This window comes from Oreochromis aureus, linkage group 12 (genome assembly GCF_013358895.1).
Source record: "Oreochromis aureus strain Israel breed Guangdong linkage group 12, ZZ_aureus, whole genome shotgun sequence".
Lineage (NCBI taxonomy): Eukaryota > Metazoa > Chordata > Actinopteri > Cichliformes > Cichlidae > Oreochromis > Oreochromis aureus.
Genome location: NC_052953.1, coordinates 538,497 through 785,621, shown reverse-complemented (window position 1 = coordinate 785,621; position 247,125 = coordinate 538,497). Strand labels below are relative to the sequence as shown.

Below are 247,125 nucleotides of genomic sequence, written 5' to 3'. Positions count from 1 at the left end.
GAAGGCAGCACCGTCTCAGCTCTTCTCAGCAACAATTTTAAAAGTTTATATTTTTCAGAAAATTGAACCTAACCAAGACTGAAACAGCTTGCATTTGAAACCCAAACATATTTAACGAATGCCAAGGAAGAAAAAGGTGACTACAATGACAGATAATGAAGATGACGTGGCCACCTCTCCCACAGTGGATAGCACGGTGTTGACTAGCATAGCCAACATGCTAGAAGAGCATAGAGCCAGCATCTCAGCCGACTTTAAAACTTCATTCGCGACCCTAGAAGCAAGGCTTGATAAGATACAGACAACAAGTACAGAGCATGGTCAGCGAATGAATTTGCTGGAATCCCATGCTGAACTACAAGAGCAACGACGCCCTGGAGGAGAGGTGTGTAGCACTGGCAGAAAGTAATACTAAGTTAAAAGCCAAGACTATTGATCTAGAAAGCTGTAGCCGCAGAAACAATATCAGGATAATTGGTATCCCAGAGTCAATAGAAGGACCTAGACCTACAAGCTTCTTTGCTGACCTTCTGGTTGAAGTACTCAGTGAACAAATTCTTCAGTCCCCCCCTGAACTGGATCGAGCCCATAGGAGACTCATCGCTAAACCACAACCTGGTGCTCGACCTAGACCGGTAATAATTCGTCTTCATCGGTATCAGACCAAGGAGCTGATTATTCGAGAGGTTCGTAAGCGACGAGGCGAGCTCCACTATCGCGGGTCACCAGTGCAGATCTTTGAGGACTATACGCCTGAAGTCGCTGAGGAACGAGCTAAGTACTGATCGGTACTACAACTTAGCCCTACGGCCAACGCTTCTCTTCCCGGCTCGCTTACAGATTACTCTGGAAAGCGGCGAGAAGAGGAGATTTTCATCACCTGAGGAAGCCACTTCTTTCGTGGGAAAACACCAACAAACCCCGGGACCTGTTTAACAAACTTTAAAACCTTAATGCTGTTTCTCTTAAGGCTAATGTGAGTAATGCCAATTACGTTTTCTAATAAGAGGAACTGATTCTGTTTCAGTAAGTCTTTAAACGGAGACGGGAGCCTGAAAAGTCTCACCATCTATTGTTATCCTAAGGACAACTGCGATGTTTGTTAGTTGGTTCAGTTTAAAGGACTATTCCGATGTACCAGAATTTTCGACTGATGTAAACCCATCAGCCTAAAGGTGGTGTTATTTTCACTTATTTTAGTTAAGGGCTGTCTCAGTTGATTCAGAAGTAACTTGTATGTAAAGTTAACTTAGGACTGTATAAAATGTTGTAATTTATTTTATATTATACTTCATATTCAAGGTTAAAGCTTGGAAAGGTATTATAGAATTAAAATAAAAAGTTATAAAGTAACAGAGGCTAACCTTTCAGATCAATGTGAGTTCAGTTTTGGGTGATTAATTCCCTGTGGGGTATTTTTACTTTAAACCTACTTTTTAGCTTTACATCATTATTATATGAAAATTCGGATAATATATTTTTAAATTACTTGGACCATTTAATTAACTGAATATATGTTTTGACTGTTTACTTAAAGTGTATATTTGTTAATGTGGGGGGTTTAATCGTTCTGTTAAAAAGCTGCAGAGCTGAGACGAGTAAAGAAGAGGAGAGGAGATGCAGAAAGGGAAGTACGATACTTGGGGATTAGGTTTGAAGTTTAAGGAAATATTTGTATTTTTTATATTATTTTGTTTATTTTAAGTTCGATGCCGTGTGTACAAAAATTACACGATAAAAAATAAGTATATACTTATTTTTTATCGTGTAATTTTTGTTCAGAAGACTTTAATTACTTGCGGTTGCTTGCTCGTCGAGACCGATACGATAACATTACTGCCGAACTATGGCCACTGTAACCAGGGGGGGAACCACTGGTGGACAGGCTGTGAGGATAATTTCGTTAAACACTGGACGGCTAAATGCCACAATAAAATGCACGAAAGTTATGACGCATATTAAAGATTTAAACGCTGACATAATGTTTCTTCAAGAAACACGTTTATGTAATTCTGATCATAAGAAATTAAATAGATCATGGATTGATCAAATTTTTCATTCTAATTTTAATATAAAAACAAGGGGCACAACTATACTAATTTGGAAAAACACTAATTTCACCACGGATAAAGTAGGGGAGACCGGGGATAGTTGTAACATTTTTGACATTTCTGTCTGTAAATTGGAGCTCTTTTAAGGTAGTGGATTGAAAATTTAATGCAAAGTATTTACATGTCTCGGCTATTAAATAGTGCAGCTATTTTCTCTGCAGCACAGTTACCCATTGCATGGTATGGTCTCAAACACAAAGAGTGAAATGTTACAATTAACCCCATAGTCTGGGTTAGTTGTAACATATCCTGGGGTGAAATGTAACACAATGAAATAAGGGTACTGACAAAACATTAACATGTAATCTTTGGTTATTCAACACATGAATGCACTTAGAGCCATTAATGTAGCTATGTGTGTGTGTGACAGAATGCAGAAATCTAGCTTTTGAACATATTCCAACCCCCCAAAAAAGACAAATGATGGAATTTTCTGCAACTGAATATTTGATTAATTTTGGTTGGTCTTCCTTGAGTTTGGCCTCATTGGCTCAGTGGGCATTATAACCTACAACTTGCACCAACTTTTGAACATAACAATGAAGCTGAAAAAATGTAGTTGTGCACCAGCATCGCAGTTCCATGACTTTTTATCATGGCTTACCTTGGTGTGGTTTGCAAAGTGCTTCAGAAAGATGAGGAAATCTGTTTCTTGCACCCATCCTGATTTATTTCCACTACCAATACTTCCTACTGGTCCATCTCTGACACAGTGGTCTGCATAATGTATGTGTGGGAACACAAACAGTGGAGGAATTGTGTTGCCAATGGCATTAACCGCATATACAAAGGCGACCAGTCTCTGCTGATGTCGTTGCCCCAACTTGTTTAATATAAGTTAAAGTAATAGTGTGGTAAGTTGTAACATCTGCATTATTGTTACAACTGACCCAGACTCCTATAGCCATGAACTAGCAAACATTACAGCCAACGGCTAAAACATTAGAACTAAAGACCTACACAGAATATATCCCCATAGACATACAAATAACATAATTTAAGATTGATGAGTTTAACTGCAAAGCAGATAATGCTATTAGAAATTGAAATAAAGTAGAAAAACGTACTTTTTGGCATACAAATTACTTTTTTTCGTGTTAAATTGTCTGTGTTTGACAAAATGTGCTGATTTTTCACATGTGATAGCAGAACTGAATTGGGCATGCACAGGATGAATCACATCATTTGAAACTTAGCCCTGATTGGAGAAATTGGAAGTGTTACAACTGACCCACGTTACAACTATCCCCGGTCTCCCCTAATTAGAGACTCAAACGGTCGATATGTCATTATCACAGGCAAGCTACAAGGAAGACAGGTTATCCTAATTTCAGTTTACGCTCCTAATTGGGACGACCATGAATTTGTGTCTTCACTGTTTGCTACTATTCCAAATTTAGATTCTCACCTTTTAATAATGGGAGGAGATATGAACTGCGTTATTGATCCAACATTAGATAAATCCAGTCCACGTTCATCTGCACCTACGAAAATGTCCCAGGCTTTTGTCACATTTATGAACCATTATGGCTTCATCGACCCTTGGCGTTTTGCTCATCCTATTACGACACAATATTCTTTTTTTTCTCATGTGCATCGTTCATTTTCGCGAATAGATTATTTCCTGATAGAAGTTTATTCCTGAGATAGTTTCTACTCAGTATATACCGATAACGTTATCAGACCATGCCACAGTAGTATTAGATCTTCAGTTTACAATGAAGCCAAAGAGATTTAGATATTAGAAGCTAAATTCTCTCTTGCTGGCGGAGACCAACATTTGTAAATATATTTCTGAGTTGATTATGTTTTTTTGTGAAACTAATAAAAATAATGAAACCTCTCCATCTATCCTATGGGACACTCTAAAAGCCTATATTAGAGGTAAAATGATCTCTTTTACGTCTTATTCTAATAAACTGAAAAACAAATGAAAAACTTTGGTCCTTCAAATGAACAGGTACAAAAAAGAAACCAAACACATCAGACATCGTAATAAAGCTATTGCCAAATAAAGGTAACGGTTCATGGAATGGCGGAGGCCGGTTGTGGAAAAGACACTGGATTGAACTGCTAGCTTTCTACAGCTTTCTACAGTCGCTGCTTATCAACGGGCAATGACTTTTGTAACTTTTGTAACTTCTAAAACGGCAAACAGGACTTTGGTTAAGAAGAGGACAACCAACATCCTACTAGTTCTATCGATCGAAGTGTTTCGGGCTGCGCTCCCTAACCGGGAGATAGCTAGCAAGTTGTACGAATTAACTACCAGCAACTGCTAGCTCGCCAGTTAAATAAAAAAGGACCCCTGGACTGGAAAGGCTGGTTACCCAGTATGCCACCCAAGAAAGGCCCAACACCAGAGGAGGTCGAGGACATAAAAACCTCCCTCGGAGCGCTGTGCGGAGACGTGGCCGCAGTCAGGGCGCAGCAGGAGCTGCTTCTGGGGCTTCTGGAGGAGGTAAAACAGCTACGCCTCCAAAATGCCCAGAAGGACAGACGAATCATGGATCTCGAGCGGCGGGTGGATGAGCTGGAGCAGTACACCCGTACGAACGACGTGGTCATCAGCGGTATTAAAATCAAGCCGCGCTCGTATGCGCGCGCGGTGGCCGGGAACGTCGGGGAGCCAAGCGATGAGGAGAACCGCTCGGTGGAGCAACAGGTGGCGTCCTTCCTCCAAAGCAAAGGGATAGAGATGGACTTGGAGCATGTAGAAGCATGTCACCCACTGCCCAGGAGGAGCGACAGACCGCCGGCCGTCATTATGAGATTCGTCAATCGGAAAAACAAGGTCGCACTGCTGAAACAAGGACGCAAACTGAAAGGCACGGACGTTTTCATTAATGAGCATCTGACACGAAAAAACGCAGACATCGCGAGGAAGGCAAGGCAACTGAAGAAGAACGGTAAAATACAACATACATGGGTAACAAACTGCAAGATTTTCATCAAGCTAAACGGGACACCAGAAGAGGCAAAAGTACTGATAGTGAGGAACATGGAGGACCTGGACAAGTACAACTGACACTAATGTATCGAGGTAATATACAACTCTAATGACAATCAAATGATAAATACACCAACATCTCTAATTACACCAGGAAATGACATGGACACGTTGAAATCAATTCTCCAACAGAAAGTAATTGATCTAGATTGTGAATATAAGGAGCATAATATAATAGACCCAGAAATAGACTCTGAAAGTAACTTTCTCTCTTTTTTTGTTAAAAATTGTAATTATTTCACACAGGAACAATATGAAAAAAAAATCAACCTAGACGGGAAGCTCTCATTAATTCACTTTAACAGCAGAAGTATGTACTCTAATTTTGATTTCATTAAGGATTACTTGCAACAATTTTCTCGCCCCTTTAGTGTTATAGCCATCACTGAAACTTGGTTTAATGTCGATAAAGGAATAGATTTCGGTTTGAATGGATATGATTTAAAATACATGAATAGATTAAATAAGGCGGGCGGCGGGGTTGCTATATATGTTCATAACTCTATAAAATATAATGTTGTAACAACTATGTCTATGGCTATTGATGGAATTTTGGAATGTTTGACTATTGAGATCATGAATGAAAAAAAGAGAAATGTTATAATAAGTTGTATATATCGGACACCCAGTTCAAGTATTGACATTTTTAATGAATGGATAGAAAAAGTGTTTTCTTCGGTGAACCAAAAATTACTATTCATCTGTGGTGATTTTAATATTGATTTGCTAAACCCAACAAGGTTAAAAGCCATTGATGACTTTTCTGACACGATGTACAGCTTATCACTATATCCAACAATAACAAAGCCAAGCAGAATAACGTCACATAGCGCCACTATTATTGACAACATTTTTACTAATGTCATGGATTTCCAAATTAATAGTGGCCTGCTTGTCTGTGACATAACTGACCACTTACCAGTTTTTACTTTGTATGACTGTGATTTAAAAAAAATAATAGATACCAAGATTACGATAGCAAAGCGAACAATAAATGAAGAAGCAATTCATGCCTTCAATTTCGATTTAGCACAACAAGATTGGAGTTCGGTGTATGAAGAGTCAGAGGTGGACAAGGCTTATGAAAATTTCCTAGATATTTACACTATGTTGTACAATAAACATTGTCCTGTAAAAGAATACAGGACAAAGAAAAAAAAGATAAAAAGTCCTTGGCTCACAAAAGGAATTATCAATGCTTGCAAAAAGAAAAACAATCTGTATAAACAGTTCATCAAAGTAAAAACAAAAGAAGTGGAACGAGTAAACAACTTTATTATAGAAGATTATATGAAAATAAAAACAATATAAAAGGAACTTGGGATGTGTTAAATAACTTAATTAAACAAGGATCTTCTGGAACATCATATCCTGAATATTTCATTGATGCAAATGGTGAAAATCACAACATGAGTAACATTGTTGATGGGTTCAATAAATTTTTTATAAATGTTGGCCCTGAACTAGCAGCGGACATCCCGTGTCAAAAAAATGAAAATATCAGTAATATAAAACCAAATCCCTTTTCACTGTTCCTTTCAGCTACAAATGAGCAAGAAGTAATAAATATCACATTAAAATGTAAAAGTAAGTCTTCAATGGATTATCATGACATAAATATGTCTGTAGTTAAACAGGTTATTCTGAATATTGCTAGTCCCTTAACATATGTCTGTAATTTATCATTTCAGTCCGGTTGTTTTCCAAAAAAAAATGAAAATTGCGAAAGTAATACCACTATACAAAAGTAATGACAAACACAGCTTTACCAATTATAGGCCTATTTCTCTACTGCCTCAATTCTCAAAAATTTTAGAAAAACTTTTTAATTCAAGATTAGAAAAATTCCTTGAAAAACATAAAATAATAAATGTTGGTCAGTATGGTTTCAGAACGCAAAGAACCACTTCTATGGCGATAATTGAGGCAGTAGAAGAAATTACCAATGCACTGGATAAAAATAAATATGCAGTTGGTATTTTTGTTGATCTCAAAAAGGCCTTCTACACAATCAATCACTCAATTTTATTGGATAAATTGGAAAGATATGGTGTTCGAGGGAAAGCTGGTAACTGGTTAAAAGTTACCTAACGGGCGGGAACAATATGTTAGCATAGGGCATTACCATTCAGAGAAACTTGGTATTACATGTGGTGTTCCCCAAGGGTCAGTGTTGGGACCAAAACTTTTCAATGTTTACATAAATGATATTTTTGATGTTTCTCAAGTACTTAAACTCATACTGTTCGCAGATGATACCAACATATTTTTCAGTAGCGATGATTATACTGATCTTGTAATGACCGTAAACAGGGAGCTAAAATTAATAAAAAAATGGATGGATATAAATAAATTATCATTAAATATAAATAAAACTAAGGCAATGTTTTTTGGTAATTTAAAATATAATATAGAATTACCAATTATTATAGAAGGTGTACCAATTGATAATGTGAGTGAAAACAAATTTTTGGGAGTCATAATTGATAACAAAATTTCATGGAAACCCCACGTCAGACACATAAAAACCAAAATTTCCAGAAGCCTCGCAGTTTTGAACAAAGTGAAACCATACCTTGATAAAGATGCACTTCGTACTCTGTACTGTACCCTGGTCCTTCCATATTTTACATATTGTGTGGAAGTGTGGGGAAACACATATAAAAATACAACTAATCCATTAGTCACAGTACAGAAACGAGCACTGCGTATTATTCACAAGGCTGGTTATCTAGATCATACTCACAAACTCTTTCTTCAGGCAAAGTTACTTAAATTCCAGGATCTGGTTAATTACAATACATCCATAATCTTATACAAAGCCTTTAATAAACTTCTACCTGCAAATTTACAATCTATATTTGAAATTCGAGAAAGGGTTTATAATGTGAGAGGCTTCGGAGAATTCAAATTACCCAGAACTCGAACAACCCGTAAAGGTTTTTGTGTGTCTGTATGTGGTGTGAAAATCTGGAACAGTCTGAGTTTACAACTGAAACAATGCAAAAATATTCATAGATTTAAATTTCTCTACAAACAGTTGGTCTGGTCACAGTAGAGTTGGATGTCTCGAGACCGGTCTTGGTCTCGAGACCACTTTTACGTGGTCTTGGTCTCGTCTTGGTCTCGATGGACTTTTGTCTTGGTCTTGTCTTGGTCTCGACGGACTTTTGTCTTGTCTCGGTCTTGGTCTCGCTGTTTCGGTCTTCCGTTCTCAAATCGACATAGTGTTCGGGAGATTTGGAGTCAACCATCAGCGGAGCGGGGGGGTGGCTTACTGGGCTTAAGCCCGGGTCATTTTTTCAGAAGCATGGGGCACCGTCGTAAATTCCCCCTAATTTTGGTATGATCCGAGCTCAGGCACTAGGTGACTGAGCACAGCACGCATGTGAGCGAGGGGGGAGAAGCTGCTGCCTGCGAGTTTGCTGCAGACAGAGGACAGCTTAAGTTTGACCAGGTACCAAAGCAAATCATTCGTACTGAACTAATAATGTAAATATGACGGTGTATCACAAAAGATTGATATCAAACTGATCAGTTGGTTGCGTTACTTGCTCTTCGAGTGAATCAACAAATGGATAAATAAAAAGCCGAACAACAATGCTGATTTTTTAGAGAGTCTTAGCTTACATTTCATATTTTCAGTTGTTACCCTCCACGGCTAAACAAACTCTAAATCGGTTTCAATTGTGTACTGATGAACACAACAATGGACATAAGAAGCTTCTTTCAAAGAAAAAACTCAGGTAGATGTTATTTTATATATTATGCTTTGTATGTTGTTCAGTATATCTATGCAAAACAAGAGGAATTTCAATACACAGCAGTATATTCACAGATGAAACAAGATATTTACATACACTTTAGGTAGAAAACATAAAAACTATTTTTACTGTTAAATATTAATTTAGAGTAAACTTTTGTTTTAGATAAATAAACTAATCTTTTGAATTAGTTTAATGACAGAATAAAGAGAGACAGAGCTGTCTATTTTTATCCCTTTCATCAAATTTAGGAGAACATATACACTAAGTTTATTGTTAATTAATAAGAAAAACTCCAGACGATTCCATTCTGAGCTGAAGAAGCTTCTGATAGGTTAGTAGAGTCCATGTGAGTAAATTGGTGGCACAGCTGTGGAAGCATATAAGGCAAAACACAGAGCCTGTTTCTGTGACATGTGAAAATCAAGAGATGTCAACCAAAACACCAGGAACAGAATTGTGGAGCTCCATAAGTGTGGCTCAATTTTGAATACAATTTGGTGCCATTTGCAATTAAGAAATACAGATAGTTTTTCTCTTTACTGTTAAAGTTAACAAATATGTTTTTTATATTTATCAATCTAAAAAAATAAACATTTAGTCTGATTTGATGTTACAATTAAAAAAGTGTTTGTGTTTTTATCTGAAGAGTGTGTAAATATCTGGTTTCAACTGTATATTTGATGATGTTGGTGTTTGGCTTGATTGTCAGCACAGAGAGGGAGAGAGAGGGAGAGAGAGGAACAGAGAGGGAGAGAGAGGAGCAGAGAGGGAGAGAGAGGAACAGAGAGGGAGATGGAGAATGAGGACAGAACAGAGGTGGAACAAGAGCAGGTGAGACACACATGTTAGTCAAATGGTTGTTTGCCAAAACTCATCAGAACATGTATCTAGTACCTGTTTCTTTTTAGATACCATTTGTTACTTTTCAAATTCTATATTTATTAAGTTATGCTGGCTTGTTTGAACAACAAGGCTAAATAATTATATAAACTTTTCAGAATCTAAATAGCGTACTTTGGTAGAATTAAAAAAATAAGTGTAGTGCAGGTCTATGATGATTTTCAGTGCTACTATCATCTAGTTCTGATTCTGGTTCCGTCTTGGTTAAGTCCTAAGTAGTCCTGATTTTGAACTGTTGTAGTCCTGTTTTAATTCCGGATCAGTTCTGGGTCTGGATGAATTGGGATTTAGTCCCTGTGTCTTGATACAGGCCCGACTTTGTTCTGCCTTGCTGCTTAATTAAAAAACTAGTTTAAGGTGTCCTGCATATGTGATATTTATTTTTTTCCTATATGAAGTCATTCTTTTTGAACAAAACTCAAAACAGAGCCTAATAATCTTTCAGTCATTTCTACCCTCACTTAATTTCCTTTCGCTGCTCAGCTCTCACACAGTGGTTCAGCTATGCTCCAATCCCTCCATATTGTGGCCAATCACAATATGGAGGGATAATATCATTATGTGAAAAACAGAGAGGGTGAGAGACGCGACAGTCAAGTGGAGCGTGCGTCTGTCCTCTCAGTAAGTGAGTGAGACAGTAGACAGCGGTGAGGAGGGCTGTGCGAAAGCAAAAACACATAAATATGCCTGACACCCGTAAACGAAGCAGCGTCTGGCTGCAGTTTAAAGACTTTTTTTGTCTCGGTCTTGGTCTTGGTCTCGTCTCGACTCGGTCTCGGTCTTGGTCTTGGTCTCGATACCCTATTGTCTTGGTCTTGTCTTGGTCTCGGATTAGGCGGTCTTGACTACAAGTCTAGGTCACAGTATAATCAATGATGGTGTTAGTGTGCTCTGTAATGTCTGTTCTCTTACCATTGCTGGCATGGATTTCATGGGAAAAAAAAAAAAAATAAATAAAGTTTGTGTGTATGTATGTATATATATGTACATGTGTGTGTAGATATATATGTATGTATGTATATGTATGTGTGTTTGTTACTTGTAATTATTATTGCCTGTTACCGGTGGTAACGCAATTTATAATTAATATATTCTGTATTCAGTTATGAAGGTTCTATTTGTTTTGCTTGGGCGTAGCTGCGGGAAGTTTATTGTTTTTGTTGATAAGTGAATATAGGGGTGGGATTTAATAAGTTTTCTTCATCCCACTCCTTTTCAGGTACATTTTGTTGTTTGTTTTTGTTTTTGTGCACTTTATGTTCAACTTTATTGTTGTGCCTGAAATGAACAAATTAAAAAAAAAACACACACACAAAAAAAAACTAGATCCCAGCAGAAAGATTTGGATAAAAGAGATAGACAATTCTATCTCTCTTACAAATACACCTGATCTTTATAAAGAAAGAAGAAAACTTCAAACGGAACTAGATATTCTTCTTACTTCACAAGCTGAACAACTTCTAGAACATGGTGATAAAGCTGGCCGTCTCCTGGCACAGCAACCGAAGACTAAAACAGCGTCAAATCAAATTATACAGAAAACCGATGATTCAGCCTTAATAACCTCACATCCAGATAAAATTATTGATACTTTCAGATCTTTCTTTACTCAACTTTATACCTCTGAATCTTTCATAGATAATAATGTGTACTTTATCGATCCCGTGGGGAAATTACTTGTTTTTCTCTGCATTTGACCCATTCACTCAGTGGGCAGCCACTAAGCAGGTGCCCAGGGAGCACAGTGTAGGGACGGTACCTTACTCAGTGGACCTTCCAATCATGGGGCCACTCTACTTACTGAGCTATCCTGCCCTGTAAGGTGTTACCTCCCTGTCGGGGAATCGAACCCCAGTCTCCCGCGTGACAGGCAGGGATACGCACCCCTATACTAACGAGGAAGGTGAAAGCCAATTAAATAGTTTTTTGGAAAAATTGGATCTACCTAAAGTTTCATCTGAAAATAACTTCAAATTAGACGCCCCATTACAATTTTAGAAATTAAAGAATCAATACAGTCAATGAATAGCGGTAAATCACCAGGTCCAGATGGCTACCCGGTCGAGTTTTATAAAGTTTTTCAGACCAGCTAGCTCCACATACTGGAAATGTTTAATTATTCGTTCGAGCAAGGAACTCTGCCACCTACACTCATGCAAGCCACTGTTTCTCTAATTTTTAAAAAAGGCAGAGACCCACTGAGCTGCACATCCTATCGGCCAATATCACTCCTCCCGGTAGACGTTAAAATTCTTGCAAAAATCCTAGCCCGGCGACTAGAATCGATTATGCCCTCAATTATCTCAGAGGACCAGACGGGATTTATAAAAGGAAGACGTTCATACTCTAACATAAGAAGACTTCTTGGTGTCATCCTCTCTCCATCATCCTCTAATGTTCCAGAAGCCATAATATCTCTTGATGCCGAGAAAGCCTGAGATAGAGTGAAATGGGCCTATCTTTTCTTTTCTTTAAGACAATTAGGTTTTAATAATAATTTTGTTTCATGGGTCAAATTACTCTACTCTTCTCCTTGCGCCTCTGTCTGTACAAATAATCAATGCTCCACTCCATTTCCACTTTTTCGGGGGACAAGACAGGGGTGCCCACTCTCCCCGTTATTATTTGCATTAGTGATTGAACCACTCTCAGTAGCTTTAAATATGGTGAAAGGATTAGGAGGGATTGATAGATGGGGTATAAAACATAAAGTGTCGCTCTATGCAGATGATTTGCTTCTTTATGTGAATGGTCCTCTAAATTCTTTCAGCTATTTATCGGGAAATAAGCTGAACATCTCCAAAAGCGAATACTTTCCAGTTAATCAAATGGCTGCGGACATACCTACATCAACTATACCCTTTAAAATGGCTAATTCGGGGTTTAAATATCTCGGAATTGCAATTTCACGATCTCTGAGATTAATGCAGGAACAGAATATTACTTTACTTACAATGAAAGTTAAGTCTGATCTTCAAAGATGGAACTACCTACCGCTGTCTTTAGCTGGTAGGATCCAAATTATTAAAATGAATGTATTACCTAGATATCTATATGTATTTCAGACTTTATCCATTTATCTGCTTAAATCATTTTTCAGAACTATAAATGACGCTATTTCATCATTTATTTGGGCCAGTAAACGTCCAAGGGCTAGTCGCTCGCTTCTTTATAGGGATAGATCAGCTGGAGGATTAGGACTGCCTAATTTAATTGGGTATTATTGGGCATCTAATATGTATAATATATTATTGTGGTGTACGTCTCGCTATACTAACTGGTGCCAGAGTGAAGCGGCCTCCTGTTCCTCGTCATTACGTGCTTTAGCATGTGATACCTCACAATCATGCCTACTAAGCCGGTCTTCCAACCCAGTTGTTGCTGAAACATTAAAAATTTGGTCGCAAATAAGACGCCACTTTGGTTGGCTTACCCTCCCTCTCGCAACCCCGATCTGCAACAATCACTTATTTGTTCCAGCAAAGATGGACTTAAGATTCTCTATTTTATTACATAAAGGACTTGGTACTCTAGGTGATCTATACGTAAATGAGGTTTTTGCAAGTTTTAACGAACTAGTTATTCACTTTAATTTCAATAAATCCGATTTTTTTTCGGTACTTCTAGTTGCGAAATTTTGCAAAGAAATGTTCAACTTTATTTCCACAAATCCCAACTTCCAGTGGAATAGATTTGGTTCTCAGAGCCAAAACTTTGGTAAAGGCTCATATTTCTTACCTTTAAAAACTAGCTTCTCCACCTAGTGAATCTCTTTTATACAGGACCAAGATGAAATGGGAGTCAGAACTCCATATGAGTTTTTCTGAGTTGTTCTGGGAGGGAGCGGTAGGGGCCATTAATTCGTCTTGTAGTTGTGCCAGAGTTTCATTAATACAATTTAGAGTTTTCCACAGATTACACTACAGTAAAGAAAAACTGTCAAAATTATACCCAGATAAATTTGATGATAAATGTAACAGATGCTCACAGATACAGGCTGCCGGACACTGGCCTGGTGGCACCAGTGTCCGGCAGCCTCGCCTCTGTCAGTGCGCCCCAGGGCAGCTGTGGCTACGATGTAGCTGCCATCACCAGTGTGTGAATGTGTGTGTGAAAACCATTACTTAAACACTTAGAAAAGTTACGAGCACGAGAAATCTCTCTGTAGTCCACCATATGACAGTGTACAAATTTTTCTGCTATTCCCGGCAGTGACTGTTCTACCTTATAAGAATACTCTATTTAAAGATATTCCAGCATTATTAGTTTGTTTCGACTAAGGAGCAAGTAATCACTAATATTAATATTAATATTGTTACTATTGTTAATATTGGTTAAGATTTATATCAATATTGATTAATGTTAATATTAAACTATAAGGATACGCACAACTTTCTTATTGTTGATTTTTTGTTCTTGTTTGTTTGTTTGTTTTCTTTGTATGGGTTTTGTATTTTTTGTGTGGGTTAATTCATTTTCTCTGTAACATATTCATTTTTACATTATTGGGAGGGAGTGGGGGGTTATTCAGGTACTCATCCCATTTATGTTTTTTTTGTATGCTATAAAAAAGAAAAAGGGAAATGTAAGAGGTGGTATCTTGTCTTCAGACTTCAACAAACAATTACTCAAGCAGTTTTGTAGAGGATGCTGGGACAGCGATATCGTTAACAAACTACAGTTGGAGAACTTGAGGAGTGATCCCCCATGTTTTGCAGAGCTCCTCCTACTGCTTCGAACTGAGGAGGGTAGACAGCTGGCCAAGGAGAATCTCATGAAGAAGCACCTGACTGCATCCAAGCCTCGTGCCGCTGTTCACTCTCAGAGCACATGTGCTTGTAGCCATTCAGACACCAAGGCTATTAGTGAGCTGAAGCAACAGATGCAGAAACTGCAGAGTCAAATGGCTGCTCTTCTCTCACAGAAATCTCAATTCTCCAAGCCAGCACCACCTCAACTCAGATCAGCACAACCAAGACCCAGCAGCAGTGCAACCAGTTCCCGGCCTAGAGCAGGCTACTGCTTTAAATGTGGAGAGGATGGGCACATGTCAGCAGGATGCGCCAACCCTCCAAACCCGACACTGGTTCTGAAAAAGAAGAAACAACTTGAGAAAAGACAGCAGGCTTGGGACAGCAACAACAAATCATCAAACTAGAGGCAGTCTCTGTGGAGGGACAGACGGAGGCTGCAGTTAACCCATGTCCCAGTCACAAGCAAAATGGACATTCCATCACACTGCCTAAAGGACTCATTGGAACCCGAAGTACAGCACAGGTCACGATTGGAGGGACTGTATTCAACTGCCTGTTAGACACGGGGTCCCAGGTAACCACCATCTCTCACTCCTTCCACCATGATTATCTCTCTGACCAGGAGATACAACCTCTGAAGAATCTCTTGGAGATAGAAGGAGCGAATGGCCAAGTGGTTCCATACCTTGGCTATGTGGAGATGAACGTCACCTTCCTTCCGACTTCTTGGGTTCCACCACAGCTGTTGATACACTTGCTCTGGTAGTTCCTGATGTCCGATCAGCTCAACAGCCATCAATACTGATTGGCACAAACACTCTGGACTTGGCATATGAGAAAGCATTCTCAGACCAACAACCCTCCTTTCCAGCCCCTCATGGATACAGAACGGTGCTGAAAATTCTTGAGCAACGATACAGACTGGCCAACAGTAATCATCATGGAATCGTCAAGCTGCACACTGACGGACCACAGACCATCCCAGCTGGAAAAACTGTTGCCCTGGAGGGGTTAATTTTGGGACGCTGCCTCCAGGCCGAGAAGGCTGTGTTGGTGGAACACCCAACTTCGTCGCCTCTGCCAGGTGGCTTAATGGTCCCGTCTTGTGTCATGGATTTCCCTTCTCACCAGCCGTACCACTTACCTGTGGTAATCTGCAACCAGTCTGATCATGATGTAACCCTCCCAGCCAAAGCCATCATTGCGGAGATCAGTGCCATTCAGTCCATTCAGTGTCAAGAAAGGAGTCATGACAGTATGCCTCCTAACCCTGTGACTTCTGGATTCGACTTCAACTTTGGTAACTCCCCTTAACACCGGAATGGAAGAGTCGATTACTGAGAAGTTAAACGCCCTCCATGATGTCTTTGCCAAACACGACCTTGACTTTGGGAAAACCGACAAAGTGAAACATCAGATCAAGCTCTCTGACCCTACTCCCTTCAAACAGCGCCCAAGACCAATCCATCCTCAAGATCTGGATGCTGTGCGCCAACACCTGAAGGAGCTGGTTGACTCTGGGGTCATCAGAGAGTCAGATTCACCCTTTGCGCCACCCATTGTCGTGGTGCGAAAGAAGAATGGGAGTGTGCGGCTCTGCATTGATTACCGGAAACTAAATCTGCAGACCATCAAAGATGCATATGCATTGCCAAAGTTGGAGGATACTTTTACAGCTCTCTCTGGATCAGAATGGTTTTCAGTCCTTGACCTTAAATCTGGTTATTATCAGATTGAAATGGAAGAGGCAGACAAGAGCAAAACAGCATTTGTATGTCCACTTGGATTCTATGAGTTCAACAGAATGCCCCAGGGAGTCACAAACGCACCCAGTACCTTCCAACGACTAATGGAAAAGTGCATGGGAGAAATGAACTTGAAAGAAGTCTTGGTCTTCATTGACGACTTGATTATTTTTGCACCAACACTTGAAGAGCATGAGAGGAGACTACTGAAAGTCCTTCACCGTCTGAAGGAATTCAGACTCAAGCTCTCAGTTGAAAAGTGCATGTTCTTCCAGAAAACCGTAAAATACCTGGGGCATGTTGTGTCAAAGGATGGTGTGCAGACAGATCCAGATAAAATCGAGACCCTTAAGTCCTGGCCGGTTCCGAAGACTCTTAAAGAACTCCGCTCTTTCCTGGGTTTCGCAGGATATTACCGCAGGTTCATCCAAGGCTACTCTAACATCGTCAAACCTTTGCATGACCTTACTGCTGGATATCCTCCATCACAGCGGAAACTCAGAGCCACCATCAAGCGAGACCAATATTTGGATCCTAAGGAACCACTTGCCAGTCGCTGGACTCCTACATGTCAACAAGCCTTTGACACCATTATCAAAAAACTCACCACAGCACCAGTACTTGCTTTCGCCGATCCCCAGAAGCCTTACCTTCTCCATACAGATGCCAGTTCTGCTGGGCTAGGAGCTATTCTGTACCAGGAGCAACAAGGACAAAACCAGGTGATTGCCTACGCAAGTCGCGGTCTGTCAAGGTGTGAGTCAAAATATCCAGCTCACAAACTGGAATTTCTGGCTCTCAAGTGGGCTGTTACGGAGAAGTTTCACGACTATCTCTATGGCACCAACTTTACTGTCGTTACTGACAGCAACCCACTCACCTACCTACTTACCTCTGCTAAATTAGATGCCACCAGTTACCGTTGGCTCTCTGCTCTTTCCACATTTTCATTTAAAATCATGTACAGATCTGGTAAGCAGAATCTAGATGCTGATGCTCTCTCTCGCAGGCCACATGGAGACCTCGCCAATGACCAAATGTCCCAAAAGGAGAGGGAGAGAATTCTTCGATTTGCCCAACACCATCTGGATCAGTCTTCCTCAATTTCCATCGATCAGCACACGGTCAAAGCCATTTGTGACCGTCAGCTTGTTTATAGCATGGCTGAAGAGACGTCCACCACCGCACTCATCCAGTCACTAACTGCCCATACCGACAGTTTGCCTGACAGCTTCGTCAACGACACCCAGTTTGCATCTCCTGTTGTTTCTCAGCTGACAACCGCTGAAATCGCTGAGAGACAGAGGGAAGACCAGATCCTGAGGCATGTCATATTGCTGCTAGAGACTGGGGAAAGTCCACCTCCCATCTTGCGGGATGAACTCCCAGAACTGCCCCTTCTACTCCGAGACCAACATCGCATGGAGCTCCAAAATGGCATTCTCATGAGAAGGAGGCAAGTTGGGGACCAGCTCTATTACCAGCTAGTGTTGCCTCAGAAATTTCGGGCTGAAGTACTGTCAGAACTGCATGACAAGATGGGTCATTTGGGCATCGAACGTACTCTTGACCTCGTACGTCGAAGATTCTACTGGGGGAAAATGGCCAATGATGTGTGGAATAAAGTGAAGACACGTGAGAGATGCACCAAACGGAAAGCCTTACCTGAAAGAGCAGCACCCCTGGTGAACATTCGAACTTGTCGACCTCTGGAACTGGTTTGCATGGACTTTTTATCACTGGAACCTGACAGGAGCAGAACCAAAGACATCCTTGTAATAACAGATCACTTTACCAAGTACGCTGTCGCTGTCCCCACTCCAAACCAAAAAGCAAAGACCGTCGCCAAATGTCTCTGGGACAATTTCCTGGTTCATTATGGTATCCCAGAAAAGCTCCATAGTGATCAAGGACCAGATTTTGAGTCACGCACAATAAAAGAACTGTGCAAAATGGCTGGGATTCACAAAATCAGAACTACACCATACCATCCACGAGGTAATCCAGTCGAGCGCTTTAACAGAACACTCCTGAATATGCTCGGAACACTCACCGCTGAAGAGAAAACTCACTGGAAAGATTTTGTTAAGCCCCTGGTCCACGCATACAACTGCACCCGGAGTGATGTTACTGGTTACTCACCCTATGAGCTCATGTTTGGTCGACAACCTCGCCTCCCGATTGACTTGGTCTTTGGACTGCCTGTGGACAACAATCAGCCCACTCATTCACAGTATGTCCAGAACCTAAAGTCAAATCTAGAAAAGAGCTACAAAATTGCCATTGGTAATACGGAGAAGCTCATGGGAAGGAACAAGAGCCGTTTCGACCAACATATCACCCCCTCTGAACTGGACGTTGGTGACAGGGTGCTGGTACGTAATGTGAAACTCCGAGGCAAACACAAAATCGCAGACAAATGGGAACCAGACATCTATGTGGTGGTAAAAAGAGCAGACAATATTCCAGTGTACACTCTCCGACCAGAGAACAAACCCAAACCGATTCGTACTCTGCACAGAGATCTCCTCCTGCCATGTGGATTCTTGCCGGATTCCACTGAAACCAACCGAACAACTGTAAAACCAACCAGGAAGCGGTCACTCAACCTTTCTGATGAGGACTGTGCACAACCTCAGTCAGAAGATGAGGATGACATAATACCGCATCAATGGTATGATCCTGTCTCAGAGCCTTTGCAATTCACCACTATCCACAATCTGCCAGAACCTTCATCCACCGTTCCAGCCACTGAAACTTTACCACCTGATATGCCATTCTGTGAACCTGCTACGCTCCCGTTGCCTCCTCTTGAGCCAGCAGAGAGCGAAACCCCTGACTCAGAAACCCCTGTCGAGGAGGAAGCTCCTGATCCTGTGGAATCAGAGGACAGTCTGTCCTCTGCTGAACCTACCAATGATGAATTGCCGACTGAGCCCAGTATCTCCTCTGCTGCTGATCTACCGTCTAGCTCTGACACCTCCAGCTCTGAACTAGAACCTGTGAGGACATCAACTCGGACCAGGAAACCACCAGACCGGTTACAGTACTCTAAGCTTGGTCAGCCCATCTTGAAGAGCATTCAGGCACTTGTCCATGGCTTAACCACCGCCTTCACTCATGCACTGGAGGATGAAGAGGACCATCTACTTACTGTCACTGAGCAACCTGTCATCCGGAACCAGCCACCATGTACGGGGACGTACATGAGATCGAGGGGGGAACCTGTAACCCATGTCAACTACTCCCTGTCAAATGACTCAAGCCAGCTGATTTGAGGCCCCTCTCCTGATTGGCTCCTTCCACGTCGCGGCAACTATGAATACGGCCGTGGAGGGATACTTCCGGGTTCGACTCCTGCTGTGGCTGTAAGCTTATGTCGTGTGGAACCGCGTTGGAAAACAAAGCGTTTTTCTCCCCTAAACCCGTCTATAAAATTGTATCACCTCAGCGGTAAGTGTTCTTAACATCTACCAATAACAACCTTTTGTCAGTAACCAGTCGATCATTTTCGCGATTAAAAAAGAAATGCCTTTGTTCGGTGGCGTTCTCACATGAGCAGAACTCCGGTTCAAAACCGCTGTTTTTGAACACCTTTATTTCCTTAAGCACTTTAATGGGCTTACTTTGAAACAAAGTGCAATTAAATGATTATTGTTATGTGTTGCCTTGAATTGCTATGCTGTCTGTTAGACAGTTGTTTTCTTTATTGTTGTTTTTGTATTTGTTTGTAGCGAACGCTACTGGAATATATAGATTAAGCTACGTAGCCAAGATGATTACTAATTTAACTGTTGTACATTTGTGATTGATGATGATGATGATGATGATGATGATGATAATTTGCATTGTTATATAGACTTGCAGAAAAATGTATTTGTTTACCGGTAAACTGAATTGATTTTGATTTACTAATGGATATTTTTCTGGCCTACAGGTCAGGGTTTTTTTCCCTTTAAATTGATCTTCTTCATATTGAAGTGGCGAGCTGGTAGGACCATTCTTTGTTTTTTTTCCCCCGCTTTGCCGTCTATGGATTACGGACATATTTGTTCCCCATTGTATGAAACTGGACCCTAAGGAGGAATACCTTAAAAAGTGAACTTTAAAAAGAAAAGGACTCTTAACAAAAGGACTGTTGCACAGGAAATCACAGCAATTGATTTATTTGTTACACAATTATTTGATTGTGGGCATTTATTTATGTTGTGTGTCGTATTGATTATTTTGGTCCATTTCCCCTTTTCCCCATTTATTCAATATATTTTTGGTACAAGATACTGCAGTCTTTGGTCTCATCATTCACACCATCTAGGCTCCATAAAGAACCATTTCTTCTGCGCGTCAGTCAATAAACTCGTCCATTGCAATAACACTAGCCCTTAAATAACTTTGCGTTACAGAAAGATTATTATTTCTATATGTACCTATGTGTTTTATGACAGTTTGGTATTGAAAAACAAACAAACAAACAAAAAACTACAAACATGAATATTTGACCCTGCAGACCAGCAGCGGTGAAGAAGCGGAGGGCGGCACTTGGTTTGGCCACATGTCGGCAAAGTTATGTGACATTAGTGATGTTTGTACTTTCAGCGGTAACTTGGTTTTAAAGCCTTTAAAATATAATAATACAATAGTTGACCTTAATCTTACAGAGAATGTGATGATTTTATGGATAATTAAAGTCAGTCATATATCCACAAACACAACAAGCTGAAAGTCAGTGATGCTGCTCGGTTTGCAGTCCTGAATATGACGGCACAAGCAGGATTCACTGCACTGTTAATGTTAGCTATGTTATATTGCTGCCTCTGTTCGGTGGTGTCGAGCCAAACGGACTTTAACGTGTGTTTGAACGAGCTGACGGTTCACTCGTTAAGCTGAAAGAAAGATGCTTTAATCACAGGAGTCACACATGTGTCCACTGGACCATCTGGGAACTCTTCTTGTTTAGCACTCGTAATAACACAAACACTAAATCCTCCTTCTCTTGTGCTGTTTTGTAGCAGTGTGTACACCTGAGACTGTCACCTGTCTGTCTGTCCTGCACTCTCTCTCTGTTTCTTTCTCTCTGATTGTGGAATAAAAGTATGAACATGTATTTATAAGTTACACTTGTGTTTGAATCCTGCAGCTTATCACACATTTGATTTCCATGTGTGACAACTGCAAGTGTCCAGAGTGAGGACAGACTGAGGGACCCACTGCTGCACATCATCTGTGAGGCTTTGCACCCTGATGATCCACCAGGACAAAATCAGCAGTGTGTGAGGAAGAGGAGGAGGAAGAGCCAGCAGCAGCTGACAGATGGAGAGAATAGACAGACTGTTCCCTGTTTGTGAAGGACTGCTAGGAAAGTTTAACATAACTAATTGTCTGTCCTGAATCAGTCTTATTAGGTAATGTTCAAATAATGTTATCATCCCAGTGTTTTCAGTGTGGGAGAAAGTACTCAGGGCCTTCAAGTTACACACTATGAAAGGCAGCAACAAGTTTAATATTCAGAAACCTAAAGTATGTATCAGCAGCAGAATGGAGCTAAAAATACATGTTTGTTTCAGTTCTATGAAGCTTTGAGTATTTTGGATTAGTAGTACTGCTGTGTTTGTTGCATCATATTGCTGTAATTGTTTATATGCTTTATATATTCTGAGGTAAGTTGATCTATAGTGTTACATCATATTCTATAAGGATGTTATGTGTTTGTAGACTTTCTGCCCAGTTTGACCCATTTAGCAGAAGTCAGCCTGTTTAAGGCTCTGATATCTATTCTGTATGACTTAAAGCAGTTATGACATGGTCTGATTTTCTCACCCAATAAAGGAATATTTCATATATCAGTCTGATCTTCATTCTATCAGAAACAGTTATCACAGCTCGTACATTTTCTTTTTACACATGTATGTAAGCATTGAGCCAAATTTAGTAATGCCAACATATTGAAAGAACAATGTTTGTCTCTTATATATAATACATCTGTATATACACTGTCAGAGATACTTGTCTTTGAGTGAAGATTTAAGGTGATAGGAAATATAATTAACTGCTACTTGCATCTTTGACCCAGAGTTCAAGCTCATATATATATATATATATATATATAACACCCAGCACGCCCCTGCGGGCGGTTTATCCTTCAAGCTCGGGTCCTCTACCAGAGGCCTGGGAGCTTGAGGGTCCTGCGCAGTATCTTAGCTGTTCCCAGGACTGCGCTCTTCTGGACAGAGATCTCCGATGTTGTTCCCGGGATCTGCTGGAGCCACTCGCCTAGCTTGGGAGTCACCGCACCTAGTGCTCCGATTACCACGGGGACCACCGTTACCTTCACCCTCCACATCCTCTCGAGCTCTTCTCTGAGCCCTTGGTATTTCTCCAGCTTCTCGTGTTCCTTCTTCCTGATGTTGCTGTCATTCGGAACCGCTACATCGATCACTACAGCCGTCTTCTTCTGTTTGTCTACCACCGCTATGTCCGGTTGGTTAGCCACCACCATTTTGTCCGTCTGTATCTGGAAGTCCCACAGGATCTTAGCTCGGTCATTCTCCACCACCCTTGGGGGCATCTCCCATTTTGACCTCGGGACTTCCAGGTTATACTCGGCACAGATGTTCCTGTACACTATGCCGGCCACTTGGTTATGGCGTTCCATATATGTCCTGCCTGCTAGCATCTTGCACCCTGCTGTTATGTGCTGGATTGTCTCAGGGGCATCTTTACACAGCCTGCACCTGGGGTCTTGCCTGGTGTGATAGACCCCAGCCTCTATGGATCTTGTACTCAGAGCTTGTTCTTGTGCTGCCATGATTAGTGCCTCTGTGCTGTCTTTCAGTCCAGCTTTGTCCAGCCACTGGTAGGATTTCTGGATATCAGCCACCTCCTCTATCTGCCGGTGGTACATACCGTGCAGGGGCCTGTCCTTCCATGATGGTTCCTCGCCTTCCTCCTCTTTCTTGGGTTTCTGCTGCCTGAGGTATTCACTGAGCACGCTGTCAGTTGGGGCCATCTTCGTGATGTATTCGTGGATGTTTCTTGTCTCATCCTGGACTGTGGTGCTGACACTCACCAGTCCCGGCCCCTTCCCTTCCGCTTAGCGTACAACCTCAGGGTGCTGGACTTGGGGTGAAACCCTCCATGCATGGTAAGGAGCTTTCTTGTCTTTATGTCAGTGGCTTCTATCTCCTCCTTTGGCCAGCCTATTACCCCAGCAGGGTACCTGATCACGGGCAGGGCGTGGGGTGTTGATGGCCCGGATCTTGTTCTTACCGTTCAGCTGACTCCTCAGGACTTGCCTGACCCTCTGCAGGTACTTGGTGGTTGCAGCTTTCCTAGCGGCCTCTTCATGGTTCCCATTCGCCTGTGGGATCCCCAGGTACTTGTAACTGTCCTCTATGTCTGCAATGTTGCCTTCTGGTAGTTCAATCCCCTCAGTTCTGACTACCTTCCCTCTCTTTGTTACCATCCGACTACACTTCTCCAGCCCGAATGACATTCCAATGTCATTGCTGTATAGCCTGGTAGTGTGTATCAGTGAATCGATGTCTCGCTCACTCTTGGCATACAGCTTGATGTCATCCATGTACAGGAGGTGGCTGACAACCGCTCCGTTCCGTAGTCGGTATATATATATATATATATATATATATATATATATATATATATATATATAATCTGACAATACATATAATATTGTCCATATTATATTAACATTACCACAGTGAGATGACTTTAGTCTCATGAACAACATTAGCTAATTATCATTTACTAACTAATCTTGAAATGACTGTTCAGTACAGAAATGAAGCCCAACTATCATGTTTTACAGTCCTGTGGTCTCAACTAATCAAAGTGATGTCATGACAAAAATGAATGACCAACAAAACATTTTTTCTCCTTCATTTCTGTCACACAAAGCTGTATGAAACATTTCTCGCGGTTAGTATCATGGTTGCTAGGCAACCTGAACAGCGCGACGAAGGCTAGACCGTCCCATTTCACAAGCCTCTCACTTCCGCACTTCCCGTACTTGTAGTACGCACCGTACGTAGTACGCGTAGTGTGCGTACTTCAAGCGTGCAGACCCTGAATTGGGACACAGCCAATTTGCCTGCCAATCCAACCAAGTCAACGGCCGTTTATCAATGTCCAAGTACGCCAGTACGTACTCGCGTTCTCGGTGAGTACGTACTCGCCGAGAACGCGAGCACGGACTCGTGGGCCGTTTCTCAATTCTCAAGTATGCGAGCACGGACTCGTGATTTGTACAGTCGGAACACCAGCGTACGTGATGATGTCACAGGTCCGGAGGTTTTACTGCCGTCCCCTCCTAATTTAACTGTGAGTAACATGTTATGAAGCTTAACTTTAATCACAGCCAAACCGGTTTACTCAGGAACAAATAAAACACTGAAATAAACCAAACATTAACATTTAGAAGTGATCTACGTGACTTATATATCATTTTTAACCTCAGTAGTGAAACCTCTATTAATAAAAATAGTGTACATGTACATACGTGTACATACCTTAATAAAAACAAGCAGGTGAGATGTTAGAACGCTTTTATTTCTATTGTAGTGGACACTCAATACTATAGACAGCTGCTGGGGTTTCTTTAACCTGAGTAGTGAGAGGACAGCGAGGGGGGGGGGGGACGATGTGCCGGGAGTCCGCTGTTGAGTTTTGGACGAAATGCATTCTGGGATATATAGCTGTCCCAAGTCTACACCGATGCATGCTCGATAAAATGGGCGGATCGAGAACACATCCGGGACTTTTTCGCGTTCTCGGCTTGATGCGTACTTCGAATTGGAACAGTACTTGGTCTCCGACTGATGACGTATCACGAGTACACGAGAACGCAAGTACGCACAAGTACGCATATTGATAAACGCCCAACCTTCAGGACCTCCGGTTGTTCTGCTGCTCGGCCTGCAGGGGGCGGCAGAGCCATGCTGCTTTCACAGGCTGTAGGGAATTGGAAACTCCAACAGAAACCAGACTAAAGCAGGATTGAAACAGCGAGCTGAAGAGGAACAAGAAGAATGGATGCCTTTGTTTTTTCCCGCGTTATAAATCAAGCGCTCCTTTCTTTTAGTCTGATATGTGTCATCAACCTGTGGGAGCCTCATGAATGTCTCCGCTGCTGCCCCGCAGGACCAACTCAAGTTTTATTAATATGTGAAATATTTATTTTTGGTCAACAACAACTACAACAGATGATCATTTTACATAAAAGTACTCAATCAAACAGTAACCGAAAAAGGAACAGGCTGAAGCCTTGTGAATTATAATTATCCTATCCTTTACCCCCATAGGAATAATCAAATCCTTAACCAAGAAAATAAATAGCATTGATAAATAAGTTATATAACAGTTTGAAAAGAAATCAATGATAAATCAAGAAATTAAATCAACACAAAGTTATTCATCAAACCAAATTTCTATAACCTTGTATGATACAAATTTTTAAATTCTTGAAAAATGACAAAGAAAAACACATCTTCAGTTCATCATTAAGTCCATTCCATAATTTCACTCCCCAAACTGACACACATCTATACTTAACATTGGTTCTCACTTTAGGTATTTCAAACACATAAGTGTCACGGTCCTGAGCCTGCCGACTCAGTGTTTTGTGTTTCCTTATACTTTTGTTCATTCCGAGTATGTATTCTGTTGTGATTTGCCATGTGTTAGGTTTCTGTTCTTTGCCTGCCTCCTCCCACTTCTGTCCATGGTGTCACTCTGTCTGCTTGTGAATCTGTCCGTTTAGTTCAGTGTCTTGTCTGGTTCTTTGTCTGTGAGTTTCCTGTTTTATTGTGATGGTCTCCGTCTGATGTGAGTGTGTTCAGTTTACGTTTCCCCTGTCCCGTCAGCTCTGATTTCTCCCAGCTGTGTTGCCCTCCTGTCTCTCATCCCCTGATTACTGGTGTGTGTATTTAAGCCCTGTGTGTTCTCCTGCCTGTTGCTGGTTCGTCTGCGTCTCTCTGCCTCTCATCGCCTTTTGGTATCTTCTCAGGTTAGTTATTTAGTTTTCCCAGTTTAGGTTTCTTTAGTTTATTGTCCTCCATCATTGCCTGTTTTGCCACCATTCCACTTTGTAGATAAACATCACTAGCATTATCCTCCACTGCTTGCATCTTGGGTCCTTTCTCCCTCCAACACCACACGGCTCGCCTCGGCAGCCGTGACAATAAGACCCCCTCAAATCATATTTTCCACCTCTTAGTTTAAACATACTTAAAATACAAATTGGAACATTCTTTTTCATCACTCGATATATCATTTCTAAAGTTTTAGAATATATAATGTCCATGAATTTTAACATAGATGATCCTACAAAAAACTGGTTGGTGGACTCCCTATATCAAACTTTATTTATTATTCTAATAGCTCTTTTTTGCAATTTAAAAATTGAATCCAAATATGTTTTGTATGTGTTCCCCCAAATTTCCGCACAATAAGTCATATAAGGCAAACAAAGGGAAGTATACAATAAATAAAGGCGGTTCTTATTCAAAGAATCTCTTGTTAAATAGACTTGGATAATTTCCGTTTCACATGTTCTATGTGGGGCTTCCAACAAAGTTTATCATCAATAATTACTCTTAAAAATTTTGTCTCATATACTCTTTCAATTTCAACATTATTTAAATTCAATTTTACTTTAATATTACTTTTACTACCTCCAAATAACACAAATTTTGTTTTACTTTCATTCAATGATAGTTTATTAAATATAAACCATCTATTTAACTTCATGAGTTCTGTTTCCACTGTTTTCAGTAATTTATTTATGTCCTAAAGTAAAAATAACTTAGGTCCTGAAGTGAGATCGATCAACTGCAGACCAGACAACAAACGACGGAGGCTCCAGACAAATGCAATCAAACGATGAGTTTATTAACACAGGAGAACAACCATCAGCATATGGCCTGTTTTGCTCTGACAAAAATACACTGGGTTCTGGTTTTATAGCATAGAGGATCACGCCCCCACGTACACGTCAAATACAGGTCAAAAATCCCAACAGTCCCAAAACAGATCCTTGCGGAACTTCACAAGTTACTTTTCTAAGTTTAGATTTCATGTTATTAATACTCACATATTGGAACCTATTATTCAAGTAACTATTTAACCAAAATTGTGCAACACCTCTTAAACCATACCTTTCACACTTTTGTAAAAGTAAAGAATGATCTATCGTATCGAAGGCTTTACGTAAATCAATGAACACACCTATTCAATACAATAGGGCTGTCAGATGTGTACCAACCTGACCTCTGACAACACAGCTGATGGTCCCAACCCCATTAAGAAGGCAAGAAATTTCACCAATGAACCCTGAAAGGCACACCTGTGAGGTGAAACCATGTCAGGTGAAAACATCATGAAACTCATCATGAAAAGAAGAACGAGGGTTTGCAGTGCTGTCAACAAAGCAAAGGGTGGGATCTAAAGCATAAAACATATTTAGAGTTATCTATCATTGTTTTCTTTGCTGCATAACTCCATATATCTTCATATATTTGATGTCTTCAGTTTGTATCTACATGTAGAAAGTAGTAAAAGTAAAGAAAAGCCATGAAATGAGAAGGTGTGTCCAAACTTTGACTGGTAGTGTAAAGGGGAATTTTACTAAAGTGCTTAAATTGAAATTATTATTTTTTTCTTAAAGAAATGGTTTAGTTCATGTAATTTTTCTATCACGTGTCATTTTCATTGCAAATATTAATCACAGTTAAATTAAATGCAGTTCCAGCTGTAGAGGAGGTCCGCAATCCCGTGTGAACGAAGTACCAACTGGAACGGACAAGCACGCGAGTACGAACATACGTACCGGTACTTGAGTATTGACGCACGGCTCTCATCAATGAGGTCTGACTTTTCCGAGTACACGTGAACGCAGCAGGGGGTAACACGTCAGACCGCGCGCAGCTCACGCTCGTCGAAGATCGTCTATTAAAGCAACACGAGCCACTACGTCACAGCGTCACGGACACTGTCCAACTCAAACTGAGACCCACACAGAGACAGATTGCGCGTGCGCCGGTGTCCCGGTATAGGCTCGGAGTGAGGCCTCTGTCGGCTGCTCTCCGGGCTTCGTACGTTCAGCGGGGCTTTGCTCTCATGTCTCCCCGGCTGTTGAGGCTGGTTTCCGGCTCGGACTCGGTTCTCTGACGGCCTGTTCTCGGTGTATTGGTTCTCGGATGACGGCGATGCTTTGGCTGGGAGCGGCGGCGGCGGCGGTCCTCTGCCTGGTGCCCGGCTCCCTGGGAGGCGCAGGCCGGCTCTACACGGAGGAGGACCCGCTGGTGATCCTGAGCAGCGGCAGCCTGAAGTCCGCCGTCACTAACTCGTCCTCGGCCTGGCTCATCCAGTTCTTCTCGTCCTGGTGTGGACACTGCATCCAGTACTCCAGCACATGGAAGGCTCTGGCCCAGGACGTGAAAGGTACCGCTGCGAAGATACTCTGTTCCCCGTGTGTTCGGGTCGAACCAGACTTTATTCAAAAATCTGCTGTTTACGTCGTGTCCGTTAATCGATGAAAATAGGACCAAATTTAAAGCATAGTCTGAGTGCTTTCCGATGAAGTCAGATCTCTGTACCGGTTCGGCGTTAAAACAATTAAAAATAAACTGATCATTTGTTCATTTTAGCTAATTTTCCTGCTGCTAGCTCGCTCTTGTAAATGTTTTCCGTTGTTCAGAGAAACTTAAATGTAGCGTTTTTTCAATGGGGTTCTGAATGGCGGGGAGACTGCGTGTGTGGACGTGCTGGGACAGGTAAATCATTTAAACTACGGACCGAAGGAAGCGACATCCCGGGATGAAGGTGTGCTAACGATGAGGGCAGCCGGGGACACAGCGTCAGGTGCTAACGGCAGGTAGCCAACAGTGCCAGGGACTCAGGTGTGTTCCTGCTGGGTGGAACAGACTCGGTAACAAAGTTTTAAGGGCTTTAAAGGCTGTCAGGTCAAAGGTCATAGCTAAAAGTTGAAATGACTGCAGAGATACTGATCAGTATTTGAGACTCTTGATTTGTGTCTTTGGTTATTGATCAGCGATTGGCTGCACTGATTGGAAGCCAATGAGGGCCACACCAGAGCAGAAGGTGGATAAAGGTAAACACTGATGTTTGTTACTGGAGTCACCAATGCAGACGTGTCCCTCCTGGGCCTCCGGAGCCTGAGGACCCGATGGTGTTTGTACTGAAGCACCTGCAGCTCCTAATCTTTTCCCACCAGATCTCTCTCTCTCACACACACACAGTTACCATTCACATGTTTGTATACCTGTCCACGTGAGGACCCTCCCTCTGACCTTCACCTGCATCGTCTTTCCCTCCAGACTGTTTTTCCTAAACCTCTCACCTGTACGTTTAAAGCTCTCCTGTGCTCTGTGATCTGGATGTAAAGTCAGCTTTGTGGATGTTTTAGTCACCCAACACCAGTAAATCCATAAAAGGCTCTCTGTTCTGGGAGAGGCCTGGGGTTGCTCCGCCCTCTTGGACACTCTCGGAGGTCTTCAGACTTCTTCTCTGGTGTTCTGGACCTTTGTCAGAGGAGTACGTGGGCTCTGCAGCAGCTTCTGTCTAACAATCATGAGGTTTCCTCACTTCCTCTTCACTGTTGCGTCCCCTGTGTCACAGCCCCGCCCTGCTACAGAGGCAGCGAGGAGATTTGAGAAAAACTCAGTTTTAAATTAAACATTTGAGTTTAGCTGAGAGTTTCACCATTTTCTGATGAAACAACCCCGACCTGTTTGTGCACGTCGCTCTGAGGAAGACTACATGAAAGTTTCAGTTCCATTAGCAATAATAAGTATTGGAAGCGGTCGTTTTAACACAGGTTTTGGATTTGAAGCCAGTTAAAGTCAGTTCAGCATCACTGAGTGCGACAGGCGTCACATTTTAATCCAAGTGTCACCCTTCATCTACAGCACTGTGCAAAAGTCCTGAGCCACCCCTCATTTCTTTATATTTTGCAGGATACACACTGTTGTAGTCTTTTAAGTCTTGAGTAATCACTGTCCAGGATTTTTGGACTGCTAATAACCAGAATCGTTTCCCAGCAGGCTGTGCAGTGTGTTCTAAAAGATGCAGTGAAACTGGACTGTCTACAGCAGATGAACAGCGTGAAGAGTCATGTCCAGTCACAGACATTTGTGTTTGCACATGGCTGCACATATTTCAAATTTTCCTCTGAAATATAAAGACATGAGGGGCGGCTCAGGACTTTTGCACAGTGCTGTGGATAAACTGGTGAAGGGAGCTGCTTTAAATATGAGTGTGTGCTTTGTTTGCTTACGGAGTGTCTGACACCTGTGCAGGACGAGGCAGCGCTCACACAGTCCCAAACCGTGTGCAACCGACAAAACAACCAGTCTTGAAACGCGCCCTGACTAACACACACACACACACACACACACACACACACACACACACACACACACACACACACACTTCCTTTTAAACCTGCAGAAGTAAACGGTGACTGCTGCCGCCCTCTGCAGGCTGCAGGGGGTAACTGCACGCTCTCTCTGCGTTACCATCAAAGAGACAAAATAGAAGAATGAAAATCAGAGGAAAATCGATGTTTCTGTGCACCTGTTTGAACTTTGGCCTGAGTGACACACTTGCGGCTGAAACACACCTGGAGCTCGGTCTGCATTCATCCTGTGCTTCTCCCGCCCTCGGTTTCTCTAACCGTCGTGCAGGCGTCCGCGAGTCTTAGGCGCACACTCGTTACTGCTATTAGAAAGTGAGTGAGTGCAGTTCTGATGAATTGCATCATCGTAACTCATGACGACTCCACACATAACGAGCTCATCCACCTCCAAACTGGCTGGCACCTGTCAGCAGGTTAAAGAAGCTCTGACTGTGTGTGTGTGTGTGTGTGTGTGTGTGTGTGTGTCAGACTGGCAGGATGCCGTCAGCGTGGGTGTGTTGGACTGCGCTCAGGAGGAAAACTTTGACGTCTGTAAGGACTACAGCATCAAGTTCTACCCCACCTTCAAGGTACGTCAGCATGTACCTGCTGCAGGTGTTTACACTGATGCTGGTTAGTGTCGCCCCCTGCAGGGGCTGATAGGTAATAACCGCCTCATTTCTCTATCCTCAGTTCTTCCGGGCCCACAGTCCACCATCGGAGCGAGGGACGACCTACAGAGGTGAGACTCACCTGAACGTCCCGCTCACTTCCTTCCTTCCTTCAGATGTTAGGACTCGATTAAAAACAAACACAAGAGTCGACCTTTGAAATAAATACATTTGTTTTTGTTTATGTTGTTAAAAACTATGACTCTGTGTGTGTGTGTGTGTGTGTGTGTGTGTGGGCGCGTGCAGGTGCAGACCGGTCGATCCCGTCTGTCCGTCAGCTGATGGTGAACGTCCTGCAGAACCACACTAATCTGGACCGGCCCAAGCACTGCCCTCCTTTAGAGCCCTACAGGTACCTGGACCTGAACCTGGACTGGGTCGGAGTCTGAGTCACTGCTAACCTCGCTCTTTGTGTTCGTCTGCAGCGCTGCTCAACTGCTGCCTCTGCTGGGTCAAAGGTCAGATCACTACACGGCCATCCTGGTGGAGGAGCCGGACTCGTACGTGGGGCGAGAGGTAACCAGAACAGGAAAAAGGAGACTCAGTCAAAGTCACAGATCAGAACGGGAACAGGAAGCGCTGTCCGATAAACCTGCAACACACAGAGACGAGCGCGTCGATTTAGAAAACTCAGTGTGGCTTCCTTTTATATACGTTTATAATACAGTCTGTGTGCTCTTATTTTGAAAGTTCAGTCACCAACCTGCTGAGGACTTCCTATCCTGCTTTCCTACAGCACACTTTGCCCGTCTGTACATCAGTGGGCGTTTCTCAATATGCGTACTTGTGCGTACTTGCGTTCTCGTGTACTCGTGATACGTCATCAGTCGGAGACCAAGTACTGTTCCAATTCGAAGTACGCATCACGCCGAGAACGCAAAAAAGTCCCGGATGTGTTCTCGATCCGCCCGTTTTATCGAGCATGCATCGGTGTGGACTTGGGACAGCTAAATATCCCAGAATGCATTTTGTCCGAAACTTTTTATTAATAGAGGTTTCACTACTGAGGTTAAAAATGATATATAAGTTACTTAGATCACTTCTAAATGTTAATGTTTGGTTTATTTCAGTGTTTTATTTGTTCCTGAGTAAACCGGTTTGGCTGTGATTAAAGTTAAGCTTCATAACATGTTACTCACAGTTAAATTAGGAGGAGACGGCAGTAAAAACTCCGGACCTGTGACATCATCACGTACGCAGGTGTTCCAATTGTACATATCGCGAGTCCGTGCTCGCGTTCTCGGCGGGTACGTACTCGCGTACTTGGGCATTGATAAACGGCCAGTGTGTCTGTCTGAGGGAGCCCTTCAGCCTGCAGTCTCTCTGATGTCCACCAGGGGGCAACAGTCTGTGAAAATGAGCTCACCTGGAAACTTCCTGCTGATGAGTTTGTTCTCATCAGCAGTTTCAGCTGTGACAGAATAAAACATGACGTTTATGTTGGAGATGATGGTCCCGTTCGAGTCAGAGGAACAGGGAGCATTTAGGGCGGGACTAGTTACATCCAGGTTATAAAGATGGAGGTGGTACAAACGCCCACCCCAAGAGTGACATCATGGTAGTTATGGCCATCTTTAATATACAGTCTGTGTTCCGTACTGGTGCTGCAGGTGTTGGTTGGTGTCCTCACCTGTACAAACCTGTGTTTCCAGTTGATCCTGGACCTGCTGCAGTACTCAGGTGTGCAGGTGAAGAGAGCTCTGAGCTCTGATCGCCCCCTGGTGGACGCTCTGAAGCTCACTGCCTTCCCTTCCATCTACCTGCTTCATCCCAATGGGACACATGCACACCTGCACAGGTAAAGTTGAACCCTTGGACTAAAGTAACATGAGGAGTAGCCGATGTTCGATCTTCTGACTGAGTTCTCCTTTTGCAGCGAGAAGCCGCTGCGTTTCTTCTTCTCCTCCTTGCTGAGAACGTTACCTGGAGTCCAGCGCCGTTTGAAGTCGAGCAGCACCAGCAGTTCTGGTGCGAGCCAGGTGGGGGCGCTGCCGGGCAAACAGAACACAGAACCATGGAGGGACTTTGACAGGTAAGAGACTCGCTCTGATCGGCTCAGGTAGAACGACTCGGACCTCAGATCAGCTGACCTGTACGTCTCTGCAGGTCTAAGGTGTACATGGCCGACCTGGAGTCAGCCCTCCACTACCTGCTGAGGGTCGAGCTGGCTACCCATAATACACTGGAGGGGGAGGAGCTAAAGATCTTCAAGGACTTGGTGACTTTAGTGGCAAAGGTAACCACGGCAAGCAGAGCAGCTTTGCATAACTCACAGTTCATAACACTCAGCGTAGCCTGTGCCTGAAACAAGCTGTTTTAGCTCCTCCTCCAAAATGGCTGCCCCTCATAACCAGTGAGTGGGTGGGGCTTCTCTACCCTCTCTATGACATCATATAGATCCAGGAGTGGAAAAAAATGAGTGTTTCAAGCATGGCTGGACTGGGACAAGAAATCGGAGCGTGCGTGCGTGTCCGGTCAGTGTTGTTGATGATGATGATCCGCAGCACGGGAAAGGCTAAACTTTAGCTATAGGGGTCGCTCATGGTCAAAGCAGCCATTTAACTTGTATCCTGGTTTTATGTCCTGGATGAATGGACCCGCTCTCACGCGTGATCAATGAAAGTGTTGCCATGGCAACCTGCCATCGTGTTCAACCTGTATAATGGGGTGTCAGAGTCCCTCTAAGCAGACAAGATCACAGGCCCCACACGCAGCAAAAGCGTGTAGTCGTCTGCAAACGCAAGTTCACAAACCTGCCACAGCTGCTGTCACCATCTCGTTCATCTAAGCACAAACTGACGCCTCTCTCTGTTTGCACCTGTGCAGCTGTATCCAGGTGGCGGCTCTGTGGTGAAGTTAATGGAGACGCTTTCTGATTGGCTGCTCAGCATGCCACTGCAGCGAATCCCATACCAGGCCGTCCTGGACCTGGTGGATAACAAGATGAGGGTGAGACACTGAACGCCAGTGCTGCGGTCGATACTCAGGAAACGAGTAATAGATTACACATCAGTCATACAGAGCCTTATGTAGTTACTCGAGAAAGTAATTTGTCACACTGCTGTTACAGAATGTAATCTGATTACACTAACACTTTACTTTGGTACAGTATTACAGCCGACACACACACAGATACTGACTTCCTCCTTCCTGTGTAGATCTCAGGTGTGTTCCTAGGGGCGGAGCTTCGTTGGGTGGGTTGCCAGGGGAGTAGGGCGGGGCTTCGAGGCTACCCGTGTTCCCTCTGGACCCTGTTCCATGTTCTGACTGTTCAACATGACGCCAACCCCACCGCACTGGACAACACAGGTACACGCACACATGTGCACACTCAGGTAGCCACAGTGCGTGTGTGTGTGCGTTGATGTTTGGTGCCAATCCAGCAGTGTGATCACCCCACAGCTGAGCTCAGAGTTTTGTCTTCCACTTTATAAAAACTCCGCCCACAGTATTCAGTTGTTGTTGTAACTCAAAGGAAATTCCAGAACGTTTTCCCTGCCGGTGTTTAGGGATCAGAGCTCTGCTCGTCTGCAGCGCTCGCTGAAAACAGCCGCTGTACACGAGCAGAGCAATAAAATCCACCAGTGACTCTAAACGGACCCGCCTCTGTGACACAGGTCTGGAGGCCGAGGTGGCGCCGGTGCTGCAGGTGATGCGCCGCTACATCCGAACTTTCTTTGGCTGCCGGGAGTGCGGCCGGCACTTCGAGCAGGCGGCATCGGTCGGCATGGACAACGTACAGAACCGAGAGCAGCAGATCCTCTGGCTGTGGCAGCAACACAACAGGGTCAACATGAGGCTCGCAGGTAACACACGCACAGACACGCGCGCACGCAGTCTTTATGCAAACAGGAAGCTTGCTGAGGATCAGATTTATTGATGATCGCTGTCATCCTTGTTGACCCTCCTCTTCTCCCCCCGCCCCTCCAGGCTCTCTGAGCGATGACCCCCTCTTCCCTAAAGCTCCATGGCCGAGCCCCTCCCTCTGCGCTTCCTGCCACGAGGAGAAAAACGGCATCCACGTCTGGAACCAGGACAACGTCCTCCGCTTCCTACGACATCACTACGCCGCCTCCAACCTGTCACCCGAGTACTCCGTGACCCCTCCTCGACTTCCTGCTCCTCCAGTTCCCAAGGAGCACGAAGGAGGCGTGAGGAGTGACTCTGAGAAGAAGTCTTCCACCCAGACTCCTCGTCCAGGACGCCAGGCTGTGAAGGGGGAGGAGAGGAGGGAGGTGGTGGGTGTGGCTGGAGGAGGGGGCGGAGTCTGGCTTCTGGGCCTGGGCTTTAACAGCGTGGACATGAGTCTGTGCGTGGTGCTGTATGTGTGCTCCTGCCTCTTCCTCATGCTCCTCTTCTTCTTCTTTAAAGTGCGATCCAGGAGGTGGAAGCTTCGCTCCTCCCGCCTCCATGTCTGACCCGGCCCGACCCGGGTGGAGCCAGGACCAGAGCTGGTTCTGGTTCAGGGCTGATTCCGTTTTTAGCTGTGTCTCATAGACTGATCATGGATCGGTGCCTGATGAGATGATGGCATTAGTTTAGACCAAATGTGAGCGGCACAAACAAAGTGATGTTTGTCTGTGGAGGCGAAGCTGAACGCTTCCTCTCGCTGGGAACACGAGCGATGAAGAACGAGCTCTGTGGCCGAGGATGAAGACCCACAACCGTGTAACTGACCCTGAGAATGATCTTTAACAAACATGTGACAGACTCTGGTCTTTCTGGGGTCGAGTGAAGCCGTGACTGGGCCAGAGCCATGAGGAGTCCGTCCTGACGGAGCCGAGATAAAAACCTCTAAACTCTGAACCGGAGTCGGCCCTGAACCAAACCACAACCAGCCCTAATTTTGGATTTACTCACTCATATGTGGACACCCGTCTGGACTCTCAGGTCTGAATTTATTTATTTTTACCTGTCACACTCCTCTGGACCCTCTGACCAGGTGTGTGAGACCTGGACAAGCTGCTGTGGGCTGGGTTCATTTCCCAGAATCCCACAGGAGGAACAAGGACCTAAGGGTAGACACTTAACAGCCTGGAGGTGACCGTATCGAAGTGAGTTCACTTTGTGCCAAACCTTTAACCTGCTGACAGAAGACACACCTGTCCTCTCAGGCCCCGCCCACTCCGTGTGTGTGTGTGTTGTTGTATGTCTTTGTTTGTTTGTGAGGACTTTGTAAATTGTAGGCTTTGAGGACATCATAGGAGGGAAACCCGTCCCGATAAACTGATGACTGATTGTAGTTTTTAAGTTTCTTTTTGTGAAGTGATTCAAATATGAAAGGCGTTTATCACTTTGTTTAATTTATTTCCTGTAAATAATTAGAACCCCAAAAGCCCAGAGTGAGTTTGTTTTCTACTAAACATCTAAAATGACGAAGCACATGTGAAAGGCGTGTTTACAGGTTGTATAAATGTTTGTCTTTATGTTTTAGATTATTTTCTTCAAATAAAATCAAACTGCTGAAACCTGAGCAGAGGGTCGTTTTTACCCAGAAATGTATTAAACAGTTGTTTCCATCTGTCAGGGAGACGTGACTTTATGAAGTCCTTCAATAAACAATTCATTTTTGATGTGTTCAAATTTTACAGGGAAAAAAAGAACTATAATGTTTAAATTGGAAAACAAGCTGGCAAATTAATTCAAACTCCTGACCTGATAAACATAAACTAATCTGAATGTTTTTGATTGTTCTCTATTCCACACAGTGTTAAATATACACACAGACTAAAATTTACACCCATCTTTAACAAGTTAAATTTTAATAAGTAATTCTGAAGGTTCAGAAATGTCTTTGAACATGACACGCTGTCTCTCGTAATGTCTGACTGCAGCATAAAATGGATATGTTGAAATGCACTTACTGGATTGATCAACATGAAAGTCCAAATTCGACAATGACGGTTTCTAAATACCTGCTGATTCAAGATCAGCTTAAACAATTGTACACAAGTACAAGTTTTTCAGACGTGTTACCCCTTCCCGAGGTCTGGGAAAAACATCCAAACTGTCCCCCTCAGATCAGAGAAAAGTGGTTAGGATATTCAGGAATAACCCGGGAACCACGAAGGCTCAAGCCTGCCATGAGGTGGAAACCAATGCTGCAACACCAGCGTCCACAGTGAAGCTAGGTTTATAACTCCACGGACTGAGAGGATGCTGACCAAGAAAGAAGCCCCTGCTCTAAAATCGACACCTTAAAGCGGGCCTGAAGTTTGCAGCTGTGCATATGGGCGATCCAAACACCTTCCAGGGAAAAGTCTGATGGTCAGGGGAGACAAAGATGGAGATGTTTGCCACAATGACAAGAGTTACATTTGGGGGAGTAAAGGTGAGGCTTTCAAACCCAAGAACACTGTACCAGCAGTCAGGTATAGTGGAGGTAGCATCGTGCTCTGGGCTGTTTGGTATACTACACAAAGTTGTTAGAATAATGGAGAAGGGGGCGGGACTACTTCCAAATTCTTCAACTTCACCTTAAATCAGCAGCTAGACGGTTAAAACGTGGACATAGTTGGTGTTCCAGCAGGATAATGATCCCAGCACACATGAGAACTAATTTTGGATGATATCTTTACTTACATCAGGGATGTAAGTAAAGATGCTCTACTGGACTGAGATCTGTGACTGGAGGCCGTCTGATGGTAGTGAACTCATCGTCAGAGCTGGACTGGGATTAACCATTGAACTACACCAGCCAGCAGTCATCAGTGAAATGCTGGGCTACAAGATGAACAGCCACAAGGAGCAGTACCCACCATGGAGAAGGAGACCAGAGGCCAAGATCAAGGTAGCACAGAGGGAGGTTAGCCGACAGCAGATCTGCAGAAAGGTGCGATGAAGAAGGTACCCAAGAAGTACAGCAAGATGTCCATACCTGAGGCCTTGGAAACTGCCAAGCATTGACTCACAGTCTTGGCCAGCCGCTTGAAGAGGTACACCAGAGAGATCGAAGGCAGGAGAATAAACCAGCTGTTCTACACAGAACCAGCCAAGGTGTACTCTCAGTTGTAGGGGAACAATATGAGAACAGCACCACCAAGGCTGAGCAGTACTGGAAGAGCATATGGGAGAAGGAGGCAGCAATAACAATGCTCAGTGGCTAGTGGATCTGAGGGCAGACCACAGCAACCTCCCTGAACAGGGTCCAGTAACCATCACAGTGGCAGATATCCAAGAAAGAGTCTCCAATATGTAGAGTTGGACAGCACCAGGGCCCGACATGGTTCAAGCCTACTGGCTGAAGAAGCTGACTGCACTCCATGAGCAACTGGCAGCACAAATGAACCAGCTGCTAGTTGACAAGAGACACCCAGAATGGCTAACCGAAGGCTGGATGGTCCTGATCCTCAAGGACCCCCAGAAGGGACCGGTCCCCTCCAACTACCGACCAATAACCTGCCTCAGTGCTACATGGAAGCTCCTGTCAGGTGTCATAGCGGCTAAGATGAACAGGCACATGGGTCAATACATGAGTGGGGCACAGAAAAGGATGGGCAAGAATACCAGAGGCACAAAACACCAGCTACTGGTAGACTGAACAATCAGCCGAGACTGCAAGACCAGACTGACCAACCTGTGCACAGCCTGGATTGATTACAAGAAGGCCTATGACTCAATGCCCCACAGCTGGATACTGGAATGCCTAGAATTGTACAAGATCAACAGGACCCTAAGAGCCTTCATCAGGAACTCAATGGGGATGTGGCATACAACACTAGAGGCCAACTCCAAGCCCATAGCACAAGTCACCATCAAGTGCGGGATCTACCAAGGAGATGCTCTGTCCCCACTGCTGTTCTGCATAGGCCTGAACCCCCTCAGTGAGATCATTAACAAGACTGGCTACGGATACCGACTACAGAATGGAACAGGTGTCAGCCACCTCCTGTACATGGATGACATCAAGCTGACTTATTGATCCACACCACCAGGATATACAGCAATGACACTGGGATGTCATTCGGACTAGAGAAGTGTAGTCGGATGATAACAAAGAGAGGGAAGGTAGTCAGAACTGAGGGGATTGAACTACCAGAAGGCAACATTGCAGACATAGAGGACAGCTACAAGTACCTGGGAATCACACAGGTAAATGGGAACCATGAAGAGGCTGCTGGGAAAGCTGCAACCACCAAGTACCTGCAGAGAGTCGGGCAAGTCCTGAGGAGTCAGCTGAACAGTAAGAACAAGATCTGGGCCATCAACACCTACGCCCTGCCCGTGATCAGGTACCCTGCTGGGATACTCAGCTGGCCAAAGGAGGAGATAGAAGCCACTGACAGTGAGACCATTTGTGATGAGAACAGTAGATGACCAGCTGACGGTCCAAACCGGCTGCTAGTAATAAAGGACATGTTCTCTGGAGTGACGAATCACGCTTCTTCTTCTGGAGTTTGGGTTTGGCTGTTGCCAGGACAACAGTACTTGTCTGACTGCACTATCCCAAGTGTAAAGTTTGGTGGAGGGGGGTTTATGGTGTGAGGGCTCCAGTGAGGGGAACTCTTCATGCTTCAGCATACCAAGACATTTTGGACAGTTTCATATTCCCAACTTTGTGTGACCAGTTTGGTGATGGAGCTTCCTGTTCTAACTCGGCTGCACACCAGTGCACAAAGCAGGTCCATAAAGACATGAATGAGCCAGTTTGGTGTGGAAAAACTTGACTGGCCTCCACAGAGTCCTGACCTCAACCCCACAGAACACCTTTGGGGTAAATCAGAGACTGTGAGGCAGGACTGTTCGTTCAACATCAGTGTCTCCTCACTAGAGATGGACCGATCCGATATTACGTATCGGTATCGGTCCGATACTGACCTAAATTACTGGATCGGATATCGGCGAAAAATGAAAAATGTAATCCGATCCATTAAATATCAAAAAAAGCATCTCACAAAACTTGCAACACAGCGTAACTCGGCTCATAACCGTAGCACGTTGCAGCAGTATGCCTCATGTGATAGAGCGGCTGTGTGTATTTGTAGCCTCGCTACCAAACCAGCATTTCATCTCCGAGGAAGTTATCCCAGAGAGAAGTAAAGCAAGTGTGTAAGTTCATCTCTGAATGTTTGTAAAGCGTTCCCATGTTAAGCTTAACAACCGATATATGGAGCGACTGCCTCTCTCTCTCTCTCTCCTGCTCCTACTTCAATCATGAAACTGATCAATGATCAGCTGATCGGCTTTTCTGTCGCGAGTCCGTCTCTCTTCTTTGTTTTTGGCCCACTTCGCGCCAGAAAGAGGAAACCAGCGGCTGAACAACAGCAGCACGTTTAAGCTTGATAAGCTGTTGTTAGAATGTATTTAATATTACTTTCTACACCAGGATCCTTTTCTACGTAGCTGACGCTGGTAACTGTGCAGGGGCGGATCTAGCAAAGTTTAGCCAGGGGGGCCGATAGGGCATGAACAGGGAAAAGGGGGCACAAAGACATACTTTTCTTTCTTATTCTCATTTAAAATATGTAGCTTTTAATAAATAATTATCTGAATCTTACACCCAAAGTTTTAATCTGATGTAAAATGTATAGAAGTCCATTACTATATATTCTAACTCTTAAGTCTAATATATCCTAGTAAGCTATAGTACTTTTTCCTTTGGGAAGGTACCATCTGTGCAGTCTGCAATTCTGTAGAAGAAAGAAGTTGAATCTATTTAATTATTCTTGAAAAATAATTTATTTCTGTGCATTTTTTTTCACCCTGCATCAAATTAAAGTTGATTACATCGATTAAGCATCACGAGGTGGAGGGTGGGGGGTGGTTCCCTATTTTTTTTTTTTTTTTTGCTGGGAGTTTGCAACCCTATTAGTTAGGTTGCTTAATATTTCTGCTAAGTACTCTTTAAAATACCAGAATAGGGAGGATGGTGTAGGTTTAAGTTAGGTTTTAAGTTAGGTAAGGTTTATTAGATTGATCAGTGTTGCTGAACTATGAAATATTTTGGGTGCAGTGTATTTTTTACACACAGGTATAACAGAATAGCTTTAGTGTTGTTGTTTATTTAAACTTGAGTATGAACTTATACAAAATGCAGCAAGATATTAAAAAAAACAGTTTTATTGATTAAAAAACACAATATCGGATTCATATCGGTATCGGCAGATATCCAAATTTATGATATCGGTATCGGTATCGGACATAAAAAAGTGGTATCGTGCCATCTCTACTCCTCACAAATGTGTTCCTGATCAGAACTTCCCATAAACACTCCTAAACCTGTGGAAAGACTTCCCAAAACAGCCGAAGCTGTTACAGCTGAAAAGGGTGGGCCGACATCACATTAAACCCTGTGGATTAAGAACGGGAGGCCACTCATATTCATGTGCAGACGAGTGAATACTTTCGGCAGTGTAATGCATGTTTAAGCTGTTCTGCAACTTTTCAAATAATGAATCTGTAATAGGATACAGTACTGCAATCATGCTTTATGCAATATTCTGATTTCCTGAAAACTGAACAGCAGGTTTGCTGAAGTCAGGCTAGCTGACAGATAACGATGTGCTGCCTGGTGGCTACAGATCTGTGATCAGACTAAAACATTCACAGCACGTTGGAGGATGAGGGTTACACTGTTCTCAGTAAAGTTCTTCTTAAAGGTCTTGGAAGGTGGACACAACACCATCACATGACAGGAAGACGATGCTGAACAAAGAGCAAACTTCAGCTGAGATGGTCCACCCACAGCTTGAGGTCAGTCATTAACCTGCTGTGAAAAAGTCCCAATCCTCAGCTCCACATACACAGTGGTAGTGGCACGTTGGTGTCAGGACACAGTGCGGTTTTAAAGACACGCTGCGTGTAATCAGAGCTGTTACAGAGCTGGAGACACTGAGAACGAGCAGTGAAGAGTTTTTCTAAGAACTGCAGCACAAAGACGAGACCCTCGACCGATGCTGGAGACCACAGAGTCTGTACGTCAGCAGGTAGCAAGCTGACTGGCAGTGCAGGCCTGCTCACCTGACCTCACCTGACCCTGAAGGTGACCCTTTGTAGGGCTGAGGACCAAACAATGTCGTCACAGTGCAGGAAAGTCCTCAGCAGGACAGATTTCAACCACAATATGTCTACATAAACACAGAAAGACATGAACAAACACACACACACACACACAGAGCTACTGTACGAATCCTTATTTAGCCTTAGCACCCCCTCCTCTTCCTCCTCCCCCCTCCCTCACACATTCAGCATCCACCCACCCATTAAACACAGACACCAGCCCTGTCTGTCTCTCTACAGTAGCTGTCTCTCTCTCGTGTTAGAAACTGTAAGTGTTGATGGAAGCTGAGGCTGCAAAACTGCTGCTTTGTGTTTGTGTGTGCTGGTGTGACTATCGCTGTGAGGACCAAGCACGGCTGTTTCACCATCAGAGCGAGGACACTTTGGCCTCTGTGTGTCACGCTCCTTTAAAGGACTGTGTGATTGTTCAAACTTTGTTTGGGGGTCAGGATCAGGGGCTGTGGGTGGCTGTACATACAGCAGATGTCCTCACAGAGACAGCGATATAAACTTGTGTGTGTGTGTGTGTGTGTCAGCCTGGCACACAGTCGCAGTATGCACGCTATGTACTCGGCATGCCAACTCAGCCTCAGCACTGCAATGCAGCGCTGTGCATTTAGCCAAGTCATACCACACGCACACACACACACACACTGACACACACGTGGAGTGGTGTGTGTGTGACAGTGTGTGTGACAGCCTACATGTGTGTTTTTAGCGAGTTTTCATGAGTAATGTTCAACCTTGCAGCGTGTTCTATGTAATGCATGCTCGCCCGCCCCCCTCTCTCTCTCTCGTCCTCTGCAGGGCAGTTAGCCGCATTAGCTCCCTTGCTGTCCTCAGATGACTCCTCCTCCTCCTCCTCCTCGGCTGTCTGCTGTGTCTCTGCCTCCCCCTCCTCCCTCCCTTCCCCCCTCCTGTGACACACCAGACGATGCGTTGACTGAGCGCAGGAGAAGAAGAAAACCTCTCCCTGCCAGCCGTCCTGCCTGCTGCATGGAGGAAAAGCAGAGGAGGAAGAGGAGCAGAGAGGAGGTAAGGAGGTGTCTCTCTTTCTGACATCCGTCCTCCTCTGGCTGTCTCTCTGCTGTCTGTCTGTCTGTCCCGGCACTCTTAAACTGTCTGTTTAACCTGTCTGTCTGTCGCTCTGTCAAACTCTGTTCCTCACTCTGAGCTGTCTGTCTGTCTGTCTGCTGCTCCGTAAACAACAAAAACACTGAGCTCAACTCTGAGATCCACTCACCTGGAATCGGCTGTAGCAGACTGTCCCGAACTCTGCCGGACTACAGTGGACTGTGCAGAACTCGACTGGGTGGTATCAGACTGTCCTGAGCTCCAGTCCACTGGGGACGATTCTGTTGGACTGTAGGTGACGGTCCTGAACTGTAGAGGACTATAGAGGATCCTGCAGGGTTGTAGTGAGCCGCAGAGTGCTTGGCTGGACTTCAGCACAATATTCTGAACTGTAGTGGTCTGCAGAGGACTTGGTTGACTTTAGCAGAGTATAGAGGAGTCTGCTGGATTGTAGATGACTGTAGTGGACATCAGTGGACTGTACTGGACCCTGCTTGGTTGTAGTGGGGTGTGGTGGACTTGGTTGAACTGTAGGGGACTCTGTTGGACTTTGGTAGACTGTCCTAAAATGTAGTGGACTATCATGAGATGATGAGATAGCCTTTATTTGTCAGTTGCAGGTCTTTTGCCCACAACCGAGATGACAGACCTTGACGACCGTACATACAATACAAACATCACATTGGGGAGACAGGTCAGGCCAGGTAGCGAGGAAAAAAACATCGAAATATGTAACACAAAAGGATAATACAGGAATGCACAGATATCAACACACCATAGCACAATAAACACAGACAAGCAACATGGGAAAGAGTTCCAGTGTGTACATCTGATCTGGGACCGTTAACACAGTCGTTATCAGGGAGTTTTTGTTCAGCTCCAGCCTTGAGCCCACAGCTGGCGCCGAAGGGGTAGCCGCATTATGATGGTGATTTTTCTTTTTGCAAACAGCTCATGAGAATTTCAAGCTGTTTTTAACACTCCGACACTGGTCTCTCAATCTCCTGTTGGATAGCTGCGAGTTTCTCCATGATGTTATTAGCCGTCGATTCCGTGATCTTGTCACTCTTTTGCTCACAGAGCAGATTCTGAGACCTCACGACCACAGCCAACTGATCCGTGATGTATTCCAGCTTCCGCCCATAGGTGTTGTTCTGAGCGGATTCTTCCCTGATGTGTCCCAATATCCGCTCAGAGATGTTATTCTGAGTATTCACTGCAGCCGCAAGCGCCTCCAAGCTCTTAACCATGCTGCCTTCCGTGAGCCCTTTCTGAGAAGCCGCACCTCGTCCCATTGATTCAATCCCAGCGGGCAGCCTTGTGGGGGTTTGAACAGCCGGTTCCGCTTTCTTAATTCTCCGATAAGCCAGGGCCAGGCCAGCTCCGATCAGCAAGAACCCTGTTATCATGGTTCCGAATAGGTAGATATCTTCAGCGTCCTCGATCGACAGTCCCGCCAGGCACACGATCCTCCATTTCTGCCACCCGTCCATCGTGTATCCGGCAGGGAAGGTCCCTCCAGGGCACTCGGGCTCTCCCGAGCCCAGACTTCTCGTTGAGAAAAGGGTGTCAATAGCATTCAGAGACCAGTTGATCAAATCCATAATTCTCTTTTAGGTTTTAGACACAGACTGTGAGAGAGTGTTCCAGGGAAAGTAATACAAAAAAAACACGAGACTAGACAAGGACATAAGAACTAAGCAGGGAAGATAAGGGAGAGGAGAAAAAGTGTGTCCGCCTCCTCCGAGAGCCAAAGCAGTGTGTGGACTGTGTGGGATTCTGGTAGACTACAGGAGAACTTCCTTGACATTGGATTGCAGAGGACTCTTCTGGACTTTAGCAGACTATACTAAACTGAAGTGGTCTGTAAAGGACTTGGTTGGACTGTAGTTGACTCTCATGCACAATAGGGACTGGTTCTGGACTACAGTGGACTGTGCTGGATTCTACATGACTATAGTGGACCATAGTGGGGTGTACAAGGACCTGGTAGACTATAGGAGACTGTGTTGGACTCAGCTGGACTGTAGCACTGCAGAGGGCTCTGTTGGACTTGAGCAGACTATGCTGGGCTGTTTGAACTGTAGTGGAGTTTGCTGGACTTTAGCTGAGTCTGTTGGACTATACTGGACCACAGGTCTGGGTCTGGGTCCATGTCTCTGGCCATTATTTATTTATAGTGAGCTCATGGATGATTATGTCAAAACTGCATACAGAGTTCTGCTCCCTGAGTTTAGTCTTTCAGGCAAAATCATGCAGGAGAAGCTTTGAAAGCCCCTCATTGGACACAGACTTTAGCTGTTGTTGTCTTTAAGAACTCAAACATCATCGTGTTATCACATGAAAATAAAACCCTCCAAAACACAAGGTGTCACTGTAAGGCTGTCCCAGCACTGACACACATTCAGTTTTAAATCTCTGCAGCAGTGTGGAACTTTCTGTGGAGATGATATTAGACTCCAACACATATGCTTTTACATTTCATCATGTTTGTCCTGGAGGACAGCAGACACTTTGAACTGGAACAGAAAGAACATCAGCTTTTCTCTCACTAAAGGACAAACACTGCTTCAGGATCTTCAATTCAGTTTATATAGAGCCAGTTCATAACAACAGTCGGCTCAAGGTGACATCTCAAAGCTAAAATTCAGGGTAAGAAGTTACATTTTGTCGGGTTTCTCTGTATTCCCAACATTTTTGAAAAGCTGAGAAACAAAAACAATTTAGAACAAACTTTAAATTAATAAGTTCATTAAATGATCTCTGACTTGACCAAAGTCTGGTTAGTGGCAGAAGCGAATGAGTGTTTTTACCATTTAGCCTAAAACGTTACACCAAAGGAAACACGTGAGGAAACTCTGACAGATGCTGAACACATCTGATTTTGCACATTTCATTCATGTACTGAACAAATGTTCCCATCTTTTTGTTAAAATCAGCACAATTTTAGGTTTCATACAGGGCGGTGTCATCTGCGTATACACACACCGTCCATTCTTTATGTAACAACAGTGGATCTGGTACTGATCCCTGTGGAACACCGGAACAAAGCAAAGCAAACACCTTAAACTGAAAGTCAGCTGCAGTTTGAATGAAACACTTTCCATGTAAATATAGTTTCTTTTTTTTTTTTTCTTTTTTCTTTTTAAACCTGTCCCGTTTGGTTCTTTTGCCATCAGAATTATTGTCTAAAGGTGAAGAAAGATGCCCAACGGATTTACTTTACCAAATGGACCATCCCAGCCTTGCCGTAATGGTCCATTTGATTCACCTTTAATTGTTTATTTTATTTTCACTTGTTGTATGCGGGACAGACTTTACTGAGGGAAAGAAAATCAGCTGAGAAGAGGGACGGGGAAAAAGGGCAAAAACCAAAAACCAACAGAATAAGCAGACAAAAAATACATATATCGATCACCTGGATCACCTGTTGAGAAAGAAAAAAGAAAGCAAGAAGAAGAAAACGAGAGTAATAAACATCATCACGATGATCTATGGGAATATGACAGTAAATACTAAATATTAAACATTATTGTGCAGCACGTAAGATCGACAGCGCACAGTGTGCTTTGAGGTAGGAGCCAAAAAGGATGTAGTTTGTGTGTGATCACCTGTGTGTGCACCTGTGAGCATGGACGCGCTTGTTTTTTTTTTTTTTTAAAGGTTCCTTCATGTAATGATCTGCTAGAGGGTGTGGGGGGGCACTGCCCCGTCCTCCAGGGCATGAAGCAGGTATGGAGGAGATCAAAACTCCAGACATCCAGAGGCCCCCAGAACACAAGAGACCAAGGAAGACCAACAGAGGGCAGCAGCATGCTATCCCAGAAAGAGCTGAGGAGAGTCCCAGATGAGGGGTCACTCAGCAGCCGCGAGCAGAAGCCAGGGGGTTGCAGTGACGTGCCCGTGAGCTCCGCCCGGCAGCCAGCTGTGCCTGAGTGACCGAGCTCCGGGCCGAGAGGCCGAGGGCACCCCATCCCCGAAGTGGCCCGAGCGAGCCCCAGGCTCCAGGCCCCGATAAGCAGCCGCCAAGGAGTGAGCCAGTGTGTACCTGGGCGCCCACCCCCGGACACACAGAACCACCAACGCACCGATGTCTGAGGGCGTCTGCCACCGGCAGGGGAAGTGGTGGGGGGAGATAGGCCTCCAAACCTTGGAGGGCCTGAGATGTCCCCAGAGAGGTGGCGTCTGATACCCAACCTGACATATAGACACAGACATACAGGCACACACAGATACAAACATCCATTCCCACCCTCATGCTCTCATAAGCAATTATTCCACACTCAACCAACGTGGAGACAGACATAAAGAGACGCTGTACACATAATCACTCTCCCCAAGCGTACTCTAAGAACCGGGTCTAGGTACCCTTGCCCCTGGAGGGGGAAACTGCACCCAGACCCAGGTGGTGTTACCCTTTTCCCTGCGGTGGGGAGAAGCAGACCGCCCCGACTCCGTAGCAGCAGGGAGGCCCCACATAAATATAGTTTCTTAAATGTAGTATCCTACTGACTGCTTGAGTTACAGCGGTCCCTCGTTTATTGCAGGAGTTACGTTCTAAAAATAACCCGCGATAGGTGAAATCCATGAAGTAGCCACCTTTATTTTTTACAATCATTATAGATGTTTTAAGGCTGTAAAACCCCTCACTACACACTTTATACACTTTTCTCAGACAGGCATGAACATTTTCACACATTTCTCTCTTGTTTAAACTCTCTCAAAGTTCAAACCTTCATAGAAAAATAAGCCCAGTATTATAGACTGAAACCAAAGATCAAACCCTGTTTTCAGGTCCAGAACATGGGAATAGAGCAGCTGGCAGAGAATTCAACATTAATGAATCAATGGTATGGAAGTAGAGGAAGCAAGGAGAATGAGTTGAGTAAAGTTTGACTGTTTTGTTTCGCTTAATGCGCCTTATAGTCCGAAAAATACAGTAACTTCTAACTTCCTTTAGCATTAAGCAGAAGTCCAACTTTTTGTGCGATGGTTACCATCTTCCTCCGCCTTTGGGTGCTACTGCAGGTGCCTTTGATGGTGCAAAAAGTTTCATCGACATTGTTGTGTTTGTTGGGGAGAAAACGTATAAACATACAGTACAGCACTTCAGAGTCACACTGCTAGCGATCGAAGATTTATGTAAATTTGACAAGCTGACCGCATTCTGTACTGTACAGGAGACACGGCACGGAGGAGATTGACAGTGGTCTACAGCCAATCAGGATGCAGAACACAGTGCGCTGTAAGAAAAAAAAAAAAAACAAAAAAAAAGCAAAGTTGCACAAAAAAAATCTGGTAAACAGCGAAGCAGCAAAAATGGAACCGTGTTGTAGCGAGGGACTAGTGTACTTCACGGTTGAAGGTTTGACAGTAAATACATTTGGAAGGATTAACAACCTCTGGCAGCTCATACATGGCCATCACACCAGCAGAGAAGCAAGGATTTCCTTTTCACCAACTTGTTCTCATCGTCTAGTGGCTTTGTTGTTGAATTTAGTTTCCAAATTAAGTTTTTTCCGACTAATGAAGAGATAGTTCAGGCAACAAACAAGAAAAAAGAAGAAAACAGGTAGTAACAAATGCTTGAACTGCAAAGCTGTTTCATTAGTTCAGATTCATTCAGAATAGCAGAAGTTTGATTATGGAAGTAGTCCCAAAGGACGTCCCGTCTGTAGATGTAAAGTCATATAAAGTTTGAACAAAGATGCAGCTTTTCAAACGCCGTGTCCCTTCTCTCAGCCCACCTGCCGTAGCTTTGCCCACACGTTGGCATCACTTTGCTGTAACTGCAGCATTTCTGATTCATCCTCAAAGCTGACTGAAGGTAAACCCTTAAATTGGTACATTTTTCACTACAGTGACTCGGGATGATTTTAAAACAATCAGAATTTCCAAACTAAAGGCAAAACAGGAAAAATAAAACCCTCCGTGGCTTCACAGCTGCCACTTACATGACCTGATCAGATTTGTCTGTAATGATACGTCATCCTCTCTAAATCAATCATTTGGTTCAAAAACAACAGCGCTCTGATGGAGACGCGCTCAGCACACCATCCGCACTGTGGCTCCTCCTCCCGGCGTGCCGAGGTTCCTCACCTCGAATATTTCTGACCAAACCCTCTTGTGAGATGCTCAGTGTCTTTCCACAGACGCCAGCCGAAGCGGTCGAGATGCCCCTCGTCCGTCAGGCCAACCCGGCTGCTCAATGACTCACCCATGAATACATTTCCTTACAAAGCCTCCGTGTTTGTGAGCCTCAGACTTCAGCTCCTTGTTTTAGACACTGATGAGTCAGACTGAACGCTGCCTCCTGATCACCTGACTCTCAGCAAACACCTCTGTCTGCACTTCACCTGTTTATTTATCCACACCTCCACCTCACAGACAAACAGCTTTGAGCGTGACCTAGAGATCCAACCACTCAACAGAAAGTGTGCAGAAACGTTCACTTTCTTCTGATTGATCAACTTCCAGAAGCTTGCCGAGGGGCAGCTCCAAGATCTTCAACTGTATAAAAGTAACCGCGTCACTCGGCAGCCGTCATAAGTGCATCTTATTTTGAAAGGATATCTAAATGCAGCTTCATTGAAAAGGTCGCGAGACAAAGACACAGAATCATCAGTCATAACTAAAAACACCGAATTCCCCAGAAACCAACCATAGTGTGGCTTTCTGAGATGAATTCACTTTGGCGTTATTAGTTGTGTCACTCTCTGATCACCTGATGAATCCACAGTGACATCATAATACAAAAACAGTATTTTCAAGCTTCAGCGTCAGCATTTGAGGCACCGCCATGTTGGTTTTTCATTCCAGAGGTGACCACATCTGGATGAGAGAGCAGAGTGGTCAGTGATGACATCAGCAACATCCAATCAAAATCCTCAAATTTCTCTAAACTGAAGCTCCGCCTTCTTAGTAAACACGATCCAGATGTCCAGTTCAGGTGAAACCTAGCAGACCATTCGCAGCTACAGCCACCCGTGTAGCCTCCACCTGTCAGTCAAAGAGGCCACGCCCCCAAAAAGGCAAACTGTATCCCTTAATGTGAAGTATAAAAACTTCCTCCGTCAGGTGTTATGAAGGGTTGTTCTTTACACTGAAGTCAAAGACTCTTCAAACAGACACCTCGGCCACTCTCTGCAAACATTATTTAAATGTCTGACCACTCGTTTTGGGTCTAAATCTTACCTGAGCGATAATAAAGTTTCATGAATTTGGACTAAAACCTGTGGTCAGTTTGACTTTTTCTCTCTGCACTCAGACTTACAATGAAAACAAAACTGAATAGAATATTTATTTCCAACATGTTAAAATCATCAGTGTTTTTATTTTTAAACAAACAGACTCGATGAAACGGCTTTTCGATCCGTTTAATGGGTTTAAATAAGGTTATCACAGGTTTGAATGGGTGGACCTGATGTTTCTGATGCCCTGTGTTTGAGCACGCTCAGTGTGTTTGTTTGTTGGACTCTAGAGGCGCTCCGCGGGAGACGCTCGGCTGTCTGCAGCAGGTTTGAGGTTTTCCTGTTTCCGTGTCGGTGAGCAGGTGTGGGTTAAACATGTCCTCGGTTTGTTCTGCGGGCACGTGAGACGCCGTGAGGGTTTGACCTCTCCTCCTTTTGTCTCCCTCTCTACATTTCAGCTGTTTCTCTGGACCGAGCTGATCTGCATCTTAATGATTGACCGCCTCCTTCTCAACCTGAACCCCCCGCCTCCTTGCTGACCTTTGACCTCACTGTTTGTTCTGCACCAGCATTATGGACCTCAGACTTTTTGGAGGAACTTTCTGCAGCATCCCTGACACCTAAACGCCCCGCTGTCTGCATCCGTCAGCCCAGCTCTGGCTCACCAGGACTGTCATCGAACCGCCGTCCACTTCCCGTTGCGACCTCAGCGAGCCGACGGCCTCCACCATGTCGGAGGGGCTACTGCAGGTGGAGATCCCCGACTTCGGCAGCAGCGTGCTGGGCAGCCTGAACGAGCAGCGGCTGCTGGGTCACTACTGCGACGTCTCCATCCTGGTGCAGGGTCAGGCCTTCAAGGCGCACCGGGCTGTCCTTGCCGCCTCCTCACTCTACTTCAGAGACCTGTTCAGCTCTGCGGCCGACTCCGCCTCCTCTTCCTCCGACTCCTCCTCCCAGGCGGTGTTCGAGCTCCCGTCCTCAGTGACGCCGACGTGTTTCCAGCAGATTCTGTCCTTCTGCTACACGGGACGCCTCAGCATGGCGGCCAGCGAGCAGCTGGTGCTCATGTACACCGCCGGGTACCTGCAGATCCAGAACATCGTGGAGCGCGGCATGGAGCTGATGATGATGAAGGCTTCCTCTGCCTCCTCACCGCTCTGCTGTGACTCACAGGTGGGTCTAAACAGAGGTTAGTGGGAGACAGCAGCATCTAGTGGACATCAGGAGAACTGCAGCTACCACAGGAGACTGTTTATGTGTTTTTCTTCTCTTTGTAACTGTATTTAAACGTTTATGTTTACAGACAACCTCAGCAGACGAGCTCGGGGGCTTTGACACCCAGACAGCCCAGCAGCAGCAGCAGCATGGCGCCCCCCAGCTGCAGGAAGTAAGTCCAGACCAGCCGGCATTGAGCCCCGAGGAGCTGCTGCTTGCCGTCAGCAGGATCAAACAGGAGCGAGCCGACACGCCTCCTGCAGAGGAGGCCGGAGGAGCAGCAGGAACAGGAGGAGGAGGAGAGGAGACCAGGTGAGGAAATGTTTTCTCAGTGTTGGAAAGATTATTCCAAACCGAGTCAGAGATGTCTGCCCAGTCCAGACGCAGAGGGTGGAGGACCGCCCACCTGTTCAGTAACCAGACGGAAAAGAAAGAACAAATGATGCTTTATGTGTGTGTCATACATGATGTTTTTATCTCATATCACACACTTATTTAAAGTCTGCGTGGATGACTGCAGGAAATCTTCAGGGAGAATTCCCACACATGCTTTCCAGGCCTCTCTCACCTCGGATGGGACGACTTCCTGTGCTGCTGAACTGAGCTGTGGATCCAACACTTCGCTGTAATGGAAGCAATGGAGGAGACAGTGTGGCAGTGACCCTAGCAGTCTAACATGTGGCTTGTGCTAACTGCTTACCAAAGCTCAGTGAACTTGCCTTGAGAGTGATTTGCTGATGCTGCTTTAACGTCAACACCAGGAGTGGCCACATCGAGGACGCTGTCATTGAATCAAAGCTGACGTTCATTTAGGAGATGACGGGGGGGAGGGTCTACTTTGTGAATGATGAGTCGATGACCAATGAGGGTGCAGGGTCACAAAGTGGATAGATCCATCTTTTACACTGTCAGGTTTTTGCCTGACTCTAACTCTACGTATGAAGTTTGGTATTGTGTATGAGGCGACCTGGATTAAATATACCTTTGTACCTGTAACTGATCCCTGGTATTAGAATCCCAGATAAATGGATCCCACCCTCAGCTGTGTACCCGGGACGAGTGTTTGGACCTTGATGAAGGTTTGTGATGCCATTCTTCTCCTGCTGGTTCTCTCCTCAGAGTGGACATTGCAGCAGAGCTCCAGTCCTCCAGGAGCACGGCTTTGTGTTACCTGGGTGCAGGTGGAGGGCTGGTTCCGGGTCTGCAGTCCTATCTGCTGGCAGGCGGGGGTCGCTCCAGTCCAGGAGGATCCAGTCTCCCCACAGACTCTCCCCCATCCCACCCACCCACCGAGGAAGAGCTGGAGGAAGATTACTACGGCAACGCTGTACACCCCGGACTCTATCAGCACATCTATGGACACCCCGGAAACCCCTACAGTGAGTATTTATCCACCACCCAAATCAATATCAATTATACATCACAAAATAACAACAGCAGTTCCTCGAGGTGCTTTATATTGTAAGGTAAGCAGCCTATAATAATGCAGAGAAACCCCAACAATCACATGACCCCCTATGAGCAAGCAGGTGGTGACAGTGGGTTAGCCCTGCGACAGACTGGGATAGGCTCCAGCCCCCCGCCACCCTGAGAGGGATAAGAGGAAGAGAATGGATGGATGCAGTAAAACGTTGGTGTTCAGTTTAATACCTCGTCTAAAACAAAAAGGCAGTAATTGATAACAGAAGTCACATGGGCACTTCCTTTGAAAAATATGCAAAATATTTCCTTTTTTATTCAAATAACATCCTGTAAACAGGGGCTCCGGTTACCCAGTTCTCCTGTTTCCAAGGATATGTTTTCTGCCCCGAACTGATTCAAGCAGGTCTGTAGTTCATTTTTGGTCACTTCTGACCATTTCAAAGCGATTAAAGAGAACCCCCCCCTACAAAAGCATTTGAGCCAGCCACGCTGAGGACAAATGACACATGCTAAATAAGTTGTTGTCTTGAGTTAGCGGGGCCTACGCTACCTTCTGCACCGGCTACAGGGGCCTGGCTGGCTAGGGGTGTTTGGAGGGTGCCGGAGTCTCCAATTCAGTGATCCTGGCCTCCAGAGCTGCAGACAGGCTACATTTATTACAAGTATCATTACTGCTAAAGGAGGCCGAGGAGTAACTGAACAAAGTGCAGGAGGGACGGGTGAGCATGCTAGCGAGTCAGCTATAAGCTAAGCTAAGCTAGCAAATTCTTAAAGACACAGTGAGTGAGGGACCGAGCAGCGAAGACACACAGGACACAGGAGAAATGTCTCCAAAGTGGGATTTTTTATTTTACCCCCTAAAAAGTTTAAAAAGACAAAGTTCAAAATATAATTAATGGGCCCGTAAAACAGGTCAGCTAAATATAACTCTACTCAAAAAGTGACCTACAGAAACTTAACTACCCAAACAAAGTAGACACAACTTAACTCACAAACTGACCTAAACACAAACACACAGGAGGGTAACCTTTACGTGGTTTGGCCGAACCGTTTACAGACAACAGGGGAAACAGAACAAACACCAATACTAACTAGAAACAAAACAACACTAAACCTAAAACAGTCGTGTTGCTGACAAGCACATGGCTGGTTCCGCTGGTCACACCTTTCACCCAGACAGGAAGCACCTCCCCAAACCAGGTAACTCAAAGAAACAGAAACATAATTAACATAAAACAATATATTTACACACCCCACACAGTGCTAATCTGTGCACTTTATAATATCACTGTTAGGTTTAAGTTTAGAAATGAATGAATGATATGACTGAAATACATGTTTACCTGCAAACCAGACTAATGAGGTGAGTGTGTGGACTGATTTCAGCCATCACACAGTCACTGACACTGTAAGGATGATGAGTGTGTGTGTGGATATGTGAAGATTACACTATGAAATAAGATGTTAGAGCAGGTAAAGGTTTTGGGTCCTTTTGTCCACTAACTTTCCTAATAGGACGATTCTCGAGGTGTTACCATGGTGACTATGTAAACGTCATCCTGTGGGTTCTCTGCCTTTTTGGTGATTTTCTATGTTTTTAATGTCACTTCATTAGCTGTATCCCAAAACGTCGGCTGCATCCTCCGGAGGCCCCATTTGAAGGCCGATTACGTCACAGCCCAGCGACGAAGGCTGTCCCAATTCGTAGACTCCGACAAATGCAGCCGACAAATGTGTCCTTCATTTCCCCGAATTTGAAGGATGGGTCGGGTGTGTCCTTCGTGGCCCACCATATCCCAGAATTCATAGCACAGCCCAGCCAATTCCAGTTTCCAACAATGGCGGCAGCTACTAAGTTTTAATATTACTCTTATTAATCTTTCTGGGTCACAAAATAAACTTTTAACATATTTTCAGGCGAGAATGTAGCTGTGTAAATTTCAAATATCTGCTCGGTTTATCAAGACATCGCATATTTGCAAAAGTGCTCCGACGTTTTCGGAGACGTCTGTTACCCACCAGCTCGATAGCTAGCCGGGGGGTTCAATGGTCACTTTCGAGCGGCGAGCAGCGGACTCCGGCTTCATCGTTTCAGACCCCGCTGTCTTTTCGCTACTCAGGTTAAACATGATATATAAGTCACTCGGATAACTTAAGAATGTAATTGTTTGGCTTTTTTCTGTGTTTTATTTGTTCCGGAGTAAATCGGTTTGGCTGAGATCAAAATTATTAGATTAGATTAGATTAAATAAAACTTTATTAATCCATCGGGTGGGTTCCTCCTTGGTTTTCACACAGCTGAATAAATGTCAAAAAGAAAACTGATTAAACAGAAGTGTGAGACGGTCGAGAATGTACACCAGTGTCCTGTTATATTTTAGATAGCAAGGAGCAGACGGCCGAGTTTATTAAACTCCACCGAGACAGCGGTGACGCAAATCTGAAGGCTAGACCGTCCCATTTCACAGCCTCGCACTTCCGGCCTTCTCGGTCTTCAAAGGACCCGGCCCACGTAGACCGCGAAGGCCGGGTCCTCCGAAGGATGCAGCCGACGTTTTGGGACACAGCTATAGAGACTGAAAATGTGACGTCATTCCGGGGTAAAACCGCAAAGGATTCTGGGAATGAGTGGCAAGCGGTACTACCGCACGCAGGCTTTCACATGAAAACGGTCACACAGCCATAAAAAGAAACACAAAAATGGCAAGAAGCTGTTGTATTATTAACTGCAATAGCCGGTCGCATGACAGCTACGGGAAGCCGACGGGTAAAGAGATCAGGTTTTATCGGATTACGTCGTGGAAGAGAAATTGTTTATGTTTCCGAAGTAACAAAGAGCCGACGGATGGCCTGGATTGCAGCCATTGGAAGACCAAATATAACGTCCCAGAACACTCCAGCTCACATGTTAGTCTGCTCCAAGCATTTCCACAAAGGTAAGTCTTCTGTTGTAGTTATTACGTAATTTATCACAACATAATTGTTGATGTAGGTTACAATAATAATATTGATTTGAATTGAATTCGCTGCGCTATGCTGCTTTGTTCACTGTGGCTTTGCGGGCTAATGTTTGTTGTGTTTTGTAGGAAAACCAGCCTACAAAATGCTGGAATGCGATCCAGACTGGGCACCTCTATCAGCCTGGGTCAGACCGAGTTTAAAGCTGCTACCACAGCCAGATTTGATCGGTTAAGAGAGAGAGCGACATCAAAACAGCCACGAAACGTCCCGCATATATGTGCCCAAGGGTTGTATTGAAGCAATCAAGTGATGAATAACTGTTTTCCAGTATGTTGTTTTGCAATGTTGGTATTTTTTTTTGCATTGTTGATTTGTTTTTCACCAAAGCAGCTAATAAAGCATGATGGATTTTTACAATTTTGCGTCTTTCCTGTAAGATTCTATAATAGAATGAAACAATAGTGCCAGTTATAAATAAAGACAATAAATTGAATGAATTACGAAACACTCATTTTATTTCTATTAGATCTGAAAATGTTGTGTAATACTACAACCTGAAACCACAAATAGATGTGTTGGCCTGTACAGGAGAATAGTCCAAATCACCAAAGTAAACTGGACCTGGGCTTGTTGGAGGGATCAGAAGTTAATAAACATCTTGTGAGTGTCTGCACTCACACTTAGGACCATATAATAATAAATATGTGCGTGATGAAAGTTGGGCAGCACGCTAACGTCCTTACTCCACTCTGTATGCTCGTATGGGTCTGACCCCTTCACTCGTTTGATTTTTTCCTCCTACTTTTTTTTTTGCCTTTTCGTCAAGTCTGTCTTTGTACGGACCTGCCGTGTTCTCTGTCGTTTTGTACATAACTGTTTTGGGGGGAAGTAGGGATTAAAACCGCAAAATTAATGATTACCGGTGCTGGAAATGCTAGTGCTTGATGCAGTGTTTTGATTTTGTTGCCATTTGTACCCACAATGCAATGCGCGAAAGTCACGTGGTCTGTCAATCTCTATAGACTCCCCAACAAGACTTGTTAACACTCAGCTCGTACAGGCCCCACTGATGTCACGTATTAACTCAAACAGGTGAGTTTTGGTCATTTTACTTCCTGGGATTCCTGACACTCGCTCCCCTCCCTGTTTCTCATTGGTTCAGTCCAAGAGAAGATGGAGATGCTCCCCCTCCCATTGGCTAATGAGCGTCGGCCCTGCGTGCTGGTTGGTCGGGACAACATGGCACTTCCCGCCAGTTTGATCAGTCAGATCGGGTATCGGTGCCACCCGTCACTCTACACCGAGGGAGACCCAGGAGAGAAGGTGGAACTGGTGGCAGGTAGGACAACAGAACACCTGTCCAACTGTATCTCAGACACCTGTAACCCAGCGTCATGTGACACACGCTCACCTCTCTGTTTGTGTGTTCAGGTTCAGGTGTGTTCATGACCCGAGGTCAGCTGATGAACTGTCACCTGTGTGCTGGAGTCAAACATAAGGTGCTGCTCAGGAGGCTGTTAGCAACCTTCTTTGACAGGTGAGTTCTTACCTGGGTGAGTCACACGGATGCAGCAGCTTAGTTTAAAGAAAACATAAAGGTTGTGGTGCCTTGTGGCCTTTAACCCTGCAACCAATCAGGCTGGTTTAACTAAACCAGAATTAGGAACTAAAGGTAAGTTTGTTGAATCCAGGTATTTGATTTTCCTGTTAAAGTTTAAAGGATCAAACATTTATTTTTTCTGTTTTTAGGTACCTTACATATCTGATGAAAGTTTTAAAAGTATTGCTACAACCATGAGATTACTTTGAGTTTCACGAGTTGCTGGTGTTTCCTCAGCACACATGGACAGAAGTGTTTATGAAATCACTGATGAGCTGATGCTACACGGGGATTTCCTAATGTTTTACTTTATGCATCAAGCCAAAATCAAATTTTATGCAACAGTCTCTGACTGGAAGAAATGTGTTTAACATTTAAACCTATGTTCTGCATATTCCAGCATATAAAATAAAATCATGCTCAGTGCCAGGTTGTTTTCGTGCGAGTGGAGGAGAGATGAGGGCGTAGCCTCACAGTCTGGGGCTGGTTTGTGAGAAAGTCCTTTATCCAGGCACATGTGAGAGGAGGGAGGCCAAGAGTGACCAGTTTGGTGATGAGGATGTCCGGGATGATTGGAGGCTGAGCTGTAGTCCACGAAGAGCATTCGGACGTAGCTCTGCCGCTGCTCTAGGTGACTCAGCACAGCGTGGAGGGCTGTGGCGATGGCGTCTTCTGTGGATCTGTTTGCATGGTATGCAAACTGGTGGGGGTCGAATTCTGGGGGGAGGTAATCCTTGATGTGCTGAAGGACTAGTCTCTCAAAGCATTTCATGATTACCGGTGTGAGGGCCACAGGGCGGTAATCATTCAGGCTGGAGATGGGAGACTTCTTCGGCACTGGGATGATTGTGGCTGATTTTAGACAGGATGGGATGGCTGCCTGGTCCAGTGAGAGGTTGAAGAGTCTGGTGAAGATGAGGGTGAGCTGGTGTGCGCATGCTCTTAGTACCTTGCCAGATACTCCGTCTGGATCGGCCGCCTTCCTGGGGTTCACTGCTAGGAGCACACGTCTGACATCGTGCTCCGTTACAGTGAGTGGAGCGGTGCAGGAACCAGGTGAGGATGAGGATGGGAGTAGGGCTGAAGCAGATGAGTGCTGCTGTTGTGGTGTTTCAAAGCGGGCGAAGAAGCTGTTTATTTCCTCTGCCAGCTGCACACTCGGGTTTTCTGTTTTCGCAGTGCTGCCTCTGTGGTTTATGATGTCTATTATTCCCTGCCACACCTCCCATGTGTTGTTGCTGGACAGGTGGGACTCGATGCTTCTTTTATGGTCTGTCTTGGCTTTTTTAATCCCCCTTTTCAGGTCAGCTCGAGCAGCCCCGTACAGAGCTCTGTCACCTGACCTGAAGGCGACGTCGCGGGCTTTGAGGAGTGAGTGGACCTCGCTGGTCATCCAGGGTTTTTGGTTTGTCCACAGTCACATTTGCAGTACAGAACTTGATGTAGTCCAGCACTGATCCTGTGAAAGTTTCTAGGTCCTGGTGTTCAAAAATATCCCAGTCTGTCTCTGTGAAGCAGTCCTGTAGTTTGGAGAGAGCATTTTCAGGCCAGGTTGTAACAGTCTTTGTGGTGGGCCTGGCACTGCGTCTGAGGGGGGTGTAGGCTGGGGAGAGCAGGAGGGAGAGGTGGTCGGACTGGTCGAGGTGGGGGAGGGGCATGGTTCTATATGCATGCTTGATGTTGGAGTAAATATGATCTGGAGTGTTTTCTCCCTGGTGGGACATTTGACGTCCTGATAGAAGTTTGGGAGTCACCTGTAATTATGTTTGATGTTTAAGAACTTTCCTCCCATGAGCGGAGGGGGCTCTGAAGCGTCAGCAGCCCCGAGGCCCACAGTAACGTTAGCGCGCACCTGCTGATGTTTCCGTGACATACAAATGCCTTTGAAAGGCGTTTTTACGCCGATGTCATTAATGAACATGTGAACTGATGGATGACCCGTGTGTCACGCGTGGATGAACGCCTGGATTCGTCCTGATGAGTGTCGATGTGAAACCTGATGGTCAGAAACTCACGTTTATCAATCAGTCATATTTATGTGCCTCTATAACGCTTATCGACCCAGACGCTGTGACATCATCAGACACCATGTGACCCGGGGCTGTATGAGATCTTCCAGAAGCTTCTGACAGTCGGCAGCAGCTGGTTTACATAACAGCTCAGTCACACGTCTCGGAGGGGGAGGGGAACCTACAGCTGGTATAGGTGCTGATTGGGTTGTTATGGTTTCCATAGAAACACGCTGGCCAATAGCTGTGGGACAGGGATCCGCTCCTCCACCAATGATCCGAGCCGGAAGCCCCTGGACAACCGAGTGTTAAACACTGTCAAACGTAAGGCACACACACACACTTTGACACACGCACACAAGCCGGTTCAGCTATCTTAGTGAGGACCTTCACTGACATAATGCTTTCCCTAGCCACTTACCCTAACCATTAAAAATGAATGCCTAACCCTAACCCTTCCCCTAAACCTAACCATAACCTAATTGTAACCCTGACAGTAAAACCACATTTTGAGCCTCAAAAAGGCCTTTAAATTAGTGAGGACCGGTTTGTGTGGACTCATACACACAAACTCATACACACACACACACACGGACAGTCATACACACACACACACTCATACACACACACACACACACACACACTGTGAGTCATCATTTCTGCCTTTTATTGTATTTTAAAAAGTATTGAGATTCTCCCCCCCCCCTCCTCCTCCTCAGTGTACTGTCAGAACTTTGCTCCTAACTTTAAGGAGAGCGAGATGAACGTCATTGCAGCCGACATGTGCACCAACGCCCGCAGAGTCCGCAAACGTTGGCTCCCAAAGATCCAGTCTCTCCTCCCCGAGGGCCTCCCAGCCTCTGCAACCTCCCACCCCCGTAAGGGTAAGAAAGGAGGAGCAGTTGGAGGAGGTGGGAGTCAGGGGGCAGAGTCGGCGGCACAGTCCAGTGGAAGCCACTTTGAGCTGGACCTGCGGCAGCTCAGCGCATCCTACCTCGGCCTGGAGGCCCCGCTGTATGCTGAGCGGCGCGAGAGGGAGGCAGCAGGGGAGAGGGAGAAGGAGGCCCCGGCCACCCTCCTGCCTCACCTGCAGTTCGCTGGGTCCCGTGGAGGAGGAGGGGCCAGCGGGGGGCAAGTGGAGGAGGGGATGATGGGAGGTGAGGCGGAGGGGGACGGGAGGCTACAGACTGAACAACCACCAGACCTCCCCCTCTCCCTATCCTCCTCCTCCTCCTCTTCCTCCTCATCCTCCTCACACCCCTCCCCCCAGCCTGCGGAGCCCGCCCCTCCTCACAGGGCATTGGCTGACACAGATGAGCGAGGGGTGGAGCCTCTGGAAGACAGCCAATAAGCTTTCTAATGCATCTGCCTACCTGTATGTAAATAACACAATAGCTACCTGTCCCCCCACCCGTCTGTCTGTCTGTCCTCTCGTCTGTCTACCTGTGTGTTCCCCTACCTCACTACCTGTCCACCTGTCTACCTCTCTGCCCCGTCTGTCTGACTACCTGTCTGTCTGCTCGGCTCTGCTGCATGCTAACAGCCTCCTGCAGTCCAGCACACAGGCCCATGGCAACAGGACTGATGATGATGATGATGACGATGATGATTATACTCACTCTGATAACAACAATAAAGCTTCTTGATAATCAGATCTGCTGTTTCCGTTTGATTTGTGCCCCAAACAAAGTTTCCAAAAGTTCAGAGGGAACCGATACGCTAACACTACAAAGAGCTGCTAAAACAACCAAAACAATACGCTAAAAGAGTATCAAGACACGTTTATACACAACACATGCTGAAAGAGTACACATGTATTTGAAAACTACAGAAAATAGTTAAAGACTACAAAAATCAATCAAGTACCACAAAGTAATGTTTAAAAAGAACCAAAGCACAAGAAATATTAATACTACTGTAAAACACTACAAATGTACAGAAAATACTTAAATAATTAAAATACTATAAGGAAGTGTAAAAAAAGATAAAAGATGACCAAAATACTACATGACTAGGAGATTCTAAAATGCTATATATGTAAAAAAAAAAATTGTGTATGTTTCTGTCCTGTGTCCTGTTTGTTTGTATATGTGTTTTTCTTGCTGCTGTTACAACCAAATTTCCCCTTGTGGGACAATTAAACGATTATTCTATTCTCTTCTATTTAAAATAGTAATAAACTACAAGACATGCTAAAACTATAAGGGAATGCTAAAACACTGAAAACAAAACCAAGAAGAAAACATGCTAATAAACAACAAAAAGCTAAAAGACTAAAATATATGATAAAATACTGTAAAGAAATACGATTAAACTATACGGAAATACTTAATAATAATAATAAAATAATAAAATATTAAAAAAGACTATAAATGATACAATAAAAAAACAAAAAAACTGTAAAGAAGACCCAGAGGAACTAAATGTCTACAAAAAAGGTCAAAGAGCTACAAAAACGGCTTAAAATAATACAAACAATTACTACAAGACAACAAAAGTGCTAGTAAACTACAAATAAATGCTAAAAGACAACAAGGGAAAACTAAAAATGTCCAAAGAATATAACGAGGGGCTGACATCAGAAAAAGCCAAATGTCCACAAAGAAAGCTACAAGTGAAGAAATGCAAAATATGCACAAAATGCTATAAGACTACAAAACACTGCAAATATTATAAAGAAATACGAGAATGCTGCAAAGAAATGTTAAAAAACAAACACAGAGAAAGACAAGAGTAACACATTTTATATAGTACTACCAGGAAATATAACAGATTATAGAAACACTAAAGTCTTCCAAACAATAATGCACAATAAAAAATTGCCACGCCTGGGATTGACTCTGCATGAGTACATGTGATCCTGACAGGGTCACTGAGTGTGTGATCAGGCAAACACAAAGACATTCACAGTCTTTGTGTCGGTTCTGCAAACTCTACGACTTCTTTTATCGCACTCTTTTGCTCTAACTCAGCAGCCAAGGTGCTTTCTATTATAAGCCTCATTCATACAGGCTCTCTCTCTCTCGCACACATCATTACAACACACACAAACACACACACACATACTCAAAAAAGGTAACATATTACTCATTATTTTGCTTAGAAGTAATAGAGCGCATTACTTAATTACTCCCACGAGAAACTAATTTGTTATAATCAGTGTTGGGCAAGTTACTTTGAAAAAGTAATTAATTATAGTTACTAGTTACTTCTTCAAAAAAGTAACTGAGTTAGTAACTGAGTTACAAGATTCTAAAAGTAATTAATTACTTGAAAAGTAACTATTGCATTACTTAAAAAAAAATGTTTAACCCTCTGGGGTCCAGGGTATAATTTTTAGCTACTCTTGATTTTCCCTCCACATTTCGCCTTTAAAAACTGTTTCCTTTACCATGTTTGGTATCATCCTTTTCAGCACAACCTCACGTGTCTGAATTTACAGTTATGTTTGCATTTTGACATACTGTATTAACACAACTGATCTAAAATCAGACAAAAAACATAAAATCCGAGTAGAAAAAGTTATATTTTTTACTGTAACAACCACAAACATGTTTATTGAATCATATTTCATAACTTCAAATGCAAATATAAATCGTCAATTTTAAAATCCTATGCACAAGTTTTGCAAACAAAGTTATTTGCATCCATTTACCTTTTACCCTTTTTTAAATAACCACTTCAAACTATTTACAGAACAATCAGCTGTTCTTCAATAAGATGCCACACAAATTATTTGTGCCACTCCAAAAAAATCATTTCTGTCCACTATAAAGGAGAACATCACAGCCTGATACCTGCAGGTCTGACAGCAGCAGCTGTATCACTGCTGTTTCTACCTGGAGACAGCAGTCGCCTCATTGTTCTAACACACAACACAAAACTATCCACAACACTACACACTAACTACACAAGACAACAGTCTTAGGAGTTTGCAAAGAAAAGCGTCTGGACTTCTTTAAGTTGCTTGAAGACGTTTCACCTCTCATCCGAGAAGCTTCTTCAGTTCTAAGGTCAAATGGCCGAGAGTCCCAGATTTAAACCCAGTGGGAGCATCCCCCCAAAGAGGGACAAAGGACCCCCTGGTGATCCTCTAATCACATGAGCCAAGGTGTGAAAGCGGGTGTGGGACCTAATCAGCTAGGGTTTCGGGTGAGCTCATTGTGAAACCTGGCCCCACCTTGTCATGTGAATTCCTGAGGTCAGATGGCCCAGGATGTGAGTGGGCGTTAAGGCGTCTGGGGAGGGAACTCAAAACTGGATTATAGATGGCAGACAGTTGGTGTCGTAAACCACCGCCTCTGTTCAAAGATGGTCGCTCACAGTGGACATAGATGGCCTCTTTCACTCCTCTTTCAAACCATCTGTCCTCTCTGTCCAACATGTGAACATTGGCATCCTTGAAAGAGTGACCTTTGACCTTAAGATGCAGATGGACTGCTGAGTCTTGTCCCGTGGAGGTGGCTCTTCTATGTTGTGCCATGCGCTTGTGAAGTGGCTGTTTGGTCTCGCCAATGTAGAGGTCTGGGCATTCCTCGCTGCACTGTACAGCATACACCACGTTGTTAAGTCTGTGTTTTGGAGTTTTGTCTTTCGGGTGAACCAGTTTCTGTCTGAGTGTGTTGCTGGGTCTGAAGTACACTGGGATGTCGTGCTTGGAGAAAACTCTCCTGAGTTTCTCTGATACACCGGCTACATAGGGGATGACAATGTTGTTGCGTCTGTCTTTCTTATCCTCCCTCGCTGGTGTCTGATCTTCTTTTCTGTGCATCTTTGCTGACTTTATGAACGCCCAGTTAGGATAACTGGGCGTTCAAGATCAGACACCAGCGAGGGAGGATAAGAAAGACAGACGCAACAACATTATCATCCCCTATGTAGCCGGTGTATCAGAGAAACTCAGGAGAGTTTTCTCCAAGCACGACATCCCAGTGTACTTCAGACCCAGCAACACACTCAGACAGAAACTGGATGAAACTGGATGACTGAGAACCTTCACAGACATACACAAGACAACACATTAACTACACACTCCAAACATGCTAAACGTCACAAATCTTTCACATCTCAAAACTCGCTCTCTCTCTTTTTCTGCTGTCTTTCTCGCTCTCTCTCGCCGTCACTCCTAAAACTTCCCCCTCTTCCTAAACAACCAAATGTCATGTTGCCATATCATTTTTTGATTGGTTGACATGCTGCATTTTTCCACCAACACGAACGGGCTGTGTTTTTTTGTTTTTTGTTTGTTTGTTTTTTGCTCATAAACAGAGAGTGCTTGCTAGCGCTGTCCTTAGACGAAATTATTGAGGAAAAAACAAAGCGTTTATATTGTTTATCATGACTCTGGTTTTTAGTGGCCTATCAGCACAATTTAAAAACTGGTATATATCACATTGTTGCTTTGTCATCTTGACGTGGTCATGTGATTGGCTTACCACGACTACTTTATTCTTCCTAAGCCAAACAGCAGCACTCATACCATTGTTTTGCCCCCTGAGCTCCAGGTGTTGTGCCAAAAAGTGATCGTATGCTAGGAAGTGTTTGCTGTCTGCGGGAGCACGCGCAGCTGCTTAAAGCTGTAGCACCCAGATTACTTACGTGCGGTAAGCTGAACACAGCTTCAACCGTCTGTTTGCTGAAAAAAAGTAACGCGACCGCACCGCAAATGACCCAAAACTCATTCATTCATAATTATAGTTCTAAACAATATAAACCTGAGGGTACAGTCCCACAACTGATCTCTATCCTAATGAGGACACACACACACAATCTTTAAGTTAGTTGTTACATACAAACAAAGCAAAGATGAGAAGACTTTAAAGCGGTTGTCATGGTAATCCTACTGTAGAAACATGTAGAAACAGGCTGCAGCCTGACTGCCTTTGTTGCCTTTTGAGGTTCAGGCTCTGGCTGCTGGACTCGGGTCTGCATACTTTATCATCACTCTGACTTTTTGACTAGCGTGCCATCATGCTTGTTCTTTTCTGCAATAAAACGGTAAATGGCGCTTTACACAACCAGTCATCCACCGATTCACACACTGGTGATGGCAAGCTACATCATAGCCACAGCCACCCTGGGGCGCACTGACAGAGACGAGGCTGCCGGACACTGGCGCCACCGGGCCCTCTGACCACCACCAGTAGGTAACGGGTGAAGTGTCTTGCCCAAAGACACAACGACCGAGACTGTCCGAGCCGGGGCTCGAACCGGCAACCTTCCGATTACAAGGCGAACTCCCAACTCTTGAGCCACGATCAGTTTTTTTTTTTAATTGAAAATAAAAGTCAGGTCTCTAGCTTCACTTCTTGAAAGTTACCACGCCACCATTTTCCTCCTCCCACACAAACTGAAATCAGCTGACTTCAGCAGGACTTTAATGTAATTACTGAATTTATGTTACTAAACAATGTGATGTGATTACAGTAACAAGTTATTTTGTAATTGGTTCTGACACTCACACACAAGGATGCGAGTAAATCGTGACGACTCACCCTGTTGAAATCTCTAAATCAAAAAGCATGCCCAGATGTTTATACTGATGGCCAAAAATAAAGACTGTAGAGCTTATTTCACATCATGGGCCAAAAACAGCCCACTTTCAGTCTTTACAGAAAAGATTCTGCAATCACCAAATTTGATGTCCTCTACGTTTTCCAAAGCCACCAGCAGGCTGGATCTGAGTCCTTGCCGGGTTATTCTGGGCCCCGGGCTTTCTGTTTCACACCCCTGCTGTGTCAATGACCTCGGTGCTGTCTTAGATAATACTGTCAGCTCCAGAGAGAACATCAAGAGACCGAGTAATAATAAATAGTCCTAATTAGGGATGGGTACCGGTGTCCGGTGCCATGATGGCACCGGTTCTGACATAAACGGTAGTAACCAGACCGAAAAGCAGCGCACATTTCGGTGCTTTATTTCGGTGCTTTTTTTTCCTGACCCAATTCTAGCCAATCATTTTACGTTTCCAAGGATAGTAGGCGGGGCCAGGTACGTACGTTCTTTTAGAGGGTTAACTCAGAGCAGAGCTACAGATTAAAAATGCCCAAGGCGAAGCGGTCAAAGTCTGGCTGTACTTCACAGCAAAAGATGCAAACTCAGCAGCCTGCAACAAGTGCTTTAAGCTGATACTGTGATACTGTCAAAGGAGGTAACACCTCAAATCCGATGAAACACCTGGCGACACATAGCGGGTTTTTTTTAAAGCTGAGAAATGCGCCGTGTTTGATAGCTTGCTGCGAGACCTCACACCGTGCACATCTACTGCGGGTGTGGTGCCTGTTATCGGACCCGGAGTTAGCAACATCCCCCAAGAACCCGAAGAGTAGAGTCCTGGCCCCTAGCCCTGTCAGTGTAGCAGAAATGATGACGGATGATGATGGCAGCAGCAGCCGTTCTTCTCTGCGTCAGTAGCTTCATGTTGTTCTTGTGTAATTTACGTTGAGTAGGCTAACCACGTTATTAAATTAATGCATGTAAGGTGAACTAGCAAACACCGTCGTAGTTACATGCGGCTGTCTTCTTGTTTGATGGCAGATACTCCCTTCACCCTGGCCAAAAAGGCTAAAATGACCAAAGAAAAAGTGGAAAACAGCTAAACATGAGAGGTTTTTGGACAAAGTATGTGTTTTTTCCATGGTTTAAGCACTGCTTCCAGCCAAGAGTGAGACCATATATGCCCTATAGCTGCAGAAAAGGCTAACATTGTTATCTTTTTACAAAAAAACAGCTGAACATGAGAGGTTTTTGGACAAAGTTTGTGTTCTCCATTCTTTAAGCACCGGTTTGAGCACCGTTTAAGCACCGTTTAAGCACCGGCACCGTTTCAAAAGTATCGGTTTGGCATCGGTATCGGATAAAACCTAAACGATACCCATCCCTAGTCCTAATAAAAAAGATGTTTGTAGACATGCTGACGAAACGTGGCCTGTATGTCCCACTGAGTGCAATGATCAGTCGTGTCTCTGTTGCTGGTCTCAGGCACGTGAGACACCTTTGATCGTGCTGCTGCTTCACCTTCAAAGAGGTTTGTTTAACTTTGCTGTGGACACATGAGCGCTGAGTTTCTAAAGGAAGCTCTGCCTTCATTCCGGACATGAAAGGATGACTCGGCTCCCGGTGTGCTCTACAACATTGCCTCTGGACTTTGGTGGAGGTCACAGCTTTGTCCCAGCTTGTGTTCAGTGTCTGAAGGTCTGGCATGAACATTATTCTGCAGGTATTCCAGGTTAGTTTGGTGCTGATGTGAGGAACAGCTCGGTGACCGCTCAGGTGGATTTTGGTGACTATCCAGAGTTGGGACCAGGAAGCAGAGTTGCAGTCTTACACGCCTCTCTGCAGCTTCTCTCCTCCTGCTACCCCCCCAAAACCCCATCTCCATTGAGACTGTGTCAGCTCCCAAACAGACAAAAACAAACCAAAACCAGCAATAAACAACTTAAACATAAAAATCCCAAAGAAAGAACAATACAGTATCCACATCTGAACCAAAGAGTAAAACAGTGAAATGTGGATTATTAAATATTAGGTCTCTCTCCTCCAAGTCTCTGTTAGTACATGACTTAATAATTGATCAACAAATCGATTTACTCTGCCTTACAGAAACCTGGTTGCAGCAGGATGAGTATGTTAGTTTAAATGAATCAACACCCCGAGTCATTCTAACTACCAGAAACCTCGAAGCACAGGCCGAGGGGCGGTGTGGCAGCAATTTTTCACACCAGCCTATTAATCAACCAAAGACCCAGACAGACTTTTAATTCATTTGAAAGCCTGATGCTTAGCCTCGTCCACCCCAGCTGTAAAACTCAGAAACCAGTCTTACTTGTTATCATCTATCGTCCACCTGGGCCTTACACAGAGTTTCTCTCTGATTTCTCAGACTTTTTATCTGATTTAGTGCTCAGCTCAGATAAAATAATTATTGTGGGTGATTTTAACATCCATGTAGATGCTAAAAATGACAGCCTCAACATGGCATTTAATCTGTTATTAGACTCAATTGGCTTCTCTCAAAATGTAAAAGAACCCACCCACCACTTTAATCACACTCTAGATCTCATTTTAACATATGGCATAGAAACTGAACATTTAACAGTGTTTCCTGAAAACCCTCTGCTGTCTGATCATTTCCTGATAACATTCACATTTACAATAATTGATTACACAGCAGTGGAGAGTAGACTTTATCACAGTAGATGTCTTTCTGAAATGGTAAATGGTAAATGGCCTGTATTTATATAGCGCTTTCTAGTCCCTAAGGACCCCAAAGCGCTTTACATATCCAGTCATTCACCCATTCACACACTGTGAAAGTGCTGTAACTAAGTTTAAGAATATAATCCACTGTTATCATCTTCAATGCCCTGTACCAACATAGAGCAGAACAGCTATCTGAACGCTACTCCAACAGAGGTCGATTATCTTGTTAATAATTTTACCTCCTCACTACGTACGACTCTGGATACTGTAGCTCCTGTGAAAACTAAGGCCTCAAATCAGAAGTCCCTGACTCCGTGGTATAATTCTCAAACACGTAGCCTAAAGCAGATAACTCGTAAGCTGGAGAGGAAATGGCGTGTCACAAATTTAGAGGATCATCATTTAGCCTGGAGAAATAGTTTGCTGCTTTATAAGAAAGCCCTCCGCAAAGCCAGAACATCTTACTATTCGTCACTGATTGAAGAAAATAAGAACAACCCCAGGTTTCTCTTCAGCACTGTAGCCAGGCTGACAAACAGTCAGAGCTCTACTGAGCCAACCATCCCTTTAACGTTAACTAGTAATGACTTCATGAACTTCTTCACAAATAACATCTTAACAATTACAGAGAAAATTAACCATAATGATCTCACAGATGTAATATTATCTACAGCTACTTTTAGTACCATCGATGTTAAGTTAGACTCTTTTTCTCCAATTGATCTTTCTGAGTTAACTTCAATAATTACTTCCTCCAAACCATCAACGTGTCTTTTAGACCCCATTCCTACAAAACTGCTCAAAGAAGTCCTGCCATTAATTAATGCTTCAATCTTAAATATGATCAACCTATCTCTAATAATCGGCTATGTACCACAGGCCTTCAAGCTGGCTGTAGTTAAACCTTTACTTAAAAAGCATCTCTAGACCCAGCTGTCTTAGCTAATTATAGGCCAATCTCCAACCTTCCTTTCATATCAAAAATCCTTGAAAGAGTAGTTGTCAAACAGCTAACAGATCATCTGCAGAGGAATGGCTTATTTGAAGAGTTTCAGTCAGGTTTCAGAGCTCATCACAGCACAGAAACAGCTTTAGTGAAGGTTACAAATGATCTTCTTATGGCCTCTGACAGTGGACTCATCTCTGTGCTTGTCCTGCTAGACCTCAGTGCTGCGTTCGATACTGTCGACCATAATATCCTATTAGAGCGATTAGAACATGCTGTAGGTATTACAGGTACTGCACTGCAGTGGTTTGTATCATATCTATCTAATAGACTCCAATTTGTACATGTAAATGGAGAGTCCTCTTCACACACTAAGTCCAACTATGGAGTTCCACAGGGTTCAGTGCTAGGACCTATTCTGTTTACATTATACATGCTTCCCTTAGCACTAGGTTTACTATCCTGCGCAAATTTGCGTAACTTCCCTAAACCCAATACCCCCTAGAATTACTGGCTTTTTTATTTTCTGGTGCAAGTCCCGAGGTGTTAAGCACCCCTGCTGAGATTTTCACAGGTCGTCAGCTTGTTTCTCCTACAGCTTTTGTTGTGCAAACCACCCATTGTCCTTGAGGCCTGGCACATTTGCATTTGCTCACTCAGAGTTGCTCAGATCCAAGGCAGGCCAAACCTCTGTGTTACAACTTTCAGAAATGCCTGATAGAAATGCTTCAACTTACTCATGAGATTTTGACCACATTTTTTGCGAAGTCACAACTATATTGAATGCACGACCGTTGTTGCCAGCTGCAAGAAATGCTGTTCCCTACCAAGGTTCGTTTCAAAGTTTGAAAGACTTTGAAATAAAACAGACTTAATGTACCCATATATTGTGAATGTCTGTCTTTTGTATGTAGGTTGTAACACAGAGGTTTGGCCTGCCTTGGATCTAAGTAAACAAATGCCAATGTTGCACACACACACACACACACACACACACACACACACACACACACACACACACACACACACACACACACACACACAAATCTGCATTTATTTGTCCCACAAGTGGAAAATCTGCATTGTCATTGCAAAAAGTGGACAGAGCACAGTATAGAAAGTGCACTATACAAACAATCTGGAAACATAAATATGGACACGTGTATTCAAAAATATTGGTGTATGTATACACACACACACACACACACACACACATCTATCTATCTACGTGTGTGTGTGTGTGTGTGTGTGTATATATATATATATATATATACACACACACATACACATATATGTATATATATATATATATATATATATATATACATATATATATGTGTCTGTGTGTATAACTAGACTTTATGCTTTAAGTTCATGAACTTATGGCATTCATTTCAATCCTGTTTGTAAGAGCAATCATGTGTCCTGTTGGTGCCATTGTGGATTGCTGGTCAGAAAGTTTTCTGGTGCCACTAATCAAAGAGACAATGCCCGAGATAGATTCATTTCAATTATGCAACACCTTCGATTTGATGACAGGGACACGCGGGCAGAACGGGTGAAAACAGACAAATTTGCAGCGATCTCCGACATCTGGACACGCTTCAACGAGAACTGTGCTAAGAGTTTCACTCCAGGGGAACACATGACCATAGATGAACAGCTGTTCCCTACCAAGGTTCGTTGTCCATTCACCCAGTATATTGCAACCAAGCCAGACAAATTTGGGATCAAGTTCTGGATGGCCACGGATTTGGACACCAAATATGTCTGCAGTGCATCTCCTTACTTGGGAAAGGACCCCAGTCGTCAGAAGGGAGAGAGGCTGGCAGAGAACGTGGTCATGAAACTGATGGAGCCGTTTTTGGATGATGGAAGAAATATCACAACGGACAATTTCTTTACTTCACTGTCACTGTCGCACAGACTGCTGCAGCGCAAAACAACATTACTGGGCATGGTGAATAAAGTCCGGCGTGAACTTCCTCAACTTGCAAAAGATACTGCAAAGCGAGAGGTATTCTCCACTTCAGTGCTTAGAAGTGGCAGTGTCTCCTTGACAATTTATGCACCTAAAAAAAAAACAGACTGTGTGTGTTCTAAGTTCCATGCACCAAGACGTGACGATCGGTGACGGCAGAAAGAGGAAACCCAACACGATCACAGACTACAACCACATGAAGGTATGTGAATGTGTGTACAATTTTACATCAGTGCTACAATGTTTTCTGATGTGTGCTATACAGGCCTATAGAAAAAAACATATACTCATGACTCTCTCGCTCTGCTTTTACAGTGTGGTGTAGACGTGTTGGACCAAATGGCACGGATGTATTCTGTAAGATCAGCAACACGCAGGTGGCCAGTAGCGGTTTTCTACAATATGCTGGACCTGGCGGCAGTGAATGCCTACATTTTGTACAAGGCATGTACAGGGTGGACAGGCAAAAGAAGATTGTTTCTGCGTCTTCTAGCTTAGCAACTTCGTTGCCGATTCATGCAGCACAAGGAAATCTTAGCACAGAGGGAGGCTGCTGCAGCTGCTGTGCCAGGGACTGTAAAGACAATGCAGTGCCAGGTGCAAGAGAGCTGCAACAGGAATCGCAGCAGATTTACCTGTGCAACATGTAAGAAATTCACCTGTGCCAAATGCAGGGATGATGGACACTGGGTCTGCAAACCCTGTAAAGTTTGAAAGACTTTGAAATAAAACAGACTTGTGTACCCATATATTGTGAATGTCTGTCTTTTGTATGTAGGTTGTAACACAGAGGTTTGGCCTGCCTTGGATCTGAGTAAACAAATGCCAATGTTGCGCACACACACACACACACACACACACACACACACACACACACACACACACACACACACACAGCAAATCTGCATTTATTTGTCCCACAAGTGGAAAATCTGCATTGTCATTGCAAAAAAAGTGGACAGAGCAAGGTATAGAAAGTGCACTATACAAACATTTTATATATTATATATATATATACATATATATATATATATATATTACATATATATATATATATATATATATATATATATATATATATATATATATATATATATATATATATATATATATATATATATATATATATATATATATATATATATATATATATATATATATATATATATATATATATATATATATATATATATATATATATATATATATATATATATGTGTGTGTGTATATATGATATAGATGTGTCTGTGTGTATAACTAGACTTTATGCATATTATATAAGGTGTGGCTATATAAATATATGTACAACTCTGTGTATATATGTTTATGGACAGGCATGCAGGCAGGTAAGGAAGGAAAGCAGCCTTGCAGGGAAGGAAAAACTTGAATCTCTCATGGTTAGGGGTTGGGGAGGTGTGTTTGCACAACAAAAGCAGGAGAACAATGGAGCTGACGACCTGTGAAAATCTCAGCGGGGTGCCAAGAGGTGTTAAGGTCGGGGGGAATTTACGCAAATCTGCGCAGGCCAGTAAATCTAGTAGTAGGGACTTGCACCAGGGAAAAAAGGCTCAGTAATTCTAGTGTTAGGCAGCATCATTAGAAGACATAGCATAAATTTTCACTGCTATGCAGATGACACGCAGCTCTATCTATCCATGAAGCCAGGTAACACACACCAATTAGTTAAACTGCAGGAATGTCTTAAAGACATAAAGACCTGGATGGCCGCTAACTTTCTGCTTCTTAATTCAGATCAAACTGAGGTTATTGTACTCGGCCCTGAAAATCTTAGAAATATGGTATCTAACCAGATTCTTACTCTGGATGGCATTACCTTGGCCTCCAGTAACACTGTGAGGAACCTTGGAGTCATTTTTGACCAGGACATGTCCTTCAATGCACATATTAAACAAATATGTAAGACTGCTTTCTTCCATTTGTGCAACATCTCTAAAATTAGAAATATCCTGTCTCAGAGTGATGCTGAAAAACTAGTTCATGCATTTATTACTTCCAGGCTGGACTACTGTAATTCTTTATTATCAGGATGTCCTAAAAACTCGCTGAAAAGTCTTCAGTTAATCCAAAATGCTGCAGCAAGAGTCCTGACAGGGACTAGAAAGAGAGAGCAGATTTCTCCTGTTTTGGCTTCCCTTCATTGGCTTCCTGTTAAATCCAGAATTGAATTCAAAATCCTGCTCCTCACATACAAGGTCTTAAATAATCAGGCCCCATCTTCTCTTAATGACCTTGTAGTACCATATCACCCTATTAGAGCACTTCGCTCTCACACTGCAGGCCTACTTGCTGTTCCTAGAGTATTTAAAAGTAGAATGGGAGGCAGAGCCTTCAGTTTTCAGGCCCCTCTTCTGTGGAACCAGCTTCCAGTTTGGATTCAGGAGACAGACACTATCTCTACTTTTAAGATTAGGCTTCAAACTTTCCTTTTTGCTAAAGCATATAGTTAGGGCTGGACCAGGTGACCCTGAATCCTCCCTTAGTTATGCTGCAATAGACGTAGGCTGCCGGGGATTCCCATGATGCATTGAGTTTTTCCTTTCCAGTCACCGTTCTCACTCACTATGTGTTAATAGACCTCTCTGCATCGAATCATATCTGTTATTAATCTCTGTCTCTCTTCCACAGCATGTCTTTATCCTGTTTTCCTTCTCTCACCCCAACCAATCACAGCAGATGGCCCCGCCCCTCCCTGAGTCTGGTTCTGCCGGAGGTTTCTTCCTGTTAAAAGGGAGTTTTTCCTTCCCACTGTGGCCAAAGTGCTTGCCCTTAGGGGGTCATATGATTGTTGGGTTCTTTTCTGTATTTATTATTGTGCGATCTACTGTACAATATAAAGCGCCTTGAGGCGACTTTTGTTGTGATTTGGCGCTATATAAATAAAATTGAATTGAATTGAATTGGTCCGCAGACTGAAGTATTTAAGCTGCTGAATAGTGCCGAGTGTGTTTTAAGGCTTGTGCTCTTTCACCGTGACGTTTCATCGTTTTATTTAAAAGGCTGTTCGCCACCAATTTACAGACACAGCGTTTCAAAGTCTCGTTTAGATATATATAACTGATCAGCGTCAGCACAGCGCCGCGCTGCCGCGGTGCATGCTGGGAGACGTAGTTCTACCCGCGGCGCCATTCTGAATACCGTCAGCTTTACCGGCTAATCACGAGAGCCCGGTCATCGGCCCAGCCAATCACTGCGTGTTAACTGCCTCCTGCACCAATCACAGTTCTTCACACCACCTAGCAACAAATCAAAGCCCTGCAAGCACGTCGTAGCCAATCACATCGCGTCAAAATCCATGATGCTGCTCGGCACTGCGCTTGCGTACGGACAAGACAGCTGATAACTCATCTATTATGCTACTTTGCTAAATAAAAACCTTCCAGAAAGCAGTCGCAGCCGCCGCGGGACCGCTGGAGGACCGAGACGCGGAGTAAAGAGCGTGTGAGAGCGGGAGAAGTGGGGTGAGCGGGTACCGGGAGCGGAGGGAAAGAGCGGGCAGAGCGGAGAGTCTTGGTCTGTGTCGGAGCCTGGCTGGCCGCTCGGCGCCTTTAGACAAAGCTCAGCTAACAGGCTAATGCTGCGTTAGCTAGCCAAACATCGAGCGGTAACGTCCGCAAATATCGGAAAATGCAACCGCGCTAATGTGCCAGGAGTGCGGAAAATTAGATTCCGGCGGCCGATATATCACCCCGACACGCATTTCGTCAGCCCCTCGGCCTCCGTGGGTGCTATTACCGACGTGTTACGGCCTCGACGCGGAGCTGTGCTCCGTTAGCCACCTAGCTGTTGCTGTGCCCGCCATCTTTTAAAGCAGGTAAATGGATGTTTGTGCGGAGCTCGAAGTGGAGCGGCCAGAGCCGAGCTCCAGCCAACTTCACCGGGGCTGGAGCTCCACCGACACTCCGAGCCGTCGGGGTGTCGGTGCAGCCGCCACGTAAGGTCATGTGTGCGGTTTGCCTTGTGCAACGGCGGCTCGTAGCGGTTAGCTTGGCTATTAGCAGCACACAGGCGGCCCCGGGCTACTGCAGGACGGGCCCGGGTCTGCACGGATTTGCCGCTCCGGGTCCCGGTCCCGGATTTAGACGGCCTGATGGGGTCTGTTGGGTGCGGGAGATCATAGAACGGGTATTATCTGTTCAGGCCCAGGTCTGTCCAGGACATGCCCACTTAGGTACACCAGTTCGCATAACATCAATACCGTCCTGTTTTTGTTTTGTTTTTTTAAATAAATTGTCATCGGTTTGACATTCAGAGCCTTTTCTCTCATTTTGACTCGTGGTGTTGCTTTAAATCAGCAGGGACTCCAGGTAGAGACTGAAGGCTGGACTACCCACAGATCTGTTGTCTTAATTCCATCAGTTGTGATTAAAATATAAAAATGTTCACAGCATACTTTGTTTTCACTTTATTGCCTTTTGGATTTGTGACAGTCTCAGAAATTTTCATTAACATAAAATAATAATCTGTAATGTGCCACCTGTGGCTGTAAGAGTATTTTAAATGTGGACATAATTAAAAACTAAAAAGTGATCAGGTAATGGATTACAGGAAACATTGAGTGACTTTTGATTAATAGTTATTTATTTGAATGTTTAGCTGAACGGGATCAGACGGCTGCTCTGATTGGATAAACACGAGTTTCCCTCAGATTTCTGCTGTGATCATTGTAGACTTTAATTCAGGGTCAATGTGGTCAAAGAAATCATGCTAATGACAGATTAATAACTAATGTTTGTAAGCAAACCGACACATTAACAAGAACAGTTACATAACTGTTATCACTTGATGCATTATAGACCTATCAATAATTGAGCTTCAAATATACTGACAGCCCTGATTTGCATCTCATCCGCTGCTATGAACAGTTAACAGCCTCTCGGGCCTTCATCAGACGGTCTTACTGCACAAATCAAGCCATCGTAAAGCTAAACTTTGTTGGTACATTCTTGTGACAGGAACTCAAACAGGAAATAAAGAAAGTGTAAAGTAAAACACATGGACACATCCAGATCAGAGAGAAAAACTCATGCAGTAATCCTGGACCTGCAGCAGGTCAACAACAGCTGATGAGTCACTGCACTTTTATCAATGGACTCCAGTGAGAGAGGGTTGGACGTGTACCGCGAGGATTAGTTGAATAAAGTTTGACTTGGGACCTGCCCACATGGCGTTAGGCCTGTTGATGCAACAAATGACTGAATTTTTCAGCGTTGGATGTTCTCTGATTACTAGACAGATTATTGGTTGGTGGTTGGATAATCTGTCAGTTTATTAATAACAGTCGCTGCAGCCTTGATTATCTGCTGTTGATAAATCTGATTGTGGCCTGAGAGTCAGATTCTAATCAGCGCGAGGCTCAAGGATCAGCTGTGTGTCTGATGCTCTGGATTATTAGCTCCTCGGTGTTGTAATCAAACTGGGTTCATGTAGAAAGTAACAGTTTGTAGGAGTTGGAAAACTTTGGTGAGCTTCGGGCCTCCTCCATGCAGTTTGTAGCTTCATGAAGCTCCAGATGTTTCAGCAGGCGGTGGTCCAGACTGCACGTTGCTCCTAAACCTGCCTTCACAGGTCACAGTCTCCCCCTGCATGTGCAGAGATGCTGCTTTGACCTGAGCGATGACAACAACCTGGATGTTCCCTCTGCTCTAGAGCCCAGCGTCCATGATCTCGAGTCAGAATCTCAACTTCTGATTGGTCAAACCACAGCACAGCTTCCACTCAGTGTACCTTGAATGAGTTCAGACAGGAGGTGCAGGTGTTTCTGGATCCTGGTTGGAGGAGTCTGAGCTTTCCGAGTCCAAGCAGTGATTTCGACGTCAGAGTCAGGTCTTAGGGTCTGACCTCCACCAACCTCCACCCACAGCCTGCAGCTCTGCAGCTGCGCCTGTCGTTCAGGTTTTTCTGATCTGTAGGTGATGATTCCTTCTGAGTGACCCTCACCGCCTCTCACAGAGCTGAAGCGCTCAGCCTTCTGGGCTGGGCTTTTACACCCAGTCATGACACTCACTAACCTCGTTAGCTGCCAGATGTTGAAGCAGCTGTTTTTAAACCTTTATGTACAGATGTGTGCAGCAGCTGAGCCAGGCTTGTCCTGGAAGCTCTCTGATGTGTTTGCACTCAGAGATCAAACAGCCGGCTGCCATTTAACCTGTTACACTTCATTCATCGCCCAGAGTTTAAAACCTCGCTGAGCCCCGCCTCCAAAGATCTCCAGAACGCTTCAGAGAAGACTCGCTCTTACCGAAGACGTGAAGCTGAGTGTCAGGACTAAATGACCGACCTGAGCTGAAGTTTCAGTTTTTAGCGTCTTCCTCCAAACGTATGGTGGCAAACATCCCTCATCCTCCAGCTTCTCAGAGCTCGTTCGTTTGTGTTAGTGTAACCGCGGCGCCGTAGCTAGCTGGACGTCACCGTCCATCCAAACGTTGCCGCTGTACGATTAAGTTCTTAGAGAGACATCAGCTTTAGATGGAAACCAGCGAGCTGACTTTAAACTCCGATCGCGGACTGAATGTTTGGACAGGAAAAGGTTAATGACCTCAAACTGATGTGATGGGCGGGGTTAAAAGCGTTTCCTCCCCAGAATCAATAAACCCTCATCACCGCCCCTCTCTGTGTTTTTCAGGTCGTGCGATGGGAGTTTGTCTCTTCGGGGAACACTTGAGCTGAAGCGGCTGAACTGAACACGTGCACGGACACACACCTGTGCACACACACCTGGCCTCGGCCCACAGAAGGAGTGCTTTTTCACCTTCCGGTCAGACGCTGCCGTCCCACTGTGCATCGCTGCATCACCGTCGTCCACCATGTCGGACGCCCCCGAGGCTGCGCCCCCCAGCCCCCCTCCACTCACCAACCCGCCCCCCCCTGAGGTCACCAACCCCACCAAACCGGGCAGGTAGGACACACCTGAGAAAGACTCCTGATAGGCTGTTAGAGGCAGGTGAACGGTGTGTGCTGACTGTGTGTGTGTGTGTGTGTGTGTGTGTGCGTGTGTGTGTCAGGAAAACCAACCAGCTGCAGTACATGCAGAACGTGGTGGTGAAGACGCTGTGGAAGCATCAGTTTGCCTGGCCCTTTTACCAGCCCGTGGACGCCATCAAGCTGTGTCTGCACGTGAGTCACCATTGCTCTCTCGTCTCACACACACACACACACACACAGCTGAGTGTTTTCCTGACCACGCTGGTGTGTGCAGGATTACCACAAAGTGATCAAAAACCCGATGGACATGGGAACCATTAAGAAGCGCCTGGAGAACAATTATTACTGGAGCGCCAGCGAGGCTATGCAGGACTTCAACACCATGTTCACCAACTGTTACATCTACAACAAGGTAAAGAGGGCGGAGCCAGGGCGCTGAGTGCACCTGTGTGGAGCTGTGATGGCCTTAACCTCTGTGTGTGTGTGTGTGTGTGTGTGTGTGTGTAGCCCACAGACGACATCGTCCTCATGGCTCAGGCTTTAGAGAAGATCTTCCTGCAGAAAGTCGCTCAGATGCCTCAAGAAGAAGTCGCTCTGCTGCCTCCAGCTCCCAAAGGCAAGAACAAGAGCAAACAGCCGGCCGCCACCACAGGTGAGACGGATACAGGTAACGCTGCGGTGCCAGAGATTGTTTCGACCCAGGTCTTACACTGCACTCACCTTTATTGAGAGAAACAACAGTTCAGGTAGCAGGTAAAGCCCAAAATGCTGGGATGCAATTTTGAAATTGAAATAAATAAAATCCACGAATAGAATCAAGAAGAGAACGTTCACCATGAAGCGTTTTCAGGCCAGAGCCTCCGAGAGAGCTCTGTCATTAAAAATGTTGAACTAAACAAATGTAAAACTCTGTCGTACATCCGACAGCAGAGCCCAGTGATGTCACTGAGGTACCGAGCGGCTGAGGGGCGTGGCTACAAAGGAATCTCAGCAAAGCCTGCATTTCTCTGTGCCAGCTAACTTAACTAAACTTCAACCCAGGTCAGAGATAACAGCTACAAGTAGCATTTCGCGGGTCATGTGACTCTTCTGTCACACACAACGATCCCTGTCTGACTTTGTGTCTGAGCGCGCTCAGAGGTGCTGACGTAAGGTGACAGCTGTGAGACTTCAGACTGTATCCATGGAAACGTTACAGCTTCCTGTCCCACCGGCCAATGAAGGAGACATGAAATAAGCGTGAATGAATGTGATTGGTTGATCAGGTATTCAGGTGTGGGTTCTGTGTTTGCAGAAGTAGATCAGAATCCTGAACGTGTGCAGGAAATACTGCAGTACTGGAAGTACTAACAGTACTTCCTGTCTCTCTTTCAGTGAGTCAACAGGCAGAGTCTTCAGCCTCCCCTCCCCCCTCTTATCCCTCCCCCTCTCCCTCTCAGACGCCAGTCATCTCGACCACGCCCACACCAGTCCAGGCCACGCCCCCTGTGTCTGCACCTCAGCCTCCTGCGACCTTGATGCCATCTGCCCAGCCTGTGGTTAAGGTAAGAGGCGTGTGTGGCGACATGGCGTCATGTGACCTGAAACGGTACCTGAGCCCGCCCTCTCCACCTGTCTGTCTCTCTAACAGAAGAAAGGCGTGAAGAGGAAAGCCGACACCACCACTCCAACCACGTCGGCCATCTCTGCCGGCCGCGCCGACTCTCCCTCCGCTCAGGACGCCAAACCGGCTAAACTGGCCTCGTCTCGCCGCGAAGCCGCCGCCCGCCCCACCAAGACCCGGCGGGACACCGGGGACGACCTGGCGGCTGGGGACATGGGTGCCGGAGGCGTCGGCCCTGGGGGGAGGAAAGGCGGTAAGCTGGGCGAGCAGATGAAACACTGCGACGCCATCCTGAAAGAGATGCTCTCGAAGAAGCACGCCGCCTATGCCTGGCCCTTCTACAAGCCCGTGGACGCTGAGGCGCTGGAGCTGCACGACTACCACGACATCATCAAACACCCCATGGACCTCAGCACCATCCGGGTAATGACATCATCACGCAGGCACGAGGTTAGAGTGAGCTCAGAGGATAACGGTGGTTCAAACTCTGCAGGCGTTGTAGAAACTCTTCTGATTACAACGTGATCAGTCGATTGGTGGCGATCAATATCACAGATTTGATGTTTTAAAGAAAATTAAGAAAGTCTGTGAGAGCGGGAACTGACCCAGAGTGAGGGAGGGCCTTTCTGCTCGTTGTTACCGAACACACGTCGACGCTGTCATGACATCGCGACGTTCGCCAGCATGGAGGAAACCTCAAACAGATCGAGGCGTTAGAGTGACAAGGTTTCCTCGTGTGCGGCAGGATCAGGTGTGTGGGCGTTACCTGAGCTTCCCTCATCGTTCTGTGTGGTGTTAGTTGTAGATCCACAGGTGAGCGTCCGCAGGCTTTACCTGTTCCTCCTGTTTGTGGTGCAGCACACAGTCAGACCCCACGTCTTGGGTAAAGCCCGCTCATTCGAAACGCGCTCAGCGCTGATTGGTTGATTGATTTGTTTTTTCCATATTTTGTGAGTTGTTGTGGTGACTGAAGCTCTGTTTCCATTAGTACTGACTCGGATCGACTGGTTTTCCATTACAGTTGAGTACCACCTGATGTGCGCGATCACTGTCATAGCAACGGGGCGGAGCGTCCGATGACATAATAAGAACGTGACATGAACGCTAAAACAAACGTGGAGGCGTCCGTGTACTTGCTGCTCCATCTGTGTCGCACTCAGGGACTGCGGCATTGTGCGATGTAACCGCTGCCCTCGGGTTTCGATGAGTTACGACTCATCTAGCGACACTGATGACTAGCCTGTCGATGGCACGCAGTCTGTTACATTTTCAGATCGCTTGAAACCTCCGCTGAGCAGGTACTAAAAAGACCCGTGGTACCAGGTGTTATTGGCAAACCTGAGCTGAGCCAACTGGAGCAGGTACTCGTGGGAACAGCAGGTTTCAGTGGTGGCGGCGGTGCCTGATGAGATAACTCTGACTGGCTGGGTTCAAACAAAGTTTGACTCCAAGCACGTAATCTGAAGTTGAACGAGTACAGCAGAGTGCAGATAATATACGTTATTGTATGCAGTAGTACTGCAATAACCCCGACGACGTTATTGCAGTACTACTGAGTAAAACATAAAAATCATAACAACGCTATGTCGAGATGTGGGCCGCGGCAATTCCCGCTCCTGCGGCCAGTTCAAAGCTCGCTCTGGTGGAAAACCGTAACCTTTTAGCGCCATTGGATGTCTGTACTCCGGACCTTCAGATGTCCAAACCGGAGGTTTGGTGCCATCTCTGACGTTCATTTGTTTCCTGACAGAAAAAAATGGATAAAGGCGAGTACAGCGACCCTCAGAGCTTCGCCACTGACGTCAGGTTAATGTTCTCCAACTGCTACAAGTACAACCCCCCAGACCACGAGGTGGTGGCCATGGCCCGCAAGCTGCAGGTACGTAAAGCCTCCGCTTCCTGCTCGATCGATCGCTGCAATCAGGTATCGATAACCCGTCTGCCCTCAGGACGTGTTCGAAATGCGTTTCGCTAAAATCCCTGACGAGGGCCTGGAGGCGTCGGTCCCCACCACGACACCGGTGGTCAGCAAAAGCACCGCCTCCTCCGACAGCAGCAACAACTCCTCCTCTGACGAATCATCCGACTCTGAGGAGGAGCGGGCCACGCGATTGGCTGAGCTACAGGAGCAGGTTGGTGCTGCCGACCAATCACAGGTCAAGAACATCTTGGTTTTCTTCTTTTTATCATTTTAGATTTCACGATTTGTTTACCTGACATTCATGTTTGAAATATCCATGGCTCCTGTGACTCACCCCGTGAAGGCGTGGCCGTGTATTGATCACAGGTGACGGGTATTGATAATCAGTTTATTCCATCAGTTGAAGGCGGTGCACGAGCAGCTGGCGGTCCTGTCCCAGGCGCCGGTCAGCAAGCCAAAGAAGAAGAAAGAGAAGAAAGACAAGGAGAAGAAGAAAGACAAGGAGAAAGACAAGGGAAATAAAGGCAAGATGGAGGAAGAGAAGAAGCCAAAGGCCACCGCCCAGCAGCCCAAACCGGCCAATCAGAAGAAGGCGCCAGCCAGAAAAGCCAACAGCACGGTGACGGCAACCAGGTACGACTCGGTGTTCAGCAAATCCACCTGAGAAAAGGGACAATGTAGTGACCGCAGTGACTGTGTTTCCAGGCAACCCAAGAAAGGCAGCAAGACGTCGGGCAGCGGCTCAGCCAACGGGGACGACGGCGAGGAGTCATCGCTGCCGATGTCGTACGACGAGAAGCGGCAGCTGAGTCTGGACATCAACCGGCTGCCGGGAGAGAAGCTGGGCCGCGTCGTGCACATCATCCAGACCAGAGAGCCGTCGCTGAGGGACTCCAACCCCGATGAGATCGAGATCGACTTCGAGACGCTCAAACCCTCTACGCTCCGAGAGCTCGAGCGCTACGTCAAGTCCTGCCTGCAGAAGAAGCAGAGGAAGCTACTGCGTAAGTACCGCCTTAAAGCCGTCGATGTCTGGGCGGTCCGATACGAGGGGGGGGTTCATCATGTGAGTGTTGGACTTGTGCGACTGAGCCGTCTTGTCTAGGCAACAATCATCTTCATCCCCTCTGTCGCTGCCGTCGAGCGAGAACAGAAACTGTCACCTGGCCGGGACTGTCTCATTGACTCGCATTCCTTTATTTCTCTTTTCAGAGAAGGCAGCTGGAGGCGGGGCCTCAGGAGGCGGGGCTAGTCGTTTGAGTGGCAGCTCCTCTTCCTCCTCCGATGACAGCTCCTCGACAGGAACCTCCTCATCTTCCGACACAGACTGAACACACGTTCACACATACATGTGTTACTGAACACACACACACACACACACACACCTCCATCCTGAACAAACACAAAGACAGAGATACACACTCTGAACTTGTTACACACACGTTTAAACACAGAGAGACTGGATGTAAATAGGCTGACCTGTTTGTTTGTTTGTTTTTTTTAGCTCCTAGTGCTTTTGTTTTTTGTTTTTGTTTTTTTCCGCTATTGGAGGACTGCAGACAGAAGAAGAAAGTGATGGAGGAGGAAGGATGTGGGCGGAGTCAGGTAGAGCGATGGGCAGCCGGTCTGGGAGTCTTACTGATCGGTGGACAGAAATGCAACCGTTGAGACTTTCTTTCTTCGTCTTTTTCTTCTTCGTGGACCGCCGGCGGTGACCCCTGACCTCTGAATACATTCCACAAGTATCATTGGAGAGGAGGAGTAGGGGATCTCAGCGGGTTTGTGGATACTGAGACGACTGAACGCATCTCATGTTTCATTTGAAGGTGTCAGCAGCGCTGCAGCAGAGAGAAGACCTGACAATGTCAGCGTGTGACATCACAGAACAGTTTTACAGAAAAGCGTTTTTTCTCTGAACCTGGTGGCAAGGCGTTGTTTAGCCCCTCCTTCTGATGTGCCGTCTGCTACTTTAAACTGGGATTGAGAAAACCAGCGAGGTGGGAAACAGACAGGAGTAAGGCGGTGGGCGGGGTCAGCAGGAAAATACAGTTTAGCAGTTTAAAGGTACTTTTTGTAAAATCCACTTTAAATGTCAAAATTAAAAGCTTTTCAAATTAAAAGTGTGTCACTGAGGTGAAAAAGGAGAAACTTTAGTCTAATACCAGTTTGTGCCACTAGATGAAACCAGCGTAAACTTTATTTAAAACGGGTATGAGCACGTTCCTGTGCCAGTGTGAAAACGAAGAGGACAAGGCCTGACCTCAGTCAGTGGTGACATGGTGCCCCCTGGTGGTGGAATGTTTAGTTACATTCTGCAGAAGGTTGTTACAAAAAGTATCTTTAATTCAAAACTTTATTTAAACCGTTTTGAGGTATTTATGACGGGTCACTGACGGTGCCAGGCTCCACCCGCAGAAACCCTGATTTTGTTGATGGTGGTTGGTTCAGTTTGGCGTTAAACCCTTTAAAACACGTAACAGGAAACTGCGTGCCTGCAGGTAGAACAGAGCGTGCCCATGCCGCCTGCTCTGGATCTGATTCCCCATAAGGTAACGCTTTAAAAAGTGTCCGAGTGGACTCTTGACGGATCGTCTCAGCGGGAAATAAAGGTTTGGGGGTTTTTTTAACCAGAGGTTTTTAACTGATTGACCCTTTGGATCGAACCGGCTTCTGGATCTTTCAACTCCACCTTAAAAACCTCTGAGACCAACCCTGCTCCCTGCTGGTCCTGCAACCCAACATACAACTTCCTGTCTGTCCCTGGGGTCATCGTGGCAGTGTGGGTGGGGGGGGTCACGAGATCCTGACCCCGCCCCCAGCACGACTCTGTCAACAGAGAGACGTTGATTTATTTTTTTTAACACTACATTTCCTGTTTTTGATTTTCAGGTTGTGTGCTGAACTTGTTTGTGTCTTTTAAGGTTCTCTATATAAAATGTCTTTGTATTGCTGTCCTGTTCAAGCGCCGCCCCCATTCTCACCCCGCCAAAAAAGAACCACTCATACTGTACCGCCTCCTGTCAGGGTCCAAACTCAGAGCGCCTCGTTTCTTTTAAAGCTTTTTAGACGATTTATTTTAAGGTTTTATTGCTTGCTGCAGCTCGGAGTACATCAGGACGCCAGAAACGATTTCTGAGGAAAATGCCACGCCCACCGCAGTCACGACTTATTATCATGATTTCAGAATAAAAACGTCTGTCGGCGGTCTGTCAAGCGCTCGACGGATGTTTGTGGCTTACGTCGGGCAATGTGGCGCCAGATTTCTGATCACCTGACATCAGAGTCAGACGGATAGGCCTTCTGTCGCCCTCTGACCTATGACCTGTGGTTAGACCTCCAATGGTGTTGGGCTCTCTGGGACACGGCCATAGTTGTTCTTTGGCCTGGACGCCGTGCCGGTTCTTGGCAAAGGAAATATCGACAAACAGAAAGTTTGGTTTCTCTGAAAAATTCATCATGACGTTGACCGCCGCGTCCTTGGTGGCGTTCTGAATTTTGTAAAAGCTGCAGAGCGCAAACAAAGATGAATCATGAATATTAGACGTAGAGTTTCATTGAAACTGTTGAATTGACATGCCCAATGATGTAAATGGTTTCCGATTGGCTGGAGCTGGGGGGGCGTGTTCAGTAAAATCTCACCTACCCCGGCTCCTCTGATTCCTGATTATTGGCAACCTCCAGCTGGAGATCAGTTTACCTGTGGCGCCCCCTGGAGGTAACCTGGTAAGAAACCTGGAAATGACAGGTGTTGGAGAATAATCTGACGTCGTGATCACACGACCTCCAGGTGGCACCACATTGTCCTCTGTTGTCACGGATCTGTCCTTTAGCCTGCACGTTTTGTTTTGCGGGCGCGTTACAACTCGACGGACGGGGCAAAGCGTTCAATCGGAAACCCCTGCGACAGATAGGCGGACAGCTCGTTGCCACAGTAACCCTCCTCTTTGTTTTTAGTTGATGGTCGAGCTTCGACGCTCATAGTTAATTTTGTATTTTAATAAGAAAAGGAAACAGTGGTTTTATGTATTGCATGCACTCCGGCCGTACGTTTTTCTCGCGTATGTTTGAGCGCTGTATAGTAGCTGTAAAGTAGCCATCTGAGGTTAGAGCGAGCTCCACTCGTAGAGACGCAGAGGGGACGAAACAACAAGTGAATTATTTGATGTAATTACTGATATGGGATCCTTATTTTCTGAGTTCATTTGTTTTCATAAATAAACACATAAACTGAAAACAAGCGGCTCCGACCTTTTGTCACCGAGTGCGCTCTAACGGATGAACGTATGAAGTGAGAGCAGTCCTCGGAGGGCCACCTGAGGCGTGCTCTGGCGCTGGACGTCGTCGTGGACTGCACCGAGTGGGCAGGGCCGAGCCGAGCCCGCTGCTCCCTCGTGACACACCGGAGAGTCGACATGCAGCTAATTCTAAACTAATAAACAGTCACCACACACACAAGCCCGGCTCCAATATAAGGCTCGAGGGCCAGAATGGGAAATTGTGAAGGGAGGCTCAAATTCTGGACTTCTTCATGAGTTTAATTTCCTGCTGCTTCAAACCACAGCAAAGTCCTTATGTGAAAGAAAAGGTTTTCTGAGTTACAGCAGATGTTTGATCATCACAGTCTGAACACATTTATTAGCTCAGAGAATCTTTGATTTACTGCAGTAATATTTCTTCATCATGCAGAAAAACGGACGTGCTGGTGGAACGGTGTTTGTTGTTTGTATATCAGTTTCACTGGCCTGACAGTAGGGGGCACTCTCAGACAGTCTTCACTGAGTAAGAATGACAAAGCTAAAACAAGATAACATTTTATTCGTCGTTTCCATAAATCAGTAACACGTCTGAATACTCGTTACCTTCAATTTCTCTCAGTGACAATGATTTTACCCAGAAAGCACCACTGTGCTGTAACTGCGTGCTGATTGGTCACTTAAGGGTTTCAAACAGGACAATGTCATTTGGTGGCATGCTGGATGAAGGTGATGGTTTCAGTGTGGTGCTGCTGGCTTCATTCCCCAAATCAAAATGGAGGACACTAGGGTTAAGGATACTGACACAGGGCACCCCCTGTGGGGCAGGAAGTCCATTAAACTGATCATCAGAGCTGACGCTGGAGCTCGCTAAGCTGACGATTAATACTGTTTGTTTTTTTCCTGTCTGCAGTCTGTGGGTGAGGGAGGGGAGGGACGGGGGCGTGGATCTTAATGCTTTTCTCTGTTTGGACAGATCTCTAAATTAAAAAAACCCTGTTTTTTAGCGCCCAAACTAAACTTCTCCCGTTTGCGTCTACATGATGCTGCAGATCCGGGACCGCCCCTCGTCCGCACCCCTCCTGTCTCGGACCAGCACTGCCTGGTTGCCATAGTTACTGTACCAGGCCGATTGGCTGCGGCTCAGGTAGGTGGAGGGCGGTGCTGCTTCAAGCTGCTGCTGCTGCCAGATGAGCAGTGACGTGTCACGATACCGCAGCCGCCCGAAGGCCTCGGACAGCGCCTTCTCTGCCAGGGGGGGCCGAGGGGGACAGCGAGGAGCCCGTCCCTCTACGACAGCCGGATCAGACGTGTCCGACATGGCGTCGGCGCTCCAAGGACCAGTGCAACTCGGTCCAGATTGGACCGTCTCAGGACACAGTCTGACCCCGTCATAACCTCACACCTGAAGAAGAGCACAGGTGAGCCGTTAGAGTTCAGAGTTCTGACCCCGCCCTCAAATACTCATACAGGTGTGGACAGGTGTTAGATCTCATCACCAGCTTCCAGTATGCATGCAGGAGACAGACACTAGCTCTGCTTTTAAGATTCAAACTTTCCTTTTTGCTAAACCCTATAGTTAGGGCTGGACCAGGTGACCCTGAATCCTCCCTTAGTTATGCTGCAATAGGTGTAGGCTGCCGGGAATTCCCATGATGCATTGGGTGTTTCTTCTTCACTCTCTATGTGTTAATAGACCTCTCTGCATTGAATCATACTTGTTATTAATCTGTCTCTCTTCCACCGCATGTCTTTATCCTGTCTTCCTTCTCTCACCTCAACCGGTCGCAGCAGATGGCCCCGCCCCTCCCTGAACCTGGTTCTGCCGGAGGTTTCTTCCTGTTAAAAGGGAGTTTTTCCTTCCCACTGTCGCCAAAGTGCTTGCTCATAGGGAGTTGTCTGATCTTTGGGATTTTCTCAGTATTACTGTATGCTCTTTACCTTACAGTAGAGATTGAAAATGTGACGTCATTTCGGGGTAAAACCGCAAAGGATTGTGGGTACGAGTGGCAAGTGGTACTAGCGCACGCAGGCTTTCAGATGAAAACAGTCACACAGCCATAAAAAGAAACACGAAGAATGCCAAGAATATGTTGTATTATTAACTGCAATAGCCGGTCGCATGACAGCCACGGGAAGCCGATGGGTAAAGAGATCGGGATTACGTCGTGGAAGAGAAATTGTTTATGTTTCCGAAGTAACAAATATTTGACGGATGGCCTGGATTGCAGCCATTCGAAGACCAAATATAACGTCCCAGAACACTCCAGCTCACGTTAGTCTGCTCCAAGCATTTCCACAAAGGCAAGTCTTTTACGTCAATTACGTAGTTATTACGTAGTTACGTAGTTATTACGTAATTTATCACAACATAATTGTTGATGTAGGTTACAAATAAGTCTTATATTGATTTGAATTGAATTCGCTGCGCTATGCTGCTTTGTTCACTGTGGCTTTGTGGGCTAATGTTTGTTGTGTTTTGTAGGAAAACCAGCCTACAAAATACTGGAATGCGATCCAGACTGGGCACCTCTATCACCCTGGGTCAGACCGAGTTTAAAGCTGCTACCACAGCCAGATTTGATTGGTTAAGAGAGAGAGCGACATCAAAACAGCCACGAAACGTCCTGCATATATGTGCCCAAGGGTTGTATTGAAGCAATCAAGTGATGAATAACTGTTTTCCAGTATGTTGTTTTGCAATGTTGGTATTTTTTTTTGCATTGTTGATTTGTTTTTCACCAAAGCAGCTAATAAAGCATGATGGATTTTTACAATTTTGCCTCTTTCTTGTAAGATTCTATAATAGAATGAAACAATAATGCCAGTTAGAAATAAAGACAATAAATTGAATGAATTACGAAACACTCATTTTATTTCTATTAGATCTGAAAATGTTGTGTAATACTACAACCTGAAACCACAAATAGATTGCGTTGGCCTGTACAGGAGATAAAGGAAAGAAACAGCTGTGAAATGGAATAGTCCAAATCACCAAAGTAAACTGGACCTGGGCTTGTTGGAGGGATCTGAAGTTAATAAACATCTTGTGAGTGTCTGCACTCACACTTAGGACCATATAATAATAAATATGTGCGTGATGAAAGTTGGGCAGCACGCTGATGTCCTTACTCCACTCTGTATGCTCGTATGGGTCTAACCCCTTCACTCGTTTGATTTTTTCCTCCTACTTTTTTTTTTTTGCTTTTTCGTCAAGTCTGTCTTTGTACGGACCTGCCGTGTTCTCCGTCGTTTTGTACATAACTGTTTTGGGGGGAAGTAGGGATTAAAACCGCAGAATTAATGATTACCGGTGCTGGAAATGCTAGTGCTTGATGCAGTGTTTTGATTTTGTTGCCACTCATACCTACAATGCAATGCGCGAAAGTCACGTGGTCTGTCAATCTCTGTAGAAAGGACTTTGAGGTGACAGTTGCTGTGATGTGGCGCTAATAATGTAAATAAAATTGAATTAAACTGACACTGAGAAGAACCTGAAACCTCAGAGGTCTTCACAGGTGACCGTCACCTCATAATCTGAAGAAAGATGAACTGCTTGCTCTTTAATTTAAAACCAACTTCTGATTGGCTAGGATCATTGCTGATGGTGAATCAGACTCTATCAACATACTCCTCTGTCACACCAACCCTCTGTATGTCCTCATTCACTACATCCACGAGTCTCTCTGCTCAGTGTGAACAAAGTTATTTTGAACGGTAATTACGGCTGTGCTAAATTCACCGGGTTTACCTCCATCAGCTTGGCCGCCTTCCTGCTGTCGTCCCCGCCGGCTGCAGCGCCTCATCCCGGACTGAGCTCCGCTGGCCGAGCGGCTAAGAAGCTCCTGCTCAGACTGCTGACGCCGCAGCCTCCGGCTAATCCCGCTGCTAGATCTTAGCCTCAGTTAGCTCCTCAGAGATCAGGTCACAGCACGAGCTCCCAGCGACGATGACGTCAATACACGCCGAAGCTGAAAACGTCAGAATATAAACTGTGACGTTTCAGCCCAGCTGACGTTACCATGGTTAGCCTTTAGCCGCAGAGCGTCTGGAGCTTCCGTTGAAACCAATAGCAACGGTGCGTCTGCAGTCTGGTCCGGGCAGCAACAAAGCGCGCGGTCACAGAGGTTCCACTACTGACGTTACCGACAGTATATGCGCAAACACGAGTCACCTTTCCTGTCAGCTGATTGGACACCTGTCCCCAGGTGCTCACAGTCCTTCAAGTAGCAACATGATAGTTAGGTTAACGAGGCCTCCGCTGCTCTAACACCTGCTGGGACAAAGATCCCACCTGAAACCAGCTCAGCTGTTCAACTTTTACAGCAAACTCAGAAAAGTATCAGACAAGATTCCCGTCATTTATCTCGCAGCTGGGAAAGTCCCTCTATCCAGCAGCTGAGACAGGTGAGACAGAATTCACCTGTCGAGAAACTTCGAACAAGCTAACAAAATTAAAAACACATTAAGGAGCAGAATAACATGATCGAAAAGAGTTACCGCTGTGTCGGTGGAGTTTAATAAGCTCAGCCGTCTGCTCCTTTCTATCTAAACATAAAAGGACACTGGAGTAAACTCTCGACCGTCTCACACTTCTGTTTAATCAGTTTTCTGTTTGACGTTTATTCAGCTGTGTGAAAACCCCGGAGGAACCCACCCGGGGGATTAATAAAGTTTTATTTAATCTATTCTACTCTAATAATTTTAATCTCAGCCAACCCGATTTACTCCGAAACAAATAAAACACAGAAGAAAAGCCAAACAATTACATTTTTAAGTTATCTAAGTGACTTATATATCATGTTTAACCTGAGTAGCGAAAGACCGCGGGGGTCTGAAAACGTGCGGGGAGTTCGCTGCTCTCGTCCCGGCTAGCTATCGAGCTGGTGGGTAACAGATGTCTCCGAAAACGTCAGAGCACTTTTGCAAATATGCGATGTCTTGATAAACTGAGCAGATATTTGAAGTTTACACAGCTACATTCTAACCTGAAAATATGTTAAAAGTTTATTTTGTGACTCAGAAAGATTAATAAGAGTAATATTAAAACTTAGTAGCGGCCGCCGTTGTTGGAAACTGGAATTGGCTGGGCCGCGCTATGAATTCTGGGATATGGTGGGCCACGAAGGATACACCCGACCCATCCTTCAAATTCGGGGAAATGAAGGACGCATTTGTCGGCCGGATTCGGAGGAGTCTACGAATTGGGACAGCCTTTGTCGCGTCGCTGTGATGTAATCGGTCTACAAATGCGGCCTCAGGAGGATGCAGCCTACGTTTTGGGATACAGCTACAGCTTCATGTCTATTTACTTTTGACCTTTGACCTGCCACCCCCATTATGATTCAAGTGTCCACATACTTTTGGTGAGAAGCAGTAAAATAGACAGTGTCTCTTTAACACCCCCCCCACACACACACACACACATACACACACACACACAATAACAGCTGAGAGCAGAAGAAGAAGGCCAGCTGGTGTATTAATAGCAGAGCCCACAGAGTCAGACCCGGCCCAGCACGTCCTCCACCGCTGCACCACCACCATGCCCGGCACCCAGGCCCAATTCCGGGCCAGAGACCGCAACAATGTCCTGAACCGGCCCGAGTTTCTGTCCCTGAACCAGCCATCCCGCCGGGAACAGACGGTGGGGGAGGGACGGGGGGGCGGAGGTCCAAGGAGACCTGTGTTCAGACAGCAGAGTCAGCAGGACAGCACAGGGGGGAGGTAAGACCAACAGGCTCCACCCACAGACTCGGGACCTGGACCGAGACCAGAGTTTCATTTAGGTGGTCAAACTTTTTCTGTGACCTGATCCTGGATCATCTTCAGTTAAATTCAATAATGCAAAAATCAGAATGTGACCTTTAAACGTCGCTTTAAACGGCACTTTAATAAAACCTTCTGAAACCCGACACCTGAGAAGAGCCTGAGTTATTTTTAAGGAGTTCAGAGCTCACTCTGTGACCTCCTCCTCAGACTGTGGGAGCTCCTCTCCCTCGGCATTAACATGCAGAGAGGAAGCTGCCTGAGAATCAGATTTTAGGTGGTGATCTCAGTGTTCGCTGATGCTCCTTCACTGGGACAGTCTGAGCACCTGTAAACAAAAGCATGATGGGAAGTGTAGTTGTGTTCATGCCACAGTCTGTTTATCATGATGGAACCATTGACTGTAGAAAACATGGACGACGCCACAGCTCCCCAAAAATGAAGCCAAAACGTCTCTATCGCCCCCTGGTGTCTGGTTGCAGTATAGGTCATAAACCCCGCCTCCTCCATGTTAGCGGATGGGACTGGGGTCAGACTAAAATAAATTTATTCTCCTTAGATAATTTTTTTCCAAAGATTCTTTCTTTTGTTATCAATAGTTCTCATCATGCTCATTGATGTCCAGGTCTCCTTTCCCATAAGTTTGATTCTAATTCCTACCGCGGTGATGTTAAATTGGGGTGAAACATCATCATAACAGCTTTGACTGGCAGCTGCAGTCACGGAGAAACTTGCGTATCTCTGTTCGGGAATAGCAGATAGAGCGTAGGCTCTGAGAGGAGGGCCAGCGTTTACGCTACGAAAACACGACCGAGTGTTTTAACCTGACAGCCTGAGGTGTTCTTCAGTAAACTGGACTACCCGACAGAAGGACCCGAGGCCCCGCTGCACTTTTTCGGTAAGTTAATCCGTAACTACCGTCCTTAGCTATGTCCTGAGACCTAGCTAGCTAAAATGAGCACTCGGCTGTCAGGGTTCGTTTAGCTGTGCAGGTGAATGAATTTACTAAAGAAATCAAGAGAAACGTTCCGGGCTACTCAGTCACTAATTACTGTTACTGTACTTTTATTACAAGTATTATACTGTAAAAGCAACAGGCTGCACCCTGCTGCAGCTCCTGTGCAGAGCTGATGATTAAATATGTGCAAACAACAGCATGTTTTCAGTCTCTCGCCACATCTGTAAAGACAGTAACATCTTTTTTAAAAGCTTGTACTTCAGTAACTCCTCATTAATCAGGAACTATGGATTAAAGTACTGTAGTGTACTGTAATACTGAAAAAATGTAAGAGAAGAACTTCAGATCCTGAGTGTGTGAGGACAGAAGAATCAGCTTTATTTCAATTTTGAGGGATAAAATTTATATTTGAGTTTGATGGTTCTGTTCTCTTTGTGATTACAGGAGCTGCCCTCAGATTCAGACCTCAGCACCACCCAGTGACAGCAGACAGATCATCCAACATGTTCACATGTTAACTGCAAAATGAACTGATGAAAACAGTACAAAGGTTAAAGTACCACACGTGCTGTAGTGAAAGCTGCAGCTTTATTGATAAAGTTAAAGACAAAAAAACAAAAGGATTAATCACTCATGTAACTGTGTCACTATATATCAGCATTAACAGGACCTCAGTTTGGTGTTTCACAAAGCTGCTGATCTCAGACCTGCACAGCTTCCGTTTTAAACACTTGATGTACTCAGCTGCATGAAGAGCATATGAGATTTTCTCTGGCACAATTAAATAAAACCTGATGAAGGTCAAAGGTCGTCACTTGTATGTTGAACTACAAACTTGTCATCTGGAATTCTTTCACAGTTTTTGCAGATAGTGTTTATTTACCATAAAGTGATTCAGAGTTATTCATCCCAGAGTAACCAGAGAGGATCATATATTTTTAAATATATAACTTTCTACAGGACTGAATATAATATCTTTATGTAAAAGTCTGGAGCCTCTGGGGAGTATCTGAGTATTTATAACATTACACAAACCAAAGGTCTCCATCACAGTGTTCATGAAATGCTGGGTTTATCCATCTCCTGGATCGGGCCTACGGAGGAGTGCTGAAGATTTCCCTGTGAGGGAGCTGCTGGTGAAGATCATGAGTCCTGCTTGATCAATGCGATGAGCTTCAGTCTTCCTGGTGTTTCTAAAATGATGCCTCTTTCAGTGGGTCAACAGAACTTCTGGCACAGGACAGCTGTGATGAAAGAAAAGGAAGAAGTTTCTCCAAACCTCTGGACCCAGGAAACCCAGCTTGGTCCTGATGGTCTCCCTCACTAGTTTCTCTCCAGGGTGAATGTAGCTGTTGATATAATATGGACTCTATTATTAAATGAAAAGAACAAATCGCACTACACTACTGAAACGTTCTGCTGATGTTTTTAAAGTCTCCATGTTACCAGGCTTTAGAGGGCTCTGAAGATTTAAACAGTTTTAGATCCATTACACTCACAGTCTTATGTTAAAATCTCAAAGGACAGCATTATATTTTTGATATTAACAGTAACTCTGGGCCTCTGTAGAGTGTGCAGATGATCTCATCGCTGTCTAAAAATGGATAAAAACAAACATAAGAAGTGCTGAATCCTTCAATAACACAGACTATTAGAGTAGCAGGTGTGTAGCATCACTAACTAGCTAGCAACAAGCCTCCAACACAGTGCGTATGCTAGCGGCTAATCTAGCTAACGAATTAACAACAAAGAGATTTTAGAACTATAAGATGATAAGCTGTGTGTCTTTTTTTTTATAACAGTGACATGGTTGTATTTACCTTAAAGAGTCGTCAGTCGCGGTAAACCGGCAAAAAAACTCGAGCAGCCGGGCTACGTAAAAAGCGTAGGGGGGCGTGTTTGCGGTCACGTCCAGCGGGTGTGTGGGCGGGAGCGTTACACAGTCGCTCCACCTCAAGTCACTACTGCGCAGACTCTGGCTCCAAATTTGCAAGATGGCAGCCTCCACAAGCGGGATATTTTGGCTTCATTTTTGCACAATGGTAGGAGGCGGAGTCGCGTCGTCCATGTTTTCTACAGTCAATGGATGGAACTGACAGCAGATAAAATGTGGATTTTTCTAATGGAGTCTGGTCTTGTCCTCAGGGGGGCCAGAGAGTCCTCCGAGAGCGGTCCAACTGCTGACAGCGGCGGTGCGAAGGACGCCTCCCGCTGGCCAGAGCAGGACTGCATGCAGCTTAACCCGTCCTTCAAAGGTATCGCCATCAGCTCTCTGCTCGCCATTGACATCAGTCTCTCGAAGCGTCTAGGGGTCTGCGTGGGAGCCCGCGGCTCCAGGGCCCCACTGCGCCCCATGATCACCTTGCTGGCCCTCACAGGCCACGCCCTCCCCTGGATCTGCGGCACCCTAATCTGCCTGTGGAGGAGCAGCACACTGGCTGGACAGGAAGTGCTTCTCAACCTGTTGCTGGGTCAGACACCTGTCTGTCTCTCTGCTGTCTCACCTGCCTCTCACCTGTCTGTCTCTCTGCTGTCTCACCTGCCTCTCACCTGTCTGTCTCTCTGCTGTCTCACCTGTCTCTTACTTGTCTGTCTCTCTACAGCCTGCTCTGTCTTTTACCTGTCTGATTCTCGCTGGCAGAACAGGAAGTGCTTGTCAACCTGTTGCTGGGTCAGACACCTGTCTGTCTCTCTGCTGTCGCACCTGTCTGTCTCTCTGTTGTCTCACCTGCCTCTCACCTGTCTGTCTGTCTGCAGCCTCACCTGTCTCTTACCTGTCTGTCTCTCTGCTGTCTCACCTGTCTCTCACCTGTCTGTCTGTCTGCAGCCTCACCTGTCTCACCTGTCTGTCTCTCTGTTGTCTCACCTGCCTCTCACCTGTCTGTCTGTCTGCAGCCTCACCTGTCTCTTACCTGTCTGTCTCTCTGCTGTCTCACCTGTCTCTCCCCTGTCTGTCTCTCTACTGTCTCACCTGTCTCTCACCTGCCTGTCTCTCTACTGTCTCACCTGTCTCTCACCTGCCTGTCTCTCCAGTGTCTCACCTGTCTCTTACCTTTCTATCTGCAGCGCTGATACTAGATCTGATGACGGTTGCTGGGATGCAGAAGTTGGTCAAACGTCGGGGACCTTGGGATTTCCCGCCAAGCTTTTTTGACTACATTGCCATGGATATGTACTCGTTCCCAGCAGCCCACGCCAGTCGGGCTGTCATGGTGTCCAAGTTTCTGCTGAACCACCTGGTGCTGGCGGTGAGTGGCTTGCTGCTTCACAGGTAACAAAGACTCTGAAACAGTTTACAAACCTGATCCAGGTGTGTCCGCCTCCTGTCCTCCAGGTGCCTCTGAGGATCCTACTCTGCCTGTGGGCCTTCCTGGTGGGCGTGTCCCGGGTGTTGCTGGGGAAACACCATCTGTCAGACGTAGGTTGCGGCTTTGCACTTGGCTTCCTGCACTTCAGCCTGGTGGAGTCGGTGTGGCTGGACTCGGCCACCTGCCAGACACTCATCTCCATCGGCACGCTGGGCTGGACTCTGGTCTGACCTGGTCCAGACCAGAGATGGGCAGTAACGCGTTACTTGTAACGCGTTACTGTAATCTGATTACTTTTTTCAAGTAACGAGTAATGTAAGGGATTACTATTGCAAAAACGGTAATTAGATTACCGTTACTTTCATCGTAGGAACGCTGCGTTACTGCGTTACTAAAACCGTGATTTTTGCGAGAACGCCTCATGACAGTGACGTGGCGAGTGCGACGTTCGCGTGACAACAGCTGTCTGCAGATCATAATATATCGAAAAGGGGACAGAGTGTAGCATGCAGCGTTTAAAGCGTGGAAGTACTGACCTTATTTTGAGTTTGATTCCATAAAAAGTGACAAAAACATTAGTGTCCGTTGTGCGTGGGAAGAAAACTTCTTTTTACAGCGAAAAAACCCCTAAACTTCCAAGCAAGCACCGAGTGTACTACGACGTAATGTGAAATTCACAGAGAAACTCGCGGATTCTTCCACTGACCGCTGCGGCACACCTGCACCAGGGTAAACCTCCTCCGCCTACCCCAGTCCTGCTTTACAGGTGAAAATAGAGCAACAGGACCGCTAGTCTTTGATTTTATTTATTTTCTGCTGTGTTTTACTTGCATCTATTTGAAAGAGTGAGTGTAAACACAAAAAAATATTTTATTTTATGTGCTGGAATGTGCAGAAAATAGGTTTAAATGTTAAACAAATTTCTTCCAGTCAGAGAATGTTGCATATAATTTAATTTTTGCTTGATGCATAAAGTTAAAAGATTAAAACTAATAAAACAAGTTTTAAAAAGAGACTTTTCCATTTGATTACATTTTGTATGATGAATTATGCAGAAAAAGTAGAATTGGGCTGAAAGATCTATCGCTTTATCACCTATTCAGGTTGTAAATCGTGTTTTTAAAAAGTAACTAAGTAACTAAGTAACTAAGTAATCGATTACTTTTGAAAATAAGTAATCAGTAAAGTAACGGGATTACTTTTTGGGGGAAGTAATCAGTAATTAGTAACTGATTACTTTTTTCAAGTAACTTGACCAACACTGGTCCAGACTGGTTCAGCTGCAGACTCGGGTCCAGCTTTGCTGGGTTTTTCTGCCCTCCATCAGCTCAGTGCTGCTGACAGGAGACAGGGGCCATGTGGTCCTCACTGTGGAGGACCTGAGGAGGGCTCGTAGGAATGTTTGAGTCATAGGTAATGAAACAGGAAGTGTCTGCAGTCTCACATCCTGTGGGGTTTTCTTTCTTGCCACCATCTCAGATTCTTCAGTAAAATTTTGTTGAAGTTTTTTTCATGTCAGAAACTGAGTTTGGACTTTCATTCTGCTAATGTTGAATTTTATTTGAAGAACGTCCTCGGCTGTTTGAAGCTTCATAGTTTTTGCATTGTTCACTGAGAACAGAGTTCACAACAAAAGCTGAAGGTTGTTCCTCAGAGCTAAAGCTCAGGTGTTATACTGGCGCTACAGATTCTGTTTTCGGGGAAGATTTCCCAAAACGATTCTGTTGACTGTCTCATCAAATCTCAGAAACTTTCAAACAGGTGCTGATTATGTAACTGAAAGTGTGACGATGCCAGATTGTATAAGAAATGCTGACTCGTGAAGTGAAAACAAACCTCTCAGGTTCAGACTCCTTCAAACTCTTTTCTTTTCCTGATGAGTCGGCATCAGCTCGATAAGCGTTTGTCAGCATGGCGAATACCTACAGACAAAATTCACAGAAATACGCTGCGACTGTAAGGCTGCCATCGTGTCCCAGAACAAGCAGCTAGACTCTAACAGCATCCACGTCTCTGTTTGCTCTGCTGTGGTTTAGCAGGTTTACAATTTGTTTTCAGAATCTCCACAAGAACAGGCCTGCCTGAGTCTTCCAGAAACGGTCCAATCAGAAGAACCTTCAAGGGGAGGAGCTAAATCAGCTTGTGTAGGACAAAGGATGAAGGGAGGGGCTGCACCACGCCTAGTGTGAACTGTGACTCATGCAAAGCTGCTTTACTAGACTTCAAGAATAGATTTAAAGAATGGAAGTGAGCCCAACATCGCCTCCTCAGACAAACTTTTTATTAAAACAAAAAATTGTCCAAGTTTTTCTTCTGATCTAAACGCTGTTATCTGAGCGCCGCCTTTATGCAGATGATACCCTGATCTGTATCACATTGTTTCTCTGTGTAAAACATCCCAGATCTTAAACTTGAGCTTTTCCTTTTCCTTTTGTTAGTGTCTGTCAAACAGTATTTCAGCTAAAACATTATATTTAACTCTTCAAAGCTCAAATACAGAGAGTTCATGATTCTAGACGAAAATGAAGGAATGAGAATTCATCATGTTTCATCTGAAGGTTTCTGTAGTTTTTCTGCCGCTACATCGGCTAGTTTGTCCTGAGAACTGAAGCTGAGATGATGAAACATGTCAGAGTTTAAACTATGCATCTGTTCAGAGTTGCTAAATAAAACCTGTTTGTTACCTGAACTGTGGTGGGAGTGGTTCATGTGCAGGTGTAGGTGAGGGTCATGACCCCCACCTACACCTACATCGTTTACAGAAACTTGTTTGAAGCCTTTGGTCAGAGAAGGCCAGATGATTTCAGCTCAGACTGACTGTGATTCTGTCACACATTGTGTTTTAGGACAGAAAGTAGTACTGTTGTTGTTTTTATGAGTAATACTGATTTGTTAATGGAAAAAACAAAAAAAATATAAACCTGTAAAACATTAAAACATGATTTTATTTGAATGATTCTATCAAAAATAATAATAATAATCTTAAACAATAAAAGCCTTTAGGGAACAAAGTGACTAACTACTGAACAACAGGAGGACTTTTATTATGAAAGGGAGGGGAGAGGAAGTGAAGATTGTGCCTTGGAAATGGAAAAAGTCCATGATGAAGAGTCAAAGACAAACACAGCCTGGAGCTTTTCACCAAAATAATTGACAACCTGAAGCGATTTCAAAATAAAAGTCTCTGCAGGTTTTTTTTTTTTGGTTTTTTTCTTAAACATATGCAGGGTTTATTGTTCTCTTTTTTTTTCTTTTTTTTTATTAACATTTTGGAATCACTGTACAATACCATCAAGTTCGGCAATTTGTCACTACATGTATTTCTTTTCTTTTTTTTCTTTTTTTCCCCTTTTTTCCATATTTAAACAACTAAAATATCCATGCGGAAAAAAAAAATGGAAAAAAATAAGAAAAAAAATGAGAAAAGGAAACAAAACAAAGAAAATAAATAAAAAAAAAAAAAGGGGCATGTAGGGAGTGTGTTTTTGTTTCCATTAATATAATTAAATTTTCTTCTAGTCTTCTAGTAGTTAACAAAGTCAAAATCCAAAGCAAGTACTGGCCTGCGTTTTTTAATGTAGTCCATCCATTTCTTCCATCGTGTTACAAACAGGTCCCTCTTGTAGTTCACATCTGCTGTCATTTTCTCCATTCTGTAAATGTCCATTGTGATGTTCATCCACATGTTCATCGTTGGGCTCTCAGAAGAAAGCCATTTTTTTGTGATAGCTTTTTTGCCTGCTGCCAGTAAAATATTAAACAGATATTTATCATTCTTTGTCCATCCTTCTGGCATAAGTCCAAAAAATAGAGTTTTACTTTCCAAAGGTAAATATCTTCCAAATGTCTCTTGTATAGCTGCATGTATTCCCTTCCAATAAGTTTTAATAACATGGCAGTTCCAGAAAATATGATAATGATTTGCATCTGTATTTCCACAATTTCTCCAGCAGGCGGAAGGGTTACCTTCATAGTGAGATTTTTGGTGAGGCGTAATAAAATATCTTGCCAAACATTTCCACCCAAATTCCCTCCAGCTCTGTGAGCTGCTACATTTCCATTGATATGCCCATATTGTTGTCCATTCTTCCTCCTTTATCTCTATTCCTCCCTCCATTTCCCATTTTGTTTTGATATATAAGGTTGAGTGTAATTTCATATTTGTTAATCCTTTATAGAGGTCACCTATAATACCTCTGTTCTTATTTGAACTGTATGCCCTTTTAAATACATCTAGTAGCTGTTTACTTAATTCAGTCTTAACTTTTATCTTTTTGTTGACAAAATGCCTCATCTGTAGATATCTATACAAATCCTGTGTTTTTAATGAATATTTCTCTTTCATTTTATCAAAACTAATTAGTCTCCCTTCCTCCATTACCGTACATAAAGCTGTTAATCCTTTATTTGTCCAATCTTTGAATCTGGTGTCCAATTTATTTGGAGCAAGTCTCTGCAGGTTTAAAGTGCTTCCAGTCTTTAGAAAGTTTAAGGCTTTTCTTTGGGATCAAAGAGTTGCTGAATTGGCCCTTTAACTGAACTGGTTTCCAGTCTGGACCTGGTTTAGTTCTATCTGTGTGTCTTCCAGGTGAATTAAACCCGTCAGGGTCAGGCTGTGGACTGCGCCGAACACAGTTTGATGGTCTTGTGGTTTTCCAGCACGGCGGAGGTGATGATGTTTTCTGTCGGATGACAGGCGCTTGAGGTATCCACAGACACGAAAACAGAACCAAAAACCAGAAGATCAGGGACAAATCCACAGAACTTCCTCCTACACAGAGTTCTCATAGTGAAGACAGTCACAGAAAATTCTAAGCCCCGCCCACATATAGAGTGCTTTGTGTAGCTAGCATCAGCGAAGCGGTGTGAAAGGGTGAAGGTCAAACCTGTGTGTCCTCGTAGCTTCTTAATGACATCTGTGGGGAATAGAAATATTTTTCTGCTATTATTTGCTGCTATTTTTATAATCATCATTACCGTTTCATGTTAATAGGGATGTTGCATTCAGATGCACTCAGATGTTCAAATATATTGGTATTATATTAGCCTTTATTACAGGTCCAAAGAAGAACCATTTTAAACGGTTGAGTTGAATCTATAATTTAAATGTTATTAATGCTTTTATGATCTCTGTGTAGAGGGCAGAGACAGGAAAATACACTTTGTGCCAAAATGAGACAGGAAGTTATGTCTTTGAAGTTGCAGCTTTTGCAGAAGTGAAACCGAAAGCAGAGTGAGTGCAAGTGAAGAGCAGGGTGTTTAGTATGCATCTATTGCGGATTAAGCCTTAAGTAGTTGTGGTAGACTGAAACAGTTGTTATATATTTTGCATATAAGTCAAGATCATTACACACAGGATGGCCTGAGCCTGGTTGGTTGCTTAAGTTGAGGTCAACTAAGGTTCAGAAAGCAGATGCAAACTCTGCACGCACAGACAGACAAATAGTGAGAGGTCATGACACGTACGCAGTACACAGCATGCACGCGCCCCTGCACGTGCACACACACACAGATATAAACTCTCACCTAAATGAGTCTAACTGCGGGGTTGTGCCTGTATGAGTGACATTTTGTACAGGAAGTGCACCTGATGTTCGGGGAGATAAGGAGGCGCTCATGGAGCGACAGCGAAGGCGGGCTGACAGGAAGCATCAGCCGTCGACACGAAGATGATGTTCTATGTTAAAAGTCATTGTGGTTTTGGTGTGACGTAAATCTGCCTAGTAACAGAAAAAGGGGCTGTACTATCTTAACCCCATAAAACAGTTGTCTGAATATGATAAAGACAGTTCAACACTGATTGGGTTGTTGAACTCACACATGTGTTTATTAAAATACTGTCTAATTGCACACCGGACCGGATCTGTGGTTATTTATGGATTCTTCTCTCAACATTGAACCCTAACACATCTTTGGTCTGAAGGTCCAAGTTGGACACGATCCACTGAAACACACGGGTTAAAGGTCAGGGCCTGCATCCTGTGAGGGCTGAACCGAGCTGACGTCGAGCTTTTATTCTCACACTGACTGTCTGAATTTAGGGATGAACTCACGTCTGAAACGATCCGGTCTCAGCTGTGAAGCTGCTAATACAACAGACGGCACGTCTCTCCTCGGCATGTGCAGACAGCGTCCAAAATGAGTCATCACACCGTGGTGGACCAAACGCACACTGCAGGTCACATGACCCGTTCCTTGAAAACTGCACAGACAGTTACCGGGAATAAGTTTTGGAATTCCCAAAACGGAATAATCCTCATCATTAAACCTTGGATTTAAAGCCACAGATTACAGGTGAGGATTACATAGAGGTCAAAGGTCAGCTTTGCCTCCTGTGACAGACAAGTTGGCGAAGACGGAGTACTTCTGATTCTCATCTTCACACACTGAGACAGAGCGTACCTTTCCTTTGTGTAGTCCCAGAGCTTCAGCGTGCTGACGAGAACAGACAACAGCGCCATGCTATTGTCCATGCTATTTTTCCACAGAAAACTTTACAAAGACACTGGAAGCATGTCGTCATCTGAGGAGATGAATCAAGTTTACGTCACACCTTTGAGGCTGAGGTTACCTGCTGTGTGACATCACCTGTCAGTCAAAGAGGCCACGCCCTAATAATGCAAACTAAAACCCCTAATGTGAGTTCTAAAGTCATCCTTCTCCTGTACAGGTGCTCGGAGGGGAAAATTATCGAAACAGTCTCTGAGGCTTTAAACATGTTTATTTTAATGTGAGAGTGTGTGGGGACTGACTCACTGCTGCCTCTGCTGGACGTTAGAGGAAGTGTTGAGAAAGATTTAAGTGATGCCCTTATTGAGTACAGGTGTGGCAGTAATCAGGCCAGAGAGACTGACCTTAGCTTTTCAAAGATGTGATACACCACAGTTAATTTATGTTATAAGCAGGGGTGCACATAAGTGGTCCGCAGGTGCGCATGTGCTGTCAAAATAAAAGACGCGCAACAGATAAGAAGTTGCAACGTGCGTTTGGGTACATATAAAATGCACTGTTTTTGTCCGCTAGAGTGGGATTTTCACAGCATATTCTGCACCACATCTCTGTGCGTTCATCATTTGTTTGAAGCCAGCTCACCTCCTGCAACCACTTTTCCGAGAATACGCGCTTCTTTTGCAGTTCGGACTACTTCTGACATTTCTTTGGAGGTGGAGGAACACCAAAGTAATTGCTTTAAGGAGCTTGCTTCTTCGACATCTTTAAGAGTTCTAAACAAATGTGTGTCCTCCTCCAGAAAATCTTATGTACGCAAACGCGCGTTGCAACTTCTTATCTGGTGAAAACATGGAACAGTGGTGAACCTTCCCAGGAGTGGCCGGCCAACCAAAATTACCCCAAGAGCAAAAAGAACAAAAGACCCCAGAACAACATCCAGAGAACTGAAGTTAAGGTCAGAGTTCATTACTCCACCATAAGAAAGAGACTGGGCAAATCAGCCTGCATGGCAGGGCTCAAGGAGAAAACCACTGCTGAACTAAAGGAATGTAAAGGCTCGTCTCAGTTTGCCAGAAAACATCTGGATGATCCCCAAGACCTTTGGGACAGATGAGACGAAAGGTAAACCTTTTGAACGGTGTGTGTCCCATTACATCTTGCATAAAACTAACACAGCATTTCAGAAAATGAACAGCATACCAGCAGTAAAATATGGTGATGGTAGTGTGATGGTCAGAGACTGGAGACTTTGAGCTACTCAAAGTCCTGACCTGACTCTGATTGAGATGCTGTGGCATGACCTTAAATAAGCAGTTCATGCTTGAAACCCATCCAGTGGGGCTGAATTACAACAAGTCTCCAAAGATGAGTGGGCCAAAGTTCCTCCACAGCTGTAAAAGGCTTGCTGCTACTTATCACAGATGCTTGATTGCAGTTGTTGGTGCCAAGGGTGGCCCAACCAGTCATTAGGTTTAGGGCCAATCAAGTTTTCACAAAAAGCCATGTAGGCTTGGGTTTGTTCCTTTTAATAATAAACACTTTCATTTACAAACTACATTGTGTTTAGTTGTGTTATCTTTGTCTAACATTTACTTTTTTTTGTCTGGAACATTCAAGTGTGACAAGTATACAAAAAAAATTCCCACCACTGTAGATGGATACCTAAGTACAAATGGTCTCGGAAACTGCCAAGGAAAGACTCACAGCCTTGTCCTTGAAGAGGTACACCAGAGAGATCGAAGGCAGGAGTGTAAACTAGATGTTCTCCACTGAACCATCCAAGGTATACTCGCAGTGACAGGGGAACAATATATAAACAGCCCCACCAACGCTGGAGATGGAGCAATACTGGAAGAGCATATGGAAGTACATCAGGAAGATGGCCATAACTGACTGTGTGTTTGGTGAAAACGTCAGGCAGCAGAAACCCAAGAAAGAGGAGGGAGACGAGGAACCATCATGGAAGGAGAGGCCCCTGCACGGTATGTACCACCGGCAGATAGAGGAGGTGGCTGATATCCAGAAATCCTACCAGTGGCTGGACAAAGCTGGACTGAAAGACAGCACAGAGGCACTAATCATGGCAGCACAAGAACAAGCTCTGAGTACAAGATCCATAGAGGCTGGGGTCTACCACACCAGGCAAGACCCCAGGTGCAGGCTGGGTAAAGATGCCCCTGAGACAATCCAGCACATAACAGCAGGGTGCAAGATGCTAGCAGGCAAGGCATACATGGAGCGCCATAACCAAGTGGCCGGCATAGTGTACAGGAACATCTGTGCCGAGTATAACCTGGAAGTCCCGAGGTCAAAATGGGAGATGCTCCCAAGGGTGATGGAGAATGACCGAGCTAAGATCCTGTGGGACTTCCAGATACAGACGGAAAAACTGGTGGTGGCTAATAGGGATGGGTATCGTTTAGGTTTTATCTGATACCGGTGCCAAACTGGTACTTTTGAAACGGGGCCGGTGTTTAAAGAATAGAGAACACAAACTTTGTCCAAAAACCTCTTATGTTTTTATTTTTAGCAGTCTCTTTTCTTTCTGCAAAATGATAACCAAGTTAGCCTTTTCTGTTGATACAACACACCTCCTTTGGTTGGAACCGGTGCTTAAACAATGGAAAACACAAACTTTGTCCTAAAACCTCTCATGTTTAGCTGTTTTTTTTGTAAAAAGATAACAATGTTATCCTTTTCTGCAGCTATAGGGCATATATGGCATCACTCTATCAAACAAGAAGACAGCTGCATGTAACTACGACAGTGTTTGCTAGTTCACCTTACATGCATTAATTTAATAACGTGGTTAGCCTACTCAACGTAAATTACACAAGAACAACATTAAGCTACTCACGCAGAGAAGAACGGCTGCTGCTGCCATCATCATCCTCATCATTTCTGCTACGCTGACAGGGCTAGGGGCCAGGACTCTCCTCTTCGGGTTCTTGGGGGATGTTGCTAACTCCGGTCCGATAACAGGCACCACACCCGCAGTAGATGTGCTCGGTGTGAGGTCTCGCAGCAAGCTATCAAACACGGTGCATTTCTCGGCTTTTAGAAAAACGCTATGTGTCGCCAGGTGTTTCATCAGATTCGAGGTGTTACCTCCTTTGCACAGCATCACAGTATCACCTTAAAGCACTTGTTGCAGGCTGCTGAGTTTGCATCTTTTGCTGTGAAGTACAGCCAGACTTTGACCGCTTTGCCTTGTGCATTTTTAATCTTTAAGGTTAGGTTTAGAGAGTTAACCCTCTAAAAGAACGTGTGTACCTGGGCCCGCCTACTATCCTTGGAAAGGTAAAATGATTGGCTAGAATCCAAAGTGTATGACATCTCAAGAAAAAAAAGCACAGAAATAAAGCACCGAAATGTGCGCTGCTTTTCGGTTTGGTTACTACCGTTTATGTCAGAACCGGTACCATAATGGCACCCGATACCGGTACCCATCCCTAGTGGCTAACCAACCAGACATAGTGGTGGTGGACCCCCAAGCTAGGCGAGTGATTCCAGCAGATCCCGGGAACAACATCAGAGATCTCTGTCCAGAAGAGCGCAGTCCTGAGAACAGCTAAGATACTGTGCAGGACCCTGAAGCTCCCAGGCCTCTGGTAGAGGACCCGAGCCTGAAGTCATGATATCATGGTTTCAGCTGCATGTCAGCCAGTGGTGTTGGAGATGCTTGTAAAAACCAGAGGTGGGAAGTGAAATAAGGACTTAGGTATACTTATTTTTTTGTTTGTTTGTTTGTCAAATGTCAAGTGGGACAACAGGAGGGTTTAAAATGATTTTCTGACCACTTTTTGAACTTGTGGAATCAGATTAATTTAACTTTCGTTTACATCCAAGTTGTAAGAAAGCATTGGGTTGATTTTTGGTTTATGATTTAGCACAAAATAAACACATTTATTTTTCAAAGAATTAAGTTGGAAGTGCGTTCTGACACAAACCACCTGTTGCCACCTACGGCCTTTTACTGGAGTACTTTTTGTTTTGACACTTAAAAGGCCGTGACAGGCAGTAAAGTGTCTGTGTGCGGTTTGTATCACAGTGCAGCAGCTGCTGGATTTGAAAAAGAAAGAAAAGAAAGAGAGCTACGTTCACTCAGACATGGAGGAAGACAGGAGAGGACAGGAAGAAGAGAGCTTAGTGTTAAAGGTGTGCTGAGCCACTACACAGTGTCCACTCACTTGCTAATCCTCACTTCAACCTCCAACTGTTGTCATTGTAGTTTTTAGCTGTGGAGGCAAAGTCGCCCTCTAACATGTAGAGAGAAAACAGGTATTTTTAAAATTCTCTTTCACTACTTGTGTCCTACAAAACAGATTTAAACTAAGTACATTCATTAGAATGAGAAAGTTCTAAATAACTTTGAATACATTTTGTATTGTCATGTACTAATTTTATATTAATACAGCAAAAGGTTCAGTTACCTTTGTACAAAAACTGTTCGTAGAGCTACTTTATACTTTCTTACTTTGGTACATTTCAGAGCTTTTGAGTAAAAAACTTGCTTCAGTACTTCAACTGGAGTATTTTAACCCACGTATCTGTACTTCTGTTTAAGTAAAGAAAGTCTGTACGTTTGCCACCTCTGGTTAAAACCGATGAGTTATGAAACTTAGTCTCTCTGAGCTCCTCGTGTCTAATCCTGCTCACAGGCAGCAGGGGGGCGTCACACTGCGTCCCCCTCCCGTGTCGGACTCTGACCTGCAGGGCGGGTGGGGGCTGGGTGGATGGGTGGGACTGTGGGAGGAGGGCGTTGGGTCGGCCCTTTGTTGTGGCGCCTTCAGCCGTCCAATCCTGACCTGCTGACGTAAACCGGCCTGTGTAAATTTCCCACAATGCCCCTGTGCCTCTTTGAGGCTCAGCCTGAAGTAGAGCGGGGGGGGGGGATCGGACCCAGACCCGGTCCGCTGAGTCGCGGGGACTGATGGCGGGTATGAAAGCGATCCGACAGCGCTGGAGGTGTCGGGGGTGCTGCTTCCCGGCGCCTCGAAACGGTCTGGGCCTCAGCTCGGCGCCTCACCGTGACCGTGAGCGCCTCCAGTGCAGATGGGCTCATAAGGCGTAGACGGGACCAGAACTGTTGTGTTACTTCGGTAGCACACATACTAAAATTGGAACGATACAGAGAAGATTAGCATGGCCCCTGCGCCTGCGCAAGGATGACACACAAATTCATGAAGCGTTCCTCATTTTCTTTGAAACTAATTCGAGTCTGAAACTGTGAGAGAGAGAGAGGGTTTATTAATGACGACAGGTAAACCAGGGGTGATTCTAGGATCAGAGCTTTGGGGGTGCTGAGCACCCAGAGAGCTGCCCAGCCAGGCAAGATAAACTTTACTCGTCACGATGAGACTTCTTCCCCGTCTCTGTCAGTCCCTGCATCCTTAAATGTCTCCAGTTGTCCCGAGTTCCCTCTGACTGTCTCCTGGGTGCATTTAAACCCCTGTTCCTCCCTGTCCTCATCGTCTGTTGTCTTCGTCTCCGTTATCAGTCATCATAATTTTACCATCTCTGTGCAAGTCTGCAAATTTCTTTCTTAAATCATAAGATTCTTAAATTCAACAAGTCTCTCTGTGCCTGGGTCCTCGTCACAAAACATGACATCACTGTTTTGTACATTTTAACACAATTTAATCCCCACATTAGTGAAAGAAAAGCAAAACACTTTTTTTGAAAAGTCTGTAACAAAACCATCAAATCTGATCAAGGTTATTTAAATGCTGCAAAAGAAGAATGGATTGGGATAAAAAAAAATACATATCCTAACATTAATTACTGGAGGAGAATAATGAATGATGCTCATAGTGAGTAAGAAGTAAACTGAGTGCATTTGGACAGAGATTCACTTTTAACGTGTGTGTATAATATAATACAGATACATAAAAAACACTCCCAAAACAGAATAAATTATTACAAATAAAAATCTTTACTGCAGATACTAATTTTACTAATTTAATAATACTAATTTTGTGTTGTAAGATTTATGAGTTTCATGCTTTCATAGTGGTACTTGGGAGAGCTTGACATTTTTCTCAGGTGGTACACACTGTAAAAGGTTTGAGAAACACTGATAAGTGTATGTGTGCTTTTGGAAAACATTTAAAGCTGCAGTACAGAATCTTTGAAACAAGCTTAAAACACTTTTAGAATATAAACAGAGCATCTGCTTCTCTTTACAGCTCCTCACTCCACCAGGGCTGTTTGGCACTTTCTGATACTGTACTGCGGCAGTCATACAGACAACTGGATGGTCCAAAAGTTGGCCTACGTATTACTGGCTGAGGTTTTAGTAGAGTTGTGGCTGAACCACATAAAAATATATCATTAATTTTAATCTCCCCAATCAATGATAATGTTGGAATGTTGTTAAAGAGGGTCAAAAATGTTTCAACCCAGTTTGTTTTGCAGCTTCTGTATAGCAGCTTTTATATAGGGAGGACACAACTTCCTGACTGTGTGAGTAAAATCAGGTTTTTTCTCTTTGTCAGTTTAATAGTTTCTGTTTTGCCTGTCACTGTTCCCTGTCTGTTTTCTTACCTGCTTCTTCCTGACCTTGTACTTTCTCCTCACGTTCCCCTCTTTCCTCTCTCCCTCTTTGGACTGACAATCATACACAAATAGATTGGATTCAATTAGATGAAAAATTACATTAATATGAAAAAATACTATTAAGATCACTAACAAAAAGTCCTCTCTCAGTGTACTTTCAACCAAAAGGCAAATAACCAAACCACATGAACATCTAATAAAAGATATAAATATTGAAACACTGATCCAACATTATCCTTTATTGATGGATCATTTGTTCTTACACTTTTACCTGAATGTTGCTCCTTTTTTTGAAAAAACTTCCTTATATCCCTTATGAACCTGGCTGTCTCTCTGTACACAAACACACACACACACACACACACACACACACAACCGTAGTTTTAAGGTTAATGGGCATCCAGTCAGTTAGCTAGTTAGTATCCATTTCAAACAGGACAGTGGTAACAACAGCAGGCTACGGACAATTTTTAGTTTTAGATTTTAAATATGCTATATAAATTTCAATGGGAGCAACAGGACGGTCAAATGTCGCTGATTTTACTACAGAGCAGGAGGGATTGTAGGGTAGCAAACATTGTCGGAAAACATGTTTTCAACACTGCAGGTTACCTGGTGTAATGTTTTTCAGCTAAAAAGAAACATGGCCTGACTCCTACCTAACTATATAAAGAGTAACTTAAGGTTAAATGCAGCTAATATGTCCTGTTTTAAGCCAGGCACTTACACCTCCGCTCCGCTGCGTCTGCTGCCGCTCTGGCAGCAACAGAGCTAGAGCCAGAGTAAGGGAGAGCCGAGCTGGAACAAACCATTTTGGGAGGGGGGGTGTTATCTATACTTTTGTTGTTAAAATGTTATGTTTCAACCAAGTACTGTATGGTTTTTATATTTTTAGCAGTGTGTCACACAGACAGCAAATATTGTCCAAAAAAAGTAAGAAATCTTTGGGGGTGCTTTGATTCATTTTGGGGGTGCTGAAGCACCCCCAAAAATGGGCTAAAATCGCCCCTGAGGTAAACGCAGCAGCTGTTCATGCAGCCTGAACACAGCACGGACACGCTCAGTTTACAGGAGGACGCATCTGTTACCAAATTACACAGATACACAGTAAAGCGAGCAGCCTGCTGCTGCTGGGCCGCACTGACACATAGACACTAGGGGAGGCCTTAAAAAATCGATCTCCCGATTTAAATCGATTTTATCTTGAATAAAGTGATATGGATTCAGGTGTGAATGGTTCTTTGTCAGGATGGCCCCGCCCTAAGGTAGCTGGGATAGGCTCCACCCCCATGACCCTGATGAGGACACGTGGAGGAGGATGCCGTTTTATTTGTTGTGTGTTGTTGTCATGCCGCTGTAACTTTTCACAGCACGGTGGACGAGGAGTTGCGTGGGTTATTACGTTAGTGTTTCAGTGACGGGAGGCAGAAACACTGTGACATTAGAGAGGCCCCTTCACTGTCTACTTTTAAAACGCGTCTTAAAACCCATTTTTACTCCTTGGCATATGACACAGTCTGACCCTGATTTTATTGATTTTATTGTTTTGATCTAATGTGCTGATTTTATTGTTTTAAATGTAATTCTCTTCATCATTTTTTATACTATTTTATTATTGTCTTTGCTATTTGTGCTAATTTTATTTATTTTAATGTCATTTTAATAATCATTTTTATATATATATATTATTTATTTTATATTATTATTTTTCTTATTTTTTTAAACATGTTTAATGTATCATTTTGGCATGTCAAGTGTACAGCACTTTGTGTTCAGCTGGGGGCTGATCTGAAAGTGCTATATAAATAAATTGCTTGCTTGCTTGACGAACCTCATTAACCTTTGGATCATCTCTAAACGCGGTTTACTGAGTGTTTCATTCATCAACAGGAAAACGGCTACTAATCATAACACAGTGTGTGTCCGTGATGAAGTCCAGGAACGTTCCCACGCAGTCACACCTGAGGGATGTTTCTGATGCTCGGACCCGTCGCCTTTGATTTGTGCACAGCACTTAAACGGAGGTCCGTTTAGGCTTGTTGTTTTTCTAAATGTGAGCCCAGAAGAAAAGCTTGCTGGCCGGACTGGGTTAGAAATAACTCACGTCGTCCCCAAACGTGCAGCCCACCCGACACAGGTGTGGAAGGTTGCTGAGTGTGATGCAGATCTCTGCCGAAACGGGGCTTTGCATTAGCCAATCATATTGTTTGTTTTAGCTTTAGCCCGGTCTGATTCCTGTCTGTTTGTGGAGCTTTGCTCAGCGCGTTTATGCTTTTACACGTAAACGTAAAGACGTTTGAGCTGTTGGTCGCTGCGGCCTTCCATCATCCGTCCGGAAACATGACACCTCCCATCAGAGCGGAGACAACAGGACTGAGCTGAGACTGTTTGGGAAGCAGATCGGAGACATCAACACTCCGGAGGAGTCCTCCTCATCGGCCCATCCGTGCCGTGGAAGCAGCCGTCAGAGTGGAGATGATCCACGTCCAGAGTTTTCCAGCCACGCTGTCTGTGAGGACAGAAGCTCAGAGTCAGCTGTGGGAGCTGAGCTTCTGTTCGAGGCTGCCTCACTGCATCTGTGTGTGTGTGTGTGTGTGTTGGACAGCACCCTCTCCTGTCTGTCATTAAGGATGCTTCTGTGTTTCCTCTGAAGGAGGTGTTAAGGAGGCGCTGTAACCTTTGCTGGGCTGCAGTTGTCGGTGCGGCTGCAGGGGGCACTGCGGAGCAGCTGTCAGTCTGCAGAACCTCAGAGGAAGACGGACGGCTACCAGCTAACGCTTTTTTTGTGCTTTTTTCGCCGGTCTAACGGATAAAAACGCCTCGGTAACCATGGCAACAGGCCGGCTGGTGGAGGTGTACCTGGACCTTCTATCGCAGCCCTGTCGGGCGGTGCACATCCTGCTCACCTGCACCAAAATCCCGCACAGAGTGCGCACCATGGCGCTGCGGAAAGGTGAGCTGCTGACAGGCTGGTTAACTAACCAGCCGGTTAACTAACCGAATAACCGAGCGGCTAACTAGTCCTCTGACCGCCTGCTCACCCGTGTACGCACTCGGCGCACACAGAGGGTTTGTGGGCACACAACTTCAGCTGAACTCTGACCCGAAGAACTTTGACCTACATCCGAGCGGTGCACAGAGCTCGCCAGACCTCACTCAAAATCCTCCGGATTTAAGCTCCCTCTGACCCCGTGAGAGGAAACTGCGTCCGAACCGAACTGATCCTCGTAGAAAACGTCATGAGGCTGGTCGGGGACATTCGGCGCTCTTAAACTCACTGAATGTCCGATTTTCACACAGTTCACATGTTTCCGAAACAAAAAATAACAACAGATCATTATTCCGGGAATCTTAAATCACTTGGTTTCCCAGCGGAGTTCTGAATGAAGCTGCTGCTCAGACTTCTGTCTGCATTAGAGCGCACACGCTGCAGGCCGCTTTAAATGAGTTTTGAGTGGACTTTGGTTTTAGCTTCTCTTGTGTGTGCAGGAGAACATCGGACTCTGGACTTCACCAAACTCAACCCCATGCAGAAGGTTCCTGTCATGGTGGACGACGGCTTCGTCCTCACAGAGAGGTACACACACACACACACACACACACACACATACACATAATTCAGTTTTATTTACACAACACCAAATCACAACATCAGTCGCCTCAAGGCGCTTTATATTGTACAGTGAGGGGCGGAGCCATCTGCTGTGATTGGTTGGGGTGAAAGAAGGAAGACAGGATAAAGACATGCTGTGGAAGAGAGACAGAGATTAATAACAGATATGATTCGATGCAGAGAGGTCTATTAACACATAGTGAGTGAGAAAGGTGACTGGAAAGGAAAAACTCAATGTGTCTGTGAAGGTTCTCAGTCATCCAGGTCATCGTAGTCAAAGGAGTTTGCAAAGAAAAAAGCGTCTGGACTTCTTTAAGTTGCTTGAAGACGTTTCACCTCTCATCCGAGAAGCTTCTTCAGTTCTAAGGTCAAATGGCCGAGAGTCCCAGATTTAAACTCAGTGGGAGTATCCCCAAGGATATCCCCCACTACTCCCACTGGGTTTAAATCTGGGACTCTCGCCATTTGACCTTAGAACTGAAGAAGCTTCTCGATGAGAGGTGAAACGTCTTCAAGCAACTTAAAGAAGTCCAGACGCTTTTTTCTTTGCAAACTCCTTTGACGAAAAACTCAATGCATCATGGGAATCCCCAGCAGCCTACGTCTATTGCAGGATAACTAAGGGAGGATTCAGGGTCACCTGGTCCAGCCCTAACTATATGCTTTAGCAAAAGGAAAGTTTGAAGCCTAATCTTGAAAGTAGAGATAGTGTCTGTCTCCTGAATCCAAACTGGAAGCTGGTTCCACAGAAGAGGGCCTGAAAACTGAAGGCTCTGCCTCCCATTCTACTTTTAAATACTCTAGGAACAACAAGTAGGCCTGCAGTGCAAGAGCGAAGTGCTCTAATAGGGTGATATGGTACTACAAGGTCATTAAGATAAGATGGGGCCTGATTATTTAAGACCTTGTATGTGAGGAGCAGGATTTTGAATTCTGGATTTAACAGGAAGCCAATGAAGGGAAGCCAAAACAGGAGAAATCTGCTCTCTCTTTCTAGTCCCTGTCAGGACTCTTGCTGCAGCATTTTGGATCAGCTGAAGGCTTTTCAGGGAGTTTTTAGGACATCCTGATAATAATGAATTACAGTAGTCCAGCCTGGAAGTAATAAATGCATGAACTAGTTTTTCAGCATCACTCTGAGACAGGATATTTCTAATTTTAGAGATTAAAACGCACACCCATTTAAAGTGTGTTCCTGTGAGGCAGGACAGGTCACGTCAGGATCACATGCTCAGTGTAAACGTCAGGTTGTGTCATGTGTTGCAGCGACGCCATCCTGAAGTACCTCGCCACCAAGTATGATGTCCCGGAGCACTGGTATCCACGGCAACCAGAGAGACGAGCCCGAGTGGACGAGTACACAGCGTGGCATCACACCAACACACGACCGCACGCTGCTAAAGTCTTCATCCTGGAGGTACGGAGCCAAAATCCTGATTTTGTGAAACATCTTCAAATATCTGAAATCAGCTGATCAGGAGATGGCAGCGTGGGGTTCTGTGATGGCGGCGCACCTGTTCTGACATCATCAGGTTAAGCATAAAGCTGCTGTAATGCCATCGAGGAGCTCAGGTGTGCTTTGTGTCTCCACCCACCTCAGGTGCTGCTCCCGGCTCAGTCTGGCTCTCTGGTGGATGAGGCGCGTTTGAATCGCGCTCTCTCTGACCTCGACGACACGCTGGATAAACTGGAGTCCATGTTTCTTCGCCGCCAGCCTTTCCTCTGCGGTGATGACATCACTGTGGCCGACCTGCTCGCGGCGTGCGAGCTCACGCAGGTCAGTTTCCGGATGCTCAAGCCCCGCCCCCCTCAGAGAAGCCTTTTCTCTCTTTGGGTACGTTCAGAGAGCTCGTCTCCAAACAGCTGCAGTGAAACTGAGACAAACAGGAAATGGAGAAGCTTCACCTTCAAAGTAAAAGTTGTAATTCAGCACTGCTGCCAACAAAAGTGCAGCTTTTACTTTGAAGGCAGAGCATGTCAATTTCCTGTTTGTGTTGCACTTTTCAACTTGTCCCTGCCCCAGCGAGCAGTTACAGACATGATACTCGTGTGATGAGGTAGAGGATCAATAGGGGGTCCACGACCCTCTTAGGGACTCTACAGTAGTTGTTCTTAGAACTGAAGAAGCTTCTCCGATTAAGTCCAAAAGCTTTTCTTTCCGAGCTCCTCAGACTACGATGAGCTGGATGTCTGAGAACCTTCACAGACTGAGTCCACATTATAAAACAGATTATTGCCCGTCTTCTCATGAAGGATGCTCCAGTGTCTCCTCTGCTAAAGGAAGCACTGAAGCTCCTTTCCTTACTCTGAGGACTCACAGCTGTGATTAGAAACCCTCCCGAGAGGAGTGGGCACTCTGAACCTACCCTCTGTTTGTGTCTGTCTGGTTCTGAGCATGCTCAGTGTGTCTCCTTGCAGCCTCTGGGCGGGGGCAGAGACGTCCTAAAGGAGCGTCCTCAGCTGCAGCGGTGGAGGAGTCGAGTCCAGTCGGCCGTCGGCGAGGCGTTTGACAAAGCTCACGGCGTCCTGTATGCCCTCAGAGACCGCCGCCGAGCCCGGCTGTGACATCTGCACGAGGGGGAGGAGTCAGCCGAGGGTGTCAGGAGGATGAAGGAGCAGCTCGATTTCACTTAGATTTCTCTGCTTTAAAAAACCTCAGAGGCCTTCGAGCCATCACAGAGTTCCTGGACTCTGATCGATGAAAGTATCAATAAATCTATCAATGAATCGATGTTGGAGTTCAATGTTTGAATCAGCTGAAGCACTTTAACAGGAAATGAGCTTTGAAATGAAAATTAAAAAAAGCTACTTGTACTTTGTCCCCTGAGTGTCTGTGACTGAGCGCCCCCCGCAAGCTGGAGGAGGAGCTGCAGAGCTGTAGGCGTGTTCAAACGAGCACATTAAAGAGACTCAGCAAAAATGTAAAAATCTTTATTAGAAAACTTTATTTACACCAGGTTCAGCAGCAGAGACTTGACTACACAGAGGAAGAGGGCAGGGCTTGGCTTCGTTTGGCGGGATGTTGCTCCTCGCCGTCTCCTTCTCGTCCTCGTTTCCTCAGGTTTCTTCCTGAGGTCGACTCCACCTCCTGCAGGGGGAGGAGCTCAGTGGATCAGGAGGCGGGCTCATTGTTGTACTGTGTGTGTGTGTATTCCTGTCTAGCTATCTTTGTGAGGACCAACAGTCACTTGTGAGGACACACACACCAGTCCTCATAAATGTGAAGGCCTTTTTGAGGCTCAAAATGTGGTTTTAGTGTCAGGGTTACAATTCAATGAAGGTCCTCACTAAGCTAGCTGAACGGGTGTGTGTGTGTGGTTACCATGGCAGCAGCAGCCCCCCCTCCCTCTGCAGACGGGTACATGAGCCTGTGTGCCGTCTCCAGCATCTTCTGGTCCTGCAACCATCACAGAGTGAGCGGCCTACACTCCCCACAATGCACCTGAACATCTTTAACCCTCTAAGACTCGCTGCTGTGGCGTCAGCTGTGCTGCAGACAGCCAACCGCCATCATTGAGGGCGGAGTCACTACAAAAACACTGAACACAGCTTGATGTGTGGTTATTTGGGTGTGGGTGGGGGTGGGGGGTGGGGGGTCAGGTGAGGCGTTACCTGTAGCCAGGGGTGCTGCAGAGCTTCCTCGATGCTCATCCTCTTCATCGGATCGACGACCAGCAGCTTCCTCACCACGTCTTTGGCTGAAACACAGACGGGTCATATGAGTCCAAACACAGGAAGCTCCGGCTTTCACCCTCAGGTTACAAACAAGATGGAACCAAAACAGTGCTGTGCAAAAGTCCTGAGCCCCCCTACGCACTGTGGAACACGCAGTGACTCACTGACACACCTGCACACACACCGTGAGCCTGACGTTGACTCTGCGGTGCGAGCAGCTCTCGTTCGCTCGTTTCTAGAAAAATCTCAGCGGTTTCATGAAGCGAGCGCCCGACAGCGAGCCCGTCATCACTAACAGTATCGATAAAGTTCAACTGAAGCAGCTCGTACCTTGATCAGAGACGCTCTTCCACTTGGACTGAACCATGGTGAACTCTCCTCTGATGATCTGATCGGTGACCGACTGATGACCAAAGCTCTCGTGGAACGGAGGGTAACCTCCCAGGCTGACGGAGGGACGGGAGGAGAGAGAGGAGGACTCAGTGATGAAGCTGGAGTTTCAGCAAATCATCAAACGTCACATTGAAACTTTCACAGCTTTCAGGTGGAGACATTTGACCTCTGACCCTGGCTGTTTCTCTGCGGCTTCCTCGACAGTCACACACCTGCAAGAGCCAGGTGACATCACCGCCGAGGTTCCATAAATGACTCGTAAACCACGAGTCAAAGGTCAGATGACCAGGGACTGAACATGAGTGAAAAAGCAGCCAATGCCCACGAGCACATTTAACTCTCTGGGGTCGACAGAGGTACCGGCGCGTTCAAAATCACATGACCAATTTAAGAGGAGACAGCAACCACATGCAGCGACCCAGAGTCTCATTTCAACTTAGGTCGAAAGTGCGGACTTCAAACAATATACCAGTTTTTATATAGTTTGAATGGGCCACGTAAAACCAGAGTTATGATAAAAAATACACACGATGTTTTTTCAGAATAAAACAGTGGTGTTTACAGCAGGAAGAAGCGGTAAAAATGGCGTTTTCTAAGGACAGCGCTAGCAAACACTCTCCGTTTGCGAGTGCAAAAAGAAAAAACACCCCTTCCCTATTGGTGTTACAGTGTGCCATGTCAACCAATCAAAAAATGATATGGCAACATGTGGCACTTGGTAGTTTAGGAAGAGGCGGAAGTTTTAGGAGCGGCAAGAGAGAGCGAGTGAGCGAAAGAAAGAGAGAGAGCGAGTTTTCATATGTGAGAGATTAGTGACGTTTAGTGTGTTTGGAGGCCATAATTAGTGTGTAGTTGGTGTGTGGTGTAGTAATTGTTTTATTTTGCAAAACTTGTGCAGAATTTTTAGAAATGTACAATTTCTATTTGCATTTCAAGTTATGAAAACGATTCATTGACATGTTTTTTACAGTAAAAAAAAAAAAAATCACTTTTCATCTGAAATTATTTTTTGTCTGAATTTAGATCAATTGCGCTAATACAGTATGTCAAAATGAAAAAATAATTCCAATTTCAAATATTTGAGGTTGTGATACCAAACAAGGCAAGATGAACAGTTTTCAAAGATGAAATATAGAAGGTCAAATCAAGAGTAGTCAAAAACGGCCAATTATACCCTGGACACCAGAGGGTTAAAGGTGTCGGCTCAGCTCTGGCTGCTGGAAACAAAATATCAAGAAAAGAGGGGGCTCAAGACTTTTGCACAGTACTACATTCTTTGGCTCCACGCAGGAAGTAGAAACAGACTCTGGCGTGCCGGCAGCGGCTCTGTTTTCATGTGCCGAAGGTAACCAGGCGGGCAAACGAGCAAGTGCACGAGTCGAGGCGGCGCGACAGGCAAATAAACCAAAGTGTTTCCCTGACAACACAAATCATCCATCATCACCCTGCAGCAGGAGGCCCGAGCCTACCAGACAAAGAGCAGCACGCCGAGGCTCCAGGCGTCCACGGCGAGACCGTAACCCGTGGTGGACGCGTGCGTGAACACCTCCGGAGCCAGGTAAGATGGAGTCCCACACAGAGTCCTCATCAGCACCGCTTCCTCCAGGATCCGAGACTGGTTAAAGTCCGTCACCTGACGCACACACAGTCAGTGAGGAGGTGGAGGTGGAGGTGGTGATGCTGCAGGTGAGCGCACGTACCTTGATGAGACACACGTCGTCCTGTGAGGACAGCAGGATGTTCTCCGGCTTCAGGTCTCTGTGGATGATCCCGTTACTGTGGAGATACTACACACACACACACACACACACACACACACACACACAGAGTTACAGTCGCTGCACCTGTGTGTGTGTGTGTGTGTGTGTGTGTGCGCTCTTTACCATAGCAACACCAGCTCACCTGCACAGCACGAAGCATCTGGTAAAAATAAAGTTTGGCAACAGATTCGTTGAGCTGCTGCTTCGACTTCACTCTGTGGAACAGCTCCCCCCCCTCCATCCTGACAGGTGAGACAGACAGGTGAGAGAGAGACACAGGTGAGACAGGTGAGAGAGTGAGGCTACGTCCACACTATCATTTTCAGTCGTTTTCAGAGTTGTGCGTCCACATTGAAACCGCCAAAAACACTTACATTCTGCGCATGTGTGAAACGCAAGACGATTCGGCCTGCCTCATTTCTGTCTGCCGTTTATTTACTTTCCGGCTCTTTGAAACGTCTCTTTGAAAAGCACCGAGTTTTTAAATGGACTAACAATGAGGTGGAGTTGTTGCTGCGAGTAACACAAAAGTACAAAGTTGCAAAAGCGAGTGAGAGTTAAAGAATCTGAAGAAAAGCTGTCTGGAGCATGTACAGACTGATATTAATCTTTGATAGGGCTGCTGTGTAATGCCCTCTGATAGCTTTGTTTAATTGGTCACATGACTGCATCACATGACTAAAATGTGTCACAGTTTTGGAAAAGCACCGTTTTCAAATGGCGTCGTTTTCCTTGAGCGAAAACGCCGTCTCAGCGTGGACGGGAGGCCAAAACGGAGAGAAAAAGATGCGTTTTCAAACAAAAACGTATTAGTGTGGACGTAGCCTGAGAGACAGGTGAGAGAGACAGGTGGAGTTTAACGCACAGCTCCAACACGATGTAGAAACTTTCCTCCGTCTGATAGAAGTCCTCCGTCTTTATGAGACAAGGCTGCAGGAGACAAGGAGTGAAGAGAAGGAAAGGAAGGATGAGTGTTGTTACTGGCGATAAAGGAGCGTTCCTGTACTTGCGCTTTTTCTTCTTCTTCGTTGGTGTTACTCACGTGGTCGACCCTCTGCAGGATCTCGATCTCCGTCTTTGCATTTCGTGTCGCTGTCTGTGATTGGACAGAAAAATAAGTCACATGATCACCATTGGTTGCTCCCCTTCAACTCTCAAAATAAGGTTGAGATGCCATGTTTGTAGTTCTCTGGGAGGTATCTGTGTTTTCACACCTTGCTGACATGTCATTGGGTTAAACTGAGTTAAATTCAATACCTGATTGGCTGGCACCGGAAATATTTAAATTAAGCAGTGTACTGACAGTTTACCGCCCCCCTGTGGTGATTTCATGCAGTGCACTGTTAGTTTGACAGAGAGGGGCGTCTGCATTTTTGACACTATTAAAATTCATAAATGAACTGACACAATCACACCTGCTGACAAACACGCAGTCGAAAGAAACGAGCAGCGGGTCTCAGCCAATCAGAGAGCAGATGACGCGACTCACCCCTTCAGACTGAAAGTTCTTCTTGTTTATGATTTTCACTGCAAACTTCCTGCAGGTGGATCGCTCGAAAGCCAGCCGGACCTCGCCACACACTCCTCTGAAACACACACAGTCAGCAGGGTGGTACCGGCACAGGAAATGACATCACAACGCCACGAAACAACTCACATGCCAATGCGTCGGGTCAGTAGGTATTTCTCTTGTAGGTCTCTGGGTAAGCTGGACTGATCGTCCGACATCAGGTCGATGAAGACAAACACTGCAGAGAGACAGAAGCAGGAGGTGAGACCGGCGCCAGGGTGTCCAGGTGTTTTCAGGTGCTGCTCTGGTGGGCGGAGTCACCTCGGTTTCGTTGTTCAGCCAGAGAGATGACGGCGTTATTGACCAGAGGAAGCTTCTTGTCTTTCCCGATCGGAATCCCATCGAGAAAAGTGCCATTATTACTGAGGTCCTCCACGAAGACCTCCGAGCCCTCCTGACACACACAGGTGGAGAGGGCGACGTTAAAGCCCCATGAGCGCAGTACTCACAGTACGATCAGTGCTAATATCAGTGGTAGTAGTACTGCAGTAGTCTCACTCTGTAGATCCTGAAGTGTTTCTTGCTGTAGATTCTAAACTTTCTGGAATTTCGGTCATTTGGATCCTCCAGGACGTAGTTACACCTGGAGTCCCGTCCAAACAGGTACTGGTCCTCTATGCAGTCTGTAAACAAACAAACAAACAAACAAACAAACAGGAAGTGCTCCTCTATGCAGTCTGTAAACAAACAAACAGGAAGTGCTCCTCTATGCAGTCTGTAAACAAACAAACAGGAAGTGCTCCTCTATGCAGTCTTCTCGGCAACCCACCCCCCCACCCAGTGGAATTACAAAACCTGCAATTCCGGGATTTTATTTGGATGCTAATTAGCAGCAGCAGCTAGCTCATCCTCTGGTCACTCCATGCTCGAAAAAGGAAGAGGAGTTGAAAAACCAGGATGCCATGTCCATCTTTTATCTACAGTCTAAAGATCAGTCACACCTGAAGCACTGTCTGCTGAACAGAAGTATCCCGATTACTTCATGTGTTGTTTAAAGTATGGAACAGGGGAGCTCGGCTGGCTGATAATGCTAATTCTGCTGCTAATTCTAGTAATTACTAATTCCAGACACAGCACAATATGTTCAGTTTAGTGGAATCTGATTAAGAACAGAGTGAATGGAGAACGAGCCAGCGCGTCGGCGTGTTGTGAGCAGCGGTACCGTGGCTCCTGAAGCCTGGGACCATGGGCAGTAGGCGGCCCCAGGGTTGCGGCTCGGGCTCCTCTGGGACGGACGCGAGCGTTACGGGGATGGTGTCCACGCTGCTCAGAGTCCCCGAGCCACTTGACGACTGACTGGCTGAGGTGGGCCCACTGGATGAACTGGAACCAGGCTGGGACTGGGACTGGGACTTGGCCTGGGACGGGGACAGAGTGGACTGGGTTTGGGACTGAGGTGGCCCCTCTTCAGACATCCTTCAGCTCTGCAGACACATGAGAGACAAAATCAAGAACAAGAGAAGAAGAGTTTGGGTTTCTGCCACAGGATCTTGGACATCCGTGGGCTCGTCGTGTCATCCCCACGCCCCACTGTGGCAGCAAACACAGACCGCGTGTCCGAGACTCCCACTCACCGTGAAACCGGAACCCCGCCGGTGCTGTCAGTCTCCGCGCGCCTTCTTCTCTGCACTCAGCCGAGCCAGAACCAGCATCCGGGTCTCTGCGCGTCCACGAACCGCATCCACGAACCGCGACACGTGGTTCGATTTCTTGACCGGGACCCTGCGGGACACGCGCTTCCTTGTGGCCTATTTTTTCTCTGACGTCAGGAAGTGGTTCCAGCCAATGATAAGTCGGAATGTGGATCACGTGCACCGGGAGCCGTCAGCTGGTGTTTCCGGGTTTGGTTTGGTCCCGCAGAGAGGATTCAGAGGCTGATCGATAGTTATGATCGATACGTGAACGGAAGCCAGGGGGCGGAGCGAGCCACGTGTCTGTCTGCGAGTCCGACATGTCCAAACAAAGAGGCAGCAAGACTCTAATCATCACAGACGGTGAGTGTCGGGGGGGAGGTCTGCAGTCTCCATGTGAGCCTCCGTCACAGCTCCAGCTGTTCTGTGTGTGCAGATGAGGAGGTGAAGGAGGTGAAGGAGGTGAAGGAGGAGGCAGAGGAGCTCAACCCGTTCTCCTTCAGAGAGTTTCTGCGCTGGAAGAGCCAGGACCCGGACCCGGAGCAGGCACGCACTGAGGTCAGAGCTGCACAGCTGGAGGTGCACCTCTGTCCTCCGGTAAAGCAGTGAGCACAAACACAGAGTAGGTCTGTGCTCACAGCTGTGACATGCGTGTACATGTGCATATTTAAAAGAGTGACACAAACTTCAAACTGCTGCGCTGTGGCGGTCGTGGATGTGATCGCTGTGGGCCGAGCGTGTAATCGACTCACAGCTCAGACTCTGGCTCTGTCCTCAAACCGTCCATCGGTCCCACGCTGAGTGTTCAGCCCACTTCATGCTGCTGAGTAACTGTTTTCATGAAACAGCAGAGATGACCTGAGATCAGCTGCTGTTTCTCAAAATCTGCAGAAAACAGTGACTCCATCACAAACACACGCGTGTCACAGCTGTGAGCACAGACCCACTCTGAGCATCTGCAGTGACACAACACGTGTTTGTGCTCTGTGACGTCATCTGACCCTACCTGCTCCTCCTCCTCTGAACGACCTCCACAAACCAATGAGGTTATAGCACGGCATGGAGTCAGATGTGCGTTTTGTAGTCCAGCTTCTGCTTGTTGTAGTTTCAACACTTTGGGGATCCGGCGTCACGCTGTTAAGCAGACACAAGTGTGAGGTCGTTCCAATTCTCAGCATACCACTTTTCTCTTTTCCTGAGTCCTCACCGGGGTCAAGGAAAAGAGGTTAGGGGATAGGAGACGCTTTGGAACGCCCTGTGGCTGTGTCCACATTCAGGGGTTGCATCCTTGGAAGGACCTACACGGTCTACGTAGGGCGGGTCCTTCCAAGGTCACGAACACCAGAAGTACAGACCTGTTAAAGTGGACAAGCAGTTCCTGTTGCCTAGCAACTGCGACAGTAGCAGCTAGAGCCGTGGCCTTGCCTTGATGCACGCTCAGTCATCCAGGTTAGGAAATCCCAAAAAGCTGGTTGTGTTCATCTGGACGTTTTCAGTGGGAGTTTCATCATCATCAGCTGACTCCCTCAGTGTCAGCTGACTGCAGGTTCCAACCTTATAAACAGGACATTTGCATAACGACTGACACAGCAGAATGGCCCACTCTAACCCACTGATGAGTCCCACTCACAGAGGGTTGGGGAATGGCTGTAGAATGGTGACACGTGTTCCCTTAGGCCCCTCCTCCATGCTTCGACATCAACAACCCACTGACAGGTGTCAGTATTTCCACGGCTGCACAGTTTAAAACAGCGTTTCTGTTGCTGCCACAGTGTAACCTGAAGTGTCCATGAAAAGGACCAATCACACCGGGAGCCCGTGCTTCTTTAGGCTCTGCCTACCCACGATAGCATGAAACTGTAGCAGTGCGTTGGTTATGGAATATAATTCCGTACATTTCAGTTCAAATTGAATCCCTGCGACTGTCTCGAAGACAAATATAAATAAACTGCAGCCACAGTCTGAAAGTCACATTTAAACATGTGATCCTTTGTATGTTTCACATAACATGAACATGAACTGATACATGGATATTTATTTATTGGAGAGAAAACTGTGCAACAAACAATATTTGAACTAAATACACTGTGGACCAATCAGAGCTGTGTGTAGTTCCCTGTATTCTGTCTGTCCTGCAGGATAAACATCAGCGAGCGCGTCCCTGCATGCAGCTGGTACAGTTTGTGTTGGACATGCTTCTGCAAATACACGAAGCAAATATCTAGAAACTGTTTCAGTGTTTCCACCGACTGTAGAGATCATCCTCTGCATGTCTCAGCTGCTGCTGCCTCCTCCTCCTCCTCACACGATGTCCCGGTGTATCATCAGGGGTGGAGAGCCTCTGTGCCGTCTCCTCTCTCCTGACTCTGGACTCAACCGTGGCCGTTAACAACAAAGGCAGAAAACTTGATCAAATATCTGTTAACAGATGAAACACACACAGTTTTCTCCTCTAAGCACACGGTCTGTCTGTCTTATCAGTAGTAGCTTATACAGGATGAGAACTTCAGTGCAGCATGGTTGAGTCTGTGTCCTCAGCACAGTCCATGGGCCAGATGTTTGGTCCCCGTAAATACACTTGGCTTACAGCCTGAACGTCTGCTCACTGTAAACGTTGACGTACGTTTGGCTTCACAGCGACAAACCGACCAAAGCTCGTACGACCCGAGCCATGTTAGATATCGCTAACGTCAAGTAACTTAACTGAAGGTTAGCTGAGTTTAACGTGTTTTCACATTCTTCGTTATGCTAACATTCGTCCGTTTCTGGACCGCTTCCCTTTGACCGTCCGCCATTTTTTCCAAAACATTTTTTCAACCTCAGATTCGCAGTGAATCCTGGGATAGCGTGGACCACGAAGGATACACCCGACCCGCCGCACACAGCCTCTGTCTGTCTCATCAGGAGGAGGAGGAGGAGGAGTGGGGGCGGAGCTTCCAGTCAGGCGTTGACAGCACCTCCTCCCTGTGCACAGAGGAGGAAGAAGAAGAGGAGGAGACCAGGTGAGTCTGATGAAGTGCGGGGCGTAAAGACCTCCGAGCAGCTTCTGTGCAGATGAAACTCCACCTGCCGTGAGGTCACCTTCACCTGTGTCACCAGGTTCTCCTCCAAACCTGAAGAAGCTGCAGGCAGAGGTGCAGGAGGAGGAGGAGAGAACTATGAAGGAGATGATGAGACCTCAATGGCTGAGTCAGCCACCTCCTGCAGGAGGAGGAGTACCAGGAGCAGCCAGACGCAACAGGTAACCCAACCACGGAGCGCTTAGTTCAGGGAGCGTGGGACAAAGCAGAACAGGGGTGTTAACAAGCTCCTGTTCTGTCTCAGCTGAAGGAGGAGAACGCAGCGCTGAGGAGGACCGTCAGGGAGCTGCAGAGGAGAGCAGAAGTGAATGAACGCAGGTTTGTACCAACCAATCACAGGACAGAGCCGCCATGTCGCTGACCAATCATTTACCCATCATGCCCCTGTCTCCCAGGGCGTCGCAGCTCTCGGAGGAGCTGCTGCAGAGGAGGCGTCAGGAGGAGAAGGAGGCCCAGGACCTGGAGAGCATGGTTCACTCTGTGGAGCAGAACCTCCACCTGATGACGGTACACACACACAAACACACACACACAGTGTTTGCATGAACAGGTGTGTGATTGTGTGTAAAAATGCTCTACGTCTGTCCGTGTTAGAGGCGAGCGGTGAAAGCGGAGAATGCCGTTTCCAAACTGAAGGCGGAGCTACAGCAGCTGCAGGTGAGATGGAGAATGAATCATCGATTATCGATAATCTGCTGGCTGTGTGTATCAGCGTGTGTGTGTGTGTGTGTGTTTGAGGCCGAGGTGGATTCTCTGCGGGCTGAGAACAGCGGTCTGAAGTCAGCGGAATCTCAGGTCGTCATGACGATGAGGCAAAATGCTCAGGTGGCATCCGATTACCTGAACAAGATGGCAAGCCACGCCCACTCCTCCATCCGGTCAGTACCTGCAGACACACACAGCCATCAGCCACAACACCAAGCTGTTAATGCTGCTGCTCTCTCTCTCTCTCACCTGTCTCCCGCCCACCTGTCTCCCTCTTACCTGTGTCTCTCTCTCACTTGTCTCTGTCTCACCTGTCTCTCACCCACCTGTGTCTGTCTCACCCGTCTCTGCAGGCAGCTGCTGGGGGAAGCAGAGACTCTGCGTTTGGTGTCTCAGCTGCTGCAGTCCATCGATAAAATCTCCTCCCTGAACTCAGAGTCCTGAACTCCTTCGGACCTCCTGGTTGTCATGGAAACATCCAGGAGAGGTCTGTCTGTGAGATCAGAGGTCAGCAGGTATTTTATTTTGGAAGGCCCCAGCTGTGCTGACTGCTGATTGGTGGACTCTGTGACTGTGTGAGGGCTGAGCATCATGTTGATTCATAAATTCTGTGATAATAAAGAGCTCTGATGATCGGAGGTGTGCACCACGAAGATGGCTTTTTGGCTAATCCGGGTGACTTCAGGGTTAATGTCAGTTTTCTGAAGGTGGCTGGCCAATCAGCAGCCTTGAACGTAGCGTCACCATTCCTGGAGGATCCCTCGGGCCGCCACGGGGAGAGCGGGAGGGTCTGGAGGCTTCATGCGATGAGCTTCAGTAATCTTTTTTTTTTTCCTGTCGGCACCAAGTTCAAGTTTATTTATATTGCACTTTTAAAACAACATCTGTTGACAAAAGTAGTCAAAGCAGAAAACATAAAATAGGATAAAACAAATTTGAAGCGGTTTCATTGTTTTGTAAACATTCATGTATTCCTGCTGAGCTCATATCAGGTTTAAAAAAATGGTAAATGGCCTGTATTTGTATAGCACTTTACTGGTCCCTAAGGACCCCAAAGCGCTTTACACAACCAGTCATCCACCCATTCACACACACATTCACACACTGTGAATGTGTGGTTTGTACTGTTTCCGTTTTTATGTTTGAATCTTTACTCTCGGACCACAAACAGCAGCTGAGACAATAAAAGCTGAAGCTGTCAGGAATGTGCGTGTATTAATGTGCTGCCCGATTGTGATCCGCTGCTGGAAACACCGAATGCACACCTGAAACACCCTTCATCAAGCGCTGGAACAGGAAGCTGTCATGTTTCCATGGATCCGGTTTAATGTTTCAGAGCTTTGATAATTATCTGTGGGAGAAAAGCCACATGATCTGTGACATGCTCCTTTGTGATTGGTCAGACGCTGCAGACGCCACCTCCCCAATGCGCAGATCAAACCCTGGGTTATCTTAGCGAGTTGTAACCGGCTTTATCCTGTTTGCCAGTGTTAGTGTAACATAAGGTAAAGATACCATCTTATAGGTCCCAGCTCTACGGGGGCGTGTCAGAGTGTTTACCTGGATAAATAAGGATGTATGCGTGATTTTTTCCAAAAGCTGATTGCAGCTTCTACCTCGTATAAAACAGGGAAACATCCTCACAGAACTGCAGCTTCCTTATTTGTTGCGTGTCATCGAGAAAAACACAACTGGCTAAAGTGACAACCAGGAAACAAGAACAAGTATATAAGAGAAACCATGATGTCTGATACAGTCGATCAGACGGATCATTACCCACATATATAAAACTATGATACGCAATATAAAACAGGTGACTGGGTGTGTGTCTGTCTGTGTGTGCCCTGTGGTAGACCCGTCCAGGGTGTACCCTGCATCCACAGGCCTGTGGCGTGTCCAGCGGGGTGGCCTGGGGGGGCACAGGCCACCCCCCCACCCCCCCCAACCAGACTGGCCACCCCAGGTGCCACCCCAAGCCAAAACAATAAAATCCAATGAAATATCAAATGTACGATTATGTTTTCACAGTGAAGCTCAGATATCCGAGTGTAAGTGAATGCAGCATCGGCTTCTGCGCTATGAGCATCATGTTAGCAAAGGTAGGAGAGCCAAGCACGAAAGACGGCACCACAGAAAACAGTTTTTCAGCGAAAGATTAACAGTTTAACACAGCTGGACTGGCCATCGGGCATGGCGGAGCTTCCACGGCGGCCAGCAGGTGGATGAGGGAAGGGTAGGCAGGAGGAGGAGAGACCCGAGGCAGCCGCCGGTCCGAGTGTCAGGTGAACTGAACTTCAGGTAAGAAGTTATGACCTGCAGTCTATCTGGGTCAGATATAAACCAAGTTTAGGTGGAGTTTATTTTCCTTGTGCTGACTTTTTACAGTCAGTTACAATAACTCTTACTGTGTACTAGCTAGCATGACAGAGTTTCTATACAGCTGGGTGGGTGCTGTGATGTTACTGATGGTGAACTTTATTTTATTCATAAGGTTAGTTAGTAGAGTTGCCAACGGCTCCTTAAAAAATGAAATGCTCCCTCATTCAGAGAAAATATTACAGGTTTTGTATTGAGCTGAGAAGAGACGCAGTTTGTCCTGTACTTTAACTATAATGAAAAAGACACAAAGCTGGAGTTATTCTGTGTCTTTGCTGCACAGCTGCCTCTTCTTCTCTCATTCTCTCCTGTTGCTACTTCAATCATGAAACTGATCAATGATCAGCTGATCGGCTTTTCTCTCTTGTTTATTTATCGCCCACTTTGCGCCAGAAAGAGGAAACCGGCGGATGTCGCGTTAAACAACAGCAGCACGTTTAAGCTTGATCAGCTGTTTTTAGAATTTATTTAATATTAATTTCTAGTATCAGCTGATGTTTGCTGGAGCTACAGCTGTAAAGCTGCTGGTCATGATGTCGGTTTGGATATGTGGTGAGAGGGAAACATGAAGATGAAACCAGGAGATGTCCTTACTGAATCATCAGAGCTGAACAGGTGATGGAGAAACAGGTTTACCTTTTAGGTGACATGGATGAGTTGAAGGGAAGTTATGAACTGTTTCTGAGAGACAAATAACACCAGGATCCTTTTCTACGTAGCTGACAGCTGGTAACTGTGCAGGGGCGGGTCTAGCAAAGTTTTGCCAGGGGGCCAGGTAGGGCATTAACAGGGAAAGGGGGGCACAAAGAAATACTTTTCTTACTTATTCTCATTTAAAATATCTCGCTTTTATTAAATAATTATCTGAATCTTGCAAACAAAGTTTTTATCTGACGTAAAATTGATAGAAATCATACATATACCAAAAAGACCGTGCATCACTGTCACCACAGCGTTTGTTTTCATTCAAAGGCTTTATGGCTTTAATACCTGGTGGGCCGGTCTCTGGTCAAAATGCCCAATTTTTTGTCCCAGTCCAGCCCTGCAGGTTAATACTGGCAGTGTCACCATGCCAGCTGACTGTATTTCATCATCAGCCAGTGTTGTTCTTTATACATCAATATTACCAAAGTTTACCATAAGGCAGCATAGAAAGTATTTACTTGCTTTCAGGTTTCATTCAAATGTTAGTCTTTTCATTTGTTTCCCCACTTTTTTCCTGTTTCAAAATCAAACACCAGTTTGTGAGAAGATTATCTTCTGTTTTTAATAGGCAGATAAAGTTTTGCATTGGCATTGGCTAATTTGCCAATTGTATGTTAAAAATGTTTGTATTTTAATATTCAAAAATGTTTTTGCCCAAAACATATGTGCACTATATGTCAGTAAAAATACTATGCAAATATTGCTGTCCTTGAATGCTGACTAAACACTGACAGAGCACTGATTGTATCTCTTGTACTTCATTAACGCAGTACCTAAAAACTTTGCACCGTAGTGGTTAAAACCTCATTCTAATAAGAGTCAAAAGCAAATTCAGTTATTAGGTTTACAGGGTTATTGAATGATGGTTAACGGTTGGTAGATTTTTTTTTAACATTATCTGCCAATTACATCTGCCACCCTTCTCCAAATCTGTGCCCCTACCTGGCCCCCCCAACAAAAATTTTCTAGACACGCCACTGCCACAGGCACCTGGGAAAGTTTTAGCCCCACCCCCCGTGACCCTGACCTGGATGAGAGGAAGAGAATGGATGGACAATATGAGCCACAGAAAACAGAACAACCGATGAAGCCATGAGAAATACACAGAAAGCCTAAACTGAGCTGGCGTCGCTTCGAGGACTCTGATCGTTCAGGACTGTTGACTCGTTTAAGCTAACATACCCATCCTGCTGTAACCAGGCAGACCAACTAATATGTACCAACAGAGAGACCTTTAATTATTTAATAATAATTAAATAATAATGTTCAATAATAATAAAAATTGTGTTACTGCCACCTGCTGGTGTGGAGTGTGAACTGCAGCCAAACAGAGTCTGGGGTGTAGCAGGTACTCAATATGGAAAATACTAGAAATGATGAGTAAAAGTGAAATGGAAGAAAATGTTAGATGAACTGGAGCTCTGTGAGTCAGGACTGGTTTTAAATGACGTTTACTTCATTTATTTAAGGTACTTAAAAGGATGAATGTCTGCTCGCTTTAGCTCACGGTACAGCCGCCTTCATATCAACATGCGTGTAAATGATAAGTGTTGCTAGGCAATAGTTTTACATCCATTTCTAAGGAGTCAAAATGACATGTTGGGCAGTTTTAGGCGGTCTTAATCTTTTTCTTTTGATCACACACAACTCAAAATTCCCTGTTTGATGAAAAAATGCATTTCAGGAAAAGTCGTGAAAATTTTTTGTTTGAATTATAACAGAGTTATATGAATTTAAAAATTTCAGTGGGTGGAAATGGTGTGATTTGCGCCTGATGTGGTGTCGAGGGTTGAAGCTTTGACACATGAAAGGCTTTGACTTTATTGAAACAGAGCCAATCAAACAGATTGATTGATTGGAGTGATGATAGGATTGATAATCGCTGCTGGAGTCAAACCTCTGAGATCACAGGGATTGAAGAAAATCAGGATCTTTGAGCCTGTGGTTTCTACTCAGTGAGCATGCTCAGAGTGAGCGCCCTCACCTCTGTTACCATGAAAACCATGACAGTTCTCACTGGCACAGCCTTTTTATACTCTTCCTCACAGCTTCTGGGTGGACTAGCACACTGCGAGCCTGGACTGGGTGGACCCCGGGGTCCTTGGTTCCGTTTGTCCTCGGCCTGAGACGGAGACACATTACTGATGTGGGACTTTCTGGGTTTCTGCATCAAACTGAGTTGAAAGATTTGTGAGCAGACAGAGTTTTAGAGCGAAATCATGACGGAAATGTGAACTTCAAACAGGAAAAACTGACAGAACCCCAATAAGCTGTAATAATAAGAGTCAGAGCTGTTCATGTGAATGGAGCCAGGGTCTATAATCCCATTAAAATACAGATCAAAGTGCTGTGAGTAGGATGGGACTGAAATAAAAACGAAGGTTTAAAGCTTCAGTCAGATCCTAAAAACACTGAAAAGTACTAAACTAAGATGGGTATAGATCCCGCGTGCTGAGGGAGGAGTCGTACCATGCAGACGGTGTCTGATTGGCTGAGAGCTGCTGACCTCAGAGAAACGCAGCCTTTATATACCCGACACTGATCCTGTGACTCGAAGGATTCTTAGGAAAAAGTGAACGTATTACTGGGTACCCTGACCCACTCGCCAGTTTCCACAGAACTCATGCTGACTTCCTGCCACAGCTAACCACCACAAGAAACACAACATTTATACACCAGTGCACCAAATCACAGGCTGTTTCCACATAAGACTGAAAGTCCCAGCCAGGAGACCATCCTGCCCATATGGAAAAGATATATATAAATCTTATAAAGTTTGTATCTGTCTTGTGTGAAACTTGTATGAAAAGCATACAAGAGTGAAAACAGATATAAGATCCCTTGAAAAATTATATAAATGAAACTTGTATGTTTAGGATACTTACTAAAACAATATATGAAAGTAATGAGAAAGTGGCCACTTTCATGAGTAAATCATATAAGCCTTATATGATTCACTATATGAAGTAGGCCACATCTTATGCAAGTCTTTTATAAGTTTTTTCTATTTCTTTTCCATATGGGTGGTATCAGGTTAATGCACACCTGTCCCACAGGCTCCACCTTGAAAATTTACCCACAATGCATTTTTCCTCTAAGTCAAAGACATCAAACTGTGATATGTGTCCTCATACTGATGCTCACTGCATCAGCAACATTGTGAGTTTTGCAGTGGGTGTAAAAGTGTTTGCAGTTTTTCAGCCCTGAAAGTTTTCTGGACTTATGAAGTAAAGAAAAATAATTCAAAAGGGTCAAATTTGTAGTTTTAACTCATTTAGGTGGAACACCTTCATTTAAAATGTAAATCTTTGTTTGGCAGACACACTGACCCTGAGGTCATGTGGCTCACTGGCTTCACATCAAACCTGCAGAGTCCAACTTATCATCATCGCAGTATGTGTGAGGACGTGTTGGAGTTGGTGCATGGCGTACGCCTTCAGTGGACCTCGCCTCTCGCCCTTGCACAGCCGGGATAGGCTCCAGAATTTGTGCATATGTTCATGGCCTTATGTTTAGCTTGTCTGAGGGCTGCAGTTCACACTCCACACCAGCCGGTGGCGGCAACGCACCATGTCGTTGTTTTCCATCCACCAATACATTTCGAGCAGCCGGGGTGGTGGCCGCTGATTGGTCGGCGGAGCGGACTCGAGGCTTCTTATCGGATCAGTCTTCAATAATCAGTCATGATCCGAGCTTCACGTGCGTCTGAGACGTAGACCGGGAACGGGACGGGACGTGGTCGACCAGGTGAGCCGTAGGGTTCCCAGGACCCACTTCCGGTGTTTATGTGTGTTCTATTTCTCTGCTCGTGTTGGTGAATATTCTGCAGTCGATTTAAATGATGTAAGTCAGGACATGCGTGACGTCATTCACAGACTCGGCGCTACATCATAAATAATCCTTCCGGTCATTTAGTGTCGTTGTGTAAGTGTCGTGTTTACGCCTCAGTGACCGTGCGTGGATATAGAACAGCTGCTGTGCGGCTCCGCTCCGGTCAGCAGTGGCTCACAGGAGCAGTTCACTCCCTCCTCCACCTGTGGTCCACAGTCACTCCGTCCCACACTGCTGTCTGGTGCTGCTAACAAGTGGGTGTATTTGACACACTCGTGTGTTTTAGTTTCTTTTTCTCTGTCACAGTCCAGGGTTGTTTGTCCGTCGCCCTGATCTGTTCTTTAGTCCAGCGTCAGTAATGGAAATGAACCGACGGGCTGTGCCGCTGTTCCAGATCAACTGGCGTTGGTCGAACAGATGTGTGGCAGTCTTGCGTTTCAGGAGCTGCTACCGACAAACCAGCAAAAAAACCGCCAAATGTGTCATCTGTGACACTTGTGAGGTTATCTCAAACACACTCCGTCAGTCTTGATGCTGTTGAACAACAAAATGTTTAAAAATGTCGCGAGTTTACCTGGTGACATCCTCACGCGCGACGCGATCGCGAAAACAGCAAACAATTAACACCACGCCGGTGTTGTTCACAGGACAGGAAGAGTAAACGATCGGGAGACTCTTGTCGTCGTTATCGTTCCCCTCGCACGTTTTATTTCTCCGGTTTCAGCGTTTTTGCTTCACAACTAAAGCGTGCAGTTTACTTTGTGTGCACTAACATGGACTCGAGTCAACCAGCGCCACCTCTGGCCGAGTGCCACAGCCTACAGCCAGATCAACCTGTGACACACATCTGCACCACGTTTGAATTCGTTTCATGCACATTTGTACCTTTCAATTGTGTCTGTTTGTGCGTCATGCAAATAAACCTTTGAAAAGAATGAAATGATATCATATAGTTATTGTGGCCTACATTTGTACAAAATTCCAAATTATATACACAAAGTCATAGAAATCACCACTCCAATTGGTCATCATGATTTTAATATTCTCTTTTTCCATAACAATGAAATACGCCTTGGACAAATATGACACATCAATAGTTCATTAGTGTTGTCACATCACATCCTGTAAGCATCTTCTGTCTGTGTCTTTTCTCTGAAAATGAATATTTCCAGCCAATATAGGCAATCCATCAACATGGCTGGAGAGTTGGTAGTTACAGTCTGTATAAGTGTGGTTAATCTAATGAACATTTGTAAGGAGATGACAGTTACTGTGAATGTACAGCAGGTGATTAGTAATAAACAGTCAGACAATGACTCTGACAATCTCATTCAATCTTGGATATATTGGAGTGGTGATTTCTATGACTTTGTGTATATAATTTGGAATTTTGTACAAATGTAGGCCACAATAACTATATGATATCATTTCATTCTTTTCAAAGGTTTATTTGCATGACGCACAAACAGACACAATTGAAAGGTACAAATGTGCATGAAACGAATTCAAACGTGGTGCAGATGTGTGTCACAGGTTGATCTGGCTGTAGGCTGTGGCACTTGGCCAGAGGTGGCGCTGGTTGACTCGAGTCCATGTTAGTGCACACAAAGTAAACTGCACGCTTTAGTTGCAAAAACGCTGAAACCGGAGAAATAAAACGTGCGAGGGGAACGATAACGACGGCAAGAGTCTCCCGATCGTTTACTCTTCCTGTCCTGTGAGCAACACCGGCGTGGTGTTAATTGTTTGCTGTTTTCGCGATCGCGTCGCACGTGAGGATGTCACCAGGTAAACTCGCGACATTTTTAAACATTTTGTTGTTCAACAGCATCAAGACTGACGGAGCGTCACAGATGACACATTTGGCGTTTTTTTTTTTTTTTTTTTTTGCTGGTTTGTCGGTACCAGCTCCTGAAACGCAAGACTGCCACACATCTGTTCGACCAACGCCAGTTGATCTAAACGCCAGTTGATCTGGAACACCGGCTCACAGCGGGTAATCTGCCCGGTATGCCAGATTACCCGTCCGGCCCTGGGAGACAGACAGCTTGAGTGGAGGCTGACGGAGAGGCGAGTTTCCTAAAAGAGATCAGCCTGAGAGAAAGAGACCCACTTCACTGAGGCTCAGCCTTCATCAGTCTCCAAAACACCTGCTGATCAGAATTATTGATGGTCACAGATCTAAAACTAACCCTGTGGGTCTGTAATCCAGATGTGACAGTAGCAAAGGTGTCCAGCAGGTGTCGCTGTGGAGCTGCTGTCAGGTGCAGTTCTGCCTCAGCGTCTCAGGCTTCGCCGTCACAAACACCAACACTGTAGCTCCCTAAAAACTGAAACCATGTTGTGGAATCAGCTAAACTACATTTATTGAGGAAATATCTTTGTTTTTTATTTGTTAATTTGATAAAATTCCTTTATGGATGTGTTTATTGTGTTCGAATATCTTTGCTGCGTTTCATAAATCTTGCCTCTGGCGTTTATCATAAATACAATTATATTGGAAAAAAGACTGAAACTAATGAAAAGCCACTCTGGAAACTTGCTGAAGCTGAAATTCAAAATAAAATGAAGACTAGTAAGAAAATAAAGTGTAATAACTGTGCGAGGGGGTGGGGCTTTATTCATGTTTTCATGTCTTTGAGACTCCAAATGTTTAATTTCAGTTTTTCTTTGCTCTCTGCAAACTGTAATGGAAGCTCCAGCCAGCAGGGGGCAGCAGGTGGTTTTACCTGAAGTCATTACAGCTGAAGTTCTGTGTCTGTGAATGATGCATGCTGGGAAAACGGACCGAGAGCCGCTGTGACATCAGCACAGGTGAGCGGGTGGCTGGGATTCTGGGACGTGCTCAGACTGAGGTGTGTCACATGACCCTGCTGCTGTAAAGGGTCCACCTCCATTCACCTGAGAGCAGGAAACGAAGCAGGAGCCGGAGAGTGTGCCCGTCCTCAGTGTTTACGTGAAACTAATAAATATGATTGTCAATAATCAATGAACCAATGTTTTTGATTCGTCTGAAATCTGACTTCTTTAAAGGGCCAGTTCACCCAAAAATACTAAACCTCCACCGTCACCTGACGCTCTGCCTGGAAGTGATGTAATAAAAGGCCGACTGAAGCCCCTCCCACAGCAGTCTGTTCACAGAGGGGAGGGGCCGTGACAAAACCGGACTGAAGCGTATTCTGATCCAGGCAGCACGTGGCGTCCACGACTTCCACAGCGTCCACGGCCAGAATCTAATCATCAGTTTGTGTTCCTGCAGGTGGCTCTGCTCTCTGATTGGATCCTGAGCTGTGATGTCATCGGGGCGCCTCAGCCACAAAGGTGAGCTTTGATGTGTGTGTGGTGATGTCACAGGGTGGGCAGGTCTTCTGGGAGATGATGTGAACAAAAGGCCGAATTGTAGCGCCCCCACCAGGCAGTGTGTTCTCAGAGCAGGGTGCCGTGACAAAGACCGACCGAAGCGTTCCTCTGATCCCAGAACGTCACGTGACCCAACAGCTGACTGAGCAGGTTTTATTCCCATGTTCAGCAAACTTCCTGATTTTCTTGTTTTTCTTCTTCTGCAGTTTCCTGGCGGCGTCCTGTGTGAGCGCGGTGTCAGGATGGTCTGTGGCTGTGCCGCAGGAAAGAGGAGTCGTCCTGACCACGCCTCTCTGCGGTCTGTGAGCCCAGCTTTGGATCATGTGATCCAGCTGGATTAGAGCGATCCTGTCCACTTATTAGCTGTGTCCGAATTCAGGGGAAGGATGCTCCGAAGGACGGGTAGTCAGGAAGTGAGCGGCTGTAGACAGCCCCCCTTTTTTTTTTTTTTTTTTTTTTTTTTTTTTTTTTCCCAATATAGAAACTTTATTGAACAAACAATGAGTATACAACATAACAGATGGGCTGTGGACAGCCTTCATTCAAGTCCACCCTTACTTCCATGTTTTTCCGGTCGCTAGCACCACAGCGCGAAAACTTTAAAATGGACCCAGAAATGTCGCTTTGTGTTTTGTTTTGTTTTGGTTTTTTTTTTTTTTTTTTTTTTTTACATTTTTAATTCTCAAGGAGCCAGAAAAACCTTATCGTCGTCGCCCGCATGTTTTGTACCTTAGGCTCATCAGAGACAATCATATCCAGGTAAAATAATTTCCTTTAATCTACACGCATTTAGGAATTACTTGGCTAATTACACGGATAATTGAAATATCGCTGGTGTTATGCCAAAAAAGTGTTCGCCTGCCAAAACTGATTTCCAATGTTTCCGTGTGTAATATGTGTAATATCTTTATGTATGTTGGTAAATAGACTTCGATGAACACTGTTTACAAAGGGGTTATGTTTTTCAAGTATCTTTATAACTCTGGTTATAATGTAGGTACAATTGATATATGTGTTGCGCTGTCTGCTGTCCTCTTGGCCAGATTACTCTTAAAAAAATTTTTTTTTTAATGTCAACAAGATTTTTTGTGAACTGGATAAATAAAGGATATATAAAAGTCACTGCCAAAAACTGATTGCAGCTTCTACCTTGTTACAGGAATGTTGCTGGTGGATCAAAGTGACTTGATATCACTAATGAGGGACACATTTGACATGTTTCACGTATTATAGACCAACAAGTTATTCATAGCAGGTTAAATACGAGCAATCAGTTTAGGCCGAAAACCGGAAATCAGTTTTTGGCACAACATCGGTCATTCTCACACATGTACTGTATCATATAAAATATATAAACGTCTTTGAAACGTATAGAATCTAATCTTTTGTTGTTGTTTTTTTTTTTTTACATAGCACTTTATCAAACTGTTGTCTGCTACAGAGTTACAAGTATTATACTAATAATATAGCATCCACCATCTCCTGCTTGCATATCTCTGTAAACATCTTAGTGGTGTGGCAGCCACGAGTGAGCCCTGCAAACCCTGTGGCTGGACGATGCAGTGGACAGTGGGAGGAAGCATCCTGAAGCTCTTTGCAGACCACCCTGTGTGATTCTCCACTCGCCCACCAGAAAAGACAAACCGCAGGTCTCAGTTGCAGCAGCCCATCCACGTCTGATCTTGCTCGGGCAGATTCAGCAACACTGCCAGAGACTTCCTGTAATCTATTACAGTTGTTCAAGAAACGGTCCAGGAACAGGTCACTCAGGTTAATCCTGTGTGAACAACTGGAAATATTGTTTTTCATCTTTACATACTGTGTATTTGAAATATTCTTGTTTAATTGTTATTGTTATTTACTTTATTGCTATCAAATAAATATCCATGCAATACTGTTCAAAGTTAGCGTTATGTTCATACGTGTTACAAATGCCTGTAAATCAAATTGAGTTCAGTGACAATTACTGTTTGTTTGAATCAATTTATTAATAACACAAAACCTTTAAACTAATGCAACACATATAACAATGTAACAAATATATTCAAATAAATAAATTTCTCAATACATAACTCATTTGGGAACTAATCTTTCTAGAAGTGAAAACAGTCTGTCCGTCCTCTCCCTGCTCTTCTCCTCCTCAGCCTCTCTTTGCTGCCTCATGTCCTCTCTGATGAGCTCTAGCAGCTCATCATCTCTTTTCCTCTTTCTCCCTGTCGTAGGTGGCTGAGCTGCTTCGTCATCGCTGTCGTTTTGGTCACCCACTGCTGTGCTTGGCCCTGGAGTGTCCTCAGAGAGAGAGGAAATTAGGACAGGAGGCTTAATGGAAGGCATCTATCCTATCACCTCATCCATGAGGGCAAACCAGGGCCAAGTAGCAGCAGTGGGCTTCCCACTGACCCCCTCTCCTGAGCCTGGATACTTGCAATCCTAAAGGCAGAGGAAATCAAAAATGACAGCAGGCAAATAAAAACACCACAACAACTCTTAGTAACTGCACATTTATTAACTTGTGTTCTTAAGAAGTATCTTCTTGATAACACACATAGATACTTTGTATTTTTCTTTAACTTATCCCATTTCTTTCTGGCCTGCAAGGGGGTGACTTTCCCCTGATCACACACAACAAATAAAAGAAGGAAGGACACCATGGCAACTATGTTAATCCCTAAGCCCAGAGGTTTTCACAGCAGAACACCAGAGGAACACCGTCTGGACATCACAGGTTCTGTACAGCAGCGGTCCGTGAGTCGTTTGGTACCGGGCCACAGAGTTGAGGCTCCGGTGTGAAATTTATGGTTTTCAGGGTTTTTATCGTTAACTCTGTTTCCCTGGGTCTTCTCCCATGTTGTAGTTGTGCGTCTTATTTTGAAAGAAATATTTACACGTTACCATAGCGACCGGGGTGCATTAAGGGGCAGAGAGGAGGATGTTACTCTGTTGGCGCATTTTCAGGAGGATGCTTCTAATCAAGTTACACAATGACACAGTTAATTCGCGTTTATTATTGTATTTACAAAATACCACAGTTTTTGTCTTGGTCGGATCATTTTATTTTGTTGTATTTATCCGCGATACCTTAAAGGCTCCGTGTCTGACATAAACCGGTCTGTGGCTCAAAAAGGTTGGGGACCGCTGCTGTACAGCATGAGGGTTAATAGGACCGTACTCATATGAATATGAGGTGTAAATTGATTTATTCTTGTACATCCACGCCACAGTGACCCAATTCTTCACCCCAGTGAAGAGGTGATCGTTTTCTCCTTATCTTAATAAATTGAGCCGTTTGGTCTTTGTTCCCTACAACATATCACCATAAAGATTAATTCGGAAAAATCAAAATTAGCTGTATGTAAGCGGCAATACGTGACAAACCGCGGGAGCCACCATGCAACCTAGTTTACGGTTATTTAAATTGAAAAGAAACATATCTATGCAGATGCCCATAGCTTATCAACACAACCGCTATAACAATTTAACTTTTGTACAACCAGATTTTCATATACTTACATTTGAAAGTGTTTTCATCTCCTGCTTCCACCACCACCGCTATCAGAAAAAAAATCTCCTGTATGGCCCGCAATGAATCCTGGGATATGGTAGGACGCGAAGGATACATCGGACCCATCGGACCCATCCTTAGAATTTGGGGAAAAGTAGGACGCATTTGTCGCCACATTTGAAGGACTTTTCGAATTCGGACAGCCTTCGTCACTTCGCTGTGATGTCATTGCCTCCAAATACGTCCTTCGGAGCATCCTTCCCCTGAATTCGGACAAAGCTAATAAGTGGACAGGATCGCTCTGATCCAGACTCTCCCCCTGCTGTGTCATTTAAGCCAGTTTGGGACAATTTGTTTTTAAGCTAAAAATATTTTTAAACAGCCAAATGCAGCAAGTATCACACTGATCAAAACTCTGCAAATTAATGTTCAGTACATTTATTTATTCATGGAAATAAAAAAAACTCCAGTTTAAAGAAAATTTGAATTTCATGCTTCCTGCTTCTCGTTATGGAGAGTCAGGAGTGCCAAAAGGAATTAAATTTATCACTTAATGGTTCAGTGTCATTGATTAAAACTGGAAATAATTTATTGAATATATATACGATTAAATTACAATTCAATTAATTTAATACACTTGTTGTTCACATTTAGATAGAATGGCGAGGAAATGATTAAGACGTAAACCTCAGGGGGGCTAAATAAGTATATACTTCTGCCTACTCCTTTTCAAACAACTGAATGGAATGATATTATGGACTGTTGGTGAATATATATGTTTGAAATAAAAATGAACTGAACATTGAATAAATTACTGATTTACAATTTAAATTCATGACACATTTAAAAGATTATTTAATGATGTATTTAATTAATTCATTTTGGGACTCCTGGCCCTCCATATTAAATGGTTATGGCTCAAATGGGAGACGCCCCCAAGGCTGGTGGAGAATGACCAAGGTAAGATCCTGTGGGACTTCCAGATACAGACGGACAAAATGGTGGTGGCTAACCAACCGGACATAGTGGTGGTAGACAAACAGAAGAAGACGGCTGTAGTGATCGATGTAGCGGTTCCGAATGACAGCAATATCAGGAAGAAGGAACACGAGAAGCTGGAGAAATACCAAGGGCTCAGAGAAGAGCTCGAGAGGATGTGGAGGGTGAAGGTAACGGTGGTCCCCGTGGTAATCGGAGCACTAGGTGCGGTGACTCCCAAGCTAGGCGAGTGGCTCCAGCAGATCCCGGGAACAACATCGGAGATCTCTGTCCAGAAGAGCGCAGTCCTGGGAACAGCTAAGATACTGCGCAGGACCCTCAAGCTCCCAGGCCTCTGGTAGAGGACCCGAGCTTGAAGGATAAACCGCCTGCAGGGGCGAGCGGGGAAAATAATTATCTATATCTCATATACAGTGGCTTGCAAAAGTATTTGGCCCCCTTGAACTTTCCCACATTTTGTCACATTACAGCCACAAACATGAATCAATGTTATTGGAATTCCAGGTGAAAGACCAATACAAAGTGGTGTACACGTGAGAAGTGGAATGAAAATCATACATGATTCCAAACATTTTTTACAAATAAATAACTGCAAAGTGGGGTGTGCGTAATTATTCAGCCCCCTGAGTCAATACTTTGTAGAACCACCTTTTGCTGCAGTTCCAGCTGCCAGTCTTTTAGGGTATGTCTCTACCAGCTTTGCACATCTACAGACTGAAATCCTTGCCCATTCTTCTTTGCAAAACAGCTCCAGCTCAGTCAGATTAGATGGACAGCGTTTGTGAACAGCAGTTTTCAGATCTTGCCACAGATTCTGGATTGGATTTAGATCTGGACTTTGACTGGGCCATTCTAACACATGGATATGTTTTGTTTTAAACCATTCCATTGTTGCCCTGGCTTTATGTTTAGGGTCGTTGTCCTGCTGGAAGGTGAACCTCCGCCCCAGTCTCAAGTCTTTTGCAGACTCCAAGAGGTTTTCTTCCAAGATTGCCCTGTATTTGGCTCCATCCATCTTCCCATCAACTCTGACCAGCTTCCTGTCCCTGCTGAAGAGAAGCACCCCAGAGCATGATGCTGCCACCACCATATGTGACAGTGGGGATGGTGTGTTCAGAGTGATGTGCAGTGTTAGTTTTCCGCCACACATAGCGTTTTGCATTTTGGTCTCATCTGACCAGAGCACCTTCTTCCACATGTTTGCTGTGTCCCCACATGGCTTGTGGCAAACTGCAAACGGACTTCTTATGGTTTTCTGTTAACAATGGCTTTCTTCTTGCCACTCTTCCATAAAGGCCAACTTTGTGCAGTGCACGACTAATAGTTGTCCTATGGACAGATTCCCCCACCTGAGCTGTAGATCTCTGCAGCTCGTCCAGAGTCACCATGGGCCTCTTGGCTGCATTTCTGATCAGCGCTCTCCTTGTTCGGCCTGTGAGTTTAGGTGGACGGCCTTGTCTTGGTAGGTTTACAGTTGTGCCATACTCCTTCCATTTCTGAATGATGGCTTGAACAGTGCTCCGTGGGATGTTCAAGGCTCAGGAAATCTTTTTGTAGCCTAAGCCTGCTTTAAATTTCTCAATAACTTTATCCCTGACCTGTCTGGTGTGTTCTTTAGACTTCATGGTGTTGTTGCTCCCAATATTCTCTTAGACAACCTCTGAGGCCACACAGGGCAGTTGTGGAGCTGTTTTGCAAAGAAGAATGGGCAAGGATTTCAGTCTGTAGATGTGCAAAGCTGGTAGAGACATACCCTAAAAGACTGGCAGCTGTAATTGCAGCAAAAGGTGGTTCTACAAAGTATTGACTCAGGGGGCTGAATAATTACGCACACCCCACTTTGCAGTTATTTATTTGTAACAAATGTTTGGAATCATGTATGATTTTCGTTCCACTTCTCACGTGTACACCACTTTGTATTGGTCTTTCACCTGGAATTCCAATAACATTGATTCATGTTTGTGGCTGTAATGTGACAAAATGTGGGAAAGTTCAAGGGGGCCGAATACTTTTGCAAGCCACTGTATACAGTGTTGGTCGAGTTACTTGAAAAAATTAGTTACTAATCACTGATTACTTCTCCAAGAATGTAATCCTGTTACTTTCCTGATTACTTATTTTCCAAAGTAATTTGTTACATTACTACTTAGTTACTTTTAAAAAACATGATACACAACCTGAATATGTAATAAAGCAACAGACCTTTCAGCCCAATTCTATTTATTCTGCATAATCATCATATAAAACTGAATCAAATGAAAAAGTCGTTTTAAAGCTTGTTTTGATCTTTTAACTTTATGCATCCAGCAAAAATTAAATTCTATGCAGCAGTCTCTGACTGAAGAAATGTGTTTAACACTTAAACCTATGTTCTGCATATTCCAACATAAAATAAAATCATGTTTTGTGTTTGCACTCGCTCTGTCAAATAGATGCAAGTAAAACAGTAGAAATGAATAAAATCAAAGACTCAGCAGCTCTTAAATCTATTGTCAGCTGTTTAGCAGGAGTGGGGCGGGTGGAGGTTTGCCCACAGCGGTCATGTCAGTGGGAGGATCCGGGGGTTTCTCTGTGAATGTCACATTCCCGTGGCAGCGTCCTCGCTGTTCGCTCAGATTTGAAGTTTAATTTTTCGCTGTAGAAAGAAGTTTTCTTCCCACGCAGAGCATACAGCGGACGCTAATGTTTGATTCTGTAAAAAGTGACACAAACTCAAAGTAATGCGAGTACTTCCACGCTTTAAACGCTGCATGGTCGTACTCTCTCCATCACTCCATGTTATCCATTGTTGATCTGCACACGTCTGTTCCCACGGACGCCGCACGCTCGGACGTCATCGTCATGAGACACTCTCAGAAACAAAATCACCGTTTAGTAACGCAGTAACTCAGTTTGCTTATGGGAAAGTAACAGTAATCTAATTACTTTTTAGTAATTACTTTTTAGTAGTAATCCCTTTACTCATTACTAGAGAAAAGAAATCGGATTACAGGTTACTGCCCATCTCTGATCATATATTTTTATATCATAATATCAATATATAGATCAATAAAATAAAACCATAATATCCTATCAGAGCATGCTGTGGGTATTACAGGTACTGTGCTGCAGTGGTTTGGACCATATCTGTCTAATAGACTCTAATAATAACTAATATTATTAGAGTCTACTAATAGACTGTTCATGTACCAAGTGCAGTTTCTCCTGCTGCAGTAGATGTGGGCTGCTGGGGCATTCCCAGTGTTTCCTAGACAGTGTATGGAGATCCTTTGCCAGGGTCAACACACACAAAGCTCTAGGTCCTGACAACATCCCTGGACGAGCACTGAGGTGCTGTGGAACTCACAGATGTCTTCACAGACATCTTTAATACATCGCTGAGCCAGGCTGTCGTTCCCACATCCCTCAAAGCCTCCACCATCATTCCTGTACCAAAAAAAATCGTCTCCCTCCTGCTTTAACGACTACCGTCCGGTCGTACTCACCTCCATCACTATTTTCAAAAAATATAATATTTCTTTCCATTGCTATGCCAATGACATTCAAATATATTTTCCTTTGAGCTTGAATGTCACAGATCCATTGCATACATTGTTTAATTGTCTTCATGATGTCAGAGTCTGGTAATCTCAAAATTCTCTCGCTTTGAATGAGAGTAAAACTGAAGTTATTGTCTTTGACAGCCATATCCCTCTGAACCGACTAACTGATACCCTTGGCCCCCTCTTAGCAACCTCTCCCTCACTGTAGAGACTCAGGGGTATTCTTGGAAAGCTCCTTTGCATTAGAGAAGCAAGTATCCACAGTGGTTACATCAAGTTTCTAAAGCCAAGCCTTTTCTTTCCCCCAAGGACCTTGAGAAGCTGATTCATGCATTCATTACTTCGAGACTAGACTACTGTAACTCCCTTTATTTTGGCCTCCCTCACTCTTCTCTTAACCGTTTGCATTACTTCAGACAACTGCTGCACACCTTTTATCAGGTGCCAGAATGCATGATCATATTACTGTTTTAGCTAACTTACACTGGCTTCCTGTCAAATTTCGTATTGATTTTAAAAGTCTTCCACTCACTTATAAAATTTTAAACAATATGGCACCTAGCTATTTAACAGAACTTCTCCATTTGTATAACCACAAAAAAGCACTAAGATCCTCTAATCAGATGCTCTTAATGCACCCTAAGTCTAGGCTGAGACAGAGGCGATCGTGCCTTTGCTATCGCAGCACCTAGACTATGGAATAATCTCCCTGTTCCCATTCGCACTTCTGAGTCTATTCAGTCTTTTATCTCACTTAAAGATTCATCTTTTTACTTTGGCCTTGATTTAAGTTAGTTGATTATCATTTGGCAAGCTGCTATGTTTGTGTTGGAGATTATGTATCGAAATACATAATCTCCTTCCGGTTCTCATCTATATAGGTTCCCCCAGTTCTGCAAACTGATCATTCTCGTTTACGTGCCCCACCCTCCTTGTTCTCCATTCTTTAACTTCTTCACTTCTATTTAGTACACGGGGATCTGCCAGGCCCGGGAGCCATCGCCAGTCCCCTTCGAAGCCGTCCCCAAACCGCAGCTCAAATCATGTCCAAGCATTCACCTTTATATACTAAAACGCTGTCAAACCTAAAATGAGGACGTGGGCCCAGCGAGTGAAATGGTAAATTATTTTACTCGCTCTTAATTTGTGAAGCACTTTGATTGACATTGTTGTTTTTAAATGTGCTATATAAATACATTTTGATTTGATCTAATGAAGCTTTGAACGGTTAGTCAAGACATCTCTTCCCTCCAACCTGGACCCGTTTCAGTTAACATACCGACTGCACACCATCACACAGCTCCAACCTTTTCATCAAGTTTGCAGACGACACAACTGTGGTAGGTCACATCAGCAACAACGATGAGACCTACTACAGGAGTGAAGTTAAACATCTGGCTGAGTGGTGCAGCAACAACAACCTGCCCCTGAATGTGGAAAAGACTAAGGAGATCATCACAGACTTCAGGAGACCTTACACCCTGCACACCCCACTAACCATCAACGGTGCTGCTGTGGAGAGGGTAAGCAGCACCAAGTTCCTGGGTGTGCACATCTCAGAAGATCTGTCCTGGTCAAAAAACACAGCATCACAGCCCAACAGCGAATATACTTCCTCTGCAAACTGAGGACAGCGAGAGCATCAACCCCCACTATGAGCACCTTCTACAGAGGCACCGTGGAGAACATCCTCAGAGCTGCATCACTGTGTGGTGTGGCTCCTGGGTCCTGCTGGAAACAGCTACAACGGGTAGTGAGAGCAGCAGAGAGGATCATGGGTACCTCTGTTCCCTCCCTCCAGGACATCTACTGCACCCGTCTGACCTGAAAGCCCTCTGCATCACAGGTGACTCCACCCATCCGTCCAACAGCTTCTTCAGTTTGCTGCCATCAGGAAGGAGACTGAAGAGCCTCCGGGCCAGAACCAGCAGACTGAGCAACAGCTTCGTCCATCAGGCCGTCAGGATGCTGAACTCTCTCACACACCAACTCCAGACTTGCATCCACCTCTCCCTTCTGAACCCCCCAGGCATACAAAACTCTGAACCTCAACCATCGCCTTTTCACTGATTCCCCTCGGATTGTATTGGACACTGCTGTTTATGTAAGATTGTATTGAGTTGTATATAAGACTTTTATTTTATTTTTATCTTTGTGTTGTTTTAGTGTCACACTGAGGGTGGTGAGAGCATTGCTATTTCAAATTCCTGTGTATGATCTGTACATTTTTATCAAGATGGCGCTGGATCCAGCGCTATCTTGATAAAAATGTACAGCTACTTGGAAAGGCTGCCGTCAAGTAGCTCTGCAACACCGCATCTTTTCTTAACTTTTAACTTTTTTAGACTAGGCTTTCAAACTTTATTTCACCTTCCTCTAGTTACTCTACTTCTACCTCTTAGATATAGCGATACAAGATGGATAATGCACTTTTTTAAAACTTCTGGAAACAGCTCCATCTATTTGAGAGCGGAGCTGTTGGCACTAAGAACAAAGGCACAGACCGGCATGCGACACAACATCCCGGCTGAGATAAAGAGGAGCTACAGAGGCTGCAAGGCTGGAGCGAGGAAAGCGGATCACCGGAGGCGATTCAAACCATCAATCCCGACAGTGATCATGGGCAACGTGAACTCGCTACAGAATAAAATGGATGAACTGTCTGCTATGAACAACCACCGACTATACCATGAGTGCAGTTTGTTTATCTTCACGGAGACATGGCTAACCGAGCTAACACCACAGGCTAACGTAGACCTATGCGGTTTCACATCCGTGAGAGCCGATAGGGACACGCAGGCCAGCGGAAAAAGCAGAGGTGGGGGACTCATTGTCTCCATTAACAACAGATATTGTAACCCTGGACACGTCTCCGTTAAAGTTTCGGTATGCCGTCCGGACCTGGAGCTGCTAGCCGTTAGCTTGCGGCCATATTATCTACCTCGGGAGTTCAGTCATGTGATCTGTGTGTGTGTTTACATCCCTCTGTGTGCCGACGCAGCAGCTGCCTGTGAGAAAATACACACAGTCACAGCAAGACTGAAGACACAAAACCCCGAGGCTTTCATTATTATATCTGGAGACTTTAATCATGTCACACTGGATTCTGCTCTGACTGCTTTTCACCAGTTTGTGAATTGTTCAACACCGAGCAACAGGACAATTGACCTACTGTATGCTAATGTGAGAGATGCATACAGAGCCACCCCCCTCCCCCCATTAGGGAAGTCAGACCACAACCTGGTTTACCTACAGCCACAATACACACCCCTTGTCCAAAGGCAGCCTGTCACAACACGCTCCATCAAGTCAAGTCAAGTCAAGTCAAGTTGGTTTTATTGTCACTTCAACCATATACAGTTAGTACACAGTGAAACGAAACAACGTTCCTCCAGGGCCAAGGTGCTACATGCAACATAAATTTACAACATAACATAAATTTACAACATAAATTAACAGAAAACACTAAACTAGCTAACTAAGAGGCCAGACTGACCTAACATAAATTACAACATAAATTAACAAAAACTAACTATCTAACTATCTAAGGAAAACTTGGTAGCTAGGTAGTGGAGGAACAGTAAACATTCCTTAATGTAGCAGCAAAAATTAGGAAGTAAAGAAGTTAGTGCAAAAAAGTCCAGTTATCATATTGTGCAAAAGAGCATTTACAGGTTGGTGTGTACGATAGTTAGTCTCAATGCTTTGAGGTAGTTGAGTTAAGCTGAGTGATAGAGTGTGTGTGTGTGTGTTTATCAGTCCAGTCCCTTTTTGTTGAGGAGACAGATGGCTTGTGGAAAAAAGCTGTTGCACAGTCTGGATGTGTGTGCCCGAATGCTTCAGTACCTTTTTCCAGATGGCAGGAGTGTGAAGAGTGTGTAAGAGGGGTGTGTCCGATCAGCCACAATGCTGGTGGCTTTGCGAATGCAGCGTGTGGTGTAGATGTCCTCAATAGAGGGGAGAGAGACCCCGATGATCTTCTCCGCTGTTCCCACTATCCGCTGTAGGGTCTTGCGGTCCGATATGGCACAGTTCCCAAACCAGACAGTGATGCAGCCGCTCAGGATGCTCTCGATAGTTCCTCTATAGAAGGTGGTCAGGATCGGTGGTGGAAGCTGGGCCTTTCTCAGTCTTCTCAGAAAGAAGAGACGCTGTTGGGCTTTCTTGTGCAGGGAGCTGGTGTTGAGGGACCAGCCGAGGTCCTTCTCCAGGTGGACGCCCAGGAATTTGGTGCTGTCGACGATCTCCACAGAGGAGCCGTGGAGATGGACCCCAGAAAAGGAGGATGCTCTGAGAGACTGCTACGACACCACAGACTGGGATGTGCTTCTGAGCCCACATGGTGAGGACATAGAGGGGGCGACACACTGTCTGACAGACTACCTCAACTTTTGTGTGGACACGGTCGCCCCTGCTAAGACGGTACGGTGTTATCTTAATAACAAACCGTGGGTAACACAGGAAGTCAAAGTTGTCCTCAACATGAAGAAGAAGGCTTTCAGGAGCAAAGTGAAGGAGGAGATGAAAGCAGCACAGCGGGAGGTGAAACGCTGCCTGAGGGAAGCAAAGGACACCTACAGGAGGAAGGTGGAGCAGAAGTTGGAGAGGAACAATATGAGGGAGGTCTGGAATGATGTGAAAACCATCACAGGCCACAACACCAAGAACAGCACAGTGGGGGTTGTGGGGGGGGGGGGACTGTGGAGAAGGCAAACGAACTCAACTACTTCTTCAACAGGTTTGACCAGCCCACAACCCCCCCACCCCCACCCTCACCTTTACTACAGAGCCCTCTCCCCACTCTCCTACCTCCCTCGCTTCCCCCCCTTCCTGACACTATGACACCCCGCTCCTCCAACCCCTCTCTCAACAGCAGGACATCCCCCCCCCCTTCCAATCATCTCCCAGTGTCACAGTGGATCAGGTCAGGAGACAACTGAGGAAGCTTCGCCCCAGAAAGGCAGCAGGCCCAGACAAGGTGTGTCCTAGGATGCTAAAGGCGTGTGCTGCTGAACTTGGGGAGCCGCTACAACGAGTCTTCAACCTCAGTCTGCGACTGGGGAGAGTGCCTGCCCTCTGGAAGACATCCTGCATCGTCCCGGTCCCCAAAAGGAACCGGCCCAATGAGCTGAATGACTTCCGACCGGTGGAACTGACGTCACATCTTATGACTCTAGAGCGGCTCTTCCTCAACCTCCTCCGACCACAGGTACAACATGCCCAGGACCCACTACAGTTCGCATACAAGGCGGATGTCGGAGTGGAGGATGCCATCCTGTACCTCCTACATAGAGTCCACTCACACCTGGACGGGGGAAATGGCACGGTCAGGATCCTGTTTCTTGACTTTTCCAGTGCCTTGAATACCATCCGGCCCTGTGTGATCCAGGAAAAACTGAACAGGATGCAGGTGGACCCCTGCCTGGTCGCTTGGATCTCCGACTACCTCACTGACAGACCACAGTACGTCAGGCTGAAGGACATCATGTCTGACACTGTGGTCAGCAGCACAGGAGCACCACAGGGAACTGTGCTGTCTCCCCTTCTCTTCACCCTGTACACCTCTGACTTCTGCTACAACTCTGAATTATGCCATATTCAGAAGTTTGCAGACGACAAGGCCATCATGGGGTGTATCTGGGATGATCAGGAAGAGGAGTACAGAAGTCTGGTGAGGAACTTCGTCACATGGAGTCACACAAACCACCTGCAACTCAACACCACAAAGACCAAGGAACTGGTTGTGGACTTCGGGAGGTCCAGAGAAGGTCCACTTCCGGTTCAGATAAAGGGGGAGGAGGTGGAGGTGGTCAACAAGTACAAGTACCTTGGGCTGTGGGTGAACAACAAACTGGACTGGTCATGAAACACAGAGCACCTGTATAAAAAAGCCCAAAGCTGACTGTACTTCCTCAGGAGGCTGAGGTCTTTTAACATCTGCAGGAAGCTCCTGAGGATGTTTTACCAGTCGGTGGTGAGGGGTCTGACAAATGCTTTTGCCATGATGTAATCTGTAATTTCCACAAAGCATGCTGATCAGTGTGATTTTCAATGATTGAACTGTAGTAGAGACGAGCAAACATATGGGTAGATCTGAGAAGAGAGAACTTTTGTTATGAAAATGATTTTAATCTTTTACACATGATTGCATTTGAGCTTATTAAAGAGCTGTGGCTCCTGGTCAAGTGAAGGTCAGAAACTCTTGGCAGGCGTTAAGGATCAGCCAATACACGGTGAGGAGGACAGGAGCTCTGAAAGGAATGGCAACACACCTGCTTACATGACATACGCCTGGAGTGATTTTTATCTTTTTTTATTACTATATTCTTTAAAGTTAAGATTTAAGTTTTTATCATTTATACCTTATATCTGTTGAGTAAGTTTTAAGTTTCAGTTCAGTTTGAGTAAGTTTCCTTCATGGTTCGAGTGTGACATTTACCCTAGAGATCACACAGAGTTCAGCTGTGTAGGTGCACAGGCCTGATGTCTGGCTAAGACGAGCCGTGTGAGGTTAGCAAAGGTGCAGACGGGGTCATGACACATACATAGCCTACATGGCAGGCACCCACACACACACACACTCACACACACACACACACCCATAACAGATCTATTTTGGTAGGTAAGAAGTCAAGATGTGTTTTGCTGCAATTGCAAATTGTGCCGGCAGATTGTCAGATGCTTACAGGAAGTATACCTGATCTACAGGAAGATAAGGAAGCGTACGCGGGGCGACACCGGGATGGAGATGAGACGTGATGTTCTGTAAACTATGTTAAAGTTAGCAGGAACATTTTGTGGTTTAAGTGATGTAAGCTGTACTTTGTCTATTTTTGCAAAAGAGGGGGGCTTTGTTATTGTACCCATATAAAACATTTGTTTAATCATCGTGAGTTCAGTTCGATTGCTGACTTTGCCCAGCTTCGGACTCCACGCGTGTTATCAATAAATCTTTGCTTTGACCACAGCTTCCGGACCAGAGTTGTTATTTGCTTGTGAGCCCTCCGTACTCCTTTTCTCCAACTTTTGAACCTTAACAGTGGTTACTGGAGTACTGTTCTATGCTGTGGTGTGCTGGGGGAGCAGCACAGCAAAGAAGGACTCATCCAGGCTGGAAAAACTGATCAGGAAGGCTGGCTCTGTGGTCGGCATGAAGCTGGACACTCTGGTGTCAGTGGCAGAGAAAAGGACACTAAAGAAACTGCTGGACATTATGGACAATGCTGGGCATCCTCTGCACATGGCCATAAACAACCAAAGGAGTCTGTTCAGTGAAAGGTTGCTTTTCCCAAAGACAAGAACCAACAGACTTAAAAACTCCTTTGTCCCACACGCCATCAGACTGTTTAACTCCTCTGAGGAGGAGAGGAGGGAAACAGGAGGACAAAGGAGGGGGGAACAACTAAGCTGTAGTGCCTCTTCACTTCACTGTGCAATACTCTTTGTGCAATACTTTTTGTTAATAGTCAACGGTGCAATAGACGTCAATGCTTGAAATGTGCAATTCCCTTGTATTCTTATTCCTATTTATTCTATTTATCCCTTTCGTATATTTTATTTATATATGTCTCTGTATTTATATATGTGTATATATATAATATTCTGCTCACATTCTGTAACTTCTGTCGGTGCTGTGCTTTTGGAAACCGAATTTCCCAGAGGAACCCACCCGAGGGATTAATAAAGTCTTGTCTTGTCTTATGTGGTCTTTGACAGTAACGCTGACTTTGATGATGCACCTCAGCCTGGCTCCTTTGTTTGGTTGAGCTGAGCTCCACCTGCCCACAGCTTCAACTGGCCGAGAACCTAAAAAGAAGCAATTTAGGTGATGCGTTGGAGGAGCTGCCTGAGAGCTTCTTCATGTCAGAGAGAACATGCTTAAAGATGCACTCGGAGTTTGATCGTAGATTTATTGACTTAATTTGAAATGACTGACTCGAGTCAGGATTTGTCATTATTACTGTGAGATGTGGGAGATAGATTTCTTCCAGCTTTGTTATTGTCAGCATAAACTGATTCCTGCTTTATTTCCTGTAGAAAGGACACCACGCAGTGTTTGACACTGAAGACGATTACAAAGAAAGGAAAGACAACACTACAAACTCATCTCAAAGGGATCAAAAGAATAAAATTCAGCTAAAAATCAAATACAAATACTACTAAAATTACTCAGAGTAATCAGGATCTCCTCGTATGCACTTCCTGATTTGTCACTATGAACCCGAGTCTAACGAGGAACATAGGTTCATCTACCAAAGTTTTAGCTTGGCTTGGTGAAGGTAGCCAGGGTTCTCTACCTCCCTATCTGGAAGCAATACCATCGTCCTGGCATCCCATACCACCACCACCATGTATGTGGAAGTGGCGCAGGAGACGGGGTGGAGGTCGCCTCGCTAGGCTGAGAACCTGGATTTCTTACCTTTCTCATGATCTTTGCTCCATTCGTCAATGTTTTCCACGACTCCTGGTGTCATGGCGTGCTCTGGACCCTGTGGATTCCCAGTTGGTTCCCGTTGTCGGCTCTATCAAGAGGAGCCCTCTTCAATCCTTCCCTTTTCGGCATCTGCATTGGCGGGGAGCAGGTCGATCAAACCTTTTCAACGGTGGATCGGGTTGTTGCTGTCGTGGAAGTCTCTGACCCAGCTCCCGGCAAATAAGACCTTTATTTTGAAGGATTTCTTTTCTTCCCATGCATTGGATTTCCTCTGTCTGACTGAAACCTGCACATCACCCGTTGAGTTAAGCGCCTTTTCTGAACTACTGCCAGCTGGCTGTGCTTATTTTAGCGCTCTGAGGGCTTCTTGTCGCAGCGGCGGGTTAGCTGTTGTTTTTAAAACCCACTTCAACTTTAAGCAGCTATCCTCATCGACACGCTGCATCAGCTTTCTGCTCTGTTTCTGTGAACTCCCCTTCGCTGCTGTGTGTAGTAGTGTTAAGAGATTTTTCAGGATTTTGGGATTTTTATTATGTTATGCTTAAAAGTACATTTCATTATCTAAATGTGTTTGCTCTTTCAGAATTCAGCTTAAATGGGGAAGTCACACTCTGTACAGACTCCTAAATGGGGAAGTTACACTCTGTGCTCCTCAGGAAGCCTGCAGTTTTTTTTTCTCTCTTCCTGTATGTGCTCTCTGAATAAAGGCTGTTTTTTTTTACTGCAGGGCACGAGTCTCCCTGAGTCTCACCCGTGTACACGTTAAACCTGTCTGAGCGTTTTTATTCTGACCTGAGTTGCAATACAGGAAAACTCCTGACATTTCTTGGTCCTTCGAGCCGGATGGGACACAGCACTTTTGTGTGACCCCACAGGAAAGCCTCATCGAGTCCTGCCGTCGTGAGAAGCCCGCGCTGAAGTCTGTCGACAGCTCCTGTCCAGGTACAGGATAAAGACCAGAAGCGTGAATTTGGGTTCTGGCCGGCGTTCTTAAAAGTGGTCCACGACGGTGGGGGTCGATGAGGTAGACCTGAGAGACCGGCAGTGAATCAGCAACCAGGTGAATATTAACACTCAGACACCTCACGTAAAACGTTTAGGCTCGCCCAGAGGGGCTGGAAGCATTCCTAAAAGTAAAGGCTCGCCTGGAAAAGGGCTGGAAGCATTTTTAGGAGGGTTTCTAGAAGTAAACGCTCGCCTGAAAAAGGGGCTGGACCTGTTTCTCTCTTTTCACCAGTACTTGGGTGGCCAACAGCAAACAAAACAGTGGAATAGTTCAGCCTCCTTATTGTGCTGTAAAATCAACTTATTCCACCAACAAAAATAAAACAACAACAATACCTTTTCAACCCGTACTACGTTTTACGGACGAGGTTTATTGTTTCATCACGTAAAGCTGACACCGCTTTCAAGAATAGCTTGAAAGTAGAAGGCCGTGTCAACTACCTCTCTCGATTCTCGTGCCAGAGAAGGTGCCGCAGTTGTGTAGTTGTAAAGGATTAAAATGGGTAACGAAGCTTCAAAACTCACTGCTGACGAGCAGTGGTTAGAGGAAAATGTCCAGGCGCCGGACAAATTAGTGCATATAGATGGAGAAATCCAAAGAAAACCTAAATGTCCCACGTGGGAGGGAAAATGCATTGACTAAATTATAAGAAACCCTCCAAGCAGAAATAAATACTGAAAAGGAAGCTCAAAAGAAAACAAAGAGTACACAAGAGTTGTAATATTTTAAAGCATGGAAAGAGGAATGAAGTGGAATAAACAAAAGGTTAAATTAAGGTTAACTTAAATTAAAGCAGAGCTTATCTAGTGATAAGCATGATAATAGGAGATAATAGGAAGGTTAACAACCTGTAAACTGGTATTAACAATGAAACATAGTTGGCATGACGACCGTGCCTAGAATGAATAGAATGCATGAAACCAGATAATTCACACGAAAATATATCAAATAAAAAAGAGAGATGCATAAGGTATATTAAGGCTGTGTCATTGTTCAGCCAAGGAAAATGTCTCCAGCTTGGGAAGGTGTGAAGCTGCAGATTCACACAGACCTGTGATGGATACATAATAAAATATAAACTAATATACTATTGTATATTAGTAGTAAAGTAGTGTATTGTAATATACTATTGCTGTTATAAAAAAGGAAAAACAATACAATGATAACATTAATAATGACATACTATTAATAAGAAGAGGCACCTCAGTCAGTTATGATGTGAGATGGAAGATTGTTGAAAGTAGTCTGATTCAAGCTTAAGGTTTGCTCGAACTCAGTACAATGATATATGAGATGAAGAAAATAAGGAAATAACTACACTAATCAGGTGCATAGAGACACTTGACCTGCTTGTAAACCTGTCATCTTAGATGAGACTTTGTTAAGATGAAGAGCAAACCTATACTAACAACTAATGAGCCAAACCCTGTATACAACAGCTAAAGCTACAAGATTGAGAAGCTGAATTAAATGAATATGTGGACACTACCAAGCTGATGAGGAGCGGTGACGCGCATGCTGGTTTTGCTCACTACAATTGTATAAATAGAGTTTGAATTCATTACTGTGGATGTACAGTGAGTGACCTCTATATATCTTGAAAAGCATGTCTGAAATACTCGTATGGAAGCATATTTTGAGTGATTTTGACTGTGTAAATGCTGTGAGTAGTAGGTTTTGAGGGTTGGGTGTGATCTGCACAAAAATAATAAAAAATAAGTAATAATAACACTACAAAGGTTCATAGTAGAGTGAGTGAACAAGTGGAAGTTTGAGAGAAAAGGCAGTGTGTGTGATGATTCCTGATGTCTGAAAGAGCTCAATTTAGAAGTGTGAGCGTGACATAAAGGTGTATTGGTTTTGGATCAAGATTTAGCAGAATTAAAGAGGGTTTATAGACTATGAATACAAAGAGAAACAAAAGAGTTCGATTAGTCTGCAGAAACAGGAAATATGTGTGCCTGTGGTGTGTCAAGACAGCTCACAGAGAGAAACAGACGAGTTAAACTCTGAGAAGATGAAGCGAATGAAGGTTTTAGGAAAAGTAATGATAATGATATTAATTGTATGCTTCAGTGTGTCAGTACAGGTGGATTTCTCTCAACCTGGAACCTTGAGTACAGCGTCAAAAGCATAGATTAATTGGGGAAGTGCGAGTGCGAGGATACAGGGTATAATTGGGTTGAAATTGAAGGCTGAACTCATGATTGTTTAGAGATGTCCGCCATGTCATAAACAAAAGAAGGCAAAATCATAGACGTGTTCTCAAAATGGCCAGAAATATATCCAGTAAAAAAAGCAGACGCCATCTCAGTAGCAAAATGGTTGTGCAACCATTTCATTCCAACATATGGCATCCCCACTCTGATAAGATCAGACAATGGGACACATTTTGTTAATGAAGTAATCAGTAAGGTCTCTGAAGCACTAGGATTTAGCATCAAACACCACTGTGCTTACCACCCACAAAGTGCCAGAAGAACTAACGGCACAATAAAACAGAGACTGAGAAAATGCATGGAAGAAACAGGGAGACCATGGCCTGAGTGTATAGGCCTGGTAAAAAGAGATTGTTCTAAACAACCAACTGCCAGGTGATATCTCCCCAGTGTCTTGCAGGTTGACACCAGGTGATTGGATCCTGATCAAAGTACTCCAAAGGAAAAATTGGAGTTCACCAAGGTGGGAAGGTCCTTATCAAGTGCTACTCACCACACCAACTGCCTGCAAAATAGCAGAAAGACCGTCCTGGATCCATCAAAGCCACTGCAAAAAAGTGAGTGACAACCTAAACGTTTAGACGCCGACACCCCTAACTCCTGGGCCCTGTTTCAGAAAGCCGGTTTAGAAAACTCAGAGTTAAAAATGATACTCAGGGTTGAGTAACCCCGAACTGTCCAACTCGGAATATTCGGTTTCAGAAAGGCTGATAACAATTAGTTCAATCAACGCGGAGTTGCTTTAACCCCAAGTTAAGCACGCGCACGAGGATACATAAAGCCCTGATTAGTGGAGCACAGATTAAACGAGTCACCATGGAGACGGAGGGAAAGAAGGCGCGGTCAATGTATTTTACAGCGCTTGAGGCAGAAATTCTGATAGCAGCATATGCCGATAACATGCATATTTTGTGGAAAAAAAGTAACACAGCCTCAGCTGCAAAAGAAAGGGAGCATGCATGGCAACACATAGCCGACAGAGTCAATGCGTGAGTGTTAATTTAAACATTGATCTAGGGATTTCCACCCATTTAACACGTTATTTTATTACATTTCATTTTAGTTTTTATTTTATACATTTTATTTTGTGATGTGATGTGAGCGCAGGTGCAACCCAACAGGCCCCAAACGTTCCTGGCAGCAAGTAAAAATGAAATATAAAAATATAGTCCAAACAGGTAAGGTGTAATTGTATTATGAGCCATAGTGCTTGGTCTGTTTGTAAATCAATTGCAGTTAGAGGCTACATTAATTTTCTTTCTGTAAGCACTTATTGAAATTATCTGAGCACATTACAAGTACATATTTGCTTACTCTGTATGCTCAAATGTGACCCGTTATAGCCAACAGAAAAAAAGCGGAGGCCCGAAAAACAGGTGGGGGTCCTCCACCACCACCACTCACAGAGGCTGAGCAGTTGGCCCTCAGCAGTGGGCGCCCTGTGGCTGAAGGCATCTCTGCGGGGACATCCTCTGAGTCAATAACCCCGCAAGACACAAGTGCCTACATAAGAGGTAAATTACTATACTCCATTACTATAATGAAATAATGTGTTAGTTTGAAATGCTACAGGGAACTATGTACCTGTACATTAATGCTGTGGAAAGACTTCCTGTTCACATAGTCTCCTTCATTTACTGAAGGAGCAATGATTGGAATGTGAGTGCCATCTATACAGCCAATCACGCCTGGGAACCCTGAAAATAAATGTAAAAGTAGTAGTTCAAGTATCACCACATCATGAATTAGGTTTTGTTCATCCTGATACCTGCAATTTTGTGGAATCCTCTTTGATAAATCTTGTGGGTCTATGACCGGGAACACCACAAACGAGTACAGGAGACGTTTCAGTGCAACTGTAACATTCCTGACTGCCCGACAGACGGTAGCCTTGGAAACGTGTGCTCAGCGTCACCAATATTATACAGAAAGCTCCCGTTTGCAAAAAAACGAAGTGCAATACAAATATTATGTACAGAACTGAGAGAATGTCCGTGATGTGTCACATGAGCAATATAAGGCCTGAGGATGTTATTCAAATAAATTATAGATTGTGCTGAAAAAAAAACAAAAACGTTCACACAGAAAATCATCAGGAAATGATAAAATGTCCAAATGCGCTCTAATCACTCTCTCCCGGCGGAGAGCTCTGCGGAGAATTTGGGCTTCAACATCTACTGGCTCTTCAAGGAAGGGGCACGCCATGTCTGACACTTCCTACAGTCAGGTTTCCGACAAAGAGGCGGAGAAAGTCAGGGTTAGTTGAAGTAAACCTGCTAGGGGGCAGGTTAGCTTCACGGAGTGTGTCGTCATAGTAACTCACTCAGAATTAATCTAAACTCGCTTTGTGAAACCGAAAACCCAGAGTTTTCGTTAACTCAGGGTATACTTACTCAGAGTTTGCACTAAACCGGCTTTCTGAAACAGGGCCCAGGTGATCTATTGTTGGAGGGAGGGCTGATCGGGTACACCCCGCCTTCTTCTTCTTGCCGGTAGTCTACTCATCAGAGGTCACAGGTGTGTCTGGTCATCATGAAGACAGTCGTCCTCCTAGTGGCTAATGTTGCACTCCTGGTGAGTTTATTAACACTCACCCGAAAGAAAAAAAGTTGAACAACACCACCTGCAGACAAGATGGTCACATGACAACTCACATCTTCGTGACATGACACAAGACCACATTCATCCATGGATGAATAACGCATGGTATCGATATATACATGACAGCACACCCAGAAAAGACTGCTATGTTTGCTCCTAAATGCCCCCAACGACACAGTACGCCACCTTGTATGCGAAGGCAATGGACATAATTCGGGCAAAGTGTGCCGCAAGCTACGCCAGCCTTGGGTATCAATTCCAGGGAATCGTGGTCAACCATGAGGAACCTCTCCAGATAGAACTAAGAAATGGCACATGTGACGAATGGTTCTGGGTTGACCTGAAAGTGAAGCACAGACGTAAGGCTAAATCATTCCCAGTCTTTCTTGAGAACAATGGGAATTTGAGCCACAGCCTATGCTACCGCCAAGAGAACGGATCCACGCCAACGGGAAACACCACCAACTGCAAAGCAGTACAGACACACGCTCCTGGAGGGCCCGTGAAGAGTAGCAACATCTCAAATGGCACCTTCTGGGTGCGAGGGATGGCCTGGCTAACGGGCCTATTTTATCCTTCCTGGGAATTGGACAGGTCAGTGCGCTCCCATTTTCATATCTGACCACACTTTCAAGATAACCATGGACGCCACGTCAACATCAACGTCAACAACAAGGAAAAGACGAAGCACCCCAGACCTCAAGCAGCATGATTCCATATGGGGTTCCAATTCATGCTTGCATCACCCTGTCACAGAATGAAGAAGATGATGATGAGGTAGACACTTGGATATAACACACTCACAAAACCCACTATTTTGTGATGTCTTGGCTAAAAATGTTTACAAGTGGCCATAGACTGATACAATAAGCTATGAACTGTACATATACATATGTACAACAGGAGGGAATGTTAAGAGATTTTTCAGGATTTTGGTATTTTTATTATGTTATGCTTAAAAGTACGTTTCATTATCTAAATGTGTTTGCTCTTTCAGTATTCAGCTTAAATGGGGAAGTCACACTCTGTGCAGACTCCTAAATGGGGAAGTTACACTCTGTGCTCCACAGGAAGCCTGCAGTTCTATTTTCTCTCTTCCTGTATGTGCTCTCTGAATAAAGGCTGTTTTTTTTTACTGCAGGGCGCGAGTCTCCCTGAGTCTCACCCGTGTACACGTTAAACCTGTCTGAGCGTTTTTATTCTGACCTGAGTTGCAATACAGGAAAACTCCTGACAAGTAGTTTACCGGCCTCTTAGATATAATAAGGATTTTTTATCTGAGTGTTCGAACTTCCTCACTGACTGTGCATCACGATACGACCAGATCCTGCTGCTCAGTGATTTTAATATCCACCTCTGTTACCCAGAGAAGCACCTGGGACTTAGTGAACTCCTTTTATCTCATTCAGCTTGTTAAGGGTGCCACTCAAGAACGTGGTCACACATTGTCCTCGTGTTATCATAAGGGTTATCTGTCTGTAACTTACATGTCGAGGATGCTTTATTTTCTGACCAAGTTGTTCCTCATAGTCCTGCTGTTAAACGGGTTCCACCTGTGCGATGCCGTCGTGCCTTCGGCTCAGATACTGCTGAGCATTTTTCTACACAGTACATATGAAGGGCCTCCTCATATGTACTGTGGTCACTATGAACCTCAGTCCAAAGAGGACATATCTACTGCTGTGATTACTGTGAGGTTCAGTGTGAACTCGGGTTTCTGCTAAATGAAGTCATGTATTGATCCTGCTGAGCTCACCTTACTCTGCTAACAAGCAACAGATGAAGCTTTGACACACGACACAGGGAGATTTCAGATGCTAAACAGACTTTATTGAAACAGAGACAATCATCAGAATAAAGTGATTCAGAGCTAATTAAACAGATTGGTTGGAGGATCAATGATCGCTGGTGGAGATAAACCTCTGAGATCACAGTGATTTTCACATCATTAAAGAATAAAAACATCATCAAACCTCTGGGTTTCTGCTCAGTGAGCGTGCTCACTTCCTTTACCATGACTGCTTTCACTTATGATAGCACAGGTACACGGGAGCAGCTCTGGGGTTGCCTGTGTTGAGGTTTTCTGGGTTCACTTTGAGTCCATCATTCTCATACGCCTGATTTGCTGCTGGGTCAGCGAGCACGGCGACGGCCTTGATGGGGGTGCTGCCGCTGTCTTTCTTGTACCACGGGAACACTTCCTTTCCTTTGGTGCCCTCGTTCAGATCCTGGTTCACGATTTCATAGCCTTGGTCTTGAAGGCTCTTTTGCTCGACGTCACTGGAGGAGATTTCCAGCTCACTGATGGCGTCTTTGGGGTCTGTGGTCTGACAGTACCAGATGAAGATGTAGGGCCCTCCTGCTCCCCTGTTGGTGTCTTCATGCACCCGGATGTAGCCATCATTGACATTGTCGTCATCTTCCTCAAATTTAGCAGTGGCCTTGATGTCACAGATGTAGGTGGGGTTCGCTCTCTTCAACCACAGATAGATCCAGTTTTCTCCAGCGCCGCGGTTCAGGTCACAGGCCAGTCTCTCCCAGCCCAGTTTATACTTGTAGTGTTCATCTGCTGCTTGTACAGGGACATCGAGTTTCTTGATGGGAACATCGTACCTTTGTAGTACAACAGGTAGACAGGGCCTCCACATGCTCCTTCGTTGAGGTTTTTGTCGATCTTTTTGAACCCTGCACTGGACAGACCCGTTGACATCTCATTGTTCAAGGAAATCTGAATCCTGGTAATTACATGGTCGCCTTTTTTGTACCAGAGGTACACGAAGTTTCCCCCAGCTGTGGTCTCCTACATGCATTGCTGTTAATGAAAGATTCTAAATGTACCTGTTATTTACTCAGCTAGTCAGCTCAGCTTGATCTCTTAGCTTTGAGCCATTCCTAAAAAAAAGTGTGGTTGCAATTCTGACTGATTCACATTCTTGGGTGGTATGAAGGAAGTTATTGAGCCCATGATAAGCTAATAACTTTAGTATGAGATGGTTGAAGGGGAGAAAGCTGGGCTGAACTGGGATCCTGCAAACTGGTTTAAGAATGTCAGAGCAAAATAAAATATATGGTTTTGCAAGTTATCATTTATGTGTGTTTCATTAATTGAATTAAAAGTAATGTTTACATAAGTAATACAAACACTAACTGAAACATGATAGGTGTGAGTACTACAGACATAAGTTACGTTTGTCCATTCAACAAGATTAACATTGATGAAACAAACAAATTTTACTAGTTCATGTAACAAGACTGACTTTTAATGTGCCAAAGTGTTTAAACAATATAACATGAATTTAATTTGATTAGGATCTTAGTGCTCTTTTTGGGTTGTACAGATCAAGTAGATCAGTTAGGTAGCTAGGGGCCAGGTTATTTAGAATTTTAAAAGTGAGCAGAAGGATTTTTTAATCACTGCGATATTTGACGGTGTAAGTTGGCAAGGACAGGGGTGATGTGCTCATGCCTTCTAGTGCCGGTTAACAGGCGTGCTGCCGCATTTTGGACTAATTGCAGGCACTGAAGGAGGGAGAGTTGGAATAGTCCAATCTGGACGTGATGAAGGCATGCATACATTTTTCGAGTTCTCCATCCATCCATCCATCCATCCTCATCCGCTTTATCCGAAGTCGGGTCGCGGGGGCAGCAGCCTAAGCAGAGAAGCCCAGACCTCCCTCTCCCCAGCCACCTCCTCCAGCTTATCCGGGGAACACCAAGGCGTTCCCAGGCCAGCCGAGATATAATCTCTCCAGCGCGTCCTGGGTCTGCCCTGGGCCTCCTCCCGTGGGACATGCCCGAACACCTCACCCAGGAGGCGCCCAGGGGGCATCCTTGTCAGATGCCCGAATCACCTCAACTGGCTCCTTTCGATGTGGAGGAGCAGCGGCTCTACTCTGCTCTACTCTGCTCTACTCTTTTTCGAGTTCTTTAGTGGTAAATAGGGCTTAGCTTTGGAAATTTGCCTAATTGATAAAAGCTGGTTTTTACCACAGTGGATACTTAGTTGTTTAATTTAAAAGAGCTATCCAGGAGCACTCCAAGGTTTCTGGCAGAATGAAAGAGGTGGCTGGCGAAAGACGCCAGTGTATCAGTTAGCTGGCCCAGGGGAATGTGGCTATGGAAAATAATAATTTCTGTTTTGCTTTCATTTAAGATAAGAGATTTCTGGGATAGCCAAATTGTTTATTTGCACATCCTATCTATCATCTTTATAATTTACCATTAACTCTTAGCTTAGTCTTTACTTCTTAGGTTAAATTCTTAATTTATTGTTTACATCTGTTGGAGCCTTTTTCTCTCTAATTTTTCTGTAACTTTCTACATTTAAAATGTGTAATTTTGTAAATCTTGTAAATTTCTGTAGTGTTGTTTAATGGATGGGCATTGCACAGCAATAAGCATTTCACCACATGTACTGTGTATGATTATGTGTGTGACAAATAAAATTTGAATTTGGAAACAGAGTATTTGTTCTAATTAGACATGCTTTTGTTGACTTTGAATAAAGAGCGGTAGCTGATGATGCTGGTGCATCCTGACAATGGTACTAAACATTAAATGGGCAAAGTACACAACAGAAGCCAAGCTACTCTGAAATAAAATACATCTTGTTAGGTTTAATGTATGTGTTGTAGGTTGCCATGTAAAAAGCTAGAATGCTTTTGTTTGCTCCGTATGTAACCCACGAATATGAGTATGTGCACGACCTTGATAAAGGGAACAAGCAGCCTTGAGAAGAACAGACTCTACTCAGTGAAGGAAGCCACCTGGCAGGACAAGATAATTACAACATCCTGGGAGGGCTGCACTCACATTGTAGAACCACGCTTGCACAACACACTTTAGAATAGAATAGCTTTTTATTGTCACTGTTACAAGAACAGTGAAAGGCAGTTTGGCATCTCTCCATGTGTGTGGAGTACACAATAGCGTATGTATTTACACAATAACAGACAAATTTACATTTACACAAAAAACATATATATAAGTTATACATACACCTGCAAACATACATGCACATACAAACATATATGTATATATACATATATGCATCCGTACATACACACACACATATTTCCACATACATGCTTACATCTATATACATACACATACATGCCATCTAACTAGCAGGTGCATTGAGAGGTGCAGTGTGATCAGTGATATTGCACATTGAGTGTGTGTGTGTGTGTGGGGGGGGGTGCTGTTGGAACTATACTAAATAATGTTATAATAAATACAGTTTAAAGAGGTAAGGGTGTTGGTTGCATTGAAGTATAAACAGAAATACGATTTATAAATAAGGTGTAATGTCCATGAGTGTTGGCAGTGCAGTTATCCTCCAATCAGGGTGGAGGTAGGGCATGTTTGACAGCCTGTGGGTAAAAGCTTCTGTTGAGTCTGTTTGTCTTGGACCTGATGGACCTGTAGCGTTTACCAGAGGGAAGGCGGGAAAAAAGTGAGTGTCCAGGGTGCGAGGGGTGTTTGATGGTGATGCTGGCTTTCTGCTGAAGTCTGCCAGTATAGATGTCTCTGAGGGGGGTTAGTGAAGTGCCGATTGCCCGCTCTGCTGCCCTCACCACCCGCTGCAGTTTCCTCTTGTCCTCCGTGGTGCAGCAGTTGAACCAGAGTGTGCAGCAGTAAGTCAGAAGGCTCTCAATGGTGGAGCGGTAGAAGTTTACTAGCAGTCTTTGGGGTAATTGGACCTGACATAGTTTCCTGAGGAAGTACAGCCTTTGTTGTGCTTTCCCTACCTGGTGGGAGATGTTTGTGGACCAGGTAAGGTCGGCCGAGATGTGGACTCCGAGGAACTTAAAGCTTTCTACCCTTTCTACCTCCTCCCCATCAATGTAGAGGGTAGAGTGCTCAGATCGCTTTGTTCTTCTGAAGTCGATCACCATCTCCTTGGTCTTGGCTGTGTTCAGATGCAGGTTGTTGTCGTCACACCATTGCTTCAGATGCTGAACCTCCTCTCTGTAGGCTGAATCATCGTTGTTGTCGATCAGTCCTATGACGGTGGTGTCATCAGCAAATTTCATAATGGTGTTACTGGTGTGGATTGGTGAACAGTCGTGGGTGAAAAGTGAGTATAAGAGGGGACTGAGGACACACCCCTGTGGGACACCCACATTCAGAATGAGGGTGGAGGAGGTGTGCTCTCCCATTCTTACGTTCTGGGGTCTGTTGCTCAGGAAGTCCAGTGTCCAGCTGCACAGTGAGCTGCTGAGTCCTAAGTTGCTTAGTTTATTAACCAGTTTGTGGGGTTGAACTGTATTGAAGGCAGAGCTGAAGTCCACAAACAGCATTCTCACATAGGTGTTACTACAGTCCAGGTGTGTGAGGGCTGTGTGAAGAGCTGTTATTATGGCATCCTCTGTCGACCTGTTTGCCCTGTATGCAAACTGGTATGGATCGAGGTTTGCAGGGATGGCAGCTTTAATGTGGGACATGATGAGCTGTTCGAAACATTTGGCAATTATGGGTGTTAAAGCAACTGGACGATAGTCATTCAAGCAGCTCACTGTGTTCTTCTTGGGCACTGAAACGATGGTGGCTGACTTAAGGCAGGATGGTACTACAGACTGTAGCAGTGAGAGGTTGAAGATGGTGGTGAAAACCTCTGCTAGTTGGTCTGCACATGCTTTAAGCACTCTACCGGCTGCACCGTCAGGACCAGCTGCTTTCCTCGCGTTGACTCTGCGCAGTGTGGCTCTGACCTGGTGCTGCTCCAGCTGGATGGGAGCGTCGTCCCTCTCTGTAATGGCAGGATGGGTGATGGTGTCCCTGTTTTCTTGGTCAAAGCGGGCGAAGAAATGGTTTAGGGTGTCAGGTAAGGTGATGTCTGGGGAGTTGGTTTGTGTGCAACTGTCTTTGTAGCCAGTGAGTGTCTTGATCCCCTGCCACATGTTTCTGGAGTTCTTTGTGTTAAAGTGTTCCTCGATGCGCTGTTTGTATTTGCGCTTGGCTTTTTATGCCTTTAACCAGAGATTGGCGTGCCTCTTTGTAGACTTGTTGGTCTCCTGATTTGAAGGCGCTGTCACGTGCTCTTAGTAGGGCTCTCACCTCACTGTTGAGCCATGGCTTCTGGTTCGGGAACACTTTAACAGTCTTTGTTGTTGTTACGCTCTCAGTACAGAAGCTGATGTATGAGAGTACGGCAGATGTGTGGCCCTTCAAGTCTGATACTTCTGCAAATACACTCCAATTCGTGTTATCAAAACAGTCTTGTAGGGCCGTGGTGGCTTCCGCGGTCCACACTCTTACTGATTTTTCAGATGTTTTTTGTCTTTGAATTAGAGGTTTATAAGCAGGGATCAGGGACAGAGAGAGATGATCAGAGAGTCCGAGATGAGGCAGGGGGGTGGCCTTGTAAGCATCTGGGATGTTGGTGTAGACCTGGTCTAGTGTGTTGTTTTCCCTTGTCGGAAAGCTCACGTTTTTAAAGAATCCAGGCAGGACAGATTTCAGGTTTGCGTGGTTAAAATCTCCTGCCACGATCACAGCGCAGTCCGGGTGCATTGTTAGCTGTTTATTAATGGAGGGCTGGAGTAGCTTCATGGCTGACTTAGCATTAGCTTGCGGCGGCACATAAACTGCTATTATTGTGATCGCTGTGAGCTCTCTTGGCAAGTAGAAGGGTCTGCACTGAACCATCATGTATTCTATGTCTGGGCAGCAGTGAACGACTTTAACTGTGTTGTTGGTGCACCAGTTATTGTTTACAAACACTAGCAGACCTCCCCCGCGTTTCTTACAGGACTCTTTGTTCCTGTCCGCTCTGAACGTAGCGTGGCCCGCTAGCTCAATCGCAGTGTCTGGGGTAAAAGAGTCCAGCCAAGTCTCTGTGATGATCATAACACAGTAATCCAGACAGCGTGAGGTGATCCGCAGTCGTAGCTCGTCCATCTTGTTATTTAGTGACCGTGAGTTGGTGAGGAAGAGACTCGGAATAGCCGGTCCGTGTGGGTTAGCACGTAGCCTAGCCTTCAGCCCCGCTCTCTTCCCTCTCTTCTGTTTCCTGTGCCTCCGTCGCCTACGCCACTTCAGCGGTGGTATGGTGAAATTAAAGTCGGTGACCCTCCGGATCTCAGGGGGAATTGAGTCCCAGTCGTTGCAGGTTTTTGTGGTTTAGAACCACAACCTGTTCAGTTTTGCTGTATTGCATATGTGCTCCTGCTATCGGAGTAAAAGTGAAACAAAAATACACAAAATAAAAAGAAAACCGCTAAGTTGAGGAGAGCGCCGGGCCGCTGCGACTGCTCGCGCCGCAATCTTGATATACCTGATCTTGATATACATCTTGATATACTTTGTAACAATATATAGTAATTTGTCTTAGTTAACACAGCAACAAGCTTTATGAATATTCATGTGTGTAAACAATAAAAACAACCTGCAGTGGGAAGCAAGTTGAAGTGGGTTGGAGACAACTGCTTCCCTCTCGCAAGTGAAAACTTGAGCTCTGTGTGACCTCGTTCCTGAGCGAGTTTCTATTTATCCAGCAGTATCAGGGGTAAAACTCTGACAGATCTCATCGTCTTCCCTGCACTGAAAATATCCACCTAAAAAGCCTGCACTCAAACATTGCTGGGTTTCACCCCGTTTCCCCACTGAACAAAAACACACTGGTCATGAAAGGCAGTCAAGGCTCTGCTACCTGTGCCCTACTTATGCAGCCCTTCCACCAGCCTGCACACATACAGTGTGTAAAAAAAAACCCCAAAAAACAAAAAAACCACAGCATGACATTTTGGTTGAAAAATGCTTATTCAGTTCAACAGCCTGGCCACATTCAAAAAGGGAACAGTTTTCTTGCCTTTGCCATCATGATAGTGAGACTACCTGACAGAAAATGACAATGAGTCCACATTTTTGCACAGATTTGGCCTTTTAAAGGCATCTGGTCCTAAACTTTGATCAGCTGTAAAACAGCTCGTTTCATTTTAAGTGCTGTTTACAATAAACCTCATGCTCAAAGAAGGCTTTGTTTCACTCCCATTTCTTCCAGTTGCATGTTATTTGGAACCTTGTTAAGATCCAACCGTGTAAAATATGAGTTTGTCATTTTTCAAGTTGTCTTAAACTTTTGATTAGGACTGCATCTCTGAGGGCTTTTCAGTAAAGACCATTCCTCCATACAGAACAGAGCTTCAGCTCCAGCGGAGGTTTCCTCACCAACATTTCTGTTGGATTAAGGTCAGAGCTCCAACTTTAATGTTCCAGAACATGAATTTCATTCTTTTTGTAACTTTTCCTTGGTAAAACTACTTCTGTTCTTTGCAGCGTGACCAACTTTCTTTTATTCAGTTCAAGAGCAGGTGTCTATTTTCTTTCAGAACTATATAGCAGGGGTCCCCAACCCCTGGACTGCATACCAAATCCAGACCACAAATCATTTTCTCATTTACTATGTAGTTAGATATTTTATTCCTGCTGGCTGCCGTGGCTAACCTATGAACAGGTGTGATGGGCAGCTATATGGGTCAGTCACTTTCTGGTCCACACTCCAAGCCAGCTGGGGGTGGTATTGCACCACCAAAAAAAAACAGCAAAGAAGAACAACCTATGCAGTCCCTTCAATGCGGGTGGCTAAGTTACTAGCTTGGGAGCTTGTGGTTACTGACCGTACAATGATGAGTTAGTGGTGCACAGATGAGCGAGTAAGATGGCTTTGTCAAAAAATAATATGAATATGAATAAATGTTATACATCTATATTTATAATAAATATTCGCTCACAGCTGACTAATGAACATTTGCGTTCATGCTTAAGAATTGCATTGACCCCATTTTACCCAAAGTACTGGGTGTATGTTAGGATTAGAAGTACATGTTGCTTTGTTGCAACAGACAGTGAACATATTTCACTCTGTTCGGTTAGTAGACTAACTTATCATTTCAAAAGTAAATACTACCAAGTGCGCGTGAGCCATGCAGCAGTGTTTTAGATACTTATTATAGCTCAATTTCTAAATGGAAATGTATTATTGTCAGTGTCGTTGAGTTTGGGACAGAAAAACTAATGAAGATGGCATGTGACAAGGTCGACAAGGACAAACTTAATGGTCGACCCCTAAAGGGAGGGCAGCCATGTCAGCCTCTGCCTTGATACGTGCTGATAAGGTGGATGAAACCATGGAGACACCGACTGCTGACCTACTTCTCCTACAACTTCTATTTGCAACATTGGAGATGCTATCACTTTGGTTACAGAGTGATAGTCTCTGAACCTGATGTAGGACTGGACTCTCTCATACATCACATGACAGTCCTGCTAATATGGAGGAACTACACCAGGAGCAAACAAGACTGGGGCAACAGAAAGAGCCACTCATACAGGATGTTTCCACATGGTGGAATTCAACGCTGGATATGGTTTCTCATCTACTAAATGAGAGAATGACTCCAGGCAACGATGGATTTCCATCAGATTTTTATAAGGTGTTCGTGGGCGAACTAGCTCCAAGACTACTGTCGGTATTGTTGCGAAATCAGTTTTACCCCGGTTCTTTTATTCGTCGAGGGATCCAAAGATGGCACCGGAACTCAGTAGTTATTTTTACAAAATCTTTATTCATCTTTATTCATCTTCATTTAAGCATGCACTTCTAGAAGGGAAGACGAGGCCGGTGTCCCTCTGAAACAATCTTCACCTCTTTGTTAGTTCCAGCCAGCTTTATAGAAGCGACCCCATCATAAATCCCCCACAATGTGCTGCAAACTCTGTGTCTGTGTCTATGTGCACGAGCACGTGAGTGCCTGTGTGTGCGCGTACCCACGTGTCTATGTGAGTGCACGTGAGTGAGTGTGCATGTGGATGTGTGAGTGTAACAGTTAAAACACTGTGGGTGTGTGTCTCTTCCTAGGGGCCATAAAAACCATCTCCCTTCCAGACCACAGTTATCAAGTTACAAATGTTGAGACCCCCAACTGGGTATGCCCTGAGGAATTTCCACTTAACATTAACTCCTTTCTGTCTTAGCTTCACCGTTCAAACTGGGGGGGGGTCTCCTAAGATCTACTCCTAAGTTCATGACACAGTCAGGCCTTTATTTATATCCAGGGCAGTGTCAGTGTCTCTACCATAATTCTACATTCTATCTTAACACATTTCTAAACTCTAAAACAAACTAAACATTCCTACATGTCTAAACTCTAAAATAAGCTAAACATTTCTACAAATCCCCCTTTTTATCTGCCCTATGGCAGATAAAACTACACTAAATCTTTCACCATAATGTTTTCATACTGTGACTCCCCATTTCCCAAAAGTGGTCTCCTGGTGTTGGACTTTGTATCAGATTCTTCCACAGCACGATTGATGAGTCTTACGAACAAAGCTCTGATACAAGGCACACAACAACACCCACACGTCGCTAATACTGCAGTAAAAACAGACAAAGAAACCATAATTGACATAATGAAACCTTTCCATTGCCCAAAGACAGAGGTCATCCACGCTTCCAGCAGGTTATCCACTCCCGAATGCTCATACATCGTGGTGGACAACGTCTTAAGGCCTTCCTGAGTTCGAGTCACAGAGCTGTCTGGAGCTGTGTTATTTAAAATAAAAGTACAATACATATCCCCAAACATCGCGCAAACGCCCCCTTTTTCTCCCAACAAAAATATCTAACGCCATCCGATTTGTACTGTCATTAAAGATGTTGGACCCAACTATTCAGCAAGTCCTTCAACCACGTACATCATATCCCCGCCATGAACTGTTTAAGCCCTTACCTTTAATGACAGCACAAAGGTCGAATGTATACGAAGCTGTGGACCCTTTAACGTGGTCCAACTCTATACCGCCATAATAATCAAAACACTCATCTGATTTACCTGTTTCACTACGTTTGGTACGCTTCGCCGTGGCCTGTGATGGTGGAGTCGCCGGAATGGATTCGGGTCTGTCTCTGGGCAATTCACTTAGAAGAAAAGTCACAGTTACAATAACAACAGTTATCACACCTAACACTACCGTTTCTCTCCAATTTCCCCTTAACCAGCCTAGAGAAGTTGACATGATATAAATGTAGATGAAAGGCTTGTCTGTTTACATCTCTCCCTCACAAAAGGCTTCTCTGCAGAGCATCAAATCTGCATGGCAAAGTGACACACTTTAGGTGATCTTCCTCCTTGGGAAAAGTGGTGTCAACTATTTCCCAGTCTCCTAGTATTTGTACTTCACACAGAATCACAATTCCATCACTGGACTTCCTCTATGTTGTACTTTTGGAGCTTGGCACGCTCCCTTCATCCTCCAGGTTCTCATGTTCCGACGCTGCGGACAATTTAAGGCAGAGCACATCATACACCTTAGTTGTCTTCCTCAACGTCAACGCCGACACTCTTTCATTTTATTTAAGATTTTGCTGTGCAGAGTCTCCTCATGACGATCTCCTGCGCGATGTCTGCTGTGCTGAAGGTGATCTCTGATCCTCCTGAAGACTCTCTCCTGGCCTCAGCTCCCATCTTGTAGACGATCTCCTCAGTCACTCCTTCCCGTCATGGCACCTCACGACATCTGCAAATTAAAAATAACACTCCTCTCCCCACATGGCTTTCACCATATGTCAACTCCCCAATGAGACATGTACAAGAATGTTACACAGTCTCCCTAAAACAATCTCCAGGGTTTCCCACTTGGAGCAGCTTCACTCCAACCTGTAACCCTGTGTAAAAATATTAGTCGGCAGTTACATGTTCAGCTTGTCTAACTCCCAGCTCCACCTGGAGCCTGTATCCTGGAAGACAAAGTCTTAAAGTTAAAACAACTACACATTTGCAACCAACTGTAGATCATAAGAGTAATAAAGTATTCAGCATAAAAGACAAATATCATGTGCAGATTTTCTCAAATCATTAAATCACTATTATTGCCATAATTTGTCCCAAATCATGAATCATCCCAATTTATTCCACAATTTAATCGGCGACTTCCCTTAAGCAATGTCACTCCACTCATTTTATCACTGTGAGCTCAGTAGTGGCCAGCTAATGAGCCCATATTAAACTATTCCATAAACACTGCATCTCTTATTTGTTTTCTCATGTCACTTGTCTGTTTTCTGCTGAATCCTCTACATGCACTCTTAGAAAAACAAACATTAACAACACAGATGGACAATCCTGGTGGTCAGGCGCAGGTCGACAGGTTCCAGAGGTGCTGTAAAAGGTCATAAAGTTAAGCCTGCTGTAAGAGGAGTGACACTGGTTTCAACACAGGATGTGTCTTACATTTTATTCACATCGTAAAAGTAACCTTCACATTCTCCCAACATCACAGTGTAACAGCATCACCAACTCATAACCTGTAAACACAGTTCCCTTCACTCATAAACCCAGTAATCCTGTAGTAGAAAGAACATTAACCATTAGTGTGTCCTGCTTTAACTCACATAATCAAACACATGATTAACTCTCTGCTGTAGAAAAGAAATGTAAATGTTAACGCTGCGCACAAGCCCATGAATAACACCCCTGATAGATTCTCAAACAGAGAAAGTGGCATTTAAAAGGTTAAATCGTCACACAACCTAGGATGCTGCTGTCATCTTCCTGCTCCTGTAATAGAAACACATAAATTCATCCACCCTTTTGTCCTGTCTAGGTGGAGGTTAACCTTGAGTAGTGGTCAAGTCTTGTCAACTTGTGTGAGCTTTCGTCAGCTTTTACCAGTCAGTTTTTTTTTTTCCCACTCATTCATTCATTCATTCTTTGCTGATAGTGGAATCGATCTTCACATTTCGTTTCCACCCACAGCAAAATGACGTCATTTCAAAAGAAAAAGAATTTAAATCGGATTATCTCGCTGAATCCTTTTTAGGCAGGGACTCATTTTCTAATTGTCCCAAATAAGCGGCTTTCTCCAGAGCTCATTGTAATTTTGGAGAAACTCACTTGCAACGGTTTTCTCGACATGTTGTATAGCGCTTTTAATTCCCGTCGTGCAGATCTGCTTAAAGAAAAGAAATTCACAAACACAAGTCAGTGCACTGTTCAAAACAAAAAATAAAATAAAATAACAAACAAAACCGTCAAACAAAACTCCCAGTGCACTGTCCAAAAACAAAATAAAAATAAAAATAACAGATCAAAATGAAAAACAAAATTAAATAAAAATACAGAAGCCCGGTCCTAGGACTTGTCCCAGAATATTCTTTTTCTAATAGGTGAAAACACACCAAATCTAAAACTTGGTGTCATGGTACAACCTTCCCCATACATCAGAAACAAAAACAAAACAAAACCCAAAAAATCTGCTAGTTTTATTCATTTAAACTCTGGCTGCAGGATTCTGTTCACCCCTGTTATCATGTTCCCCAAAATAATACTAATTCAGTCGTCTATGTATCACTTCTCAACCCACTCAATAAACCAGACAGGATGATAGTAACAGTATTGCCTACTTAAAATTGTGTTTGATCCTAATGAGCTTCATTGCGTGTGTGTGTGTGTGTTAGTCAGGTTAATACATTTACTATTTCTGTGGGTTCTTTATGTACCTTCCCCCTTTTTTCTGAAACAAAGCTCTGTTCACTCCAAATTTTGTTTCAGAAACATCTAAATGAAAATCTCTGTCATAGTCAGGCACAGCTAAACCCCAAATGCTTGCAGGTTGCCATCAGCAACCACGCTGTGTGTTATTAACCCCTTCTACAAATACCCTCTTTGGATGTGTAACACTTTATGTATGATTTTGTATTCTCTGTAGTGCATATCACGTGCATGTGTGGTGTTGTCTTTCCTTTTCTCTAACAGTACTCTTACATACCTCAGTGCTTGTCTTCCTCCCCCTTTTGTGGTGGTCTGGACACTTTGTCAATCCTCCACTTCAAGGCAGTCGTTTGTCTCCCCAGATTCCTTAACCCAATTTGATTCCCCACACTAAAACAGCATTCCTCTGTCCTCACCTGCTCCTCTCTCCATTCTTCTCTCCCACTTTGCCGTCCAATCGCAGTCAGTTCTCTTCAGCTTTGTCCCGTGTATGCTCCCACTGTCTCTTTCATTACTATCTTGCTCCAAACATGGCAAGTGTCAAACTCCAACAATCTTCTCAAAGGTCCTTCACACACAGTGAGGTTGCAGCTTGCTGGAAACGCATCTCCATTCATCCAATCAAGATGACGGATCTTCTCTTTCTGATGCCGTTTGCCCATAGTGCTGCTGGACCTCTCTGCTCAGGTCTCTGGTATTGTCTCTTGGACTGCTGTCCACTGTTGATGTTCATACTTGTGCTTCTGGAACTGCACTCTGTGTCTTCAGGGAGAGATTAGCTTCCTTGGAGCTTGCTGTTTCAGGACGAGGACGGGAAGCTGCAAAACAATTCAGCCAAAAATTCTGGCTGGGTGTTTCTATTTTTTGTTTCTAATGATCTTAACCTATAATTTTCTTCCGACTGCTGCCCGTGGAGAATTGATCCAGGTCCGTTCCCCACCTGTAATCGACAGACTGAGACACTTTCATTATTCAGTGTGACTGCATATGTTTTCATCACTCCTAAAACAACACATCTCCACTTATTTTGTTTTGAACTCTGACTTTAAACCCCGAAAATAAAATTCCTATTTGTTCTAAACCGCAAAAAATCTTCTTGATGTTGTTGTTAATTATTTTCACCCACAACACTCCAAATTATGTTTTCTTTTGTGTCCAGCAGGGGAAGAAGGTGACCTGTAGTGTCACTGCTTTCCCCAGTTGGAGACAATTTCCCATTCACACTTCCACACTTTTTATTTTCTTTGTTTTCATTATTTTCTTTCTCTTTTTCTCTCTTTTTTCTTTTACCCCATTGTTTCATACCCACACATTAACCTGTTAACTCACTCCTCCAACCTCATTTTCCTTTCACCCCGACAGCTCTCATACAGTCAGCAATCAAATTCTCCATTCCTCCTTGAGTACTTGGTCACCTTTAAATGTCACTGTTAATTTTATCAATTTATTTATCATTACTTTAACGCTAATCCACTGTTTAGGTTTCTTTATTTATTTTAGTTCACTTTCTCCTATTTGATCACTTTGATTTCTTAACTCTTATTATTTCCCAGACAATCAACTAATCTACTTTGTCCCCCCTTTTTCCTCAAGGGAGCTCACACACACACACAGCCAGGTCACTCGCCCCCACCTTTCTCTCTCTCTCACACACACACACACACACACACACACTTTACTCCTCCTTTGTTCCACCTGTGAACCCGCCCTCGAGGCTGGCTCACACACACCTCATGCTTCTCACAGTCCCATTCAAACTTTCTGCGAGACACCTTCTGCTGATTCAGGACAACGCCCTGATCAGCACAAAGAGCGGGTGCCGTCCGCTCTTATACACCTCAACCTAACTAGGACAATTAGGCTCACAATCTTCAGACCGCGCCACATTTGCCTCACGAATTATTCAAACTGCGCCACGGACTGGATACCGCAGTTTCTCTTCCCCAGGAAAAATAAAACCAAATTAAACCCCCCAATTGACTTCACAGTTTGCAACAATTCGCGACACGGCCTCCTGCTGCGATTTCTGCACACCACAAACACACATTTTTAGACCCAAATTCTTTTTGTTACTTTAATTGACTCTCGTACTTCAGACGAGACGCCGACTCTAACGGCGCTTTCACACACACTACGCAGTCTACAAACACTGCAGTCAACGAAGCAACTTGCCCCCACTTTCATGCAGGTTATCAACCACGACTAGGATCCAACACCTAGCTTTAGTTATTTAAGGCGCCCTCACTACCTAGGTCACCACCCCGGCTATAATCCCAACGACGCGTCCGAAGGAGGGTGTAGTTGCCAAACTCTGAGCACACAGCCGTCAGCTGCGACGAGGCCTCTCAGCCCCGCTTTCTAACTAATAGTAACACGTTTCCTGCTTTAACGCACGGAGGACGGATCACACACCGCCACTTTTTCCTAATAACTAAGATGGATCACACACCGCCACGGATGAAACACCGATTCTATTAATTACTGGGGTGGCTGTAGCTCAGGTGGCAGAGCAGGTCAGCCACTAATCAGAAGGTCGGTGGTTCGATCCCAGGCTGCATCCTGGCTGCATGCCAAATATCCTTGGGCAAGATACTAACCCCATGTTTGCCTACTGGTGGTGGTCAGAGGGCCCGGTGGCGCCTGTGTACGGCAGCCTCGCCTCTGTCAGTGCGCCCCAGGGCAGCTGTGGCTACAATGTAGCTTGCTATCGCCAGTGTGTGAATGTGTGTGTGACTGGGTGAATGACTGAATGTAGTGTAAAGCGCTTTGGGGTCCTATGGACTAGAAAAGTGCTATACAAATGCAGGCCATTTACTAACTAAGACGGATCACACACCGTTTCTTTAACATACTGAGTGAATTTACACTGAGACACGCTGAACTTAGCGAACAGATAATTTAGGCTTTAAACAATATGCACGGTTCGAAAATAAACAGGTCATGCTTACTTTTTAATCATGAGCTAGCTCTCTGTTCACCTGGTTTCACGATCTCAGCTCTGCCAATTCATCCTCTCTGGGCCTCGAGCGAATCCCGGGTTTCGGCACCAAAACTGTTGCGAAATCAGTTTTGCCCCGGTTCTTTTATTCGTCGAGGGATCCAGAGATGGCACCGGAACTCAGTAGTTATTTTTACAAAATCTTTATTCATCTTTATTCATCTTCATTTAAGCATGCACTTCTAGAAGGGAAGACGAGGCCGGTGTCCCTCTGTAACAATCATCATAAATCCCCCACAATGTGCTGCAAACTCTGTGTCTGTGTCTATGTGCACGAGCATGTGAGTGCCTGTGTGTGCGCATACCCACGTGTCTATGTGAGTGCACGTGAGTGAGTGTGCATGTGGATGTGTGAGTGTAACAGTTAAAACACTGTGGGTGTGTGTCTCTTCCTAGGGGCCATAAAAACCATCTCCCTTCCAGACCACAGTTATCAAGTTACAAATGTTGAGACCCCCACCTGGGTATGCTATGAGGAATTTCCACTTAACATTAACTCCTTTCTGTCTTAGCTTCACCGTTCAAACTGGGGGGGGGGAGGGTCTCCTAAGATCTACTCCTAAGTTCATGACACAGTCAGGCCTTTGTTTATATCCAGGGCAGTGTCAGTGTCTCTACCATAATTCTACATTCTATCTTAACACATTTCTAAACTCTAAAACAAACTAAACATTCCTACATGTCTAAACTCTAAAATAAGCTAAACATTTCTACAGTATATCAAGATGCGTTTCAAAGAGGGAGACTACCATTTAGTATGCGATCGGCAGTGATCACATTATTATATAAAAAAGGGAAAGACCCACAGTATTGTGGGAATTACCGCCCAATTTCATTAATTAATGTGGACGAAAAGATTTCCAAGATACTAGCTTTTAGGCTTGAGAAAGTTCTTCCTTGTTTGGTGCATAGGGATTCAGGTCAGTTTTGTGAAAAATAGAAGTTCTGCAGATAATTTACATAGGTTATTGCACATATTCTGGAAGAGCAGGACTAATATAGACCCTGTCGTCGCGTTCTCCTTAGATGCAGAGAAGGCTTTTGATAAAGTTGAGTATCCCTTTTTGTTTTATACGTTGAAGAGATTTGGTTTTGGTCCCATTTTTAGGCAGTGGATTCAGGTGGTATACACAGATCCATTGGCTACAGTTACTACCAATGGGATAATGTCACCCTCCTTTTCGTTAAGTCGGGGTACTAGACAAGGTTCACTCTTATCACCTCTCATTTTTGCCCTGTTTTTGGAGCCTTTGGCTATTGCATTACGTGAATGTAAGCAAATCAGAGGGGTGGACATGGGTCAAGAAGAACATAAAACTTTTTTTGTATGCAGATGACATTTTACTGATCTCAAGTAACCCAGAACAGGCCGTTCCTGCAATTTCCTCAATTATTGATCCCTTTTCTGTAATCTCTGGCTACACCATAAATTGGTCTAAGTTGGAAGTTATGCCCATTTCTAAATTGTGTCCTTCAGTTATGAGGAGCTTATGGCACTTCAAGTGGATGCCCGAGGGTTTGACTTACTTGGGGATTAAATTGACCCCTGGTTTAGTTAACATAATGCAAGTAAATATTTCCCCAGTGATTCAAAACATTCGTCCGCTGTTGCAGAATTGGGTTAAAATAAATCTGTCCCTTTTGGGCAGAATTAACTTGGTGAAGATGATTATTGCCCCTAAACTTCAGTACTTTCTTCACATGTTACCGATAGCAGTCCCACATAATTTGCTAAAGCTTTATAATACATGTGTGGAGGGTTTTGTGTGGGCAGGCAAAAAGCCATCCTTTAATCAGTCCAAACTATATGCTGCTAAAGATAATGGTGGGTTGGCATTGTCCAAAATGGTCTGGTATCACTATGCATTCTCCCTATCTCAGTTAGTTAAGATACATAATTCCCTTATGGAGAAGCCATCATGGGTTGCGATTGAGGAAAGTCTTGTGGCTCCCTCATCTTTAGAGGCCTTCCTCACTCAGAGGGGAAGACCAGTTTAAAGATCCAGTGTTGGCTTTTATACAAGAGACCTGGTTTAGAGCTCACCAATATACCAACATTAGCCCTTATCTTACCTCTAGAGCCTCTATCTGGTATAATAAGAAAATATTAATTGGTAAGAAACCGGTCAGGTGGGAGGCTTGGGCTAGGACAGGTATTAATCAGGTGGGGGATTTATTTGGGCAGACTGGCATGAAATCGTTTGCAGAAATCAAACGAGAATGTAATCTGGATCCAAGGGAAATTTGGAGGTTTTTTCAAATTAGACACTGTATTAAAACCATTTTGAATAATAACCCAGACCCTCCATCTAGTATTCAGGAGATGTTTGCTGCTCCTGGCATTAATAGAATCAGGGCATCCAAATTCTATGGGATCTTCAGAGAGGTGCACTCTCCCAATTTGGGGGGACTAAGGCAGTGTTGGGAGAAGGATCTGGGTATCCAGATTTTAGAGAACAGTTGGAAGAAGCTGGTTTCATCATGGTATGTTTGCTCACCTGAAACACAGTCTCAACTTATCCAGTACAAGTTGCTTCACAGAAATTACTGGACTCCCAGTAAATTAGTCAGGCTGAAGCTTGTGGATAATGACACCTGTTGGAAATGTCAGGAGGAAGCCGGGACTCTAGTTCATATGTTGTACGCATGTCGGAAAAATGATTATTTGTGGGACGGAATCATTAACTTGGTGAATGATATTTTTAAATTTAATCTTTCTAAGTCTCCAGCTGTGTGTGTCCTGGGCCTGTTACCTGACAACAGTATCTTTTCAAAAAAAACAGAGACTGTGTATGCGTCTGGCTTTCATAACAGGATGCAGGATAATACTGAGGCACTGGAAGTCATCCAGCCCCTGTTCTCTCAGGGAATGGACTGAACAAATGTCTGAGATGGCATTATATGAACGGGTTATGTACAGAATTAAGGGGAGAGAAGATATTTTTGAGCAGGTCTGGGGTCCTTTGTTGTACATCGAGAATGTCTCTTAGATATTGTGATAAGTGTTCTTTTTGGGGGCGGTTCATGTGTCGTTGGTATTTTTGTTGTTGTTCCTTTACTTTGAAAGTCAGTAGAGGGAAGAAATTGTCTAATGTTATCAGTGGTCAAGGTTATGTTTGGTTTTTAGGCACCTGGGTGTTTTGCCCCCATTGCTTTTGTTTTTGCTGATGTTTCCCAGGAAGCGGTTTATCATTTTGTCTCTCCTGGTGTTTTTTTTTTTTTTTTTGGGGTTGTGTTTGTTTGTTTGTCTTTAGTTATTGTTAGTCCTTATTTGTTGGTTGTTGTTAAGAAACGGACAGAGAACTGACAGTGTGATTATTCCTGTTGTATATTTGTTAATGTTTCTGTCCATCCAAAATATGAATAAAAAAAAAAAAAAAGAGGAAGAAAAACTGGCATCCCAGTGCCAAAGCTTGCAACTGTATTTGAAAAGGAGGGATAGGGGAAGAAAAGCTGGCATCCCGGTGCCAAAGCTTGCTACTGTATTTGCATAGGAGTGATAGAGGAAGAGAAGAAGGCATCCCGGTGCCAAAGCTTGCTACTGTATTTGCATAGGAGTGATAGAGGAAGAGAAGCAGGCATCCCGGTGCCAACACTTGCTACTGTATTGCATAGGGGGGATAGAGGAAGAGAAGCTGGCATCCCGGTGCCAAAGCTTGCTACTGTATTTGCATAGGAGGGATAGAGGAAGAGAAGCAGGCATCCCGGTGCCAACACTTGCTACTGTATTGCATAGGGGGGATAGAGGAAGAGAAGCTGGCATCCCGGTGCCAAAACCATGCTGCTGCATTTTGCCAATATGGGATACGGGAAAGGGAAACTGGCAGACGTTCGTAGAAAAGCTTGCTGCTGCGATTAGATATGAGGGAAGTACCTAGCATCCTGGTGCCACGAAAGCATGTTGCTAAATTTTGCGAAGGATGGATGGAGGGAGGGAGGGAAAAACTGGCAAGGCGTTGGTAGAAGGCTTGCGGCTGCTTTGTAAATAAGGGATAATGGAAAAACCTGGCAACCCAGTGCCTTTTTCTTTTCTTTTTTTCCCCCCATGCAGAGAAACTGGCAGTTTTGCAAATGAGAAATGAGAAATTGGTATCGGGGCTAGAAGGATTCATGCTGCTTGTTGCCATGATGGATGCAGAGAAACTGGCAGTTCAGTAGTAGGGAAGCTAGATGCTGCATTACAAATGGGGGATGAAGGAAAACCTGGCAACCCAGTGGCGTTTAATTAAATTAATTAATTCATTTATTTTGTCTACGCTGAGAACTGGCAACCCAATGGCAAAAAAGCTTGCTGTTGCTTTTGCGAATGAGGGATAAAGGAACCTGGCAACCCAGTGCCAAGGTTTGCTGCAGAGTTCAGACGAAAAGGGATGAGAAGCTGGGAACCTGGCAAGTTGGTGCCGAAGCATGCTGCAGTTGCTACGGAGGGATGGGGAACTGGCAACTCATGCTTTTTTTTTGTCAATGCAGAGAACTGCCAACCCAATGGTAGAAAAGCTGCTGCTGCTTTTGCGAATGAGGGATAAAGGAACCTGGCAACTCAGTGCCGACGTTTGCTGCGGCATTTAGCAGAGGAAGTAGGGCTGGGCTATATCATACCGTTCACGGTAATACCGGTGTAATTTTGGGCAACGATAGGAAAATGAAATATCGCGATAGAATATGGGTAAAACGCGCATGCGCAGTGCCTTTGTTTACATACGCACATGGCGGCGACGCAGAATGAGAAGAGCGAAAGTGGATCGTTACATAAAACGGATGAACCAGAATTGGTTTGTAAAAATGTTGCAACTTCAGTGGTGTGAAACTGGTTTAGCTTTCGTCCATCAGATAGACAACAAAGCACTATTTTTGGTAGAGCATGCTAGCGGGCCATCGTTATTACCGTGTTGTTTGGAAAATACGGGACACTTAAAATCAATCCTTTGATTTTTCTGAAAATCGACAGTGCCCCTTATAATCCCGTGTGCCTTATGTATGAATTCTGGTTGTGTTTACTGACCTCGAAACGATTTTATGTGGTACACGGCACTCGAAAATCTGTCAAATGTTTTAGTACAACTTTGCTAAGCTACGAACCCACACCGCTTGATGGATTGTCGGAGCATTACGGCTATCGCAGGCAGGAGCCTCGCGGAGTGATACGTACTGTGCTTCAACATAATATTACCGTATTGTGTGTGTATAACCTGTTTTTAAGTTTTGTGGATATTATACATGGTTATGCTCAGGATATGTCGGCCAATTTCCACTGGAAATGCCTTTTGGTTAAACTGTCAACAAGGAATTTGCACTGTTACATTTTTTATATAACTTTAATGCACATAAAAAACAGCTGCTTGTTTAAGTGAAAATACATTGATGGGGTTTTTTGCACTAATAAAGTTGTGGAGTTGTAAAGTATTTTGTCTAGTGTCAATTATATCGTCAGTTATATCGTTATCGCAAATTTTCAAATGTATATCGTGATAAATATTTTTGGTCATATCGCCCTGCTCTAAGAGGAAGGACGAGTGGACGTATGCTGCAGAGTTGCGCCAAGGAGGGATGGCTGGAGACCTGGCAACTCAGTGCTGAGGTTAACAGGAAAATTTGCGATGGAGGGATGAGTGGCTGAGAACCTGGCAACCTGGTGCCGACGTTTGCTGCAGAATTTTGCGAAGCGGGGATGAGGGGCTGGGAACCTGGCAACTCGGTGCCAAGGCATGCTGCGTACGCTACGGAGGGGTGGAGTACTGGCAACTCTGTGCCTTTTTTTTTTAAGCTATGTTGAGAACCTGGCAACCCGATGGTCAAAAAGCTTGCTGCTGCTTTTGCGAATGAGGATGAAGGAACCTGGCAACCCGGTGCCGAGGTTAGCTGCAGAATTTTGTGCAGTAGGGAAGAGGCTGGGAACCTGGCAACTCTGTGCTGCATTTGCTACGGAGGAATATAGAACTGGCGACTCAATGCCATATTTTTTTTAAATTTTTTTTTGTGTCTTCGCTGAGAAACTGGGAGTTCGGTGGTAGGAAGCTTGCTGCTGCGTTTGCGAATGGTGGATAGGGAACAACCAGGCATCCCAGTGCTGACTTGCTTGAGCATTTAGTGAAAGAAGGGATAGAAAACATCAGGGCGATGGAGAAACAGTCGAGCATGGAGCTAGCGACAGATTTCCTGTTTGCATTAAATGGTGTTAGGAGGAAGGAGCACAGAGCTGAGCTTGTCCCTGCAACCTGGCGCCGGCAGGTGTGAAGCTACGAAGTACGCTGCAGCTTTTGCTGTTGGAGCTGCAATTTGCTGGAAGCGTGGGAACAGCGTAGCTTCTGGGTTCAGCGCTGATGTCCGTCGGCTTTTAGGCTAACTCGCCCGGCCTGTGGGCCCGTTTCAGAGCGACGTGAAAGGAGCTGTGAGTTCGGCTGGTGGGTGGTTTTCGCTGAAGTGGTGGGTGGCCGGAGTTACTTCATAACTGAATTTAGCGGAGATAAGACGACTGGATGGATCGACGTTGCGGACCGCATGTCAGGTGGCGAGAAAACTGCTACAGGGTCTCTTGAAAGCGCCGCTGTGGCGTTCGGTGTGTTTCTTGGATTACTGGAGGAAAAGCGATGGACGCAGAGCAGAGACTGGACATTAGAAACATTATCCTCAAACTGCATTAATTCTTTAATAACCTTTATAGCACTTTTAATTTCATTAATCTTAGTGGCATTCTGTTTGAAGCCTTTAATTTTATTTTCCTAGGCTGTAGCAGTAGGTTTCTGTTGTCTTTTCCTTTCCATTGCATTCATTGGTTTGCCTCCATTTTTCTTTAAAACATGACAAAATCCAAACATTAAACTGCACCTCACATGCCACACAGCTTCATCATCAGCTTAATGACATTCAGTTTAATAAACCTTGGCCACACACACGATTAACAGTTGAAATGTATCCCCCACTATTAAAACTAAACTAGCTAACTCAGCCTAGTCTTCTGTGCATACTATCGGTGGGTATTTATGTACCTCCATACCGTCAGCCTTGAACAAGACAGACAGCCTTACAGACAGCTGTACTGTAGAGTTATCTTATCAATAAAGAGTTATCTTACTGCTGAAACCTAACAGGGAAATAAATAACTCCTGATTGAAACCAGCTGTGTGAAGCCATAAGCTTATTCTAAAGGCTGCATGGACAATGGCAAAAGCGAACCATGCTCACTAATAAAAACTCTTATCTCAAAATAAATATTCAAATATTAAACTTATAAACTCTTCTGCTGACACGATATTGTGGCTCCTCCAATATAACCAACGACCGCGGCAGGCTAAACATGGGGACACTGACGACTCGCAACAATAAACACATGAAATGCACTTCTGAGCTATTTGTGACTTTTATTCAACCATTATACCGCCCACAACCACACATCAGGACACAGGAGCAAACATACAACAAGTGCTCAGACTGCGCAGACAAACATGACTGTGACTCACAAAGTGTTACACCAATTATTCCGCCAAATTGCGATATTCACTTGAAGAAACAGCCTACGGCATCAAATAGTGTATCAAACTGTGCATTAAGCTGCGGTCAACAGAAAGCTTTATCCCATGCTCACCCTACCTTTTCGCTCATCAAACAGCAGGTGCGTGAACAGGTGAGTGCCATTATTTATCACCTAATACACACCCAGGAGTCACGCCCCACAACTGTGCACCAATACAGCGTGTGGACTAAACCAGCCCTCTAACCCAAAAAAGGAAAAACTCACATATGGCTCCAACACTGAGCTTTCTACAAGACAGACAGGACATCTGTAGCTGTGTCCCAATTCAGAGTACCTGCACTTCACAGACTACGTACGGTGGGTACTACGAAGTGCGAGAAGGGCGGAAGTGCGAAGCTTGTGAAGTGGGATGGTCTGGCCTTCGTTGCGCTGCTCAGGTTACCTAGCAACCATGATACTAGCCGCAAGAAACGTTTCATACAGAATTGTTTGACAGAAAATGAAGGAGAAAATTTTTTGGTTTGTTTGTTTATTTTTTTTATGAGATAACTTTGATTTGTTGAGTATCTGAGGCTGAGACCACGGGACTGTAAAAACACAATTGTTGGACTTCATTTCTGTACTGAACAGTCATTTCACGATTAGTTAGTGAATAACAATTAGCTTATGTTGTTCATGAGACTAAAGTCATCTCACTTTGGTAATCTAAATATAATATGGGGAACATTAAAGTTAGTATTGTTAGTATACACAGTGTTCAAGCAGTGAGCTTGAACTCTGTGTCAAATACTGAGCTTCAGTAAAGATTCAAGTTGCAGTTATTTATATTTCCTATCACCGTAAATTTTCACTCAAAGACAAGTATCTCTGACAGTGTATATGTAGATGTATTATATATAAGAGACAAATATTGTTCGTTTAATATGTTGGCATTACTAAATTTGGCTCAATGCTTACATATATGTGTAAAAAGGGAATGTACGAGCTGTGATAACTGTTGTGTGCCCACCTTATTACTGAATTAGGCAGAGCACTCTGAATTAAATCTGGACATAAAGCATTATCTTTCTCTTGCTTTATTGAACATTGTCGTCCTGACTACTAGCCACTTAATGGGGCCTCCTTCGGGACAACCACATCCGGTTCAAACGTCATCACATTAAGACATAGCCACATATCAGTACATGGCATCCCCCTTTTCCTTAGATTCAAACTTTAGCCTCAATAACTTTGATTTCTTGTTTTTTCTTCAACATTGAACATTCTTTCTCGTCTTACTTTCTAACAATTATATTTTCTAACTGCCTCACCACACGTGTACCTTTCCCCCCCAATATATACATATATACTTACACATATGAACTTGAAACTTGCCATTGTATGTTACCTCTTCACCTTAACATATTATTGTTTATTTCACCACAAAATCACCAAACCTCTCAGGTATCTTTTTAGCCCTCTGTGATCTACTTGGTCTCTCTAGCCCCTGGGGGCCCTCTTGTGGTGTTGGAGTCAAGGTGTCAATCTTTGTGCTTGTTTCACCAGACAGAGGCTGAAGTTCTCCAGACCTGTCGTGAGGACTAAAAAACTGTGGAGCAATGAGGCTGTGGAGGAGCTTCGCAGACTGGGACACAATGGAAGAGTTTACGGACACTGTCACCTCTTATATCCACTTCTGCGAGGACAGCATTGTACCATCATGCACCAGGGTGAGTTATAACAATGACAATCCATGGTTACTCTATGTCTGTGAAGGTTCTCAGTCATCCAGGTCATCGTAGTCTAAGGAGCTTGGAAAGAAAAGCGTCTGGACTTCTTTGAGTTTCTTGAAGACGTTTCACCTCTCATCCGAGAAGCTGCTTGTGGCCTACTTCATATAGTGAATCATATAAGGTTTATATGATTTACTCATGAAAGTGGCCACTTTCTCATTACTTTCATATATTGTTTTAGTAAGTATCCTAAACATACAAGTTTCATTTATATAATTTTTCAAGGGATCTTATATCTGTTTTCACTCTTGTATGCTTTTCATACAAGTTTCACACAAGACAGGTACAAACTTTATAAGATTTATATATATCTTTTTCATATGGGAGGGCTGCTGTTGGAAAATAACAAATCTCTGTGCCTGGAGATTTGTTGTTTTTAAGAAATTCAATTGATGTCAATATCTCTTTTTCAGTAATCGGACTGTTACAAAAAAGCCTATCAGCACTTTTAATCATTTCAACATTATTTATAGAGTCAAAAAATTGGGTAGCAACCTTTGCATTATAATTGAATTCATACAAGTAGAAATTACAACAAAATTGAGAGATAATTTTTGCATCGTCAGTGGCTGTACCATTTATATTTAATTTATGAAAAGTATTGGCTTTAGATCTATGTTTTTCTAAGTGGAAAAAATAAGCAGAATTCTGCTCTCTATCTATCTTTTTCTTGAGTGAACAAAAGCTCCTTCAGCTTTCTGGCGGTAAATCTCATCCAGTTTAGACTGAAAGGTCCTAAGCCGTAATTTATCTTCCTCCGAGACCTTGTGTAATTTCAGATTATACAACTGTATGGCTCAAAAGCGAACTATTTAATTTCCAATATGAAGATCTATTAATGGTAATAGTAGGAAAAGGTTGCAGGTTAATATATATTGCTCTATGGTCGGTAAGTGGAGTTGTAAGGATATTGACCGTAACGCTGTCCTTTGATAGACTACTTGATATTAACCAGAAATCAGTACTCGATTTTCTTGAACCAGAACGGTTACTCCAAGTAAATGATATATCATCAGGAAATTTGTCTCTCCAAATATCAGTTACATTAAATTTATCCATAAATGTTTCCAATCTCAAATTATTGCTAAAATGTTAAAATGACAATTAAGAAAACAAAACAAAAAATAAACAGAAATTTAAGGAACCATTATTGTGTGCCTAGCAAAAAATAAACCTCACTAAGGGACCAAGCATTGCAAGTATAAAAATAACTCGGCAGAAATACGAAAAATATTTTTTTAGGGTACAACTCAAGTGCTGAAACTTAAAGTGTCCTCATAATATAAATGAAGCGTAGACTTAATGATCCAAAACACCAGAAGGATTGATTAAAAATAGTCAACCAAGTCCAAGCAACTGTGCAACATAGTAAGGACTTTTACATTCCTTAACTCCTCCCATATTCACCTCTCATTCTGAAGACGGGAAAACTTCTGTCCCATTAACAAAACCCCAGCATCAAACGTAATAGGCCTTTTTATTTTCTCTGCGAGCCTTCTCAATAATGGGCCACAACTTCCTCTGGCGCTCTCTGTCTTCTTTTGAAAGGTCCTCAGCAAACTTCAGGTCCTGGTTCTCCTTTAGGAATGGAGATGTCTTGGCTGCTTTCCACAGGCTATCTCTGGTTCTGCAGGAGATGAACTGGATGATAATAGGTCTGGGACTGGTTTTGTTTGGGCGTTTGGGGCCGACCCCATGTACGGTGTCAATGGTGTCATAAAGTTGATTTTTACATTCAGGTAACACGACCTGACAAATCTCAACAGCAACTCTCCATGTATCCTCCTGTTGCTCTTCTTTGACACCAAACAGCCTGAGTTTCACCGTCTGGAGTATCGCTCGAGATCTGTGATTCTTTGCTGGTTTTTATCCATACGCTCTTCCTCTTTGGAAATTTTCTGCTCTAAAATGCCCACTCTGCATTTGACATCTTTTATCTCCTAACATGCAAAGTCCACAGTTTTTCTGATCCCGGTAATCTGTAACGCGGGGTGATCCATTCTTTCGTTTATTAGCTTTGATAGAGTTTCAACAACATCCACGCTATCTTCCTTGGAGTGCAATGCTTTCTTTGGCGCCGGAGACTGGCTGGGTGAGACGGGTAGAGGTGGAAACTTGTCCATCAGGTCCTCAGTTACTGGGAGAGGTAGTGAAATAGACGCGGAGTATTGGCAGTTGTCAACCAGTGGGTTTACCGACACAGCTGTTTGGCTAGCATTAGCCTTTAGCAGTAGCTTTGTTCTGGAGCTAGCCGAGGGTCTTTTATTGTCACGCTGTGACATTTTGTCGCTTTATTCATCAAATGCAGTCCTTTTCTGGATTAAATACCGAAGAAGCTTCTGAAGTCTGAGTTGACACAATGTTCCTACCGTATTATAAGGTTACATTTGCTAAGCTCGGCAGTAAGCGTCTACTTACTCGGCCATCTTGGAAAGCCCCCCTCCACTCTTCGGCCACCCCGCTTCAGCCATCTGTCGTTTTTTTCAACAAAAAATATCCACGGCCACGCTATGAATTGTGGGATATATGGGGTAGTGATGGGAATTCGGCTCTTTTTAGAGAACCGGCTCTTTCGACTCGGCTCACTAAAAAGAGCCGGCTCTTTTGGCTTCCAACCAGCTCTTCAGGTTGTTTTGTTGCTTTAATTAATTTATTATTAACAACAATATAAAATTATGCACAAAAGGAATTACTAATATAAATAAAACCACATTTTTTTTTTTTTTTTTTACATATGTTTAAGTATAAATATATACGGTGGCCCCTAGAGACAAAGCATGTACAAACTCCAAAAAGCACGTACAAATTCCAAAACACATTTCTAGCGTTAACTGAACTTCCAAAACAGAGCTACCTAGATCACTTAAATTACACAATTGAAAGCATATGTGTATTGTTTGTGTATTTTTACACAAGCATTTACCTGTTACTACCACACACCAAATCCAGTCGTTGGTACTTCCTGGCTTTCAGAATTTCTAGCTGGGATTATGCCCAATTACGATCATGTTCTTATTGTGGGAGATTTTAATATCCATGTCTGCTGCCCTGATAAACCTCTGGTGAAGGAGTTTTTAAGTCTCATTGACTCTTTTAATCTGGTCCAGTCCGTACCTGGTCCCACACATGAACACGGACACACACTAGACCTGGTCTTGTCACACAGTCTACCTGTGTCTAACGTGGAAGTGACTGACACTGCTTTCTCTGACCATATGGCTGTATTATTTGATGCTGTGTTTTCACGGACTACAGTTCAAACCAGCGCTCCTGTTCGCCGCTGTCGGATTATTAACCCTTCCACTGCTGTCCAATTCTCAACTGCTTTTAACCAGCTGTCTATCCCCGCCGATCGTACTCCCTTGGACACAGAGATCCTCAGCTCCTGGTTTCAATATTCTTGCCTTACTATTCTGGACTCTGTGGCACCAGTAAAAACCAGGAAGCCCAAGGCTAAAACTGACCCTTGGTTTAATGACGCCACTCGGGCTGTTAGGAGGGAGTGTCGAGAGCTGAACGCAGATGGAAGAGGGACAAACTGCAGGTGTCTCTTCAAATCCTAAAGGACTGCTGGCGCCTCTATCAGGATACAGTCAAAGAGGCTAAAAGAAAATATTTCTCTAAGATCATTTCCTCCAACAGTCACAATCCACGTGTGTTATTTAAATCTATTGACTCAGTCTTAAATGCTCCACAAAGTGGCTGTTTGGAGGCCTCGCATAAACTGTCTAATGATTTTATGTGTTTTTTTCATTGAGAAGGTTGCAACCACGCTGGCTCTCATTTCTTCCCCTGAGTCTGACCCCTCTGTCTTGATCCCTTGCTCTGCTGTTTTTAACCAGTTTGAGCCTGTGTCCCTTTCTTATTTAGAGGATGTGGTCGGCCACCTGAGGCCCTCTGGTTCCCCAAATGATCCTGTCCCACCACAGTTTTTTAAGGAGATTTTTCCTAGCATAGGCCAGGCTGTTCTTACTGTTATAAACAGCAGTTTAATATCTGGTGTAGTCCCTGCTAATTTTAAGCATGCGGTAGTACAACCCTTGCTTAAGAAACCTGCCCTGGACCACACTGTATTGGCTAACTACAGACCTATCTCCAAGTTGTCCTTTATGTCTAAAATCTTAGAGAAAATTGTACACTGCCAATTGATGGATTTTTTAAATGAGAATGGTATCCTGGAGGTCTTTCAATCAGGTTTTAAAAACTTTCATAGCACGGAGTCAGCACTTTTAAAGGTTTTAATGATATCCTCCTTACTTGTGACTCTGGTAATCATGTTGTTCTCGTCCTCCTTGACCTAACAGCTGCCTTTGACACTGTAGACCACAACATTTTACTGTCTCGCTTGCACCATCTTGCAGGCATTCGTGGTACTGCTTTGAAATGGTTTAGGTCTTATCTTTGTGACAGAACTTTTAGTGTTAACTTTTTAGGGTATGAGTCTTCCTCTGCCACTTTTCAGTCTGGGGTCCCGCAGGGCTCAATTTTAGGGCCTCTGCTTTTTCATTATATTTACAGCCCTGGGAACCATCCTCAGAAGGCATGGAATATCCTTCCACTGCTATGCTGACGACTGTCAGATTTATCTGCCTCTGAAGCAGAAAGAGGCCTTCTCTAGTAAGCCACTTCTAGCATGTCTAGAAGACATTAAATCTTGGATGTCCCTAAACTTTCTAAGGTGTAACTCAAGCAAAACCGAGGTGATTCTGTTTGGTCCTAGTGGACCTTGTGAACCCTCTGCTATTGATTTGGGACCCCTGGCAGAGTATTTTAAATCTGTTGTTACAAACCTGGGTTTTAAGATGGACAGTGATTTTAAATTAGACAGTCAAATTAGGGCTACTGTCAAGTCCAGTTTTTACCATTTAAGGCGCTTTGGCAAAGATAAGACCTATTTTATCCAGGCCGCATCTTGAAACGGTAATCCATGCTTTTATTTCATGTCGCCTAGATTACTGTAATGCACTGTATTGTGGAGTTAGTCAGCATCTTCTCTCTCGTCTGCAGCTGGTCCAGAATTCTGCTGCACGACTTTTAACCAAAACTCGTAAAAGAGAGCACATAACTCCCATCCTGGCTTCACTCCATTGGCTGCCTGTATATCTTAGAGTTCATTTTAAAATCCTCATGTTTGTTTTAAATGTTTAAACGGTCTTGCCCCAACTTACCTCTCTGAGCTTCTGCATCCTTACTCACCCCCAGGTCTCTCAGGTCAGCTGACAAGCTGCTCCTGGAGGTACCCAGGTCCAAGAGGAAGCTCAGAGGGACAGGGCCTTCTCTATTGCTGCTCCTAATCTGTGGAACAATCTGCCCCAGCACATTAGAGAGGCCCCTCACTGTCCACTTTTAAAACACATCTTAAAACCCATTTTACTCCTTGGCATATGACACAGTCTGACCCGATTTTATTGATTTTATTGTTTTGATCTAATGTGCTGATTTTATTGTTTTAAATGTAATTCTCATCATTATTTTTATACTATTTTATTATTGTTTTTGCTATTTATGCTAATTTTATTTATTTTAATGTCATTTTAATAATTATTTTTATATATATATTTTATTGATTTTTATATTTTTTAACATGTTCAATGTATCACTTTGGCATGTCAAGTGTACAGCACTTTGTGTTCAGCTGGGGGCTGATCTGAAAGTGCTATATAAATAAATTGCTTGCTTGCTTGCTTGCTTGCTTGTGTAGCCACTAGGTAACAAAAACTCAACACTGCCCCCTAGCATCCTGGAGCACTTCTGTTGTGTTTTGTACGTGTTTTGGAGTTTGTACGTGCTTTGTCTCTAGGGGCCAACGTAAATATACTTTTATTTATTCACTCCACATACAATGTAATAAATAATCGTATAATACAAAAACCAACTATTTACATTTCAACTTTTAACTTTTTAAATTTTCAGCTTTTTCCTTTTAAACAAATTTAAAGTGAAACAACACAAAACACTGCAAACCACAACACAATTAAATATAAATTAAAATACGCAAAACAAAAAGAAGATGCACATTCTCTGTCATATAGGCCTGCATGAATAAACTTTCTGAATCCTTTATCATCCGCAACTGAAAATAGTTGTGGATGATTACTATACCTTTCTAATGTGACGTTGTTGTCCCTGGCTCTCTTTCTCTGTCTCTCCCTCCCGCTCTGTTCCTGTGCAACTGAGTGTAGCACACTCCCCCACACACAGTACCGCCCCTCCCCCCTCCGCTCAGCGCAAAGCACAAGGCTCGCGTGCAGAGTGAAGCGGAAAAAAAGTGCGAGAGAGAGGGTGAGAGAACCCCCCCCCCTCCGCCACGGCTTCCAATAAGGAGCCGGCTCGCGTCATTCACTTCAAAGATCCGGCTCTAAGAGCCGTTTCGTTCGCGACTGACACATCACTAATATGGGGCCATGAAGTCTACACCGGACCCAGCCTTCAAATTTGGGGAAATGAAGGGCGCATTTGTCGATCGCATTTGGAGTACACTTCGAATTGGGACACCCTTTGTCGCCTTGCTGTGACGTAATCAGGGACCGAACGCTTCGGAGTGCGGTCGCTGGATTGGGACACAGCTTCTGTCCCAATCCCAATTCTGTCCCAGTGTTTGAATCCTGCAGCTTATCACACATTTGATTTTCATGTGTGACAACTGCAAGTGTCCAGAGTGAGGACAGACTGAGGGACCCACTGCTGCACATCATCTGTGAGGCTTTGCACCCCTGATGATCCACCAGGACAAACTCAGCAGTGTGTGAGGAAGAGGAGGAGGTAGAGCCAGCAGCAGCTGACAGATGGAGAGAATAGACAGACTGTTCCCTGTTTGTGAAGGACTGCTAGGAAAGTTTAACATAACTAATTGTCTGTCCTGAATCAGTCTTATTAGGTAATGTTCAAATAATGTGATCATCCCAGTGTTTTCAGTGTGGGAGAAAGTACTCAGGGCCTTCAAGTTACACACTATGAAAGGCAGCAACAAGTTTAATATTCAGAAACCTAAAGTATGTATCAGCAGCAGAATGGAGCTAAAAATACATGTTTGTTTCAGTTCTATGAAGCTTTGAGTATTTTGGATTAGTAGCACTGCTGTGTTTGTTGCATCATATTGCTGTAATTGTTTATATGCTTTATATATTCTGAGCTAAGTTGATCTATAGTGTTACATCATATTCTATAAGGATGTTATGTGTTTGTAGACTTTCTGCCCAGTTTGACCCATTTAGCAGAAGTCAGCCTGTTTAAGGCTCTGATATCTATTCTGAATGACTTAAAGCAGTTATGACATGGTCTGATTTTCTCACCCAATAAAGGAATATTTCATATATCAGTCTGATCTTCATTCTATCAGAAACAGTTATCACAGCTCGTACATTTTCTTTTTACACATATATGTAAGCATTGAGCCAAATTTAGTAATGCCAACATATTAAACGGACAATATTTGTCTCTTATATATAATACATCTGTATATACACTGTCACAGATACTTGTCTTTGAGTGAAGATTTAAGGTGATAGGAAATATAAATAACTGCAACTTGAATCTTTACTGAAGCTCAGTATTTGACACAGAGTTCAAGTTCACTGCTGTAATATATCATAATGATTAATATAATAACTATAATATTGGCCATATTATATTAACATTACCACAGTGAGATGACTTTAGTCTCATGAACAACATTAGCTAATTATTATTTACTAACTAATCTTTAAATGACTGTTCAGTACAGAAATGAAGCCCAACTATCATGTTCTGCAGTCCCGTGGTCTCAGCCTCAGATACTCAACTAATCAAAGTGATGTCATAAAGAAAATAAACAAACAAAAAAACATTTTTTCTCCTTCATATTCTGTCAAGCAATTCTGTATGAAACGTTTCTTGCGGTTAATATCATGGTTGCTAGGCAACCTGAGCTGCACGACGAAGGCCAGACTGTCCCATTTCACAAGCCTCTCACTTCCGCCCTTCTCACACTTCGTATTACCCGCACCACGTAGTCCGCGAAGTGCAGGTACTTCGAAGCGTGCAGTCTCTGATTTGGGACACAGCTTGTGTCTATCACTCATTTTTATGAGGATTTATCACAGCTGGAAAAAATTCCCATGCCTGATAACAGCAAGATGAAAATTGAAATCAAGATGGACGCTTCCATGCTTAAGCTGTTCACACATAAACCAGTGTTAACCTTGCATTTCTCTGTCTTCAGTTTCTCATCAGCTCAGAACCCACTGTCACGGTTCTGGGTCATTTTGACTTGGCATCTTCTGTTTCTTGTGCCTTTTGTATTATTTTGTATTATGGTTTAGGCTCTGATTCCTTGGTTGTCGTCTCTGATTATTATTATGGTGGTAAGTATAGGTTTAGCTCTGTGCCCGGTCGCTTTCCTGTTTTACTTTGACAGTCTGTGTCTTATGTTAATGTTTCTAGTCTTGAGACTCCCTGGTCCCGTCAGTTGATTTGTATCAGCTGTGTTCCCCGTCTGGTCCTCATTCCCTCGTTTTCCTCTTGTATTTGTTGTCTGTTTTTTCATCTGTTCAGCGTCGTGTCGCTGTGTCTCTCCTGGTGTTCACGTGTGTGTTTTGGATCTAGTTTCCCAATTTAGGTTTCTGTGTTGTTTTCCCCAGTCAGCAATAAAGCTGCTTTTGAGTTCACGTCTCGCCTCGCCCGAGTCTGCATCTTGGGTCCTCTTCTGCCTGCGTACAGCTGTAACATGACACCCACATTGAACTTACCTGCCGCCTTTCTGGTCTCACTGATGTTTGTTTACTTCGCCATCACATAACTGCTGAAACTGTGCTTTCCGGCTTCTCTGGCACTGATTGCAGATCAATCCACAAAGCTGGAAGCATCATTGGTCAGAATTTAGAGGCATTTAAATCCGAGAGATTTCTGAGGGTCCGAGGTCGGTGAACAAACTGCTCTCCATCATTAACAGGCCATCACCCGTTTACTTTTCTTTGTATTTCTTTACTGTTCTGTGTGTGTGTGTGTGTATATATATATATATATATATATATATATATATATATATAAAAATTGTTGTACTATCTCATAGCTTAAGGCCCTTTCCTGTGGCACTTTTATTTTAACTGTGTTGTGTATTTGTAGACTGTACTATTCATTATCATGTTACTGTAACATGTTACCTTGTGGGATCAATGAAGTCTTTAAACAGACACATGAAGAGTTCATGAAACTGAGCCTCTTGGTTAAAATTTTTAAAAAATGGTTGGGTGAAGAAATCCATAGCACAATCACATATTAAGGCTATTGGTCATGAAAACGGAATAAATCATCTTACACATTTGAAGGGGGCTGTAGAATTAAAACCTGCTGCTTACGCCAAACATTTATGACAGAAGTAAAACAAACAAACAGACAAATACTTAAAGTACTCTCCAAAAGCTGATTCTGTTCATCTGGACGTAGCTACGTCCAGATGAACAGAATCAGCTTTTGGAGATTTACTTACCTGGATGATTGAGCATACATCGAGACGTACCTAAAGGACTGTAAAAAAATCATCTGATATGGAAAACAAAAGCAAATAAGCTATTACAGTCAATCAGGTATTAGAATGAAGAACAACTCTTGTGCAGTCACTTCGTGTTTTTGGGCTTAGCCTCAAATACCTGAAAACTCCACAGACCAGTGATATAAAAAAAAAAAAAAAGGTTCAGAAATCTGAAATCATCTAACTGATGTTCACTGAGACCAACAGACTACAGTTTCTGTCTGTATACATCATCTGTTTTGCACAAATGTCGTACTGCGTTCTTCCGTCTGACAGATCACATGACGTCATTGAATCTAAAGTGGTGCTGGACACACGTTTGATGATAAAGAGGATGTTAGTATCAATGTATCAGCCAATCATCATGTGCGTTCATAACTACCATTCAGGGCAACACTCAAATTACTTATTGAGAACAACAGTTGAGTGTGTAGAGGAATTCTTATTGTTTAAATAGTTAGACTATGCCCATAGCTCAGTGATCTGAATGAATTTCACATGGTACAACGATAAATTTAAAAACTGAATGAAGTATTGGGAAAAACAGGCAATCATTTGTATTGCTGTATAACACACAACAGTAAGAAATACCTTATTATTTATAATATTAAGGGATATAAGAATAAGAACAGCGGGTCTTGCTTCAGTCAGACAAGATTACGCAGAGAAGATAAATCTTATAAAAACTGTGAAGCATTCTTCAGTGTCCATCAAAATATGTAATCTAAAAATGTTGGGTTTTCTCACTGTGAAATTTTAATTTCACTGTGTTTCACATTTTAAGTGCATTTGTGTCAAACAACTGAGTTAATGATTTAAATACAATTTTTAAGAAACATTTAGTAAAAGAAGTCAATGACATAAGTTAACAGTCCAATGCTTTGTGCAGTATTTCAGTACTGAGAATTCCTGCTGGCTTTTAGCCTAGCTTTACACAAACACTGAGAACATTTGGTTTGGTTAGCTAGCTCCATCATGACAGAAAAAAACCCAACACTCTCTTAGATCCCTCTTATGTTCTTTTGACATATTTATTGGACTGGTGTAAAAATGTAAAAGCACCTGAAGTGTTCAAACACAGCATCCCATAGACGGGTTACCTGGTTCGATCCCGGTTCTGCTCTTGAGTACACCAGCTGACACCTTAAAGGCCTATACTGGCAATCAAAATATTTCCCTAAACCTAAACTAAATCTGAAGTCACTGCCTATATACTGTGAAGGGCTGTAAAGTTAGTGGTTCCGCTTTCAGAATGGGCTCTCTTCTATCTCAGGGCTAGCAGTTCCCTGAAGATTTCACATGCAGGTGAGTCATTTTTTAAGATGATGAAGTTTCTGTTACAGAGAGGAATGAGTGGACAAGAGGAGGATCTGGGACCCAGCCTTCAGCTTTTTGGAAGGTGTTTTTTCTTCAGATGGAGCTAAGCTAATTGTAGCTAATACACCACTCTCTGTCCTGGAAGCAAATAAACTGACCTGATAACTATTTTGTATTTTCTTTTGACCCTCTAACAGTCATAGTTCTTTAGGATTTATTCTATTTTTTTATTTAGTTGTATATTTTGATATCATCTAATGTTTTCAGGAAAATCGTATTTATTCTTTAATTATATAAAATTTTGGAGCATTACTTTGTAAAGGCCCACAGAGCATCCTGTGTAAAGGATCATGTGTACTGTGATTGCAGTAACATTGTGGGGTCTTGATTTGTTGTTTCTTTTGAATGTGAGAGTGGTTAATATTGATTGTTACTGTATTATGTGATAAAGTGTGACATTATAAAGAACTTGGTGGCCATTGTTCCAGGCATAGAGTGCTCTGTCTCGAGGGTTGTAGTCAAGCATAGACAGGTGGCTGTATTTGTTGGTCAGAGGGATGTCGATGTACTCATAGGTAGATGAGTTGGTGGAAAAGGCGTAGTATACTTTGGTTCCACCTGAGTACCCATTGGTGACATACAGGGTTCCACAGATCATGAAGGCCTCACCAGCGCTGCGTTTTGGATGGTTGGTGGTCCAGCTGCGGATGATCTGTAGGGTGTTGGGGTTTAGCTGGCTAAGAACAATATTACCAGCATTTTGATTGGTAGCATATACAGCCCACAGCCCACCCTCGTCCACCATTAGGTCAATGTCAGAGTGCCCACCCCAGGAGTAATGGTACATATTGTTGTAACCAGCAAAGTCAAGTTGTCGCGATCTGCTGATGAGCGATGTGCTGAAGTCGAATTTAATGATTGTGTGACTCTGAAACTTGTTGAAGTAAAGAGATCCATTATAAACCACCTGCCCAGTACCAGACCAGGGATGAGGAAGTCGGTGAGAGGTGAAATTGTCTGTCATCATGAAGTCAGACATGGACAGGTACTCCCTAACAAAGCGATTGTTATGGTACCCATCCATGTACCATACCTGTAAGTAAAAAGAACAAATATTAAATGTAAAAACAATCCTAATCATTTGTATTGTTAACTTGAATCCTTTATGTTCCACAGACATGCAATGTATGCATAGCAAAACATTGTAAAATGACCACTGCAGCTGAGATATCCTTATCAAGTTGCTTCTAATTTGTGTTCATACAAAATATGAGTAACTGTATTCCGTTACAGTTACCGTTTAAAAAGGTGGTATTCAGAATACAGTTACTTTGTTGAAATAAATGGATTACACAGCAGTATTTTCCTGTTTCATACATTAGGCTATGCCCTCTCTATTTTTGGTAATTCCACGCCGGTGGAAACCCAAACAAAACACACATTAAGAGGCTCTAATGCCTCGGTCTGAATCTCACGGTCCATGTCACCTTTACTTGCGGCCCACATAATGATGTGAAGAAATATTTTTAAAAATTATTATTCAATAAATGATTTAATATGAAGGCAATAGGCAGAGTGTTACAAGCACAGCCCTAAAGAATGTAGCCTCATGGGCAGCCCAGTTGTAAGTAAGCTATTAAGACTTGACTGTACACTGTGTTCGTGTTTTCCTCCGAAACAATAAGTTCCGTTGGAGCAGCCTTTCAACGCCTCTCTCTGTCTCTTGCTAGCAAAGTTGACCGAGACAACAAAGTAAAGCTAGTTGTTAAGTCAAATTGTTGAATGTTGTCATTGTCTTAAATTTGTAAGTCTTAGTTCAAGCAGTAGGATCAAAGACATTCCTTTGATCCTGACCACCTCTCCAGCCACTCTGTGCTGGGGGAGGTTTTATTGTGGATGCATTCTATCTGAAAGATCTGTGTCTTGTGTTGTAAGCTTCCTGCTTTTATGATCCTTTTGGTGAGCAGGAAGTCTCACACACACACACACACACACACACACACACACACACACACACACACACACACACACACACACACACACACACACATTCGTGCACACACATACACACACACAGTGCCTTGTCTTTTGTAACCAAGGGGGTTCTACAGTGGGAGGTGCTTGTGTTGTATTGTGTAAACTGTAACTGTCATGGGAATAAATAGCTGCGAGGGGAGCTGCTCTTTGAAGGAGTTGGTCTGGAGACAGGTGAGGAGCATTTAGCTTCACAGCCTGGTTCTGACCAAGCCTTTACTCGTTAGCGAGTAAAAGACCGGTTGAAGATGTTCTGTCTTGTTTTCGTTCTTCATGAGGAATAAGTCTCTAAACTAGCGGGGCCTGTGGAAACACAGACTCAACATTTATTTGGTCCTTCCGCGCCAGAACCCAACACATTGCATCCACCAAGGAGGGGGGAGACGCCGCCACCGAAGCCTGCTAGCAGCGAGGCGTCTGAGACGCCTGATGAAAGACCTGGTGCTTTACTTTGTCGCCAGGCTGGAGAGTTTGCGTCTGAACTCCCCTCAGGACGGATGGCGATTGACGGGATCCAGAGACTTCCCATGAACGAAACAACATGAACACAGTGAGTACAGAAGGCCTTAGGGAGCGGCTACGTGACTGTGCGGTTAAACGCAGGTGCGTGAGTGCACAAGCTGTGCGTGTAGATGCAAGCTACCTCGTTTCTCCACCAGTTTTTCTTTCTTTTTTTTTTTTTAAAGAGGTCTGGTTTCACCACCTGTGTTTTTTAATTTTTTTTAAGGAGGGTTAAGCAGGTTTCTCCACCGAAAGGAGATTAAAAAGGGTTTTTCTCTGCCGCTGAGGGCATTGAGTGTTGGTTTCTCCACCCAATGTAAGGAGGTCAGAGCTCTTGTTGGTGTCTATTTTGTGTGGGCGGGCCAGACGTGGTCTATTTGAGTGTGGCTGATTGTTGTTTTGTATGCAGTCACTTTTAAGCTGATGAGCAAGCTACACATTTTCAGAGCAGGAGCTGGTTGAGTACGCATCAGAGGGAGGGAAACAGAGCTATGATAACTCGAGCATGTAGCTATCCGTGAGTTCAGTTTCTTCCTCACACCTCAGATGGGCAACAGCTTTTCTGCATCCTGATTCATGTGTGTGAGACTTTTGTAACATCAGCATCATGTTTTTTGTTTTGGCGAAAGCAGGGGATTGTGTCTGACGTCATGGTGTGTGTGAGTTACAGAGAGGTGTGAAAGTATGTGAGTGAAGCGATTCTGCAGGTCACTTTCTAACCCAGTGGACAAAAGAAATAAAATGTTTGTGTTGATGAAATATGAATGATAACATGAAGAGTGTTTGGTGTTTCTCAGCCTGAAACAACTGTAATGCTACTTTCTGTTTTTAGAAAGGACAGTTTAAAATAAAAAAAGCAGAGAGAGAGAGAGATGTGTGTTGTTTAAGCAGTGATGAGAATAATGAAAACATGATGAGAGAGGTACATAAAAACACACACAAACAGAAAATGCCTTAACCATACTAACCCTACATGCATATACACATACAATGAAACTCATGAAGACCAGACAGCATCTAAGCATGCGATTTTGTTTGTCATCTTGTCCAAGTCACTAGTAAGATGAAAAGTGATACATAGACTAGTGGACTGAATATTATAGGAGAACAAATGGTTGCATCATAGGGAGAAAACAGAATGCTGATGAGGGGTGTGTGATGAAGTTTTAACATGGCACACATTTGGTTACATGAGAAGAAACTTATTATGTGATGAGACAACAGGGTTATGTTGTATGTTGTGTGTGGTGTGGCTGATTGGATGAATGTTTTGAGACTGAACTGGCTGATGATTTGTCTTTTGTTACAAAGTTGAGCCTGCCAATTAGGTTTGGTATGATTTTACCCCCCCCCCCCCGAAATGAAGAACACGTGTCATGATTTAACAAGGCCTTTCCTTTCTTTTATTCTTTTTATTTTGTTACTTTCATAGTGCACTGAAAGTTTTGTTTAATATTCTCTGTCACCTAAGCAGATCTGAACGTTGCATAGGAAGAACTACACAACATGTTGTTGCGAACGGTTGCAAAGTGAGTTTCTTCAAAATTAAAATGGGCTCTGGAGAAAGCCACTTATTTGGGACAATTAGGAAGCGAGTCCCTTTCTAAAAGTATTCGGCGAGGTAATCCAGTCTAAATTCTTTTTCTTTTTGAAATGTCGTCGTTTTGCTGAGGGTGGAAACGAAATGCGACGATAAATTCCACTATCAGCAAAAAAAAGAATCAATGAATGAATAATGAGTGAAAATAAAAAAAATGGGGGACTGACTGGTAAAAGCTGACAAAAGCTGACAAGACTTGACTGACTTAACACAACTATGCGAAGTTAACCCCCACCTGACAAAGGTGTGGGTGTATCTCTGTGTGTGCCTCTTGCTGCAGGAGAGGAAGGGGACCAGAGGAGGAAACTTGGGTCACATGACTATGTGAACTCTGCAAATTTAACCTTTTAGTTGTAATTTTTTTGGATGTTTATGAATTTACCAGGGGTGTGTTATTCATCACCTTGTGTTGCTCACTGAGATCACTGTGAGAAAGAGTGTATACACCTGCGCAGCGCTAACATTTACATTTCTTTTCTACAGCAGAGGGTTAATCATGTGATTTACAGCAGGACACACAACTTAATGATGTTTTTCTACAACAGGATTACTGAGTTTTTGTGTGTCAAGGACTGTGGTTACAGGCTACATGTTGGTGATGAAAGTACACTGTTGTTGAGAAAATGTTGACCTCTAAATTAATCTCTAAATTAGCGGGGCCTGTGGAAACAGACTCAACACTAGTTTTCGGCTACGAGCCCGACGTATTAGCCAGAGGTCCCTTTACTACAGTTCGGAGCCGCGGACCTGTTTTATATACGCACGGAATAGTTTTCTATACGAGATCGCTGCAAAAAGTGCAGCCTTACCTAATGTCCACCTACTGCTACTCATTTATATTAAGATTTAAACATCTAGTTGGTATTGGTATGGCGAGTAGCCTTCAGTAATAGTAATAAATCACACAGCAATAGTACATTCATGTAGTTGTAAAAAACATCATAATATATTAAGTAATCCAAAGTATTCAGAATACGTTACTCTCATTGCGTAATGTAACAGAATTCGTTACAAAATACATTTTGGGGCATCCAGCCATCCATTCGCTTATCCTTTCCGGGTCGCGGGGGGCGCTGGAGCCTATCCCAGCTGTCACAGGGCGAGAGGCGGGGTACACCCTGGACAGGTTGCCAGTCTGTCGCAGGGCCAACACACAGGGACAGACAACCATTCACGCTCACATTCACACCTAGTGACAATTTGGATTATCCAATTAACCTATCCCCTCAAACTGCATGTCTTTGGACGGTGGGAGGAAGCCGGAGTACCTGGAGGGAACCCACGCAAACACGGGGAGAACATGCAAACTCCACACAGAAAGACCCCGGCCTGATGGTGGAATTGAACTCAGGACCTTCTTGCTGTGCGGCAACAGTGCTAACCACCGTGCCACCGTGCATTTTGGGGCATGTAATCTGTAATCTGTAGTGGAATACATTTTAAAAGTAACCTTCCCAACACTGAAGAGAGCCAGTATGATATGCTCATAAATTTGATTTACTGTTACATATTAAGACTTACTCTGTTGTCTCCAGCTGGAGCAAGTGGGTCAGTCATCCATGATCCAAATCTAGATCCAGATGTCTTTATGGTGATTGGCTCAGAGATTCCTGTGAGCTTCCCACAAGCTAAAGAACAAACAAAGAAATCTTTAGGCACATGTGGACAAAATAACAAGACAATTTGCAGAAACTCCAGGATATATTGTGAGTTTAATGTACACAGCTTTGTGTGGTCACATCCAGCCCTCTGAAAACTTTAGTCCACAAAGGCAAGTTCAGATGTTTTTCTTGATTCAGAAAAAGATAGTGTGAGCTTCAGATTTTATTTTCCTCTACCCACCTAGCCTCTGCATGCAAGCCTTCAGTCGGTCCTCCAGGCTTATCACCCGGCTGTGGAGCTCCTGGTAGTCCAGACCTCCAAGCTGTTCCTGCAATGATCCCAGCAGCTTTGTCACATTCGCTGCCTCTTCTTTAAACTGGCGGACCAACAGTGCATCTGCTTTGTAGGACTCCAGAACTGGGATGAGAGGCCTTAACTCCTCCATCTTTGCTTTGATGGACTGAAAAACAGCAGACATTCAGAAAACCCCCCCCACTTAAGATCAGAAGTTTTCAAATGTCCTTTTAAATCTCACATATGTTCAACATATTGTAAAGACCTAATTGCATAAAGTTATCCTAATACAGCACTTTGCTCTCTGACTGCCGGTTTACTTGTGGTTTCTAGGGCAGAATTAAGAGCAGAATGGGAGGCAGAGCCTTCAGCTTTCTGGCCCCTTTTCTGTGGAACCAGCTCCCAGTTTGTCTTTGGAAGACAGACATCGTCTCTACTTTTAACCCTCATATTCTCCTCAAATATTACTAACATGTTTTAACGTTGGGGTCAACCCCATGGGATTTTTGCCTCCAGAAAATGGTTACATACAATTGTTGACCAAGTGTTTGTGTCAGCCACTTTGTTTATTTATTGAATACACAAATAGCCCCTTGATAATGAAACTCTGGTGCCACCATCAGGCCAAACTTTTAATTTAGAATAAATGTTTCTTGAAAAGTTTGCATGAAATCTTTTCAAAATTATTGACATTCATGGGCACAAGTGGATGAACCCACTCAAGTCATCATGTCATCACCAAAAACCCGACATGATCTTTTCTCTAGCACCGCCATCAACTCAAACTTTAAATTTCAGACTTATAGATCTTTCATCCATTTTTTTTTTTAAAAATTTTGGGTGCACATCCATGCCCTTTAGAATGAATCCTGTTGATTTTGGTGACCCTAGACCCTTTGCTTTAGCACCATGACATCACTTTGGTTTATGTGTGTGTGTGTGTGTGTGTGTGTGTGTGTGTGTGTGTGTGTGTGTGTGTGTGTGTGTGGTGGTGTGTCACTCCGCGACACACCCGCTAGGGGTCAAACTCTGGTAATTGGTGATTCTGTTCTCAGACACGTGAAGCTAGGGACACCGACAACCGTAGTCAATTGTCTTCCAGGGGCCAGAGCAGGAGACATTGAAGGAAATTTAAAACTGCTGGCTAAGGGTAAACGTAAATTCACTAAAATTATAATTCACATCGGCAGTAATGACACCCGGTTACGCCAATCGGAGGTCACTAAAATCAATATTGAATCGGTGTGTAACTTTGAATCGGTGTGTAACTTTGATAAAACAATGTGGGACTCTGTAGTTTTCTCTGGTCCCCTCCCCAATCAGACCAGGAGTGACATGTTTAGCCGCATGTTCTCCTTAAATTGCTGGCTGTCTGAGTGGTGTCCCAGAAACGATGTGGGCTTCATAGATAATTGGCAAACCTTCTGGAGGAAACCTGGTCTTGTTAGGAGAGACGGCATCCATCCCACTTTGGATGGAGCAGCTCTCATTTCTAGAAATATGGACCAATTTATTAAACCCCCCAAAAAATGACTATCCAGAGTTGGGACCAGGAAGCAGAGTTGCAGTCTTACACGCCTCTCTGCAGCTTCTCTCCTCCTGCTACCCCCCAAAACCCATCTCCATTGAGACTGTGTCAGCTCCCAAACAGACAAAAACAAACTAAAAACCAGCAACAAACAACTTAAACATAAAAAATCACAAAGAAAGAACAATACAGTATCCACATCTGAACCAAAGAGTAAAACAGTGAAATGTGGATTATTAAATATTAGGTCTCTCTCCTCCAAGTCTCTGTTAGTACATGACTTAATAATTGATCAACAAATCGATTTACTCTGCCTTACAGAAACCTGGTTGCAGCAGGATGATTATGTTAGTTTAAATGAATCAACACCCCCGAGTCATTCTAACTACCAGAAATCTCGAAGCACAGGCCGAGGGGGCGGTGTGGCAGCAATTTTTCACACCAGCCTATTAATCAACCAAAGACCCAGACAGACTTTTAATTCATTTGAAAGCCTGATGCTTAGCCTCGTCCACCCCAGCTGTAAAACTCAGAAACCAGTCTTACTTGTTATCATCTATCGTCCACCTGGGCCTTACACAGAGTTTCTCTCTGATTTCTCAGACTTTTTATCTGATTTAGTGCTCAGCTCAGATAAAATAATTATTGTGGGTGATTTTAACATCCATGTAGATGCTAAAAATGACAGCCTCAACATGGCATTTAATCTGTTATTAGACTCAATTGGCTTCTCTCAAAATGTAAAAGAACCCACCCACCACTTTAATCACACTCTAGATCTTGTTTTAACATATGGCATAGAAACTGAACATTTAGCAGCATTTCCAGTGTTTGTTTAATATGTGCGTTGAAGGACATGTCCTGGTCAAAAATGACTCCAAGGTTCCTCACAGTGTTACTGGAGGCCAAGGTAATGCCATCCAGAGTAAGAATCTGCTTAGATACCATATTTCTAAGATTTTCAGGGCCGAGTACAATAACCTCAGTTTGATCTGAATTAAGAAGCAGAAAGTTAGCGGCCATCCAGGTCTTTATGTCTTTAAGACATTCCTGCAGTTTAACTAATTGGTGTGTGTTACCTGGCTTCATGGATAGATAGAGCTGGGTGTCATCTGCATAGCAGTGAAAATGTATGCTATGTCTTCTAATGATGCTGCCTAAGGGAAGCATGTATAATGTAAACAGAATTGGTCCTAGCACTGAACCCAGTGGAACTCCATAATTAACCTCAGCGTGTGAAGAGGACTCTCCATTTACATGCACAAATTGGAGTCTATTAGGCTACGTTCACACTGCAGGTCTTAATGCTCAATTCCGATTTTTTGATCAAATCCAATTTTTTTGTCTGCTTGTTCACACTACAAATGAAATGTGACAACAAACGCGCTCTAGTGTGAACCCTCAAAGCGGCCCGCATGCGCAAAAGAAGATGTCACGCACAATGCGTTCTGTTTAGACCCAGACCAAACAGTATTGTTTGACTGATGGCCTTAATATAAAGACTTGTTTTGGACATTACGTTTCCCAATTTTGCTTTAAGTTATAAAGTTATTTTGTTATTTACATATGGATATGTATCGGATTCAGTACCACATACGGAAGTGACCCAGATCGGATTTGAAAATATCGGATTTGTGCCGTTCACACTGTCATACCATGATCGGATATGAGTCGCATAGCGTCAAAAAAGTCGGATTTGATGCGCTTTCACCTGCAGTGTGAACGTAGCCTTAGATAGATTTGATACAACCCACTGCAGTGCAGTTCTCTATCTCAGTAAATTATGTTCAGTTACTTCAAGTGATCTCTTCTTTTTGAAATGCTTCATTGCTCTTTATCGAGAGAGAGAGTAGAGAGAGAGAGAGAGAGAGAGAGAGCACAAAGTTGTTAATGGATTGCTCAGTTTCATGATGTGGGTAAAGCACCTTGTACTGTCTGGCAATGTTGCTCTCATGTCCATCTTCCACCTGTTTGAATTTGTTTTCCAGACCTTTGAGCTGAACTTCCATCTTCTCCACAAACTGTAGATCTCTCTGAGACCGCTGATCTAGCGCCTCAATGGATTGACTCATATTCTGCACCTGGACAGAAGGACAGTATCATTGATAAACACTAAGGTACCTGTCATTTCCTTTTTTTATTTTAAAGAGGGACAACACATATTAATGAACATTCTAATAAATGTAAATATGCCAGATTATAGCCTTGGGCTTATTTCCATCTGCAGACGCTCTGGCAGGTTGATGTTACACACACGTTAGAAAAAACATACAGAGACACTATTTACAGATCATGTGACAAGGACAAAAACAGTGATCACATCATATTAGAACAAACAATGACAACAAGAGTGGACAACAGAGGACAATATCCAGCTTTCGGGACGGATAGGCTGGAATTGAACGACTGTGAAATGGGACGGTCTAGCCTTCAGAATTACGTCACAAGCTCTCTCGGTGGAGTGAAACTCTGCCATCTGCTTGTTCCTATCTAAAATATAAAAGGACACTGGCGTAAATTCTCGACTGTCTCACACTTCTGTTTAATAATTTTTCTGTTTGACGTTTATTCAGCTGTGTGAAAACCCCGGAGGAACCCTCCAGAGGGATTAATAAAGTTTTATTTAATTTAATCTAATAACTTTAATCTCAGCCAAAACGATTTACCCACGAACAAAGAAAACACCGAAAAAAACCAAAGAATAACATTTTTAAGTTGTCTAAGTGACTTATATATCATGTTTAACCTGAGCAGCGAAAGACCGCGGGGGTCTGAAAACGATGTGCCGGGAGTTCGCTGTTCTCGCCGCCTCAGATATTTGAAGGTTACACATTCTCGCCTGAAAATATGTTAAAAGTTTATTTTGTGACCCAGAAAGAGTAACAAGAGTAATATTAAAACTAAGTAGCGGCCGCCATTGGTGGAAACTGGAATTGGCTGGGCTGCACTATGAATTCTGGGATATGGTTTTTCAGTTTTGTTGTCCGGGTGGAGAATCGGGAGAAATTCAGGAGAATGGTGGCTCTGGGAGATTTTTGGGAGGGGCACTGAAATTCCGGATTCTCCCGGGAAAATCAGGAGGGTTGGCATGTATGGCCACGGTTTTTTTACGTTTACTAAAGAACATTGATACGGTCTTTTTAACATTAAGGCACAGACATGAGTCATTCCGCCATTTTGTAAATCATGTAATGCCAATGAAAGCTGATGGGCTGCATCATCAGCAGTTTGGTTTGTGTAACAATTACCGTATCATCAGCATAAATGATTGTCTACATTTTTGCACACATTGAGCAAGTCATTTACATAGAGTGAAAATAACTGGGGGCCTAGAATTGAACCCTGAGGGATGCCTTGTGTACAGTGAAGATAGGGTAACTTACTATTCTTTATTTGCACACATTGTTTTCTATCTGATAGATAAGACTGTATCCATGTGATTACTAAACTTAAATGTTGACAGTCTATACAAGTGTTTAAGATGATTCACAGTGTCAAACACACACTTAAAATCAACAAACATAACAGCCACAACATAACTGCTCTTGTCTAAGTAAGATTTCACTCTCTCAACAAAAGCACAGACAGCCGTTTCTGTTGAATGAAAAGTGCGAAATCCGAATTGCATAGGGTTGGAATCATTAAGATGTTTGATGAGTGAATTAGCAACCCACTTTTCTTTTATCTTTGAAAAGATAGGGATTATGCTAATAGGTTGATAATTAGCAGGGTCTGATTTATCACCCAATTTATACATTGGTGTAACTTTTGCCACCTTCTAATTCAGAGGAACGACTACCTGCGTGATTGATAAATTAATAAGATGGGTCACAGGCACCAAAAGACAAGATTAATAATGCTTCAAGAAATTGGTATCAAATCCAAACTCATCCCTTGCTTTAGAACTTTTTAATTTAGAGATTATATTTTCTACCTCATTTTCTGTAATTTTTTGAATATTGAACTTGAATCTTGAGAAGAAACATCCATTTTGGGGTTGGTGTTCCCAATATTTTGTTGAGAGTCACAAGAATTAGGGAACAATTGTGCAATTTCATTAATGGTACTGTGGAAAAAATTATTTAATTTAGTTACTAGGCTTACAGGCTCTGATACCAGTTCATTGGCAAATTTAAGTTCAAGGTCTTTATCACCGTTATGCTTACTTTTACCAAGGAGTTTGTTAATATTTTCCTAAATCAACTTACAATTTCCTTTGGCACTATTAATTACAGTCATGAAAAAATTAGCTTTTGCCATTCTCAAAGTTTGTGTGACTTTATTCCTTGCAGATATAAAATTTAGTCAATCAGTATTTAATCCAGATTGTAACGATTCTTAAGTAAAAAAAAAAAAAAAAAAAAAAAGTAATTTGTCTCCGAGTCTCATAACCTGCTTACACTCAGTATTGATCCAAGGCAAGGAATAAACTTGTTTCTTTAAATTACTCTCTTTGTGAAACTGTGGAAAAAACCCTTTAATAGATGAGTATAATAGATCACAACATTTATTAGTGTCATCATAGGATAGTATGCTCATCCAATCAAGATTATTTAAAGCTCGCCTCTGCAGGCAGTCTTTATCCTTCAAGCTCGGGTCCTCTGACAGAGGCCTGGGAGCTTGAGGGTCCTGCGCAGTATCTTAGCTGTTCCTAGGACTCTGCTCTTCCAAACAGAGATGTTCGGTGTTGTTCCTGGGATCTGCTGGAGCCACATGCCAAGCTTGGGGGTCACTGCACCGAATGCCTCAGTCACCACTAGGACCACTGTTACCTTCACCTTCCACATCTTCTTGAGCTCTGCTGTTATGTACAGGTGACTCATGCTCTGTCCCCACTGCTGTTCTGCATAGGCCTGAAACTCCTCAATGAGATCATTGAGACGCGCTACAGATACCAACTACGGAATGGAGCAATCATCAGCTACATCCTCTACATGGATGACATGAAGCTGTATGCCAAGAGGGAATGAGACATCGATTCACTGATCCACACCACCAGGATATCCAGCAAAGACATTGTAATGTCATTTGGATTGGAAAAGTGTAGTCGTCTGGTAACAAAGAGATGGAAGGGAGTAGGGACTGAAGGGCTCACACTACCAGAAGGCAAAATTACAGAGATTAAGGACAGTTACAAGTACCTTGGAATCCCACAGGCAAATGGGAACCACGAAGAGGCCACTAGGAAAGCTGCAACCACCAAGTACCTGCAGAGAGTAAGGTAAGTCCTGAGGAGTCAGGTGAATGGCAAGAAGAAGATCTGGGATATTAACACCTACACCCTGCCCGTGATCAGATAGCCTGCTGGGATAATAGGTTGGCCAAAGGAGGAGATAGAAGCCACTGACATCAAGACTAGGAAGCCCCTGACCATGCATGTAAGGTTTCAACCACAACCCAACACCCGGAGACTGTACGCTAAGCGGAAGAATGGAGGCCGGTGTCTAGTGAGTGTCAGTACCATAGTCCAGGATCAAACAACGAACATCCACAAGTACCTCAGGAAGATGTCCCCAACCAACCAGGTGCTCAGTGAATACCTCAGGCAGCAGAAACCCAAGAAGGAAGAGGAGAAAGTCATCATGGAAGGACAGGCCCTTGCACCACCAGCAGATAGAGGAAAGCAGCACATAACAGCAGGGTGCAAGATGTTAGCAGAAAGGGCATATACTTGGAGCGCCATAACTAACATAACATAACATAACATAACATAACATAACATAACATAACATAACATAACTATCGAATGACAGGTACATGGGAACCTGGATAAGTACCAAAGGCTCAGAGAAGAGCTGGAGAAGATGTGGAGGGTGAAGGTAACAGTGGTCCCAGTGGTAATTGCATCACTCGGTGCAGTGACCCTCAAGCTTGGTGAGTGGCTTCAGCAGATCCCATGAACAACATCTACATCTGAGATCTCTGTCCAGAAGAGCGCAGTCCTACGAACAGCTAAGATACTGCAGGACACTCAAGCTCCCAGGACTCTGGTAGAGGACCCGAGTTTGAAGGATAGACCACCCGCAGGGGCGAGAGGAGAATTTTATTTTTTATTTATGACCACAATGCATAGAAGAACAGCAAGCCAAACTCAAAACAAGGCAAGTGTTGAGTGTTTCTTAACATCACAGTGCATTATATAAACTAGTGCTCCCTTTGACAGAAATCCCCTAATCATACTCAGTCTTAAAGTCAGATTATTTACAAGAGTTCTCAGTGTATGAGACTGCAGAATTAAACTGAAATTTTTGGTCCTTTGAATTAACTCCGGAATGATCATTCTCACTGAGAGAGGACTTTGTTAATAGGGTTTTGATTTGGTGATTAGGTTAGGGTGTGTGTTTGTGACAATGCGCAGGCATGTGTGTGAAGTAAAAGGCTATTTTCTTCCTATTAAAGAAAGGCGAAAGCCACCATCAGGGTATCTGATACATATTTTTGTGCATTACAAGAAAACACCACAAAATACACCATCAGAATACTGCTGACAAAATAGTCAAGAGAATTATATTCAGCATTTTCCAATTACAATATTTTTAGCTTTTTCAATCACCTGTAGGAGCTGTTTGGTTTGAAGGTCCTTGAAGCAGATCACCTGCTTCTGCAGCAGTGCTAACAGTACTAACAGAAGTAATTTTATTTTATGTTTTTACTTTAAGTCTATGGACAACAATGACTTTTGAACAGCCCTAAAACTCGCCCAGCAAACCAAATCCCTCGTGGTGATCTTATTCCTCATCATCTGGAGGGATGCCAAGCTTCTCATCCATTCAGAAGCATCCGGCCAACGTAAGTGACCCAGAAGTGCATCAGGGCAATGCCAGCAGTGCCAAAGGATCCAGAACCACATGACACCGCTAATAAGCTCTGACTCAAACTTCTGCTTCTCCGTCAGCTGCGGGTATTGTCTGTACTGTGGCTCAGTGTGTGTTCCACCATTTGCCTTTCTGCTCGTTATTCTTGCGGGTCCATGCCATAGCAGGGGTGCTCCAGTCAGAAGGGCCCCTAGCGCCCTCCCAAATGAAGATGTGGCTGCATTTCTGCCAAAAATCTAGCGTCTCTGCGACTCTCTAAAAATCTTGACCAGGTGCTACTGCGCTGACCACTGTCGCCAAAGTGCTTGCTCATAGGGGTTCATATGATTGTTGGGTTTTTCTCTGTATGTATTATTGTAGGGTCTACCTTACAGTATAAAGTATCTTGAGGCCACTGTTGTTGTGATTTAGCATTGTATAAATAAAACTGAATTGAAAAATTGAATTAAAATTTTCAGAGGTATTTTATACCTTTTCTAGCAGTTGTCGTAGTTGCTTGGTTCGAGCATCTCTGGAACAGATAGTCTGCTGAGGAGCCACCACTGTACAAACACATCGACCTTCTGAGTCCTGAGCTGAACTGTAGACCTGCCAGCCCTCCTCAGGGGTTGAAGGACCCACCTAAACGAGGGTAGGATGAAAATTAGGACATTATTAAAACAACAGAAATATGATGTGTTCTTCACAAGGATCAGTGTGTCTAAAAAACAAACCCATTGCTGAAGTATCAAAACCTTCAATAGCTCTACAGTCCAGCAAAGGCTCCACTTTTATTATAATTTTTACTGTTAACAGTCTTTGTATTTCAGCTGTAAAGCTATTATGTCTATGTCACTCTCGCACTGAAGCTAATCTGCTGTTATCCATCGGATAATCCGGATTATTAGCAGATTTATTATTAAATCAGGTGAGAAATGTCATTACATATTAAATACATTCAGAACACTTTCATCTGGCTTCATTTGTTTCCGTTTTATCAACCTGTGCTACTGAGCAAGGCAATGACACGGCTTTATCAGCTGAAATTAATTATCGCGCTGAAAACCACGTGACCTGGATTAATTATCAATATCTGAAAAATGGTTGCATAAAGGGAAGGTAGATAAAAAACAACATTAACCCAGAGTTATCTCAAAGAAAAGCACATTTACATTCTGACTTAAAGATGATCAAAGATTTGGTCTCTGATGCAGATCGAGATCGATTGACACCACCATTTTCTCACCAACATGGAAGTGTGTCAGAAAAAAGGTTTTACAGCCTGTGACTGAAATTCACCAGAACGCACCAAAACAGATCAGAATACATGATACCATGAGGGAGTCCTCACACGGCAGAATATAAATAGAAGCAGGGTCATGTTACCAGAGTAAAGTGTGATCCGAGCAGCAGCAGCAGCAGGTAAGCACTCAGCAGATTCTCTTCAGACTCCATCTCTTTCTCCTCAAAGCTTAGACACATCTACGTTAGCCTGTTTCCTATGGATTCAGCTGGTTAAGGAGCTGCTGATTAACTGGGTTATTTGTTCATCTGCTACCTGACGCTGCCTCTGCTCCTCTCAGCTCCTCTTCCTACTGCCTCCTTCTTCCTCTTCTTCTCTGATGCGACGCCAGAAGTCAGCCAAATGGAAATAAAACTGCTCTGCTGAGTGTGTGTGTGTGTGAGAGAGAGAGAGAGAGAGAGAAAGAGATGATGATGATGATGTCACAGCCTGCCTGGTGAACAGATCGGTGGAACAGCAGCAGAAGGAGGAGGAGCTGTCCATGCTGCTGAGTGTGTGTGTGTGTGTGTGTGTGGGTGTGTATTCCTGCAGGAAGCCATTTGGTCTCAGGCAGAAAATGTCATCTTTTTCTGAAATGTTGTATTTCATATAAATATTTTAGATTTGAAGAATTAAAACAACTCTTGATGGGGTTCAAGATATTTTAGAGCTGAGCACAAAAATCTGAGTTTTCTGTTCATGCATGAACTCACCTGTAAGGTTCATGAGATTAAAATTATCATGTGGTTACATCAGAAGCAAAAGACTAAATGAAATAATGTTACAAAGTTACAAAATCTAAGAACTAGTTCTAATATACACAAATAGCTCAATTCTAAATATCCAGAATATTATCAAAATTAAATGTACATAAAATATTCAGTACTCTGCTGCAGCAAGAGTCCTGACAGGGACTAGAAAGAGAGAGCAGACTTCTCCTGTTTTGGCTTCCCTTCATTGGCTTCCTGTTAAATCCAGAATTGAATTCAAAATCCTGCTCCTCACATACAAGGTCTTAAATAATCAGGCCCCATCTTATCTTAATGACCTTGTAGTACCATATCACCCCATTAGAGCACTTCGCTCTCACACTGCATGCTTACTAACCCCAACCAATCGCAGCAGATGGCCCCGCCCCTCCCTGAGCCTGGTTCTGCCGGAGGTTTCTTCCTGTTAAAAGGGAGTTTTTCCTTCCCACTGTCGCCAAAGTGCTTGCTCATAGGGGGTCATATGATTGTTGGGTTTTTCTCTGTATGTATTATTGTAGGGTCTGCCTCACAATATAAATAACCTTGAGGCGACTGTGGTTATGATTTGGCTCTATAAAATTGTTTTAAACTGTAAAACTTTATTTGTTTTTTTGTTTTTTTAGTATCGTTGATCAACAACCACTAATCAATGGCCATGAGTCCCATTCACAGAGAGTTGGGGAATGGCTGCAATCACAGCGTTGTAAGATGGTGACAGATGTACCCTTAGGCCCCCTCCTCGATTCAGAGATGGTCTTTCCCTTTTCATGTAAATGGCCTCCTTGACTCCACGCTCAAACCAGCATTGCTCCCTGTCCAGGATGTGTACATCCTCATCATTGAAAGAGTGTCCACTGGCCTGTAGGTGTAAATAGACTGCAGAGTCCTGGCCTCATGAGGTTGCTCTCCTGTGTTGTGCCATCCGTTTCGCCAGAGGTTGTTTGGTTTCCCCGATGTATAAATCCTGGCAATCCTCCTGGCACTTAACAGCGTACACTATGTTACTCTGTTTGTGTCGGGGGGACCCGATCCTTGGGGTGGACCAGTTTTTGGCCAGTGTGTTTTGAGGTTTAACAACCACAGAGACCTGGTGTTTAAAAAAATGAGTCTCAGTTGTTCCGATACTCCCGACACATATGGGATCACTACAGGTTTTACCTTAGGCAGCGGTTGTCCTTCTCTCCTGGATCGGCTGGAGCTTTCTTTAGGCGCGTTCCCAGCTTTGACAAAAGTCCAGCTGGGATAACCACATTTACTCAGGGCCTTCTTGATGTGATGTTCTTCTGCTTCCCTGGCCGCTGTGTCAGTGGGGATGGTGTTCACTCTGTGTTGTAGCGTCCTGATGACACCCAGTTTGTGCTCCAGTGGATGATGAGAGTCAAACCTTAAACACTGATCCGTATGCGTAGGTTTACGGTACACGTCAGCTTTTAGATGTCCCCCATTACTGATGGAAATCTCACAGTCTAAGAAGGCTAACCTGCCACTTTTCATATCCTCCCTGGTGAATTTGATGTGTTGGTCCACCGAGTTAATGTGATCCGTGAAATGTGGTACGTCCTGAGATTTGATTTTCACCCAGGTGTCATCCACATACCTGAACCAATGACTTGGTGGTGTTCAATCAATCAAAGCTTTATTCGTCACATGCAGGTTGCCCTGCAGTGAAATGGGACCCCCCCCCCCGACCTTACACATACAACACAGACATTACATGGGGATACAGGTCGGAGATTGGTAGCATTAGAGAAAAACATTGAAATGTACATTACAATGGGAAAGTACAAGAGGAAAAAAAGAGACCCCTACTCATGCTGTGCTTCCATGGTAGGACAGCATGAGAACAGGAAACAAAAAAACTCCTCTGCACAAAAAAGCACATGAATGTCCACAGCACAACATTATGAAGGACATGACAAGCCACGGGGATGGGTGGGGGGTGAGGAGTTATCCGAAGCGAACACAGCAGCCGCCCTGCACAGCGCTATCATTCCAGCGCGGCACATAGACCCGCCGTGTTCCCCCGCAGGAAACAAGCATCGAAGGCGTTTGGAAAGGGAGGGGGATCAGTGTTTGCTTATCAGTGTAAGTGTATGTGTATGCGTGTCCATAGTTCAGCGGAGACAGTGTCCTTCGCCCTGCCAGGCTAAGTAAACAGTCTACCAGCCAACCCAGGTGGCCTTGCATGGGATGGGAAGGAACAGTCACAACATAGTCGTTATCAGGGATTGTTTAGATCGACTCCAGCCTTGAGCCCGCAGCTGGCGCCGGAAGGGTAGTCATATTATGATTGCGATTGTCTTCCAACAACTCATGAGAATTTCGAGCTGTTTCTTTTAGCACTCCGACACTGGTCCCTCCATCACCCGTTGGATAGCTGCGAGTTTTTCCATGATGTTATTTACCTTCAATTCCGTGATCTTGTCACTCTTTTGCTCACAGATCAGATTCTGAGACCTCGCGACCGCAGCCAACTGATCCGTGATGTATTCCAACTTCCGCCCATAGTTGTTGATTTGAGCGGATTCTTCCCTGATGTGTCCCAATATCCGCTCAGAGATGTTATTCTGAGTATTCACTGCAGCCGCAATTGCCTCCAAGCTCTTGACCACGTCCCTGTCTGTGAGCCCTTTCTGAAAACCCGCACCTCGTCCCGTCAATTCAATCCCAGCGGGCAGCCTTGTGGGGGTTTGAACAGCCGGTTCCACTTTCTTAATTCTCTGATAAGCCAGGGCCAAGCCAGCTCCGATCAGCAAGAACCCTGTTATCATGGTTCCGAATAGGTAGATATCTTCAGCGTCCTCGATCGACAGTCCCGCCAGGCACACGATCCTCCAATTCTGCCACCTGTCCATCGTGTATCCGGCAGGGAAGGTCCCTCCAGGGCACTCGGGCTCTCCCGAGCCCAGACTTCTCGTTGAGAAGAGGGTGTCAATAGCATTCAGAGACCAGTTGATCAAATCCATAGTTCTCTTTAGGGTTTTAGACACAGACTGTGAGAGAGTGTTCCAGAGAAGTGATAGAAAAAAAACACGAGACAAGACAAGGACATAAGCAGCTAAGCAGGGAAGATAGGGGAAAGGAGGAGAGGAGGAAAAGTGCGACCGCCTTCGCTGAGAGCCAAAGAGAAGGGTAGGATAGCAAAGCCCTCTTTTCCACTTCTTCCATGTACAAACTGGCCACGATGGGTGAAACTGGGGAACCCATGGCACACGCATGTTTCTGGGTTCAGAGCTGCCTACCAGTGGGTTGAGGATCGAAGCCAGAAACTTAGAGATGTTATAGGTGACCGAGTTGATCATTCAGACAATCGGTCTTAAAGGTGCACCCTATTTACATATGTATCTTTGGTAAACCATACAGACTTGGTGTAGACTCCCCTGGTACAGCCTGTAGTATGAGCTCCGGTCAATAGCCTTGTCTTGTTCTGACTGCTTCAGACAGTCTATCACCCTCTTCCTGTAACCACTTCCTGGGTCTCGTTTCAGGGGCTCATAAGTGTTTTTGTCACTGAGCAGTGACAAAATTTTCTCATGATAGTCTTTCTGGTTTAGCAAAACTGTGCGCCTACCCTTGTCTGCTGGAAGGATGATAATGTTGTTGTCATTAGTAAGTGATGTGAGTGCCTTCCTCTCCTCTATGCTGATGTAGGATGCTGGGGGCTTCGCATTGCTGAGACAGGTCGAAACTTTCATCTGTAGTTGCTCTGCTTCCACTTCTGGATTATTATTATTGTCCTTCCAGTGCTGATGATGAGGGGAAACCTGGCAGAGTCCAACACTCACTGAAAAACTGCTCCAGGAAGTTTACACGGCTCCCACTTTGGGTGTACAAGGACCTAATGGCCTGTAACAACAGAGCAGGAACCAAAGAACACAGCAGAGTTGTAGGCCTTTTCCTAATCTGCAAAATAACCTGGTTTCAAAGAGCAGAGGTAACACTAGGTTGTTTTTTAAGATTATTAGTGGCATCATTTCTCCCGCTACACCTACTGCTCCTATATCCTCAAATGAGGACTGTCAGCATTTTCTTTCCTTTTTGCTGATAAGGTCAGAAATGTCTTGATGCATGCTCAATCATCCAGGAAAAGAATTCCCAAAATGTTGATTCTGTTTGATAGCGTTTTCAGTGGGAGAAACCCAGAAATGTAAGAAATAATATCACTTCCTCAGCATCTGTGTTGATGGCTCCCACACCAGCTTGTCCTGTTATTTTCAGCAGCTTTACATCAGTAACTGTACTTGATCTAGCAAAACTTATTGGTATGATGAAAGTCCCTTCCTGCTCTATGGACATTTTCCCTACATCTTTGTTCAAAAATGTCTTTCAGTGCATTGGTTCAAGTGTGCTCACTACTGCCTCACTGTTGAGTGATCTCTACTTCTAAGTAGAGATCTCCCCCCTCATTCAGTCCATTCAGGTGTACCCCAAGATTCTGCTTTGGGGCTTCTTTTGTTCTTATTATATTTGCTGCCCCGTGGGCACATTCTGTCACTCAGTTCTTTTTCAAACTACTCTCCTAACCTTGCTTAAACCATCGGCTAAGCAGATACCTGTCAATATCTCTCTCCCCATGTCTCCCTACCATCTATACTGTCATTACTTTCTCAATTTTTTTTACGTGTCTGGTTATAAAGGAAATGTGTCCAAAGTGAATTTTGGACACACACGTTTCAAATAGATCTGTCTGGTTTTCCCTCCAAAGTGGTCAAAGAGCAGTTTACTTACTTGGATATCACAATTACAAGAAAGTATAAATAACTTCTCAAACCAAACTGTTCTACACTATTAAAAATGGCAAACAAAGCCTACTAAGGTGGTCATCCTTGAACACAACTCTGATTGGTTAAATTAATTCCATTAAAACAAACATTCTTACTAAGTTTTTATATCTATTTCAATCTTTACCAGTTTTTATCCAAAAACTGGCCCACACAATGTGCTTACACATGGCCCACATACCGCAAAGAATGACGGCCCTTTGGTGGCAAAGATCTGGTTTGCCAGAGGTGGCCCACACATGAGCCAGCACAAGGACAGTTACAGACACACTGCTGGCCCTGTGCTGGCCCAGAAGAGTTTCAGCTCTGGCCCCAGATGTCAGCCTAATGTAACCCTTAATCAAGCCATGTAATAAGAACATGTGCCGGAACATGATAGTGCAAAAGCTACATGACGAAACTCTCTTCAGAAAATAAATGGACTGATTCTTATATAGCACTTTTCCCAATTACTTATAGTGCTCTATACAACATGCCACATTCACCCAGTTACACACTTTCTCTAAACTGAGTGCTTCCTAACTACATTCATACTCTTGACATACAGACTGGAGGAGCCAGGAATCAAACCACTAACCTTCCGACCAGTAGGTGACCTGCTCTACCACCTCAGTTACAGCCACTCAGTGGTAAACATGAGTAAACACTCACTAGGTTTTGGATAAAGTGTACACACACAAACTTGTCAAACCTGCATTTGAAACATTGGCTACCATAGCAGTATAGTATTGCAACATTACATTTGGGTCTTCTATCTAAAATAGGAAAATAGGCACATAAATAGTGCCATTATTGCCAGACCTGGCCCACATCTGGTTGACATACACCCTGCCATGACACCAGTCAATGAGAAGTGTCAGCTTGATGCCGGATCCGGGCCAGACCTGTGTTCTATGGGTCTGGGCTGCATAAACCAAACCACAATTGGGCCAGATATGGCATGCCATCACATAAACAGAGCCATCATTCCCAGACCTGGCCCACATCTGGTTGACATACCACTTACCATGCCAGAAGTCAGCCAGCAGTGCCGACTTGACACCAGATCTGAGCCAGACCTGTCTGCTATGTGGGTAGTGAGTGAGAAAGGTGACTGGAAAGGAAAAACTCAATGCATCATGGGAATCCCCGGCAGCCTACGTCTATTGCAGCATAACTAAGGGAGGATTTAGAGTCACCTGGTCCAGCCCTAACTATATGCTTTAGCAAAAAGGAAAGTTTGAAGCCTAATCTTGAAAGTAGAGATAGTGTCTGTCTCCCGAATCCAAACTGGAAGCTGGTTCCACAGAAGAGGGGCCTGAAAACTGAAGGCTCTGCCTCCCATTCTACTTTTAAATACTCTAGGAACAACAAGTAAGCCTACCTCTCAATTTTAAATACACATAGACATTGAGGGCTATCAGGAGGGGCTATGCGCTTACCTGCTGCTCTGGCAGGTAGCTCCATGCCCTCCTGGGTTTTAAATGCACCTTAGAACACACATGCATCAACACTACATATGAGCGGGTGGAGGGAGGTTTGGAGTCTTCACACACCCCCGTTCTCTGCGGCCTGCTGGAGCAGGGGGGCTAGGAGGAGGAGTTGGCCGTCCGACTGGGGTCTGGAATGTGGGGCCTCCCTGCTGCTGCGGAGTCGGGGCGGTCTGCTTCTCCCCACTGCAGGTTAAAGGGTAACACTACCTGGGTCTGGGTGCAGTTTCCCCCTCCAGGGGCAAGGGTACCTAGACCCGGTTCTTAGAGTACGCTTGGGGAGTGTGATTGTGTGTACAGTGTCTATTTATGTCTGTCTCCACGTTGGTTGAGTGCTGAGTAATTGCATATGACAGCATGAGGGTGGGAATGGATGTTTGTATCTGTGTGTGCCTGTATGTCTGTGTCTATATGTCAGGTTGGGTATCAGACGCCACCTCTCTGGGGACATCTCAGGCCCTCCAAGGTATGGAGGCCTATCTCCCCCCACCACTCCCCCTGCCGGTGGCGGACACCCTCAGACATCGGTGGGTTGGTGGTTCTTTGTGTCCGGGGATGGGCGTCCAGGTACACACCGGCTCACTCCTTGGTGGCTGCTTGTCGGGGCCTGGAGCCTGGGGCTCGCACGGGCCCATTCGGGGGTGGGGTGCCCTCGGCCTCTCGGCCTGGGGCTCGGTCACTCTGGCACAGCTGGCTGCCGGCAGAGCTCACGGGCACGTCACTGCAACCCCCCCTGGCTTCTGCTCCGTGGCTGCTGAGTGACCCCTCATCTGGGACTCTCCTCAGCTCTTTCTGGGATAGTGGCGCGGCTGCCCCTCTGTTGGTCTTCCTTGGTATCTTGTGCTCTGAGGGCCTCTGGATGTCTGGAGTTTTGATCTCCTCCATACCTGCTTCATGCCCTGGAGGACGGGGCTATGGCCCCCCCCACACCCTCTACCAGATCATTACATGAAGGAACCTTTTAAAAACAAACGCGTCAATGCTCACAGGTGTACACACGGGTGATCACACACACAAACTACACCCTTTTTGGCTCCTACCTCAAAGCACACTGTGCGCTGTCGATCTTACGTGCTGCACAATAATGTTTAATATTTAGTATTTACTGTTATATTCCCATAGATCATCGTGATGTTGGTTATTCTATTACTCTCGTTTTCTTCTGCTTGTTTTCTTTTTTCTTTCTCAACAGGTGATCCAGGTGATCGATATATGTATTTTTTGTCTGCTTATTTTGTTGGTTTTTGTTTTTTGCCCTTTATCCCCGTCCCTCTTCCCCGCTGTTTTTTCCCCCTCTTTCTTTTCCCCATTCAAGTCTGTCCCGTATCTAGCAAGTGAAAATTAAAAAAAACAACAAAAAAACAATAAAAGGTGAATCAAATAGACCATTACGGCAAGGCTGGGATGGTTCATTTGGTAAAGTAAATCCGTTTGGCATCTTTCTTCGCCTTTAGATAATAATTCTGATGGCAAAAGAGCCAAACGGGACAGGCCAAAAAAACCAAAAACCAAAACAAGTAAGCCTGCAGTGCGAGAGCGAAGTGCTCTAATAGGGTGATATGGTACTACAAGGTCATTAAGATAAGATGGGGCCTGATTATTTAAGACCTTGTATGTGAGGAGCAGGATTTTGAATTCTGGATTTAACGGGAAGCCAATGAAGGGAAGCCAAAACAGGAGAAATCTGCTCTCTCTTTCTAGTCCCTGTCAGGACTCTTGCTGCAGCATTTTGGATCAGCTGAAGGCTTTTCAGGGAGTTTTAGGACATCCTGATAATAAAGAATTACAGTAGTCCAGCCTGGAAGTAATGAATGCATGAACTAGTTTTTCAGCATCACTCTGAGACAGGATATTTCTAATTTTAGAGATGTTGCGCAAATGGAAGAAAGCAGTGTTACATCTTTGTTTAATATGTGCATTGAAGGACATGTCCTGGTCAAAAATGACTCCAAGGTTCCTCACAGCATTACTGGAGGCCAAGGTAATGCCATCCAGAGTAACTATCAGGCAAAGGTATAGTCTCCTGCATTTACAATAAACTAGGTAGTGTAACTTCAGCTCCCTGTGAGGGCCTCAAATCCACATGGGAAAAAAAGTTGGATCTCTCTATGTCCGATGATGTTTGGGATTCGGTCCTCACTTTGGTAAATTCCATGTCACTCTGTGCTCGCCACTCTCTATTACATTTCAGTAAGTAGTTCATAGGGCCCACTTATCTAAATCTAAATTAGCCAGGATTTATCCTGGCTAATTGCTACTGGCCTGAAACTGGCTCCCAACCCCCTACTTGTTCTCTTTGGTACAGTGGGTGAGGATGATAAGTGTATTGCTGGGGCAAAATTTTGGAAGCTGTCTTTTGGTTGTCTCCTGCCTATTTGTGCAATTTTAGTGAGGTGGAAAGCTACTGTTCCATCCACCCATGTCCACTTCTGATCTTATGTCATGTCTCAGTCTTGAAATTATCCACTGCTCCGTCCAGAATCAAAATGTCAAATTTGATAAAATTTGGGGTCCTTTTCTGACAAATTTCTCAAAACTTCAATTTGAATTAAATCGAGGATGTTCTTGCTGAGTAACAACTTGGTTTATTCCATATAGGTCTGACGACGTGCCACTTTGTAAGCTTTACCATGTTAATGTGAATGTGAAACTCAGTTGTGTTACACCCTATTTCTGTGGGGTTTGCAAGAAAATGTTTTGTTGTGGTGTTCTGTTTAGTTACTTTATCTATGTATAAATGCGGAAATGTTTACGGCACTGACCCATAATGCACTGCACACGTCATGATGGTGTTGATAAACAAAAAACGAAATGTGTCCACGTTTCACAGCATAGACATTTACAGCACACATAAGCGTTACTTGTAAAAAACTGGATTCCATCAACGATCAGTCCTGGAACAGCCCTGGCTCCATTTTTATGCCCTTTATACACCACAGATCTCTCCTACTCCTCTGCTGACTGCTTCCTGCAACAGTTCTCTGATGACTCAGCAATTGTTGGGCTCATCGACAATGGGGAAAATGGGGAGTACAGAGAACTGATTGAGGACTTTGTCAGCTGGTGCCAGTGGAACTGCCTCTAGATCAACACTGGGAAAACCAAGGAGCTGGTGATTGTTGAGATTTAAATATATATTTTTAATGCTTATTTGCTAATTAGATTGTTTTATGAGAGGCCCAGACTTGACCAAAAGGGCACAGGCAGACAGGAACTTCATGTTTTTGTAGTATATTAGAAACAGACAGAGTGAAACTAAGTTCAGACAGGTTGCCCTGGCAACAGGCCTCAAAAAGGGGAAGTTATTGCAAGCTGCACAGGAAGTTTTAGTGCACAGGCATATTAATAAATCAGACTCAGAAAAGAGGAACTGAGTAGGAGTTTGTTTGTAATGAAACTGTGTGTGACGTGTGTGATGTCTGAAGTACAAAAAAACACTATATGAGACATATCTTGAGCTTCAAATGTTAGAGTTTCTGCAACTGGCTTTTGGGGCTGTGCAGGACTCTCTCTTCCGGAAGATGATTGAATAAAAAGAACTATAAATGTTTTGACCACTATGAGTGGGGTTTTCTCTGTTCTATCATGGGGATCAAAGAATCGGGGTTAATATGATGGACTTTTGCGGGCATAAACCTCCTCCACCTACACCTGAACAATAAATTGGACTGGACTAACAATACAAAAGCCATTTACAGGAAAGGCCAGAGCAGGCAGTATCTGCTACTGAAACTCAGGTCTTTTGGGGTGCACGAGGAGCTCCTGAAGAGCTTCCATGACTCTGTGGAGGCATCAACCATCTTTTTTACTGTGGTCTGCTGAAGAATCAGAAACAGCCCAGTCAGTCCAGTCTCCTCCTGTCCAGTCAGTCCAGTCTCCTCCTGTCCAGTCAGTCCAGTCTCTCCCTGTCCAGTCAGTCCAGTCTGTCACCCAGTCTCCCGTAGCTCAGTTGCCCGTTCGTCCTCCTGTTAAGTTCCCTGACCTGCAGCCACAGCATTCAGAGCCGGCTGTGAGGTCTCTCTTTCCTCAGCCAGGGGTCTCCACACCTGCTGGCCCTGCCTGTCTTCAGCCACAGGTTTCTGCACCTGCTGGCCCGCAGCTGCTCTTCCGTCACCGCCGGCTCCCATGCCGTTGCCTGCAGCTGCTCCGCTGCCATCTCCTCGTCCACATTGGATTTGGCGTCAGCGGGCACCTTCTGGGCCGCTGACTGGACTTCGTCGCCGGCGTGGTCGGCCTCTGGACCTGCTCAGTTGCCACAGCCGTTGGCCACGTGGCCGCCCTCCAGAACTGCTTTATTTCGGACTCGCTTGGGTCAGGTTATTTCAGAGGGCTTCTGCACCCTTATGTCCCTGGCAGGTCCCTGAGGTCCTGTGGCCAGGGCCTGCTAATGGTACCCATAATAAGCAGTGGATTTTGTGGTCTTGTTTAAAAGCCAGTTAAAAACAATATCTTTTAAATCTGCTTTATACTGATTTCTCTTGTTCTGTTTTTTTTTCTTTATCCATTATTGGGTCTTGTTAAGCACTTTGTGATTTTACATCTTGAAAGGTGCCATATAAATAAATTTTTAACTTTCTTACTTACAAACAGGGTGAATATCTGGTCCAGTGGTCCACAGCCAGGACATTGCTCAGTCCACGTGAATCCAGAGTGCATTAAGGAGTGACTGTGTCTGTTTTTTGTTCCTGCGTTGGTACTGAGGAGTGTTTGGACCGCGACATTCAGGAGCTGGTGTTCTCTCTTGGTGAGGTGAACAACATCTTCAGATTAAATTATAAACTACATCCAAAAGGAAACATTTTCAACCTTTAATAGCAGAGTTAGAATTAACCTGTGTTTAGTGTTTGGTTAAACTGTATTGGGGTTTGTTAAGGCTTTGGTTGACATTCGGTAAAAGTGAAAAAGCTAAGTGAGAGCGTTCCTTTAAAATAAACACGATGTGTGAAACGCATCAGCTGCTTCACAGGACACATTCACACTTACAGTTACATAAAAATGTTTAATTCAGCTGCAGAAAAATGTTTATTATCAGATTTTAATCCTTAAAATATGTATGAGAACTGCATGAGTTACAGACGGACGGGTTAAGGCACAAACACTGTTTCATGATCTTCAGACTGAGGAAAACCATCAGCAGGAGAAGAACAGATGGAGGAGGAGGAAACGTATTTAAATTAATAATCATCTTCCTCATTGGGTTGTCATGGAAACAACATCTCTATCTGCGGCTCCTGTGTGTTGAAACCTGCTGAGTACCATCTGACACACACACACACACGTTGGACAAAGACCAACATTTCTGTGAGAGGGGAGGAAACGAAGCGTTTTTGTGAAACCAGAATCAGAATTTTCACTGTATCATTATATCAGCAGTCTTAAGCAGCAGTAATTAATTTGGGAACACGTTGAGATTAAAATCTCTTTTTCAATCTGACCATTAGAGCACACGGTTACAAAATGAAAATTCAATTTGAATTCAATCGGGGATGAAAATTTCTAGTGTGAACAGACAAAAAAATAAAACCAATCATAACGAGCAAAGAATCCAAAAATATTTCACTTTTTCTTTTTCAGAACTCACTGAATGGTCTTGGAGGAAAGGAGAAAAAACATTGCAGACATTTCCCCGACAGGGATGTCACAGATCGACCACCATCACACTGCCCACTGCATCGGCGTGTCTGGACCAGCTCACTGAACTGGCTGACTGTCGCTTGCTGTTTGATCAAGGTGATGACCTTTGGTTCACTTTCAGAGCAGACGGTTTTCAGCCAGCAGTCTCGACTCTCTTAGAGATATTTTCACTCACTGTTTGAAGGCATTAGGACTCTTTCTTGGAGAAGACCGGCGGGGAGTCTTTTAGTTGACTAAAGAAATATCACACATTGGAAGTCATCTGTGGAGAAAATTTCCCCTTCGTTATCCTGTTTTTTTTCACCAGGAAAGCACAAACATCACTCCACTTCCTTCACTTTTCCCTGAATTAAAACCAAACACTCCATAGTCTGTGACATGTAAAATCTGGGCTAGAAATACAGATGGCATCTCTGAAAGCCTGCCAGTTTACAGCACTGACCCATAATGCACTGCACACATCATGATGGCACTCTGCGGGTGGACTTTCACAGGCATAAACATCCTCCACCTACACCTGAACATGGTGGTTTCTTACCAGCTATATGACCATAAAAGCCTGATTCACACAGTCTCCTCTGAACAAGTAGAGATGTGTCTGCTGCTGGAACTCTGTGTGGCATTTATCTGGGCTCTAATCTGAGCTGCTGTTAACTTGTGATTTCTGAGGCTGGTGACTCGGATGATTGTATCCTCAGCAGCAGAGGGGACTCTTGGTCTTCCTTTCCTGGGGCGTCCTCATGTGAGACAGTTTTGTCGTAGTGCTTGATGGTTTTTGCAACTGCACTTGGGGACACATTCAGGGTTTTAGCAGTTTTCCAGACTGACTGACCTTCAGTTCTTAAAGTAATGATGAACTGTTGTTTCTCTTTACTTTAGCTGATTCGTTCTTGCCATAATATGAATTCTAACAGTTGTCAAATAGGGCTGTCAGCTGTGCACCAACCTGACTGCTGCACAACACACCTGATGGACCCATTAAGAAAGTAAGAAACTCCACCAATGAACCCTGACAGACACACCTGTGAGGTGAAACCATCTCAGGTGACGACATCATGAAGCTCACTGAGAGAAGGCCGAGGGTTTGCAGCGCTGTCAACAAAGCAAAGGGTGGAATCTAAAATATAAGACATGTTTAGAGTTATCAATGTTTTCTTTGCTACATAATTCCATATATCTTGCTTCATATATTTGATGTCTTCAATTTGTATCTACAATGTAGAAAGTAGCAAAAATAAAGAAAAGACATCAAATGAGAAGGTGTGTCCAAAGCTTTGACTTGTAGTGTATACATATACATACTCACATATATTTATATCTAAACTATCTAAATAATATTTCTTCTACCTTGTGTATGTTTTGTGTATGTGTATGTTAATCACAATATCAGTCGCTTCAAGGCACTTTATATTGTAAGGTAGACCCTACAATAATACATACAGAGAAAAACCCAACAACAGTGGGAAGGAAAAACTCCCTTTAAACAGGAGCCAAACTGGAAGCTGGTTCCACAGAAGAGGGGCCTGAAAACTGAAGGCTCTGCCTCCCATTCTACTTTTAAATACTCTAGGAACAACAAGTAGGCCTGCAGTGTGAGAGCGAAGTGCTCTAATAGGGTGATATGGTACTACAAGGTGATTAAGATAAGATGGGGCCTGATTAAGGGAAGCATATATAATGTAAACAGAATTGGTCCTAGCACTGAACCCTGTGGAACTCCATAATTAACATCAGTGTGTGAAGAGGACTCTCCATTTACTTGTACAAACTGGAGTCTATTAGATAGATATGATACAAACCACTGCAGTACAGTACCTGTAATACCTACAGCATGTTCTAATCGCTCTAATAGGATATTATGGTCGACAGTATCGAACGCAGCACTGAGGTCTAGCAGGACAAGCGCAGAGATGAGTCCACTGTCAGAGGCCATAAGAAGATCATTTGTAACCTTCACTAAAGCTGTTTCTGTGCTGTGATGAGCTCTGAAACCTGACTGAAACTCTTCAAATAAGCCATTCCTCTGCAGATGATCTGTTAGCTGTTTGACAACTACTCTTTCAAGGATGTTTGATATGAAAGGAAGGTTGGAGATTGGCCTATAATTAGCTAAGACAGCTGGGTCTTGAGATGCTTTTTAAGTAAAGGTTTAACCTCTGCCAGCTTTCCAGGTATGGGAACCGTACCTGAACTATGTGGAACCGATGTCTCTAATATTATGCTACAAGGATTTTCTTGATTCAAACTACATATTATTACTGGGACCGCAGGTATTGTATTGTTTAGATGGATCTGAGCTTTTGTTGTGTTTGGTTTTCGATTTGTTTCTTTGTTTTTTGTTTTGTTTTTAGTGCCGTGAACTGTACACCATATTATATTAGGTAATTATGGGTTGTTTGTGAAAATGAAAACTAATAAAAATATTGTAAAAAAAAAAAAAAAAATACAGCCAGCTTGAAGGCCTGTGGTACATAGCCGATTATTAGAGATAGGACTTCTTTGAGCAGTCTTGCATAGTATCGTTTGTAGGTATGCTGCGTGTATTTATTTACTCCCGCCCTGCCGTCTACTTTGCTACTGTACAGTGTGAATTTCACATATCTGGGAATAATAAAGACTATCTTATCGTATCAATCATCAGCTGTTGTTGTAATTATTTTATTGGTTATTGTTTCAGCGAGTCTCTTATGATGGCTGAGTGAAAATACTTCCCCCTGCTGGTTAAAGTCAAGTACTACACATGAATAAAGACTTCAGTTTTATTCTGATTATTTCTAAAATGATTCTTTTTCAACTCATATTTAAACTCTGAGACACCCTGATATCAGAATTATTAGTCATTATTCATCTTCACTAAGACATGATTGATACTTCATCTGATTTTTTTAAATTTCACCTTAATTTTACTGACCTCTTAACTTGCTGACTTTCATATTGATGAGATAACTAATGGGTTATATGTTTTTGTGAAGATGTTGTATTATTGTGTTTCCTGGAAATAAAAATAAACAGCTGGCAGTCTGATTGGAAAGCTCTTTTTTTATTGATCATTTCAGTTTTCTGTGTCTGTGCTTCATACCATGGATAATCAATAACTGATCAGATTTGATTGACATTTGTTTCATCAGGTCAGAAGATTATTTACTTGCTGCTTCCATCATTCTTGCTCCTCTGGTTTCCATAGTGATACAAGTAATGGAAGTTGGCTCTCCTGTGCTGGGTTTCCGTGGAAACCATCACTCTGCTCCTGTCTACAGACGTGTTAAAACCATGATGGCGAAACATCCCACTGTGCAGCATTACCTCCGAAAACTGACGGGATGTCGCTGTAAAGCAAGTCTGGAACACAGAGACGTTTAAATAACCTTTCTTATGAATTCTATCATTTATTTAAACATTAATTCAGCTTTATTAACACAGCGCTAAATCAAAACAACAGTCACCTCAAGGCACTTTATATTGTACAGTAGACCCTACAATAATACATACAGAGAAAAACCCAACAATCATATGACCCCCTATGAGCAAGCACTTTGGTGACAGTGGGAAGGAAAAACTCCCTTTTAACAGGAAGAAACCTCCGGCAGAACCAGGCTCAGGGAGGGGCGGGGCCATCTGCTGTGATTGGTTGGGGTGAGAGAAGGAAGACAGGATAAAGACATGCTGTGGAAGAGAGACAGAGATTAATAACAGGTATGATTTAATGCAGAGAGGTCTATTAACACATAGTGAGTGAAGAAGAAAGTGCATCATGGGAATCCCCGGCAGCCTATGTCTATTGCAGCATAACTATGGGAGGATTCAGGGTCACCTGGTCCAGCCCTAACTATATGCTTTACCAAAAAGGAAAGTTTGAAGCCTAATCTTAAAAAAGAGATAGTGTCTGTCTCCTGAATCCAAACTGGAAGCTGGTTCCACAGAAGAGGGGCCTGAAAACTGAAGGCTCTGCCTCCCATTCTACTTAAATCAGACGACTCGATCATGACTTTATCATCTTCAGTGTATCAATGATTTCATTTTAGATTTTATTCACATTGCCTTCTCATCAGTTACCAAAAACATACCATAATTTTTCCAGGTGAACGTTTAAAATGTATTATTTAGGGGCTTTATTTCTTTCTGTCTCTGTCTGTTAAACTCAGCAAATTTCAGTTTAGATTCTTGGTGTGAAAATGTAAATAATGTAATTAGAAGCATATCTAACTGTATCTGCAGCTCACCACGTTAGATAAAAGAAAAACAAACACAAGAAAAAAAGTTCACACTGGAAGATATTCACAGCAAAGTGATGACCACAGGAAATCAAAGGCATCAGGTGACTTCATGCAGCCTTGGGGGGAAATAACTGCTGGTGACGGAAAGCGGACCTCGAATATGAGGTGAGCAACTGAAGTGACTACCGATGACTGAACAGCTGATCAGTGAGTCCAAATCAATAATATAACAACTGATCAATAAGTTGAAATGTGTCTCACCTGTATTTCATGAACAGTCGGCTTCTTGCTGCCGTATGTTTGGTTTGATGTTCGATATAACGGGTGACTTTTCACCTGCCTGACAGACACACACACACACACACACAGCATTATTCCTACAAACTAAATGGTTATGTTGTGTAAATCAGGAGTAGTGTTACCTACTCGTAACCATGGAAACAGTCTGGGTTGTTGAATCGGTGCGGCAGGTCTGGATCCGTCCTGTAAAAGTCGCAGGTCTGAACTCTCTGCTCCTCCATGACTGACTGAACTCTCACAGTTACTACCAACACTGTGTAACCATGGAAATACCACAGCACTCACTTCCTGTGCATGCGCTGAGACACACTCTGCATTCAAATGTTCTTTACCTGTTGCCATGGTAAACTGCAGTAACTGCTGCTGTTTGATGTTACAGTTGCTATGGAGAAGGAACAGAACCTTCTAGAAGAAAGCCCCTTGGCAGCCATGCTGGACTGAATGCAGACATTTATTTTGAAGAGAGAGGTTTAATCTGAATTCTCAAGACTTCCTGTCTAGAATCAGTGTGAAATAAATATGTTGCATGTTTGCCGAGGTTAAACTTTAAACATATTCAATTCAATTCAATTCAATTCAATTTTATTTATATAGCGCCAAATCACAACAAAAGTTGCCTCAAGTTGGACCCAGTATTTTGAGTTTATTATGCTTTGGTTTAATTTTGCATCTGGGATTGTTTTCTTGTTCTCTTGTTGTGATGATGATTATGATGATGTTTATTATTAGAGTTTCATGTTTCTGTTTATCCATGTTTCAGGAATTGTGGTCTCATGTATTGTTTGAGTTCCATGTGTTTTCTGTCTCTCAGTGTCGAGTCTGCATTCTTGTTTAGTAATTCATGTTTCCTGTTTTATTGTGAAAGTCTTTGTCTTATGTTAGTGTGTGCAGCTTGGTTCCCCCCGTCTCGTTAGCCCTGATCTCTCCCAGCTGTCTCCCTCCTGTTGTCCATTCCCTGATTACTTCCCTGTGTATATTAGCCCTGTGTTTGCCCTTGCTCAGTGTCGCGTCGTACCTTCAGATTGTGCCTGTGTGTTTTCGTGTTCAGTATTTTTGTGTTCATTGCCATTGCTCAGTTTATGTTTGTTTTCTGCCAGCAAATAAAGCTGAGGTTTTTGAGCTACAATTCTGTGTTCGAGTCCCGCGCTTGGATCCTCCTCTCCGCCTGCCCGCACACAGAGCCCTGACAGCTTTATATTGTACAGTAGATACAGAGAAAAACCCAACAATCATATGACCCCCTATGAGCAAGCACTTGCGACAGTGGGAAGGAAAAACTCCCTTTTAACAGGAAGAAACCTCCGGCAGAACCAGGCTCAGGGAGGGGCGGGGCCATCTGCTGTGATTGGTTGGGATGAGAGAAGGAAGACAGGATAAAGACATGCTGTGGAAGAGAGACAGAGATTAATAACAGATATGATTCGATGCAGAGAGGTCTATTAACACATAGTGAGTGAGAAAGGTGACTGGAAAGGAAAAACTCAATGCATCATGGGAATCCCCGGCAGCCTACGTCTATTGCAGCATAACTAAGGGAGGATTCAGGGTCACCTGGTCCAGCCCTAACTATATGCTTTAGCAAAAAGGAAAGTTTGAAGCCTAATCGTGAAAGTATTATATTGTAACGATGGTTAAATGTTATTTTACAGTGACAGGTTGGTTATCTCCAGTGTTGGGACTAACGCGTTATTAAGTAACGCGTTACAGTAACTACGTTATTACTGTGGTAACGAGCACGGTAACTAGTTATTATGCCAAAACCAGGAACGCGTTACTCGTTACTGGGATTTAGATAGGCTCGTTATTCGTTACTTCGTGTGGTGGATATCGCGGAGCTTCCACAGATTCAGTAACATTAGCAAGTGGTGGAGGCCAGCAGGTGGATGAAGGAAAAGGGAGGCAAGAGGAGAGACCCGAAGCGGCCGCCGGTCCGAGCTTCAGGTGAACTGAACTTCAGGTAAGAAGTTATGACCTGCAGTCTATCTGAGTCAGATATAAACCAAGTTTAGGTGGAGTTTATTTTCGTTATGCTGACTTTTTCGTACTGCGTGCTAGCTAGCATCACGGAGTTTCTATACAGCTGTGTGGGTGCTATGTTACTGATGTTGAACTTTATTTTATTCATAAGGTTAATTATTAGAGTTGCCAACCGTCCTGTAAAAAACAGAATCGTCTCGTATTCAGAGAAAATATTACGCGTTTCAAATTGAGGTGAAAAGGAACACAGTTTGTCCCGTAATTCAGCTACAATGAAAAAGACACAAAGCTGGAGTTATTCTGTGTCTTAACTGCACAGCTGCCTCTTCTCCTCTGATTCTCTCCCCCTCTCTCTCCTGTTTCTACTTCAATCATGAAACTGATCAATGATCAGCTGATCGGCTTTTCTCTCTTATTTATCGCCCACTTTGCGCCAGAAAGAGGAAACCAGCGGATGTCGCGCTAAACAACAGCAGCACGTTTAAGCTTGATCAGCTGTTGTTAGAATTTATTTAATATTAATTTCTAGTATCAGCTGATGTTTGCTGGAGCCACAGCTGTAAAGCTGCTGGTCATGATATCGGTTTGGATATCTGGTGAGAGGGAAACATGAAGATGAAACCAGGAGATGTCCTTACTGAATCATCAGAGCTGAACAGGTGATGGAGAAACAGGTTTATCTTTTAGGTGACATGAATGAGTTGAAGGGAAGTTATGAACTGTTTCTGAGAGACAAATAACACCAGGATCCTTTTCTAAGTAGCTGACAGCTGGTAACTGTGCAGGGGCGGGTCTAGCAAAGTGTTGCCAGGGGTCCATGTAGGGCATTAACAGGGAAAGGGGGGCACAAAGATATACTTTTCTTTCTTATTCTCATTTAAAATGTCTCGCTTTTAATAAATAATTATCTGAATCTTACAACAAACAATTGATAGATTGATACATATATACCATCAGAACAGTGTACATCACTGTCACAACAGTGTTTATTTTCATTCAAAGGCTTTATGATTTTCCCTATAATGGCGGGCTGGTCTCTAGTCAAAATGCCCGGGACGATTTTTTGTCCCAGTCCAGCCCTGTATGCAACTCATCTGCAGTCTGGTGTTACCTACATCTTCCTATTCAGAAGGCAGAATTTCCGAGTTCTGAGTACAATCAAAAGCACCACGACTGCAGTTTTTGTGTTGGATGTAAAAAGCAGGCTAGAATCATGGGGCGGTCAACAACGGTCCAGGCGTGGGATTTCTCTCGTGGAAATGTGCACATTATTTTTTCCTTTCTATTGGTCGGTGGCACAGTGCACTTGTGGCAAGTAAGCAAGCTAGAAGACTGGCAGTCTGGCTGGGTATCCAGTTACGGAAGCAACACAGTAACAAGAGAATTCTGAGTAAAACCAAAGTTACTTTCCCTAGTAACTAGTTACTCTGAAAGTAACGAGTAACGAGTAACTTGAAGTAACTGAATTACTTTTAAGTAACTAGTAATGTAACTAAGTTACTAATTTAAAGTAACGTACCCAACACTGGTTATCTCTGCACGCTGTTGTTATTTCTTTAAAATACATGTTTGGTTGTGCTGCAGGAAAAAGGGAGTTAATGTGTGCAGGAAGGGGAGGGGGGTCTTCGTTGTTGTGTGACTGTACGGGGCTGAAGTGAGGTGTTATACGAGGGCACTCTCCCCTGAGTTAACAGCCCGTTTGCCTGTGTTATGGAATAAACGGACAAACTGAGATCAAAACGTTTGGTTCTTGAGAACGTTACACTGGTGTCAGAAGTGGAGAAAGAACACCTAAAACGCCCGACACCCTGTTGCTGGCAACGCTGACCGTCACGAGACCCGAGGATGTTGCCGGACAAGATTAAGAAGGAGACGGAGGAGAGGGAGGAGAGGGAGGTTCGTCCGCGCTCGCCTGCCCATAGATTGAGGGAAATGGCGCTGCTGCTGTCTGCTGAGGCTGGATTTTCTCCAGGTTTGGCTAGGCTCGGGAACTTTTCGCACCGTAGCCGCGATTCCGGTGGGAGGGAGTTGACCTCGCTTGGCGCGCCGTCACATGATGTAAACAAACATGGCAGCGCCCAGCAAGCTGCGGCGAACATAAAAACTCCTAAGTTCAACGGCAAGACGCCATGGGAAGTGTTTATTGCACAGTTTGACCTGTTAGCTGTTGCAGCTGGCTGGTCTGAGGAACATAAAGCTCTCCAATTGGCTTTGTGCCTGTGTGAGGATGCAGCTGCATGCCTGCTGCTGCTGACCGAGGAGCAAAGGGGAGATTATAATGCTCTGGTTGGGGCACTTCAGAGACGTTTCGGGCAGTATAACCAGCCGGTGCTGCTGAGGTCGGAGTTCCACAACAGACGCAGATTGCCAGGAGAGGCCCTTCGCATTTTGGCCCATGAAGTCGAGTGTCTTTGCCGGAGGGTGTATGACAGCATGCCACCATCAGTGCAGGCGGAGTTAGCTCGGGACCAGTTCCTGCAGGCCCTGAGCCCTAAAGAGCTCCGTATGCAAACTCAGCTTGCTCGACCGGCCACACTCAGTGTAGCCCTGGAGCTAGCGTTGGAGAGGGAGATGCTTGCAGGATCCATCCTCTGGGGGCACTGATGACACACATGTGGTGAGGGCTATGTCAGCACCTGTGGAGCAGATGGAGATGCCAGCAGGCCTGTGCAGTTTGGTTCAGACGGCTGCTCTGCAGTCGCCTTCCCCTCAGGGTGGCCCACGCCGCCGACCACAGAGCTGCTGGGGATGTGGACAAGTCGGACACCTCATCAGACAGTGCCCCAAGCTTGCAGCGGTTCAGGGAAACACCCACGGGCCCGTGTAGGTGGGAGTACATGGGCCAGGGAGAACGACATCCCCACACCACCGCCATTTCCACCCGGTGCGGTCATCGCTGTGGGCTGGACCCAGGTTGCGACTTTTGCCATGTTCCAGTGATGATTGTGGGGGTGTCCTGTACGGCCCTTCTGGACACAGGGTCCAATGCAACGCTGGTCCGACCCGATGTCGTCCCAACCGGAGCTGCTCTGCAACCAACTAATGTGCGACTTAAGACTGACCGGTGACCTGGCCCCAATTAGAGGGAGGGGAGTGTTCCAGTTTAAGGTGGGGGACCTCGGTGTGCCTTATGCTGCCTGGGTGGCTGACGTGCAGGACGCCTGCATCCTTGGGCTGGATTTTTTGCCAGCCATTGGTGGTGTACTGGACTTGGGCAAAGGCTTCCTCATACTCCCTGATGGGAAGAAGGTGCAGCTTATTCCTCCCCCGGTCTGCCCAGCATCTGCCACAGCGTCCACCTCCAACTCGGAGACCCCCGCATACCCGCCAGCAGAACAGCAAGCGGGGGAGGAGGAGAGGCTCTCAGCAGTGAGGAGCATCTGGTCAAAGAACTGTGAGGGGCTGACCCAACAGCAGCAAGAGAGTCTATGGCGGGTACTAAAAGAGTTTAGAGACATTTTTGCCCTGAAAGAAAGTGATGTTGGCTTGACACACTTGGTAGAGCACGTCATTGAGACCAGCCTATTAAAGTGCGCCCCCGCCGCCTGCCCCTGGCCCATCAGGAGGCTGCTGACAGAGAGTTGTGTGAAATGATGAAGGCGGGCATCATAGAGCCATCTGATAGCCCGTGGGCCTCCACTGTGGTGATGGTGCCTAAGAAAAACAGCCCAAGGATGCGTTTCTGCGTGGACTACGGACCACTCAACAAAGTGACAAAAAAGGACTCTTACCGCCTTCCCAGGATTGATGAGTCTCTCGATTTAGTAGCCAGATCCTCCTGGTTCTCCACCCTGGACCTGCGGAGTGGCTACTGGCAGGTGCCACTGTCCCCTGAGTCCAGACCGAAGACAGCCTTCTGCACCAACAGGGGACTATGGCAGTTCAAAGTCCTGAGCTTTGGTCTTTGCAACGCTCCTGCTACCTTCGAGAGGCTGATGGACAGTGTGCTGGCTGGTGTCCCACGGCAATGGTGTCTGGTCTACCTGGATGACCTTCTAGTACACGGGAGCTCCTTTGATGCTGCCCTGGATGCCCTGAGACAAGTGTTGGGGAGGGTGGCGGCTGCAGGCCTGAAACTGCACCCCGACAAGTGCCACTTCATGAGGAGGGAGGTGGAGTTTCTGGGCCACAAGCTGGGTCAAGAGGGCATCAGCACTTTGGAGGAAAAAATTCACACCATTACTGAGTGGCCCACACCAGCGGACCAGAAACAGCTCAAAAGCTTCCTAGGACTGGCGTCTTATTACAGGAGGTTTGTGAAGGGCTTTTCCTCTATAGCTGCACCACTCTTCCGCCTGCTGCAGAAGGACCGTGACTTCATCTGGACCCAGGACTGTCAGCAGGCATTCAACACCCTCCGCAGATCGCTGACAGAGTCTCCAATCCTCGCCCCCCCGACCCCACCCTGCCTTTTGTCCTAGACACTGACACAAGTAATGTGGGGCTGGGAGCTGTGTTGTCGCAGGTTGGGCCGGACGGTGAGAAGGTGGTGGCGTACTTCAGCCAGGTCCTGAACAGGAGTGAGCAGCGCTACTGTGTCACACGATGAGAGCTGCTGGCCATGGTGGCAGGGGTAAGATACCAAGTACTACCTGTGTGGCACAACATTCGTTGTCAGAACTGATCATGCTGCCCTCCAGTGGCTGATGTCTCTCAGGGAGCCAGAGGGACAGGTGGCTCGCTGGCTGGAGGAGCTCCAAGCCTTCAGTTTCACTGTGGAGCACAGAGCAGGGACGCACCATTCTAATGCAGACGCCCTCTCTCGCCGCCCATGTGCTGCAGCTGGCTGCCGTTACTGTGAGAAGCGAGAGGAGACAGAGCAGGAACTCACAACAATGGACGGAGCAACACAGCTCGCCTGCAGGGCTCTTCTGGTGGTGGATGCAGCGGAGTGGAGGGCACGGCAGGAACAAGACACTGACCTGCTGCCAGTCCTGCAGTGACTGGAGAGGGAGGAGCGACCCCTTTGGGACTGGGTCACTGGGTTTTCCATCTGTACCAGGGGGCTGTGGGCCAAGTTTACAGCTCTCAGGCTGAAGGAGGGGGTGTTGGAGCGTGCCTGGAAGGATCCTGCCACAGGGGAGGAGAGGTGGCAGGTTGTGGTCCCAAGGTTGCTGAGGTCAGCTGTGCTGGAAGCCTGCCATGGGAGCACTGGCTCCGGCCACTTTGGGGTCTCCAAGACCCTCCGCCGCCTCTGCCAGGGCTACTACTGGGGTCAGCAGCGGAGGGATGTGGAAGACTTTTGCCGCAGCTGTGATGCATGTTCCTCGCACAAAGGGCCACAGCACCAGTCCCGGGCTCAGCTTCAGCAGCAACCAGCAGGAGCTCCAATGGAGCGAGTACCTGTGGACGTCATGGGCCCATTTCCTCGTACAGACAGAGGAAACCGCTATGTCCTTGTGGCCATGGACTATTTTACCAAGTGGCCGGAAGCATATGCCATCCCAGATCAGGAGGCTGAGACTGTCGCTGATGTATTAGTGGAGGGGATGTTCAGCCGCTTTGGAACATCAGAGACCCTCCACAGTGACCAGGGGCGTAACTTTGAGTCCAAGGTATTTGCTGCCATATGCGAACGCCTTGGGATTAAGAAGACCCACACCACCCCACTTCACCCCCAAAGCGATGGACTGGTGGAAAGGTTTAACAGGACGCTGGCCCAGCAGCTAGCCATCCTTACCTCAGAACACCAGCAGAACTGGGACTACCATCTTCCCCTTATCCTCATGCCCTACAGGTCGGCAGTGCAGGACTCCACCCAATGTACGCCTGCCCTGCTCATGTTAGGGAGAGAGCTGAGAACTCCTGCCGAGTTGGCTTTTGGGAAGTCCCCGGACACGCTAGAGGCGCCACCAGGCCGGGACTACGCAAGGAAGCTGCAGGACCGGCTGGATTCTGCACATTCCTACGCCCGGGAGCAGCTGGCGAAGGCAGGCCTGCGCCAAAAGAGGAATTATGACATCACCACAAAGGGGAGGCACTTCCATGCTGGGGAGCTGGTGTGGGTCTACAGTCCAAAGAGAAAGAAAGGATGGTGCCCTAAACTGGATAGCAGCTGGGTGGGGCCCTGCAGCATCCTGGAGCGAGTGGGGGAAGTTGTTTACAGGGTGCAGTTGCCTCCTAGAGGGAGGAAAGTGGCGCTGCACAGAGACCGGATGGCCCCCTATAAAGGACAGTCCCTCCCCTCCTTCCCTGAGGGACGTGTACAGAGCCCCCGTGACCCTGCACAGAGGGACCCCCGGCCGGAGCTGCGTTCCCCTCCCTCGGGTTCTTCACCTCAAAGCCCCAAAGCTCCATGTACCTCCCAGGGGCTCAGGAGGTCAAGGAGAGAACGTAGACTACCCCCCCCCCGCCTCAGAGACTGTGTTGTTCCCTCGGGGACGAGGAACTTATTGCTGGGGGGGGGGGGGGGCAGTGTAACGATGGTTAAATGTTATTTTACAGTGACAGGTTGGTTATCTCTGCACGCTGTTGTTATTTCTTTAAGATACATGTTTGGTTGTGCTGCAGGAAAAAGGGGGGTCTTCGTTGTTGTGTGACTGTACGGGGCTGAAGTGAGGTGTTATACGAGGGCACTCTCCCCTGAGTTAACAGCCCGTTTGCCTGTGTTGCGGAATAAACGGCCAAACTGAGATCAACGTTCTCAAGAACCGTCTGGTTCTTGAGAACGTTACAATATTCTTCCCTGCACATGCTCCAGGTTACAGAGTGCGGTGACAAACAGCTGTCTGTGGCTCCTCCCACCATTGCGCTCATTTGTGTTATGGGTGCTGTAAGGCTGTTTCTGTTGTATTTGTGGGTTAAAGTGGGGGTCTTCTGTTTCTCTTTGATCTTGGTTGGTGCACGCAGATGTCTGTCTCGGGGTTTTCACTCGGCTGTGCTAGCCTCCCTCATATCTCTGTGTGTTTTCACCTGTTTGCTTTGCAACGCAAAAAAACTACAAAATGTTTCCAAAAACATTTGTACTGTGTAGAAACTCACTTCAGACCCTAACGCACCTCAAATGCGAGCTTAGTTTGATCAGGTTCAGATTAATCAAGAATCTGGGAACGTTCAAAGCTGGGGCGGAGTGGCTATAACTGGCAGAAATCCATCTATGAAAATTCTCTTCAGCCTCTCGGTGAGCCCAGAAGCTTCAGTCACAGCAACAGTTTAACACCAAATTGTAGGAAAATTCAATTCAAAGGTTGTTCTCACAGCTAACAAATAAGTGACTGAGTCCCACTGTATTTTCATCAAGGACCTATGAAGGAAAGCTTTGCTGCCCTGTATTGCTGCCCTGACCACATTTCTAAGACTGGCAACACAAACATCTGCAGAGCAACTTCCTGGGACGTTTGCAGACTTTGAAGTGGGTGAATTTGATTTATAGTTTTGACTTTATAAACCATTTTGAGTAGCAAAGTTTTGTCAGTTTGTCTTGATGCATGCTCAATCATCCAGGTAAGTAAAATAATTTTGTTCATCCAGACATTTTCAGTGGGAGATAAACAGGACTTTGGACTTTGCAAAGTCCTGTTTATAAGGTTGAAACCTGCAGTCAGATGAGACTGAAGAAGTCACCTGATGATGATGAAACGTTTCTCCCACCGAAAACGTCCAGATGAGCAGAATCAACTTTTTGGGATACGGCAGAGTTATTATAGTTTTCTATTTTCTTATTAGTGTTTATTTTATATATATACAATTTTTTCAGTTTCCAAAGTGGATTTGTCAATTTCTCTTTACTTTATATTGTTTTCTCAATGTTCTGTTGATTTTTCTTCATTACAGTGTTACTTTAATCTCTTTTTTTCAATATTATTATATTTATAGCAAATGTCAAAGGCATGATTTAAGAAAATCAGTACAGATATTACAATATAAACAGAACTTTTTGAAATCTTCAATAACCAGGTCCATAAAAGTCTCATCATACAGTTTTTATTTTATTGTAGTTGGTTGTACAAGTTCATTAAAAAATTAGTTTTCATTTTTTTCACTTTTTTATTTTAATTAAATTAACTAAAATCTAGTTTTGGTCAGAGGTGTTGAATTAAGGACTCAGTTCACTCCCATGGAGCATTTTTTTTTCTATTTATTTTTTACAGCAATGGTGGATTAGTGGAGCCTCGCAGCAGTTCAGAAGTACTTTTTAAAAGGTAAGAAGATGGAAAGCAAGTCAGTATGTTACCAGCACACATTCCAGCTGCCCGCTAAATCCTTGTGGGAACTATTCGAAGGCTACGTGACCCACATGATGACCCCGAATCCTGAATCCCTGCTGACAGGACTCGGACTTTCTGGTCTTAGTTAACTATAGTAGCCTTGTTACACAGATTGGCCTTATTATGGTATGTTTAAATGCTGCTTGAGCCCCAGCGCACCCGGTACCAGGGCAAAGGGGGTGAACTGCAGTTTGTTATGATGTCTTTTATGCAAATATTTTATGCAAATATGTGTGGTATCCACGGAAACCTTGGAATCTCACCTAAAAGATCATGTAAACCATTTGTACAACCACCAAACACAACGAAAACAACACAATTAGAGCAGAGCAGTTACATAATTTCGCTAGATACAAACAGCGGAGCCACAAACTCCCTCGACTTCATGTAACCAAACTATACCTGGTTAGAAAGCACGTGCCTGGATTACAGCACGTATTGTAAATTTAGGGTCACATGTACAGTGGCTTGCAAAGGTATTCAGCCCCCTTGAACTTTCCCACATTTTGTCACATTACAGCCACAAACATGAATCAATGTTATTGGAATTCCAGGTGAAAGACCAATACAAAGTGGTGTACACGTGAGAAGTGGAACGAAAATCATACATGATTCCAAACATTTTTTACAAATAAATAACTGCAAAGTGGGGTGTGCGTAATTATTCAGCCCCCTGAGTCAATACTTTGTAGAACCACCTTTTGCTGCAATTACAGCTGCCAGTCTTTTAGGGTATGTCTCTACCAGCTTTGCACATCTACAGACTGAAATTCTTGCCCATTCTTCTTTGCAAAACAGCTCCAGCTCAGTCAGATTAGATGGACAGCGTTTGTGAACAGCAGTTTTCAGATCTTGCCACAGATTCTCGATTCTCTTGTACACCACTTTGTATTGGTCTTTCACCTGGAATTCCAATAACGTTGATTCATGTTTGTGGCTGTAATGTGACAAAATGTGGAAAAGTTCAAGGGGGCCGAATACTTTTACAAGCCACTGTATTTTTCGACTTGCAGCTTCTGATTGGTGGAACTGACATGAACACAGTGATGTTACGATGATTCTGTTGGCTCAAACTATTAGAAGGACCAGAGCCATCGAAACTGACCATAACGCCAGGCAAAATGGGCCCATTGGATGTGAGTGTGCAGGTAATAAAGGAATATTCAAAGAACAGGCATTTTTAGGTGTGTAGATGAAGTTAAATGATTTCTGCTGTTCAACACCTGAGAAATTTCAGCTATGTATTCGTTAAAAGTGCTGTAAATTTTCAGTTTCACTTCAAAATCTTTTTCTACAGGTGATGTTCATATATTGATTACTGGTTTTCTGGAATCAAATGTGAATCAAAGCATGCTGAAATCTCAAGTTTTAGCTTTATTTTGAAACCAGTATTATTCATACAGAGTTTGTAATTGCAGAGAAATACTCCATCCGTTTTGGGCAAGTCATTTTTGAGCAGGAAGCTCAAAAAACCCTTTGGTGCTCAACAGGTTAAGAGATGATTCCTTAGCAACTGATCCGTCTCGTTAGTGGATTTGAATGGGAAGGCTCTGCCTGAAATGGAACAGCATACATTTAACTTTTTCCGCTGACTGTCTATATTTTAAAGCATGGACATGCAGTATTGCAAAGACAACATGTTTTCACATAAGTTACAGTCCAAAGTAGATCATTACAGTCTCGATGATTTAGGCTGAAAATTCCGGCGCTCCTGTCTGGTTCTCTGAAGGTCCTGACAGCAGCAATCCCACCACAGTTTCTCCAAACTTCCACACTAGTCACTGTTTTACTTTGTTAGGTCACGGTCTCCTGTTTAACGTCAGGTCTTTCCCTGATTACACTCGCACATAATTACTGTCCTTTTATATTTCCTGAAGGAAACATTGGATTATAATCTCCTCCTGCACTTTGTATTTGGCTTTAAGGAATCTTCTATAGAAAATCTGAAGTATGCGTCTTTACCTGAGGAACATCGACAGGTTCCATCTCCAGAGGAAGAAGTGCTATTAATCAGCTGATAAAGTACCTGCTGATGTCATTAGATGTAATTCTTTTTCCTGTTTCGATGTATTGGGTGTTCCTGTGACTTACGACTGAGCATACTGCAGACTTGAGCTTTTTCCTCTTCTGTCTGATGCAAAAAAATTTCCAGTAGAGTCTCAGTGTCCAGGACAGAGTTTACAGGGGTCAGAGGTCACACACCTCAGAAGTTGACAAGTGTGAGCGTCTGAATGAAGACAAGTGGCACACTGATTCTGAGTGTACTTTATTTTGAAAGTTTAACATACGGGAAATTGAAAAGAGCATGATCAGCAGACTCGCGTCTCAATAAAAAAAGAAAAACTAAAACAATAAATAACTGATCAGTATTTCACTATAAAATAAAAAAAAAGGTTCACATTTTACACAGTCAATAACATCATCATCATCAATGGGCGGGCTAATAGGAGGGGCGGGGTTGTTACTGTCTGGGGTGGGGCTAATATTAGCAGGGCGATAGGGGGCAGGGCTACTCCTGCAGCTACAATTTGTATTTACATGCAGTCGACTTGTCTGTTTAAATGTCACTTTAGAGACCACGCCCAAGGTAATTTCACAATAACCGTGGTGACCACAACATAGTCGATCATTCAGCTGATCAATAAAGTCTTCACATGAAGAGTCTGAAGAACAAAGTTCAAATATCAGAAATACATCTTCATCTTTTCCACAAACACAAGTCAGCGTTCAGTTATAGATCAGAAATGTTTGGAGTGGTGAATCATTTCTGACTACAATCATCTCCTCTGATTTCTTAACTGATTGGTTTCTCCTTGATCTTCAATTTGTTTGTGATTGGGTTCTAATTGGTCTCTGACTGGGTTTTCATTGATTTGACTGGTTTCACATGGATCTCAGATGGTTTCTAATTGATCTGACTGGGTTGCATTGGCTCTCCAAATGGTTTTGGATCTGACTGGCTACTCATGGATCTGTGATCGGATTTCCCATTGATCTCTGATTGGTTTCTCATGGATCTTTGATTAGGTTCTGAGGTTTTTGTCTCTCAAAAAAAAAGAAGAAGAAGAAAGCAGTCTTCCAGCTGACTGGTTGGTTGAGATCCTGAAAAACAACACTGTTCAATGAAATTGTTACCAGACCTCCTCTGAGCTCTTACATCACTTCCTGTGGAGAGACGTCTTCAATGGCCGAGCAACTTGCTAGACTAGCCGACTATTCTGCACAAAGCCTATAAGACAGACAGAGAGGGAGAGTGGAGAGAGAGAGAGAGAGACACAGGTGGACAGGCAGGTAGATACGTTAGAACAGACGGAGTGAGACAGATTGCTGCTGAGAATGTCAGCTAACCCTAACACCACCATTTTATAGCAATAGTAATTAAAGCTGCAAGCAGCAATGAGAGGGCCCTCACACCCCGCCCCACTGAGCCATGCTGAACACCTTCTATATCCACCAGGTGAAAACAGAGAATCCGACATAACCATATGTCACACTGTGTATAGCATGCGTGGGAAACACAGACTAAAATTTCACCCAGATTGGATGATGGTTCTATCCTACTGCGTATTTCCTGTTCCCAGTAGGCGGCACTCTAAATATAGCTGACAAATAGCATATCACCGTGTTCAAGCCTGGACTATCATCATGCCTGTGAAGTTTGGGGGAGACTGAAAAATGTATCCTGGAGTTACAGCAGCGTTGTGCTTTGTGGTGAATGATAAAAACCCGGTGTGCTGCCATGACTGCAGCATTTCACAACAACTAAAAAGCTTCACAGTTTAACGTCACCAGATCTTTTGATTCCATTCACCAAAGATCCTGTTGATCTGATCAGGTCCCTAGAAGGAGTTTGTTAAAGTACGAGGCCTGAAAATGGCAGACTTCCTGTTGGATTTAGAGTTGTATATATTGATGTTGCACATGAGGCTGTCAAATTTCAGACTCATACATTAAACATAGTGCAGAGACTGCGTGTTTGGAACTTTGCAGGGGGCACTGTAGAGCCGTTTTCCAACAAGTGTTTAGAGCTACAGACCTGGAATGTGGACTCACACGGATGTGTGTGCCAAATATCATGAGTGTTCGAGCTTTCCAAGGCCCTCAAAAGGTGCTTCCTGTTTCATAGTGAATCGCGATGGCACCAGGTCGCTCGGCTCAATGTAAACTCACAATTTTCACAGTGAAACATCTTTGGGGTCTGATGTTTATTCTCACCGCTTTTGAGGCAGATGGGCTCAACCTGGGACAAGCAGTGTGTCAAAGTATAAAACACAACATTGGGCTCTAACTAATATCCACAGTGGGAATGTACATCAGCTCAGGGCAGAACTCTTAGCATGCCTGTGAATGATGTCTGTAAGTGATAGCAAGTCTGTGCTTCATGGCGAAACACAGAAATTCACCATGCCGCCAGGGTCATGCCCACTGATGAAAGCTCAGTTTTCAATGTATCCCAAGATCAACTTCTTAACCCAAAGTGCAGAACATGCAGCTTCCTGTTCCCTGTAGATGGCACTGTGACCAGTTTCAAATACAGCAGCTGAAATGTGTTCATTTCAACAAATGAAATAGGCCCAGGTCTGTAGTTTAGACTGACCAAATATGAAGGTAAACCGATAAACCCCCCAGGAGGAGTTGGCAAAAGTGCCAGGAAATCTTTAGTTCAAAGTTCCTGTTGGCTTTGGGTTTAATGGGCCCACAGACTTCTTCGATCATCTCAACATGTTACACGTGTGTACCAAATTTCATTCATGCAGCTCAAACCATGTGCTGGTAGTACTATCACAGGTGAGCCATTCCCTACTCTCTGTATGTGAAACCAATGAAACATGAACATTTTTGCCAGACCTGACGAACGTGCTGAATTTCATTCGTTCCTGAGCAAAGACGTGAAATAATAATAAAGGGAGCAGACACTCGGGCCCTGACAGGAGGTGAACTGAAGCTCCTCTGCTGTTTTTATTCGTCTGAAAATAATCATGTTGATTTGAAAAACAGATTACAGTTTGAACTAAGCTTTTATTTTTCAGATCATTGATCAAGTGAGAAAATAATCAGCACATGAACCAATAAAGGTGAACTCTGGCAGGTTTATCAACGATAACATGAAAATAAAATGCGAAACATAAAAAACAACAAACAGAACGCACTGAATGAATTATGTAAACTTCAGCTGATTTAAGGCATCATCTCAATTCATTAATTACGGTTTCAGTCCAACCCTGGATATCAATATCGTAGATGTATAGCACGATAACATCCCAGCCAGCGCTAACTGGCTAACAGTCCTCTCTGATTGGACGGAGAAACCACCGTTTCTCGTATCACAAAGATCCGTTTACTCGTTAACAGAAAAGCTGCTGGATTCGAACAGAAAAAGGCAAAACATCTCGTCCCCTTTTACATGAGGTAACTATGACAACTGTGCCGCCGTTTGAGCACAGTCTTCTCAAAGCCACAACAACCCCACAGTCCTCTCTGGAAAAGCTGCAGTCTGATGATCGCTTTCAATCTGGCTGAATGATAAAAGCGAAAGTTCGGACTCCAGCTGCGTCCACACTCGACGCAATTCGCTCGTTGTGAATTACAGACACTTCGGGGCCCCGGGTGACTCCCGAAAGGACTTAGTATCAATCAGCAGTATTCTTCACTCACAATGGTAGTCACTTTATTTCCTCACTGGGAGGTGGGAAAAGTTTATCTCGGGTTTAACTCAAGATTCCAGTCGCTTATTTTGCCTGTAGTCGCTTGTAGTCATGGAACGTCATTTGCTTTCTGCAGCCTCTGTTTGTCACGCCACTGCGATCGCTTCTAGTGTGGACGTAGTCTAAGCTAAAGGTGTCCTTAAGAGATCCGCTTTCAGATTATTTGTCACGGCAGTAATAACGTAATATAGACAAACTTTAATAATTCATTCTCACTGACATGCATTCCTGAGCATCCTCAGGAAATCAACTATTGCTGCCAAGGCTATGCTAAGCTAAGGCCTGAGATTATGGTATGCTAGCAGCTAACTTAGCAGACAGCTGCAGACTTTAATCCTTAAACATGTCATCATCCAGAATATTAAAATCAAAGTAACCAAACATTTGAAAAAGTCAACGTAAAAACTGAAATCTACAAATGAAAATAATCCAGATTACTGATCCTTTTGTTTTTCTCAGTTTCAGAGTTTACTGTTCAGACTAAATATCTTTCCCAAGTTAGCATTAAATTAGCATTACACAAAGAAAACTGATCATCATTGGTGTCTGATGTGAGCCTGAGAGACACACCTGCCCTGGAGTTGTACAGGTGTGTCACACAGGTGCAACGTTTGAAACAGCGGCAGCTCACGTTTGGCACACAGACAGGCAAAGCACAGGAAGGCAGGCTGCTGTTACCATAGGATCTAGCACGGTGACATTCATGAGTCGAGGGTCTGAGGTCATGTGACCCGACCTGGTGTCAGGTGAGGTAATTTAAAGGTCATTGAGAGGTCATATGTAGGTCATGGCACCTTTGGCGCTGCTGTCCAGGAAGACTTTGATGTAAGAGGTTGGCACATATCCCTCCTCCTCCAGGTTCCTGCGCACTCTGGTCCAGCCATCACCCTTGTCTTCTTCCACCACAGAAAGTAGTTCCCCCTCCAGCATCGACAGAGTGCCCTCATTCTGACCTGAGGACGATCAACAACATGCTGAGACCACAGAGAAACAGAAGTGTTTCACCTGGACCACACCAGAGTGACTCGCCAACCTCACAACCAATCAGAATCGATCATCGCTTGAAAATTAGATCTGCAAAATACACTTTGACTCTAACGTGGAAATCTGAGTCTATCTGAGGAGCTTCATCTGTTGACGAAGCTGAGCTGGATTTCAGTGATTTATATGAAAGCATGTTGTTAACTATGTATTAATTGCGTTGCATGTATAACTTGTGTATATCTGGCTGAGGACGAAGCACGGGCTTTATCCTCAGCCCATTTACCTGTCTGCAGGTGTTTCTGCTGCTCGGGGTTTGCTGCTTCTCTCTCAGCCTACTTCAGCTGCAACTTTCTTTGTTCTAAGAGGTTTCTAACATCCCAAAGGACTGATTGGGTTTATAGTTTGTACATTTGTGAGATTTTACATGTCATTGTAAAGTGGGACGTCTGATGTTTAAATGCTGCAGAGTACCTTGAAATGGGTACAGAGACTTGCAGGTTCCAATACTCGGCAATGGTTCTTCATCGTCGAAGTCATCATCAAACTCTGAGCTACGAGACTTAAAGTGAAGCTCAGCACTGTGATCCTCAGTGTAACTGCCATCGGGACTGAGGAGAGTCAGGCGGAGACACAGACAGGTGAGGAGAGAGACAGGTATGAAAAAAGGAAATCCCAGTAAAGACGACATTAATGGTCAATCATCGTCAGAAACTACCTCTCTCTGCTGGCTGGGCTGCGGTTGTCCAGCTGTTTGAGGCTGGTGCTGCCTGGCGTAGTTGCCTGGGAATTTAACCCACAGCCTCCGCTCTGTCTCCTGCTGCTGTGATCGGACAGCCTGCTGTCGGCCTCTGACAGCCACACCTGTGCGCACACACAGAAACACAATTTACAAAATCCACACGCCATTACTGAACTGCATTGTGGTGTTTTGCACTCAAGCCACTTTGTAACAGCTTCATTACTTTCACCACAGTAATTGGGTGGTGCTTCCACAGTTTTGTTGTATATGTACAAGAACAATAAAGGTCTGTTCTACAGGGAGTGCAGAATTATTAGGCAAGTTGTATTTTTGAGGAATAATTTTATTATTGAACAACAACCATGTTCTCAATGAACCCAAAAAACTCATTAATATCAAAGCTGAATCTCCAAAAGTTG

At 44.3% G+C, this 247,125-nt stretch overlaps 12 protein-coding genes, 2 long non-coding RNA genes, 1 other non-coding gene and 1 pseudogene across 29 annotated transcripts in view; 11 read left to right on the top strand and 5 right to left on the bottom strand.

The window, feature by feature from the left end:
- Positions 1 to 4,149: 4,149 nt before the first annotated feature.
- Positions 4,150 to 21,459, top strand: LOC120442986. The gene is made up of 2 exons (XM_039620487.1): positions 4,150 to 5,154; positions 21,425 to 21,459. The coding sequence occupies exon 1, from the start codon at positions 4,447 to 4,449 to the stop codon at positions 5,137 to 5,139; it is 693 nt and encodes a 230-aa protein (XP_039476421.1). The 5' UTR covers positions 4,150 to 4,446; the 3' UTR covers positions 5,140 to 5,154; positions 21,425 to 21,459.
- A 6,150-nt stretch (positions 21,460 to 27,609) lies between these two features.
- Positions 27,610 to 36,862, top strand: qsox2 (quiescin Q6 sulfhydryl oxidase 2). 2 transcript variants are annotated; one of them, XM_039621136.1, is made up of 12 exons: positions 27,610 to 27,737; positions 31,208 to 31,308; positions 31,412 to 31,460; positions 31,636 to 31,741; positions 31,815 to 31,905; positions 33,042 to 33,187; positions 33,266 to 33,421; positions 33,496 to 33,625; positions 34,216 to 34,338; positions 34,548 to 34,698; positions 35,007 to 35,195; positions 35,320 to 36,862. In XM_039621136.1, exons 1-12 carry the CDS (start codon positions 27,662 to 27,664, stop codon positions 35,805 to 35,807), a joined length of 1,806 nt encoding a protein of 601 aa, XP_039477070.1. In that variant the 5' UTR covers positions 27,610 to 27,661; the 3' UTR covers positions 35,808 to 36,862. The 2 variants fall into 2 exon arrangements, with proteins under 2 accessions (XP_039477070.1, XP_031584597.1); XM_031728737.2 differs by lacking the exon at positions 27,610 to 27,737 and adding an exon at positions 28,310 to 28,743.
- A 6,424-nt stretch (positions 36,863 to 43,286) lies between these two features.
- Positions 43,287 to 61,496, top strand: LOC116311595 (nucleus accumbens-associated protein 2-like). The gene is made up of 8 exons (XM_031728752.2): positions 43,287 to 43,422; positions 51,110 to 51,824; positions 51,955 to 52,178; positions 52,986 to 53,245; positions 57,412 to 57,588; positions 57,681 to 57,786; positions 60,085 to 60,182; positions 60,578 to 61,496. Exons 2-8 carry the CDS (start codon positions 51,381 to 51,383, stop codon positions 61,207 to 61,209), a joined length of 1,941 nt encoding a protein of 646 aa, XP_031584612.2. The 5' UTR covers positions 43,287 to 43,422; positions 51,110 to 51,380; the 3' UTR covers positions 61,210 to 61,496.
- A 13,816-nt stretch (positions 61,497 to 75,312) lies between these two features.
- Positions 75,313 to 86,685, top strand: LOC116311590 (bromodomain-containing protein 3). Of its 4 annotated transcripts, none has more exons than XM_031728743.2 (12): positions 75,313 to 75,466; positions 78,631 to 78,903; positions 79,010 to 79,121; positions 79,204 to 79,341; positions 79,437 to 79,581; positions 80,304 to 80,473; positions 80,560 to 80,955; positions 82,283 to 82,411; positions 82,482 to 82,664; positions 82,854 to 83,086; positions 83,159 to 83,457; positions 83,666 to 86,685. In XM_031728743.2, the coding sequence occupies exons 2-12, from the start codon at positions 78,812 to 78,814 to the stop codon at positions 83,782 to 83,784; spliced, it is 2,016 nt and encodes a 671-aa protein (XP_031584603.1). In that variant the 5' UTR covers positions 75,313 to 75,466; positions 78,631 to 78,811; the 3' UTR covers positions 83,785 to 86,685. The 4 variants fall into 4 exon arrangements, with proteins under 4 accessions (XP_031584603.1, XP_031584599.1, XP_039476471.1 ...); XM_031728739.2 differs by having other exon boundaries at positions 82,482 to 82,688; XM_039620537.1 differs by having other exon boundaries at positions 75,325 to 75,444; positions 82,482 to 82,688.
- Positions 86,686 to 87,248: 563 nt separating this feature from the next.
- Positions 87,249 to 90,776, bottom strand: LOC116311596 (putative uncharacterized protein BRD3OS). The gene is made up of 2 exons (XM_031728753.2): positions 90,458 to 90,776; positions 87,249 to 88,111 (listed from the first exon to the last, which is right to left on the bottom strand). The coding sequence occupies exon 2, from the start codon at positions 88,025 to 88,027 to the stop codon at positions 87,743 to 87,745; it is 285 nt and encodes a 94-aa protein (XP_031584613.1). The 5' UTR covers positions 88,028 to 88,111; positions 90,458 to 90,776; the 3' UTR covers positions 87,249 to 87,742.
- Positions 90,777 to 92,030: 1,254 nt separating this feature from the next.
- Positions 92,031 to 101,557, top strand: LOC116311586 (inactive phospholipid phosphatase 7-like). 3 transcript variants are annotated; one of them, XM_039620483.1, is made up of 5 exons: positions 92,031 to 92,433; positions 95,579 to 95,904; positions 96,500 to 96,681; positions 96,768 to 96,851; positions 101,330 to 101,557. In XM_039620483.1, the coding sequence occupies exons 1-5, from the start codon at positions 92,252 to 92,254 to the stop codon at positions 101,336 to 101,338; spliced, it is 783 nt and encodes a 260-aa protein (XP_039476417.1). In that variant the 5' UTR covers positions 92,031 to 92,251; the 3' UTR covers positions 101,339 to 101,557. The 3 variants fall into 3 exon arrangements, with proteins under 3 accessions (XP_039476417.1, XP_039476416.1, XP_031584595.1); XM_039620482.1 differs by lacking the exon at positions 101,330 to 101,557 and adding an exon at positions 98,800 to 99,430; XM_031728735.2 differs by lacking the exon at positions 101,330 to 101,557 and having other exon boundaries at positions 96,768 to 97,090.
- A 6,725-nt stretch (positions 101,558 to 108,282) lies between these two features.
- Positions 108,283 to 108,394, top strand: LOC116311599 (annotated as a pseudogene).
- A 3,938-nt stretch (positions 108,395 to 112,332) lies between these two features.
- On the top strand, positions 112,333 to 116,093 carry gstt2 (glutathione S-transferase theta 2). Its single transcript, XM_031728744.2, has 5 exons — positions 112,333 to 112,702; positions 113,239 to 113,326; positions 114,629 to 114,779; positions 114,963 to 115,139; positions 115,781 to 116,093. The coding sequence occupies exons 1-5, from the start codon at positions 112,579 to 112,581 to the stop codon at positions 115,925 to 115,927; spliced, it is 687 nt and encodes a 228-aa protein (XP_031584604.1). The 5' UTR covers positions 112,333 to 112,578; the 3' UTR covers positions 115,928 to 116,093.
- A 184-nt stretch (positions 116,094 to 116,277) lies between these two features.
- Positions 116,278 to 122,537, bottom strand: chek2 (checkpoint kinase 2). 2 transcript variants are annotated; one of them, XM_031728745.2, is made up of 15 exons: positions 122,335 to 122,536; positions 121,923 to 122,184; positions 121,259 to 121,383; positions 121,022 to 121,154; positions 120,848 to 120,938; positions 120,680 to 120,776; positions 120,233 to 120,286; positions 120,056 to 120,120; positions 119,333 to 119,432; positions 119,131 to 119,217; positions 118,900 to 119,063; positions 117,368 to 117,483; positions 116,975 to 117,060; positions 116,685 to 116,759; positions 116,278 to 116,450 (listed from the first exon to the last, which is right to left on the bottom strand). In XM_031728745.2, the coding sequence occupies exons 2-15, from the start codon at positions 122,173 to 122,175 to the stop codon at positions 116,340 to 116,342; spliced, it is 1,557 nt and encodes a 518-aa protein (XP_031584605.1). In that variant the 5' UTR covers positions 122,176 to 122,184; positions 122,335 to 122,536; the 3' UTR covers positions 116,278 to 116,339. The 2 variants fall into 2 exon arrangements, with proteins under 2 accessions (XP_031584605.1, XP_031584607.1); XM_031728747.2 differs by lacking the exon at positions 117,368 to 117,483 and having other exon boundaries at positions 122,335 to 122,537.
- A 33-nt stretch (positions 122,538 to 122,570) lies between these two features.
- entr1 (endosome associated trafficking regulator 1) lies at positions 122,571 to 127,191 on the top strand. The gene is made up of 9 exons (XM_031728750.2): positions 122,571 to 122,754; positions 122,828 to 122,949; positions 125,215 to 125,393; positions 125,491 to 125,632; positions 125,716 to 125,789; positions 125,867 to 125,978; positions 126,066 to 126,128; positions 126,210 to 126,349; positions 126,530 to 127,191. The coding sequence occupies exons 1-9, from the start codon at positions 122,712 to 122,714 to the stop codon at positions 126,618 to 126,620; spliced, it is 966 nt and encodes a 321-aa protein (XP_031584610.1). The 5' UTR covers positions 122,571 to 122,711; the 3' UTR covers positions 126,621 to 127,191.
- A 5,082-nt stretch (positions 127,192 to 132,273) lies between these two features.
- Positions 132,274 to 138,016, top strand: LOC116311597. 6 transcript variants are annotated; one of them, XR_005615017.1, is made up of 5 exons: positions 132,274 to 133,004; positions 133,206 to 133,342; positions 135,785 to 135,902; positions 136,348 to 136,409; positions 136,655 to 137,776. It is a non-coding gene; the product is annotated as an uncharacterized LOC116311597 (long non-coding RNA). The 6 variants fall into 6 exon arrangements; XR_005615015.1 differs by lacking the exon at positions 133,206 to 133,342 and adding an exon at positions 137,960 to 138,016 and having other exon boundaries at positions 132,303 to 133,004; positions 136,655 to 137,207; XR_004198814.2 differs by lacking the exon at positions 133,206 to 133,342 and having other exon boundaries at positions 132,294 to 133,004; positions 135,752 to 135,902.
- On the top strand, positions 136,456 to 136,567 carry LOC116311600. Its single transcript, XR_004198816.1, has one exon. It is a non-coding gene; the product is annotated as a small nucleolar RNA SNORD89 (small nucleolar RNA).
- A 56,932-nt stretch (positions 138,017 to 194,948) lies between the features above and the next one.
- On the bottom strand, positions 194,949 to 212,763 carry LOC116311594 (noelin-like). The gene is made up of 6 exons (XM_031728751.2): positions 212,052 to 212,763; positions 211,158 to 211,307; positions 205,797 to 205,952; positions 202,290 to 202,509; positions 201,969 to 202,075; positions 194,949 to 197,405 (listed from the first exon to the last, which is right to left on the bottom strand). The coding sequence occupies exons 1-6, from the start codon at positions 212,145 to 212,147 to the stop codon at positions 196,743 to 196,745; spliced, it is 1,392 nt and encodes a 463-aa protein (XP_031584611.1). The 5' UTR covers positions 212,148 to 212,763; the 3' UTR covers positions 194,949 to 196,742.
- Positions 198,370 to 225,755, top strand: LOC120443133. 3 transcript variants are annotated; one of them, XR_005615168.1, is made up of 4 exons: positions 198,370 to 198,896; positions 205,860 to 205,988; positions 223,537 to 224,179; positions 224,521 to 225,755. It is a non-coding gene; the product is annotated as an uncharacterized LOC120443133 (long non-coding RNA). The 3 variants fall into 3 exon arrangements; XR_005615167.1 differs by having other exon boundaries at positions 198,384 to 198,896; positions 223,537 to 223,690; positions 224,063 to 225,755; XR_005615166.1 differs by having other exon boundaries at positions 198,397 to 198,896; positions 223,537 to 225,755.
- A 1,846-nt stretch (positions 225,756 to 227,601) lies between these two features.
- On the bottom strand, positions 227,602 to 229,394 carry c12h9orf116 (chromosome 12 C9orf116 homolog). Its single transcript, XM_031728736.2, has 3 exons — positions 229,221 to 229,394; positions 229,056 to 229,134; positions 227,602 to 227,919 (listed from the first exon to the last, which is right to left on the bottom strand). Exons 1-3 carry the CDS (start codon positions 229,313 to 229,315, stop codon positions 227,722 to 227,724), a joined length of 372 nt encoding a protein of 123 aa, XP_031584596.1. The 5' UTR covers positions 229,316 to 229,394; the 3' UTR covers positions 227,602 to 227,721.
- Positions 229,395 to 241,538: 12,144 nt separating this feature from the next.
- The window catches only part of fnbp1a (formin binding protein 1a), a 76,964-nt gene continuing 71,377 nt past the window's right edge, over positions 241,539 to 247,125 (bottom strand). Inside the window, exons 15-18 of the mRNA XM_039620265.1 lie at positions 246,683 to 246,828; positions 246,439 to 246,575; positions 245,778 to 245,936; positions 241,539 to 242,507 (exon numbers count right to left, since the gene is read on the bottom strand). Of these exons, the coding sequence (XP_039476199.1) occupies positions 242,479 to 242,507; positions 245,778 to 245,936; positions 246,439 to 246,575; positions 246,683 to 246,828 (471 nt within the window). The 3' untranslated portion in view covers positions 241,539 to 242,478. The remainder of the gene's footprint in view (positions 242,508 to 245,777; positions 245,937 to 246,438; positions 246,576 to 246,682; positions 246,829 to 247,125) is intronic.

Bases quoted from the DNA above. Each gene is read 5' to 3' on its own strand.
- LOC120442986 (XM_039620487.1), top strand. From the start codon at position 4,447: ATGCCACCCAAGAAAGGCCCAACACCAGAGGAGGTCGAGGACATAAAA.
- qsox2 (XM_031728737.2), top strand. From the start codon at position 28,500: ATGACGGCGATGCTTTGGCTGGGAGCGGCGGCGGCGGCGGTCCTCTGC. The intron at 33,422-33,495 runs GTAAGAGACTCG...ACGTCTCTGCAG, and splicing joins CCATGGAGGGACTTTGACAG to GTCTAAGGTGTACATGGCCG. The intron at 35,196-35,319 runs GTAACACACGCA...CCGCCCCTCCAG, and splicing joins GGTCAACATGAGGCTCGCAG to GCTCTCTGAGCGATGACCCC.
- LOC116311595 (XM_031728752.2), top strand. From the start codon at position 51,381: ATGTCGGAGGGGCTACTGCAGGTGGAGATCCCCGACTTCGGCAGCAGC. The intron at 57,589-57,680 runs GTAGGACAACAG...TTGTGTGTTCAG, and splicing joins GAAGGTGGAACTGGTGGCAG to GTTCAGGTGTGTTCATGACC. The intron at 60,183-60,577 runs GTAAGGCACACA...CCTCCTCCTCAG, and splicing joins AGTGTTAAACACTGTCAAAC to TGTACTGTCAGAACTTTGCT.
- LOC116311590 (XM_031728739.2), top strand. From the start codon at position 78,812: ATGTCGGACGCCCCCGAGGCTGCGCCCCCCAGCCCCCCTCCACTCACC. The intron at 80,956-82,282 runs GTAATGACATCA...GTTTCCTGACAG, and splicing joins TGGACCTCAGCACCATCCGG to AAAAAAATGGATAAAGGCGA. The intron at 82,412-82,481 runs GTACGTAAAGCC...GTCTGCCCTCAG, and splicing joins CCATGGCCCGCAAGCTGCAG to GACGTGTTCGAAATGCGTTT.
- LOC116311596 (XM_031728753.2), bottom strand. From the start codon at position 88,027: ATGTCGGACACGTCTGATCCGGCTGTCGTAGAGGGACGGGCTCCTCGC.
- LOC116311586 (XM_031728735.2), top strand. From the start codon at position 92,252: ATGCCCGGCACCCAGGCCCAATTCCGGGCCAGAGACCGCAACAATGTC. The intron at 92,434-95,578 runs GTAAGACCAACA...TCTTGTCCTCAG, and splicing joins CAGGACAGCACAGGGGGGAG to GGGGGCCAGAGAGTCCTCCG. The intron at 96,682-96,767 runs GTGAGTGGCTTG...CCTGTCCTCCAG, and splicing joins TGAACCACCTGGTGCTGGCG to GTGCCTCTGAGGATCCTACT.
- gstt2 (XM_031728744.2), top strand. From the start codon at position 112,579: ATGGCAACAGGCCGGCTGGTGGAGGTGTACCTGGACCTTCTATCGCAG. The intron at 114,780-114,962 runs GTACGGAGCCAA...CACCCACCTCAG, and splicing joins CTAAAGTCTTCATCCTGGAG to GTGCTGCTCCCGGCTCAGTC. The intron at 115,140-115,780 runs GTCAGTTTCCGG...GTCTCCTTGCAG, and splicing joins CGGCGTGCGAGCTCACGCAG to CCTCTGGGCGGGGGCAGAGA.
- chek2 (XM_031728745.2), bottom strand. From the start codon at position 122,175: ATGTCTGAAGAGGGGCCACCTCAGTCCCAAACCCAGTCCACTCTGTCC. The intron at 121,384-121,922 runs GTACCGCTGCTC...GTTTGTTTACAG, and splicing joins CCCAGGCTTCAGGAGCCACG to ACTGCATAGAGGACCAGTAC. The intron at 117,484-118,899 runs GTAGGCTCGGGC...TCCCTCCGTCAG, and splicing joins GGCGTGCTGCTCTTTGTCTG to CCTGGGAGGTTACCCTCCGT.
- entr1 (XM_031728750.2), top strand. From the start codon at position 122,712: ATGTCCAAACAAAGAGGCAGCAAGACTCTAATCATCACAGACG. The intron at 122,755-122,827 runs GTGAGTGTCGGG...CTGTGTGTGCAG, and splicing joins GACTCTAATCATCACAGACG to ATGAGGAGGTGAAGGAGGTG. The intron at 125,979-126,065 runs GTACACACACAC...TGTCCGTGTTAG, and splicing joins AGAACCTCCACCTGATGACG to AGGCGAGCGGTGAAAGCGGA.
- LOC116311594 (XM_031728751.2), bottom strand. From the start codon at position 212,147: ATGTGTCTAAGCTTTGAGGAGAAAGAGATGGAGTCTGAAGAGAATCTG. The intron at 202,076-202,289 runs GTGGGTAGAGGA...TTTGTTCTTTAG, and splicing joins GGCTTGCATGCAGAGGCTAG to CTTGTGGGAAGCTCACAGGA. The intron at 197,406-201,968 runs GTAAGTCTTAAT...TTTTACTTACAG, and splicing joins CTCCAGCTGGAGACAACAGA to GTATGGTACATGGATGGGTA.
- c12h9orf116 (XM_031728736.2), bottom strand. From the start codon at position 229,315: ATGGAGGAGCAGAGAGTTCAGACCTGCGACTTTTACAGGACGGATCCA. The intron at 229,135-229,220 runs GTAGGTAACACT...TGTGTCTGTCAG, and splicing joins GACTGTTTCCATGGTTACGA to GCAGGTGAAAAGTCACCCGT. The intron at 227,920-229,055 runs GTGAGACACATT...TCTGTGTTCCAG, and splicing joins CGACTGTTCATGAAATACAG to ACTTGCTTTACAGCGACATC.